Source organism: Pinus tabuliformis, chromosome 3_1 (genome assembly GCF_031772625.1).
Source record: "Pinus tabuliformis cultivar Carrire ecotype Pingquan chromosome 3_1, CPIR1, whole genome shotgun sequence".
Taxonomy (NCBI): Eukaryota; Viridiplantae; Streptophyta; class Pinopsida; order Pinales; family Pinaceae; genus Pinus; species Pinus tabuliformis.
Genome location: NC_142301.1, coordinates 28,656,874 through 28,945,231, shown reverse-complemented (window position 1 = coordinate 28,945,231; position 288,358 = coordinate 28,656,874). Strand labels below are relative to the sequence as shown.

The 288,358-nt window shown below is 38.9% G+C and overlaps 1 pseudogene across 1 annotated transcript; it reads left to right on the top strand.

Moving 5' to 3' along the window:
- The first annotated feature begins 58,537 nt into the window (after positions 1–58,537).
- LOC149185601 (chromatin remodeling protein EBS-like) lies at positions 58,538–223,818 on the top strand (annotated as a pseudogene). Its single transcript, XR_016255635.1, has 7 exons — positions 58,538–58,743; positions 58,846–59,008; positions 59,139–59,236; positions 59,323–59,664; positions 59,813–59,881; positions 149,445–149,583; positions 223,229–223,818. The product of XR_016255635.1 is annotated as a chromatin remodeling protein EBS-like (transcript).
- Positions 223,819–288,358: the final 64,540 nt, after the last annotated feature.

Here is a 288,358-nt window from a genome sequence, read left to right as displayed (position 1 = left end):
ATCCAACGTCTGATATGGTGAGTGTGGAAGATGATCAACCTGTTTTGATTTTTGGACCAGCATTGAATGGTGAGTCTCCAAATAGTGATGTGCCTTCTTTTTATATCAGTTTGAGAGTGCATGAGTTTGTGTTGCATAATGCTATGTTTGATTCCGGCGCCTCCCAAAATCTTATGCCGAAGGCTATCATGGAGAAGTTGGGTTTGGACATTACCAGGAAATACCATGATATTTATTCATTTGATTCTAGCAAGGTCAGATGTATTGGGCTTATTAAAGACTTGGTGGTCAGTTTGGATCAGATTCCGACAAAAAACGTTCTGATGGATGTGGTGGTGGCGGATATACCTCCTAGATTTGGAACGCTTCTTTCCAGATCTTGGGGAGCAAAGATTAAAGGAACTATGCAACGATTCGTGTGTTTGGCCAAATGAGAAAACTTTATCGGGAGCAGAAAATGAAATACATGATTACAAACAAGGAGAAACCAATTAATCATCCAATTAATTATGTACATACATATTTAGAGTTTTTTGTTTTGTATTCAGATAGTTTCAATGAGATTGATAGTCAGTTAGTTGCAGCAAATGACATTCCAAAAATAGCAGAGAATTTCATAGAAGTTTTGAAGAAAGAAAGTCAAGAACAGGATAATACCATTCAACAATCAGAAAAGGATAATGGACAACAAGCAGAAAAAATACAGCAAAAAGAGTTTCAGCACTTAGAAGAAGAGGAAGATGGCTTGTGGACCATGATTTTGATGGAGCAGTGGGAAATGATGGTGCTGGAATTGGAATTTGGGTACGCAGTCCTTTTTCTGCTCCGAACAAAGTGCCTAGTAATGTGCAGGTATGTTCTTACAAGCTTGCTTTTGATTGCTCAAACAATGAGGCTGAGTATGAGGCTTTGATTTTTGGCCTAAAAATCCTAAAAAAGCTTAATGCTCAAAGGATTGTTGTATATGGCGACTCCGAATTGGTGATTAAGCAAGTTAAAGGCAAATATCAAGCAAAGCATCCTCGGATGCATGCATACCGGAATGTTGTCCTAGACATTTTGAAGTTGTTTTCTGATTATACTTTAACGTGTGTGCCTCGTATTCAAAATAGTATTGCTGGTGCACTTGCTAAGGCAGTGAGTAATTTGAAGATTCCTATGAACTCAAGTAATAATTTGAAATCCATGTGAAACATCGTCTGACTGTCCCGGACAATCAGATATATTGGCAAGTTTTTCAAGATGATGAGGAGATTGATGATTTTTTGCAAACAAAGTCAAGTTCAAAGATACCTCAATTGATGTAGAATATGATGACGGAAAAGATGATGTGTAGATCAATCAAATGGAAGTGTTGCAGCTCAAGGATAATGTGATTCCTAAAGGCTTGATACCTTTAGAATAACTCTTTGAACACGATGACGTAGCCCGCAAACCAACATTGCAGCCAATAGAGAAGGGAGTCGAAGAGGTGAATATTGGAACAATTGAACATCTGAAGATGGTAAAGTTGTCCAAAACATTGCCACAAAAGGTAAAGGCCAAATATATCAGTTTGTTGTCATCTTTTGTTGATGTGTTTGCTTGGGACTATTCTGATTTAAAAACATATGATACTAATATAATTCAACACACAATTCCTATTAAGCCTAATCAGAAACCTTTCAGACAGAAGTTAAGAAGGCTTAATCCAAAATTGTTTCCATCAATTGAGAAGGAGGTAAACAGGTTATACAAATCAAGAATCATTGTCCCCATTCGATTTTCTGATTGGATCTCTAATTTGGTGCCCGTGCGAAAGAAGACAGGTGAGATTCGTTTGTGCACTGATTTTAGGAATCTCAACAAAGTTTCATTGAAGGATAATTATCCGTTGCCAAAAATGGATCACATACTTCAGCGAGTAGTTGGAGCATCTCATATTTCACTACTCAATGGTTATTCTGGATATAACCAAATTTTAGTCCATGAATATCACCGAGACAAAACGGCGTTCACCACTCCGTGGGGAACTTTTCATTACGCTAAAATGCCTTTTGGTTTGAAGAACGCAGGTGCCACATTTTAGTGGGCAATGGATATGGCTTTCGCAAATGAGAAGGATGTCTTTTTGGTGGTGTACCTTGATGATTTGACGGTGTTTTCTAATTCAGATGAAGAACACATGTATCATTTGAAAATTGTTCTTCAAAAGTGTAGAAAATATGGTGTGTCATTGAATCCGAAGAAGATCTTGTTCGCCATGGATGAAGGCAAACTACTTGGACACATCATCTCAAAAGATGGTATTCGTATTGATCCAGCACGTGTAGAAGCAATTCAGCAAATAGATCTTCCCCGGAACAAGAAGGAAATTCAGTCTTTTAGTGGTAAGATGATTTTTTTATGCCGCTTTGTACCTAATCTTGCTAAACATCTAAGAGAGATTACAAACATGGTTAAGAAGGACAGCTAAGTGAAATGGACCGAAGAGGCTATAAAATCTTTCAATCTAGTAAAATTGGCTCTTTCTTCAGCTCCGGTTCTAATCAGCCTGGATTACACTTAGGATTTTATATTGTTTTCATTTGCTTCGGAGCATACTATGGCAGCCGTATTAATGCAAAAAAAAGATGAGCATGAAAGACCAATTGCTTTCTTCAGCCGAACTATAAGAGATGTTGCTTTGAAATACAACATTATTGAGAAGCATGTAGAAATTTTGAATAATTTAACACATATTCAACAGAGATTATCATGATCATGTACTATTGCGGAATACATACACAATACATAAGCTCCTCTACGTTGATCATCAATATAGCAGCATCAATAACAATAAAACATCAAGAGCATTCACACATTAGCACAGTATGTAACCTCGGGAAAGCATCTCGCTAAAAACCCCACACTATCTGTATATTAATGATTGAGACCATGTAACATTACAAAGTACAATGCTTATCACAAGCAATCCAGTACCAGATCCACCTGTTACACACAATACAGCTAAGATCTGATCTCCAAATCTATTCCACTGCTTGCCTGCCTCCACTGCTCAATACCTGCTCAAGAAATGAATGAGAATGGTCTACCAAACTCATATTTCACCTCCAAAGAATCACTCACAATGTGTAAGATGTGAGCAGAAGCTACAAACTGATCAAATACATGAGCAAACTCATTGGCATACTCAATCCCTTGACTGTGCAAGATCTGGTGCACAACTATAGTCACAACTGATAGCAATCTGATTCTCTACCACCTGTCCCTGTTGAACTGAACATGCACTGACATGCAACTGAGTTAACTGATGTATTCATTAGTTGCATCATGAGTTAATAATTAGTTTAACAACTCATCATTAGTCTATTTGCAGTTAGACTAACTACAACTAGTTTAACCAAGTCAAACTGAACACAACTCCATCAACTCCACAATCAACTCCACCAAACTCAACTGATTGAGTTCTAACTGAAGTCATGCATGCAACAACTCAACTGACTCATAAGAAAAGTGTATTTCCTTCTAACAGCTGCATGTGCCACCTCTGTAGCTCAAACTGAAGTGCTCCAAGAGAATAAGATCAAGTTTATAGTCCAAATATTATTATGAGACAATAATATTTGACTTTTCTATTTTTGACAGCCAGTCTAAAAATAGACTTTGATCACTCACACTGTGATCACTCACACTTTCATCAAAAATAGAAGTCCATCTATTTTTCCCAACTTGACCAATCATCCATAAACAGCAACCTGCAATCCATAGACATGATCCATATGTCTAAAATAGACATAGTCTAAAAATAGACTTGCGCCAAAAATAGCCTGCGGGCCCACTTAGTGAAGGCGACTCTTTTCACTAAGCTCCATCATCTTGTTGCACTCTCAAAAAGCATTTCTTGTTGCACACTTTTCAACAGTGGGCCTGTATCTATATCATCATCATGAATGACAGCTGCATGTGCCACCTCTGTAGCTCAAACTGAAGTGCTCCAAGAGAATAAGATCAAGTTGATAGTCCAAATATTATTATGAGGCAATAATATTTGACTTTTCTATTTTTGACAGCCAGTCTAAAAATAGACTTTGATCACTCACACTGTGATCACTCACACTTTCATCAAAAATAGAAGTCCATCTATTTTTTCCCAACTTGACCAATCATCCATAAACAACAACTTGCAATCCATAGACATGATCCATATATCTAAAAATAGACTTGCGCCAAAAATAGCCTGCGGGCCCACTTAGTGAAGGCGACTCTTTTCACTAAGCTCCATCATCTTGTTGCAATCTCAACAAAGCAAGCCCTTGCACTAGTTAAATCATTGAAAGATTTTCGCGTATATATTCTACATTCCCATATTTTGGCTTATGTTCCTAATGCTGTTGTCAAAGATGTTTTAGTACAAACAAATCCAGAAGGAAGACATGGCAAGTGGATTGCGGCTTTGCTGGAGTATGATGTGGAGATAAGGCCCACAAAGCTTGTTAAAGGACAGGGATTGGCAAAGTTAATGGCTGAATCAAATCTGCACGTCTTAGACATAAATCTGATTGTTGCTATGTCCGATGAAAATGAGGCAGGTCTGTTAATTCAGGTAGCTGAATCTTTGGTCTTTCTCCATGGTATTCAGATATCATATATGTGCTTTAGAATTTGTTGCACCACCTGGTATGGCTAGAAACAAAACTAGAACTCTTAAGTTAAAGGATGGTAAGTTTTGTATTTTGAATTCTGCACTTTATTAGAAAGATCCCGGTGGCGTTTTGTTGAATTGTTTGGTGGAAGAAGAAGCGAAGCAGGTCATGGAAGATTTCCATAAAGGAGATTGTGGCGGTCACCTTTTTTGGAAAACAACGGTAAATAAAATTCTGAGAGCCAGATAATATTGGCCGACATTGTTTGTTGATGTATTTAAGACTGTCAAAAGCTGTCATAAATATCAAATTTTTTAAGGAAAGCAGAAATTACAGCCTTTGCCGCTTAAGCCCATTGAGGTGAGTGTCCCTTTTCAGCAGTGGGGTTGGATTTCATTGGTGAAATTCATCCTACTTCTTCAGGTAAGCATAGATGGATCCTCACGGCGACAGATTATTTCACGAAGTGGATCGAATCAATTCCCACTAGGCAAGCTACAGATGCAGTAATAATTTCATTCCTTGAGAATAATATTTTGTCTCGTTTTGGTTGTCTGAATAAGCTAATCACTGATAACGCAGTAGCTTTCAAGTCAAAAAGGATGGTTGAGTTTTGCAATAAATATCATATTATTTTGGGGCACTCAGCCGCCTATCATCCACAAGGCAATGGATTGGTGAAGTCTTCCAACAAATCTTTGGTCAATATCATCAAGAAGATGCTGGAAATTAACAAGAAAAGTTGGCATAAGAATTTGGTCCATGCACTTTGGGCAGATCGAGTGAGTCAAAAGAAATCCATTGGTATGTCCCCCTTTGAGTTATTTTATGGAGTTGATACAGTGTTTCCTACCTCTCTCGTAGCTCCAGTAGTCAAACTTCTTCAGGACGCTGGTAGTGAAGATGATCCAATGCAGAGAAGACTAAACCAAATGATCCATTTGTAGCAGACACGGGAAGATGTTTTTCAAAACACGTTCAAATTGCAGGAGAGAATTAAAAAGATTTATGACAGAAAAGCAAAAGCAGATAAATTTCAGTTGGATGATGTGGTGTTGAAGTGGGATGCAAGGAATGAGGAAAAGGGAAAGCACGATAAGTTCGAGAATCTCTGGAAAGGTCCCTTCAAAATTGCAGCATATCGGGGTCAAAATGCCTTTCTTCTGAAGGAAATGAACGAGGAAGATTGTCCAGGAGGGCCGGTCAATGGTCGGCTGCTCAAGTGGTATCATTTCTGAGTAATTTCTGTTGTTTACATTGTCACTGTAAATACCATTTTATTTCTGTATCATTGCAAGTGTGTGCTGTGATCTTTTCTTCAGTCTGGGGCTCGAAGTGAAGGCTATAATTCTGAAGAAAGATTTCAGTTTTGGGTTCAGTTTGTCGAGTCAGTTTTTCAGTCATTTCAGTTTCACAATTGAGTCGGTTTGAGTTAGGTTCCAATCAGTAAACAAGTCAAAGTCTTGTGTTGTTTGTCGCAATACTGACTCCATAGCCTAATGGACGAAGGCACTGTCTAGCTCTCCCAGAGATCCGCCATTCTTGGCACCTCCAAGGAGCTACCATCCCCATTGGAGCCAATGTTAGAGTCGGTCTTTACATCCCTCCGTCAGAGATCATTTCTCTTTTTGCATTTCATTTTTAGGTGTCTCGCTCAATTTTCTCAGTTGCATTCCGCTAGGAGCATGCCATAAATCTGACGGAAGGTTCTTGTCATTCATTACCCCTCATTGCCTTATCATTGTTGGCTCAGATCTATCCATTAAAATCAAGTTTTAAAATCACTTACAACCCTATTTTAGTCTTTTGATCAGCAGAGTCATTTCAGTCACTAGGTCTAGGGTTTCATAAATTACGTCTTCAAAGTGTCCAATAATGCCAGCATGACTCATGAGGGAGGTCCTTAATAAGTTTTCAGTTTCAATATTTTCATCATCATATGCTCGACTATGACTTTTCTTCAAAACTCTGTTTTGAAGAAAATTCGTCATTTCATTTTTGTAATAAATTGCCATGTGATTTTCAGATTTTTTCTAGTCATTGAAATCTCCAGGCACAGCCCTGGTCATCCTTTGTCAAAACATGCCATTAACCCTGCAAAAATCACCAAAAGGTTCATTATTCAAGTCAAAAATCAAAAGCACATTTGAAAATATAGAAGTTGTATTAAATGCAAAAAATGCCAAAGTTAAAAACATTACAAAATCTGTTAATGAGAAACAAAAATGTAATCCATCTCTACATAAGATATTTCTCAAGTTATTGATCCATTTGCATCAAGAGACATTTAGAAATCCAAGAGAGAAGTCGATTTTGAAATTTGGAAGGCCGACTGTGTGTTGGAATACAGAGCGTGGTGCATTGGGTGAAGGTCGCGACGCACCGGGAGGTCGCGGCGCATAGAGCCGTTGTTCGCAATGCAAAATTACACACGCGCGACACATCCAGCCTGCGCGGCGCACAGAACGTCCAGCACAAAAACTTATTGTGGCCTCAACTGAGATCAAACCCATTACTCCATGAGCCATGTTCATCACTTGAAACACATTTTGTTGTGCCAAGAGGTCAAAGGATTTCAACTTGAGGGTTAGAGGAGCAAGTTTTTTGTTTGAAGAACCGAGACAGTGTTTGAAGGGCCGCACAGTGCACTAGAGGAGGTCGCGGCGCACACGGGCCACGCAGCACATCGGGCGAAATTCCACAGTGTAAAATTACACTGTCGCGGTGATCCAAGAGGCACGGTGCACTGAGTTTGTGCGCGGCACACAGAACCTACAGGGTAGATTTATATTCCTGCTGTCATCAAAACTCAAACCATGCCATTTCTTTGGATCCAAGTAAGTGTGTGAGCCTTAGCCTACTCTTTAATGGTGTTTGCTATGATTTGAAGAGAAGAATATAAGGTTTGGATGGAAAAAACATAAACCTTATCTTTTTGTTGAAGTTGCTCTTTAGGGTTTCAAATGTTGTTTTAAAAAAAAATCATTTTCATGCTGAATACTCATTGTCACAACATTATACAGTCCCTCTTCTTTTCCCCTACATTCTAAAAGCATTCATATCACTTGTCTCCCATTTTGTTTTCCTATCACTAACACTTCCATTTCTTATCATTACCTCTTTCCCCATATCACTTTCATAATCCCTAAATTCCCTCATCCATCAAAGTGACTGTTGCATATTTTAAATTTCACTTGGCAAGCTCCATCATCTACTTTTCCCCATGTCCCATAGTCTTCCTCACAATCCCTCATTTTCCTGTGGCACATTGGCATTGAAAAACATCACATATTTCTCTTTTCCAAACCAAATACCTACTCAACATACATATTTCAGCATTATGACAAAGACAGATTCATAATATGAGCAAGAGTATGAGCAAGGCAGTGACTCAACCACTGAGCTTAATGTGCCGAGAAGGCCTCGAAAAGGTGGCAGACATGTCAGAGAAGAGCCTACTTCCCTAGCTCAATTGCAGGCCTGCCCGCTTGCATTGACATGCTTTCAGCAAATGTCATGCTTTCAGTATTGTGAGAAGATTTCTCAGATCGAGCATCATCAAGAGTTAGTTCGGTTGTTTCTTTTACATTTGCATGATAGTCATGTTACTCTTGCTGGAGTAAAATTTACCTTGATACCATAAACCATCTCTCAGGACACCGGGATACCGAATATATGGGAAGAATGGAACAAAGGGCAGCAGCTGGATAGATCATATTATGAACCTTACATCAGGCCTAGCTATTTGAAGCAGCTCAGGGGAGTATTCCCATTTCAGTTTTTGAAGGAATCTTATGCGCTGTTGATGATACTCATTATCAGATACTTCAGTTGTGAAGGTCGCTTCTCACGCCTCTATGCATACCATATCAGGTTATTGATGCATTTCACGAGAGTGAGGTTCATGAACATTCCATATTTCATGTGCCAAAACATTAAGAGGATGACCACTCTTGTGCGGAAGAAGACTTCAGAACAGCAGAACAACAACATTTACCACTATGCGCTCATCAAGATCATTGTTGTGCATCAGCTTGGTTTACAGGGTATCACATGGGATGATTTCATTTCCCGTGATTTTTTTAGAGATTCACAAGGACATGAGATAGGTGTACCTTCTCATCAGTATGAGTGCCATGAGACTGTTAGTGTGCCAGTATTCATCACATATCAGAGAGGCACTAGACATTTGTTTGCAGCATCAAAGCGAGTGTTATCTCCACCCGGGGTGGAAGCGGCCTCGCTTCCTCCATCAGCACCACAGGTAGAGGACAAAGGCAAGAGGCCAATGCAGGATGAGGGGCCTTCAGGTGAACGAGAGACCAACTTCATTCTCATTCATGATGATGATACAGATACGGGCCCACAAAGTGCCAAACTTAGAGAGATCATCCAGGAACAACAAATTGAGATCAAAGCCTTATCCCTTGATTTGGAGAGGGCTAAGTGGACTATCAAATATTTGGATCAAAGGAACAAACAGCTTGAAGATCACCAAGTAATCATGGAGTTGCAAAACATCCGCGAAAATCGCCAAGCTACTCAAAGGAGGAGGGTTGAGCTCACTTCATTGGAGCAAGAGATTAATGAGGATCGGGAGTCTAATCTCGAGAGAGTTAACATCCACTTAGAGAGACTGTTCGACAAGTTTGATAAGGACCATGCATTGCTGAGGCACGTGGCTTTCCACTACAGGGCGCGAAACATGAGTTCCCAGGAACGAATAAGGAATCTAAAGGCAAAATTGAAGAAGGCGATAAAGAAGCAAAAGAGGCAAAGGGAGCATGATCGTCTTCAGATCTTGGCCGAAGCTTCTTTGGCTGAGCATGGCACTTGATGAGGAACACTCAGCCCAAATTTCAAGGAATTTGGAGAAAATTTTGTCAATTTTGAATTTTTTGGCTTTAAAGACAGGTTTTTCTGCCCTACGCGTAGCGCCACTTGGCACGCGCTTATAATTGGGAGATCTCCATGAGGAAGACGTTAAATTTTTGGATTTTTCATCAAAATGTATGTGCTCAAGGATTACCTAAGGATTTCAGCAAGTTTTGGGTTGCCTAAAGGGTCAAAAACATGCAAAAAATGACCTCACTGCCACTATTTTGACACATAGGGAGCAGTGTTGGGAGATTGAGGTTTTGGAGGGGAAAATGACATCCAAATTCAGAAATTCCACTTGGGTTGGAAAGTAGACAGGCAAGGCTTTCCAACAAGCACTCTTGGGCTCAATGTGGAATTCAGAAAATGCCTCAAAATCAGCTCCAAAGTGGCGTGACGCATACAGATTTTGGCGCGGCGCATAGAGAATTTTGGCCTGTTTTTCACTCAGCAACTCAAAATTTCGCCCAGTTTTGACCAGCTTGACTTTTTCATGTAATTATTGATCTATCTTGATGTAACTTGATGACTATGATGTAATTTTGGCACATATTTACTTGTTCTAGATGATTCATTCACTAAAAGGTGAAAATTAAATGAATGAATCAGTTTCCTAGCATATAGGGGTAAGTCGTTTGACTACCTAGATTTCAGTTCCTTGTTTAGAATTAGTTCAAACAGCTCCTAGAATGATGAGCTCGACCCCTAGAGGTAAGGGAATGGGTTGGGCTAGTCTATATCATGTACTTTCAGAGTCATTTTCAGGGTTGGACACTTGGGATTGCTTGGCACTCTATTGTACATTTCATTTCTGCAAAGGAAAGACCAGGGTTTTGCAACACTTGTTGGGATCCATGTGGCTCTATGTTTTGATGGTGTGTTTCTCTATGTATTTGTAAGTTCACTCATGTTTATGTGTATCATTTTCTCTTCTCTTGTCTTCTGCAATTAAACAAATGAGTGATTAAGGTAGAATTCATTAGACTGTTATGCTCTGCCTTGAAATTTTGTTTAATTCTTCATGTTATCATCTGTTTGAGGAGGACTCTTGTGAACCTCTTGCCCTCCTTAGCTTCTCACCGGTCTGATCCATCCATTCATTCAATCCAAAGCATCAAAACAATTGCCTTCCTTGCCCCAATCAGAACTCTGCAAAAACTAGGCCTCATCCCCGGACCCAAAATTTGCTTGTCCCTTTTTTCCAACAAAAACCTTTAAAAACTCAAATCAAAACCTTTCACTTCATACCTAGCCTAAACTCAGCTTGTATTTTAGTCATCTCGAGCCCCATCGATTATATTTTGCTGAGATTGACCCGGAGAGAGCCCTCTCCTGTCCTCGTAGGGCTAGCTACGAGGCTGAGCATGGTTGGATGTGGACCTAGAACCTTGTCTTTTCAACCTGAGGCAAATCTAGGCTCTAACACCATATACAATCTTGTAGTCAAGAGACTTTGACTCTACGTCAGTAGCCTGATCCAACTTATTTAAATTACACTGGAATATATATATATATATATATATATATATATATATATATATATATATATATATATATATATATATATATATATATGTATGTATGTATGTATGTATGTATGTATGTATGTATGTATGTATGTATGTATGTATGTATGTATGTATGTATGTATGTATATATATATATAGATACATACATACATACATACATACATACATACATACATACATATATATAGATATACACATATAGATATATATATGTATAGATATATATATGTATATATATATATATACATACATGCATACATATATATATTATAAGATGGATCAAGCTACTGACTTAGAGTCAAAGTCTCTTGACTACAAGATTGTATGTAGTTTCACATGTCTTGGTTGTATCGAGAGGGTGTCATTTAGAGATTCTTATAGTTTGTCATTTTTATGAATCTATTTTGGAATAGAAGCGTATCATTTTTATTGGTGAAATGCTACATTTAACTACACATTGGCATGTCAACAAGATTTTATTTGAAGGACTTATTAACAAATACCATGGCCCATTCAGTCATGGATTAGTTGTCAACTATGCATACTTGTGAGCAGGTTCAAGTGGAAACAAGGTGAGCCTACAATTTCTATTTAGAATGCAGGATGCAAGGGAAGTAGTTCCAGACTAAATAAAATCCTATTGGATGATCCTCGAAGATTTTAGGATGATAATTTTATTAGGAGTTTTCATGAAGGCTATTTGAACAAACTTTAGGAAAACAATTACTCAATGTTGTATAAAGTATTTCAGATCCCAACAATTAGCACTGATCTCGGGTTGTTATGACCAAAGGAGTGAATCTTGTTGTGAACAAGAGACATATTCTTAATCAATCATAGGTTGCAGGGAATAATATGTTATATTTGGAATCCAAAGGCTCGTTGAATTGGCCATAGTCGGGTCTCTCCAATATAGAATTAGTTTGAGTCACTTAAATCATGTTCAAAAACATAGTCTGACTATAACTATTTACACAATATGCCCTTAGTCATTTAGCCAAGATAACACCAAACATCTGGTGTGTTATTTTTAGTTTCCTATGAACTCTATATAAGTGGAAGAACACCGAAAATGCAAAAACAACTATTGTTATCAGTATTTTTTATTTCTAAGGTTAATACAAGTTGTTGTATCATGGTTGGTATGTTTTGCTAGTTATTTATCTATGTCATATACAATTGAATAGTTAACAATCCCGGACACTAACTGAGCCTTAAGTTGGGCCCGCCTAAGGCATGGTCAAGTGCCAAATATTTTTTATTCTTTTTATTGGTTGGCCAATTTGTTTTATTTGTTGAGTTGGCTTGTTGCATGCACATAGTGGTTTGTCGTATTTGCAAAATTATTCTAATCATATGGGATCCTTTTATAAGTTTATACAATAATCAACAACTCTTTTCCTCACTATTTATGGTCGTGTGTTTCTCGGCTTATAAATGATTGCATAAAATTCAAACATTGTGTTTTCTTTTGTTTCTTTTTGTTATGCAAAATTTAGTTCATATGTTAATTAGTTTGAAATATTTGGTTTGTAAAAGGATCGATGGTGGTTTCATTTAAAGGAGTTATAATATACCAGCTACAAAATTGGTAATTAGTTTTAACACATTCGGAACTATATGAAGCTTACCCTTTAGAGATTATTAGGTTACTGAAGAGCCATTAAGTCTAAGGTTAAAAATTAGGATGCCTTGAATGAAACAATCAACCTGCATGCACTTAGAATAAATCATGTAACAAGAAAAAAGTATCTTCTTCAATGTATATTGCACTAAGCCCCTCATAAGTTTATTGACTCGATTGACAATTAAAGGACACTGTATGATTTATAATATTAATACATCAATGAAAACACTCACCAATATGTATAAGACTCGTTATCAACTGTGATGTGTTTTTTAATAAGTTATTGTATATTGTATAGGGTCATTAAACATCAAGGACGATGTTCCCCCAAGGGGGAGGTGTTTGTAATAACCCAATTACATTTCCCACCTATTTCAAGTAATATAAATTGAATTAATAATAGGGTTGAGCTCGGGACATGGACTTCCAGAATTGAGGAGGACATGCTTCCTGGAACAAATGGAAAGCAAAGGGGAAAGACATGATGTGGCATTTAGATTATTGGGCTGCGGGAATTGGTCGGCAGACCCAAAAACCAACCAGGGATGACTAATAAAAATCTGGAATTTGAGGGACAAAGGGAGCATGTTTTTTATTGGTCTAGAAGATGTAAACCAGACTAAACTCTAACAACCAAGAGGTTGATTTCAAACAAAACAGAGACTCTGATTAGATATATTAGACCTTGAACATATGCGTGGAGTGATCCTTCCGAAATTTGTGCAAATGTTGTGCAGAATCAAGGGTGAATTTTCAATGCAAACTGAGTTGAGGTTCAATTATTGAGGCATCATGGGAAGTGCATAAAGGTAAGAGCAAAGGGGTGGTTCAAATTCATTGTGTGACTTATTTGGGACTAGGAGTTTCTAAATCAACTGACAACGTTATTTTGGGCCTAAAGTAGTCTCCTCGTGCTCTAGGGTCTAGCACTGGGGTGATTGCGTTGCAAGAAAGCTTATAGTGCAACCCAAAATATTGTTGGGCGGTAAGTGTTAGTACCCAACTTAGTCACTCAATACTATGGTTGTTGGGAGATAGATGTGTATATTGTTGATGGGTTGGAATGTACTACCAACAACTAACGGGTCTTCCCGGTGTGAAGTCCCAATTAGGCCTCACATTGTTTGGGATAGGAACCCATTCTGGTATGTAGGCCAGACTGGCATCATGTTAGTTTCACTCCTGACTATAAAATGAGGAGATGTGAGAGTGAGGAAAATAATGAAATGCCCAGACAATGGTACAAGGTCAACCCAAGCTTGATAAACCACATAACGAGATACAGGAAAGTGACAACAACAACAACAACAATCATGACATGAGAAGGATCAACGACTTAAAACCATATCAGACATACTTGAACAGGAACATGCCAGAGGTTGATTGCAAATCAATTCACAATAAGTTATCAGCATGGCATGGAACAAGTAAGCACAAATTCAAACCAAACATGAAAGCCATGAGCTAAGAATGAGTTCATTAACATATGCCCACATGAAAGCACAAATACAAACACGATGTAAATATAAGAAAACCAATGCAATTATCATAAAGATGCACGGCAATCCATACTAAAAGAAAGTAACTTCTTATTTATGTTGTTGCAAATACAAGTACTTGTCCTGCAATCGATCAAAACCCAATAGTGGGACATGGGTTACTCATACCATTATCCAATGTAAAACCCTAGCACCACAACTCACCATACTAGCTACCAAGAGTTGAGTGCCTGTAGCTCTTCAAGCATAGCTATCTATTTCTGGTCCAAACTGAAGTGCTAAAAGTCCTTTCAAATGAGGCATGGGGGTATATTTATAGAAATGAAAAGAGTGACCTTTCACCTTCTCCCATGACTCGTGGACTTCCCTCATGACCTTTTGACTTCTTATTTACACTTCATATTCCCTAGGACCTTTCCAACTTACTCATGAACTCATAATGCTTAAATAGTATTTACAACAAAAGGTTCTCTCTATGCACAGGTCACAAATTCAATGGCTAGTGGCAGGTTGCAACTCGTAAATTTAGTGCCTAGTTGCAGGTCACAAGTCACAAATTTAGTGGCTAGTGGCAAGTCGCACATTCAATGGCTAGTCGCAGGTCGCAAGTTGCAAGTGCACATTGTGTTTATCACATGTGCTATAGATAACGAGGTCGTAGGTCACACTTTAGATGACAATGTCTAACAACAGTGAACTAGAATTGCAATTTGCAACTAGAGGGTATGAGCTTCCCAGAGTAAGCCACAAATCACAATTTTAGTGGCTAGTCATAGGTCACACTTAGGAATTTCACATTGAATCTATCACATGCGATGGGCTCAGTAGGGGTCATAGGTCACATCTTTAGAGATTAGTGCCAAATCATGGCAAATTCAAAATTTGATTTGCATGTCATGTCCCTATAATACTAGTGTATTCCCCTAATTGTTTTTGTTTTTTAACGGGTGGTTCACGAACACTAGGTGGCCACTACATCCATGGAAAATCTAGGCAGATCAACCATGAAGGGAATCTTTTAAAGCTCTTCGACCAAACTAGCAGGGCCTAAACCCAAGGGCATCGAGGAGAATTGACATTGTGACCTCCCGATCAACGAGGTACTTAACAATGGGGAATTGACCCGTTAAGCTAACCCTTGGGGCTTGTGTATTCCCCTAATTGTTATTGTTAGTGTAGCCCATATTGTTATTGTTATGCCCATGTATCCCCTATGTTGTTATTGTTTTGACCCACAGAATCCCACTATTGTTATTTTTGTGCCCTTAGATTATTATTGTTATGTAGGCTATGATTATATTATGACCCCTTATACCAAGGAGGTCTTATCATTTGTATCATCCAAGAATTGTTCATTTATGTAATGTAAATGTGTTTTCCCCTCCAAGAGGATAATTTTTAAGTCGTTGATCTATCTTTTCTTATGTTTTGTGACCTGGTTGCATACCATTTGGTATTAGAGCTTTAGATTCTAAGGTTTCGCTTCTTCAAACATGCCATCTTGGAATTTTCTCTATAACTTTTTTTCTATGAGGCTTCAAAATATAAAATTGCAACCTGGAGCCGAAATATTGGTGAACTTTGTGTACAATATTTAAATCTTGGTTTGTTATATTTTTAGAGATATGATCCAAGGAATTCAGGGTTTTTGCAGACTCCATAATTCAATCTCAAACATGTGACCTAGGTAAAATCGTCGTAACTTTCTCTTCAAGCATAAGATTTGAATTTAGTAAAAAGAGATTAAAATTAAATAGACTTTAGTTTCTTGTGTATCATTTTCAGGGCTGAAGTGAGAAAACAATGACACGTGGCGCTATGTACAAGTTCGCTCTACTGAACTAGTTTACAATAAGGTCATCGTGGCAATTTGGGTATAACTCTTTCTTAAAGAATCCAATCTCAGCTTGAATTATTGGGTTGGAAAGAGGACTTAGAGAGTTACCACAGGATGAAAGTTCAGACCTTGGAGATCTGAAATTATAGAGATACAATAACTTCAATATCAAGATCCTAAAAAGCAAGAAAAAAATGTGTGTGTATGTGTGTGTTTTTATTTTTATTTTGCATAACTTTTGTTTAAAAAATTAGTTTGAAGTGATTCAAAGGGCATATTGAAGCATATCAGTATTTGGTTATAAGAATACTCCCAAACAAAATCATTCTACACTCATTAATCCGTTAGAAAGATCTACTATGACTCATGAAGAGGAAGAATTGCAACATGATATATCAAAATTACGGGACCAAGTGCAACAAATTTCCCTCTCACAAAGAGAAACCAAAGCTTAACTAAAAGGGGACATAGATGGCTTAAAAGGCGACATGGATAGTTTGAAAGAAGAAATAAAAGGCAACATGAATGATTTACAAGTAGAAATAAAAGCATACATGGGAGGCTTGAAGGAAGGTTTGACAAACTTATTATAAGAAATACTTCCTAATGGCGAAAAGGTATTCCATGAAACTCATGAGGAGAACAAAAGTAATATGAATTGTGATTTTACAAAATCCAATGTTTGGTTTAAGGCCCACCACATTCCAAATATCGATATAAGGAATTTGTATGGAAAGGATTCAGTAACATGGATACTACAAATGGAGAAATATTTTAATCTCCATGATGTGCAACACACACAAAAGGTAAACATTGCATCTTTATATTTAGAACCCATTATTTTGTATGGTGTCAATGGCTTTGTTCTCGTAAACCACTTGTCACTTAGTCAATTTTTACGGAGGAAATGTTAGCACATTACGAGGATACAAAGAGCAACACCTTCTTTAGCCAATTGATAACAAGAAAAGTGCAAAGCAAAATTATGACAAAAGGAAGTCTAGCACTCACAACTATAAAGATGGAAGTGTTGTTGCCCCTAGCCTTCCACAACCTACAAGGTTGATGTCACAACAATTGGAGGAAAAAGGAGCAAAAGGGCTTTGTTACAGTTGTGATAGCAAATACGCTAGAGGTCATAAGTGTTCTAAGAAGAAATTATTCTACATAGATTGTGAAGAGGAGGAAGAAAAGGAACTAGAAATATCAAATGAGGAGGGCTAACACCAGGAACCAACCCCAGAGAAAGAAGAAATGAATCCGACCATATCTTGTAATGCATTGGCAGGAATCATCACTCCTCAAACTCTTAAGATAGAAGGATATATCAAGAAGAAAATGGTAATAGTGTCGATTGATTCATGTAGTACCCATAATTTTATCCATTGTAAGATAGCCAAGGAATTGAATTGCTTCCTATATCCAGCGCTATAGTTTCAAGTGATGGTTGCAAATGGAGGAACTGTAAATTGCTCTAGAAAGTGTCATGATATCAAGCTAACCAATGGGGAATATGCATTGAATATTCCAATGCTTTCCATTCAAATGGGTGGTGCTAGTGTTGTACTAGGAGTTAAATGGTTACAATCTTTGGGGATGGTAGCTTTTAATTTTCAAGAACTTTTCTTGATTTTTTTTTGGAAGGAAAGGAAGTTGAATTAAAGGCTATTGCAGCGAAACTAGGAAAGATAATTAACTCTAATGGCATGACAAAGCTTCTGAAGAAATAACAACGAGGTGTAATTGCACAATTATGCTCACTAGAGGTTCAAACATCGAAATCATCTATTTCTCCATATCTCCAAAAATTCTTGGACAATCATTCCAAGGTATTTGAGACTCCCAAAGGCCTCCCACCTATTTGTGATCATGATCATGCTATTCATTTGATTCTAAGAAGTGTTCCTCCAAACATTAGACCTTACAGATATCCCTATGCCCAAAAGAGTGAAATTGAACGTATGGTTGCAAAAATGCTAGAGGTTGGTATAATTCAACCTAGTCAAAGTTCTTTCTTCACTCGAGTAGTATTGGTGCAGAAGAAGGATGGATCATGGCATATGTGTCTGGATTATAAGGAGCTCAACAAGCTCACCATTAAAGATAAATTTCCCATTCCTGTCATTGATGAATTTTTGGATGAATTACATGAAGAAATTCACTTCACCAAGCTGGATCTTCATTCAAGATATCATAAAATTAGAATGAAAACTAAATACATTCTGGAAACAACATTTAGAACTCATGAGGGTCATTATGAATTTTTGGTCATGCCTTTTGGCCTTACTAATGCACCTTCCACATTTGAAGGTTTGATGAATTCCATTTTCAAACCCTTCTTTGAAAATTTGTGTTAGTATTTTTTGATGATATACTAATCTACAACAAGTCTTGGAAGGATCATGATCAACATGTTGACATGGTGCTCAAACTATTGGAGGAGAACCAATTATATGGAAAAACCTCCAAATGTTTCTTTGGAGTATAGGAGGTGGAATATTTGGGTCATATTATATCTCATGAGAGTGTCAAGGTAGACCCTAATAAATTTAAAGCCATTAAGGAATGGAAAATCCACACAAGCATAAAGCATCTTAGAGGATTTCTCGGGTTTACAGGGAATTATCACAAGTTTGTTAAGTGTTATGGGAGAATAGCAGCACCTCCAACAACATTACTGAAGAAAGATGCATTTTCTTGGACTCCAGAAGCAACTACGGCCTTTGAACATATTAATGAGGCAATGTTCCAAGCATCGGTCTTAGCTATGCTAGACTTCACAAAAACTTTTATTCTGTAATGTGATGCCTCGGGGAATGGAAGTGGTGTTGTTTTAATGCAAAAAGCAAGCCCCGTTGCTTTTGAAAGTCGTACAATCAAAGGAAAGTATTTACATAAGCCTATTTATGAGAAGGAAATGTTGGAAAAACACTAAAGCAGTGACGACCTTACCTAATGGGAAGACACTTCAAGGTAAAAACAAATTATGATAGTCTTAGATAATTTTTGGAACAAAGATTATCTTCAGAAGAACAACAAAAATGGATCACAAATATGTTGGGTTATGACTTTGAAATCATTTACAAAAAAGGGAAACAAAATGTTGTTGTAGATGCGCTCTCAAGAAAGGATGAGGATGTGGAAGCATTCCTTTGTGCCATTTCTATTATCCAATCTGATTGGATAATCAAAGCAAGGAATGAATTGAAGAATGATGAAGAGGTGTGTGTTATAGACATATTTGGGCACATCAACCCCAAACTTATATGTCGATGTATTAGGGCTCATCAACCCCTAAAAGAGTTGTTTCATACCCTAAAGGAACATAGTCATCTGAATACATCATTCCCAAAAGTTCCATCTGAGAAACCATCCAGAAATTGCCTAAATTGAACCACACTGACTGCTCCACTGGCAAAGTGCGATGCAGACTGAGTGGTATACTGCTAAGGTGCGATGCATACTGTTTAGGCCTTCTATAGGGTGCGATGGGCGAGGATGGACAAATTTACGAGACAGTTTATTAGTTGGTTGCTCATGGAATCTTCTAGAAACTTCTCTTGTGCCACTTGCCTCTATGAATTCACCCAAGCATGAACAAGGGAACTAGGAAACCATCTCCAATCCCTTCTCTTGTGGAACAAGTTGTAACAAGTGGAATGACACTAATCAAACCCATGGATGACTCACACCCTTGCAAACATCTATAAATGGATCTCCAATCCAAGAGATCTGAAGGCTGGAATATTGTGAATTGCAAGGAAGTGTTGATAGTTTTTCATTGAGGAGAGAGCATCATATTCTTGTTGGTGTGATCTTGTTATTTCATGAGGTGAAGAAGGATTGAAGTTGGGAGGATGGAACTGGATCAGAAAACTAGGTTGTAATTCTCCTTTCTATTAATAAAGTTCTTCAAGTTTTCTTCCATATGATTGTGCAATTGTGAATGCTATCATTTGTTCATTATATATCTGATTTTGTAATGTTTATGTTGGAATAGATCACGATGCTTTGACGGTTATTTGTTGATGTACTTGTGCAGGTACTCTCCAAGTGTGTTAAGTATGGGGAGGAGTTGTAGGATTTGCCAAAGGAGAGAGAGATCAAGCAAGGGATTAAGCAGAAGTTCCAGGTTGGTTCCATTGTCTTTCTCTTATCTATTACACATAGGAGGAATCATTGAATTGCTTTAAACTATTGTTTATAGGGTAGCTGCCAAACCTAGAGGGCTAGCATTCTTTAGGAATACTAGTTTTCCTATAAACAAATGGCGACTCCGCTAGGGAAGACTAGGTGTTTGTTTGTTGTTATTGTTTTGTTTTATGTTCAATTTGATAAGCTATAAACAGAGTCTGAAGTGCCAGGTAGCCTTCGAATTGCTTTTTCTTTGCAATTGCATAGTAGATGAATGTTGCTTCTGTCAATCTCTGGTTTAGTTTATGAATTTACATTTGACTTGCAAGCACATCTAGATGCCCTTTTGGTAGCTCAGTAACCTCTCAAGACATTTCATCATACTTTTCTTATCATTGTTCATCAAAACCCAACTTAATTCATTGAAAACAGCTCCACATTTGAGCCAAAACCCATTTCAGTTGCGCTCCCTGGACCATCGCACTGTCTTCCACTGTGACTTAGTATGCATAGCACCTCCCGAGTGTAGTAAGTACGATGCATCTCAATTTCTGTGAAGCCTAGGTGCGATGATTGACTAAACTCTTTTTCCATCTAGAAATTGATGGTTTTTTACCTTCTTTTCAGTTTTGTTTGGTTGTTTTGCTGCATATAAATAGTGCCTCTTTATTGAAGCTTACTTGCCTCACTTAGATCAACCTCGATTACATTAGGATTAGTGAATGTTTTTGTGTATTTATTACTCATTTACAATCCTTTGTCGAAAAGTTGTTTTAGTCGATCTGTCACTTTGATACAAAAATGTCGTAATTGTCGTTTTGTGTCGAAAAGAGAAGGGTCGTAAATTCTTGCTTCCCTTGATAATCGATTAAACTTTTTCTTGATGCATTTTATTTGATTTGTTTACATTCAAAGTGTCAAAAGTATTTTTATTCAAAATTGAAAGTGTCATTTTAAGTCTTCCTTTCCCTTTTGAAGAGAAAAATTGTCGAAAGGTCATTTTGAGTAAAATATTTCAGATCTTTGTTGCATTTAGTTTTCTTTCTTGCATCTTTCACATTAAGGAAAGAGAAAACAAATGCATGCATTTGCATTTAGCATTTTATGATTTATGCGCGAAAAGATGATTTAGGAAAATGCACTAGTGTGTGCTCTTTGCTCCTTGCTTAAAAGCATTGTTATCTTCTTTCCCTAGTAGCTAGGGTTTTCATTGCTCAAATAAACAAAGATTGTTTATCATTGTAGATTGCATCTTAGGAATTTCAGATCATCATCACACAGTGAACCATTGAAAGGAAAACTCTAAACAAGATCAACTTTAAAATGAATTTCAATGAACCTAACAACGCTTTGGAACTTAACGCAACATATCTAGAGGTCTAGGCTAGTGACGTGTTCCATTGTCGTTAAAACTAGTGACTGTCGTTTTCATTGAAGGTTGGGGTGATTCCTCCTCCTTGATATGATAAGTGCTAGCACGGACTTGTGCTCCCTATACCATCGTGTATATATTGGGAGACCACAATATGCTTAAATCCTTTATCCATAGGAAGATGAGCCTACCGCCTTATTGATTACAATGCACTGAACACAACATTCGGGAAGATTGACTATCGTACATAAGTCCTTGGTAATTTCTCTTTAATTTATCACCAAGGTCTATATTGCAGTTTTGCGATTGGTTTGGTAATCCCTTTGTCTAGATTTTCCAGAGTAGTCACTTTTGTTCCTTTTCGACTCTCTAAAAGAAAAGTTCCATCTGAGCACTTGTCCTTTCAGGTTCATTAAAAATCGAAGGAGACTAGAGTCATCTTTAGCTTTTCCTCGACCCTTAAAAACTGAAAAAGCAAAGTTGTGTCCAAGCGTCATTAAAATTAATTGAATTCAGAATAACATCATTTTTTCCCTTAATTTTGAGTTGATCAAGTAATCCGCAATCGTGGAAGAAAGTCAATCAAAACCCCATCGTTCGCGGAGACTAGCGAGTCAACCGTCTTTGCCTCCGGAAGCGAAGCCAATCCAGACAAAGCGGTCTCATTTAACTGAGTCCAGTTCATCTGGTTTATTTGAAACTTCTGTTTCAACATCATCAGAGACTCCAATTACTTCGATTACTTCTGGTACATTTGCCTTCAAAGAGGAAGTTCCAGAATTACAAGAGGACATTAGAACTGATCCTAGTGTAACGGTAGACACTTCTGTACCTGAAACAACTCCATCTAGAGTTGATCCAGAACCCACCTCAGTTAAAACCAAGGCTAGATTTGAACCAGTATTTGTTCAAGAACCTCCCTTTGAGACTGAAGTTCATTTACCTGAACATCTGGACTTTGAGTTTCAGTATTCAGAAGGTGTCACCCTCTTCAATCATACTGATATACATCACAATTACCGGCCCAACTCGCTTTCCTTATACAGGTAAAAGTCCTCAATAAAAATGTTCATCGAACTATCATTGATAAGGGGGCATCTACATGTATTATGTCAATGAGTTTCTGGAAAACTCTTGGGTCACCACCCTTGTCACGATCACCAACAACATTAAAAGCGTTCGATGGTAGAACGTACACTCCATATGGGACTTTAAGTAGCTTGCAAGTGGAACTAGGGGGAAAATCAGTAGATATCGAAGTCGAGGTCATTAATGGACTCCTTGATTACAATATTTTACTAGGAAGGCCCCGGGTTTATGCTATGGTTTTCGTTGTGTCTACATATTTTCGAAAGATTGCATTTCCCTTCCAAGGTGGAATCACAGTCGTTGACTAACTAGCCTTTTTTGCTAACAATTCACAAGCTACTGGAAGCATTCCATTTATCCATTGAAGTTCATGATCGCTTCAAAATGTTGGAGTAGGTCTCCTAAAAGACCCTTCCTTAATGGGTACTTTTTCCCTCCTATTTCCATATGGTTTCGCAGAAGTGGCCACAGTGGAAACCTGCCACATGATCTCTTCTACATCATCTGAGTTTAAGAAGAGTTCTGACTATTTTGAAAGTGATGATCATCGCAAGGCGTTGCCGCCAAGCCCCATCAAATCTTTGTAGCAATCAATTTTTTTGGCTTGTGTGGTAAACCCGAATCCGTACTCAACGAATGTCTGGCTAGATAGGTCTATAGAGTATGGTACCTTTTTTGATCCTTGGTCTCGTATACATTCTACAAACGAAGGAATCATCTAGTCAATGATCATAGGAGAGACACCGTGGGAAGATTATCATCATCGTTCCCACCTTCGAGATGACAAGGAAAATTATTCAAACGACCTCAATCACCCTTCAATTGTTGATTTTTTATTAAATTCTGTAAATACAGTAGATTCCGAGCGAAATCTGTCCAACATTGAAGAAATTATCGCCATTAATATTTCGACCAAACCTAATGTTGTAGAGAATATTCACATTGGAAAATCTTGTTCTCCATTAGAACTCGAAAGCTATTGTGCTCTTTTTCACGAATTCAGAGATGTATTTGCATGGTCTTATGAAGAAATGCCAGGCCTTGACTCGAGAATTGTTGAACGTGAGATCAAGATGTATCCTAATGTCAAACCAGTACGACAACGGCTTCGACCTGTTCATCCAAAGAAATTCATTGCCATTAAAGCAGAGGTTGAAAAACTTTTGTGCGTTGGTTTCATTTACCCTGTACCTCTCACTGATTCGGTATCGAATATTGTTCTTGTGATGAAAAAACAAGGAACGATAAGAGTGTGCGTCGATTATAGGGATGTAAATCAAGCATGTCCGAAGGACAACTATCCTACAGCCTTCATCGACTAGATAATTGATGAATGTGCCAGATGCAAAATATTTTCATTCATGGATGGATTTTCCGGATACAATCAAATCAATATTCGCCCACAGGACCAGTCAAAAACTGCATTTATATGTCCGTGGGGCACATTCGCATATCGTAAATTACCTTTCGATTTGATGAAAGCAGGGGCAACATTTTAGAGAGCAATGAATTATGATTTCCATGACATCAAACACATTTTTCAACCATATCTCGACGATCTCCTTGCTCATTCGTGAAAACAGATTGATCATCCGCAACATTTGAGAGCCATATTTTTATGTTGCCGTCACTAAAAGATACGACTCAATCCACACAAATGTGTGTTTTGTGTTGGTTCTAGACGACTGCTTGGTTTTGTAGTTTCTAAGGACGGAATTCGACTTGACCCATATAAGGTTCAGGCAATTCCTGACATGCCTCCACTTTCAAATTCTCTTCAGATTCAGAGACTCCAAGGGAAAGCTAACTTTCTGAGGAGGTTCATTCCAAATTATGTTGAGCTCGCTAAAGGTTATACACGTCTTTTGAAGAAAGGGGTACCCTTCCACTGGGATCAGGTCGCGCAAGCTTCCTTTGATGCTCTCAAAGATTCCCTCATAAAAGCATCATTAATGTATGCTCCTGACTATAAAAAAGACTTCAACCTATATCTCGTTGCTGCAGATACAACCATCGCTATGGTTTTAGTGCAAGAAGATGACGAAATTGAACATCCTATATATTATTTAAGTCATAATCTTAATGATACAGAAAGCAACTACTCTTGTGTTGAAAAATTGGCTTTAGCAGCCGTTCAAGCAGTACAGAGGTTTCAACACTATATACTCCTTCCCAAAACTACCATTGTGTCAGATTGCAACCCTCTGACATACATTCTGTCACGTCGATTGCTGGGAGACAAATATTCCAAATGGATAGTCATTTTGCAGCAGTTTAATCTAGAATTCATCAAATCCAAATCAAAGAAGTCTCTCGTCTTTGTAGAGTTACTTTGAGACCTTCCCTCGTCCTCCAACGATTTAACATCAGAAACATAAATCATGGATGAGACTCTGTTTCTAATATTGTCAAGTGATCTGTGGTATGGGGATATACTGATCTATCTCCAGACCCAAACTTTTAGGCCTAACACGTCTCGCTCTAAACAATGATGTATTTGATACCAAGCCAAAGATTATCTGATCCTTGGTGATACACTTTATCGTCATGGTGTCGATACGGTTTTACGAAGGTGCCTCACGCATGAGGTTGTCATTCAGGTGCTTGTGGGGGGCATCTATCTAGTTATGCTACTGCACAAAAGATCTTACAAGCTGGTTAATTCTGGCCCACCATATTCAAAGATTGCATACTTGCAGTCAGAAGTTTCCATGCCTGTCAGATTTTCGATCGCAAAACCAGATAACCACCTGAGTCCAATTCATCTGGTTTATTTGAAACTTCTGTTTCAACATTGTCAGAGACTCCAATTACTCTGATTACTTCTGGTACATCTGCCTTCAAAGAGGATGTTCCAGAATTACAAGAAAACATTAGAACTAATCCTAGTGTAACGGTAGACACTTTTTTACCTGAAACAACTCCATCTAGAGTTGATCCAGAACCCATCTCAGTTCAAACCGAGGCTACATTTGAACTAGTAGTTGTTCAATAACCTCCCTTTGAGAATTAATTTCATTTACCTGAACATCTGGACTTTGAGTTTCAGTATTCAGAAGGTGTCACCCTCTTCAATCATACTGGATATACACCACAGTTACCGGCCCAACTCGCTTTCCTTATACAGGTAAAATCCCTCAATCAAAATGTTCATCAAATTATCATTGATGAGGGGGAATCTACCTATATTATGTCAATGAGTTGCCGGAAATCTCTAGGGTCACCACCCTTGTCACGATCACCAACAACACTAAAAGCGTTTGATGGTAGAACGTACACTCCATATGGGACTTTAAGTAGCTTGCAAGTGGAACTGGGGGGCAAATCAGTAGATATTGAAGTCAAGGTCATTGATGGACTCCTTGATTACAATATTTTACTAGGAAGGCCCTGGGTTTACACTATGGTTGTCATTGTGTCTACATATTTTTGAAATATTGCATTTCCCTTCCAAGTTGGAATCACAGTCGTTGACCAACTAGCCTTTTTTTCTAACAGTTCACAAGCTATTGGAAGCATTCCATTTATCCATGGAAGTTCACAATCACTTCAAAATGTTGGAGTAGGTATCCTAAAAGGCCCTTCCTTAATGGGTACTTTTGCCCTCCCGTCTCCATCTAGTTTCGCAGAAGTGGCCACAGTGGAAACCTGTCACATGATCACTTCTACATCATTTGAGTTTAAGAAGAGTTCTGACTATTTTGAAAGTGATGATCATCGTGAGGCGTTGCCGCCAAGCCCCACCAAATCTTTGTAGCAATCAATTTTTTGGGCTTGTGCGGCAAACCCGAATCTGCACTCAACGAATGTTTAGGTAGATAGGTATTTAGAGTATGGTACCTCTTTTGATCCTTGGTCTCGTATACACTCTACAAACTAAGGAATCATCCAATCAATGATGATAGGAGAGACACCGTGGGAAGATTATCATCATCGTTCCCACCTTCGAGATGACAATGAAAATTATTCAAACGATCTCGATCACCCTTCAATTGTTGATTTTTTATTAAATTTTGTAAATACAGTAGATTCCGAGTGAAACCTGTCTAACATTAAAGAAACTATCACCATTAATATTTCGACCAAACCTAATGTTGTCGAGAACATTCACGTTGGCAAATCTTGTTCTCCATCAGAACTCGAAAGCTACTGTTCTCTTTTCCACAAATTCAGAGATGCCTTTGCATGGTCCTATGAAGAAATGTCAGGCCTTGACTCGAGAATTGTTGAACATGAGATCAAGATGTATCCTGATGTCAAACCAGTACGACAACGACTTCGACCTGTTCATTCAAAGAAAGTCGTTGCCATTAAAGCAGAGGTTGAAAAACTTTTGCGTGCTGGTTTCATTTACCCTATACCTCTCACTAATTGGGTATCGAATATTGTTCTTGTGATGAAAAACAAGGAACGATAAGAGTGTGCGTCAATTATAGGGATGTAAATCAAGCATGTCCGAAGGACAACTATCCTACACCCTTCATCGACTAAATAATTGATGAATGTGCCGGATGAAAAATCTTTTCATTCATGGATGGATTTTCTGGATATAATCAAATCAATATCTACCCACAGGACCAGTCAAAAACTGCATTTATATGTCCATGGGGCACATTCGCATATCGTAAATTACCTTTCGGCTTGAAGAACGCAAGGGAAACATTTTAGAGAGCAATTAATTATGCTTTCCATGACATCAAACACATCGCTCAACCATATCTCGATGATATCCCTGCTCATTCACGAAAACAGACTGATCATCTGCAACATTTGAGAGCCATATTTTTACGTTGTCGTCACTACAAGATACGACTCAATCCACACAAATGTGTGTTTTGTGTTGGTTCTGGTCAACTGCTTGGTTTTGTAGTTTCTAAGGACAGAATTCAACTCAACCCATTTAAGGTTCAGGCAATTACTGACATGCCTCCACCTTCAAATTTGCTTCAGATTCAGAGACTCCAAGGGAAAGCTAACTTTCTGAGGAGGTTCATTCCAAATTATGCTGAGCCCACTAAAGGTTATACACATCTTTTGAAGAAAGGGGTACCCTTCCATTGGGATCAGGTCTTGCAAGCTTCCTTTGATGCTCTTAAAGATTCCCTCATAAAAGCATCATTAATGTATGCTCCTGACTATAAAAAAGACTTCAACCTGTATCTCGTCTCTGCAGATACAACCATCGCTATGGTTTTAGCGCAAGAAGATGACGGAATTGAACATCCTATATATTATTTAAGTCGTAATATTAATGATACAGAAAGAAAGTACTCTTATGTTGAAAAATTCACTTTAGCAGCCATTCAACCAGTATAGAGGTTTCAACACTATATACTCCTTCCCAAAACTACCATTGTGTCAGATTGCAACCCTCTGACATACATTCTGTCACGTCAATTGCTGGGAGGCAAATATTCCAAATGGATAGTCATTTTGCAGGAGTTTGATCTGGAATTCATCAAATCCAAATCAAAGAAGTCTCTCGTCTTTGCAGAGTTACTTTTAGACCTTCCCTCATCCTCCAACGATTTAACATCAGAAGCATCAATCATGGATGAGACTTTGTTTCTGATATTGTCAAGTGATCTGTGGTACGAGGATTTACTGATCTATCTCCAGACCCAAACTTTTAGGCCTAACACCTATCGCTCTGAACAGTGATGTATTCGATACCAAGCCAAAGATTATCTGATCCTTGGTGATACACTTTATCGTCGTGGTGTCGATATGGTTTTACGAAGGTGCCTCACGCATGAGGTTGTCATTCAGGTGCTTGTAGGGGGCATCTATCTGGTTACGCTACTACACAAAATATCTTACGAGCTAGTTACTTCTAGCCCACCATATTCAAATATTGCATACTTGCAGTCAAAAATTGCCATGCCTGTCAGATTTTCGATCGCAAAACCAGATTACCACCTGAGTCCAATTCATCCAGTCGTTGTTGTTGGCCCATTCACTAAATGGGATATTAATTTCATGACATGTAACCCCACCTCAACCGGGGGGCATGGGTATATTATAGTCCCTGTCGACTACTTTACAAAATGGGCCGAGGCAATGCCTACATTAAACAACAGCAGTGAAACGGCTGCACTCTTTTTTTTCAATCATGTAGTTTCTAGATTCGGTGTTCCACAAGCTATAGTCACAGATCATGGGTCGCATTTTCGCAATCACATGATGATCAAATTAACTACCAAATTAGGATTGTCCCATGATAGTTCTACTCCATATTATCCGCAGGCTAACAGACAAGTTGAGGCAATCAACAAGGTCCTTAAGTGCATGCTGCAAAGAATGATTGGAGTCCATAAATGGAATTGGCATTTAATCATATACTCAGCTCTGTGGGCATATATAACTTCAGTGAGAAATGCGACCAGATTTACACCCTTTCAGTTGGTGTATGGTCTAGAAACAGTCTTACCAATTCAATGTGAAATTTCATCCCTCAAGCTTGCAATTAACTTGCTTCCTGAAACTTCTGAAGAAGAAGCTCGTTTCTTGGAATTAATCCATCTGGATGAAACCCGTCATGATGCCGCATTGGCTAACGAAGCACATAAGAAACGCATCAAGGCATAATATGACAAAAATGTTAAGCCTCATGTCTTCTTAGAAGGTGACCTGCTCTTGCTTTACGATCAAGACTCTGACAAATTAGGAGCAGGTAAATTTGAAAGATTATGGATGGGTCCTTACATCGTTAAATGTGTATTGACAAAAGGAGCCTAAGAGCTAGTTGATTATGATGGTATTCCACTATCGCAACCTCGAAACAGGTTGTATCTTAAACGTTAGTATGCTTGATTAAGTGTAGTAAACCCATTATACATATGCTTTTATTGCATTTTTGAGTGATTTATTTTAGAGTTGTCATTTTGGTTAGGTAATCCACTTCACATTTGTTACAGATGTCAGACTTTTTGGAACCATTTGTTGGATATGTCGACGAAGCTAGTCATAGTACGCAGAACCTATCTTCTGCAGCCTCGGCCATCTTCGCTCCAAGCGGCGAGTTAGTGAGTTTCAGTGGGATATGTATTGGTCGATCGATGAACAACATCGTTGAGTATAGCATGTTGATTGAACTTCTCCCTGATGCCATTTCATGTGGCATACGTCGACTCATTGTTAGGCTAGATTCACAACTCGTCATTCTACAACTTATTGGCATTAGTCCGTTCGAAACCCGGCTATTTATCGCATGTTCCTAAGAGTTAGGATTTTGGAAAGACATTTTGATTCCTTTTCAATATCAACACATTTCTAGAAACTTAAATACATCGATTGATTCATTAGCAAACTATGTGTTAAATAGACATTTGCAACATTTGTAAAGAAAGCATTTAACATCAACATTTGCATTAGGATTTCATCACTTAGCCAAAATAAAACTCCAAAAATCAAAAGTAGATAGTTGTTTATAGTTTTCACAAAATGTTTTGTGTCCAAGATAAAATTGGTCATCTGACCCAAAAACTCAAAATGAATGCAGAAAAACATCCTAGACTAGTGATGTTGGTGATAACATGTCATCGCCTGTGCTATCATGCGTAGGAGCGTAGTCCAACGACTTGGTACACTAGTAGTATGGTGTTGTAACCTCAAAGGTAACTCATCGGTCCTGACATCCTAAATGCTGAGAGTGAGGCCCTTGATCTGATCCTGCAGTACTGCCAGGGTATCTGATATATCCAGATCCCGAAGAATGGCCCTCCCTATAGCTTCCCCAGCTGGAGCATCATCTGCTTCTCGTGGGCGTGCCACTAGTCACACTGGTCTAATATCTGCACACACATATGAGTTTGTTTAATCTTGGTAACATCAAAAACACAAAAACATTATAAAATTGGAAAAACAAAGATGTGGTTGAATCATTTTACCTATAGCACTCCATTGCTCACCAACTGGTAATGCCAAATCCGAATCGCCTTGGAAATCCATCTTGACATATGGATACTCCACAAACACCATCTCTTGGCAGTTGAACCACTCGAAAAAGGCATCTAAGAAGGAGATTTGTGACTGGCCGGCATGTCTAGCCATAAGGTCCACCCATCTCTGCATCTGTGGTTCCCTCGGTGCAGGCAATCCTAGTGAAATGTTTTGAGGTTGCATCAGTGGAATTCTTTCCAAAGCAAAATTAGTCAATATGGATCCATAACCAAAGTTCTTGGTTCTTCCATTCTTTACTTTGGACAATTGTTCTTTTATGACAGGAAGTATCGCCTCACATCAATTGAACACCTTCGGTTCCAGGCATTCCAGGGCATACTGCATGTAGGATTTGTTTGCTAAATGTAAAGCCACATTGCCAGCCACTCTAGAAAAGGTAAATAGAATGGTCCTCAAAGGTCGATCAGTAACATCCCGGATATTAATCTTACCATCTCTACTAGGTTGAGATCCATCCCTGCAGAACTGAGGAATGTAATCTTTCACAGATTCGCCCCAACGAGCAAATCCTGATAGTGAAAGGGGTACCACTCCTCGACAAACCCATCAGAAAATAAATATCCTCGACCATGAAAGGAATAGATTTACCTCTGATCTAGAATACCTGGTAAATAAGATCCCAAGCATTGAGAAGATACTACAACAAACTGATCTGTTGTCTCATGTTGGATACGCGGAAAAACTTCAGTAAACCACAGTTTCTTAATGCTCCACTGTGCCCTGGTCATGTAAAGAAATCATATACTCCACTTCATGTTCTCGTTCACGCCATGTGACAACCATCTTGATCCAACAAATATCTGAAATGCAAACAATGGATGAGTTAGGATCCAATTTTGAGAAAAAACAAGTAAAATTTTGATAAAAAACACTGTAAGAAGTTGCCTTTCTACGCCCATCGCACCCTGCCTTTCAGCAAGGTGAGATGCATACTGACATGCCTGTTGGTAGCTCAGTATGCATCACACCTTTTGATGCTAGCTAGGTGCGATGATTGACGAATGAAATCTTTAAACCCCAGGGGCCTAGAAAAGTGAAAAAACTTGCCCAGAATTGAGAAAAGAGGAAATGAAAATGAAGAGCTTAAGGATAGCTCCTACCTGGTCCTGACAACGTGAAAAATGGTCCACAGGATCTCCTAAAATCTACTGGTGAAATTTGAGGGGGAAAACCACTTTAGAGCTCCAAAATCCCAAATTTGAAACGAAATGATAAAAATGAATTGTTAAAACTACTTTTTATGTTTACTTTTCATGTACTTCAAAATGAAATGTTATTTTTAGCTCATTTTTCATCCATATATATATATATATATTTCTAATCAATTTGATGGAGTTTTGAGCAGGTTGAACAACTGATGAAAGAATCTAATGTGCTAAATAGTGAAATGAACATTTTTGACCGCCAAGCAAACTTTTTGTCTCCTTTTCGAGCTTTGATCCAAAAATTAAAAGAAAAATATTGAGTCCTCTTTAAACCCTTTTCAGACTCGTTAAACATGAAAAGATTGTCGAGCACTTGTCCTTTCCATCTTGTTAAAGTATTGGAAATGTCATCCCTTATGTATTATTTTATCCTTTTTCGGACTTGAAGGATTACTTTACGAAAAAGAACTTATGGAGTTTTCTTTTTGTCCCTTTTCAAACTCTCTAAACATGAAAAGGATTGAGTTATCCTTGCCATTAAACTTGTTAAAACAATCGCGACAAACTTGTATATCTAGTCGAGACCCAGTTTCACTGTCGCTAGACTTGTTAAAACATTAATTAGCGACAGTTTTGCCCGAAGGACGAATTGTAGAACAAGCATATGTTATCCTCCTCATGCTTGACAAAAATAAAGAGGTACCGGTCAACAATGACTGTGGAAAAAGGAAAAAACTTGAAGAATTTATGGTAGCAAGTCACTTTTGAACATGACACTTTCACTTCATCTCCATTATTGAGTTGGGTTGGGTTATTTCGTTCACCGGTCATCATACCATTGGTCTTTCATGCCATCCATATTTTGGGGTTAACTCTACCAATTCATCTCAGTGTCGCCGACATGTTCAAGAGAAGTCATTTAGTTGAGAAATCACCATTCAGTTAATGTCTCATACACTGCAATACCTCCAACCTTCATTTTTTCATGACCACCATTCCTGAACCTTGTGTCGTCAGTACATTTTTCACCTCCAAAAATCATTTGCTTCGTTTCTGTCGTAGATGTGGGATACAACAAGGCTCTCCTACGATAATTCGCTTATTGTCAACATCATCTCATTATCCAAGAAGTTGACTTAGAAACAACCCTTTCAATGCTTTGAAGCTTGCATACATCAATGGCAAGTTTCTCACTTCTGCCGATAGGTTGACATCAATGGCCTTCGACCGAAAGATTTTGCATGGTGTTCGACATCAGATCGTGTATTCACACCACGTGAATTGTAATGTAGTACCTTGAGGATCATTATCATTATCGGTGATTCCTCTCATGTCTATTAACAGCTCACATCATTGGCTGGTAATCAGGCGATGTCTTTCCATGTTCGACTTCAAAACATCTCTTCACATGGATTGACTTGTACATCGAGCGAAGATTGAACGAGTCTGAAGACCCCGAATCTAGTTTCATCCATCTGGGTTGCGATATATTTAGGGATATAAAAACATCAAATGTACAAAGACTCTACACAAATGGTCATCCTAATCATGGATGATGACTCTATATCTAAAGAATCACCGATCTGTATCTGCAGATGACTATCTGATCTATGTACATGAAATGAAATTTATAAAGCTGAGCATGGGAATGCTTCCCTCAGTTAGATCATGAAAATTATATTATGATGATGTGTTGTATTGTAACTTATGTAGGTCACCTTCCAGTTCGAAACTTTGGATCCTCGTGATAAAGCATTTCACCCGACATGAATATTTATGACCTCGTGCTTTAAGGGGCAACTGTTATAGACATATTTGGGCACATCAATCCCAAACTTATATGTCGATGTATTAGGGCTCATCAACCCCTAAAAGATTTGTTTCATACCTTGAAGGAACATAGTCAGCTGAATACACCATTCCCCAAAAGTTCCATCTGCGAAACCATCCAGAAATTGCCTAAATTGAACCATATTGACTGCTCCACTGGCAAAGTGCGATGCATACTAAGTGGTATATTGCTAGGGTGTGATGCATACTATTTAGGCCTTCTATAGGGTGTGATGGGCGAGGATGGAAAATTTTTTGGGACAGTTTGTTAGTTGGTTGCTCATGGAATCTTCTATAAACTTCTCTTGTGCCACTTGCCTCTCTAAATTCGCCCAAGGAGGAACAAGGGAACTAGGAAACCATCTCCAATCCCTTCCCTTGTGGAACCAATTGTAACAAGTGGAATGACACTAATCAAACCCCATGGATGGTTCACACCCTTGCAAACATATATAAATGGATCTCCAATCCAAGAGATATGAAGGCTAGAATATTGCGAATTGCAAGGAAGTGTTGATAGTTTGTCATTGACGAGAGAGCATTGTATTCTTGTTGGTGTGATCTTGTTATTTCATGAGGTGAAAAAGGATTGAAGCTGGGAGGATGGCACTGGATCAAACAATTGGGTTGTAATTCTCCTTTCGATTAATAAAGTTCTTCAAGTTTTCTTCCATATGATTGTGCAATTGTGAATGCTATCATTTTTTCATTATATATCTGATTCTGTAATGTTTATGTTATAATAGATCACGATGCTTTGACGGTTCTTTGTTGATGTACTTGTGCAGGTACTCTCCAAGCGTGTTAAGTATAAGGAGGACTTGCAAGATCTGCCAAAATAGAGAGAGATCAAGCAAGGGATTAAGCGGAAGTTCTAGGTTGGTTCCATTATCTTTCTCCTATCTGTTACACATAGGAGGAATCATTGAATTGCTTTAAACTATTGTTTCTAGGGTAGCTGCCAAACCTAGAGGGCTAGCATTCTTTAGGAATACTAGTTTTCCCAGAAACATTGTGGGCACTCATTCAAAAGTTGCAACAAGATACTAGTACATTTGATACATTTAGCTTGAAAAATGATTCATTATGGTACGAACATCGCTTATATATTTGCAAGAATTCCCAACTTAAGCAAAATATTCTTTTAGAATTGGACACATCCCCCTTAGGGTGGAATTCGGGATTTTTAAAAACTTACCACATGGTCAAGAAGGATTTTTTTGGGATGGCCTTAAATCTGATATTCAAAATTTTGTGGCAGAATGTTAGGTTTTCCATTACAACCATTAGCCATTCCAAGTCAGCGTATTTCAATGGATTTTATCATGAGTTTACCCAAGCTTGAAGGAAAAAGTGTCATGATGGTGGTAGTTGATATACTTACTAAGTATGCACACTTTTGTACATTATCTCATCCTTTTAAAGGCAGTACAATTGCTATTGCATTTATGGAAACAATTCAAAAGCTACATAGAAACCCAAAGATGATTGTAAGTGACAAAGATCCCATTTTCAATGGAAAAATTTGGATGAAATTATTTTCTTGTCTTGGTACTCAATTTTCTCATAGCTCATCTTATTATCCTCAATCTAACAGACAAACTGAGATAGTGAATAAATATTTGGAAGGATATATTTGTTGCTTTGTATCTGATAAACAAACAGAATGGGTTAAGTGGTTACCTCTAGCTGAACGGTGGTATAACACTTCATTCCATACTACAACAAAAATTACTGCATTTATGACACTTTATGGATATCATCCACCATCCATCACATTATCTTTAGGAGAAAATTATAAGGTTCATGCAATGGAAGATCACATCGAGCACCAATAACAAGTTCTCTGACTCTTAAAGGATAACCTCACTCCGACGCATAATAGAATGAAACGACAAGAAGAAAAACATTGCAGTGAAAGAAGTTTTGATGTAAGCGAACAAACAAATGTCTCTCAAGCAAGTTAAGAAGGATAATAAATTATCACCCAAGTACTATGGTCCTTCCAAGGTGCTGCGAAAGATTGGTACTATGGCATACAAATTGGAGCTTCTCCATCTTCTCGATTACACCCAATTTTCCATGTTTCACTCTTAAAGAAGGTTATTGATGACAAGCTCCTAGTTTAAACAATGTTTCCAGAACTTGACGAAGAATGAAAAGTCATATTTGAGCCTGAAGCAGTCATGTAAACAAGAACTCGACAACTACATAATAGATTAATTTCAGAGTATCTCATTAAGTGGAAGAACTTACTCGCTGAAGATTCCACATGGGAGGATGAGAATTTTATACACAAGCATCCAAAACTACTCTAGTGTTGAGTACATCACTTTTTTGAAGGAGAAGGTCATGTTAGGTCCCTATAATACCAGTGTATTCCCCTTATTGTTATTGTTAATGTAGCCCCTATTGTTATTGTTGTGCCTATGTATCCCCTATGTTGTTATTGTTGTGCCCCATAGAAGCCCATTATGTTTATTGTTGAGCCCTTACTCTATTATTGTCATGTACGTTCTGATTATATTGTGACCCCCTAGACTCCTATATGTACCAATGAGGTCTTCTCATTTGTATCATCCAAGAATTGTTCATTTATGTAATGTAAAGGAGGTTTCCCCCTCGAAGAGGATAAATTTTGAGTTGTTGATCTATATTTTCTTTTGTTTTGTGAGATGGTTGCATAACATTACGATTAAGGGATGTGTGGATATTAAGGTAGATTGAAAATCACAGTTACAGGGGCTAGGGATACTAGCATTGCAAGTTGCGATTCTGAATTGCGATTAAGCCAATGAAACACAAGTCTTGAAATTTAAGGCCAGGCTTACCAAAATGCAATGAAATTCCTGGCTTGGTTGAAGGAGCATCTAAAGACTAAGAAAACATAGGAAAATGAGCTTGGCGATATTTCAAGTGAAGGGGTGTCCAAACTCATTGTTGCTTATGAACTCAAGCTTTGATGACGCCAGGTTGACCCCTGCGATAGTATGCCAACATTGAACCACATATGGCTTTATGATGCATCTTGACATAACGATATATGCTTTGTTGACCTAGGTTGTCATTGATGTCAATATTCTAGACACTAGATGACGATATGAAGCCAAGGGGAAGCAGAGCAAATCCATGAAGACACAGGAGCAAGGCCATTGGGATAGCTAAGCCATAAGCAAGAGGAGTTACCAAAGGAGGCAGATCAAAGCATATTACAGGATATCAGAGCAAGAGAGGCATTCATATATGCAAGGAGGTCTTTGAAAGACACTGCCAAGCCAGAGGAGCCACATTGGAGCAAGAGGAGTTGCAGGAGGAACCATGTATCAAGGAGGCATATCAGAGCAAGAGGAGCCATATCGAAGGAGCACTGCATGTAATACATGCCCACGAAGAACCAACAGGAGGAGCCATATATATATATATATATATATATATATATATATATATATATATATATATATATATATATATATATATATATATATACCACAGGAGCAACGAGAGGACGCAAACAGCCATCGGAGCAACAGAGGGACAAACAAAGCCAGCAGAGCAATATATAAACGGAGCCATGGGAGGTAGCAAATAGAGGTATCAGAGCCACAAAGGAAGTAGAAAAAGCTATAGGGAGCCATCGGGAGCCGTATAGGCCACAAAAGAGTTATATGCTAGCTAATGCACTATTAGAGGCAGAAGATTTAGACACATATGCAAATACACTAACGGAGCGGAAAAGGCATAGTTTATATTGTATGCGCATAATACATTATCAGAGGAGAAAACCTAGAGAGAGAGAGAGAGAGAGAGAGAGAGAGAGAGAGAGAGAGATATATATATATATATATATATATATATATATATATATATATATATATATATATATATATATATATATGCTTTAACACTATCCTCGGCATAAACATACATATGGCGGCAAAAACCATACATATATGCGCTTAACACTATCGGAGGCGGAAAGCAGATTTGAAAGTTTATGAAAGGGAGTGTTGAGTACTATCGGGTTCGGTGGTGTTATCACATCGCTTAAGTGGAGCGGCCCAAACCCCTGATTGCGATATATATGTTGCGGACCCGACAACAACATTATGGAAGGTGTATATTAGATCGCATCCACCCTATCGGGATCCACCCATCGCAATAATGCCCAAAGGGCTGTCCTCCGCAAAACGCCGATTGCGATTGCAAGACCGGACCCGATGCTATATTGTGATTTGGCTTAATGTCTTATTGCGTCCATCGGCCATCGACCAAGGGAAACCCCCCGATTGTGATACATATACGGGTGGACCCGCCACTACATTATGTTATGGGTTAATAATGTATCGCATCCGCCCATCGCTATGCTACACAAAGGGTTGTCCGAATACAAGCGTTGATTTCGATTATACTATGGACCCGATATAGTATAGATGCGGGTATAAAATTTATTGAAGTCCGCCTCTTTAACAAGTTTCGCCTGTTTCACTCATAAATCCTGTGTAATTGTATATTTGTCGTGCGCGGGCTTTTGAGGCAAAAATGCATACAATAACGCTCTCAATAGTTCAATAGTTCAGGAGGCCTGAACTGTAGTTCAGGAGGTTGATTCATGGCGATAGTGATTGCAATTGGGATGTGGCTATCCATTAAACAAAGTCGTCTCAGGGTATGCCTGTAATTATTGTAAAAAGGAGTGTTGTTAAATTTAATGTAAGATATGATTTATTTGTGCATTTTTGGACCTCTCTTAAGAAGTAATGTGTCTTAGGAATGATAGCGAGCATGAAGAGGCAGAGGAAACCACAGAGGCCGAGGAGGAAGCCAAAGGGCCAGCGAAGAGAGGAAACCAACAGATAGAGGCATGAGGAACAAATACAAGTAGGAAAAATAGAGAACAGAGGTTGTTGAATGTGGTTGAGCATTGATGAAGGTTGTTGAATGCTATAGGAATAAGCTGGAGGAGACAAAGGCAGCGAGAGGATCCAACTGAACATGAAGAGAGCCGAAGGGCCAACAGGACAGCAGACAGTCGAAGGGGAGAAGTACTCAGCAGAGAACATAAGCTATAACATAAAGTTGTTCTTTATGCAGAGCTTAATGCAGCTAACAGTAGACTGACTAAAGCTATGTGAAGGCATTATCAGAGGTCATGAAGGGCACTGGACACTCTGTGTGGGAAGTATGAAGAATTGGGAAGACTACTTCACAAAAAGACTGGTTGTCATTGATGTTGTAGATTGGAGACTGCAATGAAGCTATAATCAGACAGAACTCAGCAGAGAAGAGTTCTGAGAGCAGAAGATTACTATCAAACATGCCTTGACAAGATTGGGTTGGAACCCTTGGGGTTGGTGCCTCAGAAGTGAGAAGGATTGGAGTCCTTTGGGTTGGTGCCTCAGAAGTGAGAAGGATTGGAGTCCTTGGGGTTGGTGCCTCAGAAGTAAGAAGGATAGCAGTCGTTGGTGTTGATGCCTCAGAAGTAAGAGGGATTGGAGTCTGTGGGAATGGTGTCTCAGGAAATGGAATTGAAGTCTTAGGAGTTGGTTCTCCTAAGTCTAACGTTGGTGTCTTGGCAAAATAGAGTTGGTGCTCTGGAGGTTGGAGCCTCACCAAAGTCCGAGTTGGAGCTTGGCAACTGATTGCAACCACTTATATAGTGTATCTATTTTACTGCAAATGTTATATTAATAAAAGCATTTATTATTGTTGTTCATATTGTGTTCTGAATATAAATTGTTTAACTGGTAAAACAATAGTCGGAAAAAGAAATACTGATTCACCCCCCTATTAGTATTTCCAACAATTGGTATCAGAGCAAGTACCTTCTTTCAAAGCTTAACAACTTGAAGGTTGACCTTTAGAACACAAATGGCGAGGTCAAGGAAGAAAATCTTCAATCCTCCCAAGGATAAGTCTCCCTCTACTACTAAAATAGAAGACAATCATTTGAGGAGACTCCAAGGCTCAATGGGAACTTTAATATATCGGAAGCAAGAATGAGGAATTTCTTACAGACTCTAGGCATTGGAATCTGGAAATCATTGATTAATGATAGTGGGATGGATAGAGAATCCAAGGAGTACAATGCAAAAGCAGTAAATGCAATCTTGAATGGTCTACTTGATTCTGTAAAGAACAATCTAGGAAAAGATTCACCAGCAAAGGGCATATGGGACAAACTTCATGATCTTCACTTAGAAGGAGCATTGACCATGACCATCAGTCAAGAAGATGATGGAAATCAAGAAGGAAATCCAGAACCCATCATAGAAGCTGAACATGGGAATGATGCCATCAAAGCTAAAACAGACCTAGAAGATGAAGAGAATGAAAAAGACTTTGTAGAAGATCTCCTCGCTTAACTTATGGCTGCCATGGAAGAGATTAAAAATCTGAAAAAGGAAAATAAGGAACTTAAGAAGATAGCACTAGCTGGTGACAAAGATCAAACAAGGAATGAAGAGCTTGTCAAGCTTAAGAATCAATTGAATAAAGCAAAGAAGCGCGAAGATACCTTGTCAAGCCAACTTGAACAAAGGTACAAGAGCTTGAACAAACTTGAAGAAGAGATTGATCAGTACAAGGTAGAGGTCTCCTCTCTCAAGTCTCAACTACAAGAAGCAAGGAAACAAGCACAAGGAATTGAAAAGACCATGGAAGCATTGGAAGTCATAGAAGCATATGTTGATGAAGTAGGAAAGGAAAGAAACACCAAGATCTGTCAGCTGAAATCAAAGGATGAATAAATCTTCAAATTAAAATCGAACATCAAGCTTCTCAAGGCTGAAACATGTAAAACTACAAGGATCAAGGAAGAAATGGAGAACAGTCAAGCAAAGAATGAAGAAATCTTCAAAATAAAGGCAGATATCATCTCCCTTAAAATAGTAGCAGATGAAGCTACTCGTAGCAAGGAAGAAATTGAAAAACAACTTGCCAAGAAGAATAATGAGTGTGAAAGATTGGAAGAAGAGATTGTCTTCCTCATAACAAAGGTTGAAGGGATGAACAAAATCTTGAAGAGCTCTCAAGCCTTGGATGACATGCTCAACTATCACAAATGTTCATCTGATAAATCAGGTCTCGGATATGTAAGTGAATCTCAAACAAGAATTACAATGCTTTAAACAAAAGAGATGTGAAGAAGCCAGAAAAAAATGGTGATGCTCCCAGTTCCAGCAAAGGCAAGGAGAAAAATCAAGGCTACAATAGAAGAAATTCTGCTCCAAGAAGAAATATAGATGATGTCAAAGAGGCGAGAGGCAATGGTTATCATCAAAGGATCTCAAGGCAGAAAGGATTCAGAAGTACATCAAGGAAACCTCCATCTCCCAGGTACCAAAGTTCAATACTTGGTTATTGTTATTCTTGTACAAACTTTGGTCACATGGAAAAAGATTGTAAATCATATCATAAAGATAGATATTATGGTCCCCAGCCGTCTCATAGAGATAGATATTATAGTCCCCATCAATCTCCAAGAAACAATTTTGCAGGAAGAAATCATGAATTCTTATTCATGAACAATGTAGAATGCTTCAAGTGTCATAACATTGGTCATATGGCATGTGGCTGTAACTTAACTTGGGCTCTTACACAAGCTAGAACCATGTAAAAGAAGAGAGTTACACAAGTATGGAGAAGGAAGGAAATACAATCCGAGAGTCCCTTGAGCTCTCCAGCCAACAGCATATGTCATTGGCCTAAATTTTGACAATCTAAGCATTTTTATGAGAAGACTCTGCCAAAAGAGATGATGCATAAGGGGGAACCTGTGATTCTTGATCATTATTGTTGAAGCTATTAGTGAAGGTAGATATTATGGTCCCCAGCCGTCTCATAGAGATAGATATTATAGTCCCCATCAATCTCCAAGAAACAATTTTGCAGGAAGAAATCATGAATTCTTATTCATGAACAATGTAGAATGCTTCAAGTGTCATAACATTGGTCATATGGCATGTGGCTGTAACTTAACTTGGGCTCTTACACAAGCTAGAACCATGTAAAAGAAGAGAGTTACACAAGTATGGAGAAGGAAGGAAATACAATCCGAGAGTCCCTTGAGCTCTCCAGCCAACAGCATATGTCATTGGCCTAAATTTTGACAATCTAAGCATTTTTATGAGAAGACTCTGCCAAAAGAGATGATGCATACAGTTAGGGGGAACCTGTGATTCTTGATCATTATTGCTGAAGCTATTAGTGAAGGGTCCTTATGAAATATTTGTTGAGATATATTAGCAATCGTTCTTTGATGAAGATCCTGTAACTAGTCTGTGGACTGTTGTTAAAGATGCTTTCCACTTAATCTCTAAGTGGTATTTGAAGCAACAGAGAAAGTCATCTAATGCTAGAGAAAATAGGGAAAACAACCATGGTGCTGTTATCACAGAAGTTTATGTCTTAACTCAGGAATTCAATGTGAGAACAGATAAATTTTGGACATTAATAGAGGCAGTCTTCAAACAAACAAATACATCTGGAATGGAGTTTGAAGTAAGAGAAGTTGGCAACATATAACAAACTGAAGCATTGCAAATAAATGCAAATCAGTAGTATGATTTTAAAAGACAATCACAGATTGTATATCTAAATCTACTAGTAGAAATAACATGTAGAGACATGTACAAGAACACAGGGAAAAGATGGCTCATAGGAAGGAGAATGTTGTGCAGTAAAACATAACTTAAATTGATATAGATCACTTAAGAAATATAGCAACAGTAAGGCACAACCCCTCACATTTTTGTCCAAATTCAGTGAAGTTGAATACTGGAAGGCAGTCACTCAAGGAGAAGCACGGTGACACAAAGGAACTCATATATGAAGAAAGACAACAAGAAAGACAATCTCAGTGGTTGTCTCTCTTGAGTTGGACTATGAAGGACTCTCATTTCTATTTGTGGAGACAACAATATGGATTGAAGCATAAAAGCCTGGACTCGGACACTTGGTGTATAGATATTTGAAATCTGATTGTAAGCATTAAAGTAGAGCACCTTTAAGTATTGTGGAAGCCATGATAAGGTAGTTTTGAGACATGAAGAGGGAATAATGTGAAAATTGATGATAAAGCATCAATCCTTCTATCTTGAGTAAAAAGAGGAAGAGCACTATGACAAGGGGAGTCAGAGACACATGAAGATCTATCATTCATGAAGAACATAAGTAGTTTGATAGGGGGAGTCCCAGAGCACTCCATTTCCATTGATGTCAAAGGGGGAGAGAAGAAGAATATTGCCATCAATAACAAAGGGGGAGATTGTTGACCTAGGTTGTCATCGATGTCAATATGGCAATATTCTAGATACTAGATGACGATATGAAGCCAAGGGGAAGCAAAGCAGATGCATGAAGAGACAAGAGCAAGGCCATCAGGATAGCCAAGCCATAAGCAAGAGGAGTTACCAAAGTAGGCAGATCAAAGCATATTACAGGATATCAGAGCAAGAGAGGCATTCATATATGCAAGGAGGTCTTTGAAAGACACTGCCAAGCCAGAGGAGCCATATTGGAACAAGAGGAGCGTTGCATGTAATACATGCCCATGAAGAACCAACAGGAGGAGCCAGATATATATATATATATATATATATATACCACAGGAGAAACTAGAGGACGCAAACAACCATCGAAGCAACAGAGGGACAAACAAAGCCAGCGGAGCAATATATAAACAGAGCCATCGGAGGGAGAAAACAGAGCCATGGGAGGCAGCAAACAAAGCTATCAGAGCCACAGAGGAAGCAGACAAAGCTATTGGGAGCCATCGGGAGCCGTATAGGCCACAAAAGAGTTATATGCTAGAAAATGCACTATCGGAGGCGGAAGACTTAGACACATATCCAAATACACTGACAGAGTGGAAAAGATAGAGTTTATATTGTATGCACAGAATAGATTATCGAAGGAGAAAACCTATATATATATATATATATATATATATATATATATATATATATATATATATATATATATATATATATATATATATATATATATATATATATATGCTTTAACACTAACGGAGGCCAAAGCATATATAGAGGCAAATACACTATTAGAGGCTGAAGACTTAGCTGATACACTATTGAAGGCGGAAAGCAGATTTGAAAGTTTATGAAAGGGGGTGTTGAGTACTATCAGGTCCAGTGGTGTTATCACATCGCTTAAGTGGAGCGGCCCAAACCCCTGATTGCGTTATATATGTTGTGGACCCGACAACAACATTATGGAAGGTGTATATTAGATCGCATCCACCCATCGCAATAATGTCCAAAGGGCTGTCCTTCACAAAACGACGATTGCAATTGCAAGACTAGACCCGATGCTATATTGTGATTTGGCTTAATGTCTTATCGCATCCATTGGCCATCGACCAAGGGCAACCCCCAATTACAATACATATATGCACGGACCCGCCGTTACATTGTGCTATGGGTTAATAATGTATCGCATCTGCCCATCGCTATGCTACACAGAGGGCTGTCTGACTACAAGCGTCGATTGCGATTATACTACAAGCCTGATACAATATAGATGCGGGTATAAATTTTATTGAAGTCTGCCTCTTTAACAAGTTTTCGCATGTATATATATATATATATATATATATATATATATATATATATATATATATATATATATATATAGCTTTAACACTATCGGAGGCGCAAATGGAGGCCAAAGCATATATAGAGGCAAATACACTATCAGAGGCGGAAGACTTGGCTGATACACTATTGAAGGCGGAAAGCAGATTTGAAAGTTTATGAAAGGGAGTGTTGAGTACTATCGGGTCCGGTGGTGTTATCACATCGCTTAAGCTGCGGACCCGACAACAACATTATGGAAGGTGTATATTAGATCGCATCTGCCCATCGCAATAATGTCCAAAGGGCTGTCCTTCACAAAACGATGATTATAATTGCAAGACCAGACCTAATGCTATATTGCGATTTGGCTTAATGTCTTATCGCATCCATCGGCCATCGGCAATCGACCAAGGGCAACCCCCGTTTGCGATACATATATGCACGGACCCGCCGTTACATTGTGCTATGGGTTAATAATGTATCGCATCCACCCATCACTATGTTACATAGAGGGTTGTCTGTCTACAAGCGCCGATTGCGATTATACTACAAACCCGATACAATATAGATGCGGGTATAAAATTTATTGAAGTCTGCCTCTTTAACAAGTTTTCGCCTGTTTCACTCATAAATACTGTGTAATTGTATATTTGTCGTGCGCGGGTTTTTGAGGCAGAAATGCATACAATAATGCTCCCGGTAGTTCAGGAGGCTAATTCATGGTGATAGTGATTACAATTGGGACGTGGCTATCTGTTAAACAAATCCATCTCTGGGCATGCCTATAATTATTGTAAAAAGGAGCGTTGTTACAATTTAACATAAGATATGATTTCTCTGTGCATTTGTGGACCTCTCTTAAGAAGTAATGTGTCTCAAGAGTGCTAGCGAGCACGAAGAGACAGAGGAGACCACAAAGACTGAGGAGGAAGCCAAAGGGCCAGCGAAGAGAGGAAATCGACAGACAGAAGCATGAGGAACAAATAAAAGCATGAAAAACAGAGAACAGAGGTTGTTGAATGCGGTTGAGCATTGTTGAAGGCTGTTGAACGCTGTGGAAATAAGTTGGAGGAGACAGAGGCAACGAGAGGATCTAGCTGAATAGGAAGAGGGCTGAAGGACCAACAGGATAGTAGATAGTCGAAGGGGAGAAGTACCCAGCAGAGAACATAAGCTTGAACAGAAAGTTGTTCTTTATGCAAAGCTTAGTGCAACTAACAGTAGACTGACTAAAGCTATGTGAAGGGATTATCAGAAGTCGTGAAGGGTGCTGGACACTTTGTGTGGGCAGTATGAAGAATTGGGAAGACTACTTCATAAGAAGACTAGTTGTCATTGATGTTGTAGCTTGGAAACTGCAGTGAAGCTATAATTTGACAGAACTCAGCAGAGAAGAGTTCTGAGAGCAGAAGATTACTATAAAACATGCCTTGATAAGATTGGGTTGGAACCCTTGGGGTTGGTGCCTCAGAAGTGAGAAGGATTAGAGTCCTTGGGGTTGGTGCCTCAGAAGTGAGAAGGATTGGAGTCCTTGGGGCTGGTGCCTCAGAAGTAAGAAGGATAGGAGTCCTTGGGGTTGATGCCTCAGAAGTAAGAGGGATTGGAGTCTGTGGGACTGGTGTCTCAGGAAATGGAAGGATTGAAGTCCTTGGGAGTTGGTGCTCCTAAGTCCAAGATTGGTGTCTTGGTGAAATAGAGTTGGTGCTCTGGAGATTGGAGCCTCACCAAAGTCTGAGTTGGAGCTTGGCAACTGATTGCAACAACTTATATATTGTACCTATTTCACTGCAAAGATTATATTAATAAAAGCAATTATTATTGTTGTTCATCTTGTATTCTGAATATAAATTGTTTAACTGGTAAAACAATAGTCGGAAAAAGAAATACTGATTCACCCCCCCTCTCAGTACTTCCAACATGCTTCTCATTAAGAGTTTCTCCTGATGGAAATGAACCTTTTGATCTAGTTGCAACCTCGTCCAAACCCCTGGGCTTACAGAAGCACACAAAAGTACTGAAACAATATACTTTTTCACGCAAATAAACAAACATGGAGGAACAATGCTACAAAATCCTTGGCAAAATGAATGAATGCAAATGCTCTAAGCCCTTAGTGTTGAGAATGAAATAGAACAGACAAGCTTAGACATTGTGCTTCATGAACATATAACAATTACAACCTCAATTATAACTGAGTTATTAAATGGTTCTTACTAGTTCAAGCCACAAAGATACTTGTTAAAACCTTGAAAAAAACAAGGGGACCCAAAATTTAGATATATAGAATAAAATTTTGGGTGTTTTTGTAGCGGCTACAACATATACTCAGATTCATAGTGAAATAACAAAGATAAATGTGCACTCACATGTGGCTCCTAAGGGCGATTCTAATATAATTAATATAATTTGCTAGTTATTAGCCCTAGACCTAAGTGGCACGCCAACCAACCCCATATGTGTCTCATCAAGTCCCTCCTCCGTTTCTACCTGTGCATCATCCTTTGTCTCAACATCCCATCATATTATTGGTCCCTTCAAATTTTTAGGTGAATAATGTGTTGTGTTGTATATTGTGGCTGTGCAGTGGAGAATGCATTGTGAACTTTTGCTGGAAATGCAGCAGGAGTGTTGCAACTTGCAGGTGAATGTTTCAACTGATATTGAACTCGAGTGCATGCGGTGATGACTATGAAGAGTCCCAAATATGAAATAACCAAAAAAACCCTCCCCCCCATCAATTCATAGTATATTTATAATATTTTCTAAAAATTATTAGGGATTTGACTTTTTTATGATTTGACCTCAATTTTTTTTTGAAAACGCAAGAAACGTTTCCTTTTTTGGGAGGAATCATGGCCCCTTCGAGTTTCCTTGTGTTTCCTTTTTTTGGGACGTGGAGAAGCATCCCCTAGACGTCCCCATGTCCCTAGAGCGCAAGGAAGTGTGGGGACACATTTCCCAGGTGGGTGGACGCGCCCCCATGGAACAATGGATTTAACATTTCTTTTTGGTTTGACTAAGTGAGAGTTTTGTGAAAAATAGATATCACAACTTAAAATGAAATTCTAGCTTTAGGCATTGAAAGAAAAATTGTTGTTTAAGTATGGTTTAAGGATATTAGAGCATGATTGCTTAAATTTGGTTTCTCGGTCTTGCGTTTTAAGCAAGTAACACTTGTTAACATTGAATTTTAATCTATGCATTAGCTTCATTACTTATTAGTTATTCATGCCCATAACCTTATAGTCCGATTTGGCATGTTGCTTTTATTTTCATAGGGCATTCTATTTTCTTGAGAATCTGAGAGACATATATATATGGCTTTTGGGGAAATTGTGAGATTTCAATTTATTTTTTAAGCATCAGATGAAATCTTCATGATAATCAATTTTTTTGAATATATGTGGAGAATGGTGTTAGTATACTTTCCTAAGTCCTACTCTGTTCTTTGAGGAAATTGAGTCAAGTCAACTCTTTTGGACATGACTTGGCCTAGATCATCCTCACGTGTTTAATTCGACAATTCTTGCAAGTATTATTGTGAAAACAAATTCAAGTCATATTGAGGTTATCTATCTATAAATACACACAATTAAGCATTCATTTTTTTTTTATCATTCTCTATCCTGATTTCACTAGACAAACAACAAACTTGTCAATTGTCTAAACTCTAGCATTTTGTAGTATATAGTATCATTTGTGTCAACAAGATGACAATATATGTGTAATGGCAAGAGATTAGTTGCTCAAATTCATTGTCCAAATTCCCTTCAAGTAATATGTTTTGTCGGTCTAAGATCTAGGTGCTCCATAGAAAAACAATCCATTCAACATCAATCGACAGTGATCAGCAAAGCTCTTGTCCAAGGTAAGAAACCTCTCTACCTATTTATTTATATCATATTTCATTGGGTTGTTCTCTTTATTTTGTTTCATTTGGAGTGTTAATTGTATCTCCATTTCATTTTTTTGAATTATCATATGAGAATGCATAGATGTCCATATGACAATTTTATACCAGGTCCTGCATTGTCTTTTTGTTCAAATTATTGGGAGACAAGAATTGCTAGCATGGATTGAATTTCATTCTTTAAGAGATTTCCCAATTCTATAGCATTGAAGTGGTTATCTCTTTTGTCAATACAAATTGAGTTTAGTTCCTTTAATGCCATTTCATTGTGATCCTAATGTACAAGTTGATGTTATCTATCTAGGATCTCTATTCCTTAAGGTCTTGACTGTTGCCTAGCAGTTATCTAGTTGTTAAAATATGATTTGACAATAAGTTCTTCTTTCATTCCATGATCTCTTCATCTTGATCCTTCACCAATGGTTCATCTAAGCTCAATGTTGAGCAATGTAAGGAGATAGAGGTTCTATCCAAACTCAAGGCCCTAGATATCAAGAAGTGTTTGGTGAATTTGAGTGCAGATAGGAAGTCTCAAATTGTACAAGCAATATATAGGTTTTTTTATTAAGAAATTGAATTTTCAAAGTGTGGAGTTTGGAAGTGGAGGAAGTTGATTTTTCAAGGATTGTGAAATTCAGTTAGGTATAAGAAAAGAGACGTGGTCAAGAGTTCAAATCTTGATAGTAGAGTTGGGGGCCATTATATCATTGGTTCTCTATGCATATATCTGCACATGTGTGTGAATATTTCTAATAGTGATGTGAGAGAAACTGCACAATATAGAGCCACCATAAATTCGTCTTTGAGACAAGGTTCGGTGGCACAAATATTCAAAGTCACCCCAATCTGGGATAAGGAGACAAAAGACATTGAAAGACAAGTGTGGAGATAAAATGCTAATTATTGTCAATGTCTCTATTGTGACCTCTATTTCTTCACATGATTGATTTGCTAAGTGAGGTTGTCTAATAGTGACATTTCACATTTCTAATCCGATGTTAGAGATGAATTAAAAAAGAAATGATTAGGTAGATGACAAACCTATTTGTTCTCTTATTAAGATGTAAAGCACATTTTCAACTAAGAGGATATACTACTCACCCTCTTATCAAGATGAATGGCCTATTAATAGCATACATTCAAGCAAAGTCATAAAAAATGGCTCCATGCAATTGTAACACAATGGACTAATCATATGCCATGACATCAACATACAACCAACTATCCAATCATGGATAGTCAAAATATGTCTTCATAACAATACTAGGAGGTTCCAATGCTTTTGATTGTTCTCCACGATATGTGATCCAAAATATTATGGTGATGTCATTACTAAACCTACAATACAATGCTTAGAGTCTTTTAGACCAATTATTTAGTATTATACTTTTAAGTACATATGACACAATTTGTCTCATTGTTTGAGGTACATTATACGAAAACTGAGAGTTTCTATTAACTGGTTGGGAGTGGAGGCAATGTTGTATTCTTGGAGATAAAGGAAATTGCAAACTTTCAAGTCTTCCCACTAGAGTCTGGAACTTCATATTCAAATATCTAGTTTACTATCAGATCTAAGACATTTGAAAACATTCCTTCCTTAGATATGAGATTCTCAGATGTGTAGCTAATTTTTAAGAGAGATTTTTCATCTGTAGACACTGCTTATTGAATAATGATAGTTTAATGGCTTATGCTCTTTATTATACAATTTAACTACCATGGTAGGGAAAAGCAAAAGTTAGGATTTCTTGATACTCAAAAGTCACTAGTATCTTATAGCTTCTAAGTTCTTTTAAAGGGCTTTGAGATGGCAAAACTTATCTCATAACACTATTGGATGGTGACAGGAATAGGCCATAGATTATCAATGAGTCACTAATACATAGATTGCTCTCAAATGATAAGAGGGGTATTTCATCTACTTCAACTACCTTTTTGCACTTCTATGAGACTACTTTGTTATTGCACCATGTGTTCAAATGACATTGTTCAACAGATTCTAGGAACCTATAGTGATTGGTAATGAGGTGTATAAAATATGAAGCAATGGTTGGATGATCATGTGAAGAGTTTGATTCTGTAGGTTGTTGAGTGATTTGGAGCTAAACTAGATGCAACCAACAATCTTGCATTGTGATAGTCAAAGTGCTATAAACATGACAAGGAATGCCATATTTAAAAAAAGAATGCCTACCCCGTTCTTGTAATTGTATCATGAGAGTCGGGTAATCTAGTAACCACCTCCCTTGGGTTAGTTTGGTAAGGGGGTGTGTTACAGGTCTTATGCCCATGGCATAATTTTCTAGGATGCATTATTTTCCTAAATCCATTTCCTATTCAACCTCGTGCTCACACGTCTCTTTGGAGGGTTTTCTTCCTCTCCTTTTTTGAGAACCCCCCTATGACTTCTTCATCAATATTGTCATCATAGTTATGCTTTTATGGGGTTTGAGGATTGTATTGGTGAGAAGTAGTACCATAGGATTATAACTTCTTGGAAGGAGAGTGTCCTAGTTATTCTTTACGATAATAAGGTAGAGTTTTTAGGTTTGAGCATATTGGTGTTTCATTATTCCCCTCCAAGGTTGAAATGTTAGATGGGATGTCATAATGTATAGAGGGTGAAACTGTCATTTCCATAATGGTCTATGCTTGGGATATAATGACATGCCCATTTCTTGTAGGGTCGATACCTTGTTGCAAGTCCCTTGAATTGAGTGGTTTTTCTTAGTGGAGAATGGTTCAAATGTAAATCTAGTTTGTCATGTTTGTTTTGGTCCACAAGGGCTTGTAAGAGTTGTCCCTGATTTTGTTGTGAAGAGGAATCGATGCGCATATTACTATTCTTTTATTCTTTCATTTTTTCTATAGTTCTTGTTTGTTTAGTGATTCTTGTTCCACAAAGTACTCTTTTTTTAGGCAATTTGTTGCAAAATGCCCATATTCATGGCGATGGCAGCATTTAAATGTTAGTTTCTCATAGTTAACTTGTTATTAATGTTTCCAATTCTCAAAGGTTTGCTAGATGGCATTAGAAAAATCTTTTTATAGATCTACCTCTACATAAAGAGGAGCACAAACAAACATTTGATCTTTCAATAGTCCATTGTTTATGTACTTTCCTAGAGCTTTCCTATGGATCTCATAATCATTTCATTACAACAGTGCAATGAAAGGTGAGGAAGCCGAACCTAGATTGGTATTGTTGAAGGTATGCTATTTTCCATGTTAAAATTAGTTGTCCATTGGTTTATGCACATCACTTCCATCCATTGAAATAAGGTCCATGTTGAAAATGAGATTTTGGTCTGCTTTACAGACAATGTGGGTATAGTGTAAGTCAACATTAGTAAACTAAGGATAATTCTTGAAATCAACCATCGTGCATGTCAAATAAGAAGGTGTAAAAACCTCATCCACGTTAAAATGGGTCATTTGGCCTTTGACCAAAGGCTTCCAACTATTTTGGATTCCTACCACTATAGTCGTAAGTGATGGCCATAACCTTGTAAATTGTCTGATTAATCCTCAACTTGTTAAATTCTTAAGCATTTGACAAGAGATTAGGGGAAGCAATACTTGAGAGATCTCCTGTAACTTTTTAACAGATCAAGTCGACATTGTTTTCGTAGCCTTACCCAAGGTAGCAACTAATAGTCTAAAGGTTTCTATATCGAAAAGAGGAGGGGGTTATCTCCCACCTTAACGACCTCTACCATAGTTGAGATGAAATTTATAAAGAGACTAGATTAGGGTTTTAATAGAGCGTATTTACATCTATTGCACTTCTACAACACTCCATTATTGTTACAATGATTAAGTTATTGCATTACAATGAGAAATTAAAATCCCTTACCATATTTGCAAATTTATTCAATATATGTAATTGTGCAACAATTAAAACTCTATAACATTTAATAACTTTTGACTAAAATTAAATGTTTTAGATAAAACTCCTAATAATAAAATTCACCGTAAATTATTAGAAAAAAATAAACTTAACTTTTTTACCAAAAATTCTCAATAATTTTAAAAAATCCTGATAATTATAATTTTATTTTAAATAAATTAAAATCTATTAAAAATAAATAAAAATTACACATCAATATAAATACAATTATCGATTTTATAAAATATCTTTTTGTTTTCCAAAGGAAAAAACGGTAACCTTTTATTAAAAAATGAAAAGTTACACTAGCAGATGCAATGAAGCATTCCATAAGCTGCCCATATGGGCTCGAGTGCATTCGCACCCCACGCAACGTTAAAAGACTAACGTGCATAAAGAAAGAATAAGAAAAGAGAAGAGAGGAGAGAGAAAGAAAGAGGCAAAAAACTGAATTCCGACAGTGAGTAAAAAACTCACGCTTCAAGTTTTTCTCCCCTTTTTCTTTTCGACCTTGCGCCACTCTCCTTGAGTGGGCTCGATCGAAGCAATGACTAACTGTGTTTCTGCTTTCTGTGGGGCTGTTTCCTTGTCTGAGTCTGAGGTATCTGAGTGGTGATGTCGTTTGATCCCTCCCATGTTTTGATCCTCGCTTGTCTTCTCTGCCTGATTTTGGTGTATCTTTGTGTTCTTGTTTGCTGATGTAGCTTCCTTCTTAGTCTCCATTTCTTTGGATACCTCTGCATTCTCTGCGGGGGTGTCGTCCTCTTCTGCTTCTGATTCTTCATCATCTGAATCAGGGGGGGAAATTGCCATCCTTTCCTCTGCTTCCCTTTCTGCTTCTGGGCATGTGCTTTGTAGGTGTCCTGTCTGCCTGCAGAGCCTGCATCTGAAAGTAGTGTTTTCATAGTCTAGTGCTTGCAGCCAGTTTTGTTGTTTATAGATCAGTCTTATGTTGTCTGGCAGCCCTTTGCTGAGATCTACTTCAACACAAATGCGTGCAAAAGTGTATACCCTTTCATCAATCCTCTCCAGATCTGTTTTGATATATTTCCCTATGCTGTTCCCAATTCCTTCCAAGACTTGTTCACTCCAAAAGTGAAGGGGAAGGTTGTATAAACGGACCCAAACCGACACTTTGGATACAATCATGTTGTTTGGATCGAAATCTGGGAACCATGGGGTCATGAACAGTCCCGTTGTTCCCCAGAACCAAGGCCCATCTCTGATGATTTTTTCTCTGACTTCCGGGGATGCGAATCTAACTATGAAAAATCCCTTGGAGCAGAGATGTATATCACATTCCATGGTCCAAGTGGTGAAGATCCATTGGTTTAGGCCAGAAACTATTAAAACGGCAGATTAGGGCCTGCGTTTCATAGGAATTAACGAAAACATCGAGCCCTGTAGAATCAAAGTTTAGGGCTGGGGTTTGCCCTAACTGATCTACTATGTATGGCCTAGGAGTATACCTGCCTTGATCTGGGGAGGATCCTGTATCTTTGTTACCCTGAAGAATGTTTTTGTATGAGGACCCTCCTTTGGGTTGCTGCTGAGATGCTGTCTTTTTCCCCTTATCCCCTCCTGAGCTGCTTGTCTGACCCTGAGGAGGGGCTCCTCCTCTCAGTCTGAGGTTCAAAACAATGGTTTCTCCTGGGCTAATCCCATAGCTTCCCATGGTTCTGTTGTCTTGGAGGGACCATCTGCCATTGACTAGGTGTTGGATCTGTCTAGGGTATCCAGTCAATGCACAGATTTGCTGCTTCAGCTGCATCACAGTACTTTCTGCATGTACCCAAACTAAAAAGGATTTCGTCTCTGGGGTTTTTATGAAAATCTGAAAACAAGTTTTTGTTACTTGATGTCTGCAATCTAGCTGAGTTCCTGCTCTGCCTGAAACGGTGACATTGTTGGTTGCCTTGTGTTCTGGCTGTCGGCGATCTTCCAGATCTGAGCTTCTATTGAGGCATTTTACCATTTGCCTTTCACGATCTGCGATCCCTTTGTTGGAACGGTGCATATAACCACCGATCAGCTGCCTGAGCTCCTGGCGGTCTTGACTCTTGCTCGTATTAGAGAGATCCAGCCTGTATCTACAAATTTTGGGCCATACACAAGTGTTCATAGGCGGATCTGCCCCATGCAACCCTTCGTCTTTGCATGCATGAAGCGACTGTAGAGGGGTGAGCCAACCGCTCCCTAGGTTGACAGCTCCTGTATAGATCAGACTGATTTCTGAGGGTAGATCCGGCCTGTGGCTGCAGAGAATGGTCCATGCAGGTGTGCGATGGGGCAGATCTGCTACATGCAGACCCCAGTCCTTGCATACAAGAGACGTCAGCAGGGAGATAAGCCGTATGGACGGCGGGCTGTCGGATCCTGCATAGATCAAGCCAAAAACTAAAGGTTTTCCGCCCCCGAGATGGGATCTATGACCAGAAATCCAAATTGTCCGTGGATCTCTGATCTCTTGCCGCTTCACGGACTTCACCAACAGATCCTCCTTTAATATGTTTTGCCCTGCAAGCAAAGCTGCTGCTTGAGGGGATTCAGAGAGATCCCGCGTCGCGTTCTTGAGGTCGCCCCTGTAAAGAACTATGGCTGTAACCGACCCTGCCTCGCCGCCTCCAAAGACTGTATTGCCGTTGAAACCATTCCCATGGCTGGAGAAATTTGCTGCGTTTTCCATCTTCCCTTTTCCCGATTATATTTACTCGATTTTATAAAATTTCTTTCTCATTAAAAGAAATTAATATAAAATAATTAAACTTATTAGGTTTCGTTCACATTAAAATAAATTAATATAATATATATAGCTTATTTTTATTACATATATTTATATTATATATATTGTTTATTTTTATTGTTCACTTTTTTATTATATATATTTATATTTTATATTTTCATGGTTCACTTTTTATTACATTTGGTTTATTATGGTTCATAATCTTATTGTTAAAAAGAAATATATATAAAAGATTAAAAGATTATCCAAAATAAAAAATGATGTGTATAAGTTTCAAGAGTCAAGAAACCATAAATTCAAATTTGAAGTCCTACTTAGAAAGAGATGGTCATAGTGGTATCATCGTCACGCTGACACATATCAAATATTTAAATTTGGCCACGCAAAAGAAATACTTAAATAGGAGTGTCACCTCCTTATGGGAAAAGGGGTGATTATTCTCCACTCAACAAAGAGTTACTTTTCCCGTTACCTGGGAGTGACACGTGTTTATTTTGAAATTCGAAAATTTCACTGCTCTCAACTGACTTACTTGTTTGCCTGCCATCGTAAAATTTTGAAGTTCAATTTTTTCGTGTAAAAGTCAAAAGTAATATGGTAATTGTTATTGTCATATTTACAAAGGGAAAGTTAATAATATATGTATATATAAAAAAAATTAATAAGTTTTTTTACTGGTTCGTGATAATTTTATTTTTAAAACTCATATTTTATTTTAAAACAGTGTAATTTTAATGTTTATAGTTTATTTTAAAACAATGTAATTTTAATGTTTTTTTATTGAGTAGGTATGATTTTAAATTTATTTTAATTTTGGATTTTATTATGTACTAAGTTTATTAATTTATAAATAATTTTTATAATTTGAATGTTTTTTTAATTAGTAATTTTGATTTATTTTAATATTAGATTTTATTCCCTATTGAGAGTGATGAGAGTGATTAAATTTATTGAAAATAATTTATTTATTTTTTAAATTAAAAAAATATTCTATTTTTTATTATTAAATCATAATAAATTTAAACTTTACATAGAATTATGTGATATAAAATTGTATAAAAATTAGCATAAATTTTGATAATATATATTTTATTATATAATTTCTTTTAATAATATGTGCTGATATTATATTTGTTTATAATAATATAGGTTTATAAATATATATATATATTTATATATTTATTATATATATATAATATATATATATATATATATATATTCTAATCACATTCATTTTATTTTTTAATTATATTTAACATAATTTATTTTCACCTTTAACATATAAATATTGAGATTATATAGTTGTTAAAATACATTTAACTTGTTTGTGTATTATTATTAAAATCAATAAACTAAATTTTTTTGTGTCATATGATTATAAAATTATGATATAATATAAAAACGTATTATATAAAGCTTTCGATTTGGCACAAATAATAATGATGGTGATGATTATTAATGTATTAAGTATATAAGAGATCACACATTTCCTTTATGTGAGTACGGGTCATGAAACCATTTAATATTGTCTTTTTGGGTGCAACCACACCATTTAGCACCCTAAGGTGTCCCATGACTCTAGGTTAGACCCTCATTGGAATTGAACTTTGCCCAGTGACCAAAAACTCCTTGCTTCTTATCATTGAATCCAACTCCTTTGGACAATGTTTTAATTTTTTTATATTAAAAAAGAAAGTTTTTCTTTGTTGAACCTAAGCCTTTTTCACATGAAAATGGAGACGTTGAAGGTCCATACTCAATTCTTATAGTTGTAGATGATGAATGGATAATATATTAGTTAGCATGTTCACTTGAATCGTTAGTCTATCAACCTTCTTGCTTAACAAGCTATCTCCATTCTAACCTCCTCATTTGCCACCTGTGTTTCCTTGCTCGTGCTTTGCTTCTTTCCTTTTTTATCCTCCATTCACATTGGGTTGTTTATTAGTTTTATGATCTATTAGCCCTTGTCGGATTACTGCTTGCGCCTTTGCTAATGACTATGCCAATTACCCCAATATCCTTGCTTTTTTTAGAATGCTTTTGAGACCAATCCCAAATAAAATATACAATGAAGTCCCTTGCGTGATATTACATAATGTAATGTCTTGATATCCCAAATGTTCGATATGTGAAAGCAAAGGATGATTGCAAATATAACTATTTTGACCTTCCTCATCTCTAGCGCCATAATACTCTTCCAAATAAAAAATCTCCCATAAATAGCTCGCACTGGGAGACTACATCGAGAAATGAACCAAACTTGGCCATCCCACACCATTTGCACGACGAAACTCTTTTGTGTCACCCAATTACGAGAATGATTGCTCAGTACCTCACACTAATCTCCAAGACTCAACTTAACTCTTCCCATCCAAATCCAAGACAATATGCAGTAGCCATGTTGAGGGCATGCAAAACATAGTACTTCCATAATGATTAATTGTGAATACATCACCATTGAATTATGGGATCACTGCCTCCCTCATGGTTCCTTTGATGCACATGTTTTCAGTGCCAACGATAAAGCTTAGTTAGCCAATCTATTAGTTATATTATTAATGCCCCTTAATATATGTGTTAATCGAGTGTTTAGAATTAAGGATAGATTTGCCATGATTCTTATGTGGAGAAGATGCAATTTGGAGTTTCAAGGAGAGGTTTCTGGAGCAAAATGACAAATAATGTTATTAGAATCTCCTATTATAAAAAGAGATTTGGTTTGGAAAGAAATGACCAAATGATACCTTGAAGAAGAGCACACATTTAAGTGTCATTATTGGAAGCTTTCCTTAAATTCCATATATTTAAGTTTAACTTATTTTAATTATTATATATATTTAAGTTTAACTTATTTTAATTATTATATATATTTAAGTTTAACTTATTTTAATTATATTTAAGATAAATATATTTAGATTAAATATTAAAATATTATTCTATTTTTATGAAATATTAAATTATATTTTATTCTTATTAAATATTACATTGAATAATAAATATTCAATTAAAACATTTAATATTTTATATATCCAAATTTATATTATAAGATTTAGATGATTTTAGATTTAATGAGATAACCCTCCACATTTAAAAAAAAACATATAAATTTCAATATATGTCATTCAACACTACACTCTCAAATATTTATTAATAAAATACTCCATATATCCAAATTTATATTTTAATTATTTTTTTAATAAGATTTAGTAATGTAAATCTTTAACTAAAAAAATATAAATTTTAATATATCATATTTTTATCAAATTTTATATTATATTTATATAAACCATGAATTACAAACATTTGATTTAATGCACTTTGAAAATTTATATCTCAAAACATAGTCGTAGTCTAATGATTATGTTTTTTTTGCCTTGAAAGTCATGGAAATTCCAGCCAATTTTAAAAAAAATCTGACAAGGATTTTTGTAATTCTAAGTAAAAGCTATAAAAATTCATAATATTAATTGCCCTGGAAATTTTTGATGGTGCTGAATCCATTTGCAGGATAAAAAACATGATTCAAAAACTACATCTATAAAATCTTTTGAAATCTTTTGTCGAAATTCGAGCCATTTTTAACTGTAAAACTTCCCAAACATATTTATTTTAATTATTAATTATTGTGCAAAAATTATAAATACTTAATATCAATTTTAATGTATATTATCATTACATATATATTAATTATTATGAAAAAAAACATAAATATTTAATAATAATTAAAGCATTGTCCAAATTTAAATAATTTTTAAATCCAACGATGTGAGTCCCGATATGCAACACTTGTGGATTCCAATGCATATCGTGATTAAATAGTAGAGTGCAAAATATTTGTTAATGATCATGCGACAACCTCATATCCATCTGCGAAAAGTTTTTTAATTTGAAATTGATGGAGCGTGAGCAAATTATCGACCTGCAGTGACTGCTTCTGCTTGGAGGGTAATGTGCTGGTAACATCCAGAGCATGGAAGAAGGTAAAAGTACGGCTTGCATCGACTGCAGAAGGTACCGGTCAAACACAGTCAAACAGCCCCCCTTCCAAAAAGCAGAAGAGCGCTCCAACGGTAAAAACCTCGTATGTCTGCTTGCTTTTTTGTTGTTGTATCCATACAAACAATATACGGAATACGAAATAATGTATGTATAATGTCCTATTATTGTTTCAGGCAGGCTAGGGTTGGAAGAGAGGAGCAGCAGAAGAAGCAGCTAGGGTTTTACAAAAGCAACTGGGGTTTTACAGAGGAATATTGATAGACAGTGATCGTGGTAGGTAGGTGGATTGGTTCAAAATGTGGAGGAGGAGGAGGTGATGGATGTATATAAATAGCCGTATGTATTAGTGCGTGTAATTATTTATATATATATTTTAAAGTCGGTTGGGGTTATGGGGGTGAGAGGATGGCTGAGATCTATTATATTCTTCTAATTCTATCTTCTTCTTACTTGCTTACTGATATAGTAGAAGTAGCAGGAGCGAGAGTAATATGGCTAAGACGCGGCCTGCTAAAAAATCCTTGGATGCATATACCATCAAGGGAACCAACAAAGTCGTCAGAGGTAAGCACACAAGCAAAGATTCTTCTCGATAATGATTTTAATTTGCTTTGGGAATGATTTTTTTAATGGAATTTTGTATAATGCAGCGGGAGATTGCGTGTTGATGCGCCCGTCGGATTCCGATAAGCCTCCGTATGTAGCTCGAGTGGAGAAAATCGAGAGCGATATCCGGAATAACGTGAAAGTGAAGGTTCGTTGGTATTACAGGCCCGAGGAATCGATCGGTGGGCGGAGGCAGTTTCATGGTGCCAAGGAGCTCTTCCTCTCTGACCACTTTGATGTGTAGAATGCTGACACAATTGAGGGAAATGTATTGTTCACAGCTTCAAGAACTACACCAAGCTCGAGAGTGTTGGTGCCGATGATTATTTCTGCCGGTTTGAGTACAAATCTGCTACCGGTGGTTTCACCCCAGACAGAGTGGCAGTGTAAGCCTAAGCCTAAGCCTAAGCCCCCTCTCGTATCTATTCATTCCCATGTATTTTGTTTTTACGTCTTACGTCCTGGCCTAACTTCGCTTTCCCCCTCTTTCATTGTTTTAGCTCAAAGCTTGAGTGTAAAGCGTGTGTGTGCCAGGTACTGTAAATGCGAGATGCCCTACAATCCTGATGACCTAATGGTGCAGTGCGAAGGATGCAAAGACTGGTAAGCTTCGCTCTCTTTTGCTTTTCTTTTGCTAAAGTATCGTGACCAGCATCATAAATGTATTGCAAAACCGACCTCAAGAGGGGAACCACTGAACACCAGCATTTTCATTCACCTTCAAGAAACGAATCACTGAACACAGGCTCTATTGTACACACTCTAGAGGCGGACCCTGAACGCAAACGCCTTTGTTCACCCTCAACTGAACACAATCACTTTCGTTGTTTACATTGCACTAACCACTTCACATACTAAACACAAACACCTTCGTTCACCCTCAACTGAACGCAATCACTTTCGTTGTTTACCTTGCACTAACCACTTAATTCACAAGCACTTTCCTTCACCTAATGCCTCCAAAGTAATTGAACCATGGTGTTGCCTTGATGACCTTCCTGCCATCACATCATCATATATTTACAGTTCAACTTTTTTTTAGCAAATGACCATACACCGAAAACAAAATTTGTTAAACATATGCAAGGTTACTTAAACTTAAGACTGTAACCCACAATCCACACGAAGCTAAGGTAAGATAATTTAATTTTATTAATGCTTAACGAGTGACAAAAAGTAAGTCAAAGGGACTGCCAGGTAAGTCAGAATCAACACACAACTGGGAATGCAAGTGCATCTCCATTTTAGTACTATTAAGTATGCCCTTTGAAGTTAAATGTAAATGCTTTCAATATTTTTGCATCCTGGCTTGTGTGAGAAGCATTTAACCCACCTGAAAGTACTAACCGTTCACATCTAAGAACTCCTTAAACGAGCATAGATTACCTCAGCAGCCACCTTCTATCCCGTTTTTTCTATTGCTAAAAGTTTTCATCGTAACAGAGTTCTTGGTGCACAGTTTTCCAAAAATGTTGGGGATTAAAGCTATGCAACTCAAAATAGTCTACCTGTTGCAGTCCACGTTTTGAACTCATCAGTGGTATTACTGATATGTGTTCAACACGTTTTTAGCAAGCCTTTGTAGAGTATGAAAGTGTCACAAGAAAGGAATGGGACACAAACATAAGAAGGAAGAGATGGGATGAGCAGATTCTGATTGAGAGGTTGAGGATGCTGTGCAAAGGAGAAGGGACCTACACCTAGAGGGAAGGCCAACACTCAACCAAACAAAGGCTTGATGAGCAAAGAAGACTAGGCTTGATGAAATAGAGTCACCATTCAATTTTTGGGGAAAATCAGGAATGCAAGGGGAGAGGGGGGGATATCCACTAAGTTAAATTGGGGATTACTGTTATTGTAATGACCTGTGGGGGTTGTTAGGGATTAACATTTACTTTTGATTAAGTTTATTACAAGTAAAGAAACTAGATTATTAGCAAAGCAAAGAAAGTGAAACTAGATTTATTGTCTTCTTTCCTTTGATGTTTTAATTTATCTACTTGAACAAGGAAGTGAATTTGAAATTGAAATGAGAGGGTGATAAGGATGCGACATAGCGAGCCCATCTTAACCCAGTGGAAGCAAAAATAGAGCTGACACTAGGTTAATATCCCAATTTCTTTGATGATCAAGCAATGTATTGTACCTAGAGAAGATATTCAATGAAATGTGGCCACACTCATTGAAAAAGGCACACGGGGTAGTTGGTGTGTAAACTAATTAATTATTGTAATGTGGCCATACTAATTGAATATGGTCCACTAGGTAGTTGGTGGGTAGTCATTCATGGAATGCAATAATGAAGCGTAGTTGGCATAAGCCCCTAGGAATACTTGTGAAATTAAATATATGCGCATGCAAATCATGGTATTGACATGTTGGATTTGTATTGTAACAAGGACAACTTGTGGAGTGATTCCTTCCATACAGAGTAATTGATGGTGTTTCCCTTCCTTAAGGGATTTTTGATAAATGAGGTATTGGGCTTTTCTACTATTTTCTCGAACATTGATTTAAATGGATGAGCGAGACATTGGCATTTTCAATTATGTTGACTTGTTCCATGCACTTGGAAGGAAGCCTTTTTGCTAGAAGGTTTGGAGGATTCTTCTTCTTCTTTGACTTTGGTGGAAGAATGATCATGTTCAAGATCAATTTTCCTTTCCTTAAGCTTCATTTTAGTTTCATAGATTTCATGTTTAGGCATGGGGTCTTGGTAAATGTTGAGTTCGACATTTGCTTTCTTGATGATGTTTTGGATTTAGCAGTTTAATTAATAGTTTTGTTTGTGTATGAACTATAGTCTTTAGTGTTATGAGTGTCACATTTGTGATACTGACACCACATACCAATTTTAGAGTTTGATGGATTCAGTGTGAGCTTTTGGGATTACTTTAAAAATGTTTAGGCCATCCTTGAGGCTACTTCATGTGATGTGAAGTGCATGCTGTATTGCCTACCCATGGTTTTATTGTAGTTGACATACATAGGGAAGATAACTAGCTCATGGATTGCTACGCCTTGACTTGATGTGACACACTACGTTTGTAGGTTGGAGACCTATTTGGCATGGTGACTTTCTTCATGGTGCACACTTAGAGAGTTTGGTTGCTTGCTTGGAAGGACAACCCAGTTGGAGGAGGAGCAATGGGTATCTTGGAGGAGGTTGTTGGGTTAGAGGTGGCATGGGGACACTTGGTTGCTTACCCGGAAGCTTATACTTGACGTGGGGATGCTTGTGATAAGGAGTGATGATTTAGGTGTGGTGGATTTAGAGATACACATGACTTAGGAGTTAGTGTTGGAGGCCTTTGAAGGAGGAGTGTTGGACTTATATTGTTGGGTTTTTAGATTTGGATGTTTGCTTGTTGGGCATACTCACTTGGAGCTTGCCATATGTCACTTAGAGTTGGAGACCTTTGCATGTGGGTCTATCTATTGTTTAGTTAGGTTGCTTGTTGTGGACTAGGTCCGCTTTGTTATTGTTGGCCTCTCTCACGATTCATAATAATAAAAGGAGAAAAGAGGCTTTTTCACATATTCATTCTTGTCCACAAATGTAATCACATGCTTATGTTAGAGGTGTGAGAGCCAGAGCAAACTAGTCTCTTTGTTCTCTTCTTCATTGCAATTGCTGCCTTTTGTCTTGAGCACTAGTGTTCTTGAGGAGATTCAAAAGGAATACTAGGGTTAGGGTTTTTCCCTAATAAGACTATGGAAGTTTTCCCTAATAACGCTATGGAAGCTAGGGTTTGGGAGAAACCTTTGTGGAGAAAAGGGATCACTTGATCTTGTAGTTCTTGTGAGAGAAGAAAGCTAGGGTTTTGTGGAATTTGGAAGCCCTTTTACTACTTGGAGTGCTTGATGTGGAGAAGATAGGGGGAGACTATCTTGTACAGTAGATTCTGTCCATGTTAAATTTCCAAATACTAGCTAGATTTATTTTTTCACAACAATTAATTTTATTCCCAACAATTTATCTATTTAGCTAAATAAATTCTAAATTATTGAAAAACAAAATCACTAGTATTTTTAACTTCTATATATATATATATGTATATATGTATTTAGTGGAATTTAAATTAGAGAGACCAATCACACATTGCAAAAATAATTCACCCACAACAATTCTTTGTCATCTATTAACTTGGAAAATCAGGGTTTTTCGACCCACAAAGATACAAGGAAAAATACAATAATAAGAACCTGAGGATGAATTTGGCCCAAGGAATTTAGCCTCCTGAAAATCGGCCTTTGAAGGAAATTAACCCTACAAATCACTAGAAAATCGGCCTCTCCACCCTACAACTCGACCCTAGCAATTTGGCCTCCCCAGCAACTATGCCTCACTTCAGTAACTCAACCTCCTGGATTCACCCTCAAATTCTTCTCCTTTATGCTTCAATCTATTGAGCCACTTGCACTTGAGAAAATCACTCTCTCTTGAGTTCTTGTGTGTCTTCACCTCTTCGCTAGGCTTCTTTTATATTCTTCATTAAGCTCAAATCCCTAACCCTAATTCCCCTTTAGAAGGTCTTGGAGATCAATGGTTGAGATTATTCCTAAGTGACTAGAAGAAAATAACTTAATAGTCCACAATAAGTAATTTACTTTAATTATTGTACTTTTCCTTAAGTTAGACTTAGGAAAGAAGAATTAAATCACTTACTCCTCCAAGCAAGCACCTAAAGAGGTAATAAATCATCTTCCACATGCTAATATACCAAGCCTTTGCAGAACACTTTCCGAAGCTACCACAAGCTTCAACACTCCCGCTTAGCAAGGAAGGATTCTTCACCACCCCTAGCTTATCTCGGTACTTCACAAAATTTCCTTTCACTAGAGGCTTAGTCAGAATATTTGTCACCTTCTCATTTGTAGAAATGTATTGTAGTCTCACAACACCTCTTCGGACCCTGTCTCTGATGAAGTGATACCTGATCTCGATGTTCTTGGATTGATCATGGAATGCAAGATTCTTAGAGAGCTTGATGCAACTCTGATTATTATAGTGAATCACTGTTGGCCCTATCTGTAGATCAAATACTCTTGCAAGTTGTCATGTCCCCAATAAATAATTTTGCTAACTAAAATCCTCAATTTTTCAATTTTGGCGGTGGAAAAATATTTGGCAAACACGCTTTTAAGAAAAAGTGGGTTGAGGAGTCACTCACTTAACTTTTGGAAAAAGAAGGAAATTAACATTAGAGAAAAGGAAAATTATTTTGTGATTGGGATGAGGGGGCCACTCAAAAAGGAAATTCGACACCCCCTTAAGAAATTCACACTAGGAGAAAGAGAAGGAAAAAGAAGGGAGTTCAAATTTGTGGAGAAGGGTACCCACCAAGGAGAAAGGGACCAACATCTTTAAATATCACACAGGGGCTCAATTTTTGCATCTTTTGGCCATCTAATTCTTGAGATCAAACTTTCTCTTGGAGGCGGTTGAGCACAAGAGGAGCAAAGTTGTTTAGCTCCAGAGTTTCAAGTGAAACTCTTCCTCATTTTGTAGAACTTCGAGTGTCTCCCTAGTGAGGCTTTGAGGTACTCTATTTTAAGGCTTCCATTGAGTCAATTGCAGGTGTTTCCTTCAGTTCATGCGCACTTCTTGGGCGCAGAAGACAAACTTCAAAGGTTGATTGGAGCAACTTCCTTGAGTGGAGTTTTCGGGCTTTTGCAGAGATTTTTCCTTGGGAGAAAGGTAGAGATTGGGACCATTTTACAGAGTTGAAACAAGGGGATTTCTCTAGGCTGAATTCTGCATTTTCTTGGCTTGCGTAGGGGTTGGAGAGAAGAGGTTGCGCATGGGTTTAGAGCTAGTGATTTCGGTGGAGTTTTAGCTGAGAAGAATTGCCATTTCCGAAGGGTAATTTGCAGGGAATTCCTTAGCTATTTTGCAGGTGGATTGAGCCACTTCTCAGCAGTGTTTCTCCTGTTGGGCAGAGAAATTGCTGGCTGGGAAATGCGCACTTTTTAGGGCCTTGGGGGACAATTCGAATTGGCTCGAAATACTTCTGGGTTTTGTTGGTTAGGGTGTGAGGAGCCTTCAACTAATTTTTTAGAATTTTTAGAGCAAATTTGGGGCAAAAACTACGATTCACCTCCACCAGCAGCAACAAAATTTCTTGAGCAGAGCGAATTGCCAGATTTAGCCATTTCAGTTGGGGTTTTCACATTATTTCACTTGGGTGTTTGCATGCTTGCAGTAGTATGCCCAGGTTCCATATTCTTCTAGTGATGTACTCATATTTTGGCTCTATTTTTGTGTCTACTGATTGTGGTTGTGTATTTAACATTTTAATTTTGTTGCAGCTATTGCATGTATTTGATATTCACTGTTAATTCCTAATTAGGAACATTACAGTGGTATCAAAACATCTTCTTGGCAAGTTGTGGGCAAAAGTAGCAACTGATGCCACCTAGGTATCAAGGAGTTGTGTTCCACAGAGGAAGAGGAAGATGTAGAGGTCATGGTAGAGAAGACGAGCTTGATAATTTTTCAAATATAGAGCTTGATAACGAGCAGCCTAGGCAGAATGGGCGAGATCCGTTGTTGGAGGAGTTGGTGAGGTCGAACCAACAAATGATGGAAATGATGCGGTGTATGTTGGGTCTACAATTGCAGGGCATGTAAGGAAGACCCTATTGCCACTCAATCTAGCAGGGGTCCTAGGAGGGGTTCCTATAGAGCAACTACAAAGTCAAGTGGCAACAATGGAGCAATAACACAATATCTCCTCAACTAAAACTCCCTGCTCTTTATGGACTTTCACCAATGGGAGGAGTCTTGGTATTAGAGAAATCACTAAGAGTAATGTATCAATAGTGTTGTGGTAGTGATTTCAATAGCCTATTCAAAGGAGAGATTTTAGAGGTAAGATTGGCTTGCTCAAGAAGTAAGATGAATGGCTCTTCAAGAAGGGCTAAAGGGAATCCTAGACCTAGGCTCGAGAAGTTTTCTTGATATGAAGTGCTCTAGACCTAAGAATCCTAGAAGAATAGGGTTTATTAAGTAATCCTTATGAAATTGGAATGACAAGGTTGCGAGACCACAAAGAAACCCTAGAGGACCCAAACAAGGTCAAGGATTTGGCGTGAAACTTCAAACAAAGGATCTTGACCAAGTAAGGGAGAAGAAAAGGATCAAAGTTATTATATTTGATTTGAAATTTCAATGCAATGATCCTTGATAAAGCCACTAACCAAAGGAAACCTAGGGAGAATGGTTTTTGAGCTAGGGCTTAGCAAAACTTGAGATTCCATCGTCGGAATGTCTTCAAAATTGTAGGACCTTTCAAGGACAGACAACGCAACTCTAGACCAAATTTCATCAAGTTTGGATGGATACAATCAAATTCGCATGATGCCCTAGGGAGCCTACTAGGGCTAGGGCCTTATTTGGAAGAAAAGAAGAACATAGAAGATTATGGTGACCACCAAAGGAATTTGAGGATCAACGCCTTGTCTTTTGGGCTTAAAGGAGTCAAGACACACCAAAATTTTGACTTTTGATATGCTAAGGAGCCCCAAGACTTTCGCTAGCCTTCCCAAGTGTAGCAACTAGGTCATAGGGATTTACACTTCACTTTGCAATATAGATGAAGTTTAAGGCTTATTACGCTGTTAGACTACCTCTAGGAACATTCACTCTCCTTCTCAATGAGTAACACGTGCAATATATCGATCATTCAAGACTCAACAAAAATTCACATCATTTAGGGCATGTACAAGAACAATGATAAATATTCCATGCGTCAGACAAGCAACAAGACAAAATAGCATTAAAGTGTACTTACAAGAGAGACAACAATATATCCATTCATCATGCTCGTGAAAATAGAAGCTGCAAAGACAATAGAAAAATTCCAAACATCATAGTGCATCAAGATACTTCAATTTCGTCCAAGAAGAGAAAGTGTGAAATTTTTTTAGAGATACTAATCCAAATCCAAATCCAAGTGATGATCGAATGAAATGATCATCACATCAATAAATATCCTCCTCTAAGGGGTTCAATTTGCTTAATAATGCCCCAACTAATAAAATAATGTGCAAAAATAACATTACTTGGTGACAAGCTCACCGAGATAGCTCCCCAATACAAAAATAAGCCTCTCAAGAGGGAAAAATGATAGATACAATAGGTTGAAGGGCCATTGAAGAGGCCTAGTCGATAAAGGGGGTGGCCCGTTGATATCCAGGCAAATGACCTGTGGTGCCTCTAAGTGGCTATGGGGGCACAAAACATCCTCATGGGTCTCCAAATGGATTGAACAATCTTGTATCCCATCTGTAAGGGCTAGAAGAATGATGCAAGCCCTCCCTCTGTCTCCCATGGTGAGACAAAACCTCATATGGGCCCTGGGTCAGTTCCCAAGTGTGTGGTCCAAGAGTGTAGCTGGTTGGGCAAGGTGGTCCAGGTGCATTGTCATCGTCAAATAAATGAAACATGAGCTAGCAATGAGTGGATACTGAAGGATCCTGTGAAGTGGCAATCTGCTTTCTGCTATGGTGGAGGCCCATGGCTCTCAACGCTCACCCTACAAATGCCAATATGACCCTCTGGAGGGCTTGGACCCCATATAGGGAGACCAAACCCAAGATGAAGACCCACTTGCAATCCTGTATAAGATCCAATGCGTCCCCTCACCTTCCAGTACAACCAAACATTAGTGCAATTGAGTAAATGAGCTTACAAATCATGGATCCAAGTGGACACTTCATAGTGGCATGCCCTTCCATAGTGGGCTTTAGAACGTACAAGTGTCTCCAAGTTCAAGAAGAAGGTTAACCAAGGACCCTATTAGGTGGTTTCAACGTTTGAAGGGAGTGACATGTTCATGGTATTCCATCAAATGGCAGGTGGCACGTGATATAATGATGGAATGAAGTGGGGCATCAGGGGAAGGGTCCAAGCCACATGCCATAGCACAAGGGTAGTTATAATAAGGGAAGCCCATACTTCGGTGTATGAGTGTATGAGGGTGCAATCGTGGTACATGAGTTACCCCGACCTTTGTTTTTCCACCCTTCTTCATATGCCTTTTGCCTTTTATTGAATTTTCTTTTATAACTGCTTGAGGTTCCATGGGATGAGGGCATGATGTGTAAGATATAGCAGTGAATACCCCCTTAAGGTGGGGTAGTTCATCGCCCTTGAGGCGTTGGGACAATCTTGGGTTCCTTAATGATGATGTAAGGGGTTGATATGAGGGGCCCTAAGAACCAGGGTGATGGCCATAATGATAGGGGTAGAGATCATGTTTGGCTTTTGCTTACGTGCTAAATTTGCATGTCCCGACCATCTTTTGCTTTTTATGGCACATTTCTTGTTGGGAATGGCCAAATTATGCTTTTTCCTTTCTTTTTAGCTGCATGCCATAGCACAAGGGTAGTTATAATAAGGGAAGCCCATACTTCGGTGTATGAGTGTATGAGGGTGCAATCGTGGTACATGAGTTACCTCGACCTTTGTTTTTCCACCCTTCTTCATATGCCTTTTGCCTTTTATTGAATTTTCTTTTATAACTGCTTGAGGTTCCATGGGATGAGGGCATGATGTGTAAGATATAGCAGTGAATACCCCCTTAAGGTGGGGTAGTTCATCGCCCTTGAGGCATTGGGACAATCTTGGGTTCCTTAATGATGATGTAAGGGGTTGATATGAGGGGCCCTAAGAACCAGGGTGATGGCCATAATGATAGGGGTAGAGATCATGTTTGGCTTTTGCTTACGTGCTAAATTTGCATGTCCCGACCATCTTTTGCTTTTTATGGCACATTTCTTGTTGGGAATGGCCAAATTATGCTTTTTCCTTTCTTTTTAGCTGCATCAACCTTTAGGGCATTGTTCCAAGCCTGACCCAAAGTGTGGACAAGGGGAGGGAGGATGCTAACTCCTTGTGGACCCAATAGACAAATGTAGATCCGGATGGGAAATATGCTGAAAGGGGCCAGCTATAATGAGCGGAAGGGAGTGATGTACACGGTGTTGAGAAGCGGGACCACACAACCAAAATCGGGGTTTCCCATGTAGTGTCACCCCTAAAGCTAGTAGCCAATAAAGGAGATCCCACAGGACTAGGAGACAAGGTTAACCATCAAATTGGACAGAGGAGACAAGAGAACAAACCAAGTCCACTCTTTCCGCAGAATTACCCCATGAATCCATGCCCAAAAGTGTCCATGATAAGTAAACGAAAATACCCAACTACACAATGAAAAGCCATACCTTCAGGGTTGGAAGGCCCATCTTCAAACATACAATCATAACAGATGGGTGAGGGATTATACAGTTGGCTCAGGTGGCAGAGATGGTGGCACATTGAGTTGAGCTATCTAGTGGTTGCAAGGGGCTACTGGCTGCGGCTGAGGACCATCTAGGAGAAAATTTTTCTCCTATGGATATCACCCACAGGTGGTGGGTAATAGACCCCAGGGAGGGGCCAATGATGGGGAAAGTGGATCTCGGACAAGAGAAGGAAGTCATGTGCATGCACGAACAAACCAACAATCGATCACCCATACCTATGGCAAAACCATGAGATCCATGATGCCTCGTTTCATGGATGAGCCAGAGAGGGAGAGGGAACTCGATGCATCTACTGAGCTGATGAGGTCTTTCACTGATGGAGTTGATGAGTATGAGGCTTTGGATCCCAGGGTCCAGTGAGTTTTGTCCTTTTGGGATTATTCCCACCTAAAGGAGAAGTATAGATTCAGAGCAGGAGTGCCTTTCAGAGGAGGACAACACTAGTAGAACCATGATGCTCAGAAGTTGTCAGGGAAGCTAACGCTGCCCTGTTTTGATGGATCAACTAAGAGTTTAGCTAGGGTTAAAAAGTTAGACACATACTTCCACCTGAATTTCATGCGGGAGAAATGCGATCATATTTGCTACTCTTCACTTGGAGGGAGATACGCAGGATTGGTGGTACCATGGATAGGTCACATTGGGCACACATTTAACACATTGTACACTGAGTTCACGAGGAGGTTGGTAGAGAGATTTGACAGGAAGGACCCCAAATTACACTTTAGGGAGCTAGCCAACTTGAAGCAGACAACAATGTTAGAGGCATACATGGCAGGGTTCCAAAGACTAGCTATTATGGTTTCTGACATTTCAGAGACGCGATTGATCACACTGTTCATCGAGGGGCCGATAAAGCCATTGCGTGGTTGGGTCAAAGCTTACCGACCAGTGTCATTAAAGGATGCCATTAATCGAACCAGGGACATGCTTGATGCAGTTCCAAAGACCAAGACACTAGTACCTCCTAGACCTACCTTTCCTCATAAGGGTAAGGACATTAGGCCTCCTCAGAAGGAGTGGACAGGATGAGGACAGTGGGATGGTGAGACTAGGCGAGACCTCAGGAGGAGGAATCTGTGCTTTACATGCCAAGAGCCATGGGCATTAGGGCACTAGTGCACTAAGGGCAAGGCCCATTACATAGAGGTGTTTTTAGATAGTGAGTCGAAGGATGTTGATGAGCCAAAGATAGATGGAGGAGATTGCAGGCCACAAACTACAGGAGGAGGACCACCACCACCAGCAGTAGGAGGCCCACCTCTACCCGTGGGAGGAGTTATTTCTTCGTTTCAGGGAGTTTCGAAGTACTTAACGTCGAGGATCAGTGGCACAATGCAGGGCCAAAGTGTGTCAGTATTGGTGGACAATGGGGCTACCCACAACTTCATTGATACCCATATGGCGGAGCGTAGCGGTATACGCACAAAGACTTTTGAGGGGTTCTTAGTGTTGACACTAGGAGATCGGACGATGTAGTGCATGAGATATGTCCTCAGTTTGACTTTGATTATGGGGAACTACTCCGTGACAAACCATTTCTTTGTTGTTGATGTACCAGACACCAATGTAGTGATGGGTGTTCGATGGTTATATTCTCTGGGGCATGCCACTACTGATTAGAAGAAGCTGGAGATGGAATTCGTGGGGCCAGATGGGAAGTTGGTAGTATTGAGAGGCATGCATTCATACCCACCACAGATCATGTCAACTCACAGGATGGAGGCCAATTTGAGACATGGGGATATAGCATGGGTAGTCGAGTTGCATATTTTAGAGTTCGGGAAGCAGGGGCAACAACCACACCCAAATATTTTGGCACTATTGGAGAAGCATCAGGTAGTGTTCAGAGACATTCCACTAGGTCGTCCACTAGATAAGGGCTTTGAACACACCATAGAGTTGGAGGAGGGAGTGCATGCAATTATTACTGCCCCTTACAGACATCCCAAGGCCTATCGGGATGAGATTTAGAGGGCTATTCAGGAGCTGTTGGCATTGGGTCACATTAGGCCCAACTCCATTCCCTTTGCTTCTTCAGTGGTGTTGGTGAAGAAGAAGGATGGGACCCTTCACATCTGCATTGACTAAGCTGAAGAATCGGTACTCGATACCACACATTGATGCGCTGATGGATGAGCTTAGAGGAGCCAAATACTTCTCTAAGATAGACCTGCGTTCGGGATACCACCAGATTTGGGTGAGAGAGTAGGATATCCTAAAGACTACATTCTGATGCCACTATGGGCACTTTGAGTTCTTGGTGATGCCCTTTGGGCTAACCAATGCATCAACGACCTTCCAATCTTGCGTGAACCATTGTGTTTCGCAAGCAGCTACACAAATTTGTGTTGGTGTTCTTTGACGATATTCTGATATATAATACGACTTGGGAGGAGCACCTGCAACACTTGGAGGAGACCTTGTGCATCTTGGAGGAGCAAAAATTTTATGCCAATATGTCCAAGTGCGTGTTTGGGTTGAGAGAGATGTTGTATCTGGGGCACGTGATTGGGGAGGATGGAGTTAGAGTCCATTAGGAGAAGATCGAGGCTATTTGGGATTAGCCAATGCCTATGAATGTGACTGAGCTATGGGGGTTCTTGGGTATATGTACCTTACTACAGGAGATACATGAAGGGGTTTTCTCAGTTGGCAACACCCCTCGCAGGTTTGTCGCAGGTTTGACAAAGAAAGGGGCGTTCAAGTGGATAGATTTGGCACAGGAGGCTTTTGAGCGCCTTCAAAGAGTGATGAGTAGTTGTCTAGTTTTGGCCTTACCCGATTTTTCATAGTCCTTTGTGTTGGAGCAGTTTTGATGCAGGGAGGCCATTTGATTGCTTTCGAGATCAGGAATCTACAAAGCCATGAGAGGTTGTATTCCATATATGATAAGGAGATGCTAGCCATTATGCATGCTTTGGCCAAATTTCGATAATACGTGGTGGGCAACAGATTCAAGGTGAAGACTGATCACAATAGTGTTCGATTCTTTTTGGAGCAAAGGGAGCTTCAGGAGAGGCAACATAAGTGGGTCAGTAAGATCCAGGCTTATGATTTTGAGATAGAGTATGTTAAGGGCAAGCAAAACATAGTAGTAGATGCACTCTCTAAGAGGCCCGCGACACTGTCACTAATGGAGATAACTCAGGATTAGAAGGCTCAATTGTTGGTAGAGTACTCCAAGAATCAATAGGCATGCGAAATGTTAGATGGTACTTTTGGGTATGATAGATATCGAGTGATGGACGAGGTCATATACTTCAAGGACATGATATATTTGGTGCAAAGCTCATAGTTGAGGGAGAAGATCTTGCATGCAACTCATGATTCACCCATGGCAGGCCATCATGGGTTTTACCAAACATAGCGGGCTATCAGGTAGCGTTTTACTTGGAGAGGCCTCAAAGAGGATGTTCTGAGGCATGTACGAGAGTGTGATGTTTGCCAGAGGAATAAAGGGGAGTAGACACATCTAGCTGACTTACTTCAACCCCTACCGATTCTAGAGCGGAAGTGGGAGAGTGTTTCCATGGATTGCATCACTGGTTTTCTAGTGGCACAGGGGCGTGATTGTATCTATGTGGTGGTGGACAGGTTGACCAAGTTTGCCCACTTCTTTGCGATTCCATCCAGATCCTCAGCTTCACAGAATCACAGATAACTAAGTTTTTATTCAGGGAGGTATTTAGGATGCATGGTCTCCCCAAGACCATCATCAGTGATCAAGATGCATGGTCTCCCCAAGACCATCATCAGTGATCAGGATAACAGGTTTATGGGGGCATTTTGGCAGTGATTATTTAGGTTGGTGGGCACTGAGCCCTTGGGTGAAGTGGCTACACTGCAAATAGCACTGCTACAACACCACTCACTACATGTCCATCAGTATGTCACCTTTTCGTGCTCTCCATGGTTACGATGCATTATCTTTCGTTGACATGATTTTCGGGATAGTCGAGCCCCTAGGGCTACGGATTGGATACAAGAGAGCCAAGAGATCTTAGGAGCTCTCAAGGATAACCTGCAGACAAAACAAAAGCATCATAAGATGTATGCAAACAAACATAGAGTTGAGAGGCATTTTGAGGTTGGGGATTTAGTTTTCCTACGTCGTCAACTGTACAAGCAATCTACATTGAAGTAGAAGGGAGCTGAGAATAGGTTGGTTGGTGGGTTGGTTAGGTAGCATATGAGCTAAAGCTTCCACCACGGAGCAAAGTGCACAATGTGATCCATATGTCTTGCCTGAAAAAGGCCTTGGGATAGTAGGTGACAACTGCCATGGAGTTACCACCCTTGGATGATGAGGGGCACTTGGTTTTCATACCGGAGGCCTTCTTGCAGGAGAGAGAAAGGAAGCTCGAGAGTAGGACCATAAGGGAGTTTCTTGTTAGGTGGGAGGACCTACTTGAGGAGGATGCCACATGGGAGGGAGAACAAATTTTACAACATCCAACATTGCAGTTGCTTGAGGGCAAGCAACATTTGGGGCGGGGAGGACTGTCATGTCCCCAATAAATAACTTTGTTAAGTAAAATCCTCAATTTTGCAATTTTGGTAGTGGAGAAATATTTCGGCAATTAAACTTAGGAAAAAGTGGGTTGAGGAGTCACTCACTTAATTTTTGGAAAAAGGAGATTAACATTAGAGAAAAGGAAAATTCTTCTGTGAGTGGGATGTGGGGGCCACTCAAAAAGGGAATTTGACCCCCCCTTGAGAAATTCGCACTAGCAGAAAGAGAAGGAAAAAGAAGGGAGTTCGAATTTGTGGAGAAGGGGACACACCAACGAGAAAGGGACCGTCATCTATAAATAGCACATGGGGGCTCCATTTTTTTTATCTCTTGGTCATCTAATTCTTGAGATCAAACTCTCTCTTGGAGGTTGTTGAGCACAAGAGGAGCAGAGCTGTTTAGATCAAGTTAAAATTTTCCTCATTTTAGAGAACTTCAAAGTGTCTCCTTAGTGAGGCTTTGGGGAAGTCTATTCCAGGGCTTCCATTGAGTCAAATGCAGGTGTTTCCTTCAGTTTATGCGCACTTCTTGGGCGCAGAAGGAAAACTTAGAAGCTTGATTGGAGTAGTTTCCCTTGAGTGGAGTTTCGGGCTTTTACAAAGATTTTTTCTTGGGATAAAGGCAAAGATTGGGACAATTTTGCAAAGCTGAAACAAGGGGATTTCTTTGGGCCGAATTTTGCATTTTTGGGCTTGCGTAGGGGTTGGAGAGCAGAGGCTACGCAGGGGTTTGGAGCTAGTGATTTGGGTGGAGTTTGAGCTGAGAAGAATTGCTATTTCCGGAGGATAATTTGCAGGGAATTTCTCAACCATTTTGCACGTGGATAGAGCCACTTCTCAACAATGTTTCTATGAAATTTCCTTGAAATGCAGTAATTGGAATTTACTCTTCTAATTGTTTAGCAGTTTATTAATCTTCTGATTAATGTCGAATAAATCACACTACAAGTCTTCACAATTAAATTATGTGAAAGCTAAATAAAATGTTGGAATTGTGAAAATAGATGCACACACACAATAAAATCGACACAATAATTTTTGGACAATAGTCCTTGGAAAAACCCCAAAGGGAAAACCCATGTAGTAGATGAGGGCTTATTTTATTATTATGCAGTAGTAAAATTTGAGTACAATAATTTGGATGCATTATTGGCAATCCTCCATGTTAGTTTTTGTAGCATCGAAGGTGTTCTAGTTTCAAAACTTTGTGGAGAGGCTAAAACACAGGAGTTCTCCAAAACCCAGAAATTGTTTTTGGAAATTCCACCTAGAAACAACTCAATTAAATTAATTGATCGATAACTAAAAATTGCGAAGTCTAACTTAACGAAGTTGATTAATTAATAGTAATTAATTGGGAAAGGTGTGAATTATCTAGAAACTCACATGGATCGACTTGGAGATGATCTAAACCATCGATTAAGTCCCAACTAGAGATTATAAGAAGAGGTCGATGGGTAGATGGTGAAACGCACATCACAATGAGTGAGAACCAATAGTGCGAGTTCCTTGGTCAGTTCGAGCTAGTCATCAACAAAGTTCGAGCTAGAGTGAGTACGCATGGCTAGAGAGGGCAAAGACAATGATATAGAGAGATTTTACAGTTCAGGAGAGGCAAGAGAGGAGGCTGAATTATTTCTCCTAGAAGCAGCGCAAGACCTGCATAGTTGCTTTAGTGAGCAGTTTGATATTGCTGGAGAGGAGGTTGTTTCAATTCCCAGAGGTCGAGAGTATTTTCTAGGAGGCAAGAGAGACACTTTCCCAGTCAGCATAGGTAGGACGACTTGATTAGCATCAGTTCTGGGCTGAAGGTGTGACAGGCTGTGTAAAGGTGACGTAGGGCCTATGGGAGGGTTTGGACAACTTGCTTTTCAATTGTCAGATTGAGTTGGGATTGCTTAGAGATGATGTGTAAATTCCCTTTGGTGATTGTGCCAGTATTTCTCTGAGATTGGATAGCCAGTTGGGCATCCAAATTTATTGTACTAAAAATTCACTGTTGCATAATAATAATCAAACCCTCAGCTACTGCACCGGTTTTCCCTTGGGTTTTTCTGGGGACCATTGTCCAAAAATAATTGTATCAATTTTTATGTGTGTGTGCTAGCATTTCTCAGTTTCCTGTATTTATTTTCCACAACTTTTATTTTATTTGGTGAAGAAATTGCAGTGTGATTAATTCGATATTAATAAGAAAATTAATAAACTGCTAATCAATTAGGAGAATTAATTCCAGTTGTTGCATTTCAAGGATTTTTAACACTCCAAAGATAATCTGGCCAAAATATTTGTGAGACAAATTGTCTCACTCCACATTTGATCCACCTCCAAAAACTCCCTCAATTTGGGCTACACGAAATGCCCTTGCACAGTCTCTATGCAATGCTTGCACAGGCCTTGTTACCCACCATCAGTGGGTGAGTCCTATAGGGAAATTTTTCTCCTAGATTTGTCTTCAGCCGACAACCAACAACTCCTTGCAACCACTAGATAGCTCAATGTGCCACTATTCTTCGCCCCCTGAGCCAACCATTATGTGCCCTTGCCCATCTGTTATGATCGTATATTTGATGATGGGCCTTCCAATCCCAAAGGTATAACTTTTCATTATGTAACTAGGTATTTTTACTTACTTTCCTTCGACATTTTGGACATGGATTAGTGGGGGGATTCGACGAAAAGAATGGGTTTGGTCTGCACTCTTGTTCCGTTGTCCCAACTTGGTGGTTAATCTTGTATCTTAGTCCCATGGGATCTCCTTTATTGGGTACTAGCTTTAGGAGTGGCACTACATGGGAAACCCCTATTTTGGTTGTGTGGTCTTGCTTCCCGACACCATATACATTACTCCCCTCCGCTTATTACAACTCCTTTTCATTATTTTCCCGTCGGGGTCTACATTTGTCCATTGGGTCCACAAGGAGTTAGCCTCCCGCTCCCCATGTCCACACTTTATGTCGGGCCTGGAACGATGCCCCAGAGGTTGATGCAGCTAAAAAGAAAGTTAAAAGCATAATTTGGCCACTTACAACGGGAAATGTACCCCTTATTATTATGGCCATCACCCTAGTTCCTAGGACCCCTATGTGAGCCTCCTGCATCATTAGGGAACCCATGATTGTCCCAACGCGATGAACTGCCCAACCTTAAGAGGGTAATTATTGCCATATCATATGCATCATGCTCTCATTCCCTTGAGCCTCGAACAATGAAAAGAAATAAAAATCAATAAAAGGCAAAAGACATATGAAGATGGGTGGAAAAGCAAAGGTTGGGGTAACTCATTTACCACGATTGCTTGCTCCTACATCTATATACCCATATGTGGGCTTCCCTCATTATGGCTACCCTTGTACCATGGCATGTGGCTTGGATCCTTCCCATGCTACCCCACTCCGTTCCACTATTATTTCACATGACACCTGCCATTTGATGGATGTACCATGGACCTGTCACTCCCTTAGAGGTTGAAACTACCTAATAGGGTCTGTGATTAACCTCCCTTTAGACCTTGGGGACACCTGTACATTCTAAATCCCACTTGGAAGGGCATGACACTATGAAGTGTCCAATTTTGCCACCGGTTTGCAAGCCTATTTACTCAATTGCAATAATGAATAATTGGAAGGTGAGGAGACACATTGGATCTTATACATGATTGCAGGTGGGTCTTGATCCAAGCTCTTTAGAGGGTCATGATGGCACTTGTAGGATGAGCGTTGAGAGCCATGGGCCTCCACCACAACAGTGCATTGGTTGCCATGCCATGCAATTCTTCAGCACCACATTATGCTTGCTCATGCCCTAGTTATACAAAGATGATAATGCACTTGGAACACATTGCCCAACCGGCCACATACTTGCACCAGACACTTGACAGTTGATCCAGGGCCCAAATGGGGTTTTGTGTCACCTGGGGAGACATGGGAGGGCTTGTATCATCATTCTAGCATTCATTGATGGAGTATCATCATGTTTGATCCAGTTGGAGACCCATGAGACCATTGATGTGCCCCAAAGGCACGTGGGAGCACCATGCGATGTATTGCTTGGAAATCAAGGGCCCAACCCCTTGATCACCATTTGTGGAGCCCTCTCGTCATCTTGGCACATGGAGGACTCACTTTGGCCTTCCAATGACCCTTCTAGCCATTTTCCCATTATTTCAGCCTCGTTAGGAAGGTTTGTTGAGTATTCTTGACCTATTTGGTCGGCTTGTTGCCAATTTTATTGTTATTTTGCACATTAGGGTCATTTTTAGGGGCTCATTGGACTAATTAGACCCATTCGAACTATTGGAGGCTCATACAAATTAGAAATGAGCCTCATTTGTTGAACATCATCACTTGGTTTTCGATTCCTCTTGAGAAAATAATTCGGACCTTCAATTTAAGGACAAATTGGATGTTTTGGATGCATTTGATGTTTGGAAATTTCGCTATTTTATTTTGGAGCTTCTCCTTGATTTCTTGATGGATGGATATACTCTCGTTGTCTAGTAAGTACTTTAAATGCTCTATTTTTACATTGCTAAATGTCTAATATATGGAATGCTATATCATGATCTTAATGGTGCCCCAATTAAATGCGAATTTGTGTAAAACACTGGGATTGTTGATGTATTACATGCATTACTCATTGATAACAATGAATGAATGTTCCTAGAGGTCTATTTGCACATTACATTACCTTGAAATTCCATCAATCATTAACAACAAAGTATAAATACCTATAGTAGTTGTGTTGCTGCCTCATTAGGGCTAGCGAAGCTGCTTAGGTCTCCTTGATAAAGCGAGATTCTTGAATAACTCTTTACTCCATTTATCCCAATTGTAAGGCCCTTGGTTTGGGATCCTCGGTGATTAACCTTAAAACCTTTTCTTCACCTTTTCCATTTTTCTACCCTAACCTAGAATGTCTCCTAAGGCCTTGTGAAAAATGCATTCGGGTGGTCATTTTGAAGTGTGAATTGGCATGCTACTGCACTGGTGTCTTCTCTAGGTGTCCTCCAATTTTGAAGCAAATTTAGTGGCTAGATTTGGAGAAACCTCAATCCCTAGCTCCAACGTGAATTCTTCTCCTAGGCTTCTTTCACTGCAGCAACTGATTTACTTTTCCTACCTATATCATAAGTTATTCATGAAATTACTTCAACAAACATCAAAATTCTATCACTGCAGCAGCTGATTTACTTTTCCTACGTATATGATAAGTTATTCATGAAATTACTTCAACAAACATAAAAATAAACACTGTTGCAGATATCACAACGTAATACAGAAACAAACATATGCACACATTGACACAGTTATTTTGGACTAATGTCCCCGGAAAAACCCAATGTGGGAAACCGGTGCAGCAATGCAGGATTTTATTATTCAACAATTTTCTTGTACAATAGGGTGCCAAACTGGCTTACCCACAGATAGACAAACTACCAACAATTTTCTAAACCCAGCGTAGGCCATACTGACCTCTGCTACTGCCCGAAACCCTTTGCGTCAGCCTGAAACCCTCTGCGTTAGCCTACTAAGGCTCTGCGCGCAGCCTCTTTGGGCATCTGCGTCACTACCGCAGCCTTTGCGTGGATGATGCAGGCCCTTCTAGCTCTCTGCACAATCTCTGCTGCCTCTGCGTGGCTTCCTTTGGCTCTATGTCTGCTTCTTCTACGCTGATCTGCCATCTCTCTGTTCCGTACTTGCTGCCTCTTGACTGCTCGCCAGACCACTGGTTCAATTTCTCAGCAAACCTCGCTCCAGAAATTGAACTAATTGGTCTCCCTCAGTATGTTCTCCAAGTGCCCCTCGAGCCTCCTCTTATACTTTTTTTCTGTTGACATCTCAATGACCGAGTTTAAGTCCCTAATCAAGGGCTAAGATTAGATCTGGCTTGATCCATGTCTTTTGGACCATTCTAACACAGAGTCATATTAATACACATTAATATTTTATTTTCCCTAAGTTTATACTTAGGGACTCCATTAAAAATATTAATTATTTTAATATTTCCTGATTTGTTTAGAATCTGCCCAAACCCTTTCTGGGTATTGGAGATCTTATGTGCCCCAACCTCTCCACCAAATTTAGTGGTTAGAGCACATCCGATGCTACCCCAAATGAACACTCCCTCTTAGCGAGGACTGTGCTCTAGCAATACTCTTCACTGAGTATTACTCTGATCATCCGACATTGGTACCTATGCTGATGCTAGGCCTTCCTGCCCAAAATCCTCTGCACGGTTGCCTCTTGTATTGCTACCCATGATTCTACTACTACCACTACTGCATTTGTACGACAACTCTCTCTGCATCCATGCTGCTGTTGGTCCTTTCTCCCAACACTGCATTTGCACTGCAACTCCCTCTGCATTTGTGTTGCTATTAGTCCTTTCTCCGAACACTGCATTTGCACTACAACTCCCTCTTCATTCGTGTTGCTAACACACTACTTCTGAAAGGGGTTCTTTACCATCCCCATCTTTTCCGTGAAGTAGTCAATTTTTGACTTTCCAAGGGCCTTGGTGAGGATATTTACCACTTGTTCCCCTGTAGGAGTGTAGCTCAACTGTACAGCTCCTCGTTGGACACAATCTCTGACAAAGTGACATCGGATATCAATATGCTTTGACCATTTATGAAATACTAGATTCTCAGAGAGTTTGATGCAACTCTAATTATCACACATGATCCTGGTCGCCTCCATATTTCTTCTAAATAGGTTTACTAGCAGTTTTCTTATCCATATGGCCTCACACGAAGCTGTGCTTGTTGCCATATATTCTGCCTCAGACGAGCTCAAAGCCACGAACTTCTGTTTCCTATTGCACCAAGAGGTTATTCTCGATCCAATGTTGAAACAGTACCCAAAGGTACTTTTCCGATCCACTGAACTTCTTGCCCAATCTGCATCAATAAATCCACTCAACCTGATTTCCTTCCCTTTGTTGTACAAGAGCCCATAATCAACTGTTCCCTGTAAATACCTGAGAACGTGCTTGGCTGCTGCCCAGTGAGCCCTCTTTGGTTCCACCATGAACTGACTGAGGGTGTTGACAGCGTAGCAAATATTTGGCTTAGTATTGACTAGATACATCAGGGACCCTATGAGCTGTCGGTATAGGGTGGGATCGACATCCTTGTCTTCTGATGCATCAATCTTCTTCCAGTTGGTGATCATTGGCGTAGCCATAGGTCTATAGTCTCCCATCCCGAACCTTTTCAGGATTTCTGTAGCATACCTTCCTTGCCTAAGGAAGATTTCTCCTTTCTGCTGCCAAACTTCCAACCCTAGGAAATAGTGCGCTCGTCCCAGATCCTTCATATCGAACTCTGTGGCTAGATTCTTCTTGCAGTCTTCAATGAGTTTGGATGCTCTTGTTAGGAAGAGATCATCCACATATAATACTAAGATAAGTTGCTCGTTCTCTACGACCCGATAGTAGAGATTCGGATCCGCGTCACTCTTGACAAACCCCATCTTCTGCAAGTAGCCATCTATTCGACCATACCACGCTCTTGGTGCCTGCTTCAGCCCATACAAGGCTTTCTTCAGTCTGCATACATGAGACTTCTTCTCGTGAGTTTCAAAGCCCTCTGGTTATTGAATGTATACTTCTTCTTCTATTACCCCATTCAGGAATGTCGTTTTGACATCCATCTGATGGATCTCCCATCCCATCTGGGCTGCAAGAGATATCATGTCCTAATGGATGTATACTTAGCTACTGGGGTGAAGGTTTCCTCATAGTCAATCCCTTCGTTTTGAGCATACCCCTTAGCCACAAACCTGGCTTTGTATTTTTCAATACTGCCGTTCGCAGCATATTTGATCTTGTAGATCCATCTTGAACCTACCACAGATCTCTCTTGAGGCCTTGACACCACCTCCCAGACATCGTTTACCATTATGGAGTTATACTCCACCATCGCATCTAGCCAGACATGATGCTGTGCTGCCTCCTTGAAGCTGGCAGGCTCTCCATCCTGAGCTACTAACGCCTGATAATTGTCTCGCTGTTTTCGCTCCCTTTTACTGTTCCTCGACTCTCCAATGAAGTTCTCTGCATCACGCAGAATCCGACGAAGTTCCCAACTGGTTCTTCCTCTATCAACAGGGGCTTCTGTTCGCTCCGTTTCCTCATCCTGAGAATCTTCCTAATCTGAGGAAGGATTCTTCACTTCCGTTGGTTGAAGAGGCATGACCATTCGATTGCTCCTTGGAAGGCATTTCATGAGATCTTCTGAAAGCTCTATCCTCCATGAACTTTACATCTCGTCGTACTACTACCTTCCTGCTCCCTGGAAGATAGATTCTTTATGCCTTAGCGTTCTCGCTATATCCTGCCAGATACCCCTTTTCTACAGTCTGATCCAGCTTCTTCCTCTTTTCTTTGGGTATGCGACAATATGCCAAGCTCCCAAATATCCTGAAATGACTGACTTCAGGTGTCGTCCCAGTGAAGACTTTGTCTGGAGTAATCTTGCCCAATGCTCGATGAGGAGTCTTGTTCTGAACGTAGACAACTGTGTTGGATGCTTCTACCCACAGGAATTTTGGCATATCTTGATCATACAACATGGCCCTAGCTGCTTCTACAATAGTCCTGTTTTTCCTTTTTCCACCCCATTCTGCTCCAGATTGTAGGGAGCTGTCCACTCTCTTCTGATGCCCTCCTTAGTGCAATAATTAGTGAAGTCTTTATCGACATATTCTCCACCATTATTTGAGCACAAGACTTTTATTTTCTTACATGTTAGATTCTCCACTAGAGCCTTGAACTCCTCGACCATATTTTGCATTTTGTGGTACATTTCTTGTTTAGAGTGGCCAAATTTTGCTTTTTCTTTTCGTTTTAGTTGCATCAACCTCCGGGGCATCATTTTAGGCTCGACCCAGGGTGTGGAAAAGGGGAAGGGGAGGCTAACCCTATGTGGACTTGGATGGGAAAAATGGTGAATGGAGTTAGAATGAGTGGAAGGGAGTGATGTTATATGGTGTCAGGAAGCGGGACCACAGAACCAGAATCAGGATTTCCCGTGTAGTGCCAACCCTAAAGCTAATGGCCAGTAAAGGAGATTCCACGAGACTAGGATACAAGGGTAACCACCAAATTGGGCAGAGGAGATAAGAGTACAGACCTAGCCCACTCTTTCCGCCAAATCCCCCCACCAATCCATACCCTAAAGTGTCCATGATAAGTAAGGAAAATTACTTAGCTATACCAATGAAAAGTCATACCTTCGGGGTCGAGAGGCCCACCTTCAAACATACGATCATAATAGATGGGCGAGGGACCACATCAAGCTATCTGGTGGCTGTTGGCTGTCGACTAAGGACTATCTAGGAGAAAAATTCTCCTATGCATACTACTCACAGGTGGTGGGTAACATTTGGCTCCAACTGGAACATGAGCTCTTAGAAAGGTGCACAAAGCTACTCGAATGAGAGGTCATGAAAACACCAACAATCTCTTAGTACTGCAGACCTATTACCTGCATATATCAAAGACCAAGCACACGAGGCAACATGATTTTGTGGTGTCTTATGGCCACCCATGCTTAGTATTAGGCAATAAAAATCAATAAGAAAGAAATTTAAATGCAAATGCAAATTTAATCTGAAACACATCTAATCTTGCGTGAGAATATCATATGTTGTTAATTCTAATGCGAAAATCAATATGTAATGCATCCTACCCTAACATGCACATCATTTTGGGAAAATATTAAGTGTATTCATACAACCAATGCAACCAACATATCATTAGAATCTTAGATCAATATAAACATGCCTACCTATATGATTACTTATGTAGCAAATCCCAAAGCGAATGTGGACACAAGCACATGGAGGATGATGCGGGTGGGAGACGGGAAAATATGATATCCATTCAATGTAATAGAAAGTCCTAGAAGGAGGCAAATAAGTCACTCTAGAAGTGCAGAGCTTCTCTTCTAGGTACAGGATGGAAGAATGAATGATCAAACTCAAGAACTCCCTATCACAACCCTTTTTCGTGATGTTATGCTTCATGGATGCCAAAGGGTTATGGTGAGAAAGAAAAGGGGATGCGGGACACGGAAGGGGACAACAAATTGGTTGCTCAATGGAATAATTATATTCATAGTCCCAAGGGTACGAGAGGGAGGGAGGTGTGCTTCTAGTGGATGGTTCTTCTTCAATATCATACCGTTGAGGGGAAGAGGGGCCATCAATGATGGTGATAATGTGAGAATTGGCAAGGTGCGAGATCATGGGTAATGTGGCTATGCCATTGGGATCTTGGAGAAGGCCTTTAACAATGCCATCACTGGTGTCATAAATGGGACCCGCTATTTCCAGTAAGCCCCCCTCATGCATGGGAAAAAAATTATCCTCCCCTTTGATGATATGAATAGGAATATCACTATGAGTAATGTCATGGAGAAAAGGAGAATCAATTTCAACCTCATTTTCCGTGTTAGTATCATAAATAGGTTCAGTCAAAATGATGGTTGCCCACATCCCATTTTTACTCCTTAATCATAAGAAATCAGAAATGTTGTCACCATAGGAGCTACAATACTCATGTCCTCGAACGCCCTTTCTTGAATGAATGTCCCCACTTCATCGTGTTGATTCTCATGGACTTTAATGAGACTTTCACTCATGCCATGCGTATTCTCAATCCTTAAATTTGCATCTTGAAGGTCCTCTACGATATTATGGCCATAACAATCTTCTTTAGATGTATTCCATTCTTCCATATATTCCTCACTTTCTTTAGATGGATTCCATTCCTTCATATATTACTGGCCTCTCTGCTAGCTAGCCTACCTGTATGACCTTCTCCTAGCAAAATTCGTGCTTGTCGCCTATTTTTATAACTTTACATCGAACTAAATGTCTAACCTTAATCTCCAAAGTGATTGATGGTCGAGATTAGATATTGCCTCACTTGTGATCAAGAGTTGAGATTAAAACATAATCACTAAAGTAATTAATTTATTTTTCTTAAGTTTACTTTACCTCAATTAACAAACATAATAATTATGTGCTTTTAGTAATTCTAACTTAGGGTAAGTTACAAGTGCAACTTGTTTACACTAAAGCAAGTGTCTAAGGAGATCTTGGGCAACTTTGGCATGCCTAGACACTTAGGCCTGTGTAGAAGTGCTTGCTCGAGCTACAAACATCAACGCTCCCTCTTAGGGAGGCAGGTACTTTTGCCCCCTAGAACTAACTTTGATCCTGGAACTGCATCCACTGCCATGGTTGCTCCCTCTGAATTGCATGCCTTCCTTGCCACGCATTTTGGAAACATCCTCAGAGTCTTGTTGTCCTTGGCGTGGTTCCTACCTGCTATTGAACATCCTGTAAGGTCATCTCATACCAAGAGACCTTCTTGATAGATTTGGAGGAATTTGCTGAGTGCTCCTCCTCTCTTGAACTCGAAGAGCTGATTCCCTTTGAGATGCTCAACCTTCAGAGCTTCTGGGTTCTTGTCCTCTGTCACTGCTCCTTCTCTTGGTGGCCCCTGCGCTAAGTCCTAGCACCCATAAGAGACCTACTAGTTTATAGATTTGTGTGGGAATTTCTAAATGTAATAAACCATAAATGCTACTGCAATAAACTGATTTGCATTACCTACTTGTGTTCTTCATTTTAACAAGTTATTTTCAAAAATATTAATGCAAATACACTGCATCCTACAACAATATACATATCAAGTGCTAAAAAATAAATGAGACAACCACACAAAGGACACGCTTATTTGACCTTGGAAGAAAAATAAGTGGGTAAAATCCTCGAACTTCCTTCAAATGCATCGACTGCTGTGAAGACCAAGTATAATAGCGCTGAAGTCAAAGCAAAGAAGATTATTAGGGATTCCATTGACAAGCATCTTGTGGCCTACTTCTCCGAATTGAAGACCTCCAAGGAGATCTACGACATGTTGGTCGACATGTTCAAGGTTAGTAATGCTAATCAAACTTTGTTTATCATGAATAAGTTGAATGATATTAAGAAGGGCAAGGACGAGGATATTCAATCCTAGTTCTTGAGGATTACTGAGATCAAGAATGATTTACTCTCGATTGGAGAAGTCATTTCTGACAGGGAAATTACTCTCACCGCCCTTGGAGGAATCCCACCTGAGTGGTACGTATTTAGAACCACCGTCCTCAACAATGACCGAATTCCATGGTTTGAAGAATTGATGTCGAGATGCATTCAAGAAGAAACAAGAATGGTGGAGCAAGAAATGCCTTCTAATAGAAGCAACCCCACTGCATTCTCTGCTCATGCCAAAAGCGGAAATAATGCAGGGTCTGAAGGTCATTTCCATGGAAACCCTGGATCTAAGGGAGGAAGGAAGGGCAGGTGCTTTGTTTGCAATAAGTTTGGCCACTATGCAAGGGAGTGTCCAAATAGAAGGGACACATCACATGATGACGATCGCAATCATTTTAGGGGCAACTTCAATAACAACGATCAAAGGAATGATAGGTCCAATGTCAAAGGAAAAAGGAATGCAGGACATCCAGGAAATGGTCGACCCTCCAAGAAATCAAGGAACTCCAGGTATGAAGAATCAAATGTTGTTAACAATAAGCAAAAAAAGTACTATCTTATATTGGCCCTCTCCACTGCCTCTCCTTCAGACACTTTGGGAAATTGGTTGATTGATAGTGGTGTCTCAAGGCACTTCACTGGATACAAGGAAGCCCTCTCTAATCTGATAGAAAATGATACAAACTTGGAGATCATCCTTGGAGACGATGCCACCTATCCCGTGAAGGGAGTAGGGAATGTTACCCTTCAATTGAATCAAGGTAACACTATTCATTTGCAAGAAGTACTATATGTATCTGATGTTGAAATTTCTGAATCTAACACGTCAGAAATGCTTACTGCATTATCTGGTTTATTTTCTCCTACCTCTTTTCATTAACAAGTTATTTATAAATATAAATACTGAAATAAACACAAATGCAACCTCAACACATATACAGATCAACAACTGAAATGATTGAGACAATCACACAAGGGACACTGTTATTTTTGGACAATCGTCACCGAAAAAACCCAATGCGGGGAAACCGGTGTAGCAGATATGAGGGTTTTATTATTATGCAGTTTCTGAATACATCTAGGGTGCCAGAAATGGCTCACCCAACAGAGAATGCCCTCGGCAGTGGTACCTCTCCTCAAAGACGGATATTCTGGCTGATTAATCACCGGATGATTGATCCCACAACAACTACGACAACTCCTTAGCTGGACAGCGAAAGGTGCTCCAAGCCTCTCCATTGCTTTGCGTCACTCTGCTAGGGACTGCATCACCTCCTCAGCGCCAGTCTGCCCCACGAAAAATCTCCAGCGCCGCCTCTTGGCCTTGCGTCAACTCTGCTAGCCTCTGCGCAACTACTGGTGCGTTTGTGTCAACCTCTTGGATCTCTGCGTTAGCCCTTTGGCCCTCTGCGTCACCCACGTTGGCCTCCTCAGCCTCTACGTAAGTCCCAGTTGCTTTTGCATCAACCTTCCCAGGGTCTGCGCTGTCTCTGTGGCACTATCTCTGCCTCTTTGCTATGTATTCTCGGCTTCGTGCTGAACTGCCCCTTGCTGCAACAGATCATTGGTTCAATTCTCTTAGTAAACCTCGCTCCAAAAAATCGAAGTGACTGATCAATTTGGTGTTTCTCCAACTGACCCTCAAGCCTCCTCTTATATTTTTCCTGTTGAGTCTTCAATGACCGAAATTAAGTCCCTAATCAATGACTAAGATTAGATTTGGCTTGATCCTCGTCTCTTGGAGCCTTCTAACCCAAAATTATATTAATACACGTTAATATTTTAATTTTCATAATTTTATACTTACGATCCCATTAAAAATATTAATTTTTTTTAATAACTTTTCATCCGGGTGGAATTTCTCGAAGCAATTTTTGGGTCTTGGAGATCTCATGTGCGTTAGCCTCTCCACCAATTTTCATGGCTAGAGCACATCCAATGCTACCACAGATCAACCCATGATCTCAAGAAGAACCTGGTGTCCATTTCACCTATAGAGGACAAAGGATTCAAGGTGGCATTCATTGATAGAAAGGTAAGTGTTTGGAAAAGAAATTTTAACGATGCTTTTACTCTTGGTTTCAGGGTTGACACTTTGTATCAAGTTGGAGGAAGTCCATTGGGAGCCATGTCTTGCGACACATCTCTACAATCTGAACTATGGCACCGGAGGTTTGACCATCTTCATTATAAGGCCCTACCCAATGTGAGATAGATGGTGACATGTATGCCCCAGTTCAAAGTAGAGCATGAAGGTGTATCTCCGGGATGTGTCGAAGGAAAACTTACAAGGGGACCATTCCCCTCAAGTAATAACAAGACCACAGATATATTGCAATTGATACACTCCTAAGCAGAATGGTTTCGCTGAAAGGAAGAATCTCTCAATTGTAGAAGCAGTTTGTGCCATGCTTCATGATCAAGGCCTTCCGAAGTTCCTATGGGTGGAAGCTGCAAATACTGTCGTGTGTGTTGAAAACTGGTGCCCTCATCAAGCATTGGACTCCAAGACTCCCGAAGAAATGTTCATTGGTAAGAGACCCGATGTTTCTCATTTTAGAACTTTTGGAAGTCTCGTATATTTTCATGTGCCGAAAGAGAAAAGAAGCAAATTGGGTGCATCTGGGAAGAAAGGAATCTTTGTGGGCTATAGTGAAAATTCTAAGGGATATAGAATTTATGTGGCTGGTCAAAAGGAAGTTGAGATAAGTCATGATGTCACCTTCGACGAAGATATGGCCCTTAGGAAGATCAATAACCTTCCTATCCTAAGGAAGGACAAAGAAGCTGACACTGGAAATCAGGGTGCAAAAGAAGATGAAACGATGCCGATGTTGATGAACCTATGGATCCTATTGATCCTCCTCCTCGTGAGCCCTCCTCCTCCAAAAGGAGACCCTCATGGCTTAGGGAGACTCTCGAAGATGCCAAGAGACACATTGCATTGGGGGGGACTTTCCGTGAAAGCAAGAAACCGAATAGGTATCAAGGATATTTGACAGCCATGAGCATTATCATTCAAAATGAGCCTTCATCATTCGAAAAAGCCGTGAAGCATTGGGTATGGAAGGATGTTATGGATGAAGAATAAGAGTCAATTTTGAAGAATGATGTCTGGGATGTGGTCCACTACATGGGAAACCCCATCTTGGTCACGTGGTCCCACTTCCCAACTCCATATACATCACTCCCCTCCGCTCATTATAACCCCATTCATCACTTTTTCCATTAGGGTCCACATTTGTCCATTGGGGCCACAAGGAGTTAGCTTTCCCCTTCCCTTGTCCACACCTTGGGGTGGGCCTAGAACGATGCCTTGGAGGTTGATGCAGTTGAAAAGAATAGAAAAGGCATAATTTGGCCACTCTCAACAAGAAATGTACCATAAGATGCAAAAGATGGCCGGGACATACAAATTTAGCATGTAGGCAAAAGCTGAACATTAGCTCTACCCCTATCATTATGGCTATCACCTTGGTTCTTAGGGCCCCTCATATTGGCCCCTTACATCATTAAGGAACCAATGATTGCCCCAACCACTGGTGGGCGATGAACTACCCTACCTTAAGGGGGTATTCATTGGTATATTTTACATATTATGCTCTCATCCCTTGGAGCCCCGTGCAGTTTCAAAAGAAAAATCAATAAAAGACAAAGGCATATGAAGAAGGGTGGAAAAACAAATGTCGGGGTAACTCATGTACCACGAATATGCTATATCTTACATATTATGCTCTCATCCCCTAGAGCCTCGAGTAGTTTCAAAGGAAAAATCAATAAAAGGCAAAAGGCATATGAAGAAGGGTGCAAAAACAAATGTCGGGGTAACTCATGTACCGCGATTTCTCCCTCCTACTTTCATATACCCAAGTGTGTGCTTCCCTTGTTATAGCTACCCTTTTAACGTGGCATGTGGCTTGGAGATTTCCCCTGATGCCCCACTCCATTCCATCATTATATCACATGCCACTTGCCATTTGATGGATGTACCATGGACATGTCACCCCTTAAAGGCTGAAACCACCTAATAGGGTCCTTGGTTAACCTTCTTCTTGAACTTGGAGACACTTGTACGTTCTAAAGCCCACTATGGAAGGGCATGCCACTATGAAGTGTCCACTTGGATCCATGATTTGTAAGCTCATTTACTCAATTACACTAATGTTTAGTTGTACTGGAAGGTAAGGGGATGGATTGGATCTTATACAAGATTGCAGGTGGCTCTTCATCTGGGTTTGGTCTCACTATACGGGGTCGAAGCCCTCCAAAGGGTCATATTGGCACTTGTATGGTGAGCATTGAGGGCCATGGACCTCCACCATAGCAGAGAGCAGATTGCCATTTCATGGGATCCTTCAACACTTTCCATTTGTTGCTCGTGTTCCATTTATTTGATGATGATGATGCACCTAGACCACCTTGCCTAGCCGGCTACACTTTTCAATCTCATACTTAGCAACTGATCTAGGGCTCAGATGAAGATGTGTCTCACTGCAGGAGACAATAGAAGGGCTTGCATCATTCTTTTAACCCTTATAGATGGGATACAGGCTTGTTCGATTCATTTGGAGACCCATGAGGATGTTGTTATGCCCCCACAACCACTCATTGCTTGGATATCAAGGGGCCACCCCCTTGATCACTATGTTTGGAACCTATTCTTTCACTTTGACACACATTGGACTCCATTAGGCCTCTTCAATGGCCCTTCAACCTATTGTACTTATCATTTTTCCCACTTGAGAGACTTATCTTTCTATTATGGAGCTATCTTGGTGGGCTTGTCAGTAAGTTATGTTATTTTTTCACATTATGTTATTAGTTTGGGCATTGTTAGGCCTAATTTGGCAAATCGAACCCCCTAGGGAGGAGATATATTGATGTGATGATCATTTCATTTGATCACTTCGATTTGGATCATTGTTTCTTCTAGAAATTTCAACGTAGCCTTTTGATGGACGAATTGGTTTCTTAATGCATTTCGATGTTTGGAAGAGCTTAATTCTTGTCTTGGAGCTTCAATTTTCTTGCCTTTTTATGGTTGGAATGATTTTGCTATTCTTGTGAGTACCCTTTTTCATGTTTTATCTTGTACTTTGTCTTATTTAATGATCTATGAAATATTTTTGTTCATGAAGCTAGCGTCGCTGCCCTTATACTAATGCGAAATTGCTAATCTTGTCTTTGTGAGGGATTTTTCATATGATTATTATGAAGTATGGTGAATTATTGTCCTAGGCGTACATGATTGTTCATGATTTGCCTTGATAAGTCATCAATTGCAGCATCAAGAAGTATAAATTTTCCTAGTAACGTAGTTGTTGCTTATAGGCCATACGAAGTTGCCAGGGAACTCCTTTGTTGGGAATAAGCCTTGTTACCCAACTACTTTGTGGATGATATCCCCAAGAGAATTTTTTTCTCCATGATGAGTCTCAGTCGGCAACCAGCAGCCCCTTGATGCCTTCTACTAGCTCGTTGTGCCATTTCTCTACCACTTGATCCAACCATGTGGTCCCTCTCTCACCTGTATTGATCGTATGTTTGAAGGTGGGCCTCCCGAATCTAAAGGTATGTCTTGTCATTTGATAATTGAGTATTGGGTTTACTTAACATGGATACTTCTAGGTATGGATTGATGGGGGGATTTGGCAGAAAGAGTGGGGTACTCTTGTCTCCATGATCTCTTTTGGTTGTTACCCTTGAATCTTAGTCCTAGGGGATCTCCTTTATTGACCATTCGGTTCTAGGGTGGTACTGCTTAGGAAAACTCGACTTTGGGTGCGTGATCCTCCTCCTTTACCCGCACATATTACTCCCTTTCCACTCCCTTTCCACTCACTATACCCTTAATCATCATTTTTCCCACCTGGGTCCACATTTCCATTCTGGGTCCACATAGGGCTAGCTTACCTATCCCCTTGCCCCCACCTTGGGTCAGGCCTAGAATGATGCCCCGAAGGTTGAAGAAATTAAAAGAAAAAGAAAAAAGCATAATTGGCCACATTTAACAGTAAATTGTACCACAAAATGCAAAAGATAGTCGTGATAAAAATAATTAGCACGTGGGCAAAAGCCAACACATGATCTCTACCTCAATCCATGGTCATCACCCTAGTTCCATAGGCCCTAGATGAGCCTCCTTTATCATTCAGGAGTCCATGATTGTCCCAACCCTTGGAGGACAATCATGCTCTTGTCCTTTGAGCCCCGAGCAGTTAATTAAAAAAAAATCATAAAAGGCAAAAGGCATATAAAGAAGGGTGGAAAAATCAAGGTTGGGGCACCTCATGTACCACGACTGCTCCCTCCTATACATTACATACCCAGGTATGGGCTTCCCCTTATCTAGCTACCCCTATGCCCCACTATGTGGCCTAGGACTGCCCCTCTCATTCCCTATTCCATGTCACTTATTTGTCACTTTCCACCCCCATTAGAGGGATGTACCTTGGACATACTATCCCCTCTAAGGGCTGAAACCACTTAATAATGTACTTGGCTAACCCCCTTTGGAGCTTAGAGACACTAGCACATGCCAAAGCCCACTACAGAAGGGCATGCCATTATGAAGTGCCTACTTTGCTATCCATGATTTATATGCTCATTAACCCAATTATTTTAATGACTGGTTGTACTGGAAGCCTAGGGGACACATTGGATCTTATGCGGGATTGCAGATCGTTTCCATTTGTGTTTGGTTTCCCTATATGGGATCTTGACCCCCATAGGTCTATATTAGCACATGTAGGATGTGCATAGAGAGCCATGGGCCTCCACATCAACAAACAACACTCCAAAAATCTTCATGGATGTTCAGAGATTACTAGTGGTCCACTTTTGGGATGATGGTGATATGCTTGGTACACTATGCCCGACAGGCCCCCACAGGAGCCCCACACTCTTGACAGGTGTCCCAACACTTGTACGATGACATGGCAGCATTCATTCCACCACTTGGACCATTGCAGAGAATCTACAGGCATCTCTAATTCATATGGAGACCCATTGGGTCACTGATGTGCCCTCAGACCCACTGGGAGCACCACAGGTCTACTACGTGGAGAACAAGGGGTCACCCCCTTGTCCATCATATTCCGAGGAATTTATTCCTCCATATGGCACTTCAGGATATTATTGAGCCTTTGGAGGGCCCTATGACATGCACATATTATTATTTGGCCCTTTTGAGGCTTACTTTTATAATTGTGAGCTAGTATGGTGGGCTTGTCACTAATAGGGGTTATTATTCGCACATTATTTTATCGTTAGGGGCTAATGTAGGCCCATAGGCTAATTCGAACTCCTTAGGAGGCTATAGATTGATGTTAGATACATTCATTTGTATCATCACTTGATTTGGGATCTCTATAATCATAGAGAACTTCACATTTTTTCCTTGGAGGATATGTTCTGGAGATGGATGAATTTTGATGTATGGATTTGGGCTATTTATCTTGTCTTGGAGTTTTGTCATGTGAGCTAAATGCTAGTTGGATATACTCTATAATGTTGTAAGTAAATTTTGATGTTATTATTCTTGTTGCTACATACTAATAAAATTAGGTCTAGTAGCTGCGTAATCGAAATGTGGAATTGTGCATGTTTTGGCTAATTTAATGTACGGGCCAATGTTATATGAATGAAATGTCCTATAGAGTATTTGTCTCGATAAGCTTGCATTGTTTGCTTTGAAGTATAAATGTTTGAAGGTCACTTTTCTTTTCTTTCTCTCAACATTGGATGAAGTTGACTTTCTAGGCCACTTTGATCAAGAAACCAAGTTCTTACTCATCACCTTCCTTGACTCCATAGCCCCAAGTGAACTAGGCACTGATCCCTTAAAGGGGTGATCATTTCAACCCTTCTTTTACCATTTTCCCATTTTTCCCTAAGTCTAGCCCCATTAGGTAATCTAGGGCATCAATTTCCCCATAATTGACCCAAGGAAAAACTTCGATCTCTTACAAGCTACTGTGCTGGTGGCCCCCCTCCATCTCCTCCAAATTTGAGGCAATTCTAACGGTGGAATTTCCGGGAATCCAAAGCCCTAGCTCTAGGATCGAATTTTCCCTAGGCATCCCCAAGGCTAGACCTCAATAGGATCAATTCAACCTTTTGAAGTAGATATTCTTGTTTGATCCTTTCCCTTCACCTTGTCCAAGATAGGAACACCATTGGTTTCTGCACTCCATCCTCGAACCTGGCCTGGATCCACTTGGCCCCGTGTGGTCCCACTTCACATTAAAGATTATTTGTCAACGACCATTTGGGAATCCAAATTCCCTAAGGATTATAGGGACTGAGAACCTTAATTATAAGCCTATCTTTTCTCCCTCAACCCTCCAATCCTCACCCCTTACCCCTGGTGGGCCAAGTCCATTGCTTAAAGAGAAATCAAGTTCCATTCTTCATTCCATCCTTGGGAAAGGGTTTTCAGGGTCACTTCTCACCTATCCATTGACATATACCTTACAAGTGATCCCTACACTATCGAGACTCCTCCCATCGGTGAAAGTTCGTAAAGAGCATGGAGACTTAGTTGTGGTGACAGTGGGCTAAGCCTCCACCGTTGCCCTTAACCTAGCGGTTGCCCTCTTAGGAACCCGTTTAGGACCCCTGCTGGTTTGAGTGGTAACAAGCCTCTCTAAACATTGATCTCATTAGACTCCATTCTCCCAATAGGCTAGGCACTAGTCTAGTCTTAGGTGATCATCAAAAGAAAACTCTTTTCACCTCTTCTCCTTTTCTAAGGCCTAACCCTAGTAGGCTTCCTAGGGCATCACACGAAATTGTTTCTAGCCGTCAAAAATCCTTGAAAATCGGTCAAGAATTGCACTAGGGTCTTCTTAAGAGGTCCTCCAAATTTGAGGTTAATCTGACGGTGGAATCTCAAGATATTGCAAGCCCTAGCTCAAAGACCGTTTTTCTCCCTAGGTTTCCTTGGGTTAGTGCCTTCATTAGGATCATTGCATTCAAATTTCAAGAGAAATCTAATTTCTTTGATCCTCTTCTCCTCCCTAACTTGGTCAAGTCCATTAGTTTGTTGTTCAACCCCAAACCCTTGACCTTGTTTGGGTCCACTAGGGCTTCTTTGTGGTCCCACAACCTTGTAACTCCAACTTCACAAGGATTGCTTAGAAACCTTATTCTTCTAGGATTTTTTGGTTTAGGGCACCTCTTATCAAGACATACCTCTCAATCCTAGACCACCCTAGGTATCCTCGTAGCCCTTCTTACAGAGCCATACATCTTACTTCTAAAGCAAGTAAGCTTATCATCTGAGCCTCTCTTGTGAATAGGCTTTGGAATCACTTTATATCCTATCATTGATCTATCTTTCCTAGTGATTCTTCTCATACCGAGACTCCTCCCATTGGTGAAAGTCCGTAAAGAGCAAGGAGATTTAACTGAGGTGACAATGGGCTATTGCTCCATTGTTGCCACCTGAACTAGTAGTTTCTCTATAGGAACCCCTCCTAGGAACCTCCATTGTTGATTGGTAACAAGCCACAAGTGTGCGGGGACCTGGGCAGTTGTGGTTGGGTCTGGCGTACCATCAAGGGCTATCAGCCACCCCCCTCACTTTTTTTTGTTAACCCTTACAAAAATTTGAGTTCGATCATCTTACTCTTTAGTTGAGTGTATGACTGGTGATCTCACAAAAATAATCCTAGTGTTAGCCTTTACATGCAATAAATTGGAAAAATGAATATATTATTTTTTATGCATTTTTTAGCCATTAATTATGCTTCACATCTAGGGTTTTATTACTGTTTTATGTGTTTTCAATCAATGAAAATTGTTGTAATCTATTTCCTAGTTTACTCATTGAATAACAATTTTTTTCATTTGTCTATTAGAAATTTGGCCTATTTTTTATTGTTGTTATAAATATTTTCATGCTATAATTGTGTTGATTAAAACCCTAGTTTATAATAACAAAGTGTAATTTATAGATAACATATGTTTGGGAGGCTGTTTGAGCCTCTCCAGGACTTACTAAGCCTTCTAGATTTAGCCATAGGGTCCTTTGAACTTGTTATCTTGGAGTTACATCTTATCTGATCCGAAAGCTTAATTATTGAACATTTTTTCTTGGGTGAATTTTATAATAAAAACCTTAGGGGCTCTTGGGTTATCTAATCCTTGAGATCTGCTGGAGAAGCCTCCCTTATGGGTATTACATGCAAACACTATATAATTGGGGAGTAGTTACTAAGGTGATGGTTGTGACTATTCCCATTGTTTCTCTTATACACTAAAGTGCTAGATTTTGTATTAACAAGCCTAAATGTGTGCAATTTTTTCCCTATAAGGTCATGTGGTATCCTAGATCCCCTAAGTGGATTAATCATGCCGAGTCCTTTTAGCCCCCATCTTCATTGCCTCTAGGTCTATGGTACTTATGTACTGAGTACCCCTTGGTGAGTGGTAACTCCCTTCCTTGATGGCTATTTATTGTCTTGGGTAGGCTTTGGAGGTTTTGGAGGTGGATCTACTTGGACACATGATTTAGAGGAGCCTTTAGTTACTCACTCATGATTATTTCCATGTAAAGGTGATTGCACTATTTAAGATGGAACCATCCATGTCTAACACACCTATTTTATTGCCCACATGGACCATTTTGTCATATGTATGCACACCTTTGGCAATTATTCATATTTCCTCATCATAATACATGGTAGTCTTACAATTCGCAGTGCATTTTGCATTTCTCGAGGAACATATCACATTCTCCAAGGCAAGGGAAAAGGGCCATTGCACTCTCTTATGCAAGCCAAGTCATCCCCAAGTCAATGCATCCAAGATGCATTCTTCAAAGTGCCTTTTCAAGCCTTTTTTAATCTTCAGTAGAGGGTTAACTTCTTTTATGACAACTGTGAGGGTTAAAAATACTGATATGGCAAGTCACTTAAGTGATATGGAGTTGCAAATGTGTGAAAGAATGATGTGTCAAGCTTCAAGGACCATAATTAGACGTTAAAGTGAAGAAGTCAAGCCTTAACTCATCAAAGCAAGCAAGATAAAACCCAACTATTGTTGAAGTTTCTAAGTTTACTTAGTTTAGAAACCCTTCATGCACTTTTTTTGATTTATTCCTACTTGCTGGTTATTTTTCTTTAACAAGTTATTTACAAAGTAAATACTGAAAATAAACACCAGTGCATGCTCAACATATTACAGATCAGCAACTAAAAGAAACAAGAACAAACACACCACATGACACCATTATCTTTGGACCAATGTCCCCTGAAAAACCCAAAGTGGGAAAACCGGTGCAGCTATTTGAGGGTTTTCTTATCAAGCAATATCAGAGTACAATCTGGGTGCCAAAACTGGCCTACTCAGTAGAGAATTTCCTTAGCAGCTATACCTCACAGTTTGAGAGAAATCTCCTGGTTGAAACCCCGGAAAATCCTTCTGGCAGCTCCTTAGCAACAAAACTGCTCTGCAACCCCAGTGTCTGCCCAATCTGGACTGCGTTAGCTCCTCTCTATCTCACTCTGGCCCTGCGTCAGCCTTTCTTGGCCTGTGTCAACCCCAGGAGGCCCTGCGTCAGCGTTCTGGGCCTCTGTGTCAAACACGCTGGCCTATCTGTTGCTCTTCTCAACACTTAGCTGCCTCTGCATGGCCCTGCGTGAGCCCTTGTTGGCTCCGCTTCACTCTCTATGGCTGCTGCGCTACTCTTCCGGCACGATCTTCGCCTTCTCTATTTCTCTGTACTCAATGCCCCTCAGCTGCTCTCCTGATCATTGATTCTATCTCTCTTAGCAAACCTCGCTCTAGAGAATAGAATGACTAATCACTCTGGTGTATTCTCCAAGTGACCCTCAAGCTTCCTCTTATACTTTCCCTGTTGACATCTCAACAGCCGAGATTAAGTCCCTAATCAACGACTAAGATTAGATCTTGCTTGATCCATGTCTTTTGGACCATTCTAACACAGATTCATATTAGTACACATTAATATTTTATTTTCTCTAAGTTAGACTTAGGGACTCCATTAAAAATATTAATTATTTTAATATCTCCTGACCTGTTTAGAATCTGCCCAAACCCTTTCTGGGTATTGGAGATCTCATGTGCTCCAACCTCTCCACCAAATTTCGTGGCTAGAGCACATCCGATGCTACCCCAAATGAACACTCCCTCTTAGCGAGGACTGTGCTCTAACAATACTCCTCACTGAGCATTACTCTGATCATCCGGCATCGGTACCTGTGCTTATGCTAGGCCTTCCTGCCCAACATCCTCTGCATTGCTGCCTTATGTACTGTTGCCCATGGTTTTGCCATTGCCACTGTTGCATGTATACGACAACTCCCTCTGCATCCGTGCTGCTGCTGGTCCTTTCTCCCAACACTGCATTTGCACTGCACCTCCTCTCATCATGCTTCATCGTGCTGCCCACTGTTGCACTGCAACTCAGTCACTGAGAAGTAACTGATCTCCCAACCTAACCTCCCTGTTGGGCTAGAGACTCTCCTGATGCTGAAGCTCCCTCTGCTGTTGACAAGTGCTCCCTCTCTGACCTCTGCGTCGCTGCAACAACTCCTTGCATTTCGCACCGTTGCACACCTCTCTGTGCCATCTTGCAATGGTGCAATAATCCTGTGCCTCTTGCACTGCTGCAGCCTGCTAGCTCTGTGCTGTCTCGGGACTCTTGCACTGTAGCTCTCTCTGCCACTCCATCCGCATCAATCTCTACCCACTCAGCCAGTCCTGCTACTCCTCGTTGGGGCTCCCGTAGCAAGGTCTAATCCAAGAGGCTGGGTACCTTGAGGATCTTGCCCCTCATCGCATGTAGTCCACTTGACTACAGCTTGATGTCTCCCCACTTCCGCTCAAGTGGTGCGCGTGCAGTCATGGCACAATCATCGTTTGTCAAAACTTCCTTCTCTGCCCGTGATGGGGCTGCCTTAGTCTCGGAAGACTCTCCCTTACTCTTCTTCCTTGGGCACTGGGTTGCATAATGACCCATCTACCCACAGTGGAAGCACTTGATCTTGGAGAGATCTTTTTTCTTCCGCTTCTCCTGCATTCCCTCAGATGCTAGGGCCACATCCTCGTCCTCTTGCTGAACTTTGATCCCTTTGCTGTTGCTACCTGTCTTCGACTGCCGTCTGATCTCTTTTTGGCGAAGAGCTGCCCACATCTCATCCTAAGGTAGGAGAGTCTCCCTGCCCAGGATACTCTGGACAAACACTTCCTAATCTTCTGAGACAACATTCAGGGCTGTCCTTACCATAAGCTCCTGATCCGTTGTCGCTCCTATAGCAGTGAATTGGTCTCGGATCTCATTCAGTACTCCGAGGAAGGTGTCAATCAATTGACCCTTCTTCATTTGATAAGACCTCATCTGGTTCTCGAGCAACATTCTTCTTTGCACAAAAGTATGCTGATACAGGTTCTTGAGAGCCTCCCACATCTCAACTGTTGTTTATTTCTCGGCTATATGTGGTACCACATGATCTTTGACCCCGTCAAGGATAATGCACTTGGCCCTCGCCATTGCCTCTTCATACTTGTCGTTATCATTGGGGTCGACTGGGATAGCTATAACCTTCAAGGCGAAGTTCTTGACACGATTCTTGTCAAGCACTGATAAGATTCTGGCCTTCCATACTGCAAAGTTCGATGCTTTGTCTAGTCTACCCTTGTCTCTTACCTCGTGAAGTGCCATCACGCTCCTCTACTTCCCTCTTGGAAGTTCTCTGTTCGACTCCTTTGAGTCTCTACTTCCCGTCTGGAAGTTCTCTTCTGTACAACCTCTGCGTCCTGATTTCCCTTCTGGAAATCCTTTTGCCGCTTGTCGAGATGCCTCCTACACTGATCGTCTTGTGCAACTGCACTGCTGATCTAGGTTCGTCGGCTAGAAACCCTCGGTAACAACTCCTCTGACCCTGCTCTGTCAGGCACTGTTATGACTACAGTACCTCACCAGCTCCAGTCTGCAATATTTCTGCAGCCTTTTAGACTCCAATAACTACCTCTCTGTGAACTGTGTCAACCCCTCTCTGCCTAACGCTGGCTCTGCGCCACCTCAGATGGGCCTGCGTCAGCCCTATGATGCCCAGCGTCAGCCCTTTGGTCCTCTACGTCAACAACACTGGCCTCTCAGAGGCTCTACATAGCTCCCTGCTTCTTCTGCGTGGCTCTAGTTGGCTCTGCGTCACACTTCTTGGCTTCTGCGCTACTAGAAACAACTTCTATCACCTCGGGATAGCTGTTTTCTGCTGCTATTGCTCTGCTCGGCTGATGTCTTTTAGTCCTCCTTTGATCTGCAATCACGCTTTGATACCATGTTGAAGTTTCTAAGTTTACTTAGTTTAGAAACCCTTCATGCACTTTTTTTTCTGATTTATTCCTACCTGCTTGTTATTTTTTTTTAACAAGTTATTTATAAAGTAAATACTGAAAATAAACACCATTGCATGCTCAACATATTACAGATCAGCAACTAAAAGAAACAAGAACAAACACACCACATGACACCATTATTTTTGGACCAATGTCTCCGGAAAGACCCAGTGCGGGAAAACTGGTGCAACTATATGAGGGCTTTCTTATTAAGCAATATCAGAGTACAATCTGGGTGCCGAAACTGGCCTACCCAACAGAGAATTTCCTTAGCAGCCATAGCTCACAGTTTGAGAGAAATCTCCTCGCTGAAACCCCGGAAAATCCTTCCGGCAGCTCCTCAGCACAAAACTGCTCTGCAGCCCAGTGTTTTCTCAATCTGGACTGTACCAGCCCCTCTCTGTCTCACTTTGGCCTTGCGTCAGCCCTAGCAGGCCCTGTGTCAGCTTTCTGGGCCTTTGCGCCAGACACACTGGCCTATCTGGTGCTCTGCTCAGCACTTGGCTGCATCTGCGTGGCCTTGCGTGAGCCCTTGTTGGCTTCGCGTCACTCTCCTTGGCTGCTGTGCTGCTCTCCCGACACAATCTCTGCCTTCTCTGTTTCTGTGTACTCAATGCCCTTCAGTTGCTCCCCTAATCACTGATTCTATCTCTCTTAGCAAACCCCGCTCTAGAGAATAGAATGTCTGATCACTCTGGTGTATTCTCCAAGTGACCCTCAAGTCTCCTCTTATACTTTTCCTGTTGACATCTCAACGACTGAGACTAAGTCTTGATTTCTCAACATGGTTTCAGAGCTAAGGTCGAAGAAGGTTGAAGATCGCTTTGTTGGATTGGAAGAAAAATTTGCTCCCTCTATGGCAAGTTACTTGAAGATGGGATTCAATATCGTGAGAATTCTGGAAGTTGGATTGGAAGAATCATCTACAATCTATCGAGGAAAGTCAATAGTAAAGGATTCTTGGATGCACTTAAAGGTACTCTTGATGATGAGAACACATGGATCATTGATAGTGGAGCCTCAGGACATATGACGAAAGAAAGTGGATAACTTCATATGCTACCAAGGGAACCATCATCACATGCAGTGGGGCTAGGAGACAACAACAATGATATAGTCAAGGGCCTTGGATATACATCACTGGAGTTGGAAAGTGGAGCAAAGCTACACCTCAACAACATACTCTGTGTCCTAGGTTTGAAAAAGAATTTACTTTCCATTTCTTGTTTAGAAGATAAAGGAGATAGGGTTTCCTTTGTAGATGGTAAAGTTTTGGTTTGGGGAAAGGATTCAAGTATTGAAAAGGCAAAAGTTATTGGAGTTCGTGAAGGAAGGCTATATAGAGTTATAACACCATCTCCTCAAGCCCTAGTTCACATGGAGATCAATCCTATTGAACTATGGCATACAATATATGGGCATATTCATTACAAGATAATACCCTCACTTAGTCGAATGGTAAAGGGCATCCCAAAAATCGAGGAAGATCATGGAGTATGTAAGGGATGTGCTTAGGGAATGAATACAAGGAAACCTTATACACGTAGTGATACAAGGTCTAAGGAGATATTCGAACTTGTTCATTCCTATGTGTGTGGGGCAATGTCTAACAAATCTCTTGGAGGTCATCTTTATGAAGTGACCTTCATTGATGATCATTCTAGCAAGACATGGCTCTATCTTCTCAAGACAAAGGATGAAGTATTTGAAAAGTTCTAGCAATTTAGATCTAAAGTAGAGACCTTAACCGAAAGAAAGATAAAGACGTTGAAATCCGACAATGTGGGGGAATACACTTCAAAAGAATTAATTGCATATTGTAACGAAGCAGGTATTAAGAGGGAGCTCATTGTTCCCTACAATCTCGAGCATAATGGAGTTGTAGAAAGGAAAAATAGAACAATTGAAGAATGCATACGAACTATTATATTTGATCAAGATCTACCAAAGTTTATATGGGGAGAAGAAACAATGACAATAGTATATATACAAAATAGAAGTCCTCATAGAATCCTTGATAATATGACACCAGAAGAAGCATTCACAGGGAAGAAGCCATGTGTAGACCATCTCCGAATCTTTGGGTGTCCCACATAAATCCATGTTCCAAAAGACAAGCGAAAGAAATTGGATTCTAAAAGCATAAAAGGGATCTTCGTTGTTTACAGTCTTTCTTCAAAGGCTTATAGAATCTACATCAAAGAAGGAAGACAAATTGAAGTTAGCAGAGATGTTATATTTGATGAAAATCATGCCTACAAAAGATCCAAGGATCTACCAATCGAATCCGATGATGAAGACGCACCATTCACTGAAGAAGAAGAGCATCATGACAAGACAACTACAAACCAAGAAGAAGATGAAGAAGGACGAAGTGAGCCTATTCAACCTGTAATCATTCCCGAAACGAAGAAGAGGCCAAATTGGTTAAAAGCTACACTTTGAAGATGCCAGAGGACATGGAGCTACTAAAGGAACTTTTAGAGAAAGCAAGACCAAAGAGATATTTAGGATACACAACATACATGACAAAATTGGTAGACGCTGAACCAACTAAATTTGAAGAAGCTACTCATCAAGAAGAATGGAAGAAGGCGATGCAAGAAGAATATCAATCCATATTGAAGAATGGGGTTTGAGAAATCGTTCCTAGACCAATTGACAAATCGGTTGTCACCTCAAAATGGATTTACAAAATCAAACATGCTGTTGATGGAAGCATAGAAAAATACAAAGCTAGATTTGTTGCAAGAGGTTTGTCACAAAAGGAAGGTATAGACTATGAAGAAACCTTTGCTCCTGTTGCTAGGTATACTACTATAAGATCTTTGGTTGCGCTAATTGCTGCTATGGGATGGAATATCCATCAAATGGATATCAAAACACCATTTCTATATGGAACCATTGATGAAGAAGTATACATTAAACAATCGGAAGGCTTCGAAATAAATAATAGAGATACACATGTTGGCAGACTCAAGAAAGCCCTATATGGCTTGAAGCAAGCTCCTAGGGCATGGTATGCAAGGATGGATGCGTATCTCTTAAGAATTGGGTTTGTCAAAAATTCTGTCGATGCAAACCTCTACATTAAGGTGGTGAAGAATGAGTCAGTCATTATACTACTATATGTGGACGATTTGTTTATTACGAGTGTGGAACGCAGATTGCAAGAAAATGTTGGTAGCTGAATTCGAGATGAAAGATTTGGGACTCATGCACTATTACTTGGGCTTGGAAGTCTGTCAGAAACCCAGTGAGATATATATGGGTCAAGGTTACAAAAATTCGGTATAATGGATTCCAAGACTATGACTACTCCCATGATCACTAATCTCAAGAAGTTGAGAAGTTCCGACTCTAGTCTCGTTGATCCTACTAGCTATCTTAAGATGGTGGATTTTTTGATGTACGTGGTAAATACGAGACTTGATATATGTTTGTTTCGCTGTAAATGTTCTTAGTCAATTTCAGTTGGAGCCTCGTCATGACCATTGGATAGTTTCCAAGCATATTTTGAGATACCTACATGGCACAATACATCATTGTCTGAAGTATGATGGAAAGGAATTCAAGTTAACAAGTTTTATCTATTTCGATTGGGGTGGTAGTGAAACTGATGGAAGAAGCACTATCAGTGGATGTTTCAGTTTGGGATCTGCAATGATTTCATGGATGAGTAGAAAACAAGATCCTGTTGCGTTAAGTAGTGCTAAAGCAAAATATTATTTGTTGCATGTGAAGTAGGAAATGAAGTTGTTTGGATAAGAAATTTCTTGTCAGATTTGTTTGGAAAGCCTCTGGATCTTACAGTGATAAATTGTGATAATCAAAGAAGCATCAAGATGTCTGAAGACCTTGTATTCCATGCAAGGACGAAGCATATCAACAACAAGTACCACTACATTAGGAGTTTGGTACAAGATGGGGTCATGAAGCTACAATATATTTTGACAGATGAAGAGTTAGTTGGTGTGCTTACGAAATCTCTCCAGAATAAGAAGTTTGAATATTTTAGAAGCATGATTGGGTTGGTTGTTGTTATAGATTTAGTTGATAGGGAGAGATGAAGTATCTTATGGCAAGATCCTCGAGAGGACATCTCGCTGGCCTATGTATTGAGTCCATCTTAGTCCCACTCGAATAGATTACCCTGGTTAGGTATCTAATTTGTAGCATTGAATGTGCTAGAACTCTTCGTACTTCATTTCATTTTGAGATCTTCCATTTACTCTTATATGTATATAATTATAAATACCTCCCTAGTTAAGAGGGAGTGTTGAAGAATGTAACTAGTGTCGGTCTTCATAATTGTACTGGTCAAAATAAATTTTATTATTAAAGAAAAATGACTTATTAAAGCACAGGTTTAATGCTTGGGTCAATGTTTAGTAGGTCAAAGCCTCCATTGAAGGCTTCTAGGTTTTGTCTTGAGTCATTAGAGTCATTGTAATTTTATTAGACCCTTCTTGGGCTTGTGTATCATGTAAAATAACTATTTTTGAGTCAAAAAGTTTATTAAACACCTCCACACCAAGTCGACCCTGTTCCCATGAAGTCAGCCTACATTAGGGCAATTCTACCTAGCAGAAAGGCTATATGTAGACACGCAGTTCAACCTATTTGGAACATTCATTCAACAAGTTTGATCTTCAAGGAAGAGAGGCTGGAAAGAGGGCAAAGTAGTTGGAGAAAGACGAAATTTGTTGGGAAGACCTAATTCAAGTTTCTGGGCTATCTATCTCTCACACGTGCGAAGTTCTTGGGCAGTTGTTGGGGCCACAAATTTGTGTCTACTATAGGTCCGAAATTCTGTTGCTGGGGCCAAAGTTCTACTCTTTGGGGGGCTGAAATTATGGACTGAAGTTGCTTGTGGGGAGCTGTTACTTGGAGACTTTGACAGGGATCATCTATTGAAGGGAAGGGTTGACTTGGTGGTTGGAGGAGGTCTTTGTCTCGATCTTAAAGGTCTTGGAGGGTCTCATCTTGATTTGAATCTACTAGTGGAAAAGTTGGACTGGGTTTTCCCCTTGAAGGGGTTTTTCCCTGGCTGAGTGCCTACATCTTTTGTCTCTTGTTCTTATGGTCAACATATACATATAATTTGGTAATTGCTTGATGAAAGATAAACTAATAAAGGAGTAAAATAAGCCAAAATAATTCACAAGTAATTATTAAGAGAGAGGAATCAAACCCTAACTCCTGATTTCTCAACAGACATGTCAATCTTTGCTGACGTTTCTTAACTATTTCTAGGGAGCAAATGGACGAGAGATGTTTTGTTCTATAAATTCACAACTCACTCTCCTCCCAAATCGTTGTGAATTGTTGCAGATCATTATGACATAACGTAACTATTTTCATGAAGCTTTAGTGTTAGCAACTGAATTATCTTTTTCTTGGTTAGTCTTTTTGATTTTCAAAGGCTCTATTGTGATAATTCAAGATTACTACAACATTGCTAGATCGATTCATTGAAGGGCAACGTTGTCACTTAGAAGGATATATGAAGGGTTTGTTTGGTCACTCTCTCCTTTGTTGGTTTGAGGTAAGCATTGGTTCTCCTCGTTAGGCCTTACCCTCTAGGGTTCCTTAACAAGGGTTTTGATTTTATTTCATTCCATATTTCATCATGTGGTTGAAGGCTTTCCCCTTTGGAGGTATCCCTTCTAGTAGGGCTTTCATTTCATACCTTGTCTTGATTAGACAAGAGGTTAATTTAACTTCTATGGTTCTAGCCTTTTACCCTAATCCACAAACATTAGATAACTAACTCTAAAAGGGATATTCATCTTGACCCCAATTTCTGTAGTGGAGATAAGGCACTTAAACCCTAATCCCAACAACCAACCACTTTTTTCAAAATTCAAATTCGTGCCTTTTATTTTCTATAGATTCAAAATTACAAAAAAATAAATAAACAGTAAAAACCAATAGTCAAAAATAAAAATAAATCATTCGAAATCATTTATTTATTGTCTGGATTAAAGTTCATGGATTGCATTTTTGATCTAGACATTTTTCTTAGGAGGTGATGAAATTCTTGATCTAACGACCCAAGTGGAAAATGACCCTCTTATTAATGCTATGAATGCTGATCTAATGTCCTTTCGAGGGTTTTAAGCTGTCTATTCCATTATGGGATTTTATCACAACCATACTCTTGTAAGGATTAGTAATACCTTGTTACCGTTCAATCTAGCAGGATCCTAGGAGGGGTTCCTAAGGGACTAGTACTAGACCAAGTGACAACAATCGGACAAAGACTCACTGTCAACTCAGTCAATGTCCCTTGCTCTTTACGAACTTTCATCAGTGGGAGGAGTCCCGGTATAAAGGAAATCACTTGAATGATAGGATCAATGGCAAGGTATAACGTGATTTCCAAGGCCCATTCAAAGGAGAGGCTCAACTAATGGCTCAAATGCTTAAAGAAAAGCGGAAAGGCTCCCCAAGAAAGACCTATGAAGGATGGCCTTGGGCTTAGGAATATTCAATAATGATGAATGCCTAAGATCAAAAATTCGAAAATGCCTCACTTGTGATTGATGTGTCCATACTAGGGTTCAAAGTGAGGCAAGGATGATTTGTTCAATGGAAATATTCAATTAAAGCGTGAGCTTTGGGAGAAGCAAGAGTAACTTTCCACGAAAAATCGCTTGAGAGAAATACTATAAGCGACCAAGGGTTGAGAGATATACTGTGGTAAAGGCTCTTCCAATGATCACCTATAGTTAAGAGAAAAGGTTTTGAATGATGAACTACAAAGTGAAAACCTTCAAGGAATCCCCAAGTCAAAGCAGATTTAAGGGTTCCCACTTAGTGTGATAGCTAGGGCATCAATTTATTTGAAATTCCATTGTCAGAATTTGTTCAAAATTGGAGGATGCCTAGAGGAGACGTAAATGAAGAAACTTGTCACAACAAAATCCTAAAATTCCTCCTCTCTAAAATTTCGCCCCAAGTCTTAGAAAATCTCATTATCCTTAGGAGGGACAAAAAAAAGAGGACGAAAAGAGGTGAAATAATGATATTTCGTGAAGTTAATGTGATAACCAAGGATTTAGGACCAATGCCTAGCTATTGGGAAGATTGAAGTCAAAATTATCAAGATTTAGGAAATTCGCTCTTGAAGGAGGCCTAGAGAAGCAACTTCACTATCTATTGATGTAGCTACATGGCAACTTTAGACTTTTATATTTTGATGGCAATTATTATGGAGTTTCAAGGATGCAAATGCAAATTATCCCCTAGGAAGTAGGAACACTCATTCATTCCTTGCCCAATGAATCAAATGTGCAAAAATTTCCAATAGTTTCAATGATACCGCTAATTCGCATTAGTTAGGGCACATTTTTCACCACAAGAAAATAATTCCATGCATTAGACATCTATTAAAACATAAATATAACCTTATATTGCACTTACAAGATACAATAATATATCCATCCACAATCTCGCCAAAGAGAAGCTCCAAGAGAGATAGCAAAAACCTTCAACACATCAAAATGCATTTAATCATCCAAAATCATTCCATAATTGCAGGTCTGAATTCTTTAGAGAGAGATATCCCAAATCCAAGTAATGGTGAATTACAAATGAGGCCTCAGTTGTATTTATATGAGCCTTTAACAATTCAAATTGGTCTAATTTGCCTAACAAACCCCTAAAAATGACTCTAATATGCAAAATAACACCCTGAATGGTGACAAGCCCATCAAATAGCTCCAAAAGATTAAGAATAAGCCTTTCAGGAGGGCCAAAATGATAGAAAAGTAGCTAGAAGGGCCGTTGGAAGGCCTAATGTAATCCCTCATGTGCCATAATGAATAAGAGGGCTCCACTAACATTGGTAAAGGAGGTGGCCCCTTGATCTCCAAGAAAATGACCTATGGTGCTTCCAAGTGGCTATGGAGGCACAAAGAACATCCTCATGAGTCTCCCACTAAATTGAACAAGTAAGTGCTTCGTCTGTAAGGGATGGGAGTCTAGGACAATGATGCAAGCCCTCCCTTGTCTCTCTATGTGAGACAAAACCCCATCTGGGCCCTGGATCAACTGCCTAGTGTGTGGTGTAGTTTAGTAGCTGGCTGAGCAATGTGGTCGAGGTGCATCATCATCATTGAATAGACGAGACACGAGCAAGCAATGAATGGTGCTGAAGGATCCCATGGCATGACTATCTGCTTTCTGCTATAGAGGAGGCCCATGGCTCTCAACACTCACCCTACAAGTGCCATTAAGGTCCTCTGAAAGGATTGGACCCCGTATAGGGATACCAAACCCCAATATGAAGACCCACCTGCAATCCTCTAGAAGATCCAACGCATCTCCGCACCTTCCAACACAACAGTTCATTAAAAAAATGGAGTACATGAGCTTACAAAGCATGGAACCAAGTGGAAACTTCATAGTGGCATGCCCTTCCATAATGGGCTTTAGAATGTACAAGTGTCCCCAACCCAGGTGCAAGGAATAGGTTAATCAAGGACCCTATTAGGTGGTTTCAGCCTCCAAGGAAGTGACAGGTCCATGGTACATCCCTCAAATGGGAGGTGTCATGTGACATAATGATGGAATGGATTGGGGGCATCAACGGAGGCTGAAACCATAGGCCATAGGCCATGGTGCAAGGGTGGCAAAAATGGAGGGAAGCCCACACATGGGTGTATAGATGAAGGAGGGACCAATCATGTTACATGAGTTACCTCGACCTATGTTTTTCTACCCTTATTCATATGCCTTGTGCCTTCTATTGATTTTTCTTTTTATAATTGCTCAAGGCTCCAGGGAATGAGAGCATGATGTGTAAGATATAACAATGATTACCCCCTTAAGATTGGGAAGTTCATTGCCCACCAGGGGTTGGGGCAATCGTGGGTTCCTTAATGATGCAAGGGGCTCATATAGGGGCCCTAAGAACCAATGTGATGGTCATAATGGTAAGGGGTAGAGCTCATGTTAGCTTTTGCCCATGTGTTAAATTTGAATGTCCCAACCATCTTTTGCATTGTACATTTCCTGTTGAGTGTGTCCAAATTATGCTTTTTATTTTGTTTTTCGCTGCATCAAGCTTCGAGGCATCGTTCTAGACCTGACCCAAAGTGTGGACAAGGGGAGGGGGAGGCTAACTCGTTGTGGACTTGGTACCCAACATTCTGTGGGTGATATCCCTAGGAGAAGTTTTTTCTCCAAGATGGTCGTCAACCAGTAGCCAACAGACCCTTGTAGCCACCAACTAGCTTGTTATGGCATTTCTCTGCCCCTGAGCCAGCCATGTGGTCCCTCACCCATCTGCCATTATCCTATGTTTGAAGGTGGGCCTCCCGAACCTAAAGGTATGCCTTGTCATTTGGTAATTGAGTATTGTAGTTTGCTTATCATGGCCACTTCTGGGCATGGATTAATGGGGGAATTCAACGGAAAGAATGGGCTAGGTCTGTGCACTTGTCTTTTAGACCCCTTTTGGATGTTAACCTTAGATTCTAGTCCAGTGGGATCTCTTCTACTGGCCATTTGGCTTTAGGGATGGTACTTCATGGGAAACCCTGATTTTGGTTGCATGGTCTCGCTCTCTAATCCACATATATCGCCCCTTTTCCACTCATTATAACCCCATTCATCATTTCGCCTACCTACATTCCTCCACTGGGTCCACATAGGGTAAAGCTTCCCCCTCGCCTTGCCCACACCTTGGGTCGGGCCTAGAATGATGCCTCAGAGGTTGATGTAGCTGAAAAGAAAAGTAAAAGCATAATTGGCCACATTCAACAGGAAAATGTACCACAAAAAGCAAAAGATGGTCGGGACAAACACATTTAGCACATGGGAAAAGGGCAATACATGAGCTCTACCCCATCATTATGGCCATCAAGATGGTTCCTACAGGCCTAGGTGAGCCTCCTTTATAATTTAGGAAATCATGGTTGTCCCAACCCCTGGTGGGCAATGAACCACCCTACCTTATGTTAGGACTCCACTATGTATCATTTTTGCTATATATTTTGACACCACTCTACTCTTAAACCATGAACTTCATTGTCTTTTTCATCTACTTTATCCCAAGGTATATAGAAACCTCTTCTTTATTATATGTTTAATCTGTCTTACATTTAATTCCGCAATACTCTTATATTTTATCATTAATTGAAGTGCATTGTTGCTAACACAAGTCAAAGATCGCAGATAAGTTATATGCCTTGTTGGGAACGAGCGGCCGTTGCTGAGACAGCTGACTCCGTTGCTGAAACAGCTGACTCCGTTGAACGAGCGGCCGTTGCTGAGACAGCTGACTCCGTTGCTGAGACAGCTGACTCCGTTGCTGAAACAGCTGACTCCGTTGCTGAAACAGCTGACTCCGTTGCTGAAACAGCTGACTCAGTTGCTGAAACAGCCGTCAAGCGCGCAAATCCCGTTATGCGTAATTTGCGATTCTGGAAGAACTTTTTGTGGAATAGTAGCAGCAGCACGAAGATACGGTTACCTGGATCATCTTGAAGATAGCACTTTTATTGTCTCAGTTGTAACAGCATCTCTTTTTGAAAGAACAGAATAGCCCTGTTTTGGAAAAGAAAACAGAATCGAGATAATGAAGATTCGCTCTCATGTAAATTGTAAAAGATGTCTTCTCTTTAAAAAGAGGAGACATCATTATTAGAGGGGGGTTGAATTGTAAGTTACAGAGAAGTATTGTGTGAGAACTGGAGCTAGTCTCCTTCTGTAATGTATCAGTTACTTTGACAGATGAATAAAAACTTCTTTTGAGCGTTCCAATTTAATTCTTTCTCTTGGGGAATCTTGTGAGAAGGAAAGGGCCCGCCTTCCTCACAAGATTCACCCTTTTTGGTTCCTGTAGATTGCTTATTTCTTTATGTGTTTGTACTTCCCTTAATTCTGTTGTTGAAACACTAGTTACACAGTTTTGCAATACTCTGTTTCTTAGCGCTACACGTATCGAATGCACGAATGAATGATGTTGAGAGCATGTGCTGAAGATTCCTGCATAAAGGAATAGGGTCTTGCTCCCATTGATTGCTTTCCTTTGCCTGCAGTGTGATTAGAAACAAGAGGACAAGTGCTGAAGGTTCCTGTTCCTGGGAATAGGGTCTTGATCTCTTGAAGTTACTTTTCTTACAGTGTGATTAAGTGCCAGGCAGCAGGTGCTGAAGTTCCTCACCAAGGAATAGGGTTCTGTTCGTGCTATGGTTGAATGATTTCTTCCCTTATCGATTGATTTTCTTTTGCTGTAACAGAGAAATCGTTTCTGCTATAATTTAATTGACTTCAGCTCTGATTAAGTAGAGTGTGAATTAGTAGATTGATGAATTTAACAAGTGTGTATTTCTCTTTTACTACAACATCGATCTCGCTTTTGAAATTGAGCATATCCAGTGCGTTATTATCTTTGAAATAAAAAGACCTTCTCGGGTTGACAATTTATGAGGAGCTCGAATTGTGAAAACAATTAGAGCGACCAACACCTTAAAGGGGGTATCCACTGCTATATCTCACACATCATGCTCTTACCGCTTGAGCCCCGAGAAATCATAAAAGGAGAAAGGCATATAAAGAAGGGTGTAAAAATCAAGGCCGGGGTATCTCATTGACCACGATTTCTCCCTCCTATACATTATATACCCAAGTGCGAGCTTCCCTTTTATTAACTCCCCTTGTATGCCAGCATGTGACCCAGGGCTGCCCCTTTCATCCCATATTCCATTCATCTCTTTGTCACATGCCACCACCCTTTAAACGATGTACCTTAGACATATTATCCCCTTTAGAAGTAGAAACTATATAATAGGATCTTTGGTTAATCCCAGTTGGAGCTTGGAGACATTAGCATATGCTAAAGCCCGTTATGGAAGGGCATGCCATTATAAAGTCCCCACTTGTTGTCAATGGTTTGTAAGCTCTTTTACTCAATTTCCTTGATGACTTGTTGTATTGGAAGGCTATGGGATGCATTACATCTTATGCAGGATTGCAGGTGGTCTCCATCTTGGGTTTGGTCTCCCTATACGGGGTCCTAACCCTCCAGAGGGCTACATTGGCACATGTAGGGTGTGTGTCGAGAGCCATGGGCCTCCAGAGTCCACAATAGTAGACAACACTCCATGAATCCCCAAAGAGGTTCAAAAATCGCCCGAGATTCACCTATTGGACGAGGAAGATGCACCTGGTTCACCTTTACCCAACCAATCCCATAGTTCTACCATGCACTTAGCAGATGACCAAGGATTTGTATTGTGATGTGGCATCACTTACACCATCATCTGAGTCCTTACAGATGGACTACAGACATTTTCGACTGACTTGAAGACCCATGGAGTCACTTGTGTGCTCTCACAGCCATTGGGAGCACCATAGGTTTATTATGTGGAGAATAAGGGGCCAACCCTTTGCCCATTACTTTTGGAAGTCCAATTCATCATTTTGGAAATTATGGACTTCACCAGGCCTCTTAGAAAACCCAATGACATGCATTATTGATTATTCGACCTCCTAGGAGACTTATTATTTTGTGTATGAGCTAGTTTGGTGGGCTTGTCACCAAAAGATAGTTATTTGTACATTATTGAACTGCTAATGAGTGTATAAATAGGAGGGACATGAATTCATTGTGTATCATCACTTGGATTGGATCATTCTCCCTCTTGAGAATTTCACATTTCTTTCTTGGAGGACGAATCTGATCATCGATGAATTTTGATGTTTGGATTGGGTTTTCTTATCTCGGAGCTTCTTTATTGGCAAATGCATTGATGGTTGGAAATATTCTCTTACATGTAACTACGATATGGATGCTATTTTCTTTGTCACATACATTGATCATGGGATTTTTGCTATTTTAGGGCTAATTGTTGCATGCATTTACTACTTCATTGTGGAATTATGTTTCTATATAGCATATCTCTATGTATGGGCCATGTTTGTTGAACGAATTGTCCTAGAGATCGAAGTTATCTTGATAATCCATCTTCATTTGCAAGCGAAGTATAAACGCTTTAAAGAAACTTTCCTTTTTGGCCCTAACATTGGGCAAAGTTGCCCTTAGAGCCTCCTTGAGCTAGAAACGAGATCCTTCTTCATAATTATTCCCGACTCTGTATCCCCAAAAGGAATTAGGCACTGATCCACCATAAGGTGATCACCTTGAAACCTTTTTCTCCACCTTTCCCCTTCTTTTGTAGGTCTAGCGATGCTGGGCCACCTAGGGCATCACTTTCCCGACAAAGTAGCCTTAGAAAAAGTTCGATTTCCTAGCCTCTACTGCTTTGGTGTGTCCTCAACGTCTCCTCCAAATTTGAAGAAATTTAGATGGTGGGATTGTGAGATATCCCAAGCCCAAGCTTTGAGATTAAACTTTTCCCTGGTGTTCCCTAGGTTGGTACCTCATACGATCAATTTGACACCTTTAAGTGGAAATTGTTGTTCTGATCCTTTCCTCTTCCTTGTTTAGGTTAAGATTATCATCGATTGCTAAGCTCCCCCCCTTAACCTAGGCTGGGTCCACTTGGTCCTGTGTGGTCCCATACCTTTGAAAAGTTAATTCTTGAAGAACCACTTGGGAAACCAAGTTCAATAAGGATTTTAGGGATTAGGAAACTCCTTTGCAAGACACATTCCTCAAACCTAGCCCTTAAATCCTCACCTCCTTTTCCTAGAAAGTCTTGTACCTTGCTTGAAGAGCAAGCAAGCTCCCTTCTTAACCTCCTTCTTGGAAAATGATCATTATGGTCACTAAACATCCATTTGTTGATTCATCCTTCACAAGTGACTTTCCATATATCGAGTCTCCTCCCATCAGTGAAAGTCCATAAAGAGTAGCGAGTCTTAGCTGAGGTGACAGTGGGCTATTGCTCCATTTTTGCCCTTGACCTAAGAGTTGCCCCTCTAGGATCCCCTTCTAGGACCCCTGCTAGTTTGAGTAGTAACAACCCAATGGACAAATGGGGACCCAAATGGGAAATATATGGAAAGCAGCTATAATGAGCGGAGGGGAGTGATGTATGTGGTGTCGGAAAGTGAGACCATGCAACCAAAATCGGGGTTTCCCACGTAGTTCCACTCCTAAAGCTAGTAGCCAATAGAGGAGATCCCATGAGACTAGGGTACACGACTAACTACCAAATCGGACAATGGGACAAGAGCACAGACCAAACCCATTTTTTCTGCCGAATCCACCCACTAATCCATGTTCAAATGTGTCTATAAGAAGGAAGCAAAAATACCTAATTACATAATGAAAAGCCATACCTTTGCGATTGTGAGATATCCCAAACCCAAGCTTTGAGATTAAACTTTTCCCTGGTGTTCCCTAGGTTGGTACCTCATACGATCAATTTGACACCTTTAAGTGGAAATTGTTGTTCTGATCCTTTCCTCTTCCTTGTTTAGGTTAAGATTATCATCGATTGCTAAGCTCCCCCCCTTAACCTAGGCTGGGTCCACTTGGTCCCGTGTGGTCCCATACCTTTGAAAAGTTAATTCTTGAAGAACCACTTGGGAAACCAAGTTCAATAAGGATTTTAGGGATTAGGAAACTCCTTTGCAAGACACATTCCTCAAACCTAGCCCTTAAATCCTCACCTCCTTTTCCTAGAAAGTCTTGTACCTTGCTTGAAGAGCAAGCAAGCTCCCTTCTTAACCTCCTTCTTGGAAAATGATCATTATGGTCACTAAACATCCATTTGTTGATTCATCCTTCACAAGTGACTTTCCATATATCGAGTCTCCTCCCATCAGTGAAAGTCCATAAAGAGTAGCGAGTCTTAGCTAAGGTGACAGTGGGCTATTGATCCATTTTTGCCCTTGACCTAACAGTTGCCCCTCTAGGATCCCCTTCTAGGACCCCTGCTAGTTTGAGTAGTAACAACCCAATGGACAAATGGGGACCCAAATGGGAAATATATGGAAAGCAGCTATAATGAGCGGAGGGGAGTGATGTATGTGGTGTCGGAAAGTGAGACCATGCAACCAAAATCGAGGTTTCCCACGTAGTTCCACTCCTAAAGCTAGTAGCCAATAGAGGAGATCCCATGAGACTAGGGTACACGACTAACTACCAAATCGGACAATGGGACAAGAGCACAGACCAAACCCATTTTTTCTGCCGAATCCACCCACTAATCCATGTTCAAATGTGTCTATAAGAAGGAAGCAAAAATACCTAATTACATAATGAAAAGCCATACCTTTGCGATTGGAAGACCCACCTTCAAACATACGATCATGACAAAATGGGCGAGGGCACATAATGGTTGGCTCAGGTGGCGGAGATGGTCATACATCAAGTTATCTGGGTGCTGTTGGCTGAAGATAATCTAGGAGAAAAATTTCTCCAATGGGTGTCACCCATTGGTGGTGGGTAACAGACCTGTTACGGCTCATACTAGCAGGGGGCATAAAAGGGATTCCTAAAGCGACAACTGCTAGATCAAAGGGCAACGATGGAGGCTTAGCCCTCTGTCACCTTAGCTAAGACTCCCTACTCTTTACAGACTTTCACCGATGGGAGGAGACTCGGTATATAGAAAGTCACTTGTGAGGGATGAATCAATCAATGGATGTGAAGTGACCTTAATGATCCTTTTCCCAGAAGGGGGGGTAAGAATAGAGCTTACTTGCTTGTTAAGCAAGGTACACAAATTTCTAGGATAAGTAGGTGAGGATTTGAGGGTTAGATTAGAGGAATAGGCCTTGTAAAGGAGTGCCCAATACTAAAATCTTTATTGGACTTGACTTCCCAAATGGTTCTTGAAGATTTGACTTTTCAGAGGTGTTGGACCACATGGGACCAAGTGGGCCTAACCTAGGTTAAGCAGAGAGAATCTAGCAACCAATGATGATCTCAACCTAAACAAGGAAGGGAAAATGATCAAAACAAGAATTTACACTTAAAGGTGTCAAATTGATTCTATGAGGCACTAGTCTAGGGAACACCAGGGAAAAGTTTGGTCTCGGAGCTAGGGCTTGGGTTATTTCACAACTCCACTGCCGGAATGGCTTCAAAATTGGAGGAGGCCTTGAGGACACACCAATGTAGAGAGGCTAGGAGATCGAACTTTTTCTTAGGCTATTTTATCGTGAAAATGATGCCCTAGGTGACCCAACTTGGCTAGACTTAGAAGAGAGAGAGAAAGATGAAGGAAAGGTATTCTTTGAGTGATCACCTATTGGAGGACCAGTGCCTTAATCCCTTGGAGAGAATGGAAGTCAAGGAGAATAATGAGAAAGCAACTTGTATTTCGGTCAAGGAGGCCTTAAGGATTGTGAAAAATCGGTTACCCAATTCCTACTGCAAACACTGAAACACATACACTGTAGCCTACACAAATAAAAACTGCGGAAACTAAATACATCACAGGAGATAAATAATAATCACACACATCTACACAGTTGTTTTTGGACAAATGTCCCTGGAAAACCCAGTGTGGGAAAACCCATTGTGGGGAAACCGGTGCAGCAACTAAGGGTTTTATTATTACACAGTAGTAATTCTGAGTACAATTCGTTGGATGCCCAACTAGCAATCCTATACATAAAGAAATTGGACAAAACAAGTAGTGAGAAGATCTCACCCTGTCACTGGAAGAACCGACACTGGTCTGCATTGGAGATGACTCTCTGCCCTGCCTTTGCGCAGTCCTGCGTCACTCACACAGTTCCTGTGTCATTGCAGCCAGGGATTGTGTTGCACCTCCTTTAGACCCTCTGCTGACTGGAAACTTCAACTCTCAGCCTCTCGGTCTCATACTCTGGCTGCCTGCTTCTGAAACTCGATTTCCTCAGCAGGAATTCGATCTACTTTTCAGGCTCTGCACTGCCACTGCGTCAACACTGCGTGGCCAACGTCAAACTCTCTCTGGATGTTGTTCTGCCCTCTCTGCCTTGTACTCTCTGACCAAGAAAACTTCCCTTTTGATTCTATCCCTGCCCCTCACTACAAGAAATCACTTCAAACTTTCTCTGGCAATTGCTGTGCTGCTCTCTTTGAGAAATTCAATCTTTTGATCTCTCTCTGATATGTTCTCTAAGTGCCCATCAAGCCTCCTCTTATAATCCTCTTGTTGATCAATCAATGACCCAAATTAGATTCTAATCAATGGCTAGGATCATATTGACTTGATCTCCACCTTCTTCTAGAAATTTCACCCACATTTTAGATTAATACCCATTAATTATTTTAATTTCGTAAGTTTAGACTTAGAGACCCATTCAAATAATTAATTATTTTAATAAATTGTCTTCGGGTGGAATTTCCCAAAATGATTTCTGGGTAGTGGAGAATGCATGTGTCTAAGCCTCCCTGCAAAATTTGACACTTAGAGCACATCCGATACTACTAGAAATCAACAAGGACTACTTGCTTAGCCTTTAGGGCAAGAGGAAGAGACGTCACAACTTTTATACCTCACTTGGCAAAAGAGATGGCTTATCAAAATAAATTCACCAGTGGAATTATCCTTAGGAGACTTCATTCACATACATGGCCCAAACATTGAGAGATGATATATAGAAACAATAATTCCACAAATTTGCAATTATGCAATGCAACAATTAGCCCTATTATAGCAAAAATGCCAATCAACGCATATGACTAAAGTAAAACAAGAATAACATTAAAAGTGTGTACTTACATGTAATAGAACATAGCTAACCATCAATAATTTGACAATAAAGAAGTTCCAAGATAAAATACTCTAATCCAAACATCAAAATTCATGCATGCTCCAATTCTTCATCCCAGAAAAAGTGCGAAAATTCTCTAAAGAGAAGAGTGATCCAATCCAAAGTGATGATGAAAAAATGAACTCATCTCACTTGTATTTATACACTAATTAGGAGTTCAAATTAGTCTCTTAGGCCTACATAAGCCCCAACAATAAAATAATGTGCTAATAACCTAAGTTTTGGTGACAAGCCCACCAAACTAGGTCATAAATGAAATAATAAGCCTCTTAAGAGGTCAAATGATTAACAATACATGTCGTAGGTCCCTCCAAGAGGCCTGATGAGATCCATAGGTGTGATAATGAAGAATAGGGCCCTCAAAAGTGATGGACAAGGGGGTGGCCTCTTGTTCTCCAAACAATAAACCTGTGGTGCTCCCAGTGGGTGTGGGGGCACAATATTAAACTCATGGGCCTCCAAATGAGTCGAAGATACTAGTAGGTTATCTGTAAGGGCTCAGGTGATGGTGTAGGTGATGCCACATTATCCTACAAGTCTTGGGTCAACTGCCAAGTGCATGGTACATTTGTGGGGCTGTCTGGGCAAAGGTGAACTAGGTGCATCTTCCTCGTCCAATAGATAGATCTCGAGCCAATCTCTGAACATCTCTGGGGATCCATGGGGTGCTGTCTACTACTGTGGAGGCCCATGTGCCAATGTAGCCCTCTGGAGGGTTAAGACACTGTATAGGGAGACCAAACCCAAGATGGAGATCACCTGCAATCCTGCATAAGATCCACTGTGTCCCCTAGCCTTCCAGTGCAACAAGTCATCAAAGAAATCAAGTAAAAGGGCTTACAAACCATGGACCACAAGTGGGGACTTCATAATGGCCTGCCCTTCCATAATGGGCTTTGGCACGTGCTAATGTCTCCAAACTGCAAATGGGGTTAACCAAGTATCCCATTAGGTGGTTTCTACTTTTAAAGGGGATAATATGTCTAAGGTACATCCTTTAAAAGGTGGTGGCATGTGATTAAGAGGTGACTGGAATAGGGAATGAGAAGGTGCAACCCTGGGCTACAAGCTAGGGTACAAGTGTAGCTAATAAATGGGAAGCCCACACTTTGGTATATATTGTATAGGAGGGAGCAATCGTGGTACATGAGATGCCCCGACCTTGATTTTTCCACCCTTCTTTATATCCCTTTTGCCTTTTTATGATTTTCTTTAATTAATTGCTCGGAGCTCAAGGGGTAAGAGCATGATGTGAGAGATATAGTAGTGGATACCTCCTTTTAAGGTAGGGCAATTCATTGCCCACCAGGGGTTGGGACTATCATGGGTTCCTATATGATGAAGGGGGCTCATAGAGCCTGTAGGAACGAAGGTGATGACCATGATGATGGGGTAGAGCTCATGTATTGACTTTTGCCCATGTGCTAAATGTGTTTGTCTCGATCATCTTTTGCATTTTTTGGTATATTTTCCTGTTGAATGTAGCCAATTATGCTTTTATTTTTCTTTTTAGCTGCATCAACCTCCAGGGCATCATTCCAGGCCCAACCCAAGGTGTGGGCAAGGGGAAGAGGAGAGCTAGCGCTATGTGGTCCCAATGGAGGAATGTGGGCCCATGTAGGAGAAATGATGAATGGGGTTATAATGAGTGGGAAGAGGAGTGATATATGTGGATGAGGGAGTGGGACCACACAACCAAAATCAGGGTTTCCTATGAAGTACCATCCCTAAAGCCAAAGGGCCAGTAAAAGAGATCCCACGAGACTAGAATCTAGGGTTAACATCCAAAAGGGGTCTACGGGACAAGAGCACAGACCTAGCCCATTCTTTCTGCTGAATCCCCCCATTAATTGATGCCCAGAAGTGTCCATGATAAGCAAACTACAATACTCAATTACAGAATGACATGGCATACCTTTAGGTTCGAGAGGCCCACCTTCAAACATACGATCATGGCAGATGGGTGAGAGACCACATGGCTGGCTCAGGTGGCAAAGAAATGACACAAAGAGCTAGTTGGTGTCTGTAAGGGGTTGCTAGCTACCGATTGAGGACCATCTTGAATTTTTTTTTTTCCTAGGGATATCACACACAAAATGGTGGGTAACAGGACCCTAAGCCTAGGGATTCATGAAAAAGTGTTAGTCTTTAACCCTCCTCAAGTCCTAGTTTCATTTTTAGGTTGTTTCAAGTGCTTCTTATTGATATTTGGAAGTGATTTCAGCCACCCAAAGCATTAATTTTTTATTTATCTTGATTGGGGTATTTTTTGATTTTGACTTTGGGGCATTGGGCCTCTATCCAATGCAATTTTGGTTCAGATTGCTGTAGCATTTTACTCTTTGATTTTTCTTTTTTTAAATAAATTTGGGTTGTAATTTCACTCATAATTTCCACATATCTAGTTTGGTTGTATGGTACTCCAAATCTGGAATTTTCTGGATTTTCTGTCATTTTGCTTATCTGAAAGTGTAGGACAACATCAAGCTTGTCCAAAATCACACTACAAAATCAAGTTGCAATCAAAGAAAATGCATCTCACTTGATGTATGTATTTTTCCTCACTCTTGAGCATCAATGGTAATCATTTACTAGAGTGAGTTTTCAAGTGTTAGTTTGTATTTTCTCCAATATTGATTGATATACCAGATTTAGCACTTGTTTAATTAACTCTTAACCTCATCATACATGAATGCTTCTAGGCACTGGTCTTTTAAACTTGTTAGTGAAGTGTATGTACATGAGGATACCTCCAACTGATTTCTAGGAGTTGGCTTAAATTGATAAAAGATTGTGCTTATTAGGTGACAATGGGCACATCTCTTGTGTGCTTACCCCATATCACCTTGACTGTGACCCTGCCAAGGCTACTAATCTGGGTGGTAACAAGGTCAATTGCATGAAGGCATGCCAAGGTGACAATGTGTTGTTCACATTTTTTTTTGGATAATGATTGGTTATGAGTAAAAATACATAGTGAAACTATAGGTCATTGTTTAGTTTCTATGGAGTTTGGGGTGGATATGTTGCATCATCATACTTCCATATTTAAACATTCCTCTTTTATGATGCTTTTTTAGCATTCTTATACATCAAAATTTCATGAAAGGGTAAGATGGAATAGAGAAGTGGTAGTGATTAGTGCCATCCTATTTATGGTCATAATAGAAAGGTAGGCTAAGGAGGATATTTTCTAAATCTCAACTCAGCCATCTATAACAACCCTTGTCCCACACATGAATGTGTGCACCCAAAAAGGAGAAATTGTGAGGCCATATATAGGATCCATCATGGGAAGGGGATGACACTAGTGATCTGGATTGGATCATTATATTATTTGTCGTCCATCTTGATGCTTTTAGAGTGGAAAAATTGAAGGAATCAACTTGTAAGGTCATTTTTACTAGTGGTCCCAATTTGAAAAATTGGGGGCAAAAAACTTCAAGAGCTAGTGTGAAGCCTTAAATGACCACTTTTTGTGGTCCCAAACTTACTAAGGACCTAGATTCCATGTTTTACACTGATACTTTTCCACTAATGCAATAATAGATCAAAGCTTGTTTGAGAAAATTACGCCTCTTGGAAGTTGACCTATTGTGATTGACCACCATAATTCAAGAGGATGACATGTCAACGCCTATTACTCATGAAGGGTAGATTTATAACTCATGTTAAGGGTTGACTGGGTCAAATCTATCCCCTAGTTGGCTATTAGGCTATGTTATAACTAGGTCACTAGGAGGAAAATGGGTTCCTTTATATTTGCTTGCATTTTGTTCCATAGTAGAGTAGAGTAGTTGAGTGTGGATAGAGAGCGCGAGCATATCAGAAGGGGGTTTGTGTTTTGGAATCTATAGTAGCCCATAGGACATAGGTCTTAGTCAACTCCATAGAGAGTGCCTTCTTCGTTGTACTTGCATCATTTCCATTCTAGACAAATGAGAGCTAAGCAACATGACCTTCTAGCTAGGTTTTCTCCCATAAGGGTTTCCTAGAGCATATATTGGTGTTCGTTGTGGTTTGTGAGTGATTGTATTTACTTGTTCTCTATTTTCCACATATTACCTATTGCATGCATTAACAACAAAACAATTTTGGAATTTAAAGGGAATTAACCCTTCATAGTGTCGGTTTCAATTTATTTGCATGGATCAATTATGATAAACTATCTAGTGGAATATCCATGACAATTTACATATCAACTTGTAAATTTTAGATAACAATGGTATGTTCTATGCTTGCAACAATTACTTTAATGTCCTTTTATTAGCCCAATGACATTAACCAATAATTCACATTGACAGTAACTGTAGATAAAACATAAAAAATAAAATGCAGAAGACATGTTAAGACAAGAGAACATAGATATTTGGCTAAAGCCAGGGAAAAACCCCTAGAGGGGGAAACCCTTAATCTATCCTTCTTATTATTAAAAATCAAATGTTCAACAAAGAGAGAATATCCAATAAAGTATAATGATGAGAGTCAAAGTCAAAGTGACTTGTTGCAAAGTATCCAAACCAATGTAAATCTGATCAACTTGATGAAGTTCTGCAATTTTGAAAAGTCAACAACAATTAATGTGCCCCAACTATTCAACAATCATCAGTCAACACAACAATGAATCAACTCCTTTTGAGCTCAGTCAAAGTCAAGGATACTCAACCTTCCTTGGTGGTCAAACAATGACAAAAACAATCAACAAAATGGTGGGGGAAACCCTTAATCTATCCTTCTTATTATAAAAAATCAAATGTTCAACAAAGAGAGAATATCCAATAAAGTACAATGATGAGAGTCAAAGTCAAAGTGACTTGTTGCAAAGTATCCAAACCAATGTAAATCTGATCAACTTGATAAAGTTCTGCAATTTTGAAAAGTCAACAACAATTAATGTGCCCCAACTATTCAACAATCATCAGTCAACACAACAATTAATCAACTCCTTTTGAGCTCAGTCAAAGTCAAGGATACTCAACCTTCCTTGGTGGTCAAACAATGACAAAAACAATCAACAAAATGGTGGTCAAACCCAGTGAAATGATGAAAACAACTTGCGGTCAAAACAATCCTGCAATCCTACAATCAAACAACTCCTCCTGCCTCGATTTTTATGCCAAATAATGTGGCCTGCTAGAATAGATCCTCCCTTGGTCAAACCACAGCCAAGCAGTCCCTCAAAAGTCCAAAAGTCAACGCTGGTCAAGGTCTCCCTAAAACAGAAAGTCAACGCAAGTAAAAAACAACTCCAAGAATTCGCACGTGTGGAAGAACAACTGCCTTAGATGTACAAACCAATTGGTGAGGAGAGAGAACGATGTGTGTGAGATGTGCGAAATGAGGTTGAGGGTCTCCTTTATTTATATGTGCAGGAGGGGGTTCAAGTTGTCTAATTGACCGCAAGTCGACCTTGACCAAATGTGCTCTTGTGGGCTTGACATCTAAAACATATTTCTCCTTATCTGAATTCAGTGCTTCTAGGGTCAATTTTGGTCCTCTTGGAAAGATGAATTTTGTCTAATAATCATCTCAGGCCAATGAGCTGCCCAAAGTGGAATTTTGCCCTAGTTGCATATTTTAATACTACCTCTCAACTAGGGAGAATTCCCCTTGCCAATATTCATCCATCATCATGCCATCCTAATCATCATGTACTATCTATGCGTCTCATCTTGTCTATGCTGAGGATTGATATCATGGATAATAAGAAGGATCGATCGAGAGTGAGTCACAAGACCAGGGGTAGAACCCCAATCGGACTTTATCCCGAGCAATCAAGTTGTTGAACATCATGCATCCTAGTCATAGGGATTACGACAGTAAACGATGCATCCAAAAGTAGTGCTAAGGTCCCTCCACTTTTCCCAACACATTGGCCAAATGAGAGGTACTTCCTAAGAGTCCCATACTTCAAGGGTAGGATGTACGCTGGGGAATTCACAGGGGAAGGTGAACCACTCACCCTGTTTTCATATATTGTAATCCATAGGGGAAGGTGAACCACTCACCCGATGCCCAAAGAGTGTCCTCCACAGGGGAAGGTGAACCAATCACCCTGTTCTCAATTAGCTAGGGTATATACTCCACAGGGGAAGGTGAACCACTCACCCTGTGCTCATATGGCTCCAAGAAGTACCCCAAGCCCCCCAGGAGCTCCTAGATCTCAATGTCCAACTCAAGTGAAACCCTCATGAGAGGGTCTTTCCATGACTCCAAGTCTTTCTTAGCAGGCTAAGAACTTGGCCTTTCCCAAAGGCTTTGTGAGGATGTCAACAACCTGTTCATCAATCTTGATGTGTTGGAACTTGGAGCCTTATTTCTCCTTGTTGTACCATATCTCGGATAAAGTGATACTTGAAATCAATATGCTTGGATTGGTGGTAGATCACGAGATTCTCTGAAAGGTGATTCTCACTTTGGTTTTCGCAATAATTGATGGTGGTATCCAGCGCATGATCAAATAGCTCACTGAAGAGCTTCCTCAACCAAGTAGCTTCACAACAAGCCATATTAACTGCAATATATTCAGCGTCTCCGATGCTTAGTGCAACAAATTTTTGTTTTCGGCTCATTATGAAATTGCAACAAATCCCAAAGAAAAACAACATTCATATATGCTTCTTCTATCCACCACATTGCCAACCCAGTCAACATCAGAATATCCATGTAGCCTCAAATTCCTGGCAATATATCTCAGTCCATAGTTGATAGTGTCATGAAAATATATTAGAAGATTCTTTGCAACAATCCAATGTACATGATGAGGCTCTACCATCAATTGACTCAAAGTATTTACAGCGAAGCATATCTCTGGTCGGGAATTCACCAAAAACATGAGGCCCCCCATCGGTTGTCTATATTCGGAAGGATTTGCCAATTCGAGACCAACAACACTTCTGCATAACTTCTTGAAATTTAGTTCCATCGGAGTAGGCACATACTTGCATTCCACCATACCACATCTTTGTAAGATCACAATGTATTTCCCTTTAGAAAGGAAAATCTCGCCTAGCTTTTGCCAGACTTCTAGCTCTAGGAAGTAATGCTTCAGTCCTAGGTCCTTCATCTCGAATTTAGAAGTCTTTTCCGAGGATAATTGTCGAAAAATAATTGTGTCATTTTTATGTGTGTGTGCTAGCATTTCCTAATTCCTATTTTTGCTTCAACAATAATTTTTGTGGTAAATAAATTGCAGTGAGAATTATTCATTGTTCGTCGTCGCAAATAAACTGGATAATAATTAACCAGTTAGAAGAGTAATTTCCAATTGCTGCATTGCAAGCAATTTTCACATGGTATTAGAGCTACTTTGAAGGGCTAGTGTGTGAAAATTTGAAGACCCAAATTTCTACTGCAACAACTGATTAAGTTTATTCTATTTGTTAAGCAACTGAACAAATTATTTACTGTGTTCTATGGTAAATATCGAAACCAATACATTGCAACCTTCACTAATTAAATTATATGTAGAAACAAGAACTGAGCAAGAAGAAATGCATAACACAAGTGACATTGTTGGTTTTGGACAAATGTCCCTAGAAAAACCCAATGTGGGAAAACGGTGCAGTCACTGAGGGTTTGTATTATTAAGCAGTAGTTTCTGAATACAATTATTCGGATACCCAAATTGGCAATCCTATACAGAGATCTAACTAGGCAAAAAGGCAGTGAGATGATCTCACCTTGTCACTGGAAGATCCGACACTGATCTGCATTGGAGATGAGTCTCTGCACTGCCTTTGCGCAATATTGCGTCACTGTTGCTGGGATCGTACTGCACCTCCTCTCGATACTCTGCTGGCTGGAAACTTCGGCCTTCTGGCCTCCCGGTCTCACACCCCGACTTCGGCACTAGATCTCCACTGTTCCTCAAGAGAATTTCAGACTCCCTCTGAAGCTTTCCATTGCCACAATGTGGCTCTGTGTGGCCATGAGTCAGCCTCTTTGGATGTCTTTCTGTCTTCTCTGCCTTGTACTCTCTGGACTAGGAAAACTTCCTTCGAAAACTATCCTCGCCCCTCACTACAAGAAATCACCTCGATCACATTCTCTGGCAACTGCTGCGCTGCTCTCTTGAGAAAATTGATCTTTGATCTCTCACTCGATGTGTTTTCCAAATGTCCATCGAAGTGCTTCTTATAATCTTCTCGTTGAGTAATCAACAACCCAAATTAAATTCTAATCAATGGCTCAGATCATTTCGACTTGATTCTCGTCTTCTTCTAGAACTTTCACCCCTAGTTTAATTAATACCCCTTAATTATTTTAATTTCCTAAGTTTAGACTTAGGCACCAATTAAAAATAATTAATTATTTTAATAAAACTGTCTCTGGGTCTTCTGGAATACATGTGTCCTAGCGTCCCTACAAATTTTGAGGCTTAGAGCACATCCGATGCTACCAGAAATCAACACACTGAGTTAGAGAAAGTGCATATGCAGAGGGAGTTTCTCTCAGAGGGTTTCTAGCTTCAGAAATTCAAATTTTCCAGTTGCATTTGACAATAGCAGCAGGCAAATCTTCTCACTCCGAAAGGAAGTGCAAATAACAGTGCTAGCAGCTGAGCAGGTGAAAGAAGGAGATTTCAATCCCAGGCTGAGTTTTTGCAGATATGGCCATAATTGGGCTTAGAGATTAGGAAAGGTTAGATGGAGGATCCAACTGTATCATCTGGAAGGCTAGGATGTCCTTCTTGTTGGATGAGCATGGTCTGAAGACCTATGCCGAGAACATCCTAGCAGAACGCATCGATGTTGTTCAGATGAAAAATCTCAAGAAGGAGATGGCCAAGGCGAAGTGGATGATCTTGAATGGAGTCCGAGACCATATAGGCTCCACATATATCAGGCAAGAACACAACCCAAGGAGATGTGGGATGCTCTCGGAGGATTGTATTAGAATCCTTCTGAGCAATGAAAGATTTCTTAAAGGAAAAACTGAGAAATGCTAGGATGCAGAAGGGTGAAGCCATCAACCCCTTTCTCACGAGACTTCGGGATATCTGAGATGAGCTTGTGGTTGTAGGAGAGACGCCTTCACCTACGGAAATGGTGAGGTTGGCCTTCAACAATGTTACCGAGGATTGGGAAAATTTTTTCCAAGGCATTCTGGGATGAGGATGGGACCAGATGTGGGCTGATCTCACATAGGAGGAGATGAGGCAAGCTCTAATAAAGAGCTCCATTAGCGGTAGTAGCAATAAAGGGATCGAAGGGTGCAAAGTAGGTAGACAATGTGGCACTTGCGTCGAAAGTGAAGGCAAAAGGCCCTAGTCAGGGACAAGGCTCGCAGGGAGAGAAAAAGAAGAAGAAGGATCTGTCCAAGATCAAATGCTTCAGGTGTGGCGAGTTTGGCCACTATAGTACTTAAGTGTCCTCAGAGGAAGAAGGACAAGAAGAAGCAAGATCAAGTGGCAACTCCAGCAGAAATCGATAATCTTTCCTCTAGGCTAGAGGAAGATTTCGTGATGTATGTAGCTGTACCTCGAGGAGAGAGGTGGGGCGATATGGAGCTTTAGTCCCAGAGTTACGCAGAGGTTTGGGCAGGGTCCATCGAGGTAAGCATCGGGTAGTGTTTTCACATGGAGCATTACCTTGCTACAACGATATGGAGCTTTAGTCCCAGAGTTACGTAGAGGTTTGGGCAGGGTCCATCGAGGTAAGCATCAGATGGTGTTTTCACGTGGAGCATTACCTTGCTACAACGACCCACAATATTTAGTAGCAGGAGGATCAGTGTCAGTTAGTGCAGTCAGTTCCACAGTGATAGTTGCAGTTAGATGTTGAGGAGCACAAAGCAGTGTTGATAGCAGCGCAGGAGGCACAATGCATAATCAACAACAACGCAAATTTCCTAGTGGACAGTGCAAATGCTAGTAGCAGTCAAAGACTCAAGAGACAGTTGCAGCACAGAGACACAATTGATTCAGTATTATGGATGCTTCTCAGTTGCAGTAGTAGCAACATTAGTGAGAAGGATGCCAACTGAGTTGCAGTGCAAATACAAAGTTGGTAGTAGTACAGGTTGTACAGTGCAGTGTCAACAAAAACACAAATGCAGCATGGTTCAACTTCAGTTAGTAGCAGTGGAATCTGAGCTATTACAGTTGTTAATGGACAGTGGGAGGTAGCTACAGTGTTAGACTCAATGACGTGTTTGGGAGGATGATGCAAATACAAGGTGTTGTAGCAGCAATGCAGCGCTAGAGAACACCTTCCTCGCACACAGTTCTGGAGAGTTGAGAGAGGGTTAGCCCAGGACAGTTGCGAGGGTCGTGCAAGATCGCTCGATACAACCACAAGGTGTGCGCAAATTATTTTGAAAGGTCGTGGATTAGGTTCGAGTGGGATTTTCTAGTACAATCGTGAGGATCACGGGGGTTTTTCGAGTACAACCGTGAGGACCACACGGGTTGAACCAATACCTTTGCGAGGATCGTGCGAGTACGAAAAGATCAACTGTGAGAGGGCGTAGAGGGGCTTACACAAGAGTTGGAAGACTAGTTTTCAGAGGGAGCTAGTAGTCGGGATTGTTTGTGGAGGAGGGTAAATTCCCTCAAATATTTTTGCTGGTATTTATCGTAGATGGAAATGCCAGCATGACATCACTTTTATTGTACTCTGAATTTCTGCTACTACATAATAGTAAAACCCTCAACTGTTGCACCTATTTTCCCACATTGGGTTTTTCTTGGGACATATGTCCAAAAATAATTGTCATTTCTATGTGTGTGCGCTAGCATTTCTCAGTTCCTATTTTTGCTTCCACAATATTTTTTATGGTGAAGAAATTGTAGTGTGAATTATTTGTTATTTATCGTAGCAAATACACTGCATAATAGTTAACCAGTTAGAAGAATAATTTCGAGTTGTTGTATTTCAAGGACTTTTCACACAAAAACCCAAGTCAAATCAAGTCAAACTATGCCCAATCACCAAAAGTCAATGTTGGTCAAAAACAGATTTTGACCTCCTGCAATTTGTCCTCTCTCCTCTTCGCACGTGTGGATGAAGACCTGCAATATTTCAGATGTATCGAACCTCCAAGAAGAAGAAGAATGTGTGATGAGATGATGTCCAAATGAGAGCAACTTGACTTGTATTTATAGGCATTGGAGGAGGGCTAATTTGTCCCTTAGACTGAACTTGACTTTTGTGCCGTTGTGCGTTTTTACTTCACAAAATTGATTTTTTCCTTGACCAAATTGTTTGGTTCCAAGTGCAATTTTAGATCTCTCTGGATGAGGATTTTAGATCTCTCTGGATGAGGAATATTGTCCAATAAGGGAATTTGTCTCTGAGCTACCAAATTAACAGTTCTCCAAGAGTCTCAAAAATTCTCCATAGTTTGAGTAGTTTTAGAACCATAGTAAACCAAATTGTATGGAGGGAGATGTCACTAGGCCAAAGGGAGATATTACTAACCCTAGTTTAGTCTCTAAGCACTAAACCCATGAAGAGTTTGACACTTGGGAAGAGTTGAAAAGAACCAAAATAAATAAAGTATGTGTGTTTGATTAGTGTAGGCATCTAAATTAATCAACTCGAAGGATCTCAAGACCTAAAATAATCAATAGGAAAGAACTTAATATAAGGTAGATGACCTAAGATATCCCACAATTGTGTTGCATGAATCTACATTGAGGCAAATGTGTGATTTGTTAAAATGAAGGAGGCAATGCAACCTATATATCATCATTATCAGATGAACAAGTGCATAAGCCTAGGTGCATGCACTACATTGCTCTTTCAATACAAGTAGCTCATGTATGGAGAATGTGAATTAAAGAAAAATTTGAGTAAATTCATGTAATGCAAATGTTTAAGTTGGAAGACTTACCAACACTCACCATGTTGGTTGTCAAGTCCTTACATCTTCTCTGCTACAATGGAAGGATTTATGCAGTGTGCATTACATGTTTGCTATACAAGGTTTGACCCTATAGTAACAATTAGAATCAAGAAACATTTGGTAACATTGAATTCACATATCTCATCACACAATGAGAGTTTCATAGTCAAGAAATTTGGGTAACTCAAACCTAGGATAGAAGCCACCCATGCCATGATCTATGATCAAGGTCTACCAAAATTCTTGTGGGGAGAAACTGTTAGCATTGTTGTATATGTTCAAAATAAAAGCCCTCGTCAAGCTTTGGATTTCAAGACATTAGAAGAAGTTTTCACTGGTAAGAAACATGATGTTTCTCATTTTAGAATTTTTGGCTGTCCTATGTATTTTCCTGTGCCTAAAGAGAAAAGAACAAGTTGGAAGCTTTTAGGAAGAAAAGTGTATTCGTTGGATATAGTGAAAATTCTAAGGCATATAGAATTTATGTACCTGGTCAAAGAGAGGTAGAAGTAAGTATAGATGTTAGTTTTGATGAAGACAGTGCCCTCGGGAAAGCTAGAGATCTCTCCATCTCAAGGAAAGACGATGATGTTGTTGAAAAACAAGAAGAACCTTCGATGGATGAACCTATGCCTGATGTTGATGGGCCTATGGATCCTCTTGATCCACCTCCATGTGATCCCTCTACCTCAAGCAAAAGACCACTATGGCTCAAAGATACACTTCAAGATGCTGAAAATCATGCCGCTCCAAGAGGAACATTTCGGGAAAGTAAGAAACCCAACAGGTATCTAGGGTACTTGGCTGCCATGAGTACTATCATTCAATCTGAACCTTGCACTTTTGAAGAAGCTGTAAAGCACCAGGTATTGAAAGATGTGATGGCTGAGGAGTATGAGTCAACCATGAAGAATGATGTGTGGGAAGTGGTGCCTAGACTTATTTCAAAATGGTTCTACAAAAAGTAAACATGGCATTGATAGAATTGCTGAAATATACAAGGCAAGGTTCATGGCTTGTGGTTTCTCTCAAAAGGAAGGAGTTGACTATGATGAAATATTTGCACCAGTTGTTTGATACACCACTATTCGATCCTATTGTTGCTCAAACTGTACAGGCACAATGACAACCAGTCAGGGCGGGGGCTGTCACTCTGATCCCCTCCCACTCCATTCTAGCTGTCTCCCAACAACAGGCTATGGGGGGGAGCCCCTATGGAAATGAGGTTATGGAAAACAAGTTGAAAACCAACTTGTCCGGGAGACACAGTTGAGTGGCCTAGCGACTTGGTAAAATTTAGCAAGATTAAGGATTCAATTAGATTTATAATTGGGACCAGTGCCATATGGAGTCAAACTTTCTTGCTTGTTACAAATTAGAGCCAAGTAACCGGACGGGCAATTGTTGCTTGGATGATGAATTAACCTATATGAAGTGCAAATCCTAAGAGCTAGGTGAAATGCAAGGATTTTGGTTACTTTTAAATTAAATGCCTAGTCTAAGTTGAACCTTCCCCTTAACTGTTTTGAGATCAGTCTTAGGAGTAGGTTGTGTGATGGAAGCGAATGGGAAGCAATTAGAGGCTTGATTAACGATACATCCCCCTGCGTTCCAACCACCCAGTGCCTCCGGTGTTGCAAAGACTGTGGGTTTGATGACTGCAACTATTTTAACCACTAGAAAGGGCTGTCCTAAGAGTCTATCTACCAAGCTTATGCTTGGAGGTAAATTATTAATCTAACTAATCTTAAGATGAAGCGTAAGACGAATGAATGAAGTTAATTGAGTTAAGATTGATTAAGTCTTTAAGTATTAAAATTTGTGATTGGCTTCTAATGGCAAGAGTATTTAACAATAATTGGAAGACAATCTTAAAACGAGATGAGTGATTAAGGATACAAGTGCTAATGTTCAATTCCAATTGATAACAATTACAAGAACTTAGAGCAAATTATCCACTTATCAATTAGCCAATGATTACAAGATGCCAATCACAATTACCCAATATACTAATGATGATTCCACAACAAGATTATTTATGATCTTCTTACTCAATGCCTATTATCAAAGATGCTCAATTAGATCGTTTTATTCAACAATGCTTTTAACCACGATATCAACTAGATCTTTAATGCCCAAAATGACTTTGTTCATCAACAAGATTAGAAGATAGATGTTTGAGTGTTTTAAGTGTCAAGTTAACAAATTCTAAAATCTTAACGCAAGAAAAGCAATTGTTAAAACTTAACATAAACCACCATGAGCTAAGTAAATCATGAAAAAGTTATTTATGATGAAGCTAGAACGACAACAATTAATTTATGACAGCAGTGAGTAAATCTATGCTAGATGCCAATTTCAAGGTGCATATGCTTGCCCAATGTGAGAAGGATAACCCAACTAACAAATCAACTTTGCCAACTCAATAATTTGAATGTATTCAAGCTTCTTATGATGACATTACCACAATTATATCAGATCTGAAATGTTTATTACAACAGTGAGAGAATCATACACTTAGTAAGTTACTAGTGCCAAAATGTGCCCAAAACTTCTTGAAAAATTAAACAAATTTATCAATGAGCAGTTATGAGTTTTTAGGGCTTCTTAGTATGTATGACTCAGAAAATACCAGATCTGAAATGACTTGTTACAACACGAAGTAAAGTAGACAATCAATGAGCTGTTGATGCTTCAACAAGTGCCAACTTATGCCCAAAACTTGGAAGAAGATTGCCAAACTAAAAAAATTGATTTTTTGAACCCTTTTAGGTGTGTTATATGGAAAATATCAGATCCGATTCAGTGATTATGCAAAGAATTTCCAGCAAGAAAATTACTAGATCTAAGCTAGATCTTCAAGGCCCAAGAGGCCAAAATTCAGGAAAATTTTATTTGGCAATTTTTAAAGTATTTTGACCAATCAGATGTGTTTTTAAGGCACTTATTTCATTGTTATGAAGATGTTATTACAACTGTAACAAAACAAAGATAACATGAGAGTTTAAAGAGCAAACCCTAGGCCCAAGATCTTGTAGCTCACTTGCCCAAATTTGCCAAAATTCCTCCGATTTACTTGGCACTTGAAAACACAAAATTTGAGCAACTTTCTCTTGCAAAACACACCAAGCTTCAGTCCCAAAAAATTCAGAAATGGAAAGAGGCCAAATTGGGGCTAGAAGAGGGGTAAATGCTATGGAAAAGAGACCAAAGAGGTCAATGATGAGGCTGAAGAGAGGAGAAGAGGGCTCAAAAGTGAGGCCGAAAGGCAAGAGGAGGGAGGAAGAGAAAGGAAAAGCCCTAAAAGGGTTGCGACTAGGCCCTGTTACCACTCAAACCAGCAAAGGACCTAAAAGGGGTTCCTAAGATGGCAACTGCTAGGTTAAGGGCAATGGTGGAGGCTTAGCCCGATGTCACCATAACTAAGTCTCCCTGCTTTTTACGTACTTTCACCGATGGAAGGAGTCCCGGTAATGTACGGATCACTTGTAAAGTATATGTCAATGGATAGGTGCAAAGTGACCCTAGAAACCCTTTACCAAGGATGGAGTGAAGCATGGAACTTGCTTGCTCTTTAAGCAAGGGATTTGGTCCTACAAGGGTGAGGATTGGAGGGTTGAGGGAGAAGGAATAGGTTTATAGATGAGGTCCTCAATCCCTATAATCTTTGGGAAACTTGGATTCCCAAATGGTCTTTGACAAATAACCTTTATTGAGAAGTGGGACCACACGAGGCCAAGTGAACGCAGTCCAGGTTTAGGAATGGAATGCAGCAACCAATGATATTCCTATCCTGGTCAAGGTGAAAGGAAAGGACCAAACAAGAATATTTACTTCAAAAGGTTGAATTGATCCTGTTGAGGTCTAGCCTTGGGGATGCCTAGGCAAAATTCAATCCTAGAGCTAGGGCTTGGGATTCCCAGAGATTCCAATGTTAGAATTGCCTCAAATTTGGAGGAGAGGAAGGGGTCCCAACAACACAGTAGTCTGTAGGAGATCAAAAATTTACCTTTGGTCAATTCCCGAGAAATCGATGCCCTAGGTGACCTAATGTGGCTAGACATAGGGAAAAAGAGGAAAAGGGTAAAAGGAGGGTTAAAATGGTCACCCTTTTTGAGGGATCCGTGCCTAATTCACTTGAGGATATGGAGTCAAATATTATGATGAGTAAGAACTTGGTTTCTTGATCAATGAGGCCCGGGAAAAAAGCTTCATCCAATGTTGAGAGAAAGAAAAGAAAAGTGACCTCCAAGCATTTATACTTCAAAGCAAATGATGCAAGCTTATCGAGACAAATAATCTCTAGGACATTTCATTCATATAACACTTGGCAATACATTAAATTAGTTAAAACATGCTTAATTCCACATTTCAATTATGAAGCAACTAGCCCTAATTTTAGTAGTATGCAGCAACAAGAATAGCAACGCCAAAATTTACTTACAATGTCATAGAATATATCCAACCAACATCTCGTTTGCAAGACAAAGCTCGAAGACAGGAAAAATAACCCAAATCCATATGTCAAAATTCATCCATCTCCAAAAAATATCCTCCAAAGGAAAAAATGCGAAGTTCTCTATGATTAGAGAGATCCCAAGTTAAGTCGTGATGCAAATGAATGTATTTAACATCAATATATAGCCTCATAAGGAATTCAAATTAGCCTATGGGCCTACAGTGGCCCCTATTGATAAAATAATGTGCAAATAAAACCCCTATTGGTGACAAGCCCACCAAACTAGCTCACAAGTGTAACAGTAAGCCTCACAAGGGGCCAAATAATAATATGTACTTCTCGTGGGGCCCTCTCCAAAGGCCTAGTAATGTCTTGAAGTGCTATACTAAGGAATAAATTCTTCGGAATACGATGGACAAGGGGTTGGCCCCTTGTTCTCCAAGTAGTAGACTTGTGGTGCTCCCAGTGGGTATGAGTGAACAGCTAGTGTCTCCGAACTCCAAAGAGGGTTAACCAAGTACCTTATTAGGAGGTTTCAACCATTAAAGGGGATAGTATGTCCAAGGTACATCTCTGTAATGGAGGTGGCAAGTAATGAGAGTAGGGAATGAGAGGGGCAACCTTGGGTCACATATTGGGGCATATGGGTAGTTAGATAAGGGGAAGCCCACACCTGAGTATGTAATGTGTAGGAGGGAGCAATCGTGGTACATGAGGTGCCCCAACCTTGATTTATCCACCCTTCTTTATATGCCTTTGCCTTTTATGAATTTTCTTTAATTAACTGCTTGGGGCTCAAAGGACAAGCGCATGATGTGTATGATATAGGAGTGATTACCCCTTTTTAGGTAGGGCGGTTCATTGCCCTCCAGGGGTTGGGACAATCATGCGTTCCTGAATGATAAAGGAGGCTCATCTAGGGCCTATGGAACCAGGTTGATGACCATGGATTGGGGAAGAGATCATGTATTGGCTTTTTCCCATGTGCTAATTATTTTTGTCCCAACCATATTTTGAATTTTGTGGTGCAATTTCTAGTTAAATGTGACCAATTATGCTTTTTGCTTTTTTCTTTTAGGTGCTTCAACCTTTGGGGCATCATTCTAGGCCTGACCCAATGTGGGGGCAAGGGGATAGGGAGGTTGGCCCTATGTGGACCTAGAATGGGAATGTGGACCCAAGTGGGATAAATGACCACAGACCCATATGTGGAATGGAAAGGGAGTAATATATGTGGATAAAGGAGCGCGACCACGAACCCAAAGTCGGGTTTTCCCAAGTAGTACCACCCTAGAACCAAATGTTCAATAAAGGACTAAGATCCAATTTGCCAAATCCCCCCATCAATCCTTACTAAGAAGTATTCATTATAAGTAAACCCAATACTCAATTACCAAATAACTGGACATAACTTCAAATTCGGGAGGCCCACCTTCAAACATACGATCAATACAGGTCGGTGAGGGACCACATGGCTAGCTCAGGTGGCAGAGAAATAGCACAACGAGCTAGCAGGGGGCTGCCAACTGAGGTCCATCATGGAGAAAAATGTCTCTTGGACATATCACCCACAAAGTGGTTGGTAAGAGGCCCTAAGGGGCTTAGAAGGCCACAACAAGTCCTCTAGGGCAAAGAAGGGGGCCGAGGCCTCTTGGGCCCACGACCAACCCTGAAAAGGGTTAAAACCCTTTATGCAAGGGCTAAAATGGCAGGCCAAGGTGCTTAGAGGGTATGACTAGCCCAAAAAAGGCCTTAAAAGATGACACAAGAGGCTTTTACGCTAACGCAGGGGGGAAGGAGGCTAATGCTGGCCCTAGAAGGGCTAGATCTGGTCCTGGGATGGCTGAAAAATGAAACCCCAACTTCAGAAAAATTAATTTCCTTCAAAGTTCAGATCTACAATTTTGTTCAATTTCTTCAATGGCTAGCTCTGCACAAATTTTTGGAGACTATATCTTACCATCAAGGGCCTAGATATAGCTCTATTCCAGCTCCTTCACTTGATCTCACCTGCAAAATTAAGATAAAACACCCAAAACCTTAATATATATACAAAAATCTTAAAACCCCAATTAGAAATAATTTACAAAATTTACAAATATACAATGCTTTTAAAACGAATTTTGAGAAATATTTTTTTATGTAGTTTTTTCCTTGATAAATGGCTAATAATACTTTTAAAATTAGATGCACAATAAACCCTGAGTGAAGTTAGATAAATCGCAACATATCTAAAGTCCAAACAAGGTCGGTTCATGTCCATGGTTTGTGAACTTGGAGCTCAAGGGCTGGAGAACCAACAAACATTATATATTTCTTTCATGAAAGCTTGTTAGTCATATGGCGAATCAGATCACCTAAAATAAACCCAAAATCTATTAATATAACGCTCTTATCACCATCTTATGAAAAACAAACCTTAAAAAAATTAAGTACAATATAGGAAAGCTCATACCCAACACATATTACAAATCAATGAACACTGAAAACCATGAACTGCACCCCAAAATCTTTATTATGATTCAAATAAACGTTCCCAGTGGGATAATAGTATTACATCAACTTTTGTACAGAAATTTCTTAGTCAAACATTAGATGGCTTTTGACACAAATGACTCTTTAATTTATAGATAAATCTTCCAAGTGGAAAAATAATGGCTAGTTGGCTTGATCCTCGTCAAAATAATCTCGTTTGTCCAAAAATATTTGATTATCTTTTAATCTCCACCGTTGAATTTTTATTTTTGAGGAATTTTTGAATTTCTTATTTAATCTCTTTCTACTAGCTCAAAATTAATTATTTTGAGTTAATTTGATAAAAAAATTGACTTTGACTTAACCAACAAGGTCCAAGGGTCCAATTTTTCTTGAAATATCCAATATTCTCTTTGTGGAGGACCTCCAAAAATTAATTCCTTCAAGACCCATGAATTTGTTAACTTGGAGAATTTACTTTCTCTATCAACTTAATTTTGACTCTAATTAATTAATTTTTTGGCTTAGGATTAATTTATTTTTGCCAGAAAAATTAATTAATTGACACTTGAGGGGATTAATCATTTTTTCCACCCTCTAATACTTTAGCCATGGTTTCTGATTGCGAGAGACCATGCACCAAAATATTTTTACATAAGATTATTACATTTTCAACCTGCAAAGGGGGAATACCTGTTCGGTATAGACACTCAAATTACACATCCAATTCTATGATACAATATGATCTAGTAGAGCAAGTGATTTGTAATAAAATAAGTTATCCAATTAGTTTAAATTATTCCCAAATCACTTTTACATAAGACTTGACTAGAACACTAAGACTTACTTAAGACTTTGACAACAAATTCAACCCTAGCTTTGGGGTGATGTTGGAGTGAAAAACTCTTCCGATTATCCGTGTTTAAAAACATAAATGGTTCAGTGAGACGAAAATCATCCTAGGATGAAATTTTCGCCAAAATAGCAGGCTTACTTAGGTTGTTGCATACATTTTTGGTCTTACTAACATCATTTACATAAAAAAATTGCAGAATGGGTTTATAATAACATAGCACTGATGGCTGATGATCTCGATCCTTTGAAGAAAAATATGCTACATCTGCTTCCTTGAAACTTTGACAAAATGAGTGCAACAGATCCATAATTTCTCTTGTTGCCAATCAAGGATGTAATGGAAATGGACATCTAGACTGCTTTCTTGCATGACTCACTTAAAGCAAAAAGCTTGGCACCACACCGTCCTCGCTGGACTCGGCGACCACCTCCTCGTTTGCTCCTCCTCCTTTGCCTTGGTGGCATGGTTGAATAAGGGGCGAAATTCCAACAATTGATATGAAAGCTAATACTTTCATAGGAACACAAGAACGAACTAGAACCAACGCCAACAAGACCAAGGAACCAACAGGCTAAATCATCATAAAACTCTAGATGCTAGACCCAAACTCCATAAACGACACACCAATTGAGATAGGAGCGACTACCTCCTCCCCAAACTTTTCTTGATTGACCATTGAACCCCAAGAAAACCAACAAAAGGACCAACAGACTATGAAACACAGTGAAACACACCCACCCACCAAATTTCACTACCCAAAGTCAGTCCAACCTAAGACTACACCAAACCCTACAGAGCCACTTTAATTTACTTTGGACTAGACTCACATTCTTTAGCTTGCGTCTTGAGCGATGACCACAAACCAACATCTTAGCACAAATTGACACCAGAGCTTGAATTAACTTAAACAAACCAGACTTGGGAAAGACATAGTGCTTCATACCCTAAACCTCTAAGCCTAGACATGATTGCCCACTAAAAGAAATAGACCAAGAATAACAAGGATATAACTTGAGAATTTGCTCCGTGAAGAAGATTGAAAATCCACACGACCCTTCCAAAAAGCAATCCTCGAGCATCCAAGCACACGACCAGATGTCTAGAAAGACCAACTGTTAAAATTGGCAACTAGGGCCAAACTTCATGTGGGTCATCTTATTCATGGCTGATAATATTTTTATTAGATTCGTCTCGTCGAGAGGTGTAGGATTGATATAAAGATCATCCGATTCCGATAAATATTCATGGAGATATGAATTTATTTTGATTATGGAATTATTATCAAGCTGACTTACAACTCATGTAGGCTCAAAAGCTCAACAATCGCATCTATTCAAACACCAACGTTGTGTATAAATATAGGAGGACTTTTCCTCATTTGGACTCACTCATCTCATCACATCTCTCTCTCTCTACTGCGCAGAAAAGAGTCTCTTCTCTACTGCGTAGAAAATGGTCTCTCCCTCACACATGTGAAGCCGGAAGCTGCCGAATCTGAAGCTGCAACTGCAGAAGTAAAGTTTGACCTGCGTGGACTAGAAGATCTCTTCATATGAACTGCGCTATAGGTTCATCTAAACCTCCTCTGAAAGCCACAACTTTTGGTGGTGGAATCAAGTCAATCCGACGGACGGTTTGCAAGATATCGACTGCCCTAGTTTGAAGCCGGAAGCTGCTGAATCTAAAGCTGCAACTGCAGAAGTAAAGTTTGACTTGCGTGGACTAGAAGATCTCCTCATCTGAACTGCGCTGTAGCTTCATCTGAACCTCCTCTGAAAGCCTCAACTTTTGGTGGTGGAATCAAGTCAATCCGACGGACGGTTTGCAAGATATCGACTGCCCTAGTTTGAATCCGAAAGCTGCTGAAATTGAAGATGCAACTGCATAAGTAAAGTTTTCCCTGCGTGGACTAGAAGATCTCCTCATCTGAATTACGTTGTAGGTTCATTTGAACCTCCTTTGAAAGCCGCAACTTTTGGTGGTGGAATCAAGCCGATCCGACGGTCGGTTTGTGAGATATCGTTTGCCCTAGTTTGATGATGAAGCCGCTAATGCTGATGCTGCTGATCTAGGGTTTGCTACTGTTGATATAAATCAGATTTATTGTACTATTTCTCTCTGCTGAATTATTGAAGATAAAAGAAGATTTGATCAAAGGGTTTCCCCACACATTGTGGGGCTTGTCCCTGGCTAGCCGCCACATCTTGTGTCTCTTGTCTTGGCTTGTTTTCTGTCGATCGTTTAATGTTCTATCTGCACTTTACTTTATGTACATGTGATTGCTAATCTTTGGAATATAATAATAAAAAGAAGTAAACTGTTATAAGCATAGAACATACCATAGTTTAACACCAACGCATTGACTCTAAGCTCACATATGCATTTACGCCCTGCTCTCAAGCTTTCTAATCTAGACACCAACCACAACACGATGGGACTTACACGTTCAAGCTTAACTGAACCGTAGAACCAAGAGGTTGAGGACCATCCCTCAGCTCCTCTCGTGGAAATTGTTAGAACGCATGCACGTGCATGCGAAGGCAGGGCATGTCTTGCCCCTGTTAACATTTCATGCAAAATATGGGGTGGCGGGTGCAACTTCCGAGGGCCCTGTTAAAACCAAATTAACACTCCCATCGTGTGAAAATTCGCTGGACTGCAACAACTGAGTATTATTCTCTTAACTTTATAGTTTATTTGTCTTTTGTTAAATTATTAACGACAATTAGCGAATAAACTACAATGCAATTCTTCACCGATTAAAATATGTTGCAGAAATAAAATAGGAATTGAGAAGTATATGCACAGACATAAAATTTACCACAGTTATTTTGGACTAAAAGTCCCCAGAAAAACCTAGAAGGGAAAACCAATGCAACAAATGAGGGTTTATTTTATTATGCAACAATTTGAGAAAATAAGTACAACTAGTTGCCCAAGTGGCAAACCTTCGAAAATACACTGGCAAAATATATGGAGATTAATTATCTCCTTATGTGATCAAATCGACCTCTCTCCAACCACTCTTACTTCTTAGCAATTTCCACTAATGGTCTGGAAATGCACATTCCCTCTCTGAAGCCAATCGTACTGTTGGGTCCCTATAATACTAGTGATTACCCCATTACTATTGTAGTTATACCCCTTATTTATATTGTTGTGCCCCTATTACCCCCATATTGTTGTGCCCCTAGAACCCCTCTATTGTTATTTTTGTGGCTTTATATTATTATTGTTAGGTCGGCTGGATTATATTGTGACTCCTTAGACTCCTATATATAGAAAGGAGGTTTTGTCATTTGTATTATCCAAGAATTGTTCATTTATGTAATGTAAAGGAGGTTGCCCCCTCGAAGAGGCTGAATTCTAAGGCGTTGATCTATCTTTTCTTGAGCTGGTTTCATAACATTTGGTATCAGAGCTTTGGATTCTAGGGTTTCGTTGCTCCAAATAGGTCATCGTGGCATTTTCGCTATAACGTTTTTTCTGTGACGTTTCAGAAGTCGCAAAAAAAACCCATTTAAGAAGAAATCGCGCTGAACCTTGGGTCCGAATTTCAGAGCTTTTCGTGCGATATTTGCGGAGATATGATCTTGAGGAAGTTGGTCTTTTCGCAAACTCCTGAATTACATTCAAAACAGGTGACCTGGGGAAAATCGTCATAACTTTCTCTCTGGGGATTGGATTGAAATTTCGTAAGAAGGTACAGAACGATGACGGACTGTAGTTTCTTGTGTGTGTGTTTCAGATTCAAAGGTTGAAACATTGACGCGTGGCACGTCGTACAAGTTCGCTCTACTGAACCAGTCTAAAAACAAGTCATTGTGGGAGATTTCACATAACTCTTCCTTGGAGAATCCAATTTGGCTCAGACTTGTGGCATTGGAAAGAGGACGCAGAAGGCTACTACAGGTAGCAATTTCAGAATTGGATGATCCAAAATTACAGAGATACATCAGATTCAATATCAAGCTTCTATAAAGTAAAAAAAAGGTGTGTAGTTTTTTTTTTATATTTTTGTGTAAGCTTGGTTTAACGGAATTCAAAGGGCATAGTAAAGCATTATTATCGGCAACTGATGCCCCGAGGAAAGAAAATGCAAACACCTAGTAAGGAACCTGAAAGCTCTAGCATGACCCATGAAGAAGAGGAATAAATGCTACATGATATATCAAAATTATAAGAACAAGTGCAACAAATGTCACGCTCACAAAAGCTAACAGAAGCTAAGATAAGTGGCGTGGAATCTAAGATAAATGACGTGGAATCTAAGATAAAGGGCATGGAAGCTATGATGGATGATTCGAAGACAGATTTGAAGAGAGACATGGCAGATTTGAAGATAGATATGAAGACAGACATGGAAGAATTGAAGAAGTTGCTACAAGAAAGGGTCACTAATGGTGAAAAGGTAGTAAATGAAACTCATGATGAGAACAAAAGAAATGTTAATCATGATTCCATAGACGCTAATGTTGGATCGAAGAATCACCATATTCCAAAAATCGATATGAGGAAGTTTGATGGCAAGGATCCCGCCACATGGATATTACAGATGGAGCAATTCTTCGATCTCAATAATGTGCAAAATGCACAAAAGGTACGTATGGCAACTATATATTTGGAACCAAATCAGTTTGTATGGTATCAATGGCTTTGCTCTCGTAAACAATTTATCACTTGGGCAATTTTTACGGAAGAATTGATAGCACGTTATGAAGATACAAAAAGCAACACTTTTTTTAGGCAATTGATAAGTCTCAAACAAAAGGGTTCAGTAATGGAGCACATTGAGGAGTCCAAAAATTGAACATAAGGGTAAAAGATATTCCAGAGGAGCATAGGATTGATGTGTTCATAGGGTCTTTAAAGGATAATATCCAACATGATGTTCGCCTTTGGGAACCTGATTCATTAGAGAAGGCATTCAGGTTAGCAAGAAAAATGGAAAGCAAAATTATGGCAACCAGGAAGCATACCACTCACAACTATAAAGACGGAAGTGTTGTTGCCCCTAGTCTTCCACAACCTATAAGGTTGACACCACAACAATTGGAAGAAAAAAGAGCAAAAGGGCTTTGTTACAATTGTGATAGCAAATACATTAAAGGTCATAAGTGTGCTGAGAAGAAATTATTCTACATAGATTGTGAAGAGGAAGAAGAAAAGGAGCAAGAAAGGTCAAAAGAAGAAGATATACTTCATGAACAAAGCCTAGATGAAGAACAAATAAATCCGACCATATCTTGTAATGCATTGGCAGGAATTACCACTCCTCAAACCATCAAGATAGAAGGACAAATCAAGAAGAAAAAGGTAATAGTGTTGATTGATTCAGGAAGCACCCACAATTTTATTCATTGTAGGGTAGCAAAAGAATTGAATTGCTTCCTATATCCAGCACCAGAGTGTCAAGTGATGATTGCAAATGGAGGAACAATAAATTGCTCTGGAAAGTGCCATAATATCAAGCTATCCATGGGAGAATATGTATTGACTAGCCCTATGCTTTCCATTCCAGTGGGAGGTGCGGATGTTGTACTAGGAGTCCAATGGCTACAATCCTTGGGTACAATAGCTTTTAATTTTCAAGAACTTTTCATCAAATTTTCTACGGAAGGAAAAGAAGTTGAATTAATTGGTATTGCAGGGAAACCAGGAAAGATAATCAGCTCTCATGGTATTACAAAGCTTCTAAAAAAGGAGCAAAGAGGTGTAATTGCACAATTATGCTCGCTAGATGTTTCCACATTGGAATCATCTATTTCTCCAGATCTCCAAAAAGTCCTGGACAATCATTCCAAGGTATTTGAGACTCCCAAGGGTCTCCCACCTATGCGTGATCATGATCACGCTATTCATCTGATTCCAGGAAGTGTTCCTCCAAACATTAGGCCGTACATATATCCCAATGTCCAAAAAAGTGAAATTGAACGTATGGTTACAGAAATGCTAGAGGCTAGTATAATTCAACTGAGTCAAAGTTGTTTCTCAGCTCCAGTAGTATTGGTGCACAAGAAGGATGGATCATGGTGCATGTGTCCGGATTATAGGGAGCTCAATAAGCTCACTATTAAAGATAAGTTCCCCATTCCTGTTATTGATGAATTACTGGATGAATTGCATGGATCAATTTACTTCACCAAGTTGGATCTTCGTTCAGGATATCATCAAATCAGAATGAAGGTTGAAGACATTCCGAAAACGGCATTTAGAACTCATGAGGGTCATTATGAATTTTTGGTCATGCCTTTTGGCCTTACGAATGCACCTTCAACATTTCAAGGTTTGATGAATTCAATTTTCAAACCATTCCTTAGAAAATTTGTGTTAGTATTTTTTGATGATATACTAATCTACAACAAGTCTTGGAAGGATCATGTTGAACATGTTGACAGGGTGCTACAACTATTGGAGGAGAAACAATTATATGCAAAAAGATCCAAATGTTTCTTTGGAGTCCAGGAGGTGGAATATTTGGGTCATATTGTATCTCATGAAGGAGTTAAGGTAGACCCTAGCAAAATTAAAGCCATTAAGGAATGGAAAATCCCCACATCCATAAAGCATCTGCGAGGATTTCTTGGGTTGACAGGGTATTATCGCAAGTTTGTTAAGAATTATGGGAGAATAGCAGCACCTCTAACAACATTATTGAAGAAAGATTCATTTTCATGGACTCCGGAAGCAAGAAAGGCCTTTGAACATCTTAAAGAGGCAATGTGCCAAGCACCGGTCTTAGCTACACCGGATTTCACAAAATCCTTTATTGTGCAATGTGATGCTTCAGGAAATGGAATTGGTGCTGTTCTAATGCAAGTTTGAAAGACCCATTGCTTTTGAAAGTCGTCCAATCAAGGGAAAGTTTTTAAGCAAAGCTATTTATGAGAAGGAAATGTTGGGAATACTCCATGCACTTAAGAAATGGCGACCCTACCTAATGGGAAGACACTTCAAGGTAAAAACGGATCATGATAGCCTTAAATACTTTTTAGAACAAAGATTATCCTCTGAAGAGCAACAAAAGTGGGTCACAAAGATGCTGGGTTATGACTTTGAAATCATCTACAAAAAAGGGAAGCAAAATGTGGTGGCAGATGCACTCTCAAGAAAGGATGAGGATGTGGAAGCATTGTTGTGTGCCATTTCTATTATCCAACCAGATTGGATAAACGAAGCAAGGGAGGAATGGAAGAATGACGAAGAAGTGTGGGCACTTATTCGAAAGCTACAACAAGATTCCAGTACTTCTGATACATTTAGTTGGAAAAATGATTCGTTATGGTACAAAGATCGCTTATACCTCTGTAAGAATTCCCAGCTAAAACAAAAGATTCTTATGGAATTGCACACTTCTCCCTTAGGAGGGCACTCAGGATTTTTAAAAACTTACCACAGGGTTAAGAAGGAATTTTTTTGGGATGGCCTTAAATCAGATATTCAAAAGTTTGTGGCGGAATGTTTGGTTTGCCAGTAAAATAAAGTTGAAACAATTAAGACACCGGGTCTATTACAACCTTTATCCATTCCAAGCCAACGTTGGGAGGAGGTTTCAATGGATTTTATCACAGGTTTACCCAAGTCTGAGGGAAAGAGTGTCATCATGGTGGTAGTTGACAAACTTACCAAGTATGCACACTTTTGTGCATTATCACATCCACTTAAAGCCAGTACAGTTTCTACTGCATTTATGGAAACAGTTCAAAAGCTACATGGAAACCCAAAGATTATTGTAAGTGATAGAGATCCCATTTTCACTGGAAATTTTTGGATAGAATTATTTTCTTGTCTTGGTACTTAGTTAGCTCATAGCTCATCTTATCATCCTCAATCTGATGGGCAAATTGAGATAGTAAACAAATGTTTGGAAGGATATCTTCGTTGCTTTGTATCTGATAAACAAACACAATGGGTCAAATGGTTGCCTCTGGCTGAATGGTGGTATAACACTTCCTTCCATACAACTAAAAAAATGACCCCATTTATGGCACTTTATGGGTATCAACCACCATCCATCACATCATATTTAAGAGAAAATTCTAAGGTTCAGGCAGTGGAACACCACATCGAACATCAACAACAAGTCCTCCAACTCTTAAAGGATAACCTCGTGTTGGCACAAAATAGAATGAAACAATAGGCAGATCAACATCGCAGTGAAAGAAGTTTTGATGTAGGTGATTGGGTATTCCTACGGCTGCAACCATATAAGCAAATGTCCCTAAAGCAAGCTAAAAAGGATAATAAATTATCACCAAAGTATTATGGTCTGTACAAGGTGTTGCAAAAGATTGGTACTATGGCATACAAATTGGAGCTTCCTGCAGCTTCTCGATTGCACCCAGTTTTCCATGTTTCATGTTTAAAGAAGGTTATAGGTGACAAGCTCCCAATTCAAACAATATTGCCAGAACTTGACGAGGAAGGAAAAATTATATTGGAATCGGAAGCAGTCACAGAAACAAGAACTCGACAGCTACGAAATCGATCAATTTCAGAGTACCTTATCAAGTGGAAGAACTTATCCGCTGAAGATTCCACATGGGAGGACGAGAATTTTATGCAGAAGTATCCAGAACTACTCAAACGTTGAGGACAACACTTTTTTGAAGGAGAGGGGCATGTTGGGTCCCTATAATACTTGTGATTACCCCATTACTATTGTAGTTATACCCCTTATTTATATTGTTGTGCCCCTATTACCCCCATATTGTTATTTCTGTGCTCCATAGAATCCTCTATTGTTATTTTTGTGGCTTTATATTATTATTGTTAGGTCGGCTGGATTATATTGTGACTTCTTAGACTCCTATATATAGAAAGGAGGTTTTGTCATTTGTATTATCCAAGAATTGTTCATTTATGTAATGTAAAGGAGGTTGCCCCCTCGAAGAGGCTGAATTCTAAGGCGTTGATCTATCTTTTCTATCTTTTCTTGAGCTGGTTTGATAACACGTACAACCATGAATTTCCCTGTAACTGAGACGTCCTGCCTCCCTCTGTGTTTGGAAGGAATTTGCTCTGCCTCCGGAACACTCTTGTGACCTTCGATAACTAAATCGAACCTCTTCCAGCTTCTCGAACTGGGGTTTCTATATCAATTGCACTGGTTGTAGCGGCGCTATCTGCAGATAATTCGACCTCCCTTCTCCTATCTCTCTAACACTTGAAAATCAATGGAAAACTCTCCGAAATCTTGCGCCCAAATTTTTTGTTGCTTCCTCTCTCCGATGCCCTTCCCTCTGGCTAAAACTGCGCCCTCAGTGAAAACTGCGAAGTGGGTAGTTGAATCTGCCTCTCACAAAATGATCACACTAATGCTATCTCCAAGCCCTTTGACCTGCTCTTATAATTTCTTTGTTGGAGTCCCAACGGCCACGATTTAATTTCCATCGATGGCTAAGACTAATTAGACTTCATCAATAGAAGTTTCTAGAGCAATCTTGATCATCCTTAATTAATTAACTTTAATTTACCACTTTTTCTTAGTTAGACTTGGGAAATATTTTGATTATGACAAATTAATTTTATTAAAGTGTTCCCAAGCTTATCTTGCGAAACTTTTTGTAGGTTTTGGAGATCTCATGTTCCTTAGCCTCTTAGCATCATCCGATTCTAGAACACTTGTTCGATGCTACCATATCCACCAAAAACTAACACATTGATGGTAATAGTCTACAATAATTAATTTACTTTATTTATTGTGCTTTTCCTAAGTCAGACTTAGGAAAGAAGTCATAAATCACTTACTCCACCAAGAAAGCACCTAAAGAGGAAATCATCCATCTTCTACATCCTAAGACACCAAGCTCATGTAGAAGACCTTCTGAAGCTACCAATAACTTCAACAATTCTCTACCGATGATTTTCTTCAGGTGGTTCAATTTCTGGAGGCTGAATTCCTTGAGACTGTTTTTCCCAATGGCACTGAGTTTCTAGGTATCCAACAACTGTATTTTTTTTCTATGTGTTCTCTGTGCGTCTAACCCAAATGTTCCCAAGAAATTTAATGAAGGAAAATTGTATTGGGTGTAAAGTTTCTGTTGTGGTGTGATTGATCTCTTCATTTTATTTCCGCTGCATTTTTAAGTTAATATTATAGTGTATTTATTTTTTGGCAAATATAGCAACATCTGAGATAAATATTTTCTGGGGTTTTAATAAATTGTTGAAGTGAAATAAATCAGATCTGGTATGAGAAAAATTAATATTCTTGACTTTTTCCGGTTTTCCCATGTTTTCTTAAGGACTTTTGGAATTACGGCCAGTCTGAACATGAGTATTTTGTGAGTACTTGTTCTACGAACAACTCAACCAAACTTGTCAGGACTTGCTTGCAAGTCTTGGATGAGTCTGACGGCATTGCTGAAGAGTTTGCATTTGACATAGAAAGATAGAATCATACAGAGAAAACAGGCTTGATGGAGGACAAATGTATGGTGACACACATTTTTGCAGCAACCTTTAGGCTATAGAGTACATGATTATCTATAGGAACTCGGAGGGCTTGATGAGGGTTTTGTTGGCATAGGCATGATCATGAGAAGTCCTTTGTGAAGAGAAGTCTATTCATCTAGTGGTTCTTGGAGTGAGTCTAGCTCCACTGCATCCACAATCTCCATTCCTCAGCCCATTTGGTGACATCTTTGGTCTATCCACAACATAATCAGAGATCCAAGGCTAAAACGCTTGAAGGAATACAATTCAGGATGGATACTTAGTTGAAGGGTACAACATCCACATCTCAAACATCTATACTGGCCATCGTTCCTCATTCTAGGATAATTCCCTCAATGTTGTTTTATTTCTGATTCTTATGGTTGATTTTCTATGAAATTGGAATTTCTTTGGCTGCTGTCCATAGAACCAGGACTTCTTTTGAGGGTTCTCTTTCTTTTCAATTTTGTCTATTTCGGTTCAGTTCTTTTTATTCATCGTTTTAAGACCCTAGAATAGGCAGTGGTGCCCCAACCTGTAGTATTAAGTTGGGGTTAGTAAGTCTCTGTATATTTAGGGTTTGTTGCCATAATTTGGTCATGTTAGAAAAATCCAAGTATTCTATCATATACTCATCCCACTCATGGTCTTATGAGGGTATCGATGTTTTCAGTGTTAGCATTTTGAGGTAGCTTTCATGTCAGCAAGAAGCATTCTGCTTCCAACCAATTCACTTAGATTCTGTAGTTAGTGATACCTTGTGTATGCTTGTAGTCAAACTGAGATGTCTAAATGCTTCAAAATTAAGATTAATTAAATGATTAAATCTCCATTTACCTCAGTTCTCATTTGTCTTCGAGGTCTTGAGTCTTTGCCATCATTCTTCTTTATTTGGATTTCGGCATATCATATGTTGATTGAGATAACAAAAGTTGGAATCTTTCTATCACAAGACAAACTGACTTGAATTCTCAAGTGTGTCTTAAGTTTGTAGCACATGCTATTTCAGATTATGGTTTTTGGTTGCATTAAACAATGTTCTCAGCTTTATGTAAGATTTGCTATCTTTACAGTTATAGATTCGTCACATGTAGCATAAGTTGCTTCATATCTCTTTCATTATTCCACCTATTCTTGTTTTTCTTTCAGGTTTCACCCTGCATGTATGAATATGACTCCAGAACAAGCAAAGAAAGTGGATCACTTTTTCTGTCCTAGTTGTTCCTCTGAAGATGAGGACAAAAAGACTCGAAATTCTCATGTTGCTTCACCACTGGCAGAGGCAAAGGTAAGTGCTCTTTTCAAGTTGACATATCTTGTAATATCGATATCTTGGACTTTAAGGGTAAGTGGTGCTATTGGATTTTGTATATCTAATGGGATTAAGCTTCTTTTTCTCCTTGTTTGGTCTTAAGGATGTTGTCACCGTGTCCGCCAAAGTAGTTAATTAAAAATACATGGATATTGAAACACAAAAGATATAAGAAGGATAAATAATATGTGTTTGAGATACAATTGTATGGTCCACGGTCTCTTCTGGCATGTTTGTCTTATACTATTCTTATCTAGCGTGCTATTGACAGTTTCCACAAGTTTTTCCTTGATTGGTTACTGCCTTAATATTCTGTCATGGTAGTGCATATTTTGTGGACAGTTTATAAAATTTACACATTAATTAGAGTAGTGGTAGAGTAAATGCATTTAGGAATCCCAATGAATTTCAACAATTTGGAGCTATTTTTGAGAAATGGTACGACGGCAGAATTGAGTTTAATTTGTCATGGGCTTAGATGCTCTTTATTCCCTAGATTTGGCATTTGCATATACTTTTACATCTGTGAACAGGTTTTTTATAAATTACAATGACTGGGTTTTTGTCTAGAACAATCTTTAGAATTTATCTATTTTTCTTAAGACATATGACCGTGAAAAGAACTTTGCACAATTAGTGACAGTGGCATTGAAAGAGCTTTGGTGAATCACAACTTGTTAAATATTGAATTCACTATTTCTCTTCTATGGCGACATAATGCTAGTTGCAAAATTTTTGTGAATCAGAACTTGTTATTTATTAAATTCTCTAACTCCCTACTATGGGTACATAATATTAGTTGCAAAATTTTTCATTGAATGGCAAATGCGTTAGGATTTTAATGCAAAATTGCCTGAAGGGATTAAGATAATGCAAAGATAGCATATCAACATTCAAATTCTATTGTGTAAATAGGTCCACAATCAATCCAGGCTGATATGGCAGTGCCTATTTCGGTGGTACAAAATTCCTAAATGACTTGGACCTTTCCACCAAGATGATAATAAATAGCCTTAGAAGACATATTGAACTATGTTTTAGATCAAGTTCTTGCAATCACCATCAAATGATATAACTTTGCAATGGGGTATATCAGATATGAAATACTCCCACTGTTAACCATCAAATTCTTAAGTTATGATGATGACATTTTCACAGAATTTATGCAGGGTGACTCCTGTTGTCGCTCAAATTGTATAGGAAAAATGCGCCAACGACTCAGGGAGGGTGCTGTCCCTATGAAATGTGAAGATGCAAAACCCAGCGGCAATTGACAAGTCTGGGAGACACAACTGAATGGCCTAGCGACTTGGTTAATTTAGCAAGTGCCTTAATGTAGTCAAGATACTTGTTTTATGTGAATTATTGATCAAGCCACCAGATGAACAGTTGCTGCTTTATGTTGCTTCACTATCATATATGAAATCCAACACCTAAAACTAAGTTAAATGCAGGATCTTGGTTTATTTTAATTAGATGCCTAACTAGGTGAATCTTTTTTCTTAGCTATTTTGAAACTAGTCTCTAGAGTAAGTTGTGGAGAGAAGCCTAGGGAAAGAGAGCAATGACTATATTAATGATACCTCCCCTGGGAATCTAACCACCCGATACCTCCGACGCTACAGAGACTTTGGCTTTGACAACTGCAATGTCACTGTGTTAACCACAAAAGAGGGCCTAGGCTTTGCAAGTTAGATGAGAGAGGTGGTCCTAAAAGTCTTATGCTTGGAGATAAATTAATTAATGCAATACTAGACCTAGTATGTAGATGCAAGGTTAGAGATTACTCTCAGTTAGATTGTTAACTATCTTAAGTACTCAGAGACAAATTGCAATGATATTCAATTTAGGACAATGAAGTACTTAACAATGTAAAATGGCAGTGTTCACCAACAGAAAAAGTGCTCAATGAAACAAGATAGAAGACGCCAAGAATACCAATAGACAATTGCTCATGAAATGACCATAAATATCCAATGCTTCTTCCAACAATGCTAGAGTGCCAATAAGATAATGATGATTAACAATGGAATTACCAATACACAAGTGACAATACACAATATTAGTTACACTTGCCACAAAAGAAGTTTCCACAAGAAACACTGTAACCAATTATCCAATTCTTTAGCAATGTGATAGCAATAACAAATAGAGATATTTCTATATCACAACAATGCTAGATATCAATGAGAGAAAGAGAACATTCACCAACAATATTATTCTTTAGAGCAATAAGCCAACAATCACAAATTCAATTATCCTTTTAGAGCACTTATATTTTTTAAAGGAGAGTGCAAACAGTGATATTCTTATGCAAGAGATGCAAAAGATGCAATGAGTTGCAAGAGATGGTAACCAAGATACAAATGATTGCAGCAGTAAGGAAAACACCAAATCTCACTAGAAAACACTAATTCAGGACGCAAGAATTGAATGCCTAATGAAATTAGATGGCTGTCCACTACTTTTAATACCACTGTTATGCTTATATCAGACCTTCTGCAACATATATCAGACCTCTGATTATTATGACAACCTTCAAGAAATGACAAGATATGCCAAGCAATGCAAGCCCAATGAGTGCAAATGATGAATCAATGATAAAATATGACTGTTAGCTTGCCTTTATGTCACTATCATATAGCTTTACCACTGTTGTAGGTGATTTTAGATGGCTGAAGCAAACATATCAGATCTTGAATTTACCCAACAGTCCTTCAAACTTCACTTATATGAGATTAATTTGACCATAAAATTAGTCCTTAGATGAATGATTAGTGGATTTAGGTCTATTTTAAATGTGTTTATGCCCTGAATACACCACTATCATAAATATGCTTCAGAATTATGAATGAAAACAATGATGACAATGAGGGATTAGAGGGCAAACCAATAGGCGTAATGGCCTAGTAGATGACTAGAGATTCTTCCAATGAAGGTGACCACCCGCAAACATAATGTAAGCTCCAAAATCACTGCAAAATCAAGTGTTAGACAAAATGCCAATGCAAAACAACTCAATGTCTGATGAATGACTTGGATAAGGGTTAGAAGAGGAGGCTAGGGCTAGAAGAAGGCCAAGGATGAGGCTAGAAAGACCAAGGAAGGGCAGCGATGAAGGGAGGTAGGCCTAAGAGGGTCACGACTAGGGAGAAAAAAAGCCAAAAAGGCCCGTGGCTGATGAAACAAGGCCATGGAGGCCTACGACTAGGGGAAAGAGGGCAAAGGAAGGGGGCCGAGATGGTTTGAGGCCCCTCTAAGGCCACGACAAGCCCAAAAGGGGCTGCAACTAGGCGAGGGAAGCCCTTTTAGGGCTGCGGCTAAGGAGGAGGAGCCTCTAGGGTTCATGGTAGGCCCAAAAATGGCTAGCGGCTCACTTAGAGGAGGAGAAAAGGCCACGACAAGACTGGAGGAACGGATGGCAGCTAGGCCGTAGGGGCCAATTGTGTTTTTTGAAACCCTGTAATGACAAAAATCCTTTACAATAAAAGGCCAAAATTTGCTTCCTTAGGGCCAACGTCTTCCTTTTTAGCTTGGATCTTGAGCTTGGATGAAGATTAGAGGCTAGATCTTGCCTTCATAGGCCTAGATCTGCCTCAAAACCTCAACAATTTTCCTTGAGAGCTTGAAGATCACCTAGGAACATTCACTCGTTCAAACACGGCCCATGACATGATGCAACGCTATAAAAAAGATAAATTTCCACCATTTCACATGAGAAAAGCAACAAATTTCAGCCTAGTACAGCGAAAATCCTCAACAACATGCATGTGACATAAGAAATGACAAAATAGCATAAAAATAGTACTTACATGTGAGAACAAGTATACCCAATCATCATTATATGCCCAATATAGAAGCTTGAAGACAAAAATGAAGAGATTCAAACATCAAAATTCATCCATTCATCTAATTTCGTCCTCCAAAAAGAATAGCGAAAATATTACAAGAGAGAATGATCCAATCCAAGTGATGATGAGAGAAATGAATCACCTCTCATCTATTGATACACTTTCTAATGAATTTGATTTAGCTAGTTAGACGTAATTTAGTTCCTAAAATAAAATAATGTGCATAATAACAAAACTGTTGGTGACAAGCCCACCAAATAGCTCAATAATGTAAAGATAAGCCTCTCAAGAGGTTCGAATGATAAAAAAGGTGAGTCATTGGGCTTTTGAGGAGGCCTAATAAAGTCCAAGGGGTGCCATGATGAAGAAAAAGACTCCAAACATAGTGGACAAGGGATTGGCCCATTGTAATCCAATCAAGAACCTCTCGTGTTCCCAAGTGGGTGTGGGGGCACAAGGACATCCTCATGGGTCTCCAAATGGATCAAATATGCCTGTAGACCATTTGTAAGGGTTGGAGTGATGACGTAAACCCTCCATCTACAACATGAGGCATCTTGGAACATTTGCGAAGGGTATGGTGCAAGTGTAGAGCCCACTGGGCATGGTGAACCAAGTGCATCATCCTCACCCGAAAGATGGAACACGAACAATCAATGAACACTGCTGGGAATCCATGAAGTGATATCTGCTATGGTGGAGGCCCATGGATCTCAACGCTCACCCTACAAGTGTCAATGTGTCTTTGTGGAGGGCTAGGACCCCGTATAGGGAGACCAAACCCTAAATGAAGGCCCACTTGAATCCTGTATAAGATCCAATGCGTCCCCTTGCCCTCCGATACAACAAATCATTAGAATAATCAAGTAATAATGCGTACAAGTTATGGGATCAATGGGTCACTTCATGGTGGCATGTCCTTTAATAGTGGACTTTGGCAAGTATAAGTGTCTCTAAGCTCAAAAGGGGGTTAACCAAGGACCCTATTAGGTGGTTTCAACCTCTAAAGGGGGTGGTATGTCCATAGTACATCCTTTAAGAGGTGGGTGGCGAATGATATAGTGATAGGATGGAGTGGGAATCGGGGGAGTCATCTAGACCACATGACAAGGTACATTGGGTAGCTATAACATGGGATGCCCACGCCTGGGTATATGAGTGTAGGAGAGAGCAAATCGTGGTACATGAGTTACCCCGACCTTTGTTTTTCCACCCTTCTTCATATTCCTTTTGTTTTTGATTGATTTTTTTCTTTATAACTGCTCGAGGCTCTAGGGTATGGAGAGCATGATGTGTAATATGAAGTAGTGGATATCCCTTTGAGGTGGGGCAGTTCATTGCCCACTAGGGGTTGGGACAATCATGGGTTCCTTAATGATGGAGGGGGCTCATCTAGGGTTCATAGGAACCATAGTGATGGCCATGAATAAGGTGTAGAGCTCATGTTTGACTTTTGTCCACATGCTAAATTTGTATGTCCCGACCATCTTTTGCATTTTGTGGTACATTTCCTGTTGAGAGTGGTGAAATTATGGTTTTTTACTTTCTTTTTAGCTACATCAACATGCGGGGCATCGTTTCAGGGTCGACCTAAGGCATGGACAAGGGGAAGGGAAGGCTAACCCTATGTGGACCGAGTGGACACATGTGGACCCACACGAGAAAAGAGATGAATGGGGCTCAAATGACTGGAAAGGGAGTATTATAGGTGGCGTTGGGAAGTGAGACCACACAACCAAAATCAGGATTTACCACCCAACCAAAATTAGGATTTCCCATGTAGTGCCAACCCTAAAGCTAATGGCCAATAAAGGAGATCCCACAGGACTAGGATACAAGGGTAACCATGAAATCGGGCAATGGAAACAAGAATACAAACCTAACCCACTCTTTCTACCAAATCCCCCCACCAATTCATGCCCAAAAGTGGCCATGACAAGTAAGGAAAACTACTCAATTATACCAATGAAAAGCCATATCTTTGGTGTTGGGAGGCCCACCTTCAAACATACATTCATAACAGATGGGCGCGGGCCACATGGCTGGCTCAGGTGGCAGAGAAAATGGCACATCGAGCTATCTTGGGTATGCAAGGGGCTACTGGTTGCCAGTTGTGGACCATCTAGGAGAATTTTTTTTCTACCATATACACTACCCGCAAGTGGTGGGTAACAAACACTAGGACTCACCTAAGACCTTGTCAACGAATTCCACCCTGGCTTTGGGGTTTAAGCTGGAAGAAAAACTCTACCAACTATGCGTGTTTACAAACACACACAATTCAGAGAGGTTAAAAACTTCCAAGGATGAAATTCTTTGCTAAAAGTAGGTGTTGTTACATAGTTAATTGGTCATACTAGCATCATTTACAATAAAACTTGCAAAATTTGGGTTTACAATGACATATTCATGCTCACTGATGACTTTGATCTTTGAAAAATTTTCTCGGCTTACTTGTACACTGCTTCCTTGGATTGTTGACAAAATTGTGGACAACAACTCCAATGATAGAATGAAATTTACATGTCAACAGATGAATGACAAATAAATTAATGAATGTAAAGAAGTCCAAGGCAATATTTTTGTAACTTTTGTGTCTAGATTGGGCCAACATCTACAATTATAAACCAAGTTGCTTGTGATGTTATTAGTTGTTTAGTCTCTGACAACAAAATACGCATTCTTGCAGCACAAAACTTCTTTAGAAAGCGTTCTATTGGTCAACCTAGTGCTCTATTTGTCATTGAACCAGTAGACCCACCGGATTCGGAACTGGTCAGAACTGGGAAAAACACCGGACCAAAAAACCGGTCAACCAAAAGGACATCAAATATTCAAATGTTAAAGAAAAACATATATATTTGTGTGCATCCATATGAATCCAAACCATTTATACACATAAACAAAGTACTCATTTATATAGCATGTAAGGGTTGCACATAACCAAAATATCACTAATTGTAATCCATCTCTAAACCGAAAATACATCAACAATCAAACTCCACATGGCCTCTAACATCCAAAAAAAATTATACTATAACAAATACCTATATTGGGATCTTCGTTATCAATATCACCCTCTAAGCATTAAAATAAGATAGAAAAAACATAGCATGTCAAGTCAAGATTTTTGTTTGAGTGATACATACTTTTTTTAGTAGGCACATGATATAGGAGTTCGAAAACCAATGCCACTAACATAAAAGTACATAGAGGGGGTTGGTGCTCTTGATTAGATACTAGTTCCATACCCTCGTACATGACAAAATTTGGTGGAGCGTTGCAATCCCCCTAATCATGAAACCCTGGAAAATTGTTAAGTCTACTGGATTTTTTTTTTTTATTCTATTCTCGTTAAAATCATTTCAAGACAGAAAGAACCAAGTTGCCTGTAATGGCAGCTTGGAACAGCTGAGACTACATTGTCCGAGGACTTAACCAGGCCAAAAATAAACCAGCCCTCGCAGGGGCGCCAGCAGAACAACAGATTAATCCTGCGCAGGGGAAACAGACACTTGCCAACCATGGAAAAAGATTCCAGAACCCAAGACCCAAACATGGAGCAGATTGCCAACCGAACATAAACATGAAAACCAAAACATAATCAAAACAGTGAGAGAGGCCGAAAGTCCTAACAGATGTGCCGCAGAGACCTGGAACGAAGGTGCCACTATTCTTCCGGTTCCTCCTCAACCACCCGGCACCACCCGTATTCCTCCACCTCCGCTGCAGTTGGAGCAGTTTCCATGTTGACATCTTTTCTTTGCTGGTCATCGCCTCCTGAGCCAGAGGGCATTTTGAGACATTCTCTGGATCTGCAGTGGGCGTCTTCATGACTTTCTCTGAGCCGTCAGCTAGCTGCTTCCCCCGACTGTCTTGAGTATCGCTGCCATCCGGGGCTTCTTCAATGAAGAGAACCGACACATGGGTGCTGATCCGGGGGCAGTTCAAAGAACTGTTGAAATTGAAAATGGCAGAGCCGAAGGCGGGCGAGGAAGCAGAATCAGGAGCGCTTGAATCCAAGAATTGACTTGACTGAAGGGGGTTGGCTTCACGGGCACGATGGCAATGGCAATGGCAGCAATGGGGAGAAGTATCATCTACAGGAGGGCGCGAAGACCCTCCACGGGAGGTGCCTCGACGGCTGAGCATTCACTGTCGAGGCCTAACCATGATGGCAGGGGCCGAATGGGTAATGTGCAGAGCGAAATTGAAAATCAAACCAGTCCCGGGGAGACCACAAACAGATGGCGAGTTGGCCCAGACGGAAAGACAGCCGCTTGGAGCTGCTCGCAGCTCCAGAGGTTGCATAAACATACCCTGAGGATGAACCATGAACAGACCATAAACCGACGCAGTGAAGCCCAACCCACCATTGCATTTAACATATCTTCCTTCACCTCGAAACCCGTCCGCCATTACTGCAACCTCCATGCGAGCCGAAGAGTCGGACTCTGGCTTGCGTACAAGGGTGGACAGAGCATTTAAGCTCCTCTGGTAAATATCAAACAGACCACTCCCGCGCGGCTGAAAACAGGCCTGCGCCCATGTGTATTCCTTGCAATTGCAATTGCGCATGGCTGGCATGTAAACGTCCCATCCGTTCTATCACCCGCATCCGGGGGAGCCGCATCGTTTTGGACTAGATGAGTGCATTCCTGTACCTGATCATGATTCGATATAATATCCAGATTTCCTGTGAGTAGAGTATTCTCATTTTCCACCCCTATATTGGCCAGGAGGTCAGCGACCTTGTTGCCTTCCCTTTTTATGTGATTGAAGGTGATGGCCCTGTTACTGTGGAGCGCTTGTTCTATGGCTTCCAGTCTTGCTTCGAGCCTCCAGCTGGTGGCTATTTTCCTTGCATGAGAACCATTTAGGAGATGCTTGGCCATATTTATAAGGATCTGGGAGTCTCCTTCCACCTCCAGGGGTTGGAAGTTGTGTTTCCATGAGAGAAGGAGTCCTTGCCATAGTCCCTCTAACTCTGCCGAGTTATTGGTATCGCACCCAATGTTCCCATAGTAGAGCAGCAGGGGTGTGCCTTTGTGATCCCTTAAAATTCCGCCAAAGCCTGCAATTCCAAGATTTCCTTTTGAGGCCTCATCAAAGTTGAGCTTAAAGGTATGCTTTGGAGGGGCAGTCCAGGAGACCTTTTTTAGGTTGCTGCCTTTAGAAGGGCCTTTATTGTGAGTTTCCTGAGGAAGATGCATTTGCCAGTTCTCTAAAATGTTTTTCTCATTGTCTAGAGTCAGAAATTCCTCCTTAGTCCATGAGCGGAGCATCAGCGTCTCTTTGAGATTCCCACAAAGCGTGCTCCAGATACTATCTATCGAGGAGCATTGATCTATGAATATACGTTTGTTCCTTTCCTTCCATATGCTCCATAAGAGGAACCCGGGGATTATGTTCCATAACTGGTTGAGAATTTCACTTTTGTAAGGATTCTGTTGCCAATGACGTAAAGAGTTGGTTATGTCGTCCTCAAGTCTGCATCTTCTTTGACATCTGAAGCTTGCCTTTTCCCATAGCTGATTGGCTAAGGGGCAGGAGTCCAAGAGGTGTTGGAGAGTTTCCTCATGGGATTTGCAATTAATACAAATGGAGGGGCCATGAAAATTTCTGCGCCTAAGTTTATCCCATGTGAGGATTCTCTGATGTCCTACCATCCAAAGGAAGTAGGAGACTTTGGGCCAAGATCCTAACCCCCAGATTTTGCTCCAAATTGGGTCAGGGGGAGCAGGGTTATTGCACATGATTTTGTAGGCCTCAGATGTGGTGAAGGCGCCTTTAGGCTGGTACCCCCATCGTAGAATGTCTCTGCCTTCGTCATGTCTGATGCTTCTTTTGCGTAGCTCCCTTTCCAGTTCCTCAACGATTTGGTGATTTTCGTTTGGTTACCCTGTTTCCACTTCCTGAAGCCATGTTCTGTCTCCTGAGTCCAATATTGCCGAATCTTTTCTTGCTGCTGTTCCTCCCCAATGAAGTTCGGAGGTGGATTAAGAATGTGGCTGAGCTGTGGCATTTGGTTCCAGGCATCTGTCCAGAATCGTGCAGTTCTGCCATTTCTTACCTCCCAAAAACTATGCTGCTGTATCAACTGGAAGTGTTGTTTGGCCGCGTTCCAAATTAGCGAGCCTTTGTCATTGGGAGTGAACCTGATGAGCTCCTCCTGGGGTCTGTGATTGGCGTATTTGGCCGTCCAAATGGTGGCCCAAGGTTTTTCTGGGTTAGAGAGCCATTGCCACCAAATTTTTGCGCTCATGATGGTGTTGCTGTGCGCGGGATCTCTTAGTCCAATGCCCCCTTTTTCTTTGGGCATGCATACAGTGGTCCATTTTACCAGGGCCCATTTGCGGTTTGTTGCTGTATTTCCCCAGAGGAATCCTTGCTGAAGATCCCTGATTCTTTTTAGAACCCATTTTGGCGCCGCTAGGATTGAGAATAAGTAGAGCGGCATTGCCTGAAGAACTGACTTTATGAGCACTACACGACTGGCCAAGTTCAGAGCTCTGTGCGTCCAGAGGTTGAGGCGGGATTCGAGCTTCTCAATGAGAGTACGTCAGGAGGAATGCTTGATGGCTGAGGCAGAAAGGGGGGCTCCAAGGTATTTGGAGGGGAGAGTGGCAATGGGGAATCCTAGGGTACGAGCAACAACAGTCTTAACGACAAGAGGGGTGTGAAAGAAAAAGATCTGCGATTTGGAGCTATTGATGCTGGTACCGGAGGCTTCAGAGAAGTCATTGAGCAGGGCTTTTAAGCAAGAGGCTTCCTGGACAGAAGGGTAGCCAAAGAGCATGGTGTCATCAACAAACTGCTGATGAGAAATAGCTGGGGAGTGGTGAATGGAGAGACCTTTGAGCTGTTGAGAGAGGAGGGCTTGTTTAATGTGACGACCCAGGCCTTCAGCCATTAAAACAAAGAGGAAGGGGGAGAGGGGATCACCTTGCCTGATTCCTCGGGAGGGTCTGAAGGGGCGAGAAGGGATCCCGTTCACGAGAATGGAGAAGAAGGAGGAGGAGATAAGACTCATGATCCAACGGATCCACATGGGACAGAATCCAAAGGCAGTTAGCATTTGCTGAATGTAAGTCCAACTGAGCTTATCAAAAGCCTTAGAAAGATCAAGCTTTAGAATCATACCTGCCTGATTGGACTGCTTGAGGGAGTGTATGATCTCATGCGAGAGGATAATGCCATCCATGATCTGTCTCCCTTCCACATATCCAGATTGTTCCGGAGAGATGAGCAGTGGCAAGAGGGGCTTTAACCTGTTGGCGATAACTTTGGAGATAACTTTGTATATGACGTTGCATAGAGCAATCGGCCTGAATTTGTCTGGGGTGATGGAATCCGCCTCTTTTGGTATAAGGGCAATGAAAGTTGAATTGAGTGAGGGAAGCAGCCAATGAAGAGCTCTCGATTCCTCTACAACTTGCCAGACCTCCAATTTTATCAGCTCCCAGATAGTGTGAAAGAAAGTTGTGGTGAAGCCGTCCAGGCCAGGGGCTTTTCCTTCCTTGAGCTGGGACATGGCCATATCCACCTCCTGAATAAGTATAGGGTGAAGGAGAAGTTCATTATGTTCCTCCGTGATTAACTTTGGCACATTATGTGTAATTCTATCTATTGCAGGTCGCCTGTCTGCATCAGGCTCTAGATGAACTTGCTTGAAGTGATTTAGGAACTCCTCCTCAATTTCCTCATGCTGTTCTGCTTTTGCCCCTCCTTGTTTTTGAATGAAAGGGATGTTGTTGTGCATTCTTCGTTGAATAGTGGTTCGGTGGAAGAATTTGGTGTTCCGTTCGCCCTCTTTCAGCCATCTGATCCTGGACTTTTGCTTCCAATATATCTCCTCCTGCTTTCTCCTCTCCTCCAGCTGGTTGTGGATGCGCTGCTCCTGCTCCAGGGTCCCCTCTGTGTGACCCCTTGTGCTTATTTTTTGCTGGAGTTCCGCCATTTCCTTATTTAAGTCATGTTGCGCCTTAAAGATGTTTCCAAAGGTCTCATTGTTCCAACGCTTTAGATGGCACTTTAAATATTTGAGTTTCTGTTGGAATTGGAACATCTTGGAGCCTTCTGGTGGAGTGAAGGTTGGCCAGGTTGTTTTGACAAAGTCTTTGAAAGTTGGATGGGTGAGTCAGAACTCTTGGAAGCGAAAGGGTCTTCTGGTGGAGTTGCCTGGTTGTTGCCACTGGAGGGCAATTGGCCAGTGATCCGAGCCTGAGTGGGGTAGAATGGTAGCAGTTATGTCTCCTCCTAAGTGAAGCGAATTATCTGATATGAGGAAACGATTCAGTTTGGAAGCGATTTGATGCTTTCCTGCTCTTTGATTGCTCCAAGTGTAAGTGCCATTGCAAAAATGCAAGTCTATTAGAGAGGTGTTCTGGATGAAGTCTTTGAAGTGGGTGTTTTCCTGTTCCAATCAAGTTCTTCCCCCAATCTTTTCCTCCAACTTAGTGATCATGTTAAACGAAATGAACCAAATCGATCTCTCTCATTATCGATCTCTCTCATTTGCATCATGTCAGGTCAGATCTAATCATGCTAAGTGCTCAAGCGTAATTACGTATATAACGAATGAATGCATAATGACATACATAATGACATAGATAATGACATATCTCATTCATGACATATCTCATTCATGCATAATGACATATGCCCATAGCAGCATGATCTGCTAAGGCATAATAGAGGCTTTTCATCTCCCTCATACATCAGAGTGGAATGGACAAGGTCTCTTCTTCGATATTCGCTATTGATGGATTCCCCCACCTCACTCAAACTCCTTCAATTCTTCCGCCACATCACTTCCGCTTCAGCTCTTTCTCCCCTCCAATAATCCATAGAGGATGCATTCTATTGTTATTTAGAGCTTCTATGGTGTTGAGAAAAGCTATTTTGTTTCCTGCTTCCTGCGGGAAATAGACATTTGAGAGGTTTCCATGAATATTGGTACCCAAAATGTGGAAGGCAGCCTGGATGAGATGATGAGAAGCGTGGAAGTCTGAGAGAGTAAGCGCTTGTGTGTTCCAAGCAATGGCAAGCCCCCCTGATGCGCCAGATGCATCCACTGCCACCGATTGACAACTTGGCCATGCTTTAGAGAGGATACTGCCTAGTGTAGAGCTGTTACACTTGGTTTCCTGGAGAAAGCATAGTTGCGACCTTTCCATTTTTATCATATTTTTTAACATTCTGAGTTTTCCTGGGCTGTGGAGCCCCCTTAGATTCCATGAAATGAGCTTCATGATTCACTATTAATAGAGGGTTTATAGTACTTCGTCAACTTTGCATATCTGCCTGAGTCCACCAGGATTTTCCCTATTGCTATTGTTCGCTGGAGATCAATTATTCTTCCCCTCTTTTTGGAGTCTTTTGGGGGAAGGCCTCCATCCCAATGACTTCCTGGCTGGATGCCTAGCTGTTTCTGCTGATAAGCCTTAGAGATGACCACTTCTAGTTTGTCGAGCTGAAGCTCTGGGATACTGTCGTAGGCCTTCTTTTTGCATGCTAATTCTAGATCTAAAATGTCTAGTCCATGCAGATCTATACTTTCTGGTTATTCATCCATCTGTTGCACTTGGCTATTTCCTTCAGTGGAAACATCTAAGCTTTGGGGGGGATCTGGAGTTCCATCCACGTCTATTTCATTATCTTTTTCCTCAGGTTCCTTTTGACCGTCCTTGGGGTTCGCCCTAGTAACTTTGGGGGTTTGATGTTTAGAGGGGGAGGCCGAAGGAGGAGGCTGGGAGGAGGAGGATGGGGGTGCGGAGCTGGGCTTGGAGAACGGGATGTGATCTTCCGAGGTCTGAGCTAGAATTTCAAAGCTGTTCCTTTTAGCAGGGCCAGGGGCATTGTCTTGCTGGGGCTTTTTCCCGGTTGAGGGTTTTTTGTGCGCTCTTTTGCGGCTAGGAGATTTGGTGAAGCCATCATGGGTCAAGAAGTCTGAGGGTTCAGGAGCATTAGCTTTGGCATTTAGGGGACAGTCCCTGAATAAATGCCCGAGAGCGTGGCATTTTCGGCAACGAAAAGGGACATGTTCATAATCCAAGGGTTGAATCCATTCATTGTCACGGTGAGAGAGACTTACAGATTCTGGCAGGGCTTTGTCCAGATGCATGAAGACGCAGATGCGAGCGTAGGATGTCTATCTGCGTAGTTTTGTTTCTTCTACTGCTTTTATGTATTCCCCTAATCCATTTCTATGTCTTTGAGAATATCTTCATCCCAGTACTCATCTAGAAGTGAGTACATTCTGATCCAGACTGGCGCCCAGGTGAGGTCTTCCTTGTCCGGATTAAATCTGGCTATCCATTCCCTTAAATACAGACTAGCTGAGTTGAAAAGGTAAGGCCCTTCACCCAAGATTCTGTATTTGTCTTCAAGGCAAAAGAAAATCGCAGTAAAGAACCCTTTCGACCCTAGCTGCAGAGTTACGTCTCCTTTGGGTTTCCACTTCGCTGCAATCCAACCATATAGGGCTTTTTCTGTCGGCCAGAACCCTATAAATTTCCCGATGAGAGCATGATCTCTCATGTATTGGTTCGCTCTTCAATCTTCTGTCCCGACAGCTCTATTCTGGGCCGTTCGGTTACTATTGGTTTGCAGGTATTTGAAGAGATATTCGAAACTTCCTCTGGTTTGTCCTTTCTTCCAGGTGTGACACCTGTCTTGTCCCCTTGACTGCCTATCTCATTGTGCTCGTATCGTTGCGGGATCTCGTTGTTAATCACTTCCTCATCAACAGAACCAAACACAATCGTCCTTTCAGGTCCTGGTTGCGAAGTGTTTGCTTTGGGGGAGGGCATTGACGCCCCCCCTGGGGTGAGTCCATTTGCCCTTCAATAGAACCCTGAACTGCTTGGTCGAAACAAGTCTAGAGGTCAGGCCCGTGATGGTAGCCTGATCTGTGCAGACTGCGCCGTCTGAGTTTTGGTCAGAACCCTAGCAGTCGGTCCCTCCGTCGCTCCTATCCAGCCAAAAGCAAGTCTACTGGATTTTGAGTGAAATCTAAAATTCATAATTTTTCCATATGGAATCTAATGAGATCAGAACCACTTTCAAACATCCTGAGTCATTTCATGGTGATGTTAAAAATTTAAGTAAAAGTCCTTTTACTTTAAGAATTTAAAATTATCATGAATTGTGTAGCATTAGTAGGGCATTATGGTCAAATACTAGGCTTTCCCTATCATAAATCATTGATTTTCTGAAAAAATTGTGTTCAAAGTGTCCTTGGTAGCGATGTACAAAACTCGCTCGTTCGGTGCCGAATTGGCCAAAAGCGGTTTTGGTCACCGGTCTGAACCCATTTTGGCCTCAAACTGGTCAGTCTAGACGATTCAGACCATTTCGGTCTTGTCCTGATAACACTGGTATTAAGCCAATAAGTGATTGGCATAAAACCACCATGCTAAGTTGGGATGATACAAAATGGCTATCCTCACTTGCAACTGGAATTGTAAAAGCATACATATAATGATCATTATAAGCTCAAATTGGTTTATCATTCTTATTTGCATTACCATTTTGAATAAAACATCAAGGGTTGGGTTCAAACAATATTCATGACTTCATTTTTTCTTTAGAACACCCCCCCGGCCCACTTGTTAAAATTATGCAACTGCGGTCAAATTCCACTTTGGATAGCTCACATGATGGAGATAGTGATTGCATTGAATTCCTCTTTTTGAGAGGACCAAAATCAACCTAAAGATCACCTCGTTTGGATAGGCAGAAGTTGGTTTTTGAATTTATGTTTCCACTCATGTATATTGGATCATGTCAGCCATATGCTAATGTATAATTGGATAGGTCGGCCTCAACACCAAGTGGATCCTCATGGAAGCCTATAATTAGAAGAGGCCTCAAGCTCATTTGGACACATTGATCAAGCCATCTTCTCCTCTCTTCTATTGTCTTGGTTCACACAAGTTTGACAATGGAAGTTCGCTCAAGGGTCTGAAACTACAAGGTTGAAGCTCACACGAATCTAGAGTTTCTGTTTCTTGGACGCTGGCTTGTAACTAAACATTTTCGGCCTCAGACACATGGACAAAGTGGTTAAGGGTGCGTATGAGATGTCTGAGATGCTCGCATGTAAGCCTGAAGGGAACATCTAGGATTTCTGAAGAAGATCATGTAGTTTGGTCCTTAGATGCTCACACAGAGTGGTTAAGAGTGCGTCTGGGAAGTCTCAGACGCTGGCACAAAGTGGTCAAGAGTGCATGTAGGAAGTCTCAGACGTTGGCACAAAGTGGTCAAGAGTGTGTTTAGGAAGTCTTAGACGCTCCCACAGTAGCCAAAAGGGTACGTTTGGGGGTTTGAGGCAGATTTGAGTGTATTTGTCCCCAGACGCACGCATACAGTTCGCTAGGGAGCGTCCATGACTGCCATAGTCACACACAACTCCTCCTCGATGCGTCCTGGCCTAAAAGATGAAATTTCAGTGTTTCGAAGACTCTGCTTAGTGACAACTGTGTTTAGCAATTGACTACAGTCAGTGACAATACATTATAGTCCTCAGTTTCAGGGTTTTGAGTATAAGCATGATTATGTTCATTTCATGGATGTTGTAGTTGTTTTACTGGTTAGTTGCATAGACGAAGATATGGATCATTGTACTCCCTTTTGCTGAATCATTTGATGACGATCTAAGAAGAAGAAGAATTTGCAGGGGTTTTATCTATAGCGGGTTTTGCCCTGGTCTCCGACCCATCCTGGTGTCTCTATGTATGCATGCTTTTCTTCTATTGCTCCTTTATGTTTTGTTCCATTGATGATGACGATATTGTTATTTCTACATAGTCGCATATGATGATGAATAATGATGTAAATCTGAATAATGTCATGATGTTAAGGGGTGAACTTAATGTGTTAATAAAGAAACACAATTATCAAAGCAAAGAACAATATAACCTTACGAAAATTTAACATGGTATCAGAGCTGGACTAAAGAAAAGCCATGGAGATCACTCCGATGAAGACACCATTGCTGAAAGCAAGAGACCTAAAAGAATTCTAGAGTTTGAAGAAAACCTTAGGCATCTTGATTGTTAGGGTTTTATGAGGTTAGGGTTTTGAGATAAACCTTGGTTTATGGAATAGATATGAGATATGAAACCTAGCGTGCTCAATGTGAAGATGCTCAAGCACTTGTGTAAGATTTGATTAAGCCTTAGATGGGATAGTCCTTAGGAGGCCTTGTTGGTTAACTGAAGACAACATTGGTATGTGGACAATGGACATTGATGACTCTTGAAGGATGGAGAGGATCACCTCTTATTGAAGATAAGTATTTCTTGACCTATGATGCTTTCGAATTTTGTTTAGACTTGTATGCTTCCTGCATGTGTATATAGATGTTTCTAACCTCCATGATGAGATGCGATAAGTGGATCCTTCTTGAGGATCATTTGAAATGCAGGAAAGATGGCTAGAGCTGGAAAAGGTAAAGAGGCACTGTATGAAAAAGTGACAAAGTGCTACAAGATGCCTATGTCTAATGAGAAGGTGCACAATGATTTGAATACCACAAGGTATGCATGGCATGCTATATTGAATGGCTAGGTAAGCCCTAAGGTATGATCTGAATGTTTATGACTCATGAAAATGATTTGGATTTATGTTTCCTATGATGAAATGGTGCACCTGGTATTGAACTTTTGATCTTCTTGAAATGTTGATCTTTGATGTTTATGGTATACTTGATGTTTGGCTAATATCTATCTATTGGATATCTTGATCTCGTAAAGAAGGCTAGCATCTTAAAGATGATACTCTTGATACTTATCATGCATAAGTCGTGATGGATTTCGCATAGAAGGATGGGTCATTGACTCTTTATAATGCTTGTGATGAACATGATGAAAGTATGGGAAAAAGAATTGAAAGTATTGTTGTTTTGATAAAGTTCTATTGAATGACCTTACTTGATCATATGGATAATGATAAGCATGGTAACCTTGATGATAGATGTATAACTATGAGCTTGATATTCTAGCTCTTTTTAACTACGGTCATGTCTTGATGTGATGAGTAACTATGGCATATGGTAAAACTGATTTTTCCTAACTTGATGGATTGACTTGATATTGTTACATCTCCCTGATACCCTATTCACTCAACTCTAATCACTTGACGAAGGATTGATGTCATGATGGTAATGACCATGATGGATATATGTTTGATTTTATGATCTAACAGATCTATTGTTGCATGAATCTAGTATAGATAGGTTGATGACATGAAAGAAGATGAATGAAGTGGATTCCCATTCAGAGGGAGAATCTCTCCTCAAGATTCTTACTCATATTACCATTTGCACGATATGTATATTTTGTACTATTGAAGTATGATTTATGGGTATCTGACATTGTTGATCTACAACAGAGGTCTAAACTAAGGTAAGATGGTTCGACAGATGTGTAGCAAATAACAGAAAGATCTGAGAACAACGAAGTTTGAATGTTTATTGTAATATGAATATGTAGACTGAACTTGTGTTTGCAGGTGACCGGGATACAAATATGCCATTATGTTTGAAGTTTGTATTACAAGAGTTTGACATGATTTGGTTGATTGATATAGATGAGCAGTGTTGGGAGTTCTGACATGACTTATATTGGTATTTGATAATGGTTTTGTATTGGCCTTCTCGTTCTTAGCACATTGGTTGAAGTATTGACAGTTGTATGCTTGGAACCTGCATGATCTATCCTTGGTATATGCATTTGCATCTAGTAACAGAAATGACTTGTATTATGATCATGAGAATGACTTAATGAAGTTTGATATTGCGTGATAATAGATGAAGTCAAGACTTGATATGAGCTCTACCTATCACCTGGTCTAAAGAACTTGATATTGTGATATTGATGATTTTGATATTAATTATGATCTACATTGATTTATGAAAAGCTGAGCAAGTTGGTTTGGTAAAGTGTTATGTTTGCAAAGAGCATTGCATGAAGCAAGCTCCCCGATCCAGATATGTCCGCATTGACTGTTATCTGGTGAAGCCAGGATGATGTGTTGATCCAAACCTCTACTTTAGAAATGTTCCAAGGTATGACTTTAGTTTTATATACTGATGGTCTACTCTTGACAGGTGATGAGCCTCTGATGATCTAAGTAAGAGGGAGATGGCTTCTGAAGCTCGAAATAAGAAATCATGGCATGATGAATCAATTTCTGAAATTGGGAAAAGATAATCTATATTGTGAAGCTATTGAAGAAGTATTGGAAAGAGGAAATGCAAATCCTTGGACACTTTGATTAAATTGGCAACCGACAGTTGATTGAAGCATTTTGAACATTCATCTGTGTATATACATGATATGCATAGAACCTGAGTCAATTCATGATTGAGCCGCTTCATACACATTGAGTTTGCCGCTAAGCATCCTTCGAGATATTTGCATGAGATGATCTATTCTTGGTCTGAGATATTCTTCCTATGATATATGATTGTATGGATATGCTGATGTTGATTGGGATTGTTATTGATGAGATGAGCACATATGAGTGTTGCCTTAGTATGAGATCTACCATGATGAGAGGTTTGTAGCACGACCGAGGTTGAGTACAATGTTGCTAGCATGGCTAGCTATGAAGCAGGATGAAGAAGTGTTTGAAGAGATGTTTGAGAAAGTTCTGAATATGACATGGATACATTGCGATGACATAGAGAGGCAGAGAATCCCATATATATAGTTGGGACTGAGATACTTTCATATATTGAGACAATGCAGCTGTACGAGACAAGCCTTGGCTTGTGTTTGACACCTCCTTGAGAGGGAGGATGATTATGGTATCCTTTTGTGATTTATATGATTATTTATGTTCTAACATGATATTTGATTTGATGTCCTATATGAACAGGAGACAACTGCTACTGATACATGATGATTACCTGATACAAGTACGATGATATGAGTATGATGAGAGCAACGCTGATCGAGGACACTGAGCCAAGCTCTTCCTCCCTTGTCTGAGCTCCCAGGGTATGGAATTGAGATAGAGGGCTCCTGGGGTTGAGGGAACTCTGGACAATAGGATATCACCCCTATCTGTTACCCATAAGGTTGGAGTAGTAGCTCACCCTATCTTGGTCTTTGCAGAGTAGCTTGGGGGCGTGAGATCCTTACCTTTGGTAAGTCAGGTATCTCGCCCACACTAGTATTATGATGTAGGTGTTTTACCACATGATTATTGAGGGTAATTGCTGGGAAGATTGGTAGGCAATAGGAAGTAGTAGCTCCCCTATATCACCTATTGCTCGATATGGGGTCGTAGTAGTAGCTCCCCCATGAGATTATGGGTCGAGTAATAGCTCCCCAATGTGGTTTCAGATTGAGATATGCTACCTGATGATATGGTATTCAATGATGATATGGGTAGTAGCCCGTGGACAGATATTCTAGGTAGTAGCATGTTGATTGATACTTCGGGTAGTAGCCCGTTGACAGATATTCCAGGTAGTAGCTCGTTAACAGATATTCTGGGTAGTAGCCCGTTGACAGACATTCTGGGTAGTAGCCCACTGACAAATATTCTGGGTAGTAGCCCACTGATAGAGATTTCGGGTTGTCTTAAGCTCCCCTCCGGTAACAAATTCTTCTTCTTTTAGATTCGAGAATATTCAGCATATGAGTAGGAACAATCAAGAGATAAGCAGGAATAAGCAAGAGATGTACATTGATGATTCGAGATGATGAGATACTTGAGATGGGACGTATGATGACAGGAAGTCATGTTGATCGATGGTCAGATATTGGTAGGTGGAATTCTCCCTAGTTGAGAGGGAGTGTTAAAATTATGCAACTGCGGTGAAATTCCACTTTGGACAGCTCACATGATGGAGATAATGATTGCATTGAATTCCTCTTTTCGACAGGACCAAAATCGACCTAAAGATCACCTCATTTGGATAAGCAGAAGTTGGTTTTTGAATTTATGTTCCCACTCATGTATATTGGATCAGGTTGGCCTCAACATCAAGTGGACCCTCATGGAAGCCCATAAATAGAAGAGACCTTAAGCTCATTTGAACACATTGAGCAAGCCATCTTCTCTTCTCTTCTGTTGTCTTGGTTCGTATAGGTCTGATGGTGGAAGTTCGCTCAAGGGTTCGAAACTATAAGGTTGAGGCCCGCACGAATCTAGGGTTTCTGTTTCTCAGACGCTGGCTCGTAACGAAGCATTCTCGGCCCTAGACGCACATAGAGACTGGTCAAGGGTGCATCTGAGATCTCTTAGACGCTCACACATAAGCCTCAAGGGAGTGTGTAGGGTTTTTGAAGCAGATCAGGCAGTTTGGTCCTTAGATGCTCGCATAGAGTGGTCAAGAGTGCGTCTAGGAAATCTCAGACACTCGCACAGTAGCCAGAAGGGTGCATCTAGGGGTTTTAGGTAGATCTGAGTGTATTTGTCCCCAGGCGCACACATACAGTTCGCTAGGGAGTGTCCATGACCGCCATGGTCGCTCGCACAACTCCTCCATGCGTTCGGGACTAAAAGATGAAAGTTCAATATTTCGAAGACTCCACTTAATGACATCAGTGTTCAACAGTTAATTATAGTTAGTGACAATACATTACAATCCTCAAAATAAGGGTTTTGAGTATAAGCATGATTAGGTTCATTTCATGGACGTCATAATTGTTTTACTGGTTTGTTGCATAGACGAAGATATGGATCATTTTACTCTCTTTTGCTAAATCATTTTATGATGATCTAAAAAGAAGAATTTGCAAGGGTTTTACCCATAGTGGGTTTTGTTCTGGTCTCCGACCAATCCTGGTGTCTCTATGTGTGCATGCTTTTCTTCTATTGTTCCTTTATGTTCCTCTGCATTGATGATGATGATATTGCTCTTTCTACATTGTTGCATATGATGATGACTAATGATGTAAATTTGAATAATGTCATGATGTTAAGGGGTGAACTTAATGTGTTAGTGAAGAAATGCAATTATCAAAGCAAAAAACAGTATTGCCCTAAGAAAATTTAACACCGCTCTCTCTCTCTCTCTCTCTTTCTCTCTCCCTCTCTCTATATATATATCTATCTAGATTCTATATATATATACTCTCTCTCTCTCTCTCTATATATATATATATATCTCTCTCTCTATATATATATATATCTCATAAAGCTAGCCAGATCTAGCCTAGAATGCTGGTGCAACAGTCATCAGAGTTGCACTGGTGCTTAGAGGTAGCAACACGTCTAGTGGGGAAAAGTTCTCTGTCAGGTGCTTTTTGCTAGAATTATGTGGTAAGTGATGCATTGCTGCCTTTTATATCTTTGAGATGGTATACTGGTGGCTGTAATATAAATAATTCTGATCAATAATACAAAACATTGACGATAGTCACAAATTATATTATTTTTTCAAGCAAATCTTACCCTAACTTAACACTCTTAAGTGAAGAATGGGGGTGCTGGTACTATTTCAGCCCTCACAGACCTCTTCGCTTCCCTTGGAATTTCAGGGTGGAAGGTGCATTCATCATCAGCTACATAGGTTAACTTGAAAGGTTCCAAAGAGATTTGATTTTGAGACCTCTGTGAATTTAGCACAAAAGAATCTATTGATTGAGCTAAGCCTTGGGGCCGATAATAATGATATGTCTTGACACCATCTGTGTCATAATCACAAGATACAAGAAAAATAAAGAGAAAAAGGTATAACATTGAAAAGATTAATAAGAAACACAAAATATGGAAAATGTAGCGCTAAAATAAATGCATGGAATTCGAGAAGCAACATATATAGAAGATGTCATAAATGTTCCATATGGGGTAAAACTCAAATAATATGTAAACTATGTTTCTTTGCTATATGCTATGTCTTAAAACTTATTTCCCTACCTGCTTGTGTAATTACAAACTCTAATATACTAAGTTTTATTTATTTTAATCCTTTGGTTAGTTTAAATTTTATATCTTTCATTCATTCGCTATATATGTTTGCTTGGTTGGCAATGCCCAACCATGGAGGCCCCACACTGAAGCTACCTTGTGGGTGATGCAACAATAAGGATTATAGATTGCAGGATGAGATCTGTTGTTGCAAAATCTTATGCCTTGATGCAAAGCCTTCACCAAGCAAGGAACTTGTGCAAGAAGACAGGTGTCACCTCAACAACAACCCCTCTTCTATTATAGTTGTGATGATCAACCACCACAATGAAGGCCTCCAATAGGACTCAAGGATCGAATAACCCTAGAAAGACTACAACTAAGTACCCCCCAAGGATCTTATAGACTAACCCTCCAACTCCTATGCTTATAAAGGCAAAGGTAAGGTGGAGGTTGAATGAAAAGCAAGCAATAGGGTTCCTAGGACCAATGGGTCAATCCTAAGGCTATTCAAACCCAAGGGAGTATCAAATAGAGTGTTGGAACACACTCAAAGCTGATAAACACTTGGCTGCTATAAGCTAGGTCAAAATCTGCAGTTTAGGACAACAAACAAGACTTTATTACAACATAAAATATAACCATTCAAATTACATAAAAAATATATATGGATTGTAAGGTTAGAAAATTAGCAACCTAGGAAAGAAGGTTCAACAACTTTCCCTATTCAATTAGCCAATAAAAACAATTTAAATAATGATGTGAGGCCTAATAAATTGCAGAAATATACATGAAGAACAATCAATATGCTTCTCCAAGGTGCTTTGAAATGATTCCATAACATAGGTCATTCTTCAAAGATCGTTATTAATCCAATCAAACACGTTTTAGGTGAAAATTATCCCTAGTATCAATGCCACAAAACAAAAATATGATTTTAATTAAACTAGGTTTACAAAATTAACCATGAAACTAAAACCTATCCATTAGATGAAGACTACCCTTCTCCACCTAGGGCGTTGTTGTCTAGGATAGAAACCAAATTTAGGGCAATCAAAAAGGGTAAAACCTAGTTCCAACACTCTAGGCAAAATAAACTTACTTTCCCTAGGGTTTAAATTAGGGTTCTCAATTATCTAGAAATTTAAAGGAGAAGAATTAACCTACTCTCCTCCTCAAATTTTTGGAAATTTAGGACAAATTCCACAAGGGACATGCCGACAAATGCCAAATTAACCTACTTAACAAGAGTAGAAATAATTACCATGAAAATATCTAAGTATAGTAAATAAACCAACTTACAATACATGCAAGATTAACAAAGAAAACCTTTGAGAAGAGCTCAATCCATAAGAAGAGAAACCCTTGGCCTAGTCGCTCAACTTGACGTCCATTGCGCACTAGCTTAAGAGAATCCATTACAAGAGAGATGAATGTGTGTTGCCATCCAATGAGTGAATTTGACATCGAAATTTATACAAGACTAGGTTGATTCTTCTCTAAGAAAGCTAAAAGAGCTCTATAATACAATTAATTCACATAATATGGCGATAAGGTCACATGTCGATCAACATAATAGCCATTTCAATTTTCAACTCAGAAACATTACAAGATGCCTTTATTTAGCCCACACATCTGAGTAATTAAGGCCAAGAAAGGATGATGTCATGATCCACATGAGCCTCTCTCATGAAAAGGTGCAATGGGCACCTCCAAGTGTACTAATCATCGTCAAGTCATCTCCATGGTCCAAATAAGGTGCTCCATCATCAAGAAAACCACCACTAGCATCAAGTGGTCCATCATCTCCATAATGTCATGCAAAATGGGTGCATACATCACATCTCAAAGCTTTAGAACGATGACATCATAGCTCCAACGACAACATCCTTAGTTGATAAGGTGTACAAGCTATCATCGATAGGGAAATGTCCATCAACTAGGGTATAATGCCATACTAGAGGTGTCCTAGGAGGTCTTGGGGTACATCATTTCTGGAGGCAATGCCCCAACTCTATGTGAAAATTTCTAAACTGAAATTCTATCACTGCAGCCACTGATTTATTTCACCTACTTATTATTCACAATAAGTTATTTACGAAATTCCTTGAACAAATGTTAAAATAAATTCTACTGCAGTTATCCCACAATTACCCAGAGAAAAATACATGCACAAGAATCAATCACATCAACATAATTATTTTTGGACAATTGTCCCCAGAAAAACCAAATGTGGGAAAACCGGTGCAGCAGATGAGGGCTTTATTAATCTTCAACAACAATTGCTTTTACAAGGAATGATTTTACAGAGAAATTGAAAGAAAACACCTGAGACTTTCCTTCTGAGACCATCTGACACTTTGGAGACCCTGCTCCCACTTTTGCGTCACCCCTACGTCACTCTGATTGACCCAGCGTGGTTTTGAGTGGCTCTGCGTCAGCCTGCGTAGGCTTCACGTCTCTCTTTCTATGCTGTCTTCCACTTTCCCTGCGTCACCTCCTCCTCGATCACTGCCTGTTGTTGAAGCCCTCCTCTTCCTCCACCCTGCAACTCCCTCTGAAATCGATCTCCTCTTCCTTGAGAATCAAATTTCCTTGAGACACTGAGTATCTGCCGGTGTGTCCCCAAATGACCCTCAAGTCTTCCCTTATACCTTTCGTGTTGATGAATCAACGACCGAGATTAAGTCCCTAATCAATGGCTAAGATTAAAACAAACTTGATCCTCGTGTCTTAGAAGCTTCTCATCCTTATCTTTATTAATACCCATTAATATTTTTATTTTCCTAAGTTTTAGACTTAGGAACCCATAGAAAATATTGATTATTTTAATAACTCCTCATTCGGATGGAATTTCTCAAAACGATTTCTAGGTCTTGGAGATCTCATTTGCCTTAGTATCTCCTCCAAATTTCAAGGCTAGAGCAAATCCGATGCTACCAAAAACCAACACTCTAATGTTTGGTGTCCAAGGTGTTGGAGGAAGAGGATGATATTATCTATGTTGTTGAGTCATCACATGACCCAATGTCCTTCAAAAAGTGTGTATCAACATGCTTGGAAGTTCTTTGGTGGAGTCACATATGGGTTGGTCATCCTCTCTGAAGTGCTAAAGATGCATGTTAAGATCTCCCAAGGGATGGTCTATAAAACCTGGACCTAACACCTATCATAACTCATGTAATCAAGTGAGTTTTGTTGATGTTCTAGCATTAAGGGCAAGATTCTCCCTAGGTCAAGGGTATTGTTAAGGTGCCATGTAATGTGGCTAGGGAGATTTGCCTAGAGAGCATTAGGGCCTGGAGTACCCCCCCGGTCAGAAGGTTCTGACCATATTGCCAAGGGATGCTTGGCTAGTGGGTAGAGTGAATGCCCGATAACATCGAGCAATTATTTTTTGCTGGAAATGTGACTAGTTTCGGTCTTGATAATTGTTGCTGTACTCATTTCAATATGTATATCTTATGTAACAAACACAATAAGAAAGAAAAGTTATTATTTTAAAGCATGGCTTTCATGCTTATTATTGATGGTCTTTTAGGTAAAAACATGTTCTTCATGCTTCGATGGTTTGTTAGGTCATAGGATTTATTGTCATGAGTCAAGAGAGTCAACATCATGTTTATAAGACCCTTTTGGGCAAAATATATCTTGCAAAAGAATTTATTTTGAGCCTAGAAAGTCTTGGAAACCTCCAAAGTACAAGTCGGCCCTGGCAGCTTCAAGTCAACCTAAAAGAGGGAATTCGACCCCTTGGAAAGGCTATATAAAGGAGCATATTCAACGTCATTTGGCACTCACTCACTCACTCACTCACATGTTTGATCTCTCAAGACCAAGTTTGATCTATAGCTAAGAGTAGCAAGAAAGGAAGGGCAAAGGTCTAGAAGGCAAGAGGAATCCAAGAAGGACGAAAATTTGTTTTTGGGCTCTATCTCTCTCACACTTGTGAAATCTAGAGTTTTTGCAGCTTCCAGGAAGGTCGAAATTGCAAGAGGTCGAGTTGCAGTATCAAGTTGCTGGGAGAGCGAATATTTTGTTTTCACCTAGTTGACCTTGGAAGGATCTGTTTTAATCAAGGAAGATCTCTTAAAGAATTGTCTTAGGGTTTCTGTAGCAGCGACAAGGTCGAAGTTGCAGGTTCAAAGCTGTGGTCAAAATTGCATCTAGAAGCTAGTTGATGCAGGATTGAGCTTTGTTGATCTGATCTACTTGGAAGGGCTTTTTGAGGGCTAACTTGGTACTTGGAGGAGGACTTGGTCTAGGATTTGGGTCTTTGTTGTCTCATTTGAAGCAATTTCTATAAGAAGAGAAGAGATTTTCCGAGTTTTCCCCTTGGAGGGGTTTTGCCCAAGCTTGGAGCCTAATTTTTGTGTCCACTACCTTTACTGTTTCTACTCTTGATATTTGTTTGATGAAAATATCTAATAAAGAAACACAAGAAGATAAATAAAATTCACAATCAAGGATTAAGGTGAAAGGAAAATTTGAATTAATAGCTGCCATATTGCATTTTCCAACATTTTTACCATTCAAGTTTCCATGTGATGACATGGGGAATGTTAAATTGGCCTATGGTTTCACCAATGGTCAAGGAGAATTGACCTTGTTCCAAGTGATGACTTGGTTGGCTGGTGACCTAGGACTAGTTTTGTTTTATCTCGGTTAGGGGGTACCTTATCATATCACCAAAGGGTATTTGGCTAGTGGGTGAGTAGATCTTTTTTATGATGCTAATGCAGGATGCTTCCCATGTAGTTCTGAAATGGATCATGAAGTGGATTGATACATTAACATAGTAGGCTCATTCAATCTTTTCTTGGGATGGAGAAATTTTTCAACAAATTGGACATTTGAGGAAGTCAAGGTGAATACCTCCCTAGTTAAGAGGGAATGTTGATTTTTGGGTAGTTGCGCGAGGTATTGTTCAGCTACACAAGCTAGCCCTAAAAGAGAATTTGAAAGAAGAAATTTTAAATTTAATTTTAATTTTAAATCTGCCTCTAAAGGTAATAGTCGACCCAGCAATAGTCACACTGCTTGGGAAACCCTAAATCACTATAAAAGGGCATTCAATCTCCTCATTTGCTCACATGCTCGCCAACAAAATATTCTCTCTCTCTCACGTGCAAAGAAGACTAAGAGGCCGAGATTGTGAAGAAGACGAAGTTTTTTAAGCAACCTAGTTTGACCAAGATTTGACCAGCTTTGACCTCGCACGTGTGGGCTGCAGTTCTGGGTAGTTTGATTGAATTTCTAGGTAGGATGACCGAGTTTTCTAGACATCTGTAGGAGGGAGAATCTCAAACTATTTGACTAAGATTGACCGATTTCTGGGCAGGGGCAGGAAGGTTGAATTTTAGTCTGTTTGACCAAGTTTGATTGGAAAAAGAAGATTGTACTTTTGTTGAATTGAACAATTTCTCCTAAGAAAAGTTTGTTGGGTTTTTCATAGTTATGGTTTTCCTAGGGTAAATATCTTGGTGTTTATTATGCATGGCTGTTCTACTATGAACTTTACTATTTCTATTACATTTATAGTTGAATTTTCTGAAGTATAATTGCTTAACGATAGTTTGGAATGTGCTAAAGTAATATCAAATATTATTGGAAGTAATTATCAATTGCAAAAAATTGTGCTTGTTTAAATAAAACTAGAAAATCGACATGGTTTTAGAGATTGGTGAAAGAGCAACGATTTGAAGTCAACATAAGACACAAATAAATGAGTACATGTGGGGAATAAGATAGCCAAGTTTTTGTGATAAAAGGGATTAATAAAGAGATCCAATCCCTAGAGAAGGCTGGTATCTGTGGCTGAGTTTGTTTAGCCCTAAAAGAAGAGTCTAAAGAAGACCGAGACATCTCTTCTGGAGCAAGCTTGGAGTGTTGATTGGCAATCTGATATAGGACATTGTTGAGAATGTTTTTAAGCTATTTTTAGTAGTAGAGGATTAACCTTAGGCTCGATTGATATCTGCATTGAAAATTGGTAAGATTTTTTAGCTTGCTTCTATCTTTTGTTTGTGAAATTGCTGGGCAAAATTTTGTCCTTTTTGAGGCTACAATAAAAGTTTGTCAGAGGCCTTGTTGTCGCTCAGATTGTATAGGCATTGTGACAACAACTCTGGTCGGGGGTTGTCACTCTGATCCCCGACTTCTCCATTCTAGCTATCTCCCAACAATAGACTATGGGGGATAGTCCCTATGGAAAATGAGAAGACAAGAATCGTTGGCAACCAACAAGTCAGGGAGACACGATTGAATGACCTAGCCACTTGGTTAATTTAGCATGCTTTAAGGATTAGATTAAATTATTTGTGAGACCAATGCCTTATGGAGTCAACCACCCACTTTATATCAATTAAAGACCAAGTAACCAGATGAACAACCGCTGCATAATGATGCTTCACTATCCTAAATGAGATGCAAATCCTATAAACTAGGTGAGATGCAAAATCTTGGTTAATTTTAGATTATATACCTATTCTAAGTATATCCTGCCTATTCTAAGATTATAGGTTAGTCTCTAGAGTAATTTGTGAGAGATAAACCGGGGGAAGCAAGGCGAGACTTGGTTAATGATATGTCCTACGGGGTTCTAACTACCTCATGCCTCTGACGTTGCAGAGATTGTGGCTCTGGCGACTGCAAGGTCACCGTGTTAACTACTAAAGAGGTGGTAGACTCCTCAATCTAGATGTTAAAGGTGGGTCTATCTCTCTATCGGCCAAGCTTATGCTTGGAAGTTAATTTATTAATGCAAGAGGCTATCCCTAGTATGCAAGTGCAAGAGATGAGTTCTCTTAAGGTGAGATTGCTTAATTTGTTAAGTACGTAATGGCAATGATGTTCAATTAAGAACACTAAAGTACTTAAACAATAAATGAATAAAATATCAACCACAAGAGAAAGTGTTCAAGCTTAACCGTGCTAGAGAAATGTGGTAGTAATATAAATAAACAATTGCTCAAAGACAAACTTAATGCTACTCAAGGAAATTAACAATCTACAAGATTATAATCAATAAATCACCAATATGCCACTTAGATACAAGAGAGAAATTTCAAATCTCTTATCACAATTATGATCAGTATAACATCCTTAAGAGATATCCCATTTAACAATGAGCAATGAATCCACTCAATGACAATAATGACAATGATAAATTAAGAGCATCAATCCACCATTTCACTTAAGGCAATTAGCCAATTAAACACTTATCAACTTGATTAGAGCACTTGTGTGAATGCAAGAGTGTAAAAGATGCCAATGACTAAAATTGAACCCAAGTCTTTTAAACCATGAACGATTATGAATTGTAAAATTTCTTTAGTCAATTTTAGAGACTTATGTGTGATTTATTATCACTACAACCTTGTATTCAAAGGTATGCAATTTTATATCAGCAGTCAAGAAGTGATGCAAGATGCCAAAGATACGCTGGAAAATCAATGCATTTAACGTCCAATGATATTCACTTGATTATAGAACTGCTTAGACACTATAGATCATATTTATTATGCTCAGATCAGACCTCAAAATTATGTTTATCGGATCTGTAATAACTCAGAAAATCAGTGATTCAGTCCTTAATAAACCAACAAAGTGCTTAAATATTAATGCCAAACAAGCTCCAATGATTAGCTAATCAATTTGAGTGATTTTTAGATGATCTTTAGTCAATTTTGACGATTCTTATTTAGTTTATATGACTACATAAATGGCTGTAGCAAACATATCAGATCTGGAAATTGTCGAACAGCCCTCAAAAAAAAACTTATATGCAGTGTTCCACGGGGACGCGTCCTCCAGGGTGGGGGATGCGCTTCTTCGCTCCCCCACGCTCCCGAGACAAGGAAACTCCTGGGGAAACATTTCCCCACGTCCCCTTTTTGGGGAAACTCGGGGAAACTCCAAGGGGACTTTTTTCTGGTGATGAAAAGCGTCCCCTGCGTCCCACCAAATTTTTTCTAATAACAATTAAAAACATAAAAAATTACAAATTTTAATATAATTAAAAAAAATGAAATAAAAACTAAAGGATAAATTAAAACTTTAAAACATAATTATTCACATTTCTCATTCATGTCTCATTAACCATATGCTTTAACCTTGTCGCCCGACATTTTCCTTCTACTATCGCTCAACATTTTGCCTTGTCGCTCGAGATTTTCTTACTGCCGCGCTAGACATTTTCCATATGCAATTTGTTGTAATTCGGATTTACTGTCGACTGGGGGCCTAAGACATTTGGAGTTGCGATTTTCATTTTGTGACTTGGAGCTGCGATTTCATTTGTGACATGGAGCCACCGGATTGGAGCTGCGATTTATTATTTGGTACTTTTTGAGAAATTTACTAGTATTTCACTTCTTTCTATGTTTACTTTTAGTTTAGTATTCTATGGCTATTTTAGACTTCAACATAATGTCATTGTCATATGATGAATTTACTTTCGATGTGCATTGTGTAATTTCAACTGTCAAATGATTAATTTAATTTAGATGTACCTTGCATAATATCAATGCCCATTGTCAAATGATGAATTTAGATGGAACATTGCATATGCCAAATGATGGATTCAATTTAGTAATTTACTTTTAAACTTACAATTTTACATTGATGATTGCAGAAATGTCAAATGATAATTATGATTCATAATAGTCTAATATGAAATGATGATCATATTTTGATGTACATTTCATAATTATTAAGATTTACTATTTACTAACTTAGTTATTGACATATTATTGGGATTTTATTTTTTATTTTAATATACATTAAATTTTTAAATTTTTTATAGATTTTACGACGCTGACGTCCCCCCCGTTTACCCGGAATTTCCCTAAATTTTGCGGTTGCTTATATACGTCCCCCTTGTGTGTATCTCCACTCCCGCGTTTCCTCATCCCGGAAACTCAGTGGAACATTGCTTATATGCAATCAATTTAACCACAAGATTAATGTTCAATGCCTTAAGTGACTTGTTGATGAATTTAGGCTTATTTTATGTGTGTTTACATTCTGAATACACTGCTACAACAATTATATCAGCCCTGAAACTTACAAATCAGCCCTCTGCAATTTCAAAGCAGACATTGAAAATTATATGACAGCCAACATAAAACAATAACACTGATAGATCAAACCCTTGTAATTTATTTTCATGCCTTGTATGAGTTATTAGCTCAATGTGTGGATTCTTTAGGCTTGTATCATGATGATTATGTCACTGTTATATTAATATATCAGATCTGATATAAATTATGCAGTCAATTAAAATGAGAAGGCAATAGAAACAAACCCAAAGGCCCAATGGCCTATGCCAAGTTTCGAGATGTGAGCGAAATCACTCCTCAACACTTGCACTCACAAAATGTTGGCTCAAAAACCAAAGATCAGACCTTTATGACTGCTGCAATCACAAATGGGTAGAGATAAAATTCCAATCCCTTGAAGAAACTAGCCCTTGTAGGGCATTTCGACCTTCTTAATGCTTGCAAAATAGGTCCCAAACACTAGCCTTTTAGGTTGGGTAAGGGCTAGGGCCTTCAGAAAATGGGTTTCTTCCCCAATTTGAAAATAAACAACCTCTAAAAATGGGCTCAAAAACCTTAGACCTCTAGGGTTTTTAAGGGTTGGAAACTTAACAAATTTACTTCTTTCTTTGATCTGTTCAGAGATTTTGCCTGTACAAATAAAAGTAAATTCCCCCCCAAAAAAATCAATATATATAAAAATAAAATAAAACCCCAAAGCCCCAATTGTTGCAAAACAAGGGTTAGAAATATATTTACAAAATTATTTTACAAAAGAAAAATATTTACAAGATATATATATACAATGATCGAAAGATTTTTGGAAGAATATTTTTTGTAAATTTTGACAATGGCTATATGTATTTCGAAAGATAGAAAATCACATAAAATATTCAAAGTCCAAACAAGTTCAGCCTGTGCCCACTGTCTGTGAACTTGGAGCCCAAGGGCTAGGGAACCTGCGAACTCGATATATATTTTCTTAAGAAAAAAAATTGTTAGCTCATACAATGAATCAGATCAGCTAAGATAAGCCCAAAACTGACCAATTGAATGTTCTTATCATTTACAAATAAAATAACAATTTATGTTATATTGAAGCACAATATAGGAAAGTACATACCCAACACATACCTCAGATTAATGAGACAAAAACACCATGAAATGTACCCCTAAGTCTTTTATTATGAGGTTCAAACATTCCTAATAGAATAGTGGCTTCACACCAGCGTTTACACAATTACGTCTAACCAAAGATCAAAATGATCAATAGAAGCAAAATGCCTTCTATTTATAGAGAAAACCTTCCAAGTGGAAAATAATGGCTACTTGGCTTGATCTCTGTCAAAATAATTTTGATCGTTGATAATTTTTTGATCAACTTCGAAAATATTTATTTTTGAGGAATTTTCGAATTTCTCATTAGAACCATTTTTTATTAGTTAAAAAATAATTAATTTGAACTAATTTCCTAAAACATTTTACTTTGACTTAACCACCAAGGTCCAAGGGTCCAAATTTTCTTGAAATTTCCAATATTCCCTTGTTGGGAGAACCCCAAAAATTAACTTCTTCATGATCCATGAATTTTTCCATTTGGAGAAGTTATTTTCTCTAGCATTTTAACTTTGACTCTAAATTAATTAATTATCTGGCTTAGGAATTTATTTTATTTTTGCCAAAAAAAATAATTAATTGACTCATGAGGAGATTAATTTTCTTTTCACCCTTAAATATTTTAGCCATGGTATCTAAGTATGAGAGACCATGCATTAAAATATTTTTTACATAAGATTTTACAAATTCAACCCTCAAAGGGGGAATACTCGTTCGTTATAGACCCCCATACATTTTACTCAATTTCGCGACACAATATGATATAGTAGACCAAGTGATTTGTAATAAAATAATTTAGCCAAATAACTTAAATTATTTTCAAATCAATTTTACAATAGACTTGACTAAAACACTAGGACTCACCTAAGTCTTCGATGATAAATTCCACCCTAGCTTTGGGGTTGAGGCTCGAGGGAAAAACTTTGTTGACCATTAGTGTTTAAAAACACAAATAAATCAGTGAGACGAAAAACCTCCTAGGATGAAATTCGTTGCCAAAATCATAGGCTTACCTAGGTTGTTACATAATTTAATGGTCGTACTAGCATCATTTACATTACAAACTTGCAGAATGGGTTTACAATGACATAATAACTGCTGGCTGATGATTCTGAACTTTGAAAAGAATTCCTTCAAGTCTTTGGATCTTGCTTCCTTGGAATGTTGAACAAATGGGTGAAACATCTGGCTCCATATGGGGACATGTTGCTTCAATGGAGCAATGTGAGAATTCAGAATCATGTATCCAAGAAAATATAAGTCCATTAAATAGATATCCATTCAAAATCGAAATCATGTAGAATATTTGTTGGAATAAAAAAAATCTACTCTAACAAACTGAAATGTAAAGACATAAAACATAAGTGCATAAAAGGAAACTAACTAATGAGATAAATGAAAGGAGTAGGGTTAGAGATACTATACACAAGATTCCCCATGGCATCAGATGTCTTCAACATAGTGCATACTCAGCATCTGCCGACTTTTAGGCAGGTCTGTGGGTTGCTTCTTGAATGTGCCATGCTGAATTTTGAAAATGATAGGACTTTGACTTATTCGAATATCGAGGTGTTCATGGTCATCAGATGCATCAAGCCTCTTCCTTCTTCTCTTTTGTCTTTTACGTTTCCTTTCGGTAGGATGTGACGTCGATGTTAATGTGGTCGGTATACAACTTTCTACCTGATCTGAAAGATGTTCATTCGGAAAATTTGGGGCGTCCAATACTTTTGTGATCTGCTCTTCTTTAATTTCATGAACTTGCTTTGTTAAGGCCGGTGGATCAATCTTGCAAGCATCAATTTGACTCCTCTTAGTTTCCTTCCTGCCAGGATCAACTTCATGTAGCCATTTCTGAATGGAATCGATGACTTCATTGTAATGAGATGAAGGTTGCTTCAGTGAGCTGGGAGGCTTATGTTCTGGATCCTCTGGTCTTAGCTTGAGCTCTTGAACCTGTGGTTTTTCCATTATTTGTAGTTTATTTTGAAGAATGATTTGCTTAATTCTCATGGAATTCATTTGATTAGCATGTTCATCCTTTATAGCATTGATTTCCCTAATATAATTTTTCTCCATGGTCTCTATCATGTCTTGAAAGGTGATTCTCTAATTACACTGAGTAACTTCCATTACTTGTAACTTGTTCTGGAGATATCCGACTCGCCTTCATGTCCTTTATCGATTTATCATGATTTTGTTGAATAGAACTCATTTCCTCCTTGTGATTTGGTTCCATGATTTTTAAATCCTCATCATGTTTTTCTTCTATGGCTAACAATTTGGTGTATATGGCTCTCATATCCTTGGTGTGATTTGCTATCAATTTCTCTTGATTAAGTTCCATGTTTTTCTTCAAAATGTGCTTGACTGAATTGCATGTCTTCACCTATTTGCTTTAATTCCTCGACAAGATGCTATCATTTTCCTTTTCATCATCAATATTAATTTGATCCTTCGTCCTTGCCCTTCCACTATCGAGGATTCTTCTTGCAATGACACAAGTGGATTCATCATCACAATGGTCACAATCTCTGCGATATGGCACATTTTATTGACACATTTCTATGATATTTGGGTCTTTCGCAGGATCACTTTCATCCTTCTTCATAGTACTAGAGGCACAAGGTGAATTCTTTTTATCCCCAATATCTATTTTTGAAAGCATTTACGATGGCTTGTAAGGAATTAAAAGAATTTTCAGGAAAATCACAAAACCAATTTCTAGCATCACCATTCAAGGAAAGGACAAAGCACTGCACCTTGACGTCTCCATGATTGTACGCAGTTGCATGAACATATCTTGCCAAAAAGGTTGTGAACCTTTTGATGTGATCTGTAGTAGTGGTTGTATCATTACCCATGAAAGAAGGTAATCTGTGAATAGATATTTCCGAAATATCATGAAGAATGTTAGTAAAATGCAAAGGGGCGAACAAGTCATCCATGATGACTTGCTTTAAGGGAAAAAGAAGACAATGGATGTTGGAGAAAGAGATCTTTGTTCAAGAAAAACAAGAGATCCACAATAAGCGAGTTTCTAGTAGAAATTCTTGTAAAAAATGAAAGAAGTGGAGTCACCACTTGAACATGAATCTAGCTCCAACATCTAAAAGGCAAAAAACCGAAAAGTTAGTCAGGAAGAAGCAAATGGATATCAAGGGAAGCTTCCTGTATGAGAAGAATTGAATGCTCACTTAGAATGTAATTTGTTTAATCGAGCTCTAAGACTAAGACTGGGGCTAATCAAGCTACCAAGATTTCTTCTAGTGTAAGCTTTTGTGAATGGATGAATCAGTGGAGTCGCCACCCAAACAGGGAACTATCTGAAATGTCTAGGTGCTAAAGGTGCGGATAGAGAAGATGAAAATATTAGTGAGAGGAAAGAAGCTAAGGTGATGAAAAGATGAGAGATATAAACGGTGCCAGAAGTGTGGCGTTGATGGGACAAGGAATGATGAGAAAATGAGAAGATGAGGATGATTAAGACGAATGTCACAAAGTTAAGGTCCAATAAATTGTTCCCCTACAATGGCACCAAAAAATGTTGTTGCTCAGATTATACAGACATTTTGACAACGACTCAGGTTAGGGGCTGTCACTTTGATGGGACAAGGAATGATGAGAAAATGAGAAGATGAGGATGATTAAGACGAATGTCACAAAGTTAAGGTCCAATAAATTGTTCCCCTACAATGGCACCAAAAAATGTTGTTGCTCAGATTATACAGACATTTTGACAACGACTCAGGTTAGGGGCTGTCACTTTGATCCCCGACCTCTCTGTTCTAGCTGTCTCCCAACAACAGAGTATGGGGGCTTGTCCCTATGGAAAATGAGAAGATAGGAGCTCATTGGCAACCAACAAATATGGGAGATACGATTGAATGGCCTATCCACTTGGTTAATTTAGCAAGCTTTAAGGATTAAATTGAATTATTTGTGAGACCAGTGCCTTATGGAGTCAACCACTTACTTTATATCAATTAAGGACCAAGTAACCAGATGCACAACCGCTGCTTAATGATGCTTCACTATCCTAAATGAGATGCAAAATCTTGGTTAATTTTAGGTTATATGCCTATTCTAAGTATATCCTTCCTCTTAATTGTTTTGAAGCTAGTCTCTAGAGTAAGTTGTGAAAGAGAAACCTGGGGGAAGCAAGCTAAGGCTTGGTTAACGATACCTCCCCTAGGGCTTTAACCATCCGATGCCTCTGGCGCTGCAGAGACTGTGGCTCTAATGACTGCAAGGTCACTGTGTTAACTACTAAAGAGGTGCTAGACTCCTCAAGCTAGATGAGAAAGGTGGGCCTATCTCTCTGTCGACCAAGCTTATGCTCGGAAGTTAATTTATTAACACAAGATACTATCGCTAGTATGCAAGTGCAAGAGATGAGTGCTCTTAAGGTGAGATTACTTAATTTGTTAAGTACTTAATGACAATTATTTTCAATTAAGAACAATAAAGTACTTCAACAATAAATGAATAAAATCTCAACCACAAGAGAAAGCGTTCAAGCTAAATAGTGCCAGAGAAATGCGGCAGTAATATAAATAGACAATTGCTCAAAGACAAGATTAATGCTACTTAAGGCATATAGCAATCTCCAAGATTATAATCAATAAATCACCAATATGCCACTTAGATACAAGAGAGAAATTTTAAATCTCTTATCACAATTATGATCAGAATAGCATCCACAAGAGATATCCAATTTAATAGTGAGCAATGAATCCACTCAATGACAGTAATGACAATGAGAAATTAAGAGCATTAATCCACAATATCACTTAAAGCAATTAGCCAATTAAACACTTATCAACTTGATTAGAGCACTTGTGTGAATGCAAGAGTGTAAAAGATGCCAACGACTAAAGTTGAGCCCAAATCACTTAAACCATGAATGATTATGAATTACAAAATTTCCTTACCTAATTTTAGAGACTTATGTGTGATTTATTATCATTGCAACCTTGTATTCCAAAGGCTTCCAATTTTATATTAGCAATCAAGAAGTGATGAAAGATGCCAAAGATACGCTGGAAAATCAATACATTTAACTTCCAATGATATTCACTTGATTATAGAACTGCTTAGACACTATAGATCAGATTTATTATGCTCAGATCATACTTCAAAATGATGTATATCGGATCTGTAATAACTCAGAAAATCAGTGATTCAATCCTTAATAAATCAACAAAGTGCCTAAATATTAATGCCAAATAAGTTGCAATGATTAGCTAATCAATTTGAGTGATTAGGAACATACTATTGGTAAGTTTTTGGCTTTATCTTAGGTGATATGATTCATTGTAAGGGCCAACAATTTTTTTTCTTAAGAAAATATATATAGAGTTTGCAGGTTCCCCAACCATTGGGCTCCAAGTTCATAGACTGTGGGCACATGCTGACCTTGTTTGGACTTCAAATATTTTATGTGGCTTTCTTACTTCGCTAAGACTGTAGTTGAATATCTATCTTACAAAATACATCTAGCCATTGTCAAAATTTACAAAAAATGTTCTTCAAAAAATCTTTCAATCATTGTATATATATCTTCTAAATATTTTTCTATTGTAAAATAATTTTGTAAATATATTTCTAACCCTTGTTTCTGAGCAATTGGGGGTTTGGAGTTTTATTTTATTTTTGTATATATTGAGTTTTTTTGGGAAAAAAAAATTATTTGCATAGGTGAAATCTCTCAAGGGATCAAAGAAGAGTAAATTTTTTAAGTTTTCAGCCCTTAGGATTTTTCAGCCCATTTTTACAGGTTATTTATTTTCAAATTGAGGAAGAAACCTATTTTTTGAAGGCCCTAGCCCTTACCCAACCTAAAATGCTAGTGTTTGGGACCTATTTTGCAAGCATTAAGAAGGTCGTAAACCCTACAAGTCCTAGATCTCATTGCAAGCAAGGGGTTATTCAAGGGATTGACATCTTATCTCTAATAATTTGTGATTGCGGCAGTCATAAATGTCCGATCTTTGGGTTTTGAGCTAAAATTTTTATGAGTGCAGGTGTTGAGGAGTGATTTTTCTCACATCTCGAAACTTGGCATAGGCCATTAGGCTTTGGGGTTTTTTTCTATTGCATTCATCTCTCATTTTAATTAACTGCATAATTTATATCAGATTTGATATATTGATATAATAGTGGCATAATCATCATAATACAAGCCTAAAGAACCAACACATTGAGTTACTAACTCATAGAAGGCATCAAAATAAATTACAAGGGTTTGATCTATCAATTTTATTGTTTTATTTTGGCTGTTATATAATTTTCAAGGTCTGATTTGAAAATTTTAGGTTTGATATAATTGTTGCAGCAGTGTATTCAGTGCATAGAAACACCTAAAACAAATCTAAATTCATTAAAAAGTCACTTAAGGCATTGAACATTAATTTTTGGTTAAATTGATTGTATATAAGTTATTTTTTGAGTATTATTGAGCAATTTCCAGATCTGGTATGTTTGCTACAGCCATTTATGCAATCATATAAACTAAATAGGAATCGTCAAAATTGACTAAAGATCATCTATTGACGAAAAGTGTTAAGTATGGGGTGATGTGACTATGCTACCACCTTGATTTTCAATTAGTACCTAGTGGTCTATATTAAGGTACACTTATCCAAAAGTAAGTATGTTCAAACATTAGTTAGGTATGGTGACATGATAACATCTTTTTTTAATTGTATGTGATAAAATATCTATCTAATTATAACACTTCACAAACAAATCAAAACTTAATCATCACTTCTACAGAAACCACACAATGAAAAACATACCAACTATAGATTGAAGCATCATGAGACATCATCTAGCATATCTAAGATCAGGAGCACAAGGCACGTGAACTAATATACCACTGTATATGAAGGATTGATATGCATAGGAATGTAATTGATAAATGACGAATAATAGGTCTAAGGTGAGGAGCATGAATTTCATTAAAGAAGCAACAACTCACACCCATATGTGTGCGTCTATGAGGTAGCTGCCTAAAGGGCAACATCTGGCTTCAACTTAGGGTCATGAATTCTTGTACATGCATATATGAGAACTCCGTATTTTCTTGGTTTCATACACTAGAAGTCCTATCCATTGGGCCTTTGGGTCACAAAAACTATAATTTTTCCATCATCTAACTTGAAGATTAAGTCACAGGGTTTGTCGAATTTGAAAGTTTAGGTTCGAAATTTGGCAAACACGGAAAAAAAGGTTTTTCTAGGTTCGTCGAACCTAAAAGGACCTCAAGTCAAATAGAATCAAATCAAATTGATTTGAATCGAATCGAGCTGAATCACAAATTTAATGGGGAAAAGTAAGGTAGGACTGACTTTAGGTTCGACTTAGGGTTTATAAATCTGTTTTATTTTTAAAAAAAATTGGAACCTAATTTTTAGCATGTTGAAACCCTTTGCTAATTGGTAACTCACTTATATACGAATTTGACATGTGTTCAAGGGTTAACATGTAGAGGAACTTGTTACGCGCTGTAATTGTCAAATTAGGGAGGGTCGATGCTAGAACATGGAGTCCAACCTTATCTTGTCCATGTATGAGCTTTGTCAGAGAGTTATGATACCCTGCTTACAATAAATAATAATTGACATTTACAAAACGTCTAGGCAAATTACAAAATTATTGTTGGTTTTGTACGTTCCTACAGGCATCCCCGCACACCTTCAAATTATACGTCGTAGATTGTAGGGAAAATAGGATTGATTGTCATTGACAATTAAATTTAAAATTTTATATATATGCAATTTATTAAAAGTATTAATATTAATAATATGCCATTCAAATTATACATCGCTGACGATTTAAAATTTTACATGTACGTAATTTATTAGAAATATTAATATTAATAATATCTATTTAAAATTAAAAATTTAATTTTTAACATTTAATTTTAAATAATTAATTATATAAATTTGATCTTAAAATTATATAAATTATTTAATTAAATGTAAGGTTTTTTTCATATATATAATTAATTGAAATACAAGTTAGTGTCGCACTTTACATCCAGGAGACTCTAAAGCATCAGGAGCATATCCTCCAGCCTCCCGTCCGACCCAACACTACTCGTCAGATCACCTCTTTCTTCAGCATACTCCCCTCAGCCCGAGGAGTCAAGAGATCAACCAGTCCGAGTACCGATCAGTCTGGCTCACACAGATCGACAGACCCTCGTTCAGTTAAGAGGAGAGGCCCCTTACTTACGAGGGCCCAGCAGCAGAACAGTTCCAGGCATCTCCCCGAGAGGCGGCCCAGGATCATTAGATCACAGAGACAACACAATGGGAGGCAACCAGCGCCCACCGCTTCAAACCAGCAAACCTTGCTGAACTACCCACAACTCTTTTCTCTCGGCCTCGGATGCTAGGAGTAGCGGACTCCCACATCCGAGTCCCCAGGGTCTTCTTCACCAGTGAGACTACGACACAGTCTAGAGATCAACAGGCGTGGCTGGGATCGGAGCTCCATACGCTCTTCCCAACCCTCCTCGTTTTTAGTTTCTATCTTCCTTTCAACATTTGTCTTTCTGAGGAGACCGATTGGTTCTCCTACTGGGCACGACCCCCTTATGTAACCGACAGTCCCTTTGACCTACTTTGTGGTCATTCGTTGGACATTAATAAAATTATCTTATCTTATCTTATCTTATCTCTCTCTATCTATATATATATGCATATATGTATACAAACCTAAAGCCAAAGCTCTTGCGAACTCTATCGGAAAATTCAAACTCTAACTCGAAACTGAATTGTGAATTTAGCTTGAAGAGAGCATCAATGGGGGTGCTCTACCACTCTTAGAGAAATAAGGCCTACTTTGCAGAAAATCAAAATTTTTAGATGTCTAAGACATGAAATAAATGGGAAACCAATCAAATATGCTTCAATCGCTTCGAACAATGCATGGAAATAAGCAATCATACGAGGCAAGAAAAATGCAATATAATCAAATAAGCAACTACTACATTAATGCTTCAAAAGCTTATTTATGTAGAAATTCTACCTGCGAAGTAGGAGCAAGAATGCTATATAAAATAAAAAAGCCAATGTAACCACTTTAGGAGTTTATCAGTCTCATGCATTTTTCCCTTATGTTTGATTATAAGCAAAAACAAGAATATACTAAAAACAAGGTGGAACATCTAACACTCCTTGGTTGGGGACCATTGCCAGGATATACTCCAGAAGTACAAGGCCCCATTCTTGCCAAGATGGAGTATGGCTTCCACAAATCTCGTCCATCCAATGCTAACATACTTTGCGCCATTGGAAAGGATTGACCCATTGACCTTGTAATATCATTGAAGTCAAAGGGATGTGAAGTTGGTTACAATTGGATTCCACATAGAATTGGTTGACTTTCCATGCCGCCCTTGGTCAATGGTAAAGGAGAAGATCACTCACAAGCAAAGGAAATAATTTCTGGGACACAAGGTAAGGGATGCTTAACACTCAAAATAACTCCTTTAGAATTAACATTTACCCATTGGAGCGGAAAAATTGACTCTATGTTCCTCAAGATTTGGAATAGTAGATATTTCATTAACAATATCCAATTCAAGCTCATTGCAATGTCCAAATCTATCAATTTCATATTCATTATCAACATCAAAGATAGGATGAAAAGGCAACTCTAAGTAGGATATGTATGAAGAATGTTGTTTGCCCATGATATTCTTAGTCAAATATGTGGCAAGGGAAAGGTCATAAAGGGATGTGAAGTTGGTTACAATTGGATTCCACATAGAATTGGTTGACTTTCCATGCTGCCCTTGGTCAATGGTAAGGGAGAAGATCACTCACAAGCAAAGGAAATAATTTCTGGGACACAAGGTAAGGGATGCTTAATACTCAAAGTAACTCCTTTAGAATTAACCTTTACCCATTGGAGGGTAAAAATTTTCTCTATGTTCCTCAAGATTTTGAATAGTAGATATTTCATTAACAATATCCAATTCAAGCTCATCACGATGTCCAAATCTATCAATTTCATATTCATTATCAACATCAAAGATAGGATGAAAAGGAAACTCTAACTAGGATATGTATGAAGAATGTTGTTTGCCCATGATATTCTTAATCAAATATGTGGCAAGGGAAAGGTCATAAGTCAGAGGAAAGCGTTTTAAACGATAAGGTAAAGGATTCTCCAAGGCTCTGTCAACCAATTCATGGCTCATTCTTTTCAATAAGAGGGAAACAAATCACTTCATATCCTTGAAAAATTGAGCCATCCAAATTTTCCAAGTCAAGCTCTTCATAGTGTTTAATTTCATCTTCACCCTTAGTATTGTAAATGGGACTTGCTTCAAAGTGAGAACAATCCAAACCCCATTCATGTCTTCTAGTATGGATGAACTTATCAAGGTCACCAAGGCATGGGGGTATAACTATGGATCTTTCTTCTAAGTCAATTCTTCCAAAATCGTCAAAGCATGGACCATGTGGTTCACAAATTTTAGAAGGGGAAGTACTCATTAATGTGTTATCTTCAGGTGGGTGGGAAAAGGAAAGATTGTCACATCGTCAAGATTCTCATTTATGTACTCATAAGGATTTCCTAGCTCTTTATTATCTCTACATTCATCATCAAGAGTATATCCATTAGAAATAGGAAGTATACTATTTGAGAAGCAACAATTATCTATTCTTCCATAAGGTTGAACTCTTGATGAATTTCCTTTTTCTCAATAAGCCCGTCGCTAGATGGTTGATCTTCATCATCGTTTCCACTAAGGTTGTGAAGTAACTCTTGTTCTCGAGAAATATCATGGGAGAATCCTTCATCCATGAACCCTTCCTGATTTCATTTATGGAAATATCTTCCTCATGAGTTGTAACCATAGACTCTTCATTTTCTATTAAATTCAAAAGGGCATTTCATTAGAGGAAATTTTAGCCTAAAAGTGCCCATGAAATTTTCATGTAAATTTCACGTCACAGTTTGTAAACCAATCAAAATCCTTTAAATTTAAAAAGAGGTACATGTAAATATTTTGGAGAGAAAAGAAGAAAAACTACTTTTTTCTAATTGTATTTATGGCTTATCTCCTTACAGGTTTACTCAAATTTCAAGTGTAGAGACACTCGTTAATTCAGAATTAAATTCCACATCCAACGAGTACCCATTATGCATACTTTTGAGATGACCCACATTGATAAAAATTGAAGATTCATTAAAAAAACGTGTTGAACATGCTTTTTTTAATGTATCTTCAATTTTTATCAATGTGGGTCTTCTCAAAAGTATGCATAATGGGTAGTCGTTGGATGTGGAATTTAATTCCGCATTTAACGAGTGTCTACACTTGAAATTTGAGTAAACTTTTGTAAGGCGATAAGCCAAAAATACAATTAGAAAAAATATTTTTTCTTCTTTTCCCTCCAAAATTCATCTCTTATTTTATTATTTTTACTATTATTTCACCTTAGGAGGCCACTTTTAGGCTGAAATTTCCTTTAATGTTCCTTTCTATCTGCTTAGCTATTTCAACCCCTAATTATAAACCCCAATCCATCAACTCAATCTCCAACCCTCCTTTGTAGGATCTTTCTCAATGTTTTGGTAAGACAATATTTGTTCTTGAAGGGGCTCATATGAAAACTCTTCATCTACACTTTTTTCATGTGATTGACTTCCGTGGAAGTGTAAGTGGTTATTCCTCCTCCATAAGGTGTTCTTGTTCTTGTAAAGTACTCAAATAGCCTATAAAAGTGTTTCTAGAATTTTGAAGTGGAAGAGCCCAACATTTAAGGAATAACTCGAAGAAAAGATCTATGGAAGTGATATATTTTTGTCTCATCAACACATCCTCATGTGCTACATTAATTTTTGAAAAATATTTGAGAAAGTTTGTAGCATTAAGAATAACTCATGAGTGATTACCATTATATCTAGGGAGCTCATTGATCCAATTTGGAGTGTAATAAATGGGTATCGAGGAATTCCTTCTGGACCTAAACAAGGGTAAATTTGTCTAAAATTCCAAGATGCCATGTCTCACAACTTAACCAAAATAGAGTTGCCAAGGTGAATAATCAAAGGCATCGCAAGTGCTTGCTTCACCCTTCAAGCAACCTAACTTTAAATTTTCTAAGGGAATTGGGCTTCTCCTCTTTAATGGTGTTGCCACATGAGTTAACTTATAAAAACTTTAAAATATTGCTGAATTTTGTCAAAGCCAAACTTTGAATACCTAGGGAGTGAGCTTTATCTCCGACAATGACGCCAAAAATGTTATCTCTTGGATTCTCTATAGAGGAAAAGCCCCAACCTCTCCAAGGGAAAAACCCAAGGATACAATAGGTAAGTTTCCTATTGTCACCTCAGCAACCTCGTCCCTTAGTTCTAGGTTTCAGAAGATTGTTTCCTACCTAAAAGGGCATTCACTAGACTAAATATTAAGTCTATTGTTTTAGTACAAGTGAGTGGTGGTGTCTAGGATTTAATTATATAAATCTTCAAATAGTAAAGAGTTTGTTTTGAGTGTTTCTTATGTGTGAGCAATCATGTGTAGTAATCAAAAGATTTTTAACCCTTGAGCATTATTTCCAAATCTTTTCTATGCAAGTGCTTATGAAATAAATGTTATCTTGGGCAAGACAAAAAAGCAAGAGAAAATGGCTTTCCAGTCAAAATAGACTAAATCTTAAGTCTAATGTTATAGTACAAGTGAGTGGTGGTGGCTAGGATTTAATTATATAAATGGGATTAATAAAAAAAAATATAATTAGAATGCTTCAAATAGTAAAGAGTTGGTTTTGAGTGTTTCTTATGTGTGAGCGATCATGTGTGATCAAAAGATTTTTAACCCTTGAGCACTAAGTTGTAGGAAACGCTGGGCAGGGGGCCGTTTCCTCCAGGAAACGAAACGGAAACGGGTTTCCCCGTACCGTACGGCGGGGAAACGAGTTTCCGTCCGTACGGGCGCGTTTCCCGAGATGGAAACGCGCCCGTACGGACGGAAACTCGTTTCCCCGCCGTACGGGCCCCGTTTCCTTTAAAAAAACACTTGTAGGTTAAAAAAAAAAATTTCTAATTACTTTAGGGTTTAGGTTAGGGTTTCTAATCACTTCTAGAAAGCGTTTCTAAAGTTATAAAAGAGCTGGGCCTCTCATTCTCTCATCACACTATTCAGCAAGGAGTTTCTGAGTTTCTCTTGGAGATTGGCAGTTGTTTTAGTAGCTGGTGTTTTGAGCATTGAGCAAAGTAGATTTCAGCAGCGGGAGAAAGAGATTTCAGCAGCAAGAGAAGGAGATTTCAGCAAGAGATTTCTGTAGCAACAGATTTGGCTCAGCTACAACCATATTTATCTTCTCTTTTCTGGCATTTCCGGGTAGTTTCAACCACAGAAAATTAATTTGGGTAAGCCACATTCATTTTGTTAGTTTTTTCTTACTAGTTCTTCAAATTTTCTAGGGTTTATGCAGCTAAATTGCTGAAAAACGTTTTTTATTTATAGATTTGTTTTTTAAATTTATTTTTGCAGCAGATTTGGCTCAGCTACAGCCATATTTCTCCTCTTTTCTGGCATTTTAGGGTAGATTCAGCCACAGATAATTCATTTGGGTAAGCCACATTTATTTCTTAGTTTTTTCCTTACTATTTCTTTAATTTTTCTAGGGTTTATACAGCCAAAAATATGAAAAACGTTTTTATAAATTTATTATTTACAGATTTGTTTTTTTAATTTATTTTTGCAGCAATGGCTTCCAGCCAAAGTGCAGCTGCAACTTCAAACCCTAGGGCCAACCCAAGGGCTGAATATTATCCTCTTTGGAGGCATGTGGTGAAGCTTCAAAAATGTGGAGGTGGTGGCTCATGGGAATGGCGATGCACTCTTTGCAATATTACATACAAGGGCTCCTACCCAAGAGTGAAGGCGCATCTGTTGCATGGAGGAGGACAGGGATTGTGGGTTGCTCAAAAACAGTAGACCCGTTGGTTAGGAGGGCATATCAAAGAGAGCAAGATGAGGCGGATGGTACTAAGAGGAGGCATGATGAGCATACTCAGGCTACATCTAACGTTGAGCCAAGGATTGTAGTTGAAGCAAGAAAGAGGAGAGGTGGTCTGGGTCACAGTCAAGAACATGAACAAGCAGCACCCAAACATACCAGAGGCTCAGGGGCATCCCAATCAGTTCAGGATAGCAGAATTGCTAGATTGGTGAATGTGCAAGCAAGAGAAGAAGCTGATTCCAGAGTTGCCAGGTGCATTTATGCATGTGGTATCCCATTCAATGTTGTTCGCTCTCCTTACTGGCAAGATATGTTGAGGGCAGTTAACAAAGCTCCTCAAGGGTACAAGGGGCCCAACTATGAGAAAGTCAGAACCCAGCTTCTCAAAAATGAGAAGGAACTTGTGGAGGACGTTTTAGCTCCAATTCGTTCTTCCTGGAGTAGCTCTGGGGTTACCATAGTCTCAGATGGTTGGACAGATATGAGGCGCAGACCATTGATAAATATCATTGCCACTTCCCCCAAAGGAGCAATGTTTATCAAGGCAGAAGACTGCTCAGGAGAGGTGAAAGATGCACAGTTTATTGCTGATATTATTATCAAAGCTATTGAACAAATAGGGGCTAACAGGGTGGTGCAAGTTATCACGGATAATGCACCAGTTTGCAAAGCTGCAGGTTTGATTATTGAGGGGAGGTATGACAACATATTTTGGACACCATGCATTGTCCATAATCTGAATCTGATCTTAGAGGAGATCGACAACAAAGTTTCCTGGATAAAGGAAGTCACAGGGGATGCAAGGGAGATTATCAAATTCATCACCAACCACCACCAGTCTCAGGCCATATTTCGAGAGTACTCCAAATTGGAGTTGTTAAAAGTTGCTGAGACAAGATATGCCTCAAACTTCGTGATGTTGCGCTGCCTTGTTGAGGTTAAGCATGCATTAGTTTCTATGGTGGTGAGTCAACTGTGGATTGAGTGGAGACAAGCAGATTCAGAGCGGGGATCTATGGTGCGTAGATTGTGCCTTGATGAGGATTGGTGGAGCAAGGTAGATTTCTTGCTGAACTTCACAACCCCTGCATTTGAGCTTCTCCGGAGTGCTGACACTGACCAACCTTTCTTGGGAGAGGTATATGATGGCATGGATTCCATGGTTGAGAAAACTATGGAAATCATTTCGCAGGAGTCTCCACAACTTCTGTTTGTTGATGATCATTTTGCTGGTTTGATCAAGAAAATCATTGTTGACCGGTGGAACAATTTCAATACACCATTGCACACTTTAGCACATGCTTTGAACCCCAAATTTTATGATGAGGAGCTTATTGCTAAAAGCAATGGGAAGAGGAAGGCACCCCATAAGGATAGAGAGGTGGCTAATGGGGTGAAAAAAGCACTAATGAGAATGTTTCCTTCTCACCTACATAGGGAGGTAAAGGAGGAATTTGCCAGTTTTGCTGCAGGAATAGATGATTATGCAGATATATCAGCTTTGGCGGAGAGAAGCACCATGAATCCAGTTAGGTGGTGGATTTGTCATGGAGCAAATGGTGTACATTTGCAAAGCCTTGCCATTCGTATTCTTTCACAAGTGGCAAGCTCTTCATCAGCAGAAAGGAATTGGAGCACTTATGGTTTTATTCATTCTGTGAAGCGCAATAGGTTGGGCTCACAGAAAGCAAAGGATCTTGTTTATGTGCACTCCAACCTTCGCCTTGCATCTCGTAGGGGTCCAGAATACAACAGTGGTCCTTCTAAAGAATGGGATGTGGATGCAGAAAATCCTGATTTGGATCTCTCTCTTGCTGCCCTGAATATTGAGGAGGATTCTGGAAGTGGAATTGGTGCATCATCTTCTTCAGCACCACCATCCACTGTTGAGCATTCTGCTGCTTCTATTTTTGATGAGGATTGTTATGATGAGGATTAGTCTTTGACTCTTTTGTGACTTGTCTCTATAGTTCTTGAGACTTGCAGCCTTATAGTCTTTATTGTACTTGCAGCCTCATATACTAATATAAATAAAGGCTGATTTTGGATTTTCCAGTTCCTATATTTTTATTTTCATTATGTGATGAGTCATGAGTAAATGTGATCATTGTGATGTAAATTTAATCTTAATGTTAAAATGTTTAAGTAAATGTATCATTAATGCTTTATGATTGCAGTCTTGCACATATATATATTAATAATTTTTAAATGTTTTTAATATATATATATATATATATTATTATTATATATATTCGCGTTTCCCCGTTTCCAAAATTCGGGGAGGTCGCGTTTCGTTTCGCTTCCGCGTTTCGTGTCGCTTCCCCGTTTCCCCGTTTCGTGCAACTTAGCTTGAGCATTATTTCCAAATCTTTTCTATGCAAGTGCTTATGAAATAAAAGGTATCTTGGGCAAGACAAAAAAACAAGAGAAACTGGCTTTCCAGTCAAAAGGTGTGCCTTGTGCTACAATGCTCAGATATATCGACAAGTTCGAATAATAGTACTTGGGCCAATACCTTGGAGCAAGAGGATAGACCATACCTTTGGCTGTAGTATTTGATTACCACAGAACAAGAAAGTAATCTTCCTGAACGTTGTTTCTGGTGCATTGTGATAAGCTATGGCTGGATAGATGATTTCAAGATAGCTAGGGGAGCTTTCAATATACTCAAGGTATGTGGAATTAATGTACGTGTTCAAGTCTGTCTAATACAATGCTGCTTGAATGGGTACTAGCAGGGGTTATTTGAGCCTCCAAAAAAGCAAGCGTTAAGCTTGAGTGGCCTCCTAATGTCTTGGGCATACCTGCATGCATACTTCCCAAACCGCTATTTTAAATGTTTAATGATAGATCCTGTTGTTATTTATAGACAGTAAAACATGTCTTCTATCAATGTATTGTAGAATAAAACACTCAAAGATACATAAACCAAAAATTGAAGTGCATGAAAATAACTTTGAAAATAAAGAAAAACACTTAAAAGTTTATGTCTGTGTAATGCTGATATGAATAAGATAAATTTCTGCAAATAAATCAGAATTATTAATGAACAAAAAAAAACATTTAGGAACACATTTTAGCCATAATATAATTCAAAAATATTTACCCATGGAATAAGTAGACAATAAACATATAAATTGCATAAATATTCAAGGTCCATTGTGCTAAACTGTGAATATTTAATCAAAATAATGTTACCAACAAATTGGAAAATTAAATTATGTACTAAAAAATTTCAATGAATACAATACCATAAACATGAAATCACATCTAATCCATAAGAAGCATATGAAATTTAGTCTTTAGACAAGCATTATTTCTAACCCCAAATGTGAAATTTAAAATAAGTGCTGAAATAAAATATAAAACCAAGCTAAAGCATATAAAATTTACAACATTAAGATTATTGAAATTCCTTGAGAAATAATTTAGAATCTATAAACATGTACGTTGGAAACTAAACAAAACTGATTCAAGCAACTAATGTTTTAATCTAAAGTTCTACTTGATTTGAATTAATCAATGAAAACAAGTTAATTTCTAAATTTGTCCTTGAAGAGTTTTACCTTGATTAAGGCGAAGTAAATTTTGGTTGTTGGCTAAAGAGTGGTTTCAAGTATTATTCTCCTCATCCTAAATGTTGAAGAGGAGTGTTTTTTTCCCTTTGCTATCCCTTTGTGCATTTAGCATTGAAATTTATCACCACATAGAGGTATGATTGATGTACCTCAAACTTGAGGTTCCTTCACATATGTCTTCACAAAAGGGTTAGCTCTAATATAAGTATGCAAACTATCAAATATTTTGAAATTGAATTAAAGATGAAATAAAAAGAAAATCCTACATGGACAATTTACTTTAATATTTCAAAATGGAATTCAACATAAATAAAGGGTAGTACAAAACACACACTTTAGAAATTTTACGTCAAAATAACGAACTCTCTCCTTGCTAAGGCATTGGCTTATGAACCTCACTTGAAAATTAATTGAAATGCAAAGGAAATAAGAAAACTCTAACCAAACCAAAATCTTGCTGCAAAGAGGTCTTCTTTTAATCTCCAAGAAAGTGAAATGGGTGCGAGAGGCATCCTTTTATTGGAGGAGGCTTCTAAACCACCAATTAAAATCCATGTGCTCAATAAAACTAGATCCTCAATACAAGTGGTAATTCAACCAATTTTTATCCACATATGTGAGGTAGACAAGATCAAAAAATAATAAAAATAGTGGGGCACTACCTCAATAATGGGACACACATGTCAAACCGTTAAAATATGCGATAAGTTGCGTGCAACACATTAAAGAAATTTTGAGGTCTAAAATGAGCCTCCTAATAAATATTATAAAATAATAATGGAAATAATAAAATATGATCAGATTACCTCATCAAGTTTTAGAGGGAAAAAGAAAAAACTACTTTTTCAATTCGTATTTTCAACTTATCTTCCTATGATTTTACTCAAATTTTGAGTCGGGAGCTCTTGTTAGATGCGAAATTTAATTTTGCATCTAAGGAGTACCCATGTTGCATAGTTTCGATGGACCCTACTACACGAAAAATGTGAAATATATGAAAAAACATGATTGCAATCACATTTTTTCATGTATTTCACAATTTTTCGTGTAGTAGGATCCATTGAAAGTATGCAACATGGGTACTCCTTGGATGCAAAATTAAATTCCACATCCAATGAGTGCCCCCTCTCGAAATTTGAGTAAAATCTTAGGGAGATAAGTTGAAAAAATAGTTTTTTTATTTTTACCTTTTCACTACAAAAATGGTGAATCATCTTCCATGGTTGACATCATCATATTGAATCCTATTGGTCATTATGAAGTTTATTTTTGTTGTACATTTTTGTTTTGAGGCCCATTTTTGACCTCAAATTTTCTCTAATGACTACTGCAATAATGTAACTTGGTCGATTTTTTTCTTTTTTCTATTATGAAGCCATAATTTTTGGAAATCCTATGCTCAATCTACATCCAATGGTGTTGTTCTCATCGAATTCTGGGTAGTCAGTTAAAAGCTAATTGTTATTGAAGATGGCTGCCCTTTTTAGAAGATTTGGAAGTAAACATTGATGAGAGAATGGTCAAATCCAATCATAGAAGCTTCTAGAAGTGTAATTGTGGTGACTTCTTGTTTTCACATTCATTGATGTGACATGCTAGTTCACAACGCCATAAAAAAAGATTTAATGCATGAACATGGATACAAGAAAGGGAATGCTCCTCATGCATGTGCTAGTAATATATATATATATATATATATATATATATATCGTGCATACTAGTGATGCTCGAAATAATCTTGTAAGGATGATAACGATGATGACCATAATATCTATCTGAACCAGAACTAGAATAGACCCCGTAACCTCTACCTCCCTTGTTAGGTGTATCCAAACATCTTCCACCTTGACTGTGTCATCCTTGTCCAACCTGTGTACTCCATGAGACCTACTGCCATATGCCCCATTAGTCTTGTCCTCTTGTCCATAACTGATCCGTGGTTGTCCCTGTCTCTGCAAATCTGATAAGCTCTGAAGGATAACTACATTGACTTCTGTTTGCTTTTCCTAGGCTCTGGCAAGTCTTTCCTGTGACTGAAGTATCTTGTCATTATCTGCCTTGCAACTTTTGATTTTTGCCTTTAAACTTCTCAAGGTATCCTCTATGTTAGGAGAGTACTCTTCCCCAGGTTGCTCAGCTGATATGTAGGGAGAGTCACATGAATTGTAGTCCACCATTCTGCTTGTCATCTTTGATCTTGTTCTTCTTGGAAACATGCCATGTTAGATAACTAAATATAAACATAATCAAACATACCTTAGTGAAGTTCAAGGGAGGTTATCTCATCTGCAAAATCAATCCAGATTAGCATGACAAAAATATATACATAATCATATCAATATATCGACATCATGTATGATAACACTATCTACATACAATGACCTGATGCATGATAACCAAGACCATGACAATGCGTGCATAACGACATGCATCTAGCCCATCTAGTCTAAGTATTTGAACCATGCTCTATTACCAATCTGTAACACCTCCTCCCACATTTACCCACCTCAACCGGCCTATCAGGGTAAACATCAACTAAGGGCTACTATGCAATAACCCAACCTCCAAGTTCCAGTTAAGGAACTGGGACCTAGAAACTGAACTCATACTGACAACCTACTGGGACTATAGGGCACTTAGGGGCTAAAGGACCATGCTATGTGACCAATCCCTGAGTTGGGGCTCTCTTTCACTGAAAAACTCCCCAACCGCATGCATAACAAGGCGAGGGTGTGGTTATAGGCCTCCAACTGTATGCACAGGTTTGCTTCCCTGCGATTATGACCTAAATTGCCTAGTTCAAAGGGTGGGGCCTCGAGATCTGAGCCACCTTTCAGGCTAGCCTCCAAACCACTGCCCAAATATGCCTATAACTTTCCAGAATGATAGATAACATGATGACAAAGCCATTCATACAAACTTGAAACCAAAAATTGACCTAGATTGCCTCGTACATATCAGTTGTTACATCAAACACATGGTAGACATGTAAGCTACCATTCATGAATGCATATCTGATCATTAGAGTTTGAACTTCATTTGGAAATCACCAAGGAGGTATAATTCTCAAGATAGCTGCAATAACACTTGTTAGCCCATGCATTCATCAACTATCAAATACTCATTGAATCATGAACAAATTCATAGCTAGAGCACACTATAGATCGATGCTTATAACCAACCTATTAACCATGACAGAATAGCCATCAAATCAACATAATAACAAGTACAAGTGCTCATGAATTACCATAGGAAAAATTAATCTTATTAACATATGCAAAAGCCAACCAAGTTAGGGACTTCCACGTACCACTCGACCATATATTGGCTAAACCAAATCTTTCTTTTAGCCAATAACCATCGTGCCATATTCCAAGCATGAATGTGGAATCTCAAGACACAAACAACCAAGGCTTCCGAAGATTAAACCACCTCCACCCTGAGGCTACCACAATCTCACCAAAACCAGTCAAGAGATCACAAAGCCCAAAACAAGCTTGGATGCCTCAGAATGTCTTCACCATTACCTTGAAGAATTTTCCTGTCTCCATCCACCTGTCGAGGGTTCTTAGAGATTAAACCACCTCCACCCCCAATCTTTGGGAATTTTCCAGAGACCACCTCACTCGGTTCTAAAACCTTATGACAATCCAAAGCTCAATCAAGAATGAATCCCATCACACCATGGCTATCCAAGAAATGGCAAGGCAAGGTTGAAACTAGTGTTAAACCAGGAACAACCCTTTCCAATGACAACAAATGAACCAGATTAACAAATGCATGTACCATGCATTCACACCTCAGCTAGGAAATCACACATGCAACCTGTTACCTACAAAATCCTCCCGTTGAAGCTGCTTGATCCAACCTTCCTTGCTTGTCCTTTCTTTTCCTTTGCTTGCTTGCTTTCTCCTCTTTAAGATCTCTCTCTCTTTCTCTCTCTCTCTCTCTCCATTGGTCCAAGCCAAAAATGGACAAAAAACCCCATTGACAAAAGTTGTGAATTGATCCTCAGAAGCCTTTTTATCATTGAGGCCTCTAATTTCTTCATTTTCCTTCAGTTTCTCTCTCACGCACATCTGTGACCCTTCATCTCCCTTTTCTCCTATTTTACTTTGTTTTCATAAATAAATGTCAATTAATGCATCTTGCCTATTCCAATGTCTGCCAATTTTCTTAGCCATAGTAAACAACAAGTGATGCTTATTATAGATTTTTTCCCAACTTTTTTTCCCTTTGTCTTATTTTTCCTTTATTAACCTTTATTACATCAAACTTTAACTCGGGGCTGTTACACCCTTCTTGATGGCACTCGTACCTCTCTCTTTCACTCAATGATGTGTTATTCTCTCTCTTATTGGATTCGTTGTAACTCCTCTTACGCACTCTTACTCACATCATAAAAAGATTCACTTACACACTCTTCAATGCACATGTAACTCCTCTTAATAGCATGAGTTACTAAGGCATGCGTACTCCTTATGGCATGAGTTACATATGCAAGATTCCTCCCTAAATGGAAAATGCGAGTTACTCCTCAAGGCATGCGATGTAACTCCTCAAATTGCTCCTCCTCAAGTCATGCATACCTCCTTCCTCCTCCTATATATGTGTGTACCTCTCATTGTCTCTTCACACTCACTTGTGCATTGTGAAATAAGAGTACAAACTTGAGAAAGAGAGAGTTAGAGAGACTAGAGAAGACTTGTGTGTGTGTGTGTGTGTGAGATGTGAAAATTCGAGAACCCCGAATCACTATTGTAGCAACTGATATTACTTCTACTTGTTAATCCATGCAAGTTATTTACGGTGTTCTACTGTAAATATCGGAGTAAATACAACTGCAGTTTTCACTATTTAAAATTATAAGCGAAAACAAGAAATTGAGCAATAAATAAATACACAACATAATACACCATTATTTTTGGACAAATGTCCCCAGAAAAACCCAATGTGGGAAAATCGGCGCAGCAGTTGAGGGTTTTATTATTATGCAGTAGTTTTATGAATACAATCTCTGCATGCCTTGTTGGCTATCCAGTACAAAGAATATCACTAATAGAATATTAGTGAGAAATACCTCACACTATCACCGGCGATCCCGACTGATCCAACCACAAAATTGCTTGTCCTTCGTTGCCTTTGCATAGTTAATGCATCAACCCAACGTCACAATGTCTAGGGACATCGTCACTCCTTTCGCTGATCGATTTGCCTCTTCGAGACTTCGATTTTGTCCTCCTGGTCTCACACCCCAGCTTTCGGCGTCAGAAATCGATCTCTCTAGCAAAAATACGGATCTTCTCAAGGCTCTACATTGCCTCTGCGTCAGCCTATGCTGCCCAACGTAGCCTCTGCACTGCCTCTCCTGGGTTTCTCTCTGCCTCCTTTGTTGAGTATTCCCGGATTAGGAGAAATATCCAACTAAAACTATCCCTACCCCTTACTGCAAGAAATCACTTTGAATCTCTCTGGCAACTGCTGCACTGCTCTCTTCAGAAATTCAATCTCTGATCTCCCCCTCGATGTGTTTTCCAAATGCCCATCCTCAAGTAGAGAACCAACGACCCAGATTAGATTCTAATCAATGGCTCAGATCATTTGGACTTGATCCCCGTCTTCTTTTAGAAGTTTCACCCACATTTAGATTAATACCCTTTAATTATTTTAATTTCCTATGTTTAGACTTAGGTACCCATTAAAAATAATTAATTATTTTAATAAAACTATCTCCGGGTGGAATTTCCCAAAACGATTTTTGGGTCTTGTGGAATACATGTCTCTAAGTCTCCCTTCAAAATTTGAGACTTAGAGCACATCCAATGCTACCAGAAATCAACACTCCCTCTTAGCGAGGAATGTGCTCTAACAATGCAACCTGTTGAAGCATCACCTTATTCTATAACATCTCCCTCTACGCTGTTGATGTCTGACATCACTGCCCATCAACTACTGCGAAAATGCTACATTTCTACTGATGCTGACCTTGCCACTGTGAACACTGCATCTGCAATGCAACTCCCTCTAAAATTGTGCATCCGAGCTGCTGCTGCCATTGCCACTGCCAATACTGCATTTGCATTGCAACCTTCTCCAACTGCTGCTGTTACTGTATCAACAACGAAAAAGCATCCAAAATTACTGAAAAGATGTTCAGTGTGATACATCTTGTTGTTGGAGTTCTGTCTGTTGCTAGTCTTTGCGCTGACCCTATGAATACTCTGCATTGTTGCTGACCTCTGCTTTGTGCCAACTGCGCTGCTGCCAACTCTGCTCTGCACTGCTCAGCCTTTGGCGCTTCTAGCCACTGCAACTGTCACTCTAGCACTCCCTTGCAACAACTTACACTAGTCCATCTGCTACTTCTGATATGGGCTCCCGTAGCAAGGTATTGATCTGAGAGGTGGACTCCTCAAGGATCCTGCCCATCTACATCTCTTTCTAACTACAGTTCTAGATCACCCCAGTTCTCCCCTGGAGGTACTTGGACAATCATGGCTAACTCCTCGATCTTTGCAGCTGTAACCTTCAGATCATGCTTGTTTTTGTCCTTCTTGAGAGGACACTGCGTAGTGTAGTGACCAAGTTCACCACATCTGAAGCATTTGATCTTCAAGATGTCCTTCTTTCGCCTCTGTTGCTCCTGCTGCCCCTTAGATGCAAGGTCTGCATTCTCTTCCTCCTCCTTGGGCTTTGACCCACTGCTGCTACTGCCGTCAAGTTTACACTTGACTAAGTCTCACCTCATCTCTTCTTGCTGAAGACAACCCACATTCTTTTGCAGTCTAGCAATTTCTCCCTGCCTAGGATGCTCTAGACAAATACTTGCCACTCTTCTGAAACTGGATTCAGGGCCAGTCTTACCATCTTGGAAGATTGAGGTGTTGACCCAACAATTGCCAACTCGTCTCTGGTTGCCCGAATCTTTGCAAGGAACAGATCAATGTGTTCCCCCTTCTGCATCATTGTGGATCTCATCTTCTGCTCCAAGTACATCTTCCCCTGCTTGGAAGATCCCTGATATAGCGTGGACAAGGCATCCCACATCTCCTTGGCAGTCCCTTTGCCAGAGATGTGACAAACTAGATGATCCTTCACTCCGTCGAGGATCATCTGCTTGACCTGCGGGCACAACTACCACACTGTCAATGTAGGTCTTGAGAAAATGTTCATGCAGAAGGCATGGCATCCTCGCCTTCTAGATCACATAGTTGGATGCACCATCCAACTGATCCTAATCTCTCAACCTAATAGCTGCCATCTTTGCCAACGAAAAGTGTTGAACTACTTCCTCCTCTACACAACACTGGGTTGGCCTACATACTCCCTGCTGGAGTTAGTAGATCTGCTCCTCTCTATTATTTCTCAGCAAGTGAGAATTCAAACTTCTTGGCTGGAAGTACTCTAGGAAAGAATTCCCCCAACAATGTCTTTCTTCTTCCTTCTTATGATTTTCTACGCCAACAACCGCTGCATAAAACTGTGTCCAGCCAGAAAACCTCCTCTTCGTTGAAGCTTCTGCGTTGCTCCCTTTGACACTGACAAACTTCGATCAGGAAGTCTTACCTCTCTATCGATTCACTCAGAGAGAGACCTTCCTTGATAATTTTTCCCTCATGCCCTGGAATACGCAATCCCTTTGGGGATTCGATTTGCTGCCTACGCAACACTTCGACTTCCCTTCTCTCTTCAGCGCTGGGCTCTTCTGACTTTGCTCTCTTGCTTCACCTGCAGCTTTGATACCATGTGAAAATTTGAGAACCCTGAATCACTAATGCATCAACTGATATTACTTCTACTTATTAATCCATGCAGGTTATTTATAGGGTTCTACTATAAATATCGAAGTAAATAAAATTGCAGTCTTCACTATTTAAAATTATAAGTGGAAACAAGAAATTGAGCAAGAAACAAAAACACAACATATTACACCGTTATTTTTGGACAAATGTCCCCAGAAAAACTCAATGTGGGAAAGCCGGTGCAGTAGTTGAGGGTTTTATTATTATGTAGTAGTTTTCTTAATACAATCTCTAGATGCCTTGTTGGCTATCCAGTATAGAGAATATCACTGACAGAATATTAGTGAGAAATACCTCACACTATCACTAGCGATCTCGACTGATCCAACCATAGAATGGCTTGTCCCTTGTTGCCTCTCTGCTGCCTCTGCGCAGTCATTTCGCCAACCCAACATCATAGTTTCTAGGGACTGCGTCACTCCTTTTGTTGATCGATTTGCCTCTTTGAGACTTCGATTCTGTCCTCCCGGTCTTACACCCCAGTTTCCGGCTTCAGAAATCGATCTCTCCAGCAAAAATACGGATCTCCTCAAAGCTCTGTGCCGCCTCTACATTAGCCTACACTGCCCAACGTAGCCTCTATGTTGCCTCTCCCGAATCGCTCTTTGCCTCCTCTGCTGAGTAGATCAAGAGAAATCTCCAACCGAAACTATCCTTGACCCTCACTGCAAGAAATCACTTCGAATCTCTCTAGCAACTGTTGTGTTGCTCTCTTCAGAAATTTGATCTCTGATCTCCCCCTCGATGTGTCTTCCAAATGCCCATCGAAGTCCTTCTTATAATCCTCCAGTTGAGAACCAACAACCCATAGTAGATTATAATCAATGGCTCAGATCATTTGGGCCTGATCTTCGTCTCCTTCTAGAAGTTTCACCCACAGTTAGATTAATACCCTTTAATTATTTTAATTTCCTAAGTTTAGACTTAGGCATCCATAAAAAATAATTAATTATTTTTATAAAACTGTCTCCGGATAGAATTTCCCAAAATGATTTATGGGTATTGTGGAATAGATGTGTCTAAGTCTCCCTGCAAAATTTGAGACTTAGAGCACATCTGATGCTACTGGAAATCAACAAGAGAGAGAGAGAGAGAGAGAGAGAGAGAGAGAGAGAGAGAGAGTCTTGAAGAGTAAGAGCAAATCTTGGTGGAGCCAAAGTGTTTTAGTGTTTACATCAGCTACTGCTATTAGCGATCTTCTTCAGATTTGGGTGAACTTCTTCTTTCTCATTGTATTTTGTATCTTTGCTGAACAATTGATTTCTAATAGAAGAAGACTCTGGTTGGGTTTCCCCCTTGTGGGTTTTGCCTTGGTCATTGGATCTAAATTTTCTGTCTCCTTGTGTTCTTGACTATTGTCTATTTTGCATACATGGTGTATGTTCTATCTACAATTGCTTAACTAATAGTGCAGAAGAAAGAAGTTTTGGAATAAGTAATTGTTGCAACATAGAACTTTAGAATTTCAACACTTTTGCTTTATTTTTCTTTATCTATGCTTTTCAACTCTTTAGCCTTTTAATCTGGCATGATTTAATTAAGGTTTGCATCATTTTTATGGATGAGATTAGGGCATACTTATCTTTTATGGATGAGATTGAAATATAATGGAAATTGATGAAAAGTGTTAAGCATGGGGGTGATGTGACTACGTCACCCACCTTGATTTCATTGTAGTACTTAGTAGCTTGGATTAATGCACACTTATCCAAAAGTACTTATGTCTCGACATGGTTAGATATAGCAATGGGGCAACATTTTTACTTATTTAAAGTGATAAAATATCCATCTATTGGTAACACTTCACAAACAAGTCAAAACCTCATCATCACTTCTAAGTTAGGAAATCACACAATGAAAAACCATACTAATTGCAGACTGAAGCATCATGAGACATCATCTAACACATTTGAGATCAAGAGCATAGAGCACAAGATCTGATATACCATTGAAGATGAAGGACTGATCAATAGAAATGAAATTGATAAATGGAGAATAACAGGTCCAGAGTGATAAGCAAGAATCTCATCAAAGAAGCAACAAATCACACCCAAATGAGAGTGCCTTTGAGGTAGTTTCTTGAAGGGAAACAAATCGCTGTGTGGGTTATGTTGATTTTGGGTAGCATCGGATGTGCTCTAGCTCCAAAATTTTGTGGAGGGGCTAGAACACATGAGATCTCCATAACCCAGAAATCGTTTGGAGAAATTCCACCCGGATGAGGAGGTATTAAAATAATTAATATTTTTAATGGGTTCCTAAATCTAAACTTAGGAAAATAAAAATATTAATGGGTATTAATAAGAGAAACTTCTAAGTGACGAGGATCAAGTTTGTTTTAATCTTAGCTGTTGATTAGGGACTTTATCTTGGTCGTTGATTCATTAATAGGAAAAGTATAAGAGGAGGCTTGAGGTCAGTTGGAGACACACTTGAAAGATCAGTCATTTTGATTTTCTGGGGGGAGGTTTGCTGAGAAAATTGAACAAGTGATCTGTTGCAGTGAGAGGGCTAGTAGTAGAGAGTTGGATCAGAAAGGAGTTCCGAGCTAACAAGTACTAGACAGAGAGGCAGCAATAGCGTCAGAGAGGCAGCACAATGGCCTATGCAACCCATGAAGGGGCTCATGCGGAGCTGACGCAGGCCAAGAGGGTTCTTGCAGTGGCAGTGCGAGATAATCGTCGGGAGTTAGAGATTTTATTAGGAGTTCGATGTTCTGAGTCGGGAAGGCTGAAGTCGAAGCTCTTGTGAGCAAATCGATCTAGCAGAGAAGTGACGTAGTCTCCCAGGGGCAAGGCGCTAGCCCACCCAGAGCAAATTGTGCTGGGATTTTCGTAGTGCTTGCCAGAGTCTGCCATTCAGTGGATCAGTTGTGACTTGGAGAACAAGGTAAACCCTCTTATGTGTTTATCGCTGCCGAGTTTTGTCTGAAAGGTTAGCCAGCGTGAGAGGCAACCTGTTGTACTCAGATTCTGCTTGCTTAATAATACAAACCCTCTATATGCTGCACCGGTTTTCTCGCGTTGGGTTTTTCTGGGGACGTTTGTCCAAAAATAACGATGTCCCTTGTATATTTATCTCATTCTATTTTTAGTTCATGATCTATATGTATGTGTAGTTTGCAATAGTGTTTTCATCGTTGTGTAAATAATTAAATAACTTGTTGAATGTAAAAACAAGTAGAAGATGATAAACCAGTGATTGCAGTAGGATTTCTGATGTGTAGATTCAGAAATTTTCACAGGTTATCCCCTAGTACAATAATATAATATTCCTACATTTCCATTTTTTTCTTAACCACGATGGCCTAATTGAGCATTCATTACATTGTTGTGTTATTTTGCTTTGTCTATGCTCTTCAACTCTTTAGCATTTTAATTTGGCTTGTTTTGATTAAGGTTTGCATCTTTTTTTCTTTTTTTTTTGCATCTTTTTTTCTTTTTTATGACATTTGATAAATTAACCATGAGTTAGGACATATCTAGCTTTTACATATCTAACCACCTTGATTTCCTAGTGGCACCTAGTAGCCTAGATTAAAGCACGTGTATCCAGAAGTAATTATGTCCTGACATGGTTAGATATAGTAATGGGGTAACATTTTTCCATAGTTGTAACTTGTAAGTGATAAAATATCTATCTATTGTTAACAATTCTCAAACAAGTCAAAATCTCATCATCACTTCTAAGTAAGGAAACTATACAATAAAAAGCCATATCAATTGCAGACTGGAGCATCATGAGACATCATCTATCACATTTGAGATCAATAGCATAGGGAAAAATAACTGATATACCATTGAATATGAAGGACTGATCAGTGCAAAAATGCAATAAATGGAGAATGAACACTGGAGGGTGATGAGTAGAAGTCTCATAAAAGCAGCAACAAATCAGTCCCATATGAGAGTGCCTTTGAGGTAGTTGCTTGAAGGGAAACAAATAGCTTTGTGGGTTATCCCCTAGTACATTAATATAATATTCCTACATTTCCATTATTTTCTTGAGCACAATGGCCTAATTGAGCATTCAATAGCATTCTGGTGGTTATTAATCATGTTGGCTAGGCTTAAAATTAAGATTCTCACCATTTATATAACAACCATATTAAAATGTTAATTTTCATCCGTTGAAATTTTGTATAAATAGGTGGCTAGGCAAGTGTTAGAGCATAGTGTCTACACTCGGAGCAGTTATTTAATGTAGTGTGCTTATATATTCACTTTGAGCAGACAGTGTGTGGTCCTTGTTCTATTTGTTTGGTTTGTAAATCTCTTTGTGGGTTATGCCTCTAGTATGGCAATATAATATTCCTACATTCTGATCATTTTTCGATTTGTTTAGTGGTGACATAACAAACCTTGCAACCCTTTATGTCTTTGCAAATGGATCATGGCTGACCATACAAGGTGTTGACATTGTGTCAACACAAACTGATTTACATATTAAGTCAATTAAGGTACTTATATATGGTGACATCTTTTGTAACAAATTGCTTTTAGTGTAAATATTAGTCAAATATATTGTAAAAAAGGTACTTATAGATGGTGACATCATTTGTAACAAATTGCTTTTAGTGTAAATATTAGTCAAATATATTGTAAAAAAGGATTAAGTATTGTCTAGAGATATTGGAGATATTAACTTAATATTTCTCTATATCTCCACGTAATAAAGCTTATCATTCTCCTTTAAATTGATGTGGATATTCCACGTGATACTTCACGATGACAGATTTGAAAATGCTATCACAATATATAGTGAGGTTATGCTCTACCAAACATTGATTACTCATGATTAAAATGTAATATTAGAATCATATCACGTTTAGTATGGAAACTAGGTGAGAAAATAAGGGAAAAACTACAATAGTAAGAAATATGGACCATTAACACATTGAACATATAATTGAGCTGAGAGGCTTATTCTACAACCCAGCATTGAGGCTATGTGTAAGTTTGTCCGTTCGTCTGTGCCCGTTTAAAAAAAAAATTATGCATAAAAATAATGTCAGCTATAATAAAAAAATGAATGCGCTGTGAAGTAAGTAGAAGCAAAAACAATGTGAGTAAAATGTTTAAATCTTATACTTTTCAAAAATATGTCAACAATAGATTTAAATAAACTATTTGAAGATATCCGTTAACTAATTTATGTCAATATCAACTTCATATGTATATATATTGAAACAAATTGTTAAAATAAAATATTTAAATCAGTTAAGACAATATTGTCGAAATATAGCCGATATTTGGGGAAAATGTTGCGCTACGACCCAAAATATCGATGGGCATGAAAAAAATTCGCTGCTGCAGCTAGAAAAGGCCAAAATTGTTTTTTATTCCTCATTTTGTTTTCTGATTGCTGGAGAAGGAAGGGTAGAGCATTGTGCTCGCTGTCAAGGAGGATTTGAGGATTGAATAACCATTATCGCCACCAACAACGAATATTTTGTTGATCAAAGATTGAAGAACAATGAGACAATCTTCATTTCTTCCATTAACAGGTATGTTCTAATAAACCCCTATGTTAATGATTTTTTTTATAGATTTAGGGTTATTCTTGCTTGCCTGTTTGCCTACAAACATTTTGCTTGTTTTTTTCTTCCATTTGCTATAATTTTCATGCCCATGAGCAAATGCAAGGGCTTTCTCCATATTTGGACAACAAACTCCATTTTTTTTCAACTTTCAAATGCACCCTCTTATTGTCATTTATGATTTTTCATTGAATTCACATTGCAAATAATGTAGCAAAAAAAATATTTTGTAAAATGAGGTGGTTATTACTTACTAATTCCAATTTTTTTTTGGTACCCTAGGTTTGAGTTAGCTCACTACAAAATTCAAATATGCCAAAAGCCTTGGACCCATTTTGGGAGTATGGGGAAATGTTTTTAAAACCATTTTGGGAGTATGGGGAAATGTTTTTAAAACCGGAACCGGTGACCGGACCGGTCCACCTAATGAACCGGTTTACCGACCGGAACCGGTCTAACAGGGACTGGTTTGGTCTAAACGAACCCGTTTTAAAAAAATACATTAAATAATTAATTTTTAATGAAACAAAACTATTTTTAAGATGTAAAACCATGATTCCAAGCCAATAGAGACAAAATATGCAAAGTTTGCTCATTTATATACCATGTAAAGGTGAATATATCAAAATGGCACTGAGTACAATACATATCATCGACAAAATAGCAAAATACATAAGAAATGAGGCTCTAAATGGCCTATAAAGTCCAAGCTGTTGAAACTTGAAGCTTTGGAAATGTGTCTAAATGGATAAACAACAGAGATAGAACATCATGTTTTTGTCAAATAGGTCTAACTTAGGTGGTTGAGAGAAGAAACTGTTATCTTCCCCACCAGAGTTCAAATCCTGCAGATGACATGTTCACTATTTGTGAGGCAATCGACATTGAGGCTCTTCATAAGCTATGAGGAATACCTCTCGCTTATGGGCTGGAGGGTGGGGTGATAAATTGGATGTAAACAACAACAAAAAATTTTCTGGTAAGGATAAAGAAAGAAAAAATTATCGGTGGAGAGTTATGAACCCCATGTCCACATTATCTCAGTCCGAGTTCAATGTAGGGAGCTGTCAAATTCAGCCAAAGCATGCTCTGTTCTATGGCTCTATGCCCATCAAGGTATGAGCCGGGATCATGTGTTAACACCCCATTTAACCATTGACCACAGCCCAACAAACCAGACATACGATGTCATCTGCTACTTGAGCACATTTCATAATCCTTTCTTGCTATTTATGGCCTAGGTAAAGGTTAAATTTGAGCTTCTTAGTGCAATGGGGGCACAATTAGCTTCCTTGACACTGGGAGATAATTAGAGAGATGTGGCAGAAGCAGGCTTTAAAAGATATTCTGAAGCAGCCAACATATGTGAGGCACTTACCAAACGGGTTCCATGCAAGTTATAGGAAGGCTAGGCTCTCAATAACTTTGGCAACTATCCCTTTGAAGAATTTTTTTTTGCAACTTCTGTGAAAGAATTCATTTAAAGGGGCATGAAAATTGTTGTACTTTTGACAGAAAATCTCAGATGTTAATAACTTAATACCAATACAGGCATTCGAATACAAAAAAGTAAAATGGTTATGCAAAAACAAATATTAAGGATCTTTATCAAACTAAACTACACATAAAAAAAATACTACTGCTTCATTCAAGAACACTTTGGATGGACTTTCAAATACCTGTGTGCCAAATTAACAAGCTTTTCATTCACAAGACCATGGTAGACTCCAATGACCTCTGCCCCTTCCATATGTAGCAAATCACTTTGAATTCCAGTTATAGGATCTTTCATAACAATATATCCCACCTTTACTTCCCCTCCAAAACCCCTAAACCAGAGTCAAAATCCCTTTTTTTGCATGTTTCAGTGGGTGTGCCTAAAACCGGCCGGTTTTCACTGGTTAGGGCTAAAAAATGGCGAAATGCCCTATCAAACCGGGTTTTTTGGCCGGTTCGGACCGGCAGCCTTGCTAATCGGCCGGTTTGACCGGTAACCGGTTTTTAAAAACGGTTTTAAAAACACTGGTATGGGGAGCTTGATGGTGGGACAAATTGGGCATATCTATCATGCAAATTGTGTGGGTCCAGGATGACAGGAGGGGTTACGTGATTGAAATACCATTTGGCTAAACTCACTAGACATGATGTTGGGATTTGTACAGTTTGTAGTTCGGAGCTTATATAAAAATCTCTTGAAGCAATTGATGAAAAAGACCGAAAGAAGGAAGAGGCAAAAAGAAACAAGGCTGAACGTGCAAGTAGATCTTTCGCGATATCTTCTTCTGGTTTTGATGCTGAGGGTAGTGGGAGGGGCTCCATAGCATCACCTACTACTACTAGTGCGAGGTCATCATTTTTTGTTCCACGAACAGGATATGGAGCACAACCTGGCATAAAATCAATTGTTAAAAAAAAGAAGCAAGAAGCAAATACAATCATGGGGAGGTGTCTTTTCTGGAGCGACTTACCTCTTAGCATCACCAAAACCAATCCATTTTGGCAGCCAATGTGTGATGCTATTGTTGTCATGGGCCCAGGGTACAAAAGTGCTACATATGAGGAGTTGCGGGGGCCAATTCTTTAAGCAGAAAAGCAGGACATCAACTCTAGATTGGCGGAGTTGAAAAAAACATGGGAAGTTTCTGGATGCACAGTGATATCTGATGGTTGGACAGATAGGAAGGGCAAGACCCTTCTAAATTTCTTGGTACATTGTCCTAAAGGTACCATGTTTATCAAATCAGTGGATGCATCAACAATTATCAAAGATGCAACAACGATATGTGAATTGTTAGATGGTTCATTTGGGAGATTGGTGTGCAGAATGTGGTGAAAGTCATAATAGACAATGCAGCGAATTATGTGTCTGCTGGCACGATGCTTATGGAGAGGCATCACACATTGTTCTGGACTCCGTGTGCAACAAATTGTATCGATTTGCTGCTTGAGGATATGGGAAACTCTCCTCCATCAAGGAGGTGGTTGATATGACTAGGAGCGTCCCCAAGTTTATTTACAACTATGCTTTTGTTCTTAGCCTCATGAGGAGGTTCACTAGAAACAAGGAGTTGTGGTGTCTTGCAATCACATGTTTTGCCACAAACTTTATTACTCTTCAGTCTTTGCTTCAATGTCAGTTCGAGTTGAAGCAAATGTTTGTTTATGATGAATGGCGTAATTGTAGATACAACAGAAGACATGATAGGAGAGCCATTGCAAAAATGGTGTACTCTGATACGTTTGGGCAGGGAGTAGAAGAAGCACGCTCAGTTAGTGAACCTATAGTAAGGTTCCGATATTGGTAGATGGGGAGAAGCCTACAATGGCTTATTTGTATGAGGCCATGGATAGGGCCAAGGAGGCCATTCGTTCTTATTGTGCAAACAAGGGTTTTGCTAGCCTTGATAGGCATATGATGTTATGGGATGTGATTGATAATTGGTGGACAGGGATGTTTCATCGACCCATTCATGTAGCAACACTCTTCCTCAACCCCGCATTTTCATACAAATGTAGCTTTGATTTTGATGGTCAGGTGATGGAAGGGCTCCATTCTTGTATTCATAAGATGGTACCTGATCCTGAGGTTCGTAGCAAAAACAATCGCGAGATACAGTTTTATTGGGATTGTGTTGGCTTATTTGGCTTTGATGATGCTATTAGGGAAAGGACCCTCTTTATGCTATATAAGTGACAAGTCATCACTCATTTGAAATTAGAATTTTCAATTTAGAATTTCCTTATAATTCTAGATTTTTAAAATTCAATTATGTAACTTTTATTTGAAAGTTTAATTATGTTGTAAGTTTTTGAATTTTTTATTTCTTTATTTTGTTGTAGATATTTGGTGGCGAAGCTTTGGTGCAAGGGTGCCAAATTTGCAGGAATTGACCATAAGAATCTTGAGTCAAACATGTAGCTCTTCAAGGTGTGAGCGCAATTGGAGTGCATTTGAGGAAATACACGGAAAAAAACGCAACAGATATAACTTTGAGTTCCAGCCTTCAGTTGAGCAATTACACTTATTGTAATTTAAAATTTTTAATTTATGACCTTCAAGTGTCAAGAGTCAAGAGTCAAGACTCATTAGTTTTTTTGACACTCTTATATGTTGGAGTTCGCACGCCTCAATGATTTAGTGTATGTGCATTACAATATCCAACTTCGAGTGAAGCAAATAGAACCACCAATAGATCCACATGCCATTTCCTTAAACAATATTGATGTATTGTCTCAGTGGAGGGTGGAGTCTAAGGAGCCCATCTTGGAGGAGTCACCTTCATGGTTAGAGCCAGATGATCCATTAGAATAGGGGCAGCAAGAGGAGGAGGACTCGGAGGAGGAGCAGGAGGAGGACACTATAGGAGCATCAGCATCAACACCATCTGCTATAGATATAGGAGAGCACAATTCCATACCTAGCACTCATTATTTGACATTAGGTGTAGAGGCAGGGCCAGGGCCTTCTACTACTAGGGGCAAGCCTGGCAAATAGCCCATCATGTTTTCCCGTAAAAAGGGGAGAGGGCAGTGATTTCAGATAGATTGTTGCTAGTGTTATTTGTTTTGCTACATATAACTCATGATGATGAGATACTTTTATATATGTGATTTTTTTTGTATTGGTTCTCCACATTTGAGTCCTTGATTGGACAATTATCAGGGATCAGCAGGATTTGGTATCACCTTTGATGTATCATTTCTATTTGACATCATATATATTAGTGCTTTCTTTATATTTATGTGCCAATGTGTTTATTTCATGTTGTTATTGCTTTATATGTTTAAAAATCTGAAAAAAAAAATGAATATATTATGCATTTTTTTATGGTTGTTGATATTTTGCCGATATTTTCGCTGATATTGTCGATAAGATGTTTTTTGGACCCTTCGCCGATATTTTGCCGATACCGATATTATCAACATTGATTTTAATGTTATATAAAAAAATATTCAAGATGGGTTATTAGTAGAATATTTTATTCGTATTAAAATATTGACATATACTTAAAAATATATTAAGAATAAAAAACATTTTAATTTGCACTATAAAATATCTTGATGTACATGTTATGTAAAATATTTTAATGTCAATTATGTATATACCATGAAAAATTAAGTTTTTATAGTTAAAATGTATATTTTGTCCTATATACACTCTATATTGTTGAAATTTCTAAGTTTGACACGTCAAAAATTCCTACTGCATTATCTGGTTTATTTCACCTACTTGTTTATTCCATTAACAAGTTATTTATACATATAAATACTGAAAATAAACACAAATGCAGCCTTAACTCATATACAGATCAACAACTGAAATACTAGACAAACACACAAGGGACACCGTTATTTTTGGACAATCGTCCCCAGAAAAACCCAATGCGGGAAAACCGGTGCAATAGTTCTGAGGGTTTTATTATTATGCAGATTTCTTGAGTACAACTAGGGTGCCAAACTGGCTCACCCAACAGAGATTTTTACATGACAGTAATACCTCTTCTCGGAGACAGATATTCAACAAATTTGCCCCACGAAAATCCTTCCAACGCTTCTCCAAGGCTCTACGTCAACCCTGCTAGCCTCAGCGTAGCTCTAGAACCCTCTGCGTCAGCCTTTTGCCTCTCTGCATCAGCTCTCTAGCCTTCTGCATCACCCACGCAGGCCCCTCAGCCTCTGTGTAGTCTCTAGCTGCCTATGCGTGGCTCCTATTGCCTCTACGTAGCCTCTTCAGTCATTGCGATAGTCCTTTGGCAGTATCCCTGCCTCTTTGCTATGTACTCACTGCCCCTTGCTGCAACAGATCACTTGTCGAATTTTCTCAGCAAGCCCCGCTCCAGAAAATCGAACTAACTGATCAATCTTGGTGTGTCTCCAACTGACCCTCAAGCCTCCTCTTATACTTTTCATGTTGAGTCTTCAACGACCGAGATTAAGTCTGTAATCAACGACTAAGATTAGATTTGGCTTGATTCATGTCATTTAGAACCTTCTCACCCAGTTTTATATTAATACCCATTAATATTTTAGTTTTCCAAAGTTTCGACGTAGGAACTCCATTAAAAATATTAATTAATTTAATATCTCTCTAATCGGGTGGAATTTCCCCAAATCATTTCTGGGTCTTGGAGATCTCATGTGCTTTAGCCTCTCCACCAATTTTCATGGCTAGCGCACTTCCGATGCTAACACAAATCAACATATATAACATTCAAAAATATAATTTAAGCAATGAAAAATAACACATTGTATGTTACACTCTGAAGAAGTTTGTACATGAAGAAATTTGATCCCTCTTGGCCCACATTAGATCTGTACTTAAGATGGACCCATGCTAGTGTACTATCGAAAAAAACCTTATTTGACATGACTCCAACAAGAAGCACTGTGTTTACAATGCAAATTATAAAACAAGTTAATCATGTACTATGGAATAGATGAACATTGTGTTCCAAATAGGTTACTACTAGATCACCTCCTTCCTTTGCTTTGTTCTGATGCCCCACTCCTTTGCACATTATTACAATAGGAATGAAACCTCTCTCTTTTGTTACAACTTAGCTTTTAACATGTCCCGATAGCCATTAGGATTAGTGCTAGGGTTAGTGTTTTTGTAATCCCCAGAAACTGAGTGGACTCTCTAGAAGTTGATAGATATCAAAGGAACTTGTTTATCTTGTTGTGACTAGTTTTTTCTTGAATTAATTTCCTTGAAGTTGATCAACACACAAAAGATAAATTTGAAGAATATGTATGTGGTGGGGATTGGGTGGCATTTGGCATCAAGGTTGTAGCACTTGTCTTCAATGATAAGTGTTTAGAGGGGCTCTCTAGAGATGAGCACCATTTTAGAGCTACATTGAAAGGCCCTTGTGATGGTGTATGGTGAACCTCTAACCCATGGGATATCATTTACTCTAGGTGGTGACATCATCTACATGATACACCTTTTAATTGTTAGTATCTAAAACTGAAGTTTCTTTTATGATGAATTTTTCAATCCCGATTTTGAGGTAATGGAAGGTTTGTTACAAGGCATTTAGAAGATGTTCCTTGATGTGAGGGGTTCAGATTCAATCCATCGAGAAATTGAAGAGTATAAGAAAGCCAAGGAATTTTTTTGGCTATGATATGGTGATTATGTGAAGAAGGTTTGTTGAAGTAACTTCTACACACAATGAGCCATTGCTCTGTAATTCTATGCCCCATTAGGATCACCAGACAACAAAACGAATGGCTAACTCAAAACAACAAAAATCCCCCAATCATATGATCATGCATGCAGACATTCATGCAATTCCTAATGCTATAGGGTTTGAACAGATACCCGGCCTCCTCTCTGGTTGGTGAAGGGTTTTGGCCCTGATGCAGAATTCCTTTGCTCCAATCCAGAGATCTATCTCTTCCGCTATTGATCCCAAGCCTACACACAAGCACAAACAAATAGGAATGATAAGCAGTCTTCCACAGAAGACTGTTAGCTCAAAACATCAAGAAACACATGAATATAAATGTTGCAAACATGAATGTAAAGGAAGGGAACATGAATCTTCATTAACCATATAATTAAGAATATATCATATGCCTTCAGCTTTGGCATTCATCTCCTGATTCCGATGGAGTCTCCCACTATAATGAACAAGGATTATATGAGTCATAGATTAATGACTTAGTCTACGTAGATAATACCAAAAATAATATTTCTTATGTTGGACTGTGGAAGCCCATCAATGCTCTAATTGAATAGTTCATGAAGCACAATACTTGCTAAGTTTTTGCAATTGGGTTAGCAACCTAAGTGGGCTTGATATTAGGGGGAACTCCATAATTAAGTGTGTTTGAGCTCGAGAAGTCTAGGGATGGGTGACCAGCAAGGAAGTTCTGATTAGTGGGTGCAATCTCAGAGGTGATGATTGATTCTATGCGATTTATTTAGCTAGCTTCAATCACACGTTTCTATCCCTGTGAGCATCATTTGATGTAGTTAGTGGTAAACAGAATCTTCAAAATCATGAGAAATTGGTCTGTTGTGACTAATTTCATAGATATGGGTTATAAGTTAATGATGTACTGTACACAGAATCCTGAAAATAATGTGTCCAATTATATATTACTATTCTCGATTAAATTTTATTTTACTTCTGCTTGTTTTGTTTATTTAAGGAGTCGAGATTAAAAATGCTCTTCAATATCATTAGGAATCAAGTGTATTGAGGATATCAGTTGGATGGGGTTGATCCAAGATTAGATTGCATTCTTGAGATAAAGAATTTAAAATTCAAAGACGAGGAGATCAACTGGGTAGACATAGAGTCAATAAAACCTTAAAATACGAGGACATGAGCCTTTGGTTCACATCATTGTCACTACTGCATTGGATAGTGATCCAGTGGGAATTGGAATTACTAGTTGGCATTGGGGATGGAAACTCATTTTGTTTGAACATTTAGTCATGATCCATACTCCATGGTGTTTGGTATCTAGCCGGTCCCTTTATATGATTTTTGTAACTCTGTACAATAAAACTATTTGAGAATGTGAAAATTACACTTTTGCCCGTTCACTATAAAAAAATTTCCATTCGTTTATGTTTTTTTTTTTTTTTTGTGTAGCTTTGTCATGGAACAAAATACCTCATTTTCTTGGGTGAATTATTGAGTATTTTTTTTAGGTTTTATAAAGTTTGTTATGTGTTGAGGTTTATGCGAGTTCTTCCAGAGTCGAGTGATATTCTTGCTTTTGGGCTTTGCCAAGTCTTTCTCGAGACAATATCATGTCGCTGTGCTTGAAACAAAGTATAATGAATCTAGTAACAAACACGTCTAAAAATGTCTCCCGATATCATTTGATATATTTTTGTTGATTTTTTTTAGAGATTTATCATGTTATCATGTGACCATATTGCTGCCAAACATGGGTAAGCACATGCTTAAAATGCCTTGACGGTTGACCTAGATAATTTTTAGGTTTTCTTTATTTAGTTGTTTTTTATTGAGCCATTGCTCTTTGTGATTTCTATGCAGTGGTATCAAACACGGATAACCTCCTGCCTTGAAATTCATTTTATTATTGGGAGAGTTGTGTTTTATGAATTAGATGTGAATTCGCATTCCCTGTTACAGGGTCGTAACAATCTTGCAATGCATATTTGTTCCTTCAGTGGAACTCTTATCCCTGCTTTTAATGTAGACCATTGTTGCAAATATGGTTCACCATGTTAAGAATATTGTTATGCTTTTTATGTGCATTTATCAGGATGGCTGAGGGCAAATTTCTCGGTAAGGAAAAACACTTCAGCTTTGAATGCTTAATGCTATTATCAACACTATTCTAAGCAAATGAAATGTTTTATAATAGGATATAAATGTTCTCTAGTCATTATACTGTGCCATCAAATAAGATTATTGTCACCAGGGATTCCAATGATTTAGACATTGCCGACAACCTAAGGATTTTGAAGAATTTGATGTCCTTTTAAACCCTGATTAAATAGTTTACAGTTAATGAATTTAGGCTGCCTGCTTGGGGGAGTATGCTAGAAATATCAGAGATATGCATTTTTAAAATCTTTTGGAAAGCATATTTGGCGAAGCTTCTCTTTTAGGGAGTGCATCTGAGAATTTCGTAATTCTTTCCACTCCACTGAAAACTGTATTCACTAGCATTGACATTGCTTAGAGAAGAGCCTCACTTGCAGTGCTGATGCTCCTTTTTGGCTTGTCATTGTTGTGACATGGTTTTTTTTATGTTATATATTACATTCTGAAGGTAGAAATCTTATTGTTATGTGTTTTGACATTTTGGTCCAATATGATAAATTGCAGCTGGAATCCAAACGGCGAAAGAGGTGACTGTATTGGTAGTTCAGTTTTCATTTTAGACTGTAACAAAGCAGAACTTTCTTGGGAAGGTGAAATGATTCAACAAGTGTGCAGGGAAATATGTATTAAATCAAGGATATTTATAGGCATATTTCAATCTCCATGTTGAGGGTTTCATTGTACAGTTTAATATGTTAATCTATGGTATGGGCCTCTAATTCAAATTTGAGCTGGCTGGGTAAGATGCATATTATGCTTTCTACATAAATGCTCAAGTGAAACATATTTTGTGTGTGCACTGTGTGGAGTCCTTCAGTTCAGGGTCATATTGCTAAGAGTCGATGGGAAAGTACTGTCATTTTCCGAACAAGTTTCATTTAGAGGACAATAACATCTTCTACTGTACTATGTGTATTTTCAACTCATATTTTGTGAACTAGGTTTGAACGTCTTATATTTTGTTTTACAATGGTCATGGCCTTTAAGTTATGTCGGATAGTTGTACAAGTTTGGTTGAAAACTGGAAACAACCAGAAATTTGAATTATTGCCATTGAATTTGACAATGATGAAATGTGATGATGTATTAATGGATATATGTGTAAGAGGTCGATATTTTGATTGCTAAAAGCTGCAGATTCCTTTAAGGGTTATTTTCACTTCCTTTGGAGCATGAAAAATATGTAATTGGAATGCAATTCATCTATGCCTGCAGCTGCTTAATGTTGAATATTGATCAGTGGGGTAGCATAAACAACGTTGATGAGTGTTTTGGCAGATCAATAATCTTTGCAGTAAGAAATAAATGATTGTTCAATGCACTTGTTGAGAAATAACTGGAAAACAATCTGCCGGTGTTTTCTATGAGTTTTTCTCTGGAATTCTATATTGACTTGTAATGAAAGAATGCTCGAGGTATTGGCAATATATGGCTTATAACTTATCTAATGGTATTAATGGGATTATTGAGCCCCTTGCAGTGGGGCTATTCAAAATCAATGCAATTCCATCTCCTTCTGTCGATTCAACGAGAAACGCATTTTGGTGAGGTCATAGATTTGGTTGATTCAAAGAGAATTCCAAAGAGTAATCGTGAATTGTGAGAGGATAGGCTTTCGAGTTGGAGCACCAATCACCACTGTGCTCTAGTGGGAAATATGTTGGAGCTTACATTGGAAAAGAATGCGTTTTAATCAAACTTTAGTTCATTTCACCATAAAGGTTGCTAAGATACATACAACGCACATTAATTAGTTTAATTGTAATTACTGAGCCTTTTGTGGTGGAATTAATGACATTAGAAGCATCGATTTTTAATCTTACTTGTGATTTCAGGTGACAATGTCCATGAATTGCTCAAACACATCTATTTAGTCACTTTTATCGGATTTTGGCAAAGCATTTCTACCGCATTTTGATCAACCCAGTAGGAAATGCATTATGATGATCTCGTAGATTAATCTATAACATTGAAAGCACCGGGACCTGGGATGAATTGCAATATCTTGTTTCTAAGGTGAGTCCCAATTGGCTTTCAGAGAAGCCATCCAATGTTTTTCTAAAAAGATAAAGTGTGTTTTGATCCCACTTTGGCTTCACTTAAGAGGCAAGAAAGTTGGTAAGAGCCAACACTCATTAATTAAAATGACGAGATTTAATAAAATTATCGAGGCTTTTGTGGTGGAATTAATGGAATTCAAAGTATTAATTTTTAATATACTTGATGATAACCTAATGGAATTTAAAGTTTAATTTTTAATCATACTTGTGATATTTGTGATATTTTCAAGCATCACATTTTCTATGCATTTATCAAAACACACTTATTTCAGAAGCCTCATTAAAATTGGTCAAAGTAATTCTAATCAACTTGGTGTGAAATGCAACGTGTGGAGCTCATAGATTGATGAACAGATATTGAAGATCCTTAGTGCAGTAATGAGTTTTAAGATCACGTTTGTAAGCTGGGATACCAATTGGCAACTCATAAGGGGCATTAATTTAATTGTATTTATGATATTATTGAGAAGTGTTTTTTCTAATTTGATGAAAGGTCTTTTTTTGGCACCCACCTTGTGACGTGAAAAAACAATTGCTCCATTCCAATCAAACCTAAGCTAGAAGCATATTTTAGTGAGCACAAAAATCAATTGACAATTAGAGAACTTGTAGTGCATAATGAGATCACATTTTCAAAGTAGGGAATCAATTGACCCTTAGTGCAGTAATGAGTTGTAAGATCGTGTTTGTAAGTTGGGATGCCAATTAGGTATCAAATTCTAGATGAAACCACATCATAAATCATGCTAAAAAGGGTTTAAGTTTTTATTAAACTCTAGCTCTTCAAGTTTCATAAGAGAACACATCAATTTGTATAATTCTAAAATGTGTAATAGAATTTACGAGGGTTTTGTGGAGTAACTCATAAAATTAGGGGCATAATTTAATTGTACTTGTGATATTATTGAGAAGTGTTTTTTTCTAAATTGATAAAAGGTCATTTTTTTTGGCAACTCACCTTGTGACGTGGAAAAACAATTTTGTCCCATTCCAATCAAACCTAAGTTATAAGCATATTTTAGTGAGCACACAAATCAATTGAAAATGAGAGAAACCTGTAGCGCAATTATGCATCGCTATGAGATCACATTTTCAAGGTAGGGAATTAATCGATTGTGGGATTCTAATTGGTAATGCATCATAAAAGGGTGTTTTTTGGTCAAACTTTAGCCCACTCTCTCAAATACAAAGAAATTTGGTAATATATAACATATCAATAAGTTGGATTATACATGTAAAAATTGGTGCTTTTTGGTCAAAATTTAGCTCATTTCCTCAAATGTAGGGAAGCTTGGTAATATATAACACATGAATCAGTTTGATTTATACGACTCATTTAGAAGGAAACTTGGTAAAATATATCACTTTATGGTATCACTCAAAGGTGGGGTTGCATTGAGAATAGAACTAACCTCTACTAAGTTTTTAGTGTATTAAAATGCAACTTGAACTTTCTAATATATTTCTTAGTAGGCTAACAAGTTAATTGGTTTTGAATTTTTTTTCTTCAATTTTTTTTTAAATATTGAATTGGGAAAAATTAATTATGAAGTAAATTTTGGGTAAGCAAAGATTAATCTTAAACAATAAAGTGAAGGTGGCATAGAAATTTTGTGGGAACAAATGGTTATTTTTAAAGATTAAAAGCAAAGTTGATGCAAATGATGGATAACTAGGACATGGATATTTTGAAGCATTTTAGTATATACTATGATGTGAATATGGTCACTTTGTTATTGGCAAAATAAATTGATCAATGTATTTGTTATAAAAATTATGGATCTATTGTATAATCATGGTTGTGGTTAAATGATTTGTTAATACATTGAACGATTATGATTGTAGTTAAATGTTTTCTTGATATCTTAAACCATTATCCCACTAAAAGCTATTGACAATAACACACATTTGGAGCATGAAATGTAATGATTGATATGACAATGCAACCCTTGTTTCTAAGAAACTCCAATATGATAATCGATCATAAATAGAGCATTACAATATCTGCTTGCTAGCGTTGTGGGCATTTATGCAATATATTGCTACATATTTGTTATTTTTAGTTATATGCTCAACATTCTAATTCGATTTTTTAGTATGGAAAACAAATTTAACATTTGTAGCCACATGGGATATAAGCCCTTGGAAGAGGAACTCAACATTCTATTATAAAAAATAAAAAGGCTTGCTACTATATCTCACTCATTATTTATTTATTGGCATAATTAACAATGAAGTACTTCCATTTAAATATGGGTTGGGATTTAATGGAGGACGGATAGATGATTTTGGTGCATTGTAGGATTTTGAGGGATAGTTGGTGATCACTACCTTAGAATAATAAATTATATATTGAGAATAAAAACATCTTAACATAACTTTGCCCACAAGGAAACTCTTATGAAAACAATCATCGTAGTAGGTTTGGTGTTTTATTTAAGGATCAATATCTAGAAGTCAATGGTTTTGATTTCTTTTATTGTGTACCTTCACCTTGCATTCCATGTATTTTATGTTGAATGGTGTTGTCATTGATGTCAACTCTAGGGTTTGACTTTGACTAAATATTTGTCAATGATGTCAAATTGTTAATGAATGCTCTTATATTTGTCTAAATTACATCAAGTTGGAAGCTCCACTGAAAGGATGACTGGAAACCCTAGTTCTAGGTTTGGGTTCCCTAGACTAGGGATGTACCTTGCACTTGTTGGAAGTTTTCGAAGAAGTAAATCGCCGAGTTTGCCTTGGAGATCCTTGTCACTGGATTCTCTTTGAAAAAATTTCTCATTTCCCACCTTGTTTTCAGTTTCACCTTATTTCTCCAAGATAGTTAAATGCTCTTTTCCATATCCATACATTCAACAACTGAAAAATAAATTTTGTTGAAAACACAAATTCTGGAAAAATTACAAAATGCTGGAAAATGCAGAAATATAAAAATCAGCACATACAAACAACCATTCAACACATTTAAACATAGTGATTTTTGGTCAAGGTGACCCTGGAAAAAACCCCCTACAACTCTTGGGGAAAACCAGTTCGAAAGCTCCTCCTTATTTCTAGAAAATGCTTTTTACAGTGAGAAATATTCAACAAAAAATCAGCAAGCAAACTTTTACAGCTTATCTCGTTTTTCGTGCCTCATAGCGAACTGGAAAAACTTGCAAACAACAAAATAGAACAACAATAAATGCTGTACGACCTCCTCGATTTTTGTGCACAAATTTTAGCCTTAAATGTTGCTATACAACCTGCCTAGAAAAGCATGCAAGCTGCTATAAATACGCTATACGGATTTCCTCGATTTGTGTGCAGGAAAAACCAACAGTACAGCTGTACGGATTTGCCTCGATTTGCATGCCAAGGTACAACCACTTGTACAGATTTCTACTCCTCGATTTCTGTGCACTTGCTGTACGGATTTCTAGAAAATCATGGCCAATATCTACCTTTCATTGTGTGTTAACTCAGCTGTACGGATTTGCTAAAATGCTGCCTTGGAATGTGTGCCAAGCTGCTGCCTCCTTCTCCTCCCTGTCCAGAAATCTCCCTTGCTCTCTTGCTCTCCTTCTCTCAATCTGCTCATGAAAGAATGAATGACCTTTTCCTCATTTTCCTCCTTTAATCTAACCCTGAGTGACTTTTGGGGAATCACTAAATCCAATGGTTGAAATAGATTGAGATCTAGGGCTGAGATTAAATGCTCATTTAAATCGCACTTTCTGTTTTTTAATTCACCCCATTTTAATAAAGACCCACTTAGTCATTTCTTTCAAAAGTCACTTTTCCTTTCTAATTTTACATTGACTTTATTAAAGTCACTTTAAAATTAGACTTTAGTAACTTTATCACTTAAAGTCACTTTTAAATTAGATTTGACTTTGTAAAAATTATAAAGTCACTTTAGGAGAAAAATTAAATTCTTTTGGACACTTTTCCCTAGGCCAAAGATCAAAGCTTTAGGGGACCACCTGTCCTCTGGTACCAAATTTCAACACTCCCTCTTACCGAGGAAGGTGTTCCTCACCACACCCATCTTGTCTCTGAAGTAGACATGCTTGCCCCGTCGTAAGGCTTTGGTAAGAATATCTACAACCTGCTCATCAGTGGAAATATACTCAAGCTTCACAACGCCTTTCTGAACATAGTCTCTGATGAAATGATATTGATCCCGATATGTTTTGACCTGTCATGAAATACTGGATTCTCCGTGAGTTTAATGCAACTCTGATTATCACAGTAAATCACTGAAGGTCTCAACAGCTGACCAAATAAGCCAAACACATCTTGCGAAGCCAGATGGCATCACAACTAGCTAGACTGGCTGCCAGATACTCTGCTTCCGCTGAGCTCAATGCTACTGACTACTGCTTCCGGCTGAACCATGACACTACTGCCGAACCCAACCCAAAGCAGCACCCTGAAGTGCTCTTCCTATCAGAAGCACAACCTGCCCAATCAGAATCAGTATAACCTGCCAATCTCACTCCATCCCCCTGCTTATAGTCCATACCATAATCCACTGTCCCCAGTAGGTATCGCAAAATGTGTTTTGCAGCCACCCAGTGAACCTTCCTAGGATCACACATAAACTGACTCATCGTGTTGTCTACAAAACAAATATCTGGTCTAATGTTGACCAAATACATCAAGGAACCAATCAGCTGCCTGTACAATGTGGGATCCACCAACTCGGAATCCGAAGCATGATGCTTCTCCCAGTTGGTGATCATCGGTGTCGACATGGGTTTACAATCCTCCATGTGGAATCTACCAAGGATGTCCACAATATACTTCCCCTGCCCCAGGAAGAAATGCCCCTCCTCCTGCCGCACCTCCAAACCCAAAAAGTAATGCATCAAGTCGATGTCCTACATCTCAAACTCCGCCGCAAGATCTCTCTTGCAGTGCTCTATGAGTCTCTCTGCCCCTGTAATGACCAGGTCATCCACATACAACACCAGAATGAGAGGCTCCTCACCTATCACAATATAGTAAAGGTTCGGATTTGCCTCACTCTTTATGAAACCCATCCCCTGCAAGTATGTATCTATCCTGGAATACCAAGCGCTGGGAGCTTGCTTCAGGCCATAAAGGGCCTTCTTCAGTCTGCACACATGGGACTCCTTCCCATGCACCTCAAAGCCCTGTGGCTGCTCAATGTACACCTCCTCCTGTATGAAGCCATTGAGAAATGCAGTCTTCACATCCATCTAGTGGATGTTCCAACCCATCTATGTTGCTATCGATATAATGGAGCAGATTGAAGTATATCGAGCCACGAGAGCGAAGGTCTCCTCATAATCAACTCCCTCTACCTAGGAGAACCCTAGCCACAAACCTCACTTTGAATTTGTCAATGCTGCCATCTGCAACATGCTTTACCTTGTAAAGCCATCTGGAAGTAACCACGGATTTGCCCTCAGGCCTCAACACCACCTCCCAAACATCATTCTTCATGATAGAAGAATACTCCTCCTGCATGGCCTCTCTCCAGACCTGCTGACTAGCTGCTTCCTCATAGCTAGAAGGCTCAGAGTCAAGGCTGCTGGTAGTCATTGCCATATAACTACAAAACCTCTCAGGTGGTCTACTCTCTCTGACCAGCCTCGTAGGCTCAGCAACAGATGTGGCATCTCTCAAGGTGTCCTGAAGCCACTTGGGCTTCCTCTTCCCTGAGCGTACTTCTCCCATTGGAGAATGAAACTCCTCCTCCTCATCATCATCAAGAGCCTGAACTCCTGACTGTCTGTCTGTTGTCCTCCTGCCTGCACCTGAACCTGTAGAAGCTGAGGTACCGTGTGAACTGTCCATCAGTGGACTCCTTAGTGAACCGCTCTGTGGACTGCTCTGCATGCTGCCCGAAGCACCACCCCTCTGGCTCGGCGAGCCACTGCTCACTGACGGACTTGACATCCTCATAGATGTACCTCCAAATCCTCCTGATCCCTGCCCACTGGATCCCTACCACTGACTCAACTGCTGCTGAGGGTCTGGCTGATCCAGATACTCTAACTCTCGTGACCTCCTAAAGGCCCTGTCCTCCTCGAACTTCACATCCCGCCTGACAACAACTTTCCTCTGTGCAGGAATGTAAATCCGAAAGGCCTTTGAGGTCTCACTGTAGCCCACAAAGATACCCTTCTCTACGGTGGGCTCTAGTTTGGTCCTCTTCTCCTTGGGTATGTAGGAGTATGTAATGCACCCAAAGATACGAAGATGATCAATATCAGGGTTCTTCCCAGAAAATGCCTCCTCCGGAGTCATGTGCCCCAAGGCATGATGCCGACTCCTGTTCTGCAAATAAACAACTGTGTTGCAGGCCTCTGCCCACAAGAACAATGACAACCCCTAATCATGTAACATGGCTTTGGCAACCCCTCTGATGGATCTGTTCTTCCTCTCCGCAACCCTGTTTTGCTGGGGGTTGTAAGGAACAGTGAACTCCCTCCTAATGCCTGCCTCCGCACAATAGTCAACAAACTGTCCAAGGGTGTACTCTCCCCCATTGTCCGACCTCAGGGACTTGATCTTCTGACCTGTCTGTGTCTCCACAAGAGCTCTAAACTCTTGAAATCGCTTGAAGACCTCACTCTTGGTCTTCAAGAAATAAATCCAGGTCCTCCTGGAGTGATCATCAATGAATAAAACATAGTACTCATATCCACTCAAGGAAACATGAGACATCCGGCCGCTCACATCGGAATGAATCAAATCAAGTATCCCAGTCGCTCTGCTGTCACTGCTGGGAAAAGGGGATTTGGCAAACTTGCCCATCGCACATCCTCTGCAAGTATCAAAGTGATCATTATTGAAATCTGGCACACCTGTAGTGATCTCCCGCAAGGTCCTCAAGGCTCCATGATACATATGCCCCATCCTGCGGTGCCAAATCTCACACAGCTCAGAACTGCTAGCTCTACTGTCGGTACTACTTCTCAATGCCAAAAGGGGCTAGAATGCAAACCACTACACTTTTGCATGGCGTACACCTATCACTCTAGCTGAATCAGCTGGAGTACCCCTGGGATACATCAACACCTGTCCTCCCCTGAACAATACCTCATATCCTCTGTCCTCCAAAGCTGAGACAGTTATGAGGTTCTTCCTCATCCCTAGCACATAAAGAACATCTAACACCTTCAAGGGAGGTTTGGACTCCCTCTGAAATGTCAGTGTCCCCACCCCGACTGCTCTAATAACTCTGTCATCACCGAGTACTACCTCTATATCAGTGTCACTCTCTGAAAGCTCTGAGAAGTACTCACGGACTCCTGTCATGTGACGTGAAGCCTCACTGTCCACATACCAGATCCCTGAAGATGCTTCGCTAATCGAGGGAAAAACATGCTCCCTCTGAACCTGTGTGGCAGGGGATCCTGCACTAGAGGACTCATACGCAGTGAACACAAACTCCTGATCAAAACGGTCTGCAAAGTCCTCAACCTCTGCTGACGCTGCCATGCTCTGGTTCTTCCCCTTCTTCTTCTTCTTCTCCGGACACACAACTGCATAGTGTCCCATCTTTTGACAATTCCAACACTTCACCTTGGAATAGTCCTTCTGTGTGTTATCTTGTTTACCTTTACCTTTGCCTTTGCCCCCACCATTGCTTGTGGAAGCCTGCTTCTTCCCTTTGCCTTTCTTGCCTCCTGCTGACAGTGCTACATCCATATCCTGCTCAACTGGCTTGGCTGCCCCAAGCTGACCTTTCCTGATCTCTGTCTGAATGCAATCATCCCAAAACCTCTCCCATATGGGAAGGGTCTCACGTGCACAAACCCCATCAACATAGTTCATTCATGAACGGGGGAGGCCATTCACTGTAATCCACACCAACTCAGTGGGTGGAATGACCTCTCCAATTGCTGCCAACTCATCTCTCACATTAGTCATTTTTGTGAGATATCCAACTGCACAATCATTACCCATCTTAATGGTCTTCAGCGTCTCCTTTAGGACCATTTTCCGGTTCTCATTGGTACTCTGGTAGAGATTGGACAATGCTGTCCACATCTCATGGGCATTTCTCTTTCCTCTCACATGAGGAATGCAATGGTTTTTGACTCCGTCTAGAATCAGTCTCTTACCCTTGTTGTTCTTTTTATTATAATCAGCCAACTGAGTGGCATCAGTAGGCACAACAACAGGGTTCTGTGTGTTATGCACCATGATGTCCCAGACTTCTGCCTTCTCAAAGATACTCTGCATTCTCTCCTTCCAAACGCTGTAATTAGTATGCCCATCCAATCTATCCTCCACCCTCAATCCCAATGACATCCTGCTGTCCTAAGACTGAAAAATAGCACTGCGGTAGTAAAGATAAAACCACTGTTTGTGAAAAATCAGCTTGCTGGATTTTTTTGAGTGAAAAATCAGCAGGCTGTAATTTTCCTCCTTGCTGTCTCAAACTGCACTTCACCACTCAAGCTCTGACACCATGAAAAAATTTCTCATTTCCCACCCCGATTTTCAGTTTCACCTTATTTCTCCAAGATAGTTAAATGCCCTTTCCCATATCCATACATTCAACAACTGAAAAATAAATTTTGCTGAAAACACAAATTCTGGAAAAATGACAGAATGCTGGAAAATGCAGAAATATAAAAATCGGCACATACAAACAGCCATTCAACACATTTAAACACAGTGATTTTTGGTCAAGGTGACCCTGGAAAAAACCCCCTACAACTCTTGGGGAAAACCAGTTCGAAAGCTCCTTATTTCTGGAAAATGCTTTTTACAATGAGAAATATTCAGCAAAAAATCAGGAAGCAAACTTTTACAACTTATCTCGTTTTCCGTGCCTCACAGCCAACTGAAAAAACTTGCAAACAGCAAAACAGAACAACAATAAATGCTGTACGGCCTCCTTGATTTTTGTGCCCAAATTTCAGCCTTAAATGCTGCTGTATGACCTACCTAGAAAAGTGTGCAAGCTGCCATAAATATGTTGTACATATTTTGTCGATTTGCGTTCAGAAAAACCAGCAGTACAACTATACGGATTTGCCTCGATTTGCATGCCAAGGTACAACCACTTGCTGTATGGATTTCTGCTTCTCGATTTCTGTGCACTTGCTGTACGAATTTCTAGAAAATCGTGCCCAATATCTACCTTTCACTGTGTGCTAACTCAGCTATACGGATTTGCTAAAATGCTACCTTGGAATGTGTGCCAAGTTGTTGTCTCCTTCTCCTCCTTGTCCAGAAATCTCCCTTGCTCTCTTGCTCTCATTCTCTCAGTTTACTCATGAAAGAATGAATGACCTTTTCCTATTTTTCGTCCTTTAATCTAACCCTAAGTGACTTTTGGGGAATCCCTAAATCCAATGGCTGAAATAGATTGAGATCTAGGGTTGAGATTAAATGCTCATTTAAATCTCACTTTCTATTTTTTAATTCACCACACTTTAATAAAGACCCACTTAGCCATTTATTTTCAAAGTCACTTTTCCTTTCTAATTTTACATTGACTTTATTAAAGTCACTTTAAAATTAGACTTTAGTAACTTTATCACTTAAAGTCACATTTAAATTAGATTTGACTTTATAAAAATTATAAAGTCACTTTAGGAGAAAAATTAAATTCTTTTGGACACTTTTCCCTAGGCCAAAGATCAAAGCCTTAGGGAACCACCTGTCCTCCAGTACCAAATTTCAACACTCCTCATTGCGCCGATTCTAATGGTATGTGGCATGCCTCAAGAGGCCTCCGAATTTGAGAGACATTCTCATTTGACGCTGAAGCCCCCAACTTCTGGGCAAAAACCCCAGAGGGTGACCATATGGTACCGTCACCTTGGTCAAGTCAAAGGTCAAGGGGAAATTGAAAAAGTTTAATTTAATGGTCAAAGGACAATTATATATATATAAGCATGATAAAAGCTTCATGATAAATTAGTGTACATTTGACGAACTATTATAACTTTTGGAGTTTGTTGCAGGGTTTAAAAATTCCCTTTAAATTTAATTTTAATCACAATTCGGCCTTAGCTTCACATGAGACTTCGATCCACAACTTTGAAGTTCAAATATCAATGGCTTCAAAAATATGAGTTGGCTTCCACAAAAAGGATTCATCAAAATCTATATAATAACCTTTCCATATAGCTCTCGATATATATGAACTTCAAAGATGATCTAATAGTTTTGAGACTAAATATTCAACCCATGTACAAAACAATGAAGAATTATTGAGAAAGCCTCAGTGAATGAAGGTTTTTCTTTGCATTCCTATATTATATCTCTGAACAACAGAAGAAGGCTTCTCCTTGGTACCTTAGGGAATTATTGCATTTTGAATTTTTATCTTTTTTTTTTGGGATTCACAAGTTTTAATTTTAGCAAATCAGTGATAAATTCCAACCATGGGACTAGTGTTGGGCACCAAATCTGCCTATCTTTTCCCTATATTTTCACCTACCCTTTCATCCTTTTTGCACGAAATGATATGCATTAATTGTGATAAACCTACAAGGTAACCCTCCCTTCTAACGTCTCTTGGAATATTTAATTGATGAAGTAAAGTCACGGGGGTTTTGCCTATGCGAAATACTAAACTTTGTTATTTCCGCAGATTCTGGTGAACAAGTATCGCATTCACAGTTCTCAGCAGCAATCCCGCGTTTACAACAATTGTTCAGCAACGCTGCATCATCATAACCAACTCTCAGTTGCTTCCTGGCCTATTTTGGATCTTTATTGTTCTCTCTCTCTCGGCAATTAGTTGTTGTTTTAAACAGTTGTATATTTTTGGGCATTAGTTGCCAAATTTGGGGAATATATTGTTCCCATGTATTTGTATGAAGGGGGTTTTATTCTTGTGCAAAGGGGTAGCCATGAAAAGACAATATTGTAACAATTCTTTGCATATTAAGTGAATACAAGCAAGTTGTTGTTCTCTTCTTAGCTGTGAGTTAACGCAGCCCTGATCAGAGAGTTGGGCCCACTCTTCTGATCAGGTGCTGCATATTTCCTTTGTGTGTGTTGTTTCTATTATGGTGTGTTAATTTCTTATTGCTGTTACAGATCTTTATTGATTGTTGTGAATGCCTTTTAAGTTCTGCAATTTATTTCTAATTACTGTTACAACGATGCTTGATTCTTAGTTGTGAATCCTTGGTTGATGTTAGATTGTAACCTTGCCCCTACATATACCTTGCGCGTTACCTTGAAAATTGTATACACCCGGATTGATGAATTAATGTGGAAAAGGGTGGAATAGTGTATTCACACCTAAACACCAACATTTTGGCATCGTTGTCGAGGATTTTCACACAAGGGTTGATTCACAGATTCGACGCTGTGTATCTGAGGATGACATTTATGAGATATTGAAGGTTGCCCACGTTGGCCCTTGTGAAAGACATTTTGCAGATAAAAAAATGGGCCACAAGGTGTTGCAAATGGGATATTATTGGCCTCCTTTCTTTCAGGATGCTCGAGATTATGTCCAAAGATGTGATAGTTTTCAACGCATGGGGCAGCCTGGAAAATCAGATGAAATGCCATTGCATCCCTAGGTAGTCCTTGAACCTTTTGAGAAGTGGGAAGTTGACTTCCTTGGACCTTTTAACCCACCTTCCCATCAAAAGGTTCACATTCTAGTCTGCACTGATTATGTGACTAAGTGGGTGGAAGCCAGAGTTGTTTTGAAAGCGACGAAACAGGTCGTTTCAGATTTTATTTTTAAAGATATTTTTGCTCGGTATGGTACTCCAAGGGAGATTGTTTCAGATGGAGGGGCACAATTCACATCCCACATGATAGCAAGGCTTATGCAGAAATATGGAGTCAAACACAGGGTGACAACTCCATACCACCCCCAAGCGAATGGACAGGTAGAAAGTACAAACAAGGTATTGGAAAATATCTTGACAAAGACTGTAGCAAGCCATCGTCGGGATTAGTCTCAGAAACTTTTGGAAGCTCTTTGGGCATACAGGACAACATGGCGGAACACAACCGGGTTTTCACCATTTGAGTTAGTCTATGGGAAATCCCCCTTATTTCCAATAGAATTTGAGATCAGTACGCTCAGAACAACTTTGGAAGTAGGATTGGACTTATCAGAGGCCCAGAAACACCAAATGGAACAACTAAATGAGTTAGATGAAATCCGTTCAGTGGTTGTCCAGAAAACTACTGCTATTCAACAACAGAGAATGAAATGGCATGATAAATTTATCAAGAATAAGGTGTTTCATAAAGGAGATTGGGCACTACTCTATGACTCCCGTTTTAAAGATTTTAAAGGAAAGCTTCGCACTCGCTGGATGGGACCCTATGAAGTGGACACTGTGTTTGACAATGGAACAGTCAGATTGGTTACAATAGATGATACTCGTGCTTCCTTCTTAGTGAACAAACACTGTCTGAAATTATATCACAGTCCAACTTCTAAGGATGCCTTCATCAAACATCTCTCTAATAAATCTGGTTTGATGGTTGTTGGTGCAGAGAATGCTTCCTCTGCATTCTCTTCTTAAAAATATAAATAAATAATAATAATAATAATATGCTGTTACTACTTAATTGTTTGTCTTTTGCAGGAATAACGATCGAAATCTGATGATGAGGAGCTGACAAAATTTTCCAAGTAATAGTTAGTGTCGTTACTCCACTGTTGTTGTTACTCCGCCACTATTGTTACACTTGAAAACTTTTCCAAGTGTCAGATGTTGTTACTCCATCGCTGTTGTTACTCCGTCGGTGTTGTTACTCCGCCACTACTGTTACTCCTAAATTTTTTTCCAAGTGTTGGATGTTGTTACTCCACCGCTATTGTTACTCCGCTGCTGCTGTTACTCCGCTGCTGCTGTTACTCTATCGGTGTTGTTACTCCGACGCTTCTGTTACTCTGCTGGTGCTGTTACTCCGCCACTTTTGTTACTCTGCCGGTGCCGTTACTCTGCCACTGTTGTTACTCCGCTGCTGTTGTTACTCCGCCGCTGTTGTTATTTCGCCGGTTACTCTGTCGTTACTCCACCACAAGGTAGGTCGCCAGGTACATCTCCAATGAATTTTACGGGTTCAATTAAAATATTCCATCGATGAGACATATACGTGTCATGGATGACTACATTTAAGCTAGGGGGTCTTGTCATAAGTAAATGACGACGTATTTAAAACCACAATAATGACATATCATATATCATTATTAAACCTTGTGCGAACGGTACACCCATAAATTCCGTCATTTCGTAATAATTATTTTGATGCATTGGAATTTGAATTACATACATTCAATAACCAATCGGTATTTTCCAATTTATACGAATTAATTATCATAATTATTTCATCGCACTTACCATGATTCGCCATAATTCTTTGCGTTTTTCAAAAAAATCACCAGCCGCTTTCACCGCTTTTTACCCTGCGTTCCACCATGCTATTACCATCACTATTAATTTGGTTGCTGTTACTCTCTCCCCAACATTTGACTATGTCCAAGTGTTGTTACTGTTTCTACAACAATGGGTGGGTTGGCTGTGCGTCACAAGCCGGAGGATACCACCTTGGTCCATAACAATAGAGAGGTGTGGCAGGTTTTTGTTAATGCAGGTTGGGACGTCTACTTTAACAGGTTGCAGGGATTTGATGAGGGGATTATAGCGGAATTCACACTCAATTTGAATGAGAATTGCTCTCGGGTCAGAGGGATAGAAATCCCTGTCACAGAGGAAGTTCTCGCAGAAGTCAGTGGATTTCCTCAGTAGGGAAAGAGCTGGTTTTCACGAAGAAATTCCCTCTCGGAGTTCCCAGAAGTATTTCTGCAGGCTAGCAAGAGCATCGTTTAAAAAGGCCGAGGGTGTGACCGGAAATATTTTCCGCATCCGTAGGGCGATGTAGCAGGTCTTGTTATGAAATACATAACTTGCGAAGGACGATTCACCACTATATTCAAGTATTACTTCAGGTTGTTAGCTCGTCTTCAATTTCCACAGTCAGAAGTCTTCTCTTTGAACATGTCCTTCTTTTTGCTGAAAAGCCTCCAATTGGTGGCGTAGTCTGCGCGGCGTTTGTGACGGGTTGTAGCAGTCATCACCAATCACGGGTTGGTTTGATTACTGGTTATGCATGCATTGACCTGATTTCAAATCTCTTGGGTGACATTTCAGGAATCAATAGAAGAGGGAATAGCAGCTGCTAGAGAAGAATAGTCGGAGAGAATGGAGGAGGAACCAACAGAGGATGAATATGTAGACCAAGAAGAGCCTTAAGAGATGGCAATGGAAAAAGAGGAACCAGAGCAAGAAAGGGAGCTTGAAGCAGAAGAAACAATCAGTGCTATAGCTGAGGTTGTTACACAAGAACTAACTTCGACTGTGGAACCAATGGAGGAAGAAATTATGGACACAATGGATGGGATTGACACGGTGATACAAGAATCCACTTTCATTAATGAAGTGCAAGGGGAAACAATGCCAACATCATCTGTTCAGGAAGCATCGGATACGGGTGGTGGTGCCACACAAGAACCACCACCAACCCTTCCGGTCCCAAAAAATGTGGAAAGAATGAGTCATGAGGTTGACACTGTCCCACAAGAACCAATGTCAACCGCGAGACAGGAGCTAACACAGGAAGGAGCCTCGGGGCATATCAAAATTGTCGCAGATGAAGGGAAGGAACTCAAGGTCACAGATAGGGTCGGTATAGACCAGGAAGAGGACATCTTCCATTCTCCTTTTTGTGCCACCATACCAAGAGGAGTGAGAGTGTCTCGTTCTTAGAAAAGGAGGTTGCTGTCCCTCCCATTTTAAAATTTGATGGCTCGGTAAAAGGTTCGGCTGCTATTAGTTTGTTGGTTACTGATTCTCAGCAAGGCCATTCTAAAGAATAGAGGGAGGATGAACACCCTACAGAAGAACAGGAGCAATGAATGGATGAAGGAGGTGTCGTTCAGGCAAAAGATGTCCCAGAGCCCAGAAGGGAGGAAGAAGCAAATGCTTATGAAAAAGGGGAACCAAGTAAGGGAAGCCCAGTAGATGTACCGGTGGATACTCCTCCGAGTAATCCACCACCTTTTAGACCAGCTGTAGGGCCGATTGAGTTGATTGTTAAAGAAGAAGCAATTGCTTTCAAGAAAGGGGAACCAAGTAAGGAGAGCCCGGTAGATGGACCAGTCGATACTCCTCCGAGTAATCCACCACCTGCTGAACCAGCTACAAGGCCAGATGAAGTGATTGTTAAGTAGGAATGGATAGAACTTATTGACACCTAATCATAGGGATTGGGTGAACAATTGTAATTAGTGTAAATAAATAATAGAGAAAATGGAGAGTCATCGGGAGATGAACTGAACAGTCACTCCCTCTTGTATATAATAATGAATAATACGATTACATTTGAGGAGTTACCTCCTGGTCTGACATGGTATTAGAGCCAATGCCATTTTTTGCTTCTCTCTCTACTTTGCAACTCCCTTCTGCTTATGTTCTGCCTATTTTGCAGAATTTACCTCTTGCAACCACTCCACAGGTGTGCCTCTCTCAAGAATTTGATAACCGTTCTACAAGTTTTCCCCTCTTTCGCAACTACTGCCCCTCTCTGGCAACTGCTGCAGACATTCAGCTGGTTATGTGAGGCAACTGCTCCACAAGTGTAGTTGAGGTATCACTCCCACACCTGCATGCATGTTGCCTACCGATATACCTCTCATGGTTTCATCACTCGCTTGGTTTCATAGTGTTAAACACGGGTGAAATGAATAAAATTCTCTTATGACTGTGTATCGATGTTCTGAACCCTAATTGGGTATTTTTCTCTATTCATACATTTTATTTATAAATCACAGTCAATTAGTGTTAAGCGTTAATACTGAGTTTAAGCGCTAAAACTTTCCTTAAGTGCCTTTATTAAAAGTATGAATTAAGTGCATGGGTGGTATTGATAAGTGGGAAGCAGTATCTTGCGGGCCCTAAAGGCTGTAAACGATATTCCTAAAATTCAAGTGATTAACCTTAGCGGGCGACACGTAGCATAGGAAAACCACTTTTCTCGTGCGCATTCGACCTGATATCGGTCGTGTAAGATTTCATGCGAGATTTCTCAACAACCGTTCAATTGGACAGGTCATATCAATGGTGGAGATCGTCTAGGTTAGCTGGTGAGCATACGACGCAATATACGTTGGATCTGGAGAAGTGAGATCAACGACGCGGATTGAAGCGCTTGATAAAAGGAGAAGTCAACGAGGGACCGACAGTGATTGGTCAGGTAAGCGGGAACCTCAGGGGGAAAATCCATGTACAGAGCCAGATTTAAGTGCAGCTGATTGGTTACAAAGTTAACAGGTAGTCGAATTAAAGACTACCACCTCATTTTCATCAACCTCCCGCTTCATTTTTTTTACCAGAAGAAGAACAATTTTTTTATTAATTTTATTTTTATTTTTTTACACACTGCATATTTTTAAAATGCACTCATTGATATCTGTTGTGGGAGTGGTTCTCAATGGGAAGGAGAACTATCCTAAGTAGTCTTGGAAAATCAAACACACTCTCATTTTTAATGAGTTGTGGAAAGGAGTGTGTATTGGAAATGGAGGCAAAGAGCCAGAACAATTTACCTTAGACAAGGAATTCGCCATTTGGGAAAATAAGAACAACAAGGCTTATGCAATGATTGCAGCATCAGTAAATGAAGAGGTGAGTCACCATATTTCGCCATTTTCAAATGCTTTCGAAGCCTTACAAAAAATGAAGGAACTCTATGATTCACACTCTGCACTTGAATTTGTTCAACTCATGATTAAATTGTTCACCCTTGAATTACAAAATGATGATCCTCTTTCTCTTGCATCAGAAGTAAAATCTATTATGCATGATATCAAAGTCACTAATGTTGAATTGGAAATTCCACTGATAGATTTTCTCAAGGCACTTTATCCCACTTACTCAAATTACCTTGAGTCATTGCAAGCAAATGGAAACCTCAAATATATTACCTTTGACTCCCTTGTGAAAATATTTGCTGAAAGAGAGAAAGATTTTGGGAAGAAGACAACTCCTTAGTCTTTTAAAGAGGTTGTGTGCCTTGCATGTAGAGAGAATAATCTTGCTCAAGATTCTTCGAGAGGAAGAGGTGGTCGAAGAGGAAGAGGAAGAAATTTCAGAGGCAAGGGGGGCAAACACTCTCAAGGAGAAAAGTCAGCTTTGCACTGCATACACTGCAAAAGAGATGGACCACATGATGCATCCACATTCAAGTTTCCTTGGGATAGAATTGAGCATGAAAGAAACCAACCCAATGGTAAAACTAATGACAAAGAGAAAGGTATAGCACCTGAATCCGCTCACTATGTTGTGGCACACTGTAATATTGGAGTAAATGAAGACTTATTTAATGCTTCACTTGCTTCTTGGAAAAATGATTGGTTGCTTGATTCAGGAGAAACTTGCCACATGACTTTAAGAAGAGATTTTTTTGAAGAATTTACTGACAATGTTGATGGAGCAGTATACTTTGCAGACAAATAAAAACTCAAGCCATCAGGGCTTGGTATAATCAGGCTTAAATTTCCTGGTCTTCTAGACTTTCTTCTGGATCATGTTTTATATCTCCCACAACTAAGGATAAACTTGTTGTCCTTGGTCCACATCCACCAGCAAGGACACTCCATTCATATGTTTGATGGCAAGCTTGAGGTAAGAAAAGCATCAGACCACTCACTTTTCATGACGGGGATAAAAGAAGAAAGGATTATCAAGTTGTAGGGTACCTCTGTTTGTGCACAAAATTTCTGATAGAATTCTCATTATGAAGAAGGTACATTTCCATCAAGTTTATTATGGCATGCTAGATTTGGAAACTTGAACTATGACAACCTCCACTTGTTGAATAAAAATGGTGTTACTGGTTTGCCTACATTTCCTAGGAAATTTAAGCAATGGGATGCTTGCATTCTAGGAAAGCATAGAAAACAGTCTTTTCATGGTTCACATCAGAGCACATAGAAAAATTGAACTCATTCATTCAGATTTATGTGGTCCAATGCTTGTTCCTTCTGCAAATGGAAATAAATATATGATGACATTTATTGATGACTACACCAGAATGTGTTGGGTTTATCTATTGAAGAACAAATCGGATGCTTTTCAAACATTCAAGAACTTTCATACATGGATTGAAAATGATGCACAATCTCGTATTGGCTCTATTCGCACTGATAATGGAAAGGAATACACTTCAAATGAATTTGAAAACTATATTCACCAACATGGGATCAAACATCAAACAACTATGCCTTATAATCCCCAACAGAACATAGTAGCTGAAAGAATGAATAGGACAATCTTAAATATGGTGCGCTCCATGATGTTTTTCAAAAATGTAAAAATGATGTTTTGGGCTGATGCAATTCTATGTGCTGTATATGTAAAGAATAGATGTCCATCTAATGCTATTAGAAACAAGACTCCTTATGAAATGTGGTATGGGCACATTCCTTCGATAAAGCATCTCAGGGTATTTGGTTCCACATGTTATGCCTTGATACCAAAGGTACATAGAAACAAACTTGGTGCAAGAAGTCATAAGTGTATCTTCCTGGGGTATTCAAACACCTCCAAAGCATACTGTCTCTATGATGAAGTCAATAAAAAGTTTGGTGTATCTAGAGATGTAATCTTTCTTTAATCATCGAAAACTGACAATGTTGTTGAGCGGCAACTTGATCACTTGGATAGATTCGCAAATTCAAAATAATCTCAAGAATTTGATAATCAGATTCCACATCTTGAAGGGGGGATTCCTATACTAGATCAACCTGTGGAATCTTCTTCTGAAGCACTCTCTCCCCCGCATGAAACTCCAACAACAGATGATACTTTGAGTGATGTGATTGACAGAATTGAGAGACTCAATCTTGATTCAATCCCAACTCAATCAACGGAGCAGCCTGAACCATCTCAGAAAGATCCCCCAAAGTGGTTGACAAATACACTTGAAAGTGTTCATCCTGATGAGGTTGGAAAGACAGGAACTAAAAATTCAACCTAGCAAAATGGAAGTGATGTAGATGACTCTGATTCACATGTCTATATGGATGTTTTTTATGATTGTGAATTGAATTTGTCTACATATTTTGAACCAACTTCCTTCAAAGAAGCTACTTCTCATGATGAATGGAAAGAAGCAATGAAAAACAAGTATGATGCCTTGATAAAGAATGGAACTTGCAAGCTGGTTAATCCTCCATTGGGAACCAAACCAATTGGCTACAAGTGGGTCTACAAGAACAAGTATAAAGCTAATGGCTCACTTGACAAGCACAAATCCAAGCTTGTAGCAAAAGGTTTTGCACAGAAGGAAGGGGTCGATTATGAGGATACTTTTTCCCCCACAACAAAATGGGCTACCATCCAGACACTCTTTGCCCTAACAACTCATAACGGTTGGAAAGTCCATCAAATGGATGTAAAAACTGCTTTCTTGAATAAAGATCTAAAAGAGAATGTTTTTATGTCCCAACCTGAAGGATTTGTTGTAAAAGGACATGAACATAAAGTATGAAAACTTGTGAAATCCTTGTATGGCCTCAAACAAGCACCGCGAGCCTGGTATGAAAAACTAATTGAGCATCTTCTGAAACTCAATTTCAAACATTATGATCTTGATGATGCAAATTTGTTTGTCAAGAAGGTTGGTAAAACAGTTGTATATCTTGTGGTATATGTAGATGATCTTTTGATAATAGGGAACAATGGGAGCCACATTGCATCCATAAATAAGGAATTGAGGAAAGGTTTTGAAATAACTGATTTGGGCTATGTTCATTACTATCTTGGTATTGAAATAACTCAACATCCGAAGTCCATATTCCTTTCTCAAAAGAAGTACATTGGAGATCTGTTGAATAGGTTTGGCATGACTGAATGCAATCCTCTGACTACTCCAATGGAACAAAACTTAAAGCTCACATCCATTAAAGGAAAAGAATTTGAGGATGCAACAAAGTATAGACAACTTGTAGGAAGTCTCAACTACATAAATATTACCAAACTAGACATTTCGTTTGTTGTTGGAATCCTCTCCAGGTTTATGAAAAAGCCTTGTGAGGGACATTGGTCTACTGCAAAAAGAGTTCTAAAGTACTTGAAGGGAACTCAAGACTTTGGAATCAAGTATACACAGGTGGGCGGCTTCAGCTTGATTAGATACTCTGATTCAGACTTCGATGGAGACAAAGAAACTAGGGTATCTACTTTGGGTTATGCTATGAGTCTTGGATCAGGAGCTATCTCCTGGAGATCACGCAAACAATTAGTTCCAGCAGATTCCGCAACAGAGTCAGAATATGTGGCAGCAACTGAGGCAACAAAAGAAATTGTATGGCTCAGGAAAATTCTGGAAGATTTGTAGGTAAAACAAGTATAATAAAATCTACTCATGATGGAAAATAACTCGGCAATAAAGTTGGCCAAGAACCCAAAGTTCCATGATCGAACAAAGCACATCAATACAAAATATCATATCATTCGACATCATGTTGAGGCCAAAACAATCCATCTTTGCCATTGTTCCACTAATGAGTATATTGCAAACATATTCACCAAAGCGCTTGGAAGATAAAAGCTTGAAAGATTTAGAACGATGCTTGGACTCACCAACATCCCTTTAGATTAAGGGGGAGAATGTTGACACCTAATCATAAGGATTGGGCGAACAACTATAATTAATGTAAATAAATAATAGAGAAAATGGAGAGTCATCGGGAGATGAACTGAACAATCACTCCCTCTTGTATATAATAATGAACAACTTGAATGAATAATACGATTACATTTGAGGAGTTACCTCCTGGTCTGACACAATTGTGTGAGCAGAGGAGGCCGCCCCTTAAAAAGAAATATCAACTATAGCTCAAAGACACGATGCAGTTGAAGACAAAGGTTCGAAGGCTGAGAAGACAGGTGCATCGACTTAAGAAGTAGGTAAGAAAGTTTAAACGACTAGCTAAGAAGCCTAAGGTTACGGTGGCCGAAGCAGCAACACAGGTAGATGATGTGCCTACGACCTCTGCTGCCAGCCAAACAGATCTTATTAAGTACTTGTTCGACAACCACGAATTCTCTCTAGCAGTAGAGATTCAAACTTGGAAATCCACCGTGGCCCATTATTAGAATGAGGTGAAAAGGGTCCAAGAAAAATCGTCCTATGCTATCTTTGAGTATATAGAGTGAGTGGAAATATTACGGTTGAGGTATGAAAAACAGTAGCTCAAAGTAGAACGGTTGGAAGGACAAGTGTTGGAATTGAAGATTGACAAAGAACAAATGTTCAGCTTGGCACAATAGGTAATGGCATGTTTCCCTCTTGCTTCTAGTAATGCCTTGTTCTTGCATGAGAAATTTCTCTTCTTTTGTTTGGAAGTATTAAGAAGGAGGTCAGTCATGAGATCAAGGACTCTGTATAGTTCCAATGTATACTGAGAATTCATGACTTGGTAACCCAACACTTGATGTGTGAGCTTTATCTACATGGATACTTCTTACGTATGGACAAAGAATTTAACCCAATCCCATATGTGGGGGACATTCATTTAAGAGTTCTTACCTCCTATACTATCAACTAGATAAACTAGTAGAAGGCTTCTAATACGTTTGACTCAAATCAAAACACAAAGTCTCTTATGATGGGAGGGGAGCAGGAATGGTCTGTGACTATGTATAATAAGCACACCACCTTTTTAGAGATTGAGGGAAATAGAGAACGGATGTTGAGGACACAGAAGTGGTGTATTGACCTTTGTGTCAAACAAATAGTCACATTTCAATATGAGGCCCTTGATAGTTGTCAGAAGAGGTGGATGATGTCACCTGCAGTTGTCCAGAACAAGGAACCTTTTGGATTGCACGAGCACTAAGTCGGGTGCCAATATATGTGGCATGCATCCAAACATGCGAGGTCCAGTGGATGGGACTCCAGTTTAGATTCCCCATCATTTGGTTGCCAGCAGAGCACTACACCCCAACATACATTGTACCAGATGATTGGTGGAAGGATCTTCTTCTCACAGAATGATACAAGCCCCCAGGAACAGACATGGCAGATGAGTATGATCTTGCCTAGCTCCAGGAAGACTACAGTCGTTCCAACCCAAACCTGCGGAAGCGGCGAGTTGCATGAGGGCATGTAGAAGGCTAGTTGGGGGGAGATGTTGGGCACCAAATATACCTATATTTTCCTTATATTTTCACATACCCTTTCATCCTTTTTGCACCAAATGATATGCATTAATTGTGATAAACCTACAAGGTAACCCTCCCTTCTAATGTCTCTTGGAATATTTAATTGATGAAGTAAGGTCACGAGGGTTTTGCCTATGCGAACTACTAAACTTTGTTATTTCTACAGATTCCAGTGAACAAGAATCACATTCACAGTTCGTTGCAACAGTACCATGTTTACAATAACTGTTCGGCAACGCTGCAATAGCATAACCAACTCTTAGCTGCTTCCAGGCCTATTTTGGATCTTTATTGTTCTCTCTCTCTCGACAATTAGTTGTTGTTCTAAACAATTGTATATTTTTGGGCATTAGTTGCCAGATTTGGGGAATATGTCGTTCCCATGTATTTGTATAAAAGGGGTTTTATTTTTGTGCGAAGGGGTAGCCACGCAGAGACAATATTGTAACAATTCTTTACATATTAATCGAATACGAGTAGATTTTTGTTCTCTTCTTAGCTGTGAGTTAACACAACTCTGATAAGAGAGTTAGGCATGCTCTTCTGATCAGGTGTTCCATATTTCCTTTGTGTTTTCTATTTTTATTATGGTGTGTTAATTTATTGTTGTTGTTATAAATCTTTATTGATTGTTGTGTATGCCTTTTAAATTCTGCAATTTATTTCTAATTAATGTTACATCAATGCTTGATTCTTATCTGCGAATCCTTGGTTGATGTTAGATTGTAACCTTGCCCCTGCATATACCTTACGTGTTAGCTTGAAAATTGTACGCACCCGGATTGATGAATTAATGTGGAAAAGGGTGGAATAGTGTATTCACACCCATACACCAACAACTAGATTCCTCTTTTCGAGAGGACCAATTTCGACTATTGAAGCACTCAATTTGGACAAGGGGAAGAGTACTTATGAAGAAAAGCCCACATATGCACATTTGGACAGGTTGGCCCTAACAGGAAATTGGTCACCCTTGGAAGCCTATAAACATATTGATATATGTTGGCCAACAAGAACAAAAAGACTAGATGGAAAACAAGGCTTCATATTTCTTTTTTGATGACCACACAAAGATGATTTGGATTTGTTTTCTTGAAAGGAAGTTAGAAGCTTTTGGAAAATTCAGAATATTCAAGGAACTTGATGAAAATGAAACTGATTTGAAATGGAAAATGCTTGAGATCATGTAATGGAGGAGAATTTACTTTAAATGAATTCAATGACTCTTGTGAGGAACATGGAATAAGAAGACACTTCTCAACAACTAGAACTCCTCAACAAAATGGAGTGGTTGAAAGAACGTATAGAACTGTGGAGGAGATGGCTAGAAATTTGTTGCACGAATCTAATCTAAGTGACATCTTTTGGGTACAAGGAATACATACAATTTTTCACATTTTGAACAAATGATTGCTCAACAGAAACAATGACAAAACTCCCTATAAACTATGGAAGGGAAGACCAACTAGTTTCAATCATTTCATAATATTTGGAAGAAAATGTTATATAAAGAGGGATGACCATAAGTGAGGAAAGTTTTACTCCCGAATAGATGAAGGAATACTTGTTGGGTACTCATGTAAAAGTAAAGCATACATGTGTTGCAATATAATACTCAACAAGATAGTAGAAAGCATCAATGTAAAAATTGATGAAACAAACTTGTTGAAGACCAAGAACGATCCAAAATGGATCCAAAAAAATCTCTAAGTCTTCAAACATAAAAAACTATCATAAAGGATGAACCTTTAAAAATGGCGGATTACACTATCAAGCCTGAAAAACATGAAGAAATAGTGAAAAACAGAGCTATCAGAGGCTTGAAAAATGATGCACAGGAGTCGTTGGATCTGGTCGATCAACGGTCCAGATCTGATCGTCATATCACAATTGACTATGGCAGGCAGAGGCTATCGGAGGCTACCATATGAACATTGCTACAATGATCAACACGAGTCAACAAGGACCGTCGATCAAATGTGTAGATCGATGGCCCAGGTTAACTCGCAATATCGCATCAGAGCGATACAAAGGAGCGAGGCTGATACAAATGTGACTGCGATAGCCAGACCCAAAGGGGTTATATATGACATTTAATATATTTTGAGTTTCGGAAAAAGGGCTTTTTTTGTGTATTTTGCATTTTCGTTAAATAAACGAAAACCAAAGGAAATGCGAATGGAGCGATGAAACTAGACCCAAAAGGGTTTATGAATGCAACTGTATATTATTTGAAGTCTGCCATAAAGCCATTTGTCGAGATTTTCAGTGTTTTAATGTATTTTGCAAATACAAAGGAAAACCACGGCACATGGGTAGTTGCGACTTGCGATAGCGATCGAAGGCGGACCCAATAGGAGTCTAGGGCGGATTCAATGATTTTTGAAGTCCGATAGAAAGAGTTTTTACGGGTTTTTCAATGTTTTTAGTGTATTTCTCTGTGTAAACAGAGAATGACTATTTTGGGGATTTCAAAGGCGTCGATGGTCTGTTATGAAACCAACTCAAGAAATGATAGAAAAGATAGATCAACGCCTTAGAATTCAGCCTCTTCGAGGGGGAAACCTCCTTTACATTACATAAATGAACAATTCTTGGATGATTCAAATGACAAAACCTCCTTTCTATATATAGGAGTCTAAGGAGTCACAATATAATCCAACCGACCTAACAATAATAATATAAAACCACAAAAATAACAATAGAGGGATTCTATGGGGTACAGAAATAACAACATGGGGGTAATAGGGGCACAACAATATAAATAAGGGGTATAACTATAATAGTAATGGGGTAATCACTAGTATTATAGGGACCCAACATGCCGCTCTCCTTCAAAAAAGTGTTGTCCTCAACGCTTGAGTAATTCTGGATACTTCTGCATAAAATTCTCATCCTCCCATGTGGAATCTTCAGCGGATAAGTTCTTCCACTTGATAAGATACTCTGAAATTGATCGATTTCGTAGCTGTCGAGTTCTTGTTTCTGGACTGCTTCTGGTTCCAATATAATTTTTCCTTCCTCGTCAAGTTCTAGCAATATTGTTTGAATTGGGAGCTTGTCGCCTATAACCTTCTTTAAACATGAAACATGGAAAACTGGGTGCAATCGAGAAGCTGCAGGAAGCTCCAATTTGTATGCCATAGTACCAATCTTTTGCAACACCTTGTACGGACCATAATACTTTGGTGATAGTTTTTATCCTTCTTAGCTTGCTTTAGGGACATTTGCTTATATGGTTGTAGTCGTAGGAATACCCAATCACCTACATCAAAACTTCTTTCACTGCGATGTTAATCTGCCTGTTGTTTCATTCTATTTTGTGCCAACACGAGGTTATCCTTTAAGAGTTGGAGGACTTGTTGTTGATGTTCAATGTGATGTTCCACTGCCTGAACCTTAGAATTTTCTCTTAAATATGATGTGATGGATGGTGGTTGATACCCATAAAGTGCCATAAATAGGGTCATTTTTGTTGCTGTATGGAAGGAAGTGTTATACCACCATTCAGCCAGAGGCAACCATTTGACCCATTGTGTATGTTTATCAGATACAAAGCAACGAAGATATCCTTCCAAACATTTGTTTACTATCTCAGTTTTCCCATCAGATTGAGGATGATAAGATGAGCTATGAGCTAACTAAGTACCAAGACAAGAAAATAATTCTGTCCAAAAATTTCCAGTGAAAATGGGATCTCTGTCACTTACAATAATCTTTGGGTTTCCATGTAGCTTTTGAACTGTTTCCATAAATGCAGTAGAAACTGTACTGGCTTTAAATGGGTGTGATAATGCACAAAAGTGTGCATCCTTGGTAAGTCTGTCAACTACCACCATGATGACACTCTTTCCCTCAGACTTGGGTAAACCTGTGATAAAATCCATTGAAACCTCCTCCCAACGTTGGCTTGGAATGGATAAAGGTTGTAATAGACCCCGTGTCTTAATTGTTTCAACTTTATTTTGTTGGAAAACCAAACATTCCGCCACAAACTTTTGAATATCTGATTTAAGGCCATCCCAAAAAAATAACTTCTTAACCCTGTGGTAAGTTTTTAAAAATCCTGAGTGCCCTCCTAAGGGAGAAGTGTGCAATTCCATAAGAATATTTTGTTTTAGCTGGGAATTCTTACAGAGGTATAAGCGATCTTTGTACCATAACGAATCATTTTGCCAGCTAAATGTATCAGAAGTACTGGAATCTTGTTGTAGCTTTCGAATAAGTGCCCACATTCTTCGTCATTCTTCCATTCCTCCCTTGCTTCGTTTATCCAATCTGGTTGGATAATAGAAATGGCACACAACAATGCTTCCACATCCTCATCCTTTCTTGAGAGTGCATCTGCCACCACATTTTGCTTCCCTTTTTTGTAGATGATTTCAAAGTCATAACCCAACATCTTTGTGACCCACTTTTGTTGCTCTTCAGAGGATAATCTTTGTTCTAAAAAGTATTTAAGGCTATAATGATCCGTTTTTACCTTGAAGTGTCTTCCCATTAGGTAGGGTCGCCATTTCTTAAGTGCATGGAGTATTGCCAACATTTCCTTCTCATAAATAGCTTTGCTTAAAAACTTTCCCTTGATTGGACGACTTTCAAAAGCAATGGGTCTTTCATCTTGCATTAGAACAGCACGAATTCCATTTCCTGAAGCATCACATTCCACAATAAAGGTTTTTGTGAAGTCTGGTGTAGCTAAGATCGGTGCTTGGTACATTGCCTCTTTAAGATGTTCAAAGGCCTTTGTTGCTTCCGGAGTCCATGAAAATTAATCTTTCTTCAATAATGTTGTTAGAGGTGCTGCTATTCTCCCATAATTCTTAAAAAACTTGCGATAATACCCTGTCAACCCAAGAAATCCTCGCAGATGCTTTATGGATGTGGGGATTTTCCATTCCTTAATGGCTTTAATTTTGCTAGGGTCTACCTTAACTCCTTCATGAGATACAATATGACCCAAATATTCCACCTCCTGGACTCCAAAGAAACATTTGGATCTTTTTGCATATAATTGTTTCTCCTCCAATAGTTGTAGCACCCTGTCAACATGTTCAACATGATCCTTCCAAGACTTGCTGTAGATTAGTATATCATAAAAAAATACTAACACAAATTTTCTAAGGAATGGTTTGAAAATTGAATTCATCAAACCTTGAAATGTTGAAGGTGCATTGGTAAGGCCAAAAGGCATGACCAAAAATTCATAATGACCCTCATGAGTTCTAAATGCTGTTTTCGGAATGTCTTCAATATTCATTCTGATTTGATGATATCCTGAACAAAGATCCAACTTGGTGAAGTAAATTGATCCATGCAATTCATCCAGTAATTCATCAATGACAGGAATGGGGAACTTATCTTTAATAGTGAGCTTGTTGAGCTCCCTATAATCCAGACACATGCGCCATGATCCATCCTTCTTGTGCACCAATACTACTGGAGCTGAGAAAGAACTTTGACTCGGTTGAATTATACCAGCCTCTAGCATTTCTGCAACCATACGTTCAATTTCAATTTTTTGGACATAGGGATATCTGTACGGCCTGATGTTTGGAGGAACACTTCCTGGAATCAGATGAATAGCATGATCATGATCACGCATAGGTGGGAGAGCTTTGGGAGTCTCAAATACCTTGGAATGATTGTCCAGGACTTTTTGGAGATCTGGAGAAATAGATGATTCCAATGTGGAAACATCTAGCGAACATAATTGTGCAATTACACCTCTTTGCTCCTTTTTTAGAAGCTTAGTCATGCCATTAGAGCTGATTATCTTTCCTGGTTTCCCTGCAATACCCCTTAATTCAACTTCCTTTCCTTTCGTAGAAAATTTGATGAAAAGTTCTTGAAAATTAAAAGCTATTGTACCCAAGGATTGTAGCCATTAGACTCCTAGTACAACATCGACACCTCCCATTGGAATGAAAAGCATTGGGCTAGTCAATACATATTCTCCCATGGATAGCTTGATATTATGGCACTTTCCAGAGCAATTTATTGTTCCTCCATTTGCAATCATCACTTGACACTCTGGTGCTGGATATAGGAAGCAATTCAATTCTTTTGCTACCCTACAATGAATAAAATTGTGGGTGCTTCCTGAATCAATCAACACTATTACCTTTTTCTTCTTGATTTGTCCTTATATCTTGATGGTTTGAGGAGTGGTAATTCCCGCCAATGCATTACAAGATATGGTCGGATTTATTTGTTCTTCATCTAGGCTTTGTTCCTGGAATATATCCTCTTCTTTTGACCTTTCTTGCTCCTTTTCTTCTTCCTCTTCACAATCTATGTAGAATAATTTCTTCTCAGCACACTTATGACCTTTTGTGTATTTGCTATCACAATTGTAACAAATCCCTTTTGCTCTTTTTTCTTCCAATTGTTGTGGTGTCAACCTTGTAGGTTGTGGAAGACTAGGGGCAACAACACTTCCGTCTTTATAGTTGTGAGTGGTATGCTTCCTAGTTGCCATAATTTTGCTTTCCATTTTTCTTGCTAACCTGAATGCCTTCTCTAATGAATCAGGTTCCCAAAGGTGAACATCATGTTGGATATTATCCTTTAAAGACCCTATGAACACATCAATCCTATGCTCCTTTGGAATATCTTTTACCCTTATGTTCAATTTTTGGAACTCCTCAATGTGCTCCATTATTGAACCCTTTTGTTTGAAACTTATCAATTGGCTAAAAAAAGTGTTGCTTTTTGTATCCTCATAATGTGCTATCAATTCTTCCGTAAACATTGCCCAAGTGATAAATTGTTTACGAGAACAAAGCCATTGATACCATACAAACTGATTTGGTTCCAAATATACAGTTGCCATAGGTACCTTTTGTGCGTTTTGCACATTATTGAGATCGAAGAATTGCTCCATCTGTAATATCCATGTGGCGGGATCCTTGCCATCAAACTTCCTCATACCGATTTTTGGAATATGATGATTCTTAGATCCAACATTAGCATCTATGGAATCATGATTAACATTTCTTTTGTTCTCATCATGAGTTTCCTTTACTACCTTTTCACCATTAGTAAGTATTTCTTGTAGAAAATTTGTCAAATCTGTCTTCAAATCTGCCATGCATGTCTTCAAATTTGTGTTCAAATCTATCTTCAAATTATCCATCTTATCTTCCATGGCATTCATCTTAGCTTCCACACCATTTATCTTAGCTTCCATGCCATTTATCTTAGCATCTGTTAACTTTTGTGAGCGTGACATTTGTTGCACTTGTTCTTGTAATTTTGATATATCATGTAGCATTTCTTCCTCTTCTTCATGAGTCATGCTAGAGGTTTCAGGTTCCTTACTAGGTGTTTGCATTTTATTTCCTCGGGGCATCAGTTACCAATAATAATTCTCTACTATGCCCTTTGAATTCCTTCAAAATAAATTTTCAAACCAAGCTTAAGCAAAAATTTAAAAAAATCTACACACCTTTTTTCACTTTGTAGGAGCTCGATATTGCCTCTGATGTATCTCTGTAATTTCCAATCATCTAGTTCTGAAGTTGTGATCTGTAGTAGCTCTCTGTGTCCTCTTTCCAATGCCACCAGTCTGATCCAAATTGGATTCTCCAAGAAAGAGTTATGCACAATCTACCAAGATGACTTGATTATAGACCTTTCCAGAAGAGCGAAGTTGTATGAAGTGCCACGTGTACAATTTTCGATATTTGGTTCTGAAAAAGATATACAAGAAACCAAAGTCCGTCCTCTTTCTGTACCTTCTTACGAAATTTCAATCTGATTCCTAGAGAGAAAGTTATGACAATTTTCCCCAGGTCACCTGTTTTGAATCTAATTCAGAAGTCTGCAAAAAGACCAACTTCCTCATATCATATCTCCGAAAATATCACGCTAAAAGCTCTGAAATTCAGACCCAAGGTTTAGCACAATTTCTTCTCAAATGGGTTTTTTTTGCGACTTATGAAACATCACAGAAAACAAATTATAGCGAAAATTCCACGATGATCTGTTTGGAGCAGCGAAACCCTAGAATCCAAAGCTCTGATACCAAATGTTATGGAACCAGCTCAAGAAATGATAGAAAAGATAGATCAACGCCTTAGAATTCAGCCTCTTCGAGGGGGCAACCTCCTTTACATTACATAAATGAACAATTCTTGGATGATTCAAATGACAAAACCTCCTTTCTATATATAGGAGTCTAAGGAGTCACAATATAATCCAGCCGACCTAACAATAATAATATAAAGCCAAAAAAATAACAATAGAGGGATTCTATGGGGCACATAAATAACAATATGGGGGTAATAGGGGCACAACAATATAAATAAGGGGTATAAGTATAATAGTAATGGGGTAATCACTAGTACTATAGGGACCCAAAATGGTCCCTTCCGTTGCAAAACAGGTGGCCACCATCCCTAAAGATGTTTAGCAATGATTGCTTAACTCTCAGAGGGAATTTGAGCGGACAGAGGCCGAGAGCCAGAGAGTCCAGAAGAGGAAACAAACAGATAATGCCTATTGGCTTAAAAGCCATAGAATTTTAGAGACAAAGACAAGAAGTGCTGAGACAGAGCAAAGACAGAGACAGAGAATGAGAGGGAGAGTTTGTGTACTCGGAGAGACTTAAGGGATTCAAGTGAACTCCTGTCGTTTTGTATCTGTTGTGTCGAGACTCAAATTAAGCTCACTTTTGTAAAACTCTGATCTTGAAGACATAATAGAGAGGTCACCACTGAAGGCTGGACTAGGAGACATAGCCCAGGAGTTTTGGGTGAACTCCATATTAAAGTTGTTGTCTTATGTGTGTTTGTCTATTATGTTTCTTTAACTGCTCATTGTCTATATTATTCGCAATCTTATCGATCCGTTGCACTAAGTAATATTGGAAAATCCATGCACATGAGTCTGTAATACCTTGAAAATAATCTAAGATCTCATTTTCAGATAAAAGAAATAGAGCAAAATCCACACATATTTGAAGAACATGAATAGGAAGAACCAAAGCAAGATGAAGAAATTAAGAAGAAGAACACCAAGAAGAGAAGCATTCAAAGGCAAAACAATAAGAAGTAGATAATCAACAGTATTTTTAGACACCTTTCAAGACATATAAACGTTGGTATCAAAAGCATCATCCACCAGAACAAATCATTAGGGACAAGAGTGCAAGAGTAGAAACTAGAAGAAGAAAACAAGCACAAACAATAGAGTATGGGCATCTATCACTATTGTCCACAATTACAAAACTTTGGGGTAAGTTAGAAATGATGAAATTTGAATCAAGGCCATGGAGGAAGAACTAAATTAAATTGAGAAGAATGAGACATGGGAACTTGTTCCAAGACCAAAGAATAAAAATGTTATTGACACAAAATGGCTCTTAAAATACAAACTAAATGAAGATAGAAATGTAACCAGAAACAAAGCAAGGCTAGTGTGAAAATTCTATGCCCAAGTTGAAAATAAACCTTTCTTAATGGGGAACTAGAAGAAGAAGTCTACATAGAACAACCAAAAGGATTCCTATTATCAAAAGATGAAGACTATGTTTGTAGATTGAAGAAAGCTTTGTATGGACTTAAGCAAGCCCCTAGAGCTTGGTACTCAATACTATGTATTTGTAGCAACAAGGATTCAAAAAGGGAAATACAAACAATAATCTCTACATAAAGGAAGATAAAGACAATATGATCATCATTGAAGTATACATTGATGGCATCATCTTTGGAAGTGATGATGATAGATTAAGTCAGAACTTTGCAAAAGATATGCAGAATGAATTTGAAATGTCTTTGCTTGGGTAATTGAATTTCTTTTTGGGACTCTAAATATCTTATCTAAATGAAGGAATTTTCATCTTTCAAACCATGTACATCAAAGAAATGTTGAAGTTTAAAATGGAAGATTACAAACCTATAAGAACTCCTATGGTCATTGAATGAAAGTTGAGCAAGGAAGATGAATCTAGGAAGTGAATCAAAGAATCTATAGATCAATGATTGGTATCCTAATCTATGTGACAACATCAATATCAGATGTAACACAATTAGTTGGATAGATTGTAGGATTTCAAGCAGTAACAAAGGAAACTCATGTTCTAGCAGTGAAAAGGATCTTCAAATATCTCAAAAGAACAAAAAAATTAGGTATATGGTACCTGGAATGAAAAGAATTGACATTAGTAGTTTGCATAGATGTAGATTGGGCAGGATGTATCAATGACAAAAGAAGTACAAGTGGAATATCCTTCTACTTGGGAGACTATTTAGTAGCCTGGTTGAGTAAGAAGCAATTTTCAATATCCTTGTCTACAACAAAAGAAGAATATAGTGCAGTGACAACATGTTGTACTAGAGTCCGCTTGATGAAGCAAATCTTACAAGACATAAAAGTAAAATATTATGAGCCTATTCTGATACTTTTGACAACATCAGTGCAATAAACATATATGAGAATCCACTGATGCATTCCAAGACCAAGCATATTCCTATCAAGTTTCACTTTCTAAGAGTGCAATTCACATAAAATAATATCAAGCTAGAGTATGTTGGGACGAAGGAACAAATTGTAGACATATTCACCAAAGCACTTCCCAAAGATACATTTGAATATCTCAAACGAAAACTAGGAGTAATTTCTGCTCCAAATTCATTTGCACAATCTTCAACAAAGAAAGACAAGGGGAGAGACAATTTTAGGGGGCGTTACCCTTTTTTATTGATGTCAAAGTGGGAGAGAGATTAAGAACCATGAAGAAAAGGGGAGGATGATCATAGGAGGAGTAATGGTGGCTTCCATCAATGAAAAAGGGAGAGATTATTGAAAGAATTTGTCATTGATGTCAAAGGTTGTCCAAATGAAAGAGAAAGTTACATATTCAAATAACACATTTCAAAATATTGTTTTGGATCTTTGATGCCCAATTTGGATGCTCAATATTTGAATGTATTTTTACTCCATTTACCTAGATCAAATGGAGGCATAACATATATGGTTGGAAAACTTATTCTGATACCTTTCCAACGATATATGGAACTCCCTCTAACTTCTAACAATTGAGGAGAAAGGATTTTTGGAATATTTTCTATACATTATGCTAGTTGCACAAGCCAATCCAGCAAAAACCAGTGGACAAGTTGGCCAAGTCTAGACCCTGAATGCACTATAAATAAGTGTGAAAATGAGAATTTCAAGTCATTCACTCAAGAAAATTTATATTTGTTAAAACAAGCAAAGAAAAAAAGAGTTCCAAGGCTCATATCATTGAAATGTGGTTTTCATTTATGTCAACCCAAGTAGCACCAGAAGAAACCCCACCTTTATTGACCAAATTGACATGTCAAATCATAGATTTTCATGTTTGAATCATCTTTAATGGATTTTCTTAGTCGAGTTGATTTCGTTGGTATGTTGTATGCCACAAGAACCCTCACGGTTTGAGAGATACCCTTGTTTGAAGATAACGCCCCCAACTTGTGATAGAAAACCCCCAAAGGTAGATAATGTGGCAGCTCTTCTTTGGCCAAGAAAAATTCTCATGTCATAAGGTTCCTCACCAATAGTCTTTCTTGTGGGAAAAGGTTGATTATGGAAAAAACAAAAAAAAAATCAAGGGCATGTGAGGGTTTTGGGTCTAAAAGGAAATTTCATTTCAAGTTCAAAAACCCTCAAAGGGATTTTTTGTTCCAATATCTTTGAATTTCAAACATTAGTCTCCCTTCAAAACAGAAATTTGGCTTCCCTCTTATGATAACCTCAAAAACTATATAAGTGCATTCGATTAGCTCGCTTTGGCATGTACTCAATGCATATCTTGTGAAGCTCTAAAATTAAAAATTTGGCCCTATGAAGTATTTCTAGATTAAACGAGAGGAGTTTGAGAAGTTTTGCACTTAGTTTTGGTATTGGTTTGGTATTTGTTGGTCTCTCTTGCAGGAAGAAGGGTCTCAAGCCTCATTAGGGCATAAAATTCTGAGCTTAAACATCTATCTCTTTCCAGTTCTTGGAGACCGTCAAAGAAGAATCTTATTTTGTTTGCTACAGGACTATCTATCATGAAAGGACTGAAGTCTGTGGTAATTTTTGTGGCAGGAAATTTTTGGTTGGGCATCATGCTAAAGGACTAAAAATTGCTCTCAAAACCCTGATCATATCTGAAGCAACATGTGGCATCTAAAACTTTTTGGCTTTGTTTTCTGAGATATGCAACCTTGATCTATTGCATTCAAATTCAAGAATAACCCTAGCATTTGCTACAATTTTAAGGTATATTGAAGTGTGTGGCCTAATTTTCTATAGATTTGATTGTTGTTTTGTTTGTTGAGACATTGTCATTCCTTCTAAGCCTACGATCCTTCTAGATGTCCAGAATTCTGAGTTTCAAGTGTCCTCCATGACCAACGAATAATAGTGGCCTAATTTCATTTGTAGCAGTCCTTTTGGCCCTACACATGTTGGTAGCATAATACCCTACAATGTTTTAATTTTTGTGATGTTTTTCAGCCTAATTCCTATATATGCAGTTAATTTTTATTGTCTCACTATCTTGAAGCCTTGTTGGTCTAGAATTTCGTTGGAATCGTAAGTATACATGGGCCTTCTGAGGTGGAATTATGTCAACCTTTGTGCAATGAACTGAGCAATTCCTAGACACAAACTTATGGATTGTGGTTTGAAGAATTAAATTTCACGTGTGAGTCTTCTTCATGGTTGTAAGAAACTACATTTGTTTCTTAACCACCTTAATTCTCAATCAAAATCCATCAAGTTCACGATGGAGATCAAGGAAAATGGCTGCCTTCCCTTTCTCGACGTTCTTCTTTCTAAGAAGGAGGATGGTTCCATCTGTCCCCAAGTCTTTCGGAAGAAGACTCACACGGAACAGTATCTCCATGCTAGTTCTCATCACTTCCTAGCTCATAAATTTGGGGTTCTCAGTACTCTTGCTACTCGCGCCCTAAGAATCTTTGATGATAGCCACCTTGATCAGGAAAAATCTCATCTTCTTGAAGTTTTTAGAAATAATGGGTATAGCAAGCCCCAGAGCCTTAAGGCCTTTCACAAAGCCAACAAAGCACCCAAAGTAAAACCCATTTGAGCTGATCCTATCTCTAAGGTTCATCTCCCGTATATCCAAGGAACCACAGATAGGATTTCCCATATTCTTAAGAAGATGAATGTCTCTTCCTCCTTCAAACCTCTCTGAACCATTAAAAATTCCTTTAGATCCGTTAAGGACCCTATTGACCCTAAAGACATGAAAGGGGTCTACCTTATTCCTTGCTCCTGTGGTATCCCCTATATTGGGGAAACGGGAAGATCTATTAAACAAAGAATCATCGAACATGCTGCTGACCTTAGACACAATCGATCCTGCACATCAGCCCTTGCCGAACATGCAGAGAAAATGAAACATCATGTCTGCATTGAAGAATCCAAAGTCATTTCTCGTGTCGATCATTTCCACCACAGGAAACTCAAGGAAGCAATTGAAATTGAGAGGCATGCCAGAAACCTTAATAGGGATGATGGCTGGAAATTAAGTAAAAGTTGGATTCTAGCTCTCTCCTCTTGACTCTTCCCTTCCTCTCCGTTCTCTTGTCTGGTTTTCTGTTTCTCTCTTTTAGTCTTCTAGTTACCCTCCCCCCCCCCCTTGTTTCGGTTTATTCCTTTTACCTCATTTTCTCAGCTCGTGATTTAATTTCGAATCCCTTGGTTGACCTAGCCTCTCCAAAAATGTTTTAATTTTCTTAGCCATCCTCTTTTATAATCCAGGTTGGTTCTTCCCCACAAATTGTGGTCTTATTAATAACTGTCTTATTAATCAAAGTCAATAATTTTTAACTGATTCCTCGACCTAATTTACCCTGGATTAGTCCAACCCTAACAGATCTCATTATATAAATTAATTATTCTGATCACATTAATTCTAAAAATTAATATTATTAAATTAATTAATTTATAATATTGAAATAAAATAATTATTCATAACTAGCTAAATATTAAACACTTTAGCATTTAACATTCTTATTGCACTAATTAATAATATTTTACTTTGAAATATTAACAAATTTGCCTTAAATAAATCAAACCCTAAAAATTGTTATTTATTTTTATTATTCTATTTTATTGAGTCATACCCTAACAAATCACATTATATAAATTAATATTTTTAACTTAATCAATTTATAATATCGAAATAAAATAATTTAACACATAATTATCTTATAATATTTTACTTTGAAATATTATCAAATTTACCTTAAATAAGTCAAACCCCAACAAATTATTAATTATTTTTAATATTCTATTTATAACTTTGAAATAAAATATTTATTCATCACATAATAGCTAGTTTTTAACTCAGTAACAAATTAACCAACGACTAGATTTTCAACGGCTAACTCTGGGCAATGATGCAACCATGCTATTTTTTCGTTCAGATCCAATGATTTCTCACCTTGTCTTAAGGATGAACCACATTAGTTGGTTCGAAACATTGACCCTATCCTAACGATGTGATTAATTCGAAAGACTGATATCAGCATTAAAGCATTTATAGTGGAAATATTTGACCTCCATACACTAGATTGATTTGCAAATATAATCTGATGTTAGGTATCATTGAAGTTCAAGTCTTGGCATCAAATCATTTCTTTATCATTGCTCAATCTCCATAGGTTAGACATTGATCACATGTGGTCAATAATGCACAATTTCGAGGTATGTGTGATCTTTCTAATAAACCTTAATGAGTAAGTTACAATTGATGTTAAGAAATATTTATTCTTGATGTGAAGTTTTTCCCTAAGCACATCATAAGCTGGTTTATGAAAAGCACACCCTTTTTGCCACACCAAATTATCATTTTTGAGCAAGGGATTTGCAAAAGGAGTTGCTAGTAGTAAAGTTTTATGATAGCAACATTTAGTATCAAGAGTAGTCTCATTATCTTGCAGAAAAATATTTTCATATGTTCATCTACAACATTAAATGACTTCATCATGATACTATAGTAATATTCTTGTCTCTTCATTATTATTATTGCTTGCAACAAGAATAGAGTCTCCTCATTCTTGGAATTCACTGACACTTCATTGTCATTATTACTTTACAATATAAAGTGTCACTTGCTCATTAGTTTTAACCTTGCAGTAAGAGTTTCATCATTTATGTAAGGGTGTAATTGGTAGTAAGGGTTTAATTGAATATCTTGTAAGTGGGTCATTGTCTCTGGTGCAGGAGCCCATTATAGTTGGTCTGATCTATTTTCATTTCCAGGGTGGTTGGGTGGTGCTAGACAGGGGGTTGAAGTCACCTTCAGGTTGTAGTCTAAAAACACTTTAGGGTGGTAGGGTGGTGTTAGGGCAAGTTGGAGCTTGGAAGGGTGTTGTAGCATCCTTTTAGCGACAACTAATAAAAATACAATGTTGGAGCACCCTTCCAATTGGAGATACAAAAATTGAATGATTTTGTAGAGTACTATGGATTTGGGGCTTCCCTTTTCAGTTGGAGCTAAAGCCTTTTATGTACTCACAAAATTATTAGAAAAGTGTTCGGTGGTTTTCCCCCGTAAGGGTTTCCACCTAAAATTTATTTTGCATTGTGCCCTTGATGTGTTTATGCTTTATATGTTGTTAATCCTTTGAAAATATTAATAAGTTACTAATTTTAAGAAATATTGATTCACCCCCCTCTCAGTATTTCCAGCACATACCTCATGAACCAGAAGTGAAGAGGATTTGATTTGGAGAGACTTTCTGGGGAAGGATTTTTGGCACATTTTTTAAGGGTTTTGGGGTTATTTAGGAAATATGTTTGGCACACTTTCTGAAGGTTTCAGTTTTGGTTTGGGGCTTGTTGAGGTTTATTTCTATTGATAAGGAAGTTGAGTTCAAGGATTATTTGTTAAGGGAGGTTTTGTTGCTAAGAAGGGTGTGCTTGGGAAACTGAGTGCTTGTGTGAAGAAAAAAGGAGTAGCTACCAGGAGAGAAGACTTTATTTTACTAATATTGACTCTTGTACAAGCTTTGGTGCTAATAAATCAGGGAGTTGGTGCCTCCTTTCAGTTGGTTATGATAAATTTGAATGTATTGTTTATAAATATTAAGAAAAGTGTTATATGGTTTTCTCCCACTTTGGGCTTCCACATAAAAACCTTTGTGCTATGTATATTTATGTGCTTTTCTTTATATATGTGGATGCATTTACAAGTTTTTGAAGTTAAAAATTGTTAATATTGATTCACCCGCCTCTTAGTGTTGTTGAGTGTTCCAACAATGTTCTATGTATTGAAACCATTTTATGCCCAATATTTGAGAAGCGGTAATATTTAGTAGAACAATATTGAAAAATGGTTTTGGAGTTTCAAATAAGCTATTTTATTCTAACTAATGTCAATGTAGTGTACTATTTCTTTAAATGTATTGAAAATTTGAATTTGGGATTAATGGTAATCATTATATGATATTAAATGACAATCATCTAACTTGATCGATGTGGTTAAGTTCTTTGAGGTTCATGATTGTGTGTTTGACTTGAAAAATGAAAAAAGTAACAATAATAAAAACAATATTTCCTACCCCTCAAATTGCCTTCGTTGGGATTCTATCCTTCAACACATCATTGTTACACTAACAAATGATTTACAAACATCATGAAATGGACCAATGTTAAATTTTACAAAAGTATTTGGAAATATTTTTGAATACGCATTGCATATTTAAAAATACACAATCTATGCATAGATTATATATCCAAAATACTTAGTAAATGAAAACCATTATGAAGTGGTTAGATATAAATTGCATATAAAAAATATGGATATATGCATTATATATCTATTGAATTCCCATGTGCACTAAAGTCCCCCTTTATAACCTTGTGATCCATCCAATTGTACTCTTTCAACACTACCTTGATTTGCCTAATAACCTTTCTGATTTTACCATATATTATGACTGCCTAGATTGATTGCTAATTTTCTCTACTACAAGTTCCATTTCCTTCATACTGTAGAAGAAACATAATTATATTAAAGAAACTATAGTATGTATCAGGTTTTTTTTTTTTTTTTTTTTTACAATCTAATACTTGTTTAAGTTTATGCACACATATTCTCTAAAATAAAATTGACCAAAAAAAATAACTTGGTCTTCATTGATACACTTTCTATGTTGAATATATACATATAGATATTTCCTCAAAATAAAATTGGGAAAAACAAAAGACAACCTATCTTGAGACTAAACTTTAAAGTAATAAAATTATTTGAATTGAGTTTAGTTTCTATTGAATAACAAAAAAAAGAACATTGTTACTTCTAATTATAAGTATTTTTATAACCAAAATATATGAGTTCATACATATATTTTTAAAATATTTTGGTTGAGATAGAATTATTGCACATACAAACAATATTTCATATCTATTATTCAATCAATAAAGTTACATATAAATACATCAATGTTTTTTTAAGATAGATAAACCATCTTAACTATACAATCCATTTGGTTAAGAAATTTCTCAATCACACACTAGTCTAGGAGCTAAATCCAACTAATTGACAATTATTTTACAATGATAATATCACACAATAAGCATAAGAAAAGTAGGAGGTAATATCTCCAACGCCTTCCCTTAACAAGTACTTGTTTTGATCATTTGTCTAGTTGAGCCTTCAACAACATCTCTATCCATTTTGAAATCTTGCAGATTGAGCTTTATCATAACCATCCATACTGAGCTATACTTCCATTTGATCCCTTGAAGATACAGTTGATTTAGACTACTAAATCAATTTTGTGTTTGTAATGAGAAATAATAGTCATTCTATTGACATACTTCCATCTATTGAGATACATGGTCCACTATTGTACTTACTAGTGATCTATGAATATACCCAAATTAGTCTTACAATGTGACAATTTTTTAGCTAATTTTAGACATTCATCTTCACTTATCTTATAAGCAAAATATAACCGTTTTTTGCTAAAAATAATATAAACACACAACCACTAAGAGTTCTAAATATTCTAGAATCAAGCATGCCCAAAGTAAGCAACAATCCAACATTGGAATTTAAATTTCAATGTAAATGGAATTGTAAGGTAATCTTTGTAGTCTATTTGTTACCTTAGTAGTTGTGTGGGGTTGGCATCTGATGAATGTTAGTTACCACAAATATTTTCATATTTGTGGGTCCTCTCATAAAGTAGTTACACCCAAATCTATTAGCTTTGGTACCAAGATAGAATTACTGCACACACAAACTATATTTCATATTTATTATTCGATTAATAACGTTACATATACTTAAGATAGATTAACCATCTTAGCTACACAATCACCTTAATTGAGAGAATCTCTCAACCACACACTAATATAAGATCTAAATTCGATTAACTCACAATCATGTTACAATGATCAATATCAAACAATAAACATAAAACAAGTAGGATTTAATATCGTTGAAGAATAATTATTTTTACACTAATTATTTTTTTTGATACTATTATACGTTTTATATAATTTAATTTAAATAATTATTTAGTTTAAAATATATTTTGTAAAAATATTTATTTTTTAATTTTATTTATAATAAAAATTATGTGAACAAATTTATTTTCATAAGCTAAAATATATTTTAGAATTTTATGATTATTTAAATTAATTAAATTTCATAGATTCACATTAATATTATATTGAAAAGGAGATTGATGATGATGATGATGATAAACATCCATTGAGACCAATGAGGTTTATCGACCTTAAGAAAAGAGATTAATTGAGACATTTTAATATTTTATTTATAGGATCAAAAAGAAGGAAAATAAGTGTTCCTAGATCACTACAGTTTTGCTCACTGAACAAGTCAAGAACATCAGAAGTGTGGTAGATGTTTTGGAAATAAAACTGGATGTGAGTAAGAGGTAGGAAATGCAAGAGAAAGTGTTTTTCATATTCAATCCTCTTAGTATCACACAAATGATAGATTCTTTTGTCCCAAGGTGTTTTGGGAAATTGGAATAGACCAACGTTTGGTTTCACTTCGAATCTCACGGGAGTTACTTCTTATCTTTGCAATGTTCATTTTCTTCTTAGCATTGGTCAAGATAGAGAGATAATTTTGGTTAGTGAGAGTGGGGTTGATCACCTCCTTATAATACCTTAGCTTCCTTTTCCCCTCTAGCTCCTTATCATCCCACAATTTGTCCTTAAATTTGGAAGTAATAGTATTTTTAATATTATCTTTATTCTCCAAGATGATCTCCTCCTTTAACCCCCAATATTTGAGCCAAGACTGGGCATCCTTGTGCCAACCCCACTTGAGTTGGAGGTGGGGGTTTTGGCTAGAGTTAGAAGCAATTTTGGGGAACCTCTTGGTTTCCATGTTGTAAATCTTCTTCTTATACATCAGATAGTGAAACATAGCCATGCTTTCAATGGGGGAAAGGATAGCTTCATTCAAGAGGATATGATAGGGATTATTACTTTTAATCTTGAGGTTGTAGGTTATAAATTGCTTTTGGATCAATTTAATCTTCCTCCATGATTCTCTATATATACTGCAACCCCAAACCTCGCATCCATCTAAAATAATAGGGGTGATGAGAGTCTCAAAGAGGCACATCTTTTTACTCCAAACCCAAAGATCAATCATCTTGCAATCATTTTCAAGCTCATAATAAGTTTTCCAACTACCAATAATCATTTTCTCAATATAATTCTGGTTGACTAATGATGAATGTGAATACCTAAATATTTGTATGAAGCAACCTTCTCCAAGTAATTGTTATCATACATGAAATTATCATGATTGATCTTATTGGATTTAATTATCATGAATTTATTCTTATCAGTATTAATAGTCATACCCATCTTGGATCAGTAATCATGGATGATTTTAAGTTGTTTTTCGACATCCTCATAGCTTCTGGATAGAAGAAAAATATCGTCAACATAGAGGAGAAGAGTAATGACCATACCAATGAGCTTGGGGCCAACACATTCTACAACTTATAGATACGCTTCTAGCTTATCAATGTAAATGCCAAAAAGGGTATGGAATAGGGCACACCCTTGTTTAATGTTGATATTGCATTTAATTTCTTTAGACCAACCCTCAATGGTCTTAAGCTTGGTGAAACTATTCTCGTATAGTTGAATCACAACAACCGTCAACTCAAGAGGAATAATTATCTCTTCAAGTATTTCAAAAATTTATCTTGAGGACCGTGTCAAAATATTTTCTGAAGTCAAAAAAACCATGTAAGATATCAATTTTACTATTGCGAAAATCCTTGACAATGATCCTAAGAGTGACAAGATGGTCAATAGTTGAGTGATTTCTTCTAAAACTAACTTGTCCTTTAGCTCTTTTACCATGGATTTCAAGCGATATGCTAATATTCTTTTCCAAATTGGGCCCATATATTTTGACTAAGATGTGGCTAATAATAGTTCCCAACTTTAAATACAGGCACAATTAGGATTTGTTTCCAAGGCTTACGGAAGTTGTGTTTTACTGCCAAATTGAGAAGCTTGTGAATATGAGGTATGAGGATAGACCTTCCCATTGTTAAAATTTCAACTTGGTATCCTTAAATATCCCTGTCTTTCCCATTATTGAGTTTCTCAATCTTGAACTCCACGTCTTCAAGAGAGAAAATATCCTCCTCTATAAGAATGTTTAAGATTCTCCCCATGGTGTCCGGAGAGTCATAAAGATTCTTAAGATAATTTTCCTAGTTCTTCAAGGGGATCGAATTATTTTCTTTTGTTTTACAAACAAGTATATTCCTCCAAAAATTTCCTAACTCAACTCTAGAAAGGTGGAGAAGACACTCTTGCCTCTTATTAATATAAGACATTTTCTTCTTTTTTATAAGAGTTTTGTACATATGTTGTCGTTGCTACAATACCCTCCAAATTTTTCCTACCTTCAAATGTTGGAGCCTCCTTATGATCAAGTCATCAATCCATTAAGGTCATGTCTGGTCATGTGGTATAAGTGTTCAAGTCTTCCTTTAGGGACCCTAAGTCTCAGTCTACTTGTTGTCACATGCCCAAATATTGATGTCTTCACAAGCTAACACATGTCTTGGTGATTTTGCAATCTCTAGTAACAACGATTGCCTAGTCCCTAGAGATAGTGAAGGCACAAGCCTTGCCAATAACGATTGTGCAGTCCTTATGATCACATTGCACAATCCCTACCGACAATAATTGTGAAATTCGCACTCTCAGTGATTGTGCAGTTCCCAAATACAATGTAAGGGCATCGTCTACAAATAGTGATTGCACAGTCCTTGTTGATAGTAAGAGTGCACTTCTTCAAGTCAATATTGTCACACCTCTTAGTGGAAGTTAACTCACCCTTGATTCCTAGTTTCTCATCATGCATTAAGTGCCCTCACAATCCTAACCCTAACTGCATGGTTTATCTCCTTTTATAAAGAGTCTAGCCCATAGCTCATCTCACATTCAACTTTTGCTTTTGATCTCTGCGTGCCTTTGGACCACAAGGAACATTCTCTCACTCGCAGTTGCAAGTGTACCATCTTCCAGGTGATTTTCTCAACCGTCACTTTTCTTTCTTTTTCCCTTGCAAGTGTCTCTTTTGATTGTTCTCATTCTGGCATGTGTCGCTTTCACTCTTGCATGTGTCACTTTCTTTTGTATTCACATATCCTAAGAGAACCATGGCACACCTTTTAGAGGAAGCTCCAATGCACTATTTTTCAATAGGTGATGTTGTTTTTCCTTATAACATGTGTTGAACACATTCTTATGGCATAGAACATATTTTGGTTGCAGTTGAGACTTGTGTCATAAAGGTACATCTTAAGTGTCGCACTTGGAAATAAGTGTCACTTTACTATTGTTTTTCTATATGCATGTTGGTTTTGGGTATTGTGTATAAAAATGCTATGTGCATGGGTGTATATGTGTGTGTCATCATGTTCAAGACTTGTTACATGCTTTTACTCTCTTTCCTCATTGATCTCATAATTAGTCAATTTTGGAGTTCTTCCCTATCTTCACATCTTGGATAAGTCATGAGAACATTCAAATTCTAGCTAAGTGGTGAGATCATTGCGCATTCCTAAGCCTTAGTGGTGAGACCCTTACCTCCTAGACATGTACATTGTGCCCATCTAGATAACAACCTCCTTCAACTGTGCATTGAGAAAATTTAGAGCTCAGTCACTTAGCCTTGCTAGTTACACTTTCTCAATGTGAAATTTTGATCAGACCTTCCTTTCCTTGCGCACTGCACACTCCTAGTGAAAAATAGGGTCATTTTTGGACCCTTTCATAAGCTAATTTCACAATTATTAGAGCCTCCTCCTCATTTACTACGCAATACACAGTTACAGTTCCCAAGCTTGCCTCCCTTCTATCTTGAACGTGTCCTCTATGCAATGCCTTGACCAACCTTTCCTTCACTGCGTGCGGCACACTTTCAGTGAGAATTAGGGCCATCTATTAGTCTTTCTAGTGCTCACCTAGATCCTCCTCCTCAAGCATTGTGCATTGTGTAGTTACAGTGCCCAAGCATGTATATTTTGTCTCTTGGAATTTCTCACTACGAAAAGCCTTGTTCCTCTCCCTCTTCCCATTGTGAATTGCACACTCCCAGTGTTTATTCCTCCCCTCCTTGCCTCCTAAATTTGTGCACTTCTCAAAAGAAGGCCTCTCTCTCAATCCTTTCACATTGTTCCATGACAGTTAGCCTCACATGAGTAAACAAAGATAGAATAGGTGATTTTTGGACTGATGTTGTCTTGTCATGAGTGAGCTTCATTTGTAGGTTCTATCATCTTTTCATGGAAATATGATGTTCAAGGAGGTCATCAAGAAGAGGTTACAACAAGGACATTGATGGAGATAAGACACAAATCATGCTATCATGTAGTAGTAAAGAAATATTGGACCACGACATAGAGATGGAAACTCATGTTGACTTAGAAGGTTCCAATACCTATTGAGATCATTTGGAGGGTGAAGATGAAGTACAATTAAGATCTATATTGAATAATTGAGGACATAGAAGCAAAGAGAGGAGCTTGACATTGATGCATTACAATGAATTCTTATATTATAGTCCCAAATTATGGCTTCTCAAACTGTCATAAAAAAATTCTTGTGTTGTCCATGAATTTTTCCACAATTTGTGGAATGTAGTTTTGTATTTCCTAAAAATGAGAAAATGTAAAATTTGTGGAAGCCCAAGGGTCACACTTGGAATGTGGAAAGTCACTAAGAAGTCCTAGAGTTGTGTAGGAGCTCAAAGGCCACATAAAAACTCAAAATTGATATGGGAGCTCAAGAGTCATGGGGGAGATAAAGAGTCACATGGGAGGTGAAGAGTCACCTCATTTGTTATAAATAAACCCTCATAGCTAAAGAAAAGGACTTTTCACCTTGGCTTTTCTAGCTTGGTATTGGAGAGAAGATCATTCTTTAGATGAGAAAGTGGTGAATTAATGTTCTACTATTGGAGCTAGTGTTGCATCATTGTAATTGTTTTATCTTGGAACTTTAACTTATTATTTGAAGCTCTTAGAGCCAACGCACTTTCATGCATATATAGTGGATGTTGTAAGATTATTATTTTAATATTTATGGTATATGTTTATGTTCATACATACTAAATAAAATGAATGATTTCATTGGCTTTGGTATACATCTTTTTGAATGTTCGTTGTTAGGCTTGATTTCATGATCGTTGTTACCTTGTCAACTATTTTTCAATTTATTTAATGATCCTTTTTATGCTCATGTATGTCATTATTATGATAGTACTATTAATTTTCTTCTGAATACTCAATTTCTCTTTTCTCGCCTATGAAAGTACCTTATATACATTGCAATTGTATGTTTCGCAATGTCAATTTACTTGCTTGTTTCAAAGGTTGTGTGCATACTCTCTTATACTGTTTACTATAGCCAAGGAAAATCTTTAATTTATGGTATTTGGGCCTATTATCTGGATGGGGATTATACTCCAAACAATGTGAGTTTTAGTTGGGGATTCATACCGGGGAGACCCCCTACTCTTGGTGCTATCTAGCACTGTCAAGTTGTCAACATATTTGGCGCTAGAAGGAGGGTCAAATGACAAGTTGAGACCATTGATTCTATTTTTAATATCTCATTTCCAAATCTTAATCACGGGGTGTTTTTCCAAGAATGTCAATCTTTCAATCCCTATGGAACTAATATATGACTTGTCGCATCTTAAGTTCGATGGCGAGGGTAAAACTGATCCAGGTGGATGTTGGTGGCCACCCACCTATCCCATTTGGACCCCCACAACTATCTCTTTCAGTTTTTCATTTTCCGTAATTGTAGCACAATTTACTATTTTTAGCAATTTTTCGAGTCCTGAACTTTCGGAGCCGTTTTGAGGCCCTAAACGACGTTTTTTGGGAAATCTAGGAGCAACATGGGTCCATGAACAAATGTTTCTCTTCCCAAAGTTGTATTTCTCAGATAGATCTTTCTAACGAGATATTGTACGTGTCAAATGGAGATCGTATGCCAAAGTTACGACCCCCGAAAGTTGATGTACCAATTTACCTAAACAGGGCCCACATTTTGGCGTTTCGTCTTCTAGGGTTAGGTTTTTGGATGTTTAGGGTTTTCCATTGTTTCTCAACAATAAATAGGCCTTCGAGCCTCATTGTAACACAATTCAAAGGCATGTAGTCGCCACATCTCTTCTTAGAGATAAGCTACCATCGCCCTAGCTAGTTTATTTCCATTTCTATTTGTAAGCATATTTTAGTATTTTACATTAATGGAATGAAGTATTATTTCCGCTGCATCTCTGTGTTTATGGTTATCTCTATAATTTGTTGCGTTCCTATTTAAATATAGATCAAAAACATTTATTTATAGCATACAGTTTTGTTTCTTAATTTTTGTGATTTTCATGAAATCAACTGTGAATAGGTTGCTTACACTTTTTACCCTCACACTTGAAGGTTGAGTTAAGCAGTGGTGTCATACCTTACTAGTCTCTTCTATTCACTTGCTTGAACAAATATTCAAGGAGCTTCATTGAGCCTTTAACAAGTATGATTACCAAGATGTTATTAATCAACTTAGACTAAAACCTAATGAATCAGTAGAGGCTTTTGTTGATATATTTCTTAACCTATGTTATGAGTTTCCTGAAGAAGATGTGGATTGGGATTTATTCAATGAAAAGTTTCATCATTTGGTTCAAATATCCTTGTAACAATTTGAATTTGAATCCTTGGTTGATTTTACTCTTCCAACTTGTCTCAATCATGAGGCACCCCAACCCCTAGAGGAGGAATATACTTCCCCTTTTGTCTCTTGTCATCCTCCTTTTTCATTTCCAAATAGGGTAGTCTCTGGTGCAATTGTTGAAGTTGGGAAATCAAAAAATCATATTGATGACCCACTAATTCCACCCTCATCTCCTTTCCATGATCAATATTTCATCTAGGAAAACTTTGAATGTTTTAATAAATCCATGGAGCACTGGGGTGAAGATTGATCCCTTGATTCCTCGAGGTGACATTAATGTGCATAATTAAATTATCAAATATGATATGATCAAAAGTATTGTTTCTTCAAGGATACCTTTCATCCTCTATCGTTTACATCTCATGACCGATTGTACCTTGATTCTCTTGATCAATCTGCTCCGCCAACAAGTTCTTTAGATACTCTTGATTCTCAATTTGTTGGTCCAAATGGTGATTAACTACAAGTTGGTCATTCCACAAGTAGAGAAGCTGAAGGGTGAGGATTCTTTTAACATCCCTTCCCTCTTTAAAATTCCTCTATATCAAGATGATGTTCCTTCATTTCTGGTTGATCTAGAATCTTGTGATCTCAACAATCATTAAAACGGAATCAAGATGCTTAACCAAACTAAAGCCTTGGATATCCATCATTCTTATGAAAACGAATCCATTGATATATATGGTGATGAGTGCCCAGGTACATCGAATGATATTTTGATTTCTCAAGAAGACTTTTATTTGCAAGGTTTAAATCTAGAATCTAATCTGGTCAAAGAAGATTTTCTTACAATAACTTCTTCTTTGGCTCACTACCCCTTATGTCCTACCATTCGTAACTAATTAACTCGATGAAAATTGATCCGGATTTAAATAGGAACGCAAAAAATTATAGATATAAACATAAATACAAATATGAAGTAGAAATAACACTTCATTTCATTAATATTAAATACTGAAATATGCTTACAAACATAATGGAAATAAGACTAGCTCGGGCGATGGTAGCTTATCTCTGAGAAGAGATGTGGCAGCTACATGCCTCTGAATTGTGTTACAATGAGGCTTAAAGGCTTATTTATTGTTTAGAAACAATGGAAAACCCTAAACATCCAAAAGTCTAACCGTAGGATATGAAGAGTCAAACTATGGGCCCCGTTTAGGTAAATTGGCACATCAACTTCTCGGGGTCGTAACTTTGGCATATGATCTCCGTTTAATGCACACAATACCTAGTTAGAAATATATATCTGAGGACTACAAATTCTGAGTAAGAATCATCATCTACGACCCATGTTTCTCCTGATTTTCCCAAAAAAACGTAGTTTAGGGCCTCAAAATGGCTTCGGAAGTTCAGGACCCGAAAAACTGCCAAAAATAGTAAATTGTGCTTCAAATAAGGAAACTGAAAAACTAAAAGAAAAAATGGTGGGGGTCCAAGTGGAATAGGTGGGTGGCCACCAATATCCACCTGGATCATTCCTCCCCCTTTAGGAAGCAATGGTCCCCATTGCATTGAGTTCCTCCATGACATGAGGAAACTTCTGTTGAACTTGGTCCCTAGTTAGCCACTTTCCCTAGTGAAGGAGTTGGCCTGCTTTAAAAACTAGATATAGTTCGATCCTTTATTGTTGGGTGTTCTTGATCTGCGTGTCCATGATCCGATCAGTTGTGGCTTGCTCCATGCAATCTGGAATTAACTCTGTAGATGTGAGTTGTTTTTCAATGTCTGATGTGTCTAGAAATCGTGGGAAGTATGGTCGAAGGCAGCCCACATTGAACATTGGGTGCAGGCCAAGGAATGGGGCAATGCTGAGCTCAAATGCATTGTCTCCCACAACCTTGTTAATGGTGGAAGGACCTGTTGTGGCTGGCAACAACCCCCCTTCTTATTTAGTTTTATTACTAATACTAAATAAGTGGGGACCCTTATCCAAAAAAAAAATTTAGTGCTTGTATTCCCTTTTTGAATAAATCTTACTATCATAAACTTAGGAGAATACCCGAAAAATAAAAAAAGACTTAAGTTTTATGATAAGTTCGAATAAAATCGTTCTCTCAATAAAAAACGTCACATCGTAAAAAGGTAATATGGCATGCCTCAAATATCACTTAAGGTGAAATACCTCAAACCGCCGATATGTGATGGCGCGTCTCGCAAATCGCATTTCGCAGAAAACATATGGTAATAGATGATTGTCACACGCAACGGATCAACGATATTGCGATCTGCGATATTGCGAAGAAAATCGCAAAATCGCCTTATCGCAGATCTGCAAGGCTCATCGTTCGAAAAAAAAAATTCCATAAACCGATGCCCAATTATGCGGATTAATGTTAATTTAATAAGTTAGTTGGTAATCATTAATGAAATATGGTTTTGATCTGATCGAAGGGCCATTTCACGTAGGGTGATATATTTTATATGATTTCAGCATTTAAAGCTTTCCCATCACCTTTTTCTTATCATTACTCTTTCCTCATTTGCAAATTGCAGGAGCGAAAAGCAGAGAGGTATACATAGAAGTGTTCAGAATATTATGGGAAATAAGGGAAAAGCTTCGAGCTCTGAAGACAAAGAAATGGCGCCCTTATACATAGACACCACCTATAACAGAGATGTTGGCGTTACTACTTGGGAAGGCATGCACAACCTACTCGAGGAAGAAAATCCTAGAGTAATGGAAGTTGCGGCTACTGCAGACTCACGCGGGTCATCTGAGGCATCAATTACAGAACTAGCATGCTGGTTCTTGCACCGAATAGCGGTGAGACCCAAGATTCTTCCATACACATGCATGGTCAAATGGGTACTAGATAGTGCTAAGATAACAAACCGACAGTTTAAGACTAAGAGCCAAGGAAGGCTCATGTACCATCTACCAAATCCATAGGTGACTTATAACAAACAGTTCATGGAGAAGTTCGCTAAAGAAAATGAAGATTTGGCAGAATGCACCAAGGACTGGTCGAGAAGGGACGAACCACTAAAAAAGGATAAGCACGGTATGTATAGTACTGGTTCTCTCGCCTCCCCATATTGTTTTGTTGCTGTTATGCTTTGTAGACTTTTTGGAAAGCCCGATGTCAACAAATTTTCATCTGAATGGCTACCATTATTAGATGCTGCCACTAATGCTACTATTGTGGATTGGGCTAAGATATTGTCTGACAATTAAGCCATAGCCATTTTAAATTACCGGTCCAAAATAACTACTACTCAGAGGATTTATCCTCCTTTCTACTTATTTGCTTAAGTAATGGATGCAATCCGTTATGTTTCTAAGTTTCCTCTAATGGGTTGGAAATGGACTACTCAAGACCCCTTACCTATTCATGTTTATCAAAAGGAATTATGGGATTCCAAGTTCATTCCATATTTTTATAAGATTTGTCATGGAGTCATGCTACCTCTGTACAAGATGTTGTATAATAAGGACGCTCCAAGATTTTCTCCCGAAGCGGAGGTCAATATACTCCCTGTCACAAGATGGTTTGGAGAAGAAATTTTCACCTATGTCAGAGTATTCGGAAGCCTTGATTCTCCTCACATCCTACCTTTATATGTCCCTGATAAATTAATAGCACGAGATATTGCATACTAAACCTGCGGGGTAGGAGGTATGATAAAAAAATTGAAGGATAAGAAGAAGGCCATTTGGCCACAATTTCCTGTGGCCTGTGGGGCCTTTTCACTATTTGATTTAGGTCATGCATTCAAAGACGTAGACAACATGTTATGTCTAAAATTGTTCAAATTTCCAGGAAGACAATTCAACCCTTATGATATCATTAAGAATTTCACTACTGCAGTCAAAATAAAAGTGTTTTCTAGAGAAGATGATCTTTTTGATGATACATTTCGGCAAAAAAGTACACTTAAAGAAGTTATGCATTCGACCGAAATGAAATTTCCTCCAGCAGAATTTCAAGAATTCAAGATATACAGAGAAAGGAGATTAGCTAATATCCCTTTGGATAAATTACGCTTGGACCCAGTAAGGGAGCCAACTCCCAGTATCAGTCTCAGTGCAAGTTCAGGCACATACAAGTCTAGATCCAAGTCTAGGAGAGAAACACCAGAATGATCTAAAAGGTCTGAGAGTGACGATAATAAAAGCGAAGGGTCAGTAAGAGATACTGCCCAGTCTAAAGAACGCCCAGAACAACAGGTTTTGACCACTCCATAGGTAAATCTTCCCCCTCTCATCAACCAGCCACCACCAGTAAGAACTGAGTTGGATAAAGAATGGGAGACATTCAATGACTTAATCAATACTGAGGGGCAGAGCACAAAGACACCTGAAAGTAATGTACATACAGTGGATGATATAGTCATTGGAACAATTAACAATGTCCTAGAAATGGAACATATTCCCATTATCCCATCTTCTGAAATTATGCTCAAAATAGAGGAAATTCCTCCTCTCGATGTATTTTATATTCCGCAGCATAAGGTGGTGGTGAGAAGACAAAGAAATAAAAGGAAATTGGAAAGCATGCTCTCCCCTGAGAAAAGTGCAGTTAGACATCCTTTGGCAAGATCCTACCACTGACCCTACTGAAAATCTCACTAAATTATCTCAGATCGCAGGAGCATATGCTTCTGCAACCATTGATAAGCCATCTGAGGTACAAAAATTACTGAAAGAAAAAGAGGATCAAATACAGATTTTGCAACAACAGCTACAACAAGCCAATGCCAACAGCGAAGCAGAGAAAAAGCTAGAAAAATTACAGCAGGACTTTCAACAAATGCAGCTAGGATACCAGAACAGTTTGGTCGAAAGAGAAAAATAGTTACAGGTTATGCAAGAGATGCATAAGGACGATCCTAAGCTTACAGAGTTTGTCACAGAATCCATTTCCTTAAATGATCAACTCCTGCAGCAGCAAGAAACATTATGCCAAAGAATATCGTAGTGGAGCTCTTATTGCGAGATAAGCGATAGAATTACTAATCAAGTCGTGGACTTGCGACATGATTACGATTTAATTGATAAAAGAGTTACTGAATATTTGGTTTGGTAGGAATTAGAGGAAGGGAAAAAGGCAGGTGCACCCATAATCAATGAATCCCACAAAGAAATGCTCTTTAATAAGTGGGATGCATAGATCAGGAAAGCAGAACAAGCGGCAGAAGAAGCAGCCACAACAACAAACAATGTCATCGACTCTGTCAATGAAAATTTACACAGGGAAAATCTCATATCAGAGACCACTCCAGGATTTCTACCAAATGTACAACATCTATAGACAAGCTGGAGAAAAAAGACTCAAGAAAGAGCAGAGTCCATCAAAAGGTTAACCAAGTTGAATTGGGATTCTTACTGGCAGTACTTGGTTAAACCACACAGCCAGTGCATGACTCTCAAATGTCTCACTAACTCTGCTAAAAAGATGGCGCCAACACTTGCCGATTCTGTTTTCGCAGGACAACTAAAGTCGGAAGTCGGCCAGCCAACTCTCCTCAAGCCAATGCTGGATGCTTGCGACTACAAAGAACAGATACATAGATAGTTAATTGCCAGATTTAGTTTTAGATTCAGTTTTAGTTTTAGTTTTGCTTTATTTTTGCCTGAAATGAGGATGGTCATTTAAACCGCCTCCTACATTTTTGTAATAGACTGTTTTTAGATTTAGCTAGTAGTATTTGAACCCTTCTCATGCATTTAGAGAAGGGTCATGAAATTTGTCAAAAACTTGTCCTCAGAACATGCACTTCTGCACCCTCCGAGGAGTTTTTGATGAATGAATGGAACAAGATTTATTGATATCTGTGTTTAATATCTGCTACTGAAATTGCACTTTTTTACTCTTAGTAGATGTTGAATTAAGAAGAGATAAATCATTATTGCTGAAGCTCGTGAGTAGAACTAGTCATAAATGGTACTTTTATCTCTTAACGATTTCTGCTTATGTGTTAAGGTGATATTCATGTTCAGTTATTTATATATGAATGCTTGAATGCTTGAGTTATCATTTGGCACTTCTGTACGGTGATAGCTATTTATTTATGCTTAATATATGAGTGACTTATTATGCAATATGTTTTTCACAATTGTTTTGTCTAACTTTTTATACGAAACGGTTTATCTTTATTGAATTCTTTTCTCATATCAATTGAATGATCTTTATTACCAATTTCCATTAGAAATTATTTTAGATCGCATAACTGAAAGATTAAATCCCGCGTTAGTTTTAGAATTATATATTTCTGTTCATTAGAATACAACTGCATGTTGTTAAATTAGATTTAGAATAAAATCATTTTACTTAGAAATTATTAGGAAGGAAATATCAATTCTCAACACACACACACACATAAATTGGGAAACTGGTCCCATATCCCCAGTTGGACCCACTATACCAGACGAAAAAGGAGCTGCTAACCAAGGTCCGAACCGAGTGGGTATCCCCTTTGTTGTAGACCCGATTTTCGGGGCTTCAACATATTTGGCGCTAGAAGGAGAGCCCCAAACTGTGAATGGAAAGTAAATCTAAATCTAAATACCATTCTAAGAGTAAATTTCCCTCACCATCTCCCCCGACTTCTCCATCGCATTTAGAATATTTAAATCTTGAGCGAGAAGTCGATAAAACAACCACTGCCACAAACCTGAACATTTCAGAGAAATATACTATTGAACCTCCTGAAGTTGATTCTTTGATCCATAAACTTTAGCGATTTTCTATATCACCCCAAAAATCTGAAAAATCTCAAGGTAGTGTGATTTCGCAATATAACCCTTCTCATCCTCTTACTAGATTGCAGAGCAAAAAGTTTGGTATCGAACCAACTGAATTGCCTCTACCTACAAGGAAAAGAGCAAGGAAATCACCTAAAGGTTCTGATAGCGAGACTCTTTTATCATCATCATCCATCTCAACCTCTCCACTGCGAAGTCAACCATCCACCCCTCCACTTCAAATTATTGTCCACCAGACCTCTGGAACTTCAAAATCTGTTTCTCAATCATCTGGAACTGTAATATCCTCATCTTCCCAACCGCAGGTATCATCTTCTGCGCTTTCCCCTGTTAGTAGTTCAACGATGGCCCAAACTCCATGGAATAACCTAGGGGCAGTCTTAATGCCTGCGCCCTTGAGTCAAATACTGGCCCATCCTGAAAAATGGCTGCCTAAGTTTAATCCTGAAGCAGGCATGCTAGCAGAAGAACATATAAATAAATTTATGTTATCTATAAATCTCAATGGGGTTACTAATGAAGACGATGTTGTCTGGCTCTTTCCTTACACTTTACAAGGAGCAGCTGTATCATGGTATTTCTCATTACCATCCGGATCTATCACTAGTTGGGATATTTTCCAAGAGCAATTCTTGACTAAGTTCAGTGATGACAGGTCTATTGCGGCACTGATCAATGACCTGTCTAATCTTAGGGTTGAATCAATGAAACCTATCAAAGGTTTTAACTCACGTTTCAATAAAATTTTGAATAAAATTCCTACCGCTTCCAAGCCTAGCGAAGAAGTTCGAAGTGAATGGTACATATTTGCTTTACCATCAAAAATAGCAATCTTCGTTGATAGGGATAACAAAACAACTTTAGCTGACAATATTAAGGAAGCAATAGCAGTAGAGAAACATATCATAGCCTTAGAAAATAAAAATGTTGTCAATGAACGAAAATCTAAGAAGGTTACTTTTAAAGAAGATCCAAAGAAAAAACAATCAAAAGACCCATTTGATTTAGAAGGATTGCATAAAGTTTTGAAAACCATGTCTAACGAAATGGTTGACATTAGGAAACAAGTAGCAGAGACTTCTTCTAAAAAGCCTTACAAGCCTTATAGAAGAAATCCTTCAACTAATTCAAAGCCTCCCAATGCTATCACAAATGTTGAATCATAAGAAGAAGAAGAGGAAATTTCTAACGAGGAGCCTACTGATGAAGAAGAAGTTGTAGAAGTACAGGGAGTGTGGGATTTCATCCTCCTAGATGAAGAGGATCAAGAGGCATCACCAGTCAGTACTAGAAGTAGAAATCAACTCGATCCTCCACAACCTACTCCTAAGCCAAAAAGCGCAAGCTCAATGTCTAAGAATAAAGTTGCAGGTAAGAAAACATCACCCAAAGCAACTCAAACAAGCCCAATCTAAACAGATTCACCAACTCCATCTAAAACATTGATTGTTTCTGATGAGATGGAGTTTAATATCATAGAAGACGTGAAGAAGACTAGGGCTAGCACTACTTTTTATGAATTGAGCAAGTTAAAACATCAACAAAAGCTACTTTTGAAAGAGTTACTTGCCTGCCGTTGTAATCTCGCAAGCTTCTCACTGTAGGAATTTACAGGGTAAGTTCCACAGAAAGAATACCAAAAGGACACCGCTCACAACCAGATCTCAAATCAATACACCAGTATTTTTGACGTGGTTAAAACCCTCAGAGTGCAAGGAGGGAAACAGTCCACGGCCTGTCCCAACGTGGGTACTACAGGCAATTTATTAATCAAAGAATGAAAATTTACATAAGCTTCTCTCATGCACGGATTACACGAACAATGACCCTCCATGCGCTTTAAATAGAACTCATGGACCAATCGGGTGTCAAGCCACGGATCAAGTGTCGGTAATACCGAGGTGAGAGTGAACCGTTGGATCACTACATATCGTGACCGTCGGATGGTAAGTTACAAAATGTACAACGGTAAAGAAACACACTTTACCTAACTCTAACCTAACTCTATACTAGACCAAGTTGAACTTAACTATATCCTATGTGTCGGAATATCCTAACATCCCCCCTTAAGAACAACTTGGGATAGGATTGAAGGATTTACAAATATGACACAATAGGAGAAGGAAGGAGGCACTAGAGCCTATCCCCCCTTAGTGACAACTTCCTGAACTCCAAGCATATATCGAAGTTTAGTGAACTTCGCCTCTGTGAGAGCCTTTGTGAAGATGTCTGCAACCTGATCATCTGTTGGACAATATTGCACTTCAAGAACATGGTCATGAATGAGCTTTCTGATGAAGTGCATGTGTAGTTCAATGTGTTTGCTGCGCTGATGCTGGACTGCTCTGTTGCGTTCGGAGCATCTGTTCCAGTGAGGAACCCCTTTCGTTTCATGCGAAAAGGTTTCCGGTAGCCCTAGTTGCGTCATTTTTCAAATCGGGAGGTATACAGTGTTTTTTTTTGCAGTTTACTGTTATTTTCTCTCTGCTTATTTCGGTCTCAGTTTATTTAGCCTTTTTTTTTAACCGGATCTATACCTTTCATTTCTGCGTATGCTCTTTGCCTTGCGACTCTGTGCGATCTGGGCAAATCAGAAACAGAAAGGAAGGATTTTTCTCATGTGTATGCTCTTTTCCCTGCACCTTAGTGTGATCTCGGAAAATCAGAAACATTGAGAAAAATATTTAGTTTTTTGGCTAAAGCTAACTTTGAGAATTTTTTTTTTTTTTTTTAATTTCTAGTTTTTTTGGCTAAAGCTAACTTCGAGCCGCAAGGTTCGTTTTTCTTTGCATGTTCGTGTTGGGTTTTGTGTTTTGTGTTTTGTAGGGAAAAAGAGCTTTCTCAAGGCAAGCACGCAAACCAAGGCCCCCCCCCCTCTCTCTCTCTCTCTCTCTCTCTCTCAAATTTTTTGTATAGATCAATTGGTTCAAAGCTATTTTAAGAGAGTAGAGGTCTTGGGTTCAAGTCTCCATTTTGTGGGGGCGGATTTTTTCATTCCCGCACATTCGCGCACTTTGCCGGCAACGTCAACAATTTTTTTTCAAAAAGCCATAACTTCTTCATCCGGAAGCCTTTTTCAGAGCCGTTTTTTTTAAAACCGCCTATTTTTTCGAGATCTATCCCTTAGAACACTTACTTTCAGCATCTTCAGCTTCAGTTTTAAAAAAAAAAATGGAAATTCCATGCCAAGTCATTCTTGACAGCACTAACTACTTCCAATGGGTAGACTACATGGAAGATTTACTTAGAAGTAAAGGTCTCTTCAGAATAGCCACAGACCAAGAGAAGAAACCAAAAGATGAAGACAAGGTGGCAAAATGGGAAAATAGACAAGATCAAGCACGAGGTTTGATAGGGATGTCTATTTCTCCTGATCTTAGATTCCACATTGCAGGACTTGAGACTCCTCATGAAGCATTAGAAAAACTTGCTAAAGTTTTTGGGATTAAAAATGTAATTAGAGCCCATCAACTTGAAAATGAGCTACTTACTTTGGATCCTAATAATTTTTCTTGCATTGAAGATTTCTTGTCCAAATTCAAGACCCTTAGATATCTCTTGGAAGGTGTTAAAGTTAAGAAAGAAGATGGTAACCTTATTTATTCCATCCTTACTAAGTTGGGACCAGCCTACTCTATATTTGTTTCCACTTTCCATTCTACAAGGGAAGCTTTCATTTGTCAAGGACAAGACTACAAGGCCCCTTCCTTTGACTCCTTTTGTGATTCCTTAATAAGAGAACAAGAAAAACTCTTACACCTTGGTCTTCTTAATCTTGGAAACTCTTCCACGAAAGCGTTAGCCGCCCAACAGCAACCAAATTCAAAGAATCCTAAGAAGTCATATCCTCAAAAGAATGGTCCTAAACCATCTCAGCCTCAAAATGAAAGATCATTTCAGCAAAATGATAAGACCAATAAAAACAAATGGAAGAAGACTGATAGACATTGTAACTTTTGTAATCGAGATGGCCACTTAGAATCTAAATGCTTTAAGAAGATGGAAGCCTTGGAAGCCGCAATGAAGAAACATAACATCCATGTGGAGCCTACTTCAACTTCAACTTCCGGAATGGCACTTTCTGCATGTCATTGTCAATCATCTCAGTCTGGTTATGCATTAAATGTATCTTCTTCTTCTTCTCATTCTCATGAGTGGCTCATTGATTCTGGAGCCTCTTGTCACATGGCCAAAAACCAAGCCATGTTTTCTTCTTTAAATGATTGTAACACCAAAAATATATATATTGGTGATGATAGATCTCTTAATGTTGTAGGGACTGGAACTGTTCATCTAGACAATTGTCAGTTTAATGATGTATTATGTGTTCCAACCTTATCCTGCAACCTTCTATCTGTCTATCAGATAACTCATTCAGGTGAAGGTAAAATTGTTGAATTTTCACCTCATGATGTTGTAATCAAGGATCTAAAAGATCCTAAACAGATTCTAGCTACTGGTCTTGCTGATGATTCCAAAAGGTTGTATAAGTTTCACAACTTTGGGTCATCCACTCTTCCCTCAATATTTGTTGCTCATAATGATGAAGTGAGCAAACTTTGGCATGAGCGATTTGGTCACTTAAACTATCGCTCCCTTCAGCATCTATGTAAAGAAAATATGGTGACAGGTCTTCCTATGGTATCTTGCAGAGGTGGTGTTTGTTCCGGATGTGTACTCGGAAAACATCATCGGGACAGTTTTGACAAACGTGCCTCTTGGCACGCCTCAGCCCCTTTACAGCTTGTGCACAGTGATTTATGTGGTCCTCTTCCTGTTGCTTCATTCAGTGGCTGCAAGTACTTCTTAACTTTCATTGATGATTTCTCCAGACGCACTTGGGTATACTTCTTAAAACTCAAGAGCGAAGTATTTAACACTTTTTTGGCCTTCAAAGCCTTTGTTGAAAAACAATCTGGACATCAAATCCTTAAGCTAAGAACTGATAATGGTGGAGAATATGTTAAAAACACATTCATCAACTTTTGCACCGAAAATGGAATTCAAATGCAACATACTGTTCCATACACTCCACAACAAAATGGTGTAGCTGAAAGGAAAAATCGCACCTTAAAGGAAATGGCTAATTGTATGCTGCAATCTAAAGGACTCAGTCTTAGTTTTTGGGCCGAAGCAATTAATTGTGCAAATTATATAATCAATCGCACTCCTACTAAGGTTCTAGAGAATATCACTCCAGAAGAAGCTTGGAGTTCCATTAAACCAGATGTAAGTCACTTTCGTGTGTTTGGAAGTGAAGCATGGGCCCATATTCCAGATGAAAAGCATAAAGCTTTAGAACCTAAGAGTGAGAAATGTACTTTTGTAGGATATTCTGAAGATGTAAAAGGTTATAGACTCATTCCATTTAAGTCCAAAAATGTTATCATTAGAAGAGATGTAAAATTTGATGAAAATAAATCGGCCTGCGAGCCTAGTCCGGCGGATGTGCCACCTCTTCCTATCTCTTCTATTTTTTAAAACATTTCTTCTTCAGATGATGAAAGCGAGGATGATAATCCTCCCCCACCTTCTCAGGATCCTCAACTTCCAAGATGGGTCCGTGCTACTCGGGATGCAGCAGGTGATCTTGTCGGTGATCCTACAGATCAGCGACGTACACGTTCTCAGTTTGAAAGAGCCTCTTCTTTACTGGCTCAAGCTCCAGTAAATCATGATCCTGACACTTTTGCAGAAGCTTCAGGCCATCCACATTGGGAAGCAGCTATGAATGAAGAATATCATTCATTAATGACAAATGATACATGGGATCTTGTTCCTCTACCAAAGGGACGCAAACTTGTTAGATGTAAATGGGTTTACAGAACCAAGTATGGACCAGATGGGAAAGTTGATAAACATAAAGCTCGTCTCGTTGCTAAGGGCTTTTCACAGGTCGAAGGCATTGACTACACTGAAACCTTCTCCCTTGTTGCCAAAATGAACTCTATCCGCCTTGTTCTTTCCCTTGCTGCCTCTTTAAAATGGGAAGTCCATCAGATGGATGTTAAATCTGCCTTCTTGCATGGGGACTTGCAGGAAGAAATCTACATGGAACAACCCATTGGCTTCATACAAATAGACTCCAGCCTTGTTTTTCGACTTAAGAAATCCCTTTATGGCCTCAAGCAAGCTCCTCGGGCTTGGTATGCCAAAATGGATAGCTTTCTTTTAGAATCTGGCTTTTCTAGGTGTCATTCTGACAATACTGCCTACACCAAGAAAGTGGGCAACTCTCTTATCATCCTTGTTCTTTATGTTGATGATCTTATTCTTACTGGTAGTGATCCCAACCTTATAAACCATGTGAAGTCCAGCCTTAAAAGGAAATTTGAAATGACAGACTTAGGACACTTACACTATTTTCTCGGTCTTCAAGTCTTGCAATCCCAAGAGGGTATTTTCCTTTCCCAGTCCAAGTATGCTTGTGATATTCTTCGTCATTTTCACATGGAATACTGTAAGCCATCCCCCTCTCCCTTTCAGTCTGGAGTCAAACTTTCAGTCTCTTGTACTTCTCCTGAAGTTGATGCTACCTTATACCGTCAACTTGTCGGAAAACTCTTGTATTTAACCCATACTCATCCTGATCTTTCCGTTGCTGTTGGCCTTGTTGCTCGTTTTATGCAAAACCCCTGTGAAAGTTCCACAGAAAGAATACCAAAAGGACACCGCTCACAACCAGATCTCAAATCAATACACCAGTATTTTTGATGTGGTTAAAACCCTCAGAGTGCAAGGAGGGAAACAGTCCACGGCCTGTCCCAACGTGGGTACTACAGGCAATTTATTAATCAAAGAATGAAAATTTACATAAGCTTCTCTCATGCACGGATTACACGAACAATGACCCTCCACGCGCTTTAAATAGAACTCATGGACCAATCGGGTGTCAAGCCACGGATCAAGTGTCGGTAATACCGAGGTGAGAGTGAACCGTCGGATCACTACATATCGTGACCGTCGGATGGTAAGTTACAAAATGTACAACGGTAAAGAAACACACTTTACCTAACTCTAACCTAACTCTATACTAGACCAAGTTGAACTTAACTATATCCTATGTGTCGGAATATCCTAACACTCACAAGATGGGAAGACCTCCAACTAATGTGACTAGTAAAGTTGATCCAAACAATATCGCTTTAATTGGAGGAAGATCAAGATCTCATACTCCCCCATTTCTTCTTACTTATGAAGTTTTCAACAAAAACTTGCATAACTGTTTAGTAGATTCAGGAGCTTCATCTAATATCTTACCTAAATCAATATGTGCAAAGTTGAACGTTCAACCTCAAAAATCTGCAGTACGCATAGTTCAGCTAGACCGGTTGCAGGTTGAAGTGATCGGTGAACTAAATCAGGTTACCATAAGGCTGTCATCTAATCCAAAGGTATGTCAAGTTATCAATATCTTAGTTGCAGACATTCCAGAATTTTATAGCTTAATTCTTAGCAGACATTGGTCTGAAAAACTTCATGGATACTTTGCAACTGATTGGTCGCATATGTGGCTCCCTTACAATGGTAAACCAAATCAGATAAAGGTTGAGCGAGAAAGACATAAAAAATACATAGTAATAGAATTGGAAGGAAAAAATGAACTTGTAGCGTACAAAAACAATATAATTGGCAACTATTCTGTTGGATCTTTCTTAGGAAATTTTAATGCTCATACTTCGCCTTACTTAGAACATTCTGTTTTATCTCAAGTAGAAAATTTTTCTCAAACAGATAGTTCTAAATGTGTTAATTTCGTAGATAGTCCTGTAAATAAATCTTTATTTTGGAAGTTATTTTTTGACGGTTCTAAGTCTAACAATGGAGCAAGAGCAAGATGCGTATTAGTCAGCCCAGAGGGAAACAAAACCATGCTAACTTGTAGACTCGAGTTCGATTGCACCAATAATACTGCAGAATACGAGGCATTAGTCCAAGGATTATACAAAGAAATCAGATTAGATATCAAGTATCTACAAGTCTTTGGAGATTTTGAAATTGTAATTAGACAAGTACGAAATACTATATGTTGTCTATCAGGTCATTTAAAGGATTATCAATCTTTAGTACAAGATCTAACTGAACATTTTATAGCATTCAATATTTCATCAATTCCTAGACTCCAAAATGCTAGTGCTGACCTCTTGGAAAACGTAGCTTCCAAGCTCATTCCCTCATAAGACTATAGCCCAGACAGATTCTCAATCGAATTGATCTTTAGACCCTCGATTCTTGATAACATTACCAATTGGAGAATTTTCAATGATGATCCTGATATTGCAAGCTTCCTCACATCTGAGGGATCTTACACTAATCAGATAATTGATGAGGACCAACATGACAAACAGTGGCAACAAGATAGCACTAATAATGTTATGCCAAAATCAATAGTTAAATTAGAAGACCTGTATGATTTGAAAGACCGATTCAAAAGATCTACCAATTCAAAACTTCAAAGTTCAACTCTGAACTATGAATTAGTAAATCTAGGAACTGATACCAAGCCGCAGAATATCAATCTAGGTCTCGGCCTAGCCCCTGAAGAAAGATTGGCATACGTTCGTCTCCTAAAACAATACAAAAGCGTCTTTGCTTGGAACTACGATGAAATTAAGACTTATGAAACTTCTATCATTCATCATACTATCCCAATGATAAACGATGAAAAACCTGTCCAGCAAAAGCTGAGAAAGATCCATCCTAATATGGAAAATCAAATTAAGTCTGAGCTCAATAAATTATTGAAAGCCAAAATCATTTTTCCCGTTCGGCATTCTAAATGGGTTTCCAATATGGTTGTCGTTAGAAAGAAAAACAGAGACATTATAATTTGCATTGACTTTCGAAATCTTGGCAAAGCTTGCCAAAAAGATAATTTTCCTTTGCCTCCCATGGAGCAAATATTACAAGCAGTTGCAGGGTCAGAATTAATGTCCTTTTTGGATGGTTTCTTCGGCTACAACCAAGTTTTGGTCCACCCTGATGATCAATTAAAAACCACGTTCAGAACCAAATGGGGTACTTATGCGTATCAAAAGATGCCTTTTGGTCTGATCAATGCTGGCGCCACATTTCAAAGGGCCATGGACGTCGCATTTAAGGAATTAGTAAACAAATCAGTAGTGATCTACTTGGATGATATAACTGTATATTCCAAAAAATGAGGTAATCATCTCAGAGATTTAAAACAGATCTTCCAATGTTGCCAAAGGTATGGAATTTCACTTAATCCAAAAAAGTCCTTTTTTCGCATTAAGTGAAGGAAAACTTCTTGGATTTATAGTGTCAAAATCTGGAATCCATATTGATCTCGACAGAATCAAGGAGATTTCTAAAATACCCTTGCCTCACAACAAGAAAGCTATGCAATCCTTCCTTGGCCAGATTAATTTTG